The 266,651-nt window shown below is 43.9% G+C and overlaps 1 protein-coding gene across 4 annotated transcripts; it reads left to right on the forward strand.

Moving 5' to 3' along the window:
• The first annotated feature begins 124,020 nt into the window (after positions 1 to 124,020).
• RASGEF1A (RasGEF domain family member 1A) lies at positions 124,021 to 243,242 on the forward strand. 4 transcript variants are annotated; one of them, XM_049894707.1, is made up of 13 exons: positions 124,021 to 124,091; positions 233,079 to 233,279; positions 235,008 to 235,130; positions 236,966 to 237,103; positions 237,856 to 238,077; positions 238,685 to 238,759; positions 239,092 to 239,184; positions 239,649 to 239,751; positions 239,842 to 239,921; positions 240,783 to 240,974; positions 242,016 to 242,139; positions 242,597 to 242,669; positions 243,052 to 243,242. In XM_049894707.1, exons 2-13 carry the CDS (start codon positions 233,085 to 233,087, stop codon positions 243,074 to 243,076), a joined length of 1,443 nt encoding a protein of 480 aa, XP_049750664.1. In that variant the 5' UTR covers positions 124,021 to 124,091; positions 233,079 to 233,084; the 3' UTR covers positions 243,077 to 243,242. The 4 variants fall into 4 exon arrangements, with proteins under 4 accessions (XP_049750664.1, XP_049750662.1, XP_049750663.1 ...); XM_049894705.1 differs by lacking the exon at positions 124,021 to 124,091 and adding an exon at positions 180,655 to 180,755; XM_049894706.1 differs by lacking the exon at positions 124,021 to 124,091 and adding an exon at positions 185,574 to 185,692.
• Positions 243,243 to 266,651: the final 23,409 nt, after the last annotated feature.

Genomic DNA, 266,651 nt, shown 5'->3' on the forward strand with positions numbered 1-266,651 from the left:
GCCGAAAGAACTGAAGAAAAAATCCAAGCTCGAGTTGCAATATAGAAGAATTCTATGGGGAAATATTAAACAACTATATTAAAGAAGATGGAAGGAATACACAAAGTCACTATACCAAAAAGAATTGGTCGACATTCAACCATTTCAAGAAGTACCATTTGAGCAGGAATCAATGGTACTGAAGGAAGAAGTCCAAGCTGCAGTGAAGGTATTGCTGAAAAAACAAGACTCTAGGAATTGACAGAATACCATTTGAAATCTTTCAACAACGGGATGCAGAGCTGGATGTACTCACTCATCTATGCGAAGAGATTTGGAAGACAGCTACCTGGCCAACCAACTGAAAGAGATCCATATTTATGCCTATTACCTACTATCTAGTTACTATTTTTCCCTTCCCACTCCTTTTCTCCCTTGTAACCATCAAAGATTTTCTCTTCCTGTTCTGCTCCTTGGAAACTGTATGGGGCAGTTCTACTCTGTCCTATAGGGTCGCTACAAGTCAGAATCGACTCGACGGCACTGGGTCTGGGCGTGGAAACATTTTCATGTGTTTTTATAATATGGTCTAATAGTATTTGTCCTTTTGTGATTGCCTTATCTCAGCCAGCATAATGCACTCCAGATTCATCCATGTTGCTAGATGTTTCGCAGATTCATCATTGTTCTTTATCGGTGCATAGTAGTCCATTGTGTGTATGTACCATAGTTTATCCATTCATCTTTTGATGGGCACTTAGGTTGTTTCCATCTTTTTGCTATTGTGAATAAGGCTGCAATGAACATGGGTGTACATATGTCTATTTGTGTGATGGCTCTTATTTCTCTAGGATATATTCCTAGGATTGGGATTGCTGGATCATATGGTATTTCTATTTCTAGCTTTTTAAAGAAACCCCGTATTGTTTTCCAAAATGGTACCATTTTGCATTCCCACCAGCAGTACATAAAATTCCAGCCAGTCTCCTCACAGCCTCTCCAACATTTGGTATTTTCTGTTTTTTTGATTTCTGCCAGTAATGTCGGGGTGAGATGATATCTCATTGTAGTTTTGATTTGCATTTCTCTAATGGCTAGTGATCATGAGCATTTCTTCATGTGTCTGTTAGCTGCCTGAATGTCTTCTTTGGTGAAGTGTCTGTTCATACCCTTTACCCATTTTTTAATTGGATTATTTGTCTTTTTATTGTAGAGGTGTTAGGTTTTATTATAGATTTTAGAGATTAGACCTTTGTCAGGTACGTCATAGCTAAAATTTTTTCTCAGTCTGTAGGTTCTCTTTTTACTCTTTTGGCGAAGCCTTTTGATGAACGTAAGTTTTTAATTTTTAGGAGATCCCATTTATCTAGCTTATGTTATGGTGTTTGTGCACTGTTAATTATGATTTGAATGCTGTTTGTGTTGTGTTATTAGGGCCTCTACCATAGACCCTATTTTTTCTTCCATGATCTTTTTAGTATTTGGTTTTATATTTAGATCTTTGATTCATTTTAATTAGTTTTGTGTATGGTGTGAGGTATGGGTCCTGTTTCAGTTTTTTACAGATGGACATCCAGTTTTAAGAGCACTATTTGTTAGAACCCCCACGTGTCTGTCAGTTTGTTCTACCGTGGGGGCTTGTGTGTTGCCGTGATGCTGGAAGCTATGCCGCCAGTATTCAAATACCAGCAGGGTCACCCATTGAGGACAGGTTTCAGCTGAGCTTCCAGACTAAGACAGACTAGGAAAAAGGACCCGGCAGTCTACTTCTGAAAAGCATTAGCCAGTGAAAACCTTATGAATAGCAGCGGAACACTGTCTGATATAGTGCTGGAAGATGAGCCCCCCAGGTTGGAAAGCACTCAAAAGTTGACTGGGGAAGAGCTGCCTCCTCAAAGTAGAGTCGACCTTAATGACGTGGATGCAGTAAAGCTTTCAGGACCTTCATTTGCTGATGTGGCATGACTCAAAATGAGAAGAAACAGCTGCAAACATCCATTAATAATTGGAACCTGGGATGTATGAAGTATGCATCTAGGGAAATTGGAAATCATCAAAAATGAAATGGAACACATAAACATCGATATCCTAGGCATTAGTGAGCTGAAATGGACTGGTATTGGCCATTTGTAATTGGACAATCATGCAGTCTACTATGCTGGGAATGACAACTCGAAGAGGAATGGTGTTGCATTCATCGTCAAAAGGAGCGTTTCAGGATCTATCCTGAAGTACAACACTGTCAGTGATAGGATAATATCCATACACCTACAAGGAAGACCAGTTAATACGACTATTATTCAAATATACGCACCAACCTCTAGCCAGAGATGAATAGAAGATTTTTATCAGCTGCTACAGTCTGAAATTGATTGAACATGCAATCAAGATGCATTGATAATTACTGGCGATTGGAATGAGAAAGTTGGAAACAAAGAAGAAGGATTGGTAGTTGGAAAATATGGCCTTGGTGATAGAAACAATGCCAGAGATCGAATGAGAGAATTTTGCAAGACCAACGATTTTTTCATTGCAAATACCTTCTTTGACCAACATAAACGGTGACTATACACATGGGCCTCACCAGATGGAACACACAGAAATCAAATTGACTACATCTGTGGAAAGAGATGATGAAAAAGCTCAATATCATTAGTCAGAACAAGGCCAGAGGCCGACTGTGGAACAGACCATCAATTGCTCATATGCAAGTTCAAGCTGAAACTGAAGAAAATCAGAGCAAGTCCACGAGAGCAAAATATGACCTTGAGTATATCCCACCTGAATTTAGAGACCATCTCAAGAATAGATTTCACACATTGAACACTAGTGACCAAAGACCAGATGAGTTGTGGAATAACATCAAGGACATCATCCAAGAAGAAAGCAAGAGGTCACTGAAAAGACAGAAAAGAAAGAAAAGACCAAGATGGATGTCAGAGGAGACTCTGAAACTTTCTCTTGAGAGTCGAGCAGCTAAAGCAAAAGGAAGAATTGATGAAGTAGAAGAACTGAACAGAAGATTTCAAAGGGCCTCCCGAGAAGACAAAATAAAGTATCATAATGACATATGCAAAGAGCTGGAGATGGAAAACCAAAAGGGAAGAACACTCTCGGTGTTTCTCAAGCTGAAAGAACTAAAGAAAAAATTCAAGCCTCAAGTTGCAATAGTGAAGGATTCAATGGGGAAAATGTTGAACGATGCAGGAAGCATCAAAAGAAGATGGAAGGAATACACAGAGTCATTATACCAAAAAGAATTAGTCGATATTCAATCGATGGTACTGAAGGAAGAAGTCCAAGCTGCTCTGAAGGCATTGGCAAAAAACAAGGCTCCAGGAATTGATGGAACATCAATTAAGATGTTTCAACAAACAGACGCAGCTCGTCTATGCCAAGAAACATGGAAGACAGCTTCTTGGCCAACTGACTGGAAGAGATCCATATTTATGCCTATTCCTAAGAAAGGTGATCCAACTGCATGTGGAAATTATAGAACAATATCATGAATATCACATGCAAGTGAAATTTTGCTGAAGATCATTCAAAAACAGCTGCAGCAGTATACCAACAGGGAAGTGACAGAAATTCAGGCCGGTTTCAGAAGAGGACGTGGAACCAAGGATATCATTGCAGATGTCAGATGGATCCTGGCTGAAAACAGAGAATAACAGAAGGATGTTTACCTGTGTTTTATTGACTATGCGAAGGCATTTGACTGTGTGGATCATAACAAACTATGGATAACACTGCAAAAATGGGAATTCCAGAACACTTAATTGTGCTCATGAGGAACCTTTACGTAGATCAAGAGGCAGCTGTTCAGACAGAAAAAGGGGATACTGAGTGGTTTAAACTCAGGAAAGGTGTGTGTCAGGGTTGTATTCTTTCACCATACCTATTTAATCTGTATGCTGAACAAATAATCCAAGAAGCTGGACTATGTGAAGAAGAACAGGACATCAGGTTGGAGGAAGACTCATTAACAACCTGCGTTATGCAGATGACACAACCTTGCTTGCTGAAAGTGAAGAGGACTTGAAGCACTTACTAATGAAGATCAAAGACCACAGCCTTCAGTATGGATTACAGCTCAACATAAAGAAAACAAAAATTCTCAAAACTGGACCAATGAGCAACATCATGATAAATGGAGAAAAGATTGAAGTTGTGAAGGATTTTATCTTACTGGGATCCACAATCAACAGCCGTGGAAGCAGCAGTCAAGAAATCAAGAGACATTGCATTGGGTAAATCTGCTTCAAAGGACCTCTTTAAAGTTTTGAAAAGGAAAGGTGTCACCTTGAGGAGTAAGGTGCACCTGACCCAAGCCATGGTATTTTCAATCACATCATATGCATGTGAAAGCTGGACAATGAATAAGGAAGACCAACGAAGAGTTGACGCCTTTGAATTGTGGTGTTGGCGAAGAATATCGAATATACCATGGACTGCCAAAAGAACGAACAAATCTGTCTTGGAAGAAGTGCGGCCAGAATGCCCCTTAGAGGCAAGGACGGCGAGACCGCGTCTTACATTGGACATGTTGTCAGGAGGGATCAGTCCCTGGAGAAGGACACCATGCTTGGCAGAATACAGGGTCGGCGGAAAAGAGGAAGATGCTCAATGAGGTGGATTGACACAGTGGCTGCAACAATGAGCTCAAGCATAACAACGATTGTAAGGATGGCTCAGGACCCGGCAGTGTTTCATTCTGTTGTGCATAGGGTCACTATGAGTCGGAACTGACTCGACGGCACCTAACAACAACATTTGTTAGAAACACTCTTTTCTCCATTTAATGGACTTTGGGCCTTTGTCAAAGATCAGATGGCCATAGTAGGTGGATTTATATCTGGGTTTTCAGTTCTGTTCCATTGGTCAATGTGTCTATCATTGTAACAATACCAGGCTGTTTTGACTACCTTGGCTGTGTAGTAGGTTCTGAGGTTAGGTAGTGCGAGACTTCCTACTTTTTCTCTTTCTTCAAAAATGTTTTACATATCCAGGTCCCCCTTCCTTTCAATATAAAGTTAATGATTTTCTAACCAAAGAACTCCCTTAAGTATTTCCTGTAGTTTTCGTTTGGTTTTTACGAATTTCCTCAACTTGTGTTTATCTGGAAATGTCTTAATTTCACCTTCATATTTAAGAGATAGTTTTGATGGATATATGATTCTTGGCAGGCAATTTTTTTCCTTCCATTTATTAAATATGTCATCCCATTGCCTTCTTGCCTGCATGGTTTCTGCCACGTAGTCCGAGCTTATTCTTTTTGGCTCTCCTTTGTAGGTGACTTTTTGTTTATTCCTCACTGCTCTTATAATTCTCTCTTTATCTTTGGTTTTGGCAAGCTTGATTATAATATCTCTTGGTAACTTTCTTTTAAGATCTACATTATGTGGAGCTCGATGATCATCTTGGATAGATATCTTCTCATCTTTCACAATATCAGGGAAGTTTTCTGCCAAAAAATCTTCAACAATTTTCTCTGTATTTTCTGTTATCCCTCCCTGTTCTGGTACTCCAGTCACTCGTAGGTTATTTCTCTTTATAGAGTCCCACATGATTCTTAAGGTTTCTTCATTTTTAAAATTCTTTTATCTGATTTTTCTTCAAATATATTAGTGCGAATTGATTTATCTTCAAATTCAGAAATTCTAGCTTTGACTTCCTCAGTTCTGCTCCTCTGACTTTCTATTATCTAATTCTGTAATTTTATTGTTAATCTTCTGAATTTCTGATTGCTGTCTGTCTATGGATTTTTCCAGCTTATTAAACTTTTCATTATGTTCCTGAATAATCTTTCTGAGTACTTCAGTTGCTTTATCTGTGTGTTCCTTGGCTTGTTCTGTGTATTGCCTCATTTCTTTCCTGATGTCTTGAAGGGTTCTGTATATTAAACTTTTGTATTCTGCATCTGGTAATTCCAGGAGTACACTTTCATCTAGCAGGTCCCTGGATTCTTTGTTTTGACAGCCTGTTGCAGTGATCATGGTCTGTTTCTTTATGTGACTTGATATTGACTGTTGTCTCCAAGCCATCTATAAGTCATTGTATTAGTTTATGCTTGCTTACTGTGTCATAGCTGCTTGCTTTGTTTTGTTTTGGTATACCCCTATGGGTTGCTTGAGTGAGCTAGCTTGATTATTTTCATCTTTGGAGCTCTGGTGTCCTGTCCCCAGCTGGCTAGAGGTGTTATCAGGTATATTAGTCTAGGAGTCCATTCAGTTTTCTTGTATGAATTCAGCTCAGGTTTCCGGGTAGCTGATATCAAGTATGTGGTACAGGCTCTGTCCTATAGTCTTAGAGGGGCAGGGGTGATTGGTGTATATACCCGTATCTGATTGCATCAGGGGGTCAAGCTCTGAACAAGGCAGGGGGCTGAGAACTGACCCCCAAGTGTCTCTGAGGAAAACACATCTCTGTTCCCTAGTGCGTGCTGCTGGGTGGGTTCTGCAGAGGGACCATGGGCCCCCAAAGGTTTTGGTTGCAAGGACTGGGAGGTATCTGTTATCTTTGGACCCCTGTCGTGGGTGGCTGGGTGACCTTAGTGGAGCTACACATCCCTAGGTCCCTGATGTGGGTAGGTGAGGACTTTGTTTAATAGGTAAAGCAATGTCAAACATCAAACACCCACCTCTCCACTGCACAGCTGAAATGGTTGGAGTTTGCCAACAAGGGCCTATTCTCCCAAAATAGGCCCACACAGGTCCATGCAGAAGGGAAAGGTGCTCAAGGTCCATGGACGGTTTATGCCTGGACAAAGCCGCTTCTGTCCTGAGCTCCCTGTTTAATGGAGCTATGAAATTATCTTTTCCCCCCAGTTGCAAATTTTTTCCTTCCCCAAGGCCGTGAGAATGGCTCTAGGTGCTCACCAGGGTCTATCTCAGGCCCAGGGTTTCAGCCACAGGAGCCGGCTTGAGGGGGGGGGGGTGTGGTAAAATATACGCAAGTACTTAGCTTTTGCCGAGAACGCCGTTCTTCTCAGTTTCCAGAGGTGTGAGTAGGCTGTGTGGCTGGCTTCTTCTCCCTGAGGAAACTGCGGCCGAACACTAGTACCAGCCTGCCACCACCACCACCACTACCACTCTGGGAATGGTGCCTGAGGGCCCCCCTCGATTCAGGTCTGGTAACTCCTCTCCACTTCTGAACGGCTTCTTCCTCTCCCTGCCCCTCAATTCATTGTCTAAGCTTGCCTTTGACGCTCAGGGCTCCCAGCTTGAGCATCAACTCATTTCACTTGTTTTTTGGGGTCTTTATTGTAAAGAGGGCTTGCCGGAAGCGTCTGTCTATTCCACCATCTTGGCTCCACCTGACCTCTTTAATGTTTTGAAGAGCAAAATGTCATCTTGAAGACTAACGTGTACCTGACCGAAGCCATGGTATTTTCCATCGCATCACATGCATGTGAAAGCTGGACAATGAGTAAGGAAGACCGAAGAAGAACTGATGCCTTTGAACTGTGGTGTTGGCGAAAAATATTGAATATACCATGGACTGCCAAAAGAATGAACAAATCTGTCTTGGAAGAAGTACAACCAGAATGCTCCTTAGAAGCAAGGATGGCGAGACGGCATCTTACATACTTTGGACGTGTTGTCAGGAGGGATCAGTCCCTGGAGAAGGACATTATGCTTGGCAAAGTACTGCGTCAGTGGAAAAGAAGAAGAGGTGGATTGACACAGTGGTTGCAACAATAAGCTCAAGCACAACAACGATTGTAAGAATGGCGCAGGACCGGGCAGTGTTTCTTTCTGTTGTGCATAGGGTCACTATGAGTTGGAACTGACTTGACGGTACCTGACAACAGCAACATCTTCCATTGTTTCAGAGCTGCTCCTCAGACCTTCCGTGACACTGTCCATTTCTGAAATCTTCTTGTTTATCTTTTGGATTTCTAATTGCTGTTTTTGTGTGATTTCTAGTTGTGAATTATTTTGACATTTTTTCCTGTGTTATTTTCCTGAATTCATCCATTGTTTTGTCTGCCTTTTCCATGATTTTGTCAATTTTTTCCTTATTTTTTTCTGCTTTTTCCTTCAACTCTTAGATAGTTCTGTGTATTAAAGATTTGAATTCCTGACTTCCAGCCAACATGGTGTCATAGATAGAAGCACCATGCCGCCCCTCCACAGCAAAGACCCGAAAAACTAAGTAAAACAGAGACAAATATCATTCCTGCAACCCAAAGTGGCAAACAAAGAGATAAAGAACTCAGCAAAACACCGAATGGAATAAGAAACTGCCAGAAGACTGAGAGCGAAGAGAGATACTTGCCGAATTTCCTTATCAGGTAACGGAGCACGGATTTGCCTTCTTGGACTCCTGTTGGAGGTCGTCTGACAGGGAGCAGGGGAAAGCAGGTTCACAGAGCTCCCAGCAGGAGACAAAGCACCAGGTAACCAGTGATACACACTTTCCCATCCCCCATCCTCTTCCTGCTGCTCCACCTCTGAGCTTCATGGCTGGCTGCGGTGGCTTGGCTGGCCAGGAAGTGCAGGAACCATGCTGCTTGGATTCACCCCATCCACATCAAAGATCAGCAGACAGGGAGTACGGAAAAGCAGCTTCACGAAGTTCCCATCAGGAGATAGAGCACCTGGTAACCAGGGATATATGCTTTCCTAACCCTCACCCTCCTTCTTCTCCCCCTTCAGCCTCCTCTGCTATCCGCCAGCCACAGCCTCTTGGCCAGGAGGCAACTGCTTTTGCCCTGGGCCGCTTGGATTCATCCTGTCCACACTGGCCAGGTCGCTGAGCCGGTGTAGCTTCTTTCTGTCTCTTTTGGTTTCTTCCGTGCCTCCCACCACCTCCCCCTACTTTCTCTCGAACACTTGGCTCCATATGCCATCTTTGCTTCTTCTTGAAAGGCTGTGAAGCCCTGCATGACTGGGGATCCACTCCCCCAGCCCTCGACACCACTCTGGTGGGATCCCTGAAGCTTTTTTTTTTTTTTTTTTTGGCTTGTTTTTCTTTGTTCTGTTTTTTATTTGTTTTCTTTCTCTTTTCATACTTGGGAGCCCCTTCTATCTGGGCTGCACTGCATGGCCTAGAAGCCACTCCCCCAATCTGCACCGCCACGTAGGCAGGATCCCTGGGGGAATTTTTTTCTTTTTCCTTCTCTCTTTTTCCGTTTCTTCATTTCTGAGTTCTCGTCTGTCTATACTTACCTTCTTTTCCAGTCTCCTGAATACATGGTGCTGTGTGACATCTATACGCCCTCTAGCCAGGTTACACTGCGCAACCTGGGAGAATTCCCTGGTCTTCATGGCCACACTGGTGGGAGCCCTAGGGGCTTTTCTTTTCTACTTTTTATCCAAATTTTTATCTAGTTATTTTTTCTTTTTTGATTATTCTTTCTTTCTTTTTTTCCTTTTTGCTTCTCTCCATTTCTAAGGTTCTCATCTCTCCCTTCCAATGGCAAGCTCCCTTTGCACTCCTTTTTTCTTTTTGGAGGGGGGTGTGTGTGTTGCTTTTTTTCTTTTTGGCTCCTGTTTCTCTCTCTTTCCCATACCCGTATTAGCTCCATACATCACAACCTCCCCCATCTTTTCTGCCTACCTGCACCATGCGCTGAACATCACACCTCCAAGCAGCACAGGCAATGACTAGTGGAAACTTCCCAACATTGATTCCTGGTCTGCCTTGTCGGCCCTAGTAAGTGCCACAAATGACCCATTCCAGGCCCTCACCTTCAGGCGGACCTGCCCTACTGCACCATGGCTGAGTGACTTACCCTGCACATTGGACAAGGAGGTAAAAAGTATCGTGACAACAGAGGTGCAAACAACAAGGAACGCACAACCCACATGCTCAGACATAACCAAATAAAACAAACAAACAAACAAAAAAAAAAACAGGACAAAACAAGCAAATCTACAACGAAGAAAATAACTACTGAATATCCAAAGACAGCTTACAATATCAAAACGTATTAAAAAACAGGAGAGGATGGTTCCAGTAGGCATCCAAAATTAAACACCAGATGACTTCCCAGTAGAAGAAAAGGCACTAGAAGTACCTGACGAGGAATTCAAATCTCTAATATTCTGAGCTATCCAAGAGTCGAAGCAAAAAGCAGACAAAAATGAGGGAAAAAAATAGACAGATTTATGGAAAAGGTAGACAAATTCATGGAAAATACAGAAAAAATGAAAGAATTCAGGAAAATAATACAGGAACAAAATGCCAAAATAAATTCACAACTAGAAATCATACAAGAACAACAATTAGAAAATCAAAAGATAAACAACAAGATTTCAGAAATGGATAATGTCATAGAAGGACTGAGGAGCAGGTTTAAAATGATGGAAGACAGGATCAGTGAAATTGAAGACAAACACTTGCATACAACTCTGAGGAAAAATCAGAATAAAAAACGAAGAAACCCTGAGAATTATGTGGGGTACAATCAAGAGCAAACATTTTCAAGTGATTGGAGTTCCAGAACAGGGAGAGAAAACACAGAGAGGATCATCGAAGAACTGCTTACAAAAAACTTCCCTAATATCATGAATGATGAAAAGTTCACCATCCAAGAAGCTCAACAAACCCCATATAGGATAGACCCCCACTAGAAAATCACCAAGGAATATCATAATCACACTTGCTAAAACCAAAGACAAAGAAAAAAATCATACGAGCAGTTCAAGAAAAGCAAAAAGTCACATACAGAGGAGAAACAATACTACTAAGCTCTGATTATTTGGCAGAAACTATGCAGGCAGGAAGGCAATGGGATGATATATATAAAACCATGAAAGAACAGCACCGCCAACCATGAATAATATATCCCGCAAAACTTTAGTTCAAATATGATGGGGAAATTAGGACGTTTCAAGATAAACAGAAATTAAGGGAATATGTAAAAACCAAACCTACAAGAGTTATTAAAGGGAGTCCTTCAGTCTGAAAACAAACATCAGACCACAGCCTGAATCTACGATGCAAGATTGTACCAGCCAGATACCAAGGTAGGAAATGAACTCTCAAGGACTACCCAAAACAAAACAGTTGCAACAGGGAACCAGAGAAGTTAATCTGTAAATGACAACAATGTCAGAACAATAAAAGAGGGGATAAACGGTGTGAGCATAGAACTTTCTAATGGAGAGGAATGCAAGGCAATACCAAGTAATAATAGACTGGCTCAAACCTAGGAAGATAAGGGTAAATTTCAAGGTAACCACAAAAAAAGTTAATAAACCTACTCATTAAAATAAAGAAGAAAAACATAAAGTCTCAGTAAACACAAGATCAACAAAAACAAAAGAAATGAAAAAGAAATCCACAAACAAAAGGAACTCGGCACAGGAAAGTAAGAGAAACAAAGAAATCATTAGCACCACAAAAAAGCAGTACAAAATGACAGCAATAAACACACCTATCAATAATTACACTGAATGTAAATGGCCTAAATGCACCCATAAAGAGACACAGAGTGACAGAATGGATAAAAACACAGAATCCATCAATATGCTGTCTACAAGAGACACACCTTAGAAACAAAGATGCAAATTTATTAAAAATCAAAGGATGCAAAAAAATATATCAACCAAATAACTACCAAAAAAGAGCAGGAGTAGCAATACTAATCTCAGATAAAATAGACTTTAAAACAAAATCCACCATAAAAGACAAAGAAGGGCAAAATATAACAATTAAAGGGACGATCCATCATGAAGACTTAACCATAAGAAACATCTATGCACCCAATGACAGGGCTCCAAAATACATAAAAAAAAAAAAAAAAAAACACTCCAACAGCATTGAAAAGAGAAACTGACAGTTCCACAGTAGTGGTAGGAGATTTCAACACACCACTCTCAATGAAGGACAGAACATTTAAAAGAAACTCAACAAAAACACAGAAGAGCTCATCAGCCAACTTGACCTCATAGACATATATAGAACACTCCACCCAACAGCCACAAAGTACACATTCTTTTCCAATGCACATGGAATGTTCTCCAGAATAGATCACATCTTAGGCACAGAGCAACCCCCAAGAAAATCGAAAACATTGAGATAATACAAAGTATCTTCTCTGACCACAATGCCATCAAAGTAGAAATTAACAATAGAAAGAGTAAGGAAAAAAATCAGTTACTTGGAAACTGAATAACCCCCTGCTTAAAAACAACTGGGTAATAGAAGAAATCAGAGATGGAATTAAAAATTCCTAGAATCAAATGAGAATGAAAACACATCATACCAAAACCTTTGGGACACCACAAAGGCAGTACTCAGAGGTCAATTTATAGATACACACGTCAAAAAAGAAAAAAAGGGACAAAATCAAAACATTAGCTATACAACTTGAAGAAACAGAAAGAGAACAGCAAAACAAGCCCACAGCCACCAGAAAAAAACGAAATTACAAAGATCAGAGCAGAAATAAATGTAACAGAGAATAGAAAAACAATAGAAAAAAATCAACAAAACCAAAAGTTGGTTCTTTGTAAGGATCAACAAAGTCGACAAGCCACTGGCAAACTGACAAAAGAAAATCAGGAAAGGACACAAATAATCCAAATAAGAAATGAAACGGGGGGACACTACAACAGATTCAACTGAAATAAAAAAGATCATAACAGAGTATTATGAAAAACTATACTCCAACAAATCTGAAAACCTACAGGAAATGAACAAATTTCTAGAAACACACTACCTACCCAAACTAACACAAAATGATGTTGAAAATCTGAACAGACCCATAACAAGAGAAGAGATTGAAAAGGTAAAAACAAAAACAAAAAACCTCCCAACAAAAAAGCCCTGGCCCAGATGGCTTTACTGGAGCATTCTACCAAGCATTCAGAGAAGAACTTACACCAGTACTACTAAAACTATTTTAAAAACTATTTTAGAACATAGAAAAGGAAGTGATACAAATTCATTCTATGAAGCCACCATAACTCTGATACCAAAACCAGGCAAAGATACCACAAAAAAAGAAATCTACAGACCAATAGCTCTCATGAATATAGATGCAAAAATTCTAAACAAAATTCTAGTCAATAGAATTCAGCAGCATATCAAAAAAATAACACACAACGACCAAGTAGCATTCATACCAGGTATACAAGGATGGTTCAACATTAGAAAATCAACCAAGGTAATTCACCATATAAATAAAAAGAAAGAAAAGAATCACATGATCATCTCAATCAACGTAGAAAAGGCCTTTGACAAAGTTCAACACCAATTCCTGATAAAAACTCCCAATAAAATAGGTATAGAAGGAAAATTTCTAATAAAATTTCTAATTTCTAATAATAAAGGGCATATATGCAAAACCAACGGCCAACATCATTCTTAATGGAGAGAGGCTGAAAACATTCCCCTTGAGAACAGAAAAAAAGACGAGGATGCCCTTTGTCACCACTCCTATTTAACATTATTTTGGGAGTCCTAGCTAGAGCAATAAGGCAAGAAACAGAAAAAAGGACATCCAAATTGATAAGAGAAGTTAAACTCTCCCTATTTGCAAAAGATAGGTATGATACTATACATAGAAAACCCAAAAGACTCCACGAGAAAGCTGCTGGAACTAATACAAAGATTCAGCAGAGTATCAGGATATAAGATAGGTGAGGCCAAGATGGCAGAATAGACACTTCTGGCAAGACCTCTTACAACAAAGACCCAAATAAACAAGTGAAACATGTATATTTATAACAAGCTAGGAGCCCTGAACATCAAAGGCAAGGTTAGAAAATGAACTGAGAGGTATGGGGGAGGAAGACATGGTTCAGAAGCAGAGAGGAGTTACCAGACCTGAATCTCTGGGAGCCCTCAGGCACCATTCCTGGAGCAGCTGCGGCCGCAGTTTCCTTAGGGAGAAGCAGCCAGCCACACAGCCTACTCACACCTCCAGAACCAGAGAAGAACAGTGCTCTCGACAAAAGCTAAGTACTTGGTATATTTTACTGCACCCCCGACCCCTAAGCCGGCTTCAGCAGCTGTTCATTTCCCTGGGCCTGAGATAGGCCCTGTTGAGCACCTAGAGCCATCCTCCACGCCCTGGAGAAGGAATAAATTTGCAATTGGGGGAAAAGATAATTTGCCAGCTCCATTAAACAGGGGAATTCAGGACAGAAGCGGCTCCTGTCCAGGCATAAATGGTCCATGGACTTTGAGTACCTTTCTTCCCTGCATGGACCCGTGTGGGCCTATTTCCGGAGAATAGGCCCTTGTTGGCAGACTACAACTGTTTCAGCTGTGCAGTGGAGAGGTGGGTGTTTGATGTTTGACACTGCTTTGCCTATTAAACAGTGTCCTCACCTGCCCACATCAGGGGCCTAAGGACTGGTGGCTTCACTCAGGTCACCCAGCCACCCACGACAAGGATCCAAGGATAACTGCTAACTCCCAGTCCTTACAGCCAAAAACATTGGGTGTGCATCATCTGTCTGCAGAACACACCCACCTGTATGCTGTAGGGAAGAGGGATGTGCTTTCCTCAGAGACAGTTGGGGGATGATTCTCAGCCCCTTGCCTTGTTCAAAGTGTGAATCCCTGCTGCAATCAGACCAGTTCCTACACCAATCACCCCTGCTCCTCTAAGACTGTAGGACAGAGCCTGTACCACACACTTGATGATCAGCTACTTGGACACCTGAGCTGAATTTATACAAGAAAAGCAAATGGACTCCTAGAACGATACATCTAACAACAGCTCTAGCCATCTGGGGTCAGGACATCAGTGCTCCAAAGGCAAAAATAATCAAGCTAGCACACTCAAGCAACCCATTGGGGCATATCAAAACAAAACAAAGCACGAAGCTATGATACAGTAAGCAAACATAAAATAAACTAATACAATAACTTATAGATGGCTCAGAGACAGCAGTCAATATCAAATCACATAAAGAAACAGACCATGATCATTTTGACAAGCTCTCAAAACAAAGAATCAAGGGATTATCTAGATGAAAGTGCCTTCCTGGAATTAACGGAGGAATACGAAAGATTAATATACAGAACTCTTCAATACATCAGGAAGAAAATCAGGCAATATGCCGAACAAGCCAAGGAACACACAGATAAAGCAGTTGAAGAAATTAAAAAGGTTATCCAGGAACAAAATGAAAAATTTAATAAGCTGGGAATATCCATAGAGAGCCAGCAATCAGAAATTCAGAAGATTAACAATAAAATTACAGAATTAGACAACTCAGTGGAAAGTCAGAGGAGTAGAATTGAGCAAGTGGAAGGAAGAATTGGTGAACTTGAAGATAAATCACTTGTTACCAATATATTTGAAGAAAAATCAGATAAAAAATTTAAAAAAAATGAAGAAACCTTAAGAATCATGTAGGACTCTATCAAGAAAAATAACCTACGAGTGATTGCAGTTCCAAAACAGGGAAGGATCACAGAAAATACAAAGAGAATTGCTGAAGATTTGTTGGCAGAAAACTTCCCTCTAATCATGAAAGATGAGAAGATATCTATCCAAGATGCTCATCGAACTCCACATAAGGTAGATGTTAAAAGAAATTCACTAAGACATATTATAATCAAACTTGCAAAACCAAAGATACAGAGAGACTTTTAAGGGCGACTAGGGATAAACAAAAAATCACCTACAAAGGAGAGTCAATAAGAATAAGCCTGGACTACTTGGCAGAAACCATGCAGGCAAGAAGGCAATGGGGTGGCTTGTATAAAAAATTGAAGAAAAATTTTCCAGCCAAGAATCATATCCAGCAAAACTGTCTCTCAAATATGAAGGTGAGCTTAGGACATTCCCAGATAAACAGAAACTTAGAGAATTCATAAAAACGAAACAAAAACTACAAGAAATACTAAAGGGAGTTCTTTGGTTAGAAAATCAATAATACCAGGTATCAACCCAAGACAAGAACACTGGGCAGAGAAATCAGATGTCAACCCAGACAGGGAAAACATAAAAATAAATCAAGATTTAAAAAAGCTCAAAACAGGAAAACAGGAATGTTATTATGTAAAAGAAGACAACATTAAAACAATCAAGAGGGACTAAGAAATGTAGTCATGGATCTTTCATATGCAGAGGAAGACAAGGCGATACAAAGAAATAAAAGTTAGGTTTAAATTTAGAAAAACAGAGGTAAATAATAAGGTAACACAAAGGAGACAAACTATCCTACACATCAAAATAAAATACAAGAAAAAAATTGAGACTCAGCAGAAACAAAATCAACAACGAATATGAGGAAAACCCAATGCATAAAGGTAATCTACTCAGCAGAAAAAATAAAGTGGGAAAAAGAACCTGTCAACAACACACAAAAAGAGACACCAAAATGACAGCACTAAATTCACACCTATCCATAATTACGCTGAATGTAAATGCAACAATAAAGAGACAGAGAGTGGCAGAATGGATTAAAAAACATGATCCATCTATATGCTGCCTACAAGAGACACAACTTAGACTTAGAAACACAAACTAAAACTCAAAGGATCGAAAAAATATATCAAGCAAACAACAATCAAAAAAGAGCAGGAGTAGCAATATTAATTTCTGACAAAATGGACTTTAAATTTAAATCCATCAGAAAGGATAAGGAAAGACACTATATAATGATTAAAGGGACAATATACCAGGAAGATATAACCATATTAAATATTTATGCACCCAATGACAGGGCTGCAAGATGCATAAAACTAACTCTCACAGCATTGAAAAGTGAGATAGACAGCTCCACAATTATAGTAGGAGACTTCAACACACCTCTTTCCGTGAAGGACAGGACATCCAGAAAGAAGCGCAATAAAGACATGGAAGATTTAAAAGCCACAATCAACAAACCTGACCTCATAGATATATACAGAACATTCCACCCAACAGCAGCCAAGTATACTTCTTTTCTAGTGCACATGGAACATTCCCTAGAGTAGACCACATATTAGGTCATAAAGCAAGCTTTAGCAGAATCCAAAATATTGCAATATCACAAAGCATCTTCTCTGACCATAAGGCCCTAACAGTAGAAATCAGTAACAGAAAAAGCAGGGAAAAGATATCAAACACTTGGAAACTGAACAATACCCTGCTCAAAAAAGACTGGATTATAGAAGACATTAAGGATGGAATAAAGAAATTCATAGAATCCAATGAGAATAAAACACTGCCTATCAGAACCTTTGGGACACAGTGAAAGCAGTGCTCAGAGGTCAATTTGTACCAATAAATTCACACATCCAAAAAGAGGAAAGGGACAAAATCAAAGAATTATCCCTACAACTTGAACAAATAGAGAGCAACAAAAGAAACCCTCAGGCACCAGAAGGAAACAAATAATAAAAATTAGAGCAAAACTAAATGAAATAGAAAACAGAAAAACAATTGAAAGAATTAAAAAGACCAAAAGCTGGTTCTTTGAAGAAATCAACAAAACTGATAAACCACTGGCCAAACTGACAAAAGAAAAACAGGAGAGGAAGCAAACAACCTGAATAAGAAATGAGATAGGTGATATTACAATTAGGATACAAGATAAACATACACCAAAGAGAGAACAATGAAAAGGAATCAGGAAAACGATACCATTTATAATATCCCCTAAAAAAATAAAATACTTGGGAATAAATCTAACCAGGGATGTAACACACCTATACAAAAAAACTACAAAACACCACTGCAGGAAACCAAAAGAGATCTACATAAATGGAAAAACATACCATGCTTATGGATAGGTAGATTCAACATTGTGAAAATGACAATTCTACCCAAAGCAATTTACAAATACAATGCAATCCCGATCCAAATACCAACAACATTCTTTAGAGAGATGGAAAAACTTATAATTAATGTTATATGGAAAGCAAAGAAGTCCCAGATAAGTAAAGCACTATTGAAGAAGAAGAACAAAATAGGAGGACCCCGCACTACCTGACCTCAAAAGCTACTATACAGCTACAGTAGTCAAAACAGCTGGTACTGGTACAACAACAGATACATTGACCAATGGAACAGAATTGAGAACCCAGATGTAAATCCATCCACCTGTGGTCACCTGATCTTCAACAAGGGCCAAAAGTCCATCAAATGGGGAAAAGACAGTCTTTTTAACAAATGGTGCTGGCGAAACTGGATGTCCATCTGCAGAAAAATGAAACAGGACTCATACCCTATACTATACACAAAAACTAACTCAAAAGGGATCAAAGACCTAAATATAAAGCCAAAAACCATGAAGTTCATAGAAGAAAAAATAGGATCAACACTACAGACCCTAATACGCGGCATTAACAGGATACAAACTACAACCGACAACACTCAAGCTCCAGAAGATAAGCTAGATAACTGGGATCTTCTAAAAATTAAACACTTATGCTCATCAAAAGACTTCACCAAAAGAGTAAAAAGAGAACCTACAGACAGGGGGAAAAAAATGGCTATTAAAAATCAGAAAAATGTCAAATCTCTAAAGTCTACAAGAAAATCCAACACCTCTACAACAAAAAGACAGATAAGCCAATTAAAAAATGGGCAAAGGAAATGAACAGACACTTCACCAAAGAAGACATTCAAGCGGACAACAGACACATGAGGAAATGCTCTTGATCTCCAGTCATTAGAGAAATGCAAATCAAAACCACAATGAGATACCATCTCACCCCAGATTAGTGGCACAAATCAAAAAAAACAGGAAATAACAGATGCTGGAGAGGCTGCAGGGAGATCAGAACTCTTATGCTCTGCTGATGGGAATGCAAAACGATACAACCATTTTGGAAAATGATACAGCTCTTCCTTAGAAAGCCAGAAATAGAAATACCATATGATCCAGGATATATTTCTCTAGGAATATATTCTAGAGAAATAAGAGTCATCACACAAATAGACATATACACACCCATGCTCATTGCAGCATTGTTCACAATAGCAAAAAGATGGAAATAACCTAGATGCCCATCAACAAATGAATGGATAAACTGTGGTACATATACACACAATGGAGTATTACACAACGATAAAGGACAACAAAGAATCTGTGAAGCATCTCATAACATGGATGAATCTGGAGGACATTATGTTGAGTGAAATAAGTCAATCACAAAAGGACAAATATTGTACGAGACCACTACTGTAAAAACTCATGAAAAGGTTTACATACAAAAAGAAACAATCTTTGATGATTATGAGGGAGGGGAGATGTGGGAATGGAAAAACACTTAATAGACAATAGATAAGTGGTAACTTTGGTGAAGGATAAGATAGCACACAGCACTGGGGAAGCCAGCACAACCTGTACAAGGCAAGGTCATGGTAGCTCCACAGACACATCCAAACTCCTTGAGGGACTGAATTGCTGGGCTGAGGGCTGTGGGACCATGATCTCAGGGAATATCTAGCTCAATTGGCATAACATAGTTTATAAAGAAAATGTTCTACATTCTACTTTGGTGATTAGCGTTTTCTGGGGTCTTAAAAGCCTGTAAGCAGCCATCTAGGATACTCCACTGGTCTCACCCCTTCGGGAGCAAGGAAGAATAAGAAAACTAAACATCTATCATGGCCTACACCAGACTGAGTCCAGCACAATGAACTGCTCTAACAGGGATCACAATAGAGGGTCCCGGACAGAGCTGGAGAAAAATATAGAACAAAGTTCTAACTCAAAAAGAAAGACCAGACTTGCTGGCCTGACAGAAACTGGAGAAACCCTGAGAGTATGGCCCCTGGACACCCCTTCAGCTCAGTAATCAAGTCACTCCTGAGGCTCACCCTTCAGCCAAAGATTGAACAGGCCTATGGAACAGAACAAGACTAAAGGGGTGCACCAGCCCTGGGGCAGGGACTAGAAGGCAGGAAGGAACAAGAAAGCTGGTCATAGAGAATCCAGGGTTGAGAAGGGAGAATGCTGACATGTTGTGGGGTTGTGAACCAGTGTCACAGAACAACATGTGTACGCTTTGATGAGAAACTAGTTTGTTCTGTAAACCTTCATCTAAAGTACAAAAAGATTTGAATTCCCTATCAGGCTTTGCCGGTGCCTTTTCTTCTACCCAAAGGTCATCTGGTTTTTCATTTTGGTTGCCTACTGGAACCATCCTTTCCTTTTATTCTTATGTTTTGATATTGCCTGTGGCCTTTGGGATATTCAGTAGTTTTTTTTTTTTTTTGATTGATTGATTGTAGATTTGTTTGTTTTGTCCTCATTTTTGTTTTATTTGGTTATGTGTGAGCAGGTGGGCTGGGTGTTCTTTTTTGTCTACTCATCTGTGGGCATGATACTTCTCACCACCTTTTCCAATGGGTAGGGCCAGTCACTCAGCCATGGTGACATCAGGGCAAGTCCATCAGTAGGGGAGGGGCTGGGATGGGTTGTTTTTGGCATGTACTGGGGCTGACAGGGTAGGGCTGGGGGGTCAGTTCGGGGCAGATTCTCATAGACTATGCCTGTGCTGCTTGGGAGTATGATATTCAGTGCATGGTGCAGACAGGTAGGAGGGAGGATGGAGGTTGTGATGTGTGGAGCTAAGTGGGTATGGGAAAGAAGACAAAGACGAAAGAGAAATATTAGCTGAGGGAGCCTACCGTTGGAGTGGCGCAGACCTGGGGAAGCCATGTGCCAGTGGCTTTCTAGCCAGGTTAGTGAGGCACAGCCCATCAAGAAGAGATAGATACAGCAAACGCAGCTAGAAGGGTGGGAGAAATGAAATGAAGGAACATAGAGAGAGACAAGAAACTACTTTTTATAAAAAGGAGAGATAAAGGTACATGTAGCTATGTGGTTTGGAGAAAGGAATGTAGAGAGAGACATGTGCCCATCAAGAAGGAGCAGAGATCACACATGGCTCCAGGTGTTCAGGAGAAGGGTAAGGAAGGAAGGTAGAGGGAGATAAGAAACCAAGAAAAGAAGTGCCCAAGGGAGCCCCCTGGAAGTGGTTCCCCAGCCAAGTGGCACCGCACAGTCCATCAAGAAGAAGCAGGGATGGCACACGTGACCAGGTGTTCAGGGGAAGAGGAAGGAAGGAAGGTAGAGGGAAACAAGAAATCAAGAAAAGAAAAGAAGAGAGAGAGAAAAAAAAAAAGATGTCCTGAGGGAACCCACTGGTGTGGTGGCATGGATCCAGAAAGTGGCTCCCCAGATGTGCATCATTGCACAGTCTGTCTAGAAGAATCAGAGATGGCAGACGGTGCCAGGTGTTCAGGAAAAATGAAGGGAAAGATGGTATAGAGACAAAAATTCGAGAAAAGAAAAAGTCACAAAGGGAGCTCACTGGCTTGGCAGCACAGACCAGAGTAGTGGCTCTCAAGCTGCTAGCCACTGCTCAGCCTGTCTAGAAGGGGCAGAGATGGCACACAGTGCCAGGTGTTCAGGAAACAGGAAAAGAAGGAAAGTTGAGAGATGAGAAACCGAGAATGAAGAAAAACAAAAAGGAAAAATAAATAAAAATGAAAATGAAGTGCCCCCAGGGATCCCACCGGTGTGGTGGAGTGGGCTGGGCAAGTGGCTCCCCAGCTGCTTTGCACTGCAAAGCCTATCTAGAAGGAGCAGAGATGGCACATGTTGCCAGGTGTTCAGGAGAAAAGAACAAGAAGAAAGTAGAGAGAGACAACAAATCAAGAAAAGAAGAAAAATCCCCAAGGGAGCCTACTGGCTTGGTGGCACTGACTGGGGAAATGGCTCCCAAGCCGCTAGGCACTGCACAGTCCATCTAGATGGGGTGTAGATGGCACACTGTGCCAGGTATTGAGGAGATAGGAAAAGAAAGAGAGAGTTGAGAAATGAAGAAACAAACAAACAAATAAGGGGGCGGGGAAATGCCCCCAGGGATCCCACCTATGTGCTGGAATGGACCAGGGAAGTGCCTTCCAAACCGAGAGGCATAGCCCATCCACAGAGTGTGGAGACAGTACACAGCACCAGGTGTTCAGGAGATAAGAAAAGAAGTAAGGTAGAGAGAGATGGGAAATTAAGAAATGGAGAAAAACAGAAACGAATAAAGAAAAAGAAAAAATATATACCCCCAAGGATCCCACTGCTGTGGCAGTGTGAACCGGGGAAGTCATTTCCCAGCTGAGTGGTGGTTCACAGCCTGTTAAGAAGTGGAGATAGCACACAGAGCCAGACCTTCGAGAGAAAGGAAGAGAAAAGGGCGAGAGAGAGAGAAGAAACCAAAAGAAGCCAAAAAAAGAACAGCATCCAAAAAATGGCACTGAAGGACCCAGCCGGTGGCGACCAGGCAAAGCCAAGCAGTGTGGAGTCCATGCCTCCCCTGCCAAGTGACCACTGCCCGCTGGGAAGCTGTGGAGGCTGAGCAGGGGGAAGAAGAGTGGGCGGTGGGAAAACATGTATCACTGGTTACCAGGTGCTGTCTCCTGCTGGGAGCTCCATGAAGGGGCCTTCCCCTACTCCCCGTCCGCTGTTCTCGGTGGCTGAGTCAAAGATGGTGAATTTACACATTAGCTGATAGGGAACCTCCACTTCGTATCTCTCCTGTCAGTTTCTTATTCCATTTGGTGCTTGGTTGAGTTCTTTACCTTTTCATTTAATGCTTAGGGTTCCAGGATTGACATTTGTGTCTGTTTTACTTAGTTCTTTGGGTCTTTGCTGAGGAAGGACAGCATGGTGCTTCTATCTGTAGTGCCATGTTCACTGAGTTCCTTTTGTTTGTGGAATTTTTAAAAAATTTCTTTCATTATTGTAGATTTTGTGTTTACTGAGGCTTTATGTTTTTCATCTTAATTTGATAAGTAGGTTTGTTAACCGTCTTTGTGGTTACCTTGAAATTTACTCTTCTTTTTCCAAGATTGAACCAGTCTTTTATTGCTTGATATCGCCTTGACTTTCTCTTCATTTGAAAGTTCTGCACCTGTACCGTGTATTTCCCCTTTTATGTTTGTGAAACTGTTGTCATTTACAGATTGCCGTCTCTAGTTCCCTGTTTTGAATCATTTAGTTTTGTTTTATCCTTGAGAGTTCATTACCTAGGTCGATATTTGGCTGATACTGACCTCTGTCCTAGATTCAGGTTGTTGTCTGATGTTGTTGGTTCTCTAACTGAAGGACTCCCTTAAATAATTCTTGTAGGTTTTGTTTGACTTTTACAAAGTCCTTTAACTTCTGTTTTTCTGGAAATGTCCTAATTTCACCATCATATTTGAGAGAGTTTTGCAGGATATATTATTCTTTGCTGGCTATTTTTTTCTTTGAAGGTTTTATATATATCTGCCTATTACCTTCTAGCGTGCGTGGTTTCTGCCATGTAATCAGAGCTTGGTCTCATTGCTTCTCCTTTGTATGGGACTTTTCATTTTTCTTGAGCCGCTCTCAGGATTCTTTCCTTGTCCTTGGTTTTGGCGAGTGTGGATTATGATATATCTTGGTGACTTTCTTTTCTGATCTATCCTATATGGGGTATGTTCAGCTTCTTGGATGGTCAGCTTCTCAACTTTCATGATATTAAGGAAGTTTTCTAACAGCAAATCTTTAATGATCCTGTTTTCCATTTTCTCCCCTTGTTCTGAAATTCGGATCATGTGCAAATTTTTGCTCTTGGTTGTATTCCACATAGTTCTTAGTTCTTCTTCATTCTTTTTTCTGATTTTTCCTGAAACAAAGTGGCAACCATGGATTGGTTTTCAATTTTGCTGATTCTGTCTTCTGTTGTTTCATATTTACTCCTAAAACCTCCTATTGTGTTGTTCATTTCTAAAAGTTTGTTGTTTACCCTCTGGATCTCTAATTGTGTATTTATATGTTTCTAATTGTATATTTATCTTGACATTTTGACCTTGTGTTATTTTCTTGAATTCTTCTAATGCTTTATTTTTTGCTTGATTTTGGCTACATTTTTGTTGGTTTTGTCAGTTTCCCATGATTTCCTTGATCTACTTCCTAATCTCTTTGAAAGCTCTGAATATTAGACTTTTGAATTCCCTGTCAGATAGTTTCAGTGTCTTTTCTTCTGCTGAAAGGTCACTGGTGCTTTACTGGAGCCATCTTTTTTTTTTTTTTTTAATATGTTTTGATATTGTCTGCTCTCGCTTTGAAACATTCTGGAATTGTTTTGTTTACTTAATGATTGTAAGTTTGTTTTGTCCCACTTTTTTATTGTTTATGTCTGTGCAGGTGGGCTGGGTGTACTGTGTTGCTTGCTTGTCCGTGGGCACAATAGTTTTTGCCTTGTGTCCTGGTGTGCAGGGTTGGTCACTCAGCTATGGTGCAGCACGGTAGGTCCAGCAGGAGGGGAAAGGGCTCAGATAGGTCATTCATCTGCAGCATGAACCAGGTCAGGGTTTGGAGCACAGCCTGTGGTCTGCTGGGGGACGGGGGTCTGAAGCTTGCAGGAAAAGGCCTGGGGTCCAGGCTGGTACCCGTGCCACAGTGGGTGGCATGAGGGTTTCAGAGGTGATGAGAAGGGTCCTGGAGTACAGGCTAGGACCCTGGGTTCTGCAGCAGGCAGCAGGAGGAGTCCAGAGTCAGTGCGAAAGGGCCTCGGGCAGGGGCCAGGTCCCCTGGGTGCTGCAGTGGGTGGCAGGAGAGATTTGGAGCCAGTGGGAAGGGGCCTGGGTTCTAGGCTGGGTCACTACAGGGCTGTAGGTTGCAATGTGAGGGGTCCAGAGCTGGCAAGAAGGGGCCTGGACTCCTGGCCAGGTCCCATGGGTGCCACAGCAGCCAGTGGGAGGAGTCCTTAGCCATCGGGAAAGGGCCTGGGGTCCAGACTGAGTCCCCTGGGTGCCACGGTGGGTGGTGGGAGGGGTCTGGAGCCAGCGGGAAGGGGCCCAGGGTCCAGGCCAGGTCCCTTGGTTGCCACGGTGGGCAGCGTGAGCAGTCTGGAGCCAACAGGAAGGGGCCTGCGATCCAGGCCACTTTCCCTGGTTGCTGCAGCAGGCAGTGGGAGAGGTCCAGAGCCTACAGGAAGGGGTCTGGGGTCCGTGCCAGGTTCCCTGGGTGCTTTAGCAGTTGGCCAAAGGGGTACAGAGTCATCAGAAAGGGGCCTGAGGTCCAGGTTGAGTCCCTTGGGTGCTGTGGTGGGTGGTGGCAGAGGTCTGGAGCTGGCAAGAAGGATCCTGGGGTCTGGTTCAGGTCCCTCCAGGGACGCAGGTTGCAGTGTGAGGGGTCAGGAGCCAGTGGGAAGGAGTCTGGGGTCTGAGCTGAGTCCCCTCAGCTGCAGTGGGTAGGGCATAGGTGAGAAGTAGGAGGGATTGCAAAGGCAGGGACAGAGGCGGCTAGATAGAGGAAGGCAATAGGGTGGGTTGATACCCTGGTTCCTGGCAGTGGGGGTTGCTGGGATGGGGTAGTTATAGCCGCTGTGCACCACAGGGGTGGGAGTTGTAGGAGTGTGCTCCTGTGGTTACCTGGTGAGACAGTCTGGGCTTCTTTTTGAGTTGCAGCCAGCAAACGTGGTCTTACCTAGCCCTGGGTGTGTCTGCACCCAACCTCTATCTCCACTTGGGAATTCTGTGGAGATCTCTTTCTGCATGCAGGGTTGTTGGCTATATTCCAAGATGGCAACACTGGGTCGTGCCGTTTGGTCAGGAACCTCCACTCCATATCTCTATTCTTTCCCTATTTTCTATCAGTTTCTTCTTCTCTTTACTGACTTCCAATCTAATAATTTATCCCTTCATTTAAGGATCAGGGTTCTAGGATTGACGTCTGTATCTCTTTTACTTGGTTTCTTCAGGTCCTTGTTGTAGCTGGATGGCTTTAGTGCATTTGACTAGTCCGCCATCTTGGCTCTGCCTCTCTAGTTGCTTTTGTTGGTGTTAGTGTGAGGAGGATCAGGATCCTAGTCCTGCTCACATCATCATCTTCCCAACATTCCTCTACATTATTTACCGATTGAGTTTTGAGGGTACTTTATATAATCTAGGTACTAATCCTCTGCCTGATATCAGGTTTGAAAACATTTTTTCCCAGACTGAGGTTTATTATTTCATCTTCTTTACATGGGTTTATATAGAGAAAAAGTTTTTAAATTTGATGAGGTCCAATTAATTAACTTTTGCTGTTATAAATTACACTTTTGGGTGTCAAGTCTACAAACTCTTTGCCTATCTCTAGATCCTGAAGATTTTTTCCTGTTGCTTTTCTAAAAATTTTATAGTTCTACCTTTTATGTTTAAGTCCATTACCTATTTTGAGTTAATGGTTAAGATTTAGATTAAGGTACTTTTTTTGCCTTTTTTTTGTTGTTAGGTGCTATTGAGTCAATTCTGACTTATACCAACCCTATGTACAACAAAATGAAGCACTGCCTGGTCTTGCACCATCCCCACAATCGTTGCTATGTTTGAACCCATTTTTACAGCCACTGTGTCAATACATCTCATTGAAGGTCTTCCTCTTTTTTGCTGACCCTCTACTTTACCAAGCATGATGTCCTTCTCCAGGGCCTGGTCCCTCCTGATAACATGTCCAAAGTATGTGAGACAAAGTCTCGCCATCCTTGCTTCTAAGGAGCATTCTGGCTGTACTTCTTTCAAGACAGATTTTTTGCCTAAAGATGTCCAATTGTTCTAGCACCGTTTGTTTCCTATTGAATTGCATTTATACCATTGTAAAAATTCAGATGAGCATATTTGAGTCCTCTAGTCTGTTTCTAGGAGCACTGGTGGCAAAGTGGTTAAAGTGTTCAGCCGCTAACTGGAAGGTTGGTGCTTCAAACCCATCAGCTGCTTCATGGGAGAAAGATGTGGCAGTCCACTTTCATAGAGATTTACAGCCTTGGAAACCCTATGAGGCAGTTCTAATGTGTCCTGTAGGGTCACTATGAGTCAGAATTGACTCAACTACAATGGATTTGGAATCTGATTCTTTAGTCTGTGTGTCCATTATTTCACCAAATCACATCATCTTGATAAGCCCTAATATTTGGTAAAATTATTCCTTCTATTTTTTCCTCCTTTTTCAAGACAGTTTTAGCTTTCTGTTCTTGTTGTTAAGTCCTGCTGAGTTGGTTCCAACTCATAGCAACCCTAGGCAAAACAGAACAAAACACTGCACCATCCTCACAATCATTGCTATGTTTGAACCCGTTGTTGCAGCCACTGTGTCAATACATCTCATTGAGGATCTTCCTCTTTTTCACTGATCCTCTGATTTACCAACCATGATGTCTTTCTCCAGGGGCTGGTCCTACCTGATAACATGTCCAAAGTACGTGAGACGAAGTCTCACCATCCTCCATTCTAAGGAGCATCTGGCTGTACTTCTTTCAAGACAGATTTGTTCATTCTTCTGGCTGTACATGGTATATTCAATATTCTTTGCCCACACCATATTCAAAGGCATCAATTCTTCTTCAGTCTTCCTTATTCATTGTCCAGCTTTCACATGCAAATGAAATGATTAATAATACTGTGGCTTGGAATCAGGCACACCTTAGTCCTCAAAGTGGCATCTTTGCTTTTTAACACTTTAAAGAGGCCTTTGCAGCAGTTTGCCCAATGCAATATGTCCTTTGATTTCTTGACTGCTGCTTCCATGGGTGTTGATTGTGAATCCACATAAAATGAAATACTGGAAAACTTCATATTTTCTCCATTTTTCAAAATGTTGCTTATTGGTCCAGTAGTGAGGATTTTTGTTTTCTTTATGTTGAGGTGTCTTTGTAGTGTTCCAAGTCCTCTTCTCTTTCAGCAAGCAATCTGCTGCAAAAGACTTCTTTAAAGTGTATAAAGAAAGTATGTCACGTTGAGGACTAAGGTGTGCTGACCCAAGCATTGTATTTTCAATTGCCTCATATGTGTGGAACAGATGGACAATGAATAAGGAAGATCAAATAAGAATTGATGCATTTCAGTCATTGTGTTGGCTAGAATATCGAACATGCCATGGAAAGCCAGAAGAAAAAAAATCTGTCTCAGAAGAAGTACAGCCAGAATGCTCCTTAGAAGTAAGGATGGTGAGACTTCATCTCATGTATTTTGGACATGTTATCAAGAAGGACCAGTCCATGGAGCAGGACGTTATGCTCAGTAAAGTGAAAAAGGAGACTCTCAATGAGACGTATTGACACGGTGGCTGCGACAAAGAGTTCAAACATAGCAAAGATTGTGAGGATGGCACAGGACTGGGCAGTGTTTTGTTTTGTTGTGCAGAGGGTCACTATGAGTCGAAACCAAGTTCACGGTATCTTACACTAACAACCACATTCCCAAAGAGTAGAGACTTCAATTTCTATACAGTAGTTATTTTTTCTTCCACCTGTGTCAGTTTGTCATACTGTGATGGCTTGCATGTTACTATGATTCTGGAGGCTATGTCTCAAGTATTTCAAATACCAGCACGTTCAACCATGGTGAATAGTTTTGAGTTGGGCTTCCAGACCAAGACAGACTAACAAGAAACGCCTGGCAATCTACTTCCAAAAATTAGTCAACAAAAACCTTATGGATCACAACAGAACATTTTTCGACTCACTTACTTTGGACATGTCATCAGGAGGGATCAATTGCTAGAAGAGGACATCTTATTTGGTGAAATAGAGGGCCAATGAGGGTGTGGGAGACCCTCTGTGAGATGCATTGGCACAACAGCCACAGGAATGGACTCAAAAATACTGGCAACTGTCAGGATAATGCAGGACTGGGCAACGTGTTGTTCTGTTGTACATAAGGCCACCATGAATCAGAGTTAACTCGACTGCAGCTGACAACAAGTTATAATTTAATACTGCTTTGTATTTCTCAGATTTATGATTACATAGAATTTGCTGTATCAAATTAACTTTTCATGTGTGAAATAAAATAGTAAGTTTTACTTTATGAAAAATGAGAGTTCTCTTACCCACAATAAAGGTCATCTTATTAAATGCTATAAACCTATGTGCTGTATATAATTATGAATATGTATATAATTTTTAATGCCTATAGCCTTGAACCCACTAACTTTTACTAACAACTAATTTTAACCAACCTTTAGAAGTAGCTTGTCTAGTTTCACATAGTTGCATTTAGGTGATCAGGCTCACTGAAACACTTGAAACTTATTCTTTAAGAAAACAATTGAAGATTAATGAGCACATCCTGTATCCAAGACTCCAGAGGTCTTGTAGTCATGGCTCACTGATCTTGTAATTGTATTAGCAAGGTTTCTATTTTTCTATTCTTTATATTATTTGAGCACATACTGCTCTCTCATAAGATTTATGTATTCTAACATAATCACCAATCAAAAAAAATTGTTCAAAGACCCTGATAACTTCATATACAAGCACTTTAAGAGTCCTAACTAACTGGAGCACTCATTTGCTGGATAAATGACATTTTGCCCAACTGGAAGTTGTTTATTCAAACTGCATAGCAATCTGTTAATGGTGTTCTACGTTCTTTATCTTTGACAGTTATTTGGTGTCAGAAGCAGGACCCAGAGAAGAAAACCCTCAGCAGTGGTTGGTGAGTGACCGTGTGCCAGCACCCTCAGTACCCCTGGTGTCCACTGATCCCTTGCCAACTCTGGAGTCTGAGGGGTAAGTCTCTTAGTTCTCAGGCCTGAACTCCACTCCCTTTGTGTTTTGAGCACTTGGGTTTATTAAAGCAACTCAGGGTAGGCATGATTTGGGCTTGGAGCCCAAAAGTAATTTTTTGTTCTTTTGTTCCATTTCATGTTCTATCAGACAGCCATTTGACAGGGACTTCAGTTTATGTAAGTTGTCTGAGGGGTTCTTTGTGTGTGTGTGTATGTGTGTGTGCTTTAAGAGAAAGTTTACAATTCAAGTCAGTTTCTCATACAAAAACTTAAACACACATTGTTATGTGACCCTAGTTGCTCTCCCTACAATGTGACAGCACATTCCTCCTCTCCACCCTGTATTTACCGTGTCCATTCAACCAGCTCCTGTACCCCTCTGCCTTCTCATCTCACCTCCAGACTAAGAAACACACTCCTCACCAGTATCATTTTATGTCTTATAGTCCAGTCTAATCTTTGTCTGAAGAGTTGGCTTCAGGAATGGTTTTAGTTTTGGGCTAACAGAGAGTCCGGGGGCCGTGTCTTCTGGGGTCCCTCCAGTCTCAGTCAGACCATTAAGTCTGGTCTTTTTACTAGAATTTGAGTTCTGCTCAGGTAGATTTTCGAATGGATTCAGCTGAATCCAAAGTGTCTGGGACCCCTCTATCTGAGACTTTGGCAAGTTAATAAAATTACAGACCTAAAACTTGTTTTCCTTTCTGTAGAAATGGGTTGACTTTACCAAAATCAACTTGGAATTGTACTAGCTACTTTAGGGAACTGGGTTCCTATTTGCTTTGTTTTGTGTTGTACTGTTTACAAGTGTGCTGCTGTCTAAAATTGTTTGTTATGACTTCTGGCCAACATGGTGCCATAGACAGAAGCACTACACTGTCCCTCCACAGCAAAGACCTGAAAAACTAAGGAAAACAGAGACAAATGTCATTCCTGGGATCTGAAATGTCAAGTGTCAAATGAATAGATAAAGAACTCAGCCAAGCACCGAATGGAATAAGAAACTGACAGAGGACAGAAAGCAAGATTTGTGCAGAGGGTCCTATCTCCTAATGCAGCATGGATCCGCCATCTTGGACTCCTGCCAGGGATCAGCAGACAGGGAGCACAGGAAAGCAGCTTCATGGAGCTCCCAGTAGGAGACAGAGCACCCGGTAACGAGCGATATACGCTTTCTTGACCCCCCTTTCCCCCACTCCCTAGCCTCCTCTGCTTCCCACCAGCCACAGTCTCTTGGCTGGGAGGCAACTGCTTTGGCCTCAGGCTGCTTGGATTCGCCCTGCCCACACTGGCTGGGCCCCTGATTACTGTGTCTTTTGGTTTCTTCTGTGCCTCCTACCACCTCCCACTCCTTTCTCTGGAACACCTGGCTCTGTTTGCCATCTTTGCTTCTTCTTGTAAGGCTGTGAAGCCACATTCCACTGGGGAACCACTCCCCCAGCCTGCAACACCATGCTGGTGGGATCCCTGGGGCTTTTTTTGTTTCCCTTGTTTAGCTTTGCTTTGTTTGTTTTCTTTTCGCAGCTTGGGAGCCCCTTCTAGCCAGGCTGCACTGCATGGCTTGGGAGCCACTCCGCCAACCTGTGCAGCCACATAGGTGGGATCCCTGTGGGCATTTCTTTTTTTTTTTTTTCCTTTCTTTCATTCTTTTCTCCCTTTTTTCCTTTCTGTCTTTCTTCATTTCTCAGTTCTCATCTCTCTACACTTATCTTCTTTTCCTGTCTCCTGAATACCTGGTTCTGTGTGACATCTATACCCCCTCTAGCTAGGCTATACTGTGCAGCCTGGGAGACACTTTCCTGGTCTTAGCAGCCCCACCAGTGGGACTCTGGGACTCCTGGGGGCTTTTCTCTTCTTTTCCAAATTTTTATCTTGTTATTTTTTTTCTTTCTTTTTACCTTTTTTCTTTTCTCCATTTCTCAGATTATCATCTCTCCACTCCAATGGCAAGCTCCCTTGGCACTCTTTTTTTTTCTTTATTTGTTTTCAGCTCCTGTTTCTCTCTCCTCTATCTCCTCTTTCCCATACCCCTATTAGCACCACACATCACAACCTCCCCCCATTTTTCCTGCCTACCTGCACTGTGCACTGAACATCACACCCCCTAGCAGCACAGGCACGGCCTACTGGAACATGCCGAGCACTGATTCCTGGCCTGCCCTGTTGGCCCTAGTACATGTCACAAACAACCCATTCCAGCTTGTACCCTTCAGCTGGACCTTTCCTGTTGCACCATAAATGAATGACTGCCCTGCCCATTGGACAAGGAGGTGAAAAGTATTGTGACTACAGATGAGCAAACAACAAAGAAGGCACAGCCTGCCTGCTCAGACATAACCAAATAAAACAAAAAAGCAGGGCAAAACAAACAAATCTACAATCAAGAAACAAAGAAAATAACTACTGAACGTCCTGAAGACAGCAGACAATATCAAAACATATAAAAAAACAGGATAGGATGGTTACAGTAGGCATCCAAAACAAAACACCAGATGACTTTCCAGTAGAAAAGGTACTAGAACTACCTGACAAGGAATTCAAACCTCTAATATCCAGAGCAATCCAAGAGTTGAAGCAAAAAGCAGACAAAAATGAGGAAAAAATAGACAAATTTATGGAAAAGACAAACAAAAAAATGGAACAATTCAGGAAAGTAATACAGGAACAAAATGCCAAAATAAATTCACAACTAGAAATCATACAAAAATAACAATTAGAAATTCAAAAGATAAACAACAAGATTTCAGAAATGGACAGTGTCATAGAAGGGCTGAGAAGCAGGTTTGAAATGATGAAAGACAGAATCACCTAAACTAAAGACAAAAATACTTGGATACAGTTCTGTCTGAGGAAAAATCAGAACAAAAGAATGAATAAAAATGAAGAAACCCTGAGAATTATGTGAGATACAACCAAAAGCAAAATTTGCAAGTCATCAGAGTTCCAGAACCAGAGAGAGAAAATAGAAAACACAGAGAGGATCACTGAAGAACTGCTGATAGAAAACTTAAAAGAAAAACGCCAAGGCATATCATAGTCACACTCGCTAAAACCAAGGACAAAGAAAAAATCCTGCAAGCAGATCAACAAAAAACAAAATGTCACATATAGAGGAGAAACAATAAGACTAAGCACTGATTATTTGGCAGGCAGGAAGGCCATGGGACGACATATATAAAACCTTGAAAGGAAAAAATTGCTAACCAATAATAATACATCCTGCAAAACTTCCATTCAAATATGATGGTGAAATTAGGACATTTGCAGATACACAGAAACTAAGGGAATACGTAAAAACCAAACCTACAAGAATTATTAAAAGGGTCCTTCGGTCTGAGAACAAACAACATCAGACCACAGCCTGAAGCTGGGACCCAATATTGTACCATCAGATACCAATCTAGGAAATGAACTCTCAAGGACTATCCAAAACCAAAACAATAGCAACAGGGAACCAGAGAGGTTAATCTGTAAATGACGACAACGTCGGAACAATAAAAGAGGGAATAAACGGTACAGGTATAGAACTTCCTAATGGAGAGGAAGGAAAGGCAATACCAAATAATAATAGACTGGTTCAAACCTAGGAATATAAGGGTAAATTTCAAGGTAACCACAAAGAAAGTTAACAAACCTACTCATGAAAGTAAAGAAGAAAAAGACAAAGTGTCAATAAAAACAAAATCTACAGAAAAAAAAAAAAAAAGAAAGAAATGAAAAATAAATCCACAAACAAAAGGAACTCAGCACAGGAGAGTAAGCACAATAGCAAAAAGATGAAAATAACCCAGATGCCCATCAAACATTTTTTGTATGTTAACATACAGAAAGAAACAATATTTGATGGTTACGAGGGAGGGTAGGGGTGGGGATGGAAAAACACTTAATAGACAATAGATAAGTGGTAACTTTGGTGAAGGATAAGACACTACATAATACTGGGGAAGCCAGCACAGCTTGTCCAAGGCAAGGCCATGGTAGCTCCATAGACACATCCAGACTCCCTAAGGGACCGAATTGCTGGGCTGAGGGTTGTGGGGACCATGGGCTCAGGAAACATCTATCTCAATTGGCATAACAGAGTTTATAAAGAAAATGTTCTACATTCTACTTTGGTAAGTAGCGTCTGGGGTCTTAAAAGCCTGTGAGCGGCCATCTGGGATACTCCACTGGTCTCACCCCTTCAGGAGCAAGGAAGAATGAAGAAAACTAAAGACTAATGGACCACATCTACCACAGCCTCTACCAGACTGAGTCCAGCAAAACAAGACGGTGACTGGCTACCACTGACTGCTCTGACAGGAATCACAATAGAGGGTCCTGGACAGAGCTGAATAAAAATGTAGAACAAAATTCTAACTTAAAAAGACAAAGACCAGACTTGCTGGCTTGACAGAGACTGGAGAAACCCTGAGACTATGGCTCCTGGATACCTTTCAGTTCAGTAATGAGGTCACTCCTGAGGTTCACCATTCAGCCAAAGATTGAACAGGCCCATGGAAGAAAACCAGACAAAAGGGGCACACCAGCTGGAGAAGGGACTGGGAGGTAGGAGGGAACAGGAAAGCTGGTAATAGGGAGCCCAGAGTTGAGAAGGGAGAGTGTTGACATGTTGTGGGGTTGTTAACCAATGACATACAACAATGTGTGTACTGTGTGATGAGAAACTAGTTTGTTGTATAAACCTTCATCTAAAGTTTGACTTAAAAAAAAAGAAAAAAATTTTGATTATCTCCTTGTGTCTCATTTTTGTTCTGAAAGTTTGGCTTTGATCCAGAGAGAGCTATGTCTGAATTTCTTGCCTGCTATCAAGTTTGGGTTTTTATGGGATCAAGTTTGGGGCCTGACTGGCAGCTGTCAAGTGGCTTTTTTAAATCTCCACCCTCTTCTCTTTCAGAAAAATCTGCTTCCTATGTGTTCTGATTCTTCTGCTGATCTTTTTAAATGGTATTATTTCAATAAAAATAATTCAGGCTTTCAGTGGCCACTTAGAAAAAAACTTAATATAAATTGGTTAATTTAAAAAGTGCACTAAAAAAGGATGAATTTTTTATTTTAACTGGCATAATGAGGCCTCAAAAAGACAAAAATTATGCTAAATTTGCTTCTCTAAGAGTCTTTAAACTGCACAAAAGGTTATGAAAATGTAATATTTTCCTACCTTTGGATGGCATTACCAAGTTAAATTATGATATCCCTTCAAGGAGCTTTATTATTATTGGTTAAGAGATAAACAAGCATTTATATGAATTAAATATTCCTAGAAGTTCCTAAAATTAAAAAAACTAAACATCAAATACTTTCAATGTTAAAAAGAGGTATTATGGAAACTAAACCAGAAACTTTTTACAGTATTTAAATTCACATAATTTAGATAAATCTTTGGCAAACTACACTAGTTTAATAAAAACCATATTTTCTCTAAGTTTCCATGGTTACATGTAATGTAAATACACATTTTCATTCTACTTGGGTATATTTTTCCTAAATTATACAAGTGTACTAATAAAACAAGCTACAATTGCTTCTACTAAATATTTAAAATTAAAAATGTAAGTTTATGCTTAATTAAATCATGCTATAATTCTTAAACTTTATTTCAACAGTAGTAATGTTTTGTGGTAAGTAGACTTAAAATAATTTTTAAGATCTTTAGATATCTTAAAACTTTGGCCTGATACTAACCTGAATTTATTAGTAGATATTCTTTATAATTTAAATTTATGTGCTTTTGCTTTATATTTTTATATGCCTCTCTGTGGCATATAAATGCTGAGAATCATGGCCCAGCCACGTTGATACACAATCTTAACTATCACATTATGTGCACACACACACACACACACACACGTACATATATATACACACACAGATGTATATATAGTACATGGATCTTCTAATGAGTGTTTTCATTTTTGCCAGCATAAAAAGTTGTACTATAAAAAATGTTATTTCTTATAGTTAAAACTAAGATTTGATAGGTTTATTTATAAGATTTTTAAAGAGTTTTAATATCAAATAATATACAAAACAAAGCTTTGGTTTCCTCTCTAGTAAAATGGCATGATTTTCTTTTATTATTCAGTTGCTGTTAATAAAATACTATGAAGGTAAGCTTTATCTCCTATGTAATCTTCCTAGAAGGCAAAGATATTGTGTCTCATTAGAAGTTCCTGAGCATGTCCATGATTGTTCAATATATAGATGATTTGCTTTTATGCTCTGATAGTCTCAAAAACAGTTAAGCTGACTCATTATGCCTTTTGCAACAATTACCTGAGAAGGGCTACAGGGTCTCCAAGGATAAATTATAGTTTTATATGTCCCAAGTTTGATACCTAGGGCATGAACCAAGTGGACAAAGACAGACGTTTTTACTTATATGTTCACAAATGAGAGGGTCAACCCCTTGGGATGTTCACTGAGGAACATGAAAATAAACAGAGACCTGTAGCTTATTACAGTTGCAGGTGAATCCTGTAGCCAAGGCCTTGCCTGGGTGCTCAAAAGCTGTGGCTGCAGCAGGAAAATTAATAAAAGCATTCTCAGACATAGTGTTGCAAAATCCTCTCACTCTGTATGTGCCTCATGCCATAGAAACCCTTCTCAATCAATCAATACTCAGAATTTTTCAGCCAGCAGGTTCATAGCCTGTAAACTCACACTTTTATTCCCATTTCACATCTCTATTTGGAACTGTAATAATCTGAATCCAGCCACTTTCCCAACCTGATGATGGAGAGCCCCATGACTGTCAATTTGTTGTAACAATAAATTAAAGCTTCCCTTATAGGAAAGCAGATGCTATCGCTATAGCTAAGATACTTTTGGAACATGTTTTTCCCACATGATAACTCCTTTTCCAAATGCCTAGTGATCAAGGAACCCATTTCACAGGCCAAATAATTAAACAATTGGTTAAAGGGTTCCCTATCTGGTGACACCACCATTGTCCCTATCATCTCCAATCTTCAGGAAAAGCAGAAAGATTAAATGGTATTTTGAAATTAAAACTATCAAAATTAATAAAAGAGACTAGTCTCCCTTGGCCAAACGTCCTTGCATTGATTTTAATGACAATTAGACCTACCCCTTTTGGAAAACATAAGTTTTCCCCTTATGAGATTATAAGTGGTCAGCCAATGCCCCTTTTATATCATGATCATGATTCCTAGGATCCTACTATTAGTCACTTAAAAAAAAAAAAATAAGATATGGTCAAATACTTTAAATCATCACTTATACTAAAAGATATTTACCTCTAGTATTAAAAATGTTAGTATTATGGCTAATATTAAAATTTTGCAAAAATGTGTCACCTCATCCTTGAACTACACCAAACAGAGTGGCTGCCTTAAATGAAAAAAAATTGCAGCCATGAGGAATGTGGTATCATAAAACTGGATAACTTTGGACATGGCTGCAGCTCAAAGAGGTACCTGTGCTTTACTAAAAGTTAAAAGTTTTGTATATATTTCTGATAATAAATCTTTAGTGAATCACTCTCTCATACATTTACAGACACAATTAAATAAAACTGAATATCTTGGAGATGATCCTTGGTAGGCTGATATCAAGGAGCGTTTCTCTGAATGGAGAGCCTGGTAAAATAAATTACTATTTGATTATTATGTATAATAATTGGAGGGATATTTTGTTGCACTTTGTATTAATAATTTTTTGTGTGTTTTTGATGAAGGTTTACGTAGCATTTTAGGTTTCCATCCAGCAATTTCTATACAAGTTGTTCAGTGACATTGGTTACATTCTTCACAAAGAGTGAAAATTCTCATTATTTCCATTCCGATTGTTCTGCTTCCGTTTATCTAGTTTCCCTGCCCCCTTACATTCTCATCTTTGTTTTAAAGTAATTTTTGACCACTTGGTCTTATACATGTAATTTTTTAAAGGAGCATAGTACTTACAGGTGATATTTATTATTTTTGAGCCAATTTGTTCTTTAGCTATAAGGTGACTTCAGGGGTTACTTTTGATTCAAAGTTTGAAGAGTACCTCAGGGCAACGTTCTTGGGGAATCCTCGAGTCTCAACCAGGCCAGTAGGTCTGTTACTGTGTTTTACATTTTTTTAGGAAATTGAGGCTTTGATCCACATTTTTATCCCATTCTATCAGGGTCCATCTATTGTGGCCCTGGTTAGCACAGCTGGCAGTGGTACCCAGGCATCATCTAGTTCTTTTGGTCTCAGGGTAAATGAGGTCGTGGTTCAAGCAGACTATCTGTAGACTAGTTTCTTCTTTGAATCTTTGGTTGCCTTTTTTCTCTTTTGCTTCAAGCGAGTAGAGGACAATTGTTCTAACCTGGATGGCCGCTCACAAGATTTTAAAATCCTAGACACTACTCACCAAACTAGAATGTAGAACATAATTTTATGAACTATATTATGGCAATAGACCAAAATGGTCCTGATCCTTCAAACTCAGAAATCTAATCCCACGAGGTGTTTGGTTACGTCTAAGAAGTATCTGTAACTGTGCCCCCTATGTGCTTTATTATATACGCGAATATATATGCATACAGGCACTTAGATACATATACACATACATACACCTAAATATAAAAAATATACATACATATATATATACCCACACACATATTTTTTTTTAGTTGTTTTTGCTGTTGTTTCAAAATTATGTATGCCATAGCAATTATCACCAGGTCCTTTTTTCTTGTGTACTTTTTAGTGGCATCTATGTCCCGCCATCTCTCTTGCTTGCTTGTTTGCTTGCTCAATCTGCTCTTTTTATATCTCAAAAGAGATTAAGACACATCCTACACTAATACCCCTCATTAACATAAAAAGAAAACCTATTCCCAAATGGAATTATAACCCACTTAGGAATGGGGTTAGGATTTACAATACATATTTTTGGAGGACACAATTCAATCCATAACATTCCTCTTTACCTTCCACTTCTGGTGGAAAATACTTTTTAAATGGACCCATTGTATATGAACCCATCACTGATACAAGGAACAGTTATGTGCTTTTTGGGGGGTATTTACTTCTCTTTAACCTTGCCAGGACCTTGAGGAACCTTCCCTCATGTGGCTTTAAAGGATGTTATTTTTTGTGTGGTCATGGCACCTACAAAGTGCTGCCACCCAATTGGATTAGAATTTACTATTTGGCTTATGGGGTGCCTCAAGTTTCCTTCCACTCTAAACTACCTTTTGGAGAAATCAGAAATGCAAGACTCACAATCCCTGTAAAGGACTGAGAAAAAAAATAATCAAATATCCGACTGAACAGCTATCGAAGGAAGGACTACTTACTAAAATAACTTTAACTGGTTGTCCCATGGCAGCCATAATCCCTGGAATCACTGGAATAGGTCTTGCTTGTTGTGTTGGACAAAAAATTATTAGATTACAATCAATGTTAGACAAGGTTGCATTAGAACTTGAGAGTTCTATTGATAGTCTAAATAATGCCCATTGAAGTAACTCAAACAAGAGCATTGACTTTACAAAACAGGTTAGATCTTGATTATTGGCTTGCTTCCCAGGGAGAAGTGTGCCTTAGTAAGATAAAAGTGTTGTGTGTATGTTAATGACATCCAAACTTAAGTGTATCAAGACAGAGTAATGGCTGAAACATATGCTAGAGAAATAGCTAAAATTGCTAAGGTCCCCTTACACTTCTTGGGATTTGTTTTCTTGGCTAGTAACCTTAGGACAGTGGGTTAGACAAGTCTTTCAAACTATTGGTTTACACATTCTCCTCATTTTGATCCTTTATATTATTATTAAGCTACTAAGTTATATGGTGACTGCGGTCTTAAAACCTCAAGAGCAACCATCTAAGGTGCAGGAAATGGTCTCTTCCTGACTGAAACAACAACAAAAGGAAAAGCCAAAGTACCAATGAAGATAGTGTGTGTATCCCAAGTAGCTTGTCCAGTTTAACATAATTGTATTTAGAAGATCAAGCTCACTGAAACACTTGAAACTTGTTCTTTCAGATGACAATCAAAGATTAATTAACATGTCCTGTTTCCAAGACTCCAGAGGTCTTGTAATCACGGTTCATTGATCTTGTAATTGTCTTAGCAAGGTTTCTGTTTTTCTATTCTTTATAATGTTTGAGCACACATTGTTTATCAGATTTATGTATTCTGGCATAATTGTCAACCAGTCAAAATTTTTTTGTTCAAAGTTCCTGATAACTTTATATATAAGCACTTTAAGAGTCCCAACTAATAGAAACACTCATTTACTGGGTAAGTGATGTGTTGCCCTGCTGCAAATTGTCTGTTAAACCTGCACAACAATATATTAATGGTGTTCTGAGTTGTTTATTTTTGACACATGGAATCCATTAACAGTCATTCCCTAATCTCCTCACCTCCCCCAACACCAAAAAAAAAAAAAAACCTGTTAACATCAACTCAATTCCGACTCATAGCAACCCTATAGGACAGTGTAGAACTGTCCCGTAGAGTTTCCAAGGAGCACCTGATAAATTTGAACTGCTGAACTTTTGGCTAGCAGCTGTAGCACTTAAACACTACGCCACCGGGGTTTCTCCCCCAACATTAATCTAGTTGCTTATTCTAGACATTTCATATAAATGGAATCATCCACTATGTGTCTTTTGGAATGGCTTGTTATGCTTAGCATGATGTTTTTGGGGTTCATCTATGTTGTAGCATGTATCCTTATTTCATTCCTTTTTATTGCCAAATAACATTCCATTGTATGGACACACCGCGTTTGTTTGGTTGTTTACACCTTCTGCCTATTATGGCTAACATTCTATGAACATATATGTACAAGTTTTTGTGTGGATATATATTTTCACTTCTCTTGGGTATATTCCTTGGAGCAGAATTGCTGATTCATATGGTAGCTCTAAATTTAACATTTTGAGGAACTGCCAAACTGTTTTCCAAGGTAGCTGCAACTTTTTATGTTCCCACCAGTAATGCATGAGGGTTAGAGTTTTTCCATATCTTTATCGCCACTTGTTATTACATATTTTTTTATTCTAGCCATCCTAGAGAGTGTGAAGTGGTATCTCAGTGTGGTTTTTAGTTAGTTTCTTTTTTAAAAATGTATTTTATTTTTATTGTCGTTTTTGAAAATACACACTGCAGAAATATGCCAATTCAACAATTTCCGCATGTACAATTGATAACATTCAAGTTGTACAACCATTCTTACCCTCCATTTACAAATTGTTCCTCCCACGTTAACATAAACTCACTGCCCTCTAAGTTTCCTGTCGAAACTTACAAGTTGCTGTTGTCAATTTGATCCCACATAGATAGTTCTTTAAAGAGCACAATGCTCAAAGGAGACATTCATTACTAATTAAGCTAAACTATTGTTTGGTTTAAAGAAGATTTCAGGGGATATTTTTGGTTTAAGTTTTAAAGATTATCTCAGGGCTTTTACAACCCAGGCACTATGCATGGAGCTAGGAGGTAGAACAGAGGCAGTAAACATGTTATTTGGCCAATTAACTCGGACGGCCCATGAAACCACGACCCTAAAACTCCAAACCAAGAAACCAAATTCCCTGAGGTTTTTCGTTGTATATAAGCAGCCTCAGCAGCTACTCTTTCTTTTTTTTGTTGTTGTAAGTATATCTATCACACAACTTTTGACAATTCCACTTTTTACAGATGTACAACTTGTTGACAGCAATTACAATAATTGGCTATGCAACCTTACCCTTAATCAATGTGATATTTCCATCACTGTTAACACCTCTGTCCTCCCCCTCCCTCCTGCCCCTGGTAACCACTAATAAACTTTGTTCTCTATACATTTGTCTTTCTTGTCTTTTTACATAAGTGAGGTCATATGGTATTTGTTTTAGTTGTTGTTTTGTGATTGACCTACTTCAGTTGGCATAATGTCTTCTAGCTCCATCCATACGGCAGCATGTATCAAGACTTCATTTCTCCTACCGGCTGAGTAGTATTCCATTGTATGTATGTATCACATTTTGTTTATCCATTCATCTGTTGATGGACATTTAGGTTATTTCCACCCTTTTTGGCTATTGTGAATAGCGCTGCAATGAACATCGGTGTACATATGTCTGTTTGAGTCTCTGCTTTCAAGTCCCTTGGCAGTGTGGCAGTGTCTCAAAAAAGTAAAAATAAAAGTACCCAGCAATTCCACCCTAGCAGTGGAATTGCTGGGTACTTTTATTTTTACTTTTTTGAGAAACTATCTCCATCCATACTGCATCCGCCGCTGCTAGGGTGGAATTGCTGGGTAGTTTTTAGTTTTTTTGAGAAACTGCCACATTGTTTTCAACAAAATCGGCACCATTTTGCATTCCCACAAGCAATGGGTAAGGGTTCCATTTTTCCCACACCCTCGCCAACATTATTTTCCTTTTTTTAATCTTAGCCATCTTAGTGAAAGTGAAATGGTATCTCACTGTAGTTTTGATTTGCATCTCTCCAATGGCTAAAGACTTTGAGCACCTTTTCATGTGTTTGTTGGCCATTTGAGTATAATCCTTGGTGAAATGTTTATTCAAGTCCTTTGCCCATTTTTTGATTAGGTTGTCTATCTTTCTGTTTTTTAGTTATAGCATATATATTTTCATTATTAGATTCTTATATATAGTTTCCAAAGATATTCTCCTAAGTGGTAGAATATCTTTTCACATTTCTGGCAGTCTTTTGATGAAAAGCATTTAATTTTTATGAGGTCCCATTTATATATTTTGTCTTTTCCTCTTTGTACTTTTGTTATTATATCAGGTAATCCATTTTTAAAAGCTAAGATTGAAGGCCTTTCACCTGTATTTTCTTCTAAGAATTTTATAGTTTCAGTTTTCACATTTAGGTCCTTAATCCACTTGGATTTGTTTTGTGTATCATGTGAGGCATGGATGGTGTTTCAGTTTTCTGCAGGTGGAAATCCAATTTCCCCAACATCATTTATTAAAGAGACTCTTCTTTCCCCACTGTATGGACTTAGCACTCTCATCAAAAATCATTTGACCATAGATGTGTGGGTGTATTTCTGGATTCTAAATTCTATTTCATTGGTCTGTGTCTATTATTATGCCAGTGCCAGTTTGTTTTGATTACTGTAGCTGTATAGTATGTTTTGAAATCAGGAAATGTGCGTCTTCCTACTTCGTTCTTCTCTTTAAATATTTCTCTTGCTATTTGGGGCCTACTGCCATTCCAGATAAAGTTGAGGATTAGTTTTTCCACTTCTGTAAAGAATGCTGTTGAAATTTTGATTAGGATTACAGTGAATCTATAGATTGCTTTGGGTGGTATTAACATCTTTACAATATTCCCTTTCAATCTATGAACACAGAACATCTTTCCATTTATTTAAGCTTTCAGTATCTTATGCAGTGTTCTATAATTTTCATTGTATATGTCTTTTACATTTCTGGTTAAATTTATTCCCAGGTATTTTATTCTCTTAGACACTATTGTAAATGGAATAGTTTTCCTATCTTCCCTTTCAGATTTCTTATTGCTGATGTATTGAAACCAAACTAATTTTGTTTACCTTGTACACTGCAACTTTGTTAAATTTCTCTATTAGCTCTAGAAGCTTTATTGTGGATTCTTTGCATTTTCTCTATATGGGATCATGTCATCTACAAATAGAGATATTTTTACTTTTTCTTTTATGATCTGGAAATATTTCGTTTCTTTTTCTTGTGTTATTGATCTGGCTAGGACTTCTAATACAAGTCTTCATTTCAGTCAGTTCTTCTGTCTTCCTTATTCATTGTTCTGCTTTTGTATGCATATGAGGCAATTGAAAATACCATGATTTGGGTCAGGTGCACCTTAATCCTCAAAGTGACATCTTTGCTTTAAAGCCGTGGTTACTGGGGGAAGAGCCAAGATGGCAGGCTAGTCAGATGCACCATGCTGTCCGTCTGCAGCAAAGACCCAAAAAATCAAGTAAAACAGACATAGATATCAACCCTGGAACCCTGAGTACCAAATGAAGGGATAAGAACTAGATCAAACACTGAATGAAAGAAAAAACTGACTGAAAACAACAAACAAGAAGGGATTGAGCCGAGGTGCCTAGCCACTGGCCCGGACAATGTGGCCATCTTGAGACAAGACAGTGGTGATCCCAAGTGAGAAACACAGGAAGCAACTTCATGAATTCCCATCAGGACATAGAGAAATTGAGAAGACACACCCAGAGTGAAACAAGGTGAACAGTGCCACAACCCCCCCATCCCTGTAGCCCAGACTGCCAGGGACCACAGTATGAGCGCCTTTCTTTCCTCCCCCACCCAGCCACCCACCCCCATCTTTCCCTCCCTACCAAATGTGCCAAGGGCTGGCAGGCCACTATGGCACAGACTTACCTGCCCACCCCATCCTTCTAGCCTGCCTGGCTGTGCTGTATGCTGGCAGGCCGCACCGGTGTGGCTTCAGCCCCCAGCCCTGCCTTTCCCATTGTCTTATCATGCTGAGCACCAGTAGGCTGCTGCAGCACAAACCTGACTTTCTGCCCTGCCTTTCTCACCCACCTGTCCTGCTAAGTGTTGGCAGGCTGTTCTAGTGTGGCTTTGGCCACCCACCTGCCTTTCCCACCTGCTAAATCATGTGGATGTGCACTCATGAGCTAGCCTGCCCATCTCCCCCCAATCCCAATCAAGCAAGGGAAGGCACTTGTATGTTCCTATGCCCAGCCACCCTCACCAGGACCCACAGTCCAGCAACACCTCCTACTCTTTCCAGCCACCCATGCGGGGGGACTGAGGACTGGTGGCACACCCTCCTCTGCAGCGTGCTCTAGCAAATGGGCATACCCTCCAACAAGGCACCCTAGGACTGATGGCATCTACCTGTCTTGCCCCCCATATCACCCCCCGTAACCATAGTCCTGTGCTTGCTGCAAATACCCCCACCCAACCTGACCTGTCTGGGGCCATCATTGACAGTTTCCATGCCACCTACCTGGTGACTGATAACCCAAGCACTCTTGCCCAGAAAACTTGGCAATCAACAGTGCGCACACACAACACCCAGCCCAGCAACCACCAAGACTGCTTCCTGCACCCACACTCAGCTGACTGGCCAGACAGGCACACATCTTACAAGAAATGGCAGCTACATCCTCAACTACCCACAAGACCCGAGAAAAGAGAACTGTGTTCATATACCCAGTAGCTGCCCAACCACCTAGGACAGGAGGTGAGAGTTCCAGTGCAGACAGGCTAGCAGAGTAGCACACATGCCCCACCTACATAGATATATCAAAACAAAACAAAAAATCAGGCTGAGCAAACATACAATAAATCAATAAACACAATAACACCTTGATGCCTCAGAGAAAACAGACAATATCAAATCACATAAAGAAACAGGTCAACATAGTTCCAGCAAGTGACCAAAATAAAGAACCAGAAAACCTTCCAGAGGAAGAAATGGTAATGGAACTACCTGATAAGAAATTCGAAAACTAATGCACAGAATTCTCTGAGAGATCAAGAAAGAGATCGAGGAAAACACAGACAAGACCAAGTAAAACACAGACAAAATTAAGCAAAAAGCAGACAAAACAATACAGTAACAATATGACAAAATAAATAGGTAATTAGAAACCATACAATAACAGAAACTAGAAATCCAAGTTTAACAACAAAATTTCAGAAATAGACAACTTATTAGAAGGGTATAGGTGCAGAATTGAATTATTAGAAGATAGACTTAGCAAAACTGAAGCCAATTCCTTGACATCAATTTGAATGATGAAAAATCAGAAAAAAGAAATAAAACCTAAGAATTATGTGGACCACTATCAAGAAGAAAAATTTGCGTGTGATCAGAGTTGTGGAACAGGGAGAGGCCATGGAAAACACTGAGTACTGTCAAAGATTTTCTAACAGAAAACTTCATTTATATCATGAAAGATGAGACGATATTTATTGAAGAAGCTCAGCAAACCCTGTTCAGGATAGACCCCAAAAGAAAGCCACAAAGACATATCATAATCAAATTTATCTAAACCAAAGACAAAGAAAGAATCCTGAGAGCAGTTCAGGAAGAATGAAAAGTCACCTACAAAAGGGAACCAATAAAACTAAGCTCTGACTACTCAGCAAAAACCATGAAAACAAGAAGGCGATGGGATGACATATAAAACCTTCAAAGGAAAAAAAATGCCAACCAAGAATTATATGTCTAGCAAAATAATCTCTCAAATATGATGGTGAAATTAGGACATTTCCAGATAAACAGAAATTAAGGGAATTTGTTAAAACCAGACCAACCTTACAAGAAGTATTAAAGGGAGTCCTTCGGAAAGAGAACCAACAACATCAGACATCAACCTGAGATTAGGACTCAAGACAGCATCAGCCAGATACCAACCAAGATAAAGAATCCCAAAATTAAAACAAAGCTAAGACTTAAAACAGGGAACCAGAGAGGTCAATCTGTAAATGATGACAACGTCAAAACAAAAAGCGGAAATAAATGGTGCAATTACAGAACTTTCAAATGAAGAGGGTGTCAAGGTGATATCAAAAAATAAAAGACTGCTTTAAATTAGGAAGATAAATGTAAATTTCAAGGTAACCACAAAGAAAGTTAACAAACCTACTTATCAAAATAAAAAAGAAAACAAATTCTCAGTAATCACAAAATCAACAATAGTGAAATGAACGAAAAAAATCCACAAACAAAAGGAAATCATCACAGAAAATTTAGCAGAAGAAATTTACACAAACATACATACACACAAACACAACAAAATGGCAGCAGTAAACATATACCTATTGATAATCACTCTGAATGTAAATGGCTTAAACGCACCAGTAAAGAGATAGAGAGGGCAGAATGGATTGAAAAAAAAAAAAAGACCCATCAATATACTATCTACAAGAGACACACATTAGACACAAAGACATAAACTAAAACTCAAATAATGGAAAAATACATCTAGCAAACAATAACCAAAAGAGACCAGGAGTGGCAATATTAATTTCTGAAAAAAATAGACTTCAAGGCAAAATCTACCATAAAGGATGAGGCAGGATATTATATAATGATTAAAGGGTCAATCCACCAAGAAGACATAACCATAATAAATATATACACACCCAATGACTAAAACCCAATGACAGGGGATCAAAATACATAAAAAAAACCTCTAACAGCATTGAAAAGAGAAATGGACAGCTCCACAACGTGATGGTTAAGATTGTGTGTCAACTTGGCTGGACCATGATTCTTAGTGTTTTGGCAGTCATATAATGTTGTGATCACTTCCCTGTTGAAATTTGATATGTGATCACACCCCTGATGGAATCTGCTGAGTGACACTGGTGGGGGCGGGGCCTGTGGCAGCTCAAAGCCCCCTCGGCCTTCATCTCTCCACTCTCTGCTGCCTACTTCCTTCCTGTTTACCTTGCCAAGGCTTTTGGCTGGTTCTGGATCCTGCAGCTGACTCTTGTCATCTGACTCCGGTTCTTACAACTTAAGGTAGCAGCTTACCTGACAATCTTGAGATTCATTGACCTTTATAGCCCGTGAGTGGGAGCCCTGCTCTCCGACCTGCTGATCTTGGGTTCGCCAGCTCCTGCAGCTAAGTGAATGAGGAGAAGCTTTGCAGTCTTGCCTGCCAATCTTGGGATTTGTCAAATTTCACAGCCTGTGAGCAGAAGCCCTGCTCTCCGACCTGCCAATCTTCGGTTCACTAGCCTCTGTGGCTGTGTGAATTGGGAGAAGCCTCTATCCTGATCCATGGACTTGGAAAATTCCAGCCTCTACAATTGCATGAACTGTTTCCTTGATAGAAACCTCTCTCTGTATATACATATATATTTATATGCTTTACTGGTTTTGCTTCTCTAGAGAACTAGCCCAAGACACACAATAATAGTAGGAGACTTTAAAACACCACTTTTGGTGAAGGACAGAACAACTAAAAAGAAACTCAACAAAGATACAGAAGATCCAAAGGCCGCAATCAACCAACTTGACCTAATAGACATATACAGAACACTTCACCCAGTAGCAGCAAAGTATACATTCTTTTCTAACACACATAGATCTTTCTCCAGAATAGACCACATTTTAGGCCACAAAGCAAGCTTCAATAAAATCCAAAACATCAAAATAATACAAAGCATTTTCTCTGATCACCCTGTAAAAGCTGAAATCACTAACAGGAAGAGCAAGGGAAAAAATCAAATATATGGAAACTGGATAACACCTTACTTAAAAACCACTGGGTAAGAGAAAATATCAAAGATGAAATTTAAAAAAAACTTAAAATCAAATGAGAATGAAAACACGTCTTGCCAAAACCATTGGAACACAGCAAAGGCAGTGCTCAGAGGACAATTTATACTAATAAATACACACATCAAAAAAAAAGAAAGAGCTAAAATCAAAACATTAATACTACAATTGAACAAACAGAAAGAGAGCAGCAGAAGAAGCCCACAGTCACCAGAAGAAGCCCACAGTCACCAGAAGAAAGGAAATAATAAAGATTAGAGCAGAAGTTAATGAAAGAGAGAACAGAAAAACAATGGAAAGAATCAACAAGACCAGAAGTTGGTTCTTTGAAAGAATCAGTAATATGACAATATACAAACAAATCATTGGACAAATTGACCAAAGAAAAGCCAAAGAAGAAGCAAATAACCCATGTAAGAAATGAGATGGATGACATTACAACAGAACCAACTGAAATAAAAAGGATCATAACAGAATACTATGAAAAACTGTACTCCAACAAATTTGAAAACCTGCAGGAAATGGAAAAACTTCTAGAAACACACTACCTACCTAAACTAGCATAAACTGACGTAGAAAAACTGAACAGGCCCATAACAAGAGAAGAAATTGAACAAGTAATTGAAACAAAAAAACTCCCAACAACAACAAAAAAGCCCTGGTCCAGATGGCTTCACTGGAAAATTCTAAGAAACATTTAGAAAAGAGCTCACACCAATACTACTCAAACTATTTCAGAGCATAGAAGAGAAAGGAATACTCACAAATTCATTCTATGAAGCCAGCACAACCCTGATACCAAAGCCAGCCAAACACACCACAACAAAAGATTACAGACCAATATCCCTCATGAATACAGACGCAAAAATTCTCAACAGAATTCTACCCAATAGAATTCCACAGCATATCAAAAAAATAATACACCATGACCAAGTGGGATTCACAAGAGGTACGCAAGGATGGCTGAACATTAGAAAATTAATCAATGAAATACACCACATAAATAGATTAAAAGAAAAGAATCACATGATCATCTTAATTGAAGAAATGCTCTCAATCATTAGCGATTAAAAAAAATGCAAATCAAAACTATAATGAGTTACCATCTCACCCCAACATTACTGGCACTAATTAAAAGAAACTTTTTTAAAAACAGAAAATAACAAATGTTGGTGAGGTTGTGGGGGAGACTGGAACTCTAATACAGTACTGGGTGGGAATGTAAAATGATACAACGACTATGGAAGATGGTATGGTACTTCCTCAAAAAGCTAGAAATGAAATACCATATGATCCAACAATCCCACTCCTAAGTACATACACCAAAGAAATAAGAGCTATGACACAAATAGACATATGCACACCCGTGTTCACTGCAACATTATTTACAATAGCAAAAAGATGGAAACAACCTAAGTGCCCATCAACAGATGAAGAATTAACAAACTGTGGTACATACACACAATGAAACACTACACAATGATAAAGAATAATAATGAAATCTGTGAAATATCTCACAACAACATGGATGAATTTGGAGGACATTATGCTGAATGAAATAAGTCAATCACAAAAGGACAAATATTGCATAAGACTACTATTACAAAGTAACAATAAAAGGTTTACACACAGAAAAGAAAGAAAGGGAGAGAGGGAAAAAAAGAAAGTAGGACAGAAAATATTCTTTGCTGGGTTTCAGGTATCAGAGGGGGAGGGAGGGAAAATTATCAAATAGATAGACAACAAGTGTTAAATTGGTGAAGGAAAAGTCAATACACAAAATGAGAGATGTCAGCAAAACATGACCAAGGCAAGAGAGGACACCGAGGAGTAGAAGAATAAAAGGCAACAAGTACTATAGCATATCAAATTCTGCAACAATAGTATCAACAAACAATAATTTACAAATGGATGCATAGGTAGATAGCTATGCCAAGAGGTGTGAGAGAGCATAAGGGAGCACACCCACTGCAGATACAGGTTTGGTGGTGGATATTTCTACATACATGACTGTAGGTGCTCGTCATATATTAATATGGGCAATAGAGCACACAAAGGGCACAGTAAGGGAATCCTCTTAGACATAACCAGACACCTCTCAGGATGAAGTTCCTAGGCTCGAAGGCAAAGGACCACAGGCTCAGGGTACATCTACATCAATTTGCATAATATAGTTCATAAAGACAATGTTCTGCATCCTACTTTGGTGAGTAGTGTCTGAGGTCTTAAAAGCCTGTGAGCAGCCATCTAAGATACAACTATTGGTCTCTTCCCATCAGGAGCAAAGGAAAGTGAAGAAAACCAAAGACTCAAGGGAGTAATTGTCCAAAGGACTAATGGACCGTAAGAACCAGAGCCTAAATGACCCCAAGACCCACAGCCTAAACGACCCCAAGACCAGACGAACTGGATGGTGCCCAGCTACCACTACCAACTACTCTGCCTTGGATTACAACAGAGGGTCCTGGACAGAGCCAGAGAAAAATGTATAACAAAAATCAAATTTACAAAAAAGACCAGACTTACTGGTCTAACAGCTGGAGGAACCCCAAAGAGTATGGCCTTTCTGACCTGGAACTGAAACCATTTCCGGAGATCACCTTGCAGCCAAATAATAGACAAGCTCATAAAATAAACAGTAACACATGAGAGGAATGTGCTCCTTCGGACAATCAATTATACGAGATCAGAAGGGCAATATTTGCCTAAAAGCAAAGATCAGAAGGAAGGAAGGGGTAGAAAATCTGGATGAAAGGAACCCAGGGCAGAAATGGGGAGAGTGCTGACACAGGCTGTTGCGAAAGTTAGACAATTCCCCTTCCTAGTGATGTATGGGAAGCTCACGCTGCTTCGTTTTCCTTAGCAGGCCGGACTGACAGGCATCTCAGGATACTGCCCAAGCAACTAGCCCTAAGCTCTGGGCAAGCAGACAAGTTATTCTGGGTAGGAGGTTCCCACCTCCACGTGGCTACTAACTCTATTGGCATCTGCAAAAGGTGGCATGTCTGGGCAGTGGTGTGCTCCTCCTCTTTGGCTATAACATCATTTAAATAATAATTTTAAAAATTACACTAGATTTTCATATAAGTAGGACCATACAATATTTGTCCTTTCGTGCCTGACATTTCACTCAGCATGATGTTTTCAAGGTTCATCCATGTTATACCATGTATCAGGACTTCATTTTTCTTTATGGATGAGTAACATACCACATTTTGTTTACCCAGTCATCTATCTTTGTTTCTGTCTTTTGGCTATTGTAAATAGTGCTGCAGCAAGCATTGGTGTATGTACAAGTTTTTATTTGCATTGCTGCTTTAGATTCTTTTGGTTATATACCTTAGGATTGCGATTCTTGGATAACTTTTTCGAGGAACTGCCAAAATGTTTCCAAAGAAGCTGTACCCTTTTGCATTCCCACCAGCAAGGGGTGAGGGTTCCAATCTCTGTACATCCTCTCCAACACCTCTTATTTTCTTTCTTCTTTCGTGCATGTGTGTGTAAACTTTTTCATGGGTTTTTGCAAGTAGTCTCATACAATATTTGTTCTTTTGTGATTGACTTATTTCACTCAGCATAATGCCCTCCAGATTCATCCAAGTTGTGAGATTCTTTGAAGATGCATCGTTGTTCTTTATCATTGCATAGTGTTCCATTGTGTGTATGTACCATAGTTTTTTTATCCGTCTGTTGATGGGCATCTAGGTTGTTTCCATTTTTTTGCTATTGTGAACAATGCTGCAATGAACGTGGATGTGCATGTCTATTTGTGTGAGGGCTCTTGTTAGGATATATTCCTGGAGTGGGATTGCTGAATCATATGATATTTCTAGCTTTCTAAGAAAGCATCATATCATTTTCCAAAATGGTTGTATCATTTTGCATTCCCATGGTATCTCATTGTGGTTTTGATTTGCATTTCTGTAATGGCTAGTGATTGCTAGCATTTCCTCATGTGTCTGTTGGCCACTTGAATGTCTTCTTTGGGGAAGTAAGTGTCTGTTCATTTCGTTTGCCCATTTTTTAATTGGATTATTGTCTTTTTGTTGTAGAGGTGTTGGATTTTCCCATAGATTTTAGAGATTAGACCTTTGTTTGAGCCATAATAGCCAAAAATTTTTTTGTCCATAAGTTCTCTTTTTAGTTTTTTGGTGAAATCTTTTGATGAGCATAAGTGTTTAATTTTTAGAAGATCCCAGTTATCTAGCTTATCTTCTGGAGTTTGTGTTGTTAGTTGTGGTTTCTGTCCTGTTAATTCCATGTATTAGGGCCTCTAGCATTGATCCTATTTTTTCTTCTATGAACTTTATAGTTTTTGGCTTTATATTTAGGCCTTTGATCCATTTTTTGAATTAGTTTTTGTGTATGGTGTGAGATATGAGTCCTGTTTCATTTTTTTTGCAGCTGGACATCCAGTTTTGCCAGCACCATTTGTTAAAAAGACTGTCTTTTCCCCATTTGGTGGGCTTTGGGCCCTTGTCGAAGATCAGGTGACTATAGGTGGATGGATTTACATCTGGATTCGCAATTCTGTTCCATTGGTCAATGTATCTGTCTTTATACCAATACCAGGCTGTTCTGACTACCGTAGCTGTATAGTAGGTTCTGAGGTCAGGTAGTGCAAGTCCTCCTACTTTATTCTTCCTCATTAGAGCTTTACTTATCCGGGGCTTCTTCCCCTTCCATACAAAGTTAATGATTACTTTTTCTATCTTTTTAAAGAATGTTGTTGGTATTTGGATTGGGATTGCATTGTCTTTGTAAATTGCTTTGGGTAGAATTATCATTTTCACAATGTTGAGCCTATCTATCCATGAGCATGGTATGTTTTTCCATTTATGTAGATCTCTTTTGGTTTCTTGCAGTAGTGCTTTGTAGTTTTCTTTGTATAAGTCTTTTATATCCCTGGTTAGATTTATTCCTAAGTATTTTATTTTTTAGAGGCTATTATAAATTTTTTTTTTTATTATAAATGGTGTAGTTTCCTGATTTCCCTTTCATCATTTTCTTTATTGGTGTATAGGAATCCAACTAATTTTTGTATATTTATCTTGTATCCTTATACTCTGCTGAATCTTTGTATTAGTTTCAGTAGTTTTCTCATGGAGTCTTTTGGGTTTTCTATGTATAGGATCGTATCATCAGCAAATAGGAATAGTTTTACTTCTTAATTACCAGTTTGGATGCCCTTTATTTCTTTTTCTTGCCTTATTTAGCTAGACCTTCCAGCATAATGTTACATAGGAGTGGTGATAAAGGGCATCATTGTTTTGTTCTTGTTCTCAAGGGGAATGTTTTCAGCCTCTCTCTCTTAAGAATGATGTTGGCTGTTGGTTTTGTATAAATATCCTTCATTAGGTGGAGAAATTTCCCTTCTCTACCTATTTTATTGAGAGTTTTTTTATCAGGAATGGGTGTTGGACTTTGCCAAATGTCTTTTCTGAATCCAGATGATCATGTGATTCCTTTCTTTCCTTTTATTTATGTGGCGGATTGCATTGATTCATTTTTTAATGTTGAACCATCCTTGCATACCTAGTGTGAATCCTACTTGGTCATGGTGTAGTTTTTTTTTTTTTTTTTTTTTAGTGTGACGATGAATTCTATTAACTAGAATTTTGTTGAGAATTTTTGTATCTATATTCACGAGAGATATTGGTCTGTAATTTTCTTTTCTTTTTTTTGTGGTGTCTTTGCCTGGTTTTTGGTATCAGACTTATGCTGTCTTCATGGAATGAATTCGGAAGTATTGCTTCCTTTTCTATGTTCTGACATAGTTTGAGTAGTACTGGTGTAAGTTCTTCTCTGAATGTTTGGTAGAATTCTCCAGTGAAGCCATCTGGCCCAGGGTTTTTTTTTGGGGGGGGGGGGGTTGTTACCTTTTCAATCTCTTTTTACAAGTCTGTTCAGATTTTCAGCATCATTTTGTGTTAGTTTGGGTAGGTAGTATGTTTCTAGAAAGTTGTCCATTTCCTCTAGGTTTTCAAATTTGTTGGAGTAGAGTTTTTCATAATACTCTGTTATGATCCTTTTTTTTTTTTTAGTTGGGTCTGTTGCCATGTCCACCGTTTCATTTCTTATTTGGGTTGTGTCCTCTCCTGATTTTCTTTTGTCACTTTGGCCAGTGGTTTGTTGATTTTGTTGATTCTTTCTACTGTTTTTATATTCTCTATTTCATTGATTTCTGCTCTGATGTTTATTATTTCCTTTCATCTGGTGGCTGTGGGCTCTTTTGCTGTTCTCTTTCTATTCGTTGATGTGGTGTAGCTAATGTTTTGATTTTATCCTTTTCTTCTTTTTTGATGTGTGCATCTATTGCTATAAATTGACATCTGAGGACTGCCTTTGCTATGTCCCAGAGGTTTTGGTGTGATGTGTTTTCATTCTCATTTGATTGTAGGAATTTTTTGACTCCATCACTGATCTTCTATTGCCCAGTGGTTTTTAAGCAGGGTGTTATTCAGTGTCCATGTAAGTGATTTTTTTCCCTTGCTCTTCCTGTCATTAATTTCTACCTTGATGGCTTTGTGGTCAAAGAAGATACTTTATATTATCTCAATGTTTTTGATTTTGTTGAGTGTTGTTATGTGGCTTAATATGTGGTCTATTCTGGAGAAAGTTCCATGTGCATTGGAAAAGAATGTGTACTTTGCAGCTGTTGGGCAGAGTGTTCTAAACATGTCTATAAGGTCAAGTTGTCTGATTGTGCCCTTTAGCTCTTCTGTATCTTAGTTGAGCTTCTTTCTAGATGTTCTGTTCTTTACCGAGAGTGGTGTGTTGAAGTCTCCTGCTATTATTAGGGAACAGTTTCTCTTTTCAGCACTGTTTGTTTGTTTTACGTGTTTTGGAGCCCTGTCATTGGATGTGTAGATGTTTATTATGGTTATGTCTTCATGATGGATCATTCCTTTAATCATTATATAATGTCCTTTGTCTTTTACGGTGGATTTTGTTTTAAAGTCTCTTTTATCTGAGATTAGTAATGCCACTCCTGCTCTTTTTTGATAGCTATTTGCTTGGTATATTTTTTCCATCCTTCAATTTTTAATAAATTTATGTCTTTGTTCCTAAGTTGTGTCTTTTGTAGACAGTGTATTGATAGATCCTATTTTTTAATCCATTCTGTCACTCTGTGTCTCTTTATGGGTGCATTTAGGCCGTTTACATTCAGTGTAATTATTGATAGGTGTGAATTTATTGCTGTGATTTTGTAGTACTTTTTCGTGTGTGGTGCTGACTTTTCTTTGTTCTTCTTACTCTCCTGTGCTGAATTACTTCTGTTTGTGCAATTTTTTTCATTTCTTTTGTTTTTGTAGATATTGTTTTCACTTAGACTTTATATTTTTCTTCTTTATTTTGATGAGTAGGTTTGTTAACTTTCTTTGTGGTTACCTTGAATTTTACCCATATCTTCCTAGATCTGAACCAATCTGTTATTACTTGGTATCACCTTTTTTTTTTATCACCTTACCTTCCTCTCCATTAGAAAGTTCTATACCGTTTATTCCCTATTTTATTATTCTGATGTTGTCGTCATTTACAGATTAACCTCTCTGGTTCCCTGTTACAGTTCTTTTGGTTTTGGGTAGTCCTTGAGAGTTCATTTCCTAGATTGGTATCTAGCTGGCACAACCTTGCATCCTAGATTCAGGCTGTGGTATTATGCTGTTTGCTCTCAATCCAAAGGACTCTCTTTAATAATTCTTGTAAATTTGGTTTCATTTTTACATATTCCCTTAATTTCTGTTTATCTGGAAATGTCCTAATTTCACCATCATGTTTGAATGAGAGTTTTGCAAGATATATTATTATTGGTTGGCAATTTTTTTCTTTCAAGGCTTTATATATGTCATTCCACTGCCTTCTTGCATGCATGGTTTCTGCCAAATAATCAGACGTAAATATTATTGTTTCTCTGTATGTGACTTTTCATTTTTCTTGAGCTGCTCTCAGGATTCTGTCTTTGTCTTTGGTTTTAGCCAGTGTGATTATGATATGCCTTGGTGATTTTCTTTTGGTGTCTATCCTATATCGGGTTCATTGAGCTTCTTGGATGGGCAGCTTTTCTTCTTTCATGGTATCAGGGAAGTTTTCTGTCAGCAGTTCTTCAATGATCCTCTCTGTGTTTTCCATTTTCTCCCCCAATCTGGAACTCCAATCACTCAAATTTGTGCTTTTGATATGTGATCCCACATAATTCTCAGGGTTTCTTCATTTTTCAGATTTTTCTTCAAAGTTGTACCAAGTGTTTGTCATCAATTTTGCTGATCCTGTCTTCCCTTGTTTCAAATCTGCTTCTCAGCCTTTCTATGACTCTGTCTGTTTCCAAAATCTTATTGTTTATCTTTTAGATTTCTAATTGCTCTTTTTATATGATTTCTAGTTGTGAATTTATTTTCGCATTTCGTTCCTGTATTATTTTCCTGAATTATTCCTATTTTTGGTCTGTATTTCCCATGGATTTGTCTGCCTTTTCCATGAATTTGTCTATTTTTTCTTCATTTTTGTCTTCTTTTTGCTTCAACTCTTGGATAACTCTGAATATTAGAGACAGTCCTAGTGACTTTTCTTCTACTGGAAAGTCATCTGGTGTTTTATTTTGGGTGCTTACTGGAACCATCCTGTCCTGTTTTTTAATATGGCTTGATATTGTCTTTGGGACATTGCGTAGTTATTTTCTTCATTTATTGATTGTAGATTTTTTTGTTTCAACCTGCTTTTTTGTTTTATTTGTTTATATCTGAGCAGGCAGTCTGTGCATTCTTTGTTGTTTACTCATCTGTGGGCATGATACTTTTTACCTCCTTGGCCAATGGGAAGGGCCATTCACTCAGCTGTGGTGCTGAAGGGCAGGTCCAGCTGAAGGAGAGGGGCTGGGATGGGTTGTTTGTGGCAGGTACTAGGGCCAACAGTATGGGCCAGGAACCAGTGCAGGGCAGGTTTTGGTAGGCTGCACCTATGCAGGATGTGATGTTCAGCACATGGTGCAGGTAGGCAGGAAGGAGGGGGGAGATTGTGACGTGTGAAGCTAAGATGGGTATGGGATGGAAAAGAAGAGAGAGGAGAGAAAAACAGGAGCCCCCCCCCAAAAAAAACAGAATAAAGTGCCGAGTGAGCTTGCTGTTGGAGCGGAGAGATGAGAAACTGAGAGATGGAGAAAAAAAAGAAAGAAAGAAAGAAAAATTAAAATAAACAAAAATTAGGAAAAAAAGCCTCCAGGGATCCCACCGTGTGGCTGTGAAGACTGGGGAAGTGTTCCCAGGCTGCACATTGCAGCCTGGCTAGAGGGCCTTGGAAAAGAAAAAGAAAACAAACAAACAAACAAACAAAAACAAAACAGAAAAGGCCCTGCGTATCCCACCAGAGTGGCAGCGCAGTCTGGGGAAGCAGTTCCCCAGCCAAGCAGTGCTTCACAGCCTTTCAAGAAGAAGCAAAGCTGGCACTCGGAGCAAGGTGTTTGAAAGAAAGGAGGGGGAGGTGGTGAGAGGCAGGAAGGAAACAAAAAGAAGCCAAAAAAGGAACAAAAAAATGGCACTGATGGATCTGGCCAGTGTGGGTGGGACAAATCCAAGCAGCACAGACTCTGTTCTTCCCAGCTAGCTGAATGACTGCAGTCAGCTAGGAAATGATGGAGGCCAAGCAGCAGGGGAGAGAAGGATGGGGCGGGGGAAAGCATATGTCACTGGTTACTGGGTGCTCTGTCTCTTGCTAGGAGTTCTGTGAAGCTGCTTTCCTGTACTCCCTGTCCACCGATCTCTGACAGGAGTCCAAGATGTGAACCCTTGTTGAGTTAGCTGATAGGGGACCTCCATGCGTATCTGTCCTCAGTCTGTTCTTTATCAGTTTCTTATTCCATTTGGTGCTTGGCCAAGTTCTTTATCTCTTCATTTGATGCTTAGGTTTCCAGGACTGACATTTATCTCTGTTTTACTTAGTTTTTCAGGTCTTTGCTATGGAGAGATGGTGTGGTGCTTCTTTCTATAGTGTCACGTTGGCTCTGCCTCCCTCTTTTTTTCTTTTTTAAATCATAGCCATCATAATGGGGTGAAGTTGTATTTCATCACGGTTTTGATTTGGATCTCCTTTAACAACTAATGAAGGAGCTCAGGTAATGCAGTGGATAAGTCCTTGGCTACTAACCCATCAGCAGCTCTTCAGGAGAAAGATGTGGCAGTCTGCTTCTGTAAAGATTACAACCTTATGGGACAGTTCTACTCTCTGTCCTATAGAGTCACTATGAGTCAAAATCGACTAGTCGGCAATGGGGTAATGGGTAAATGACTAATGACGTTGATCATCTTTTCATATGCTTTTTGGCCATTTGTATACCTTACTGGTGAACTATCTATCCAAGTCCTTTGCCCGCTTTTTGATTGGGTGTTTGTATTGTTAAGTTGTAGGAGTTCTTTATATATTCTGGATATTAAAACCTTACTAGATACATAGTTAGCAAAGTTTTTTCTCTCAATTTGTAGACTGTCTCTTCCCTTTGTTAATAAAGTTGTTTGATGCACAAAAGTTTTTAACTTTGATGAAGTCCAATTTATTCTTTTCTTTCGTTGCTTGTGCTTTTGGTGTCATATCTAAGAATCCATTGTGAAAAACTAGGTCCTGAAGAATAATTTCTATTTTTTTCTTCTAAGAGTATAGGTCCATGATCTCTTTTGAGTTAATTTCTATATACGGTGTTTGGTTTGGGTTTAGGTTCATTCTTTTCCATGTGTAAGTCCAATTGTTCCAGTACCATTTGACTATTCTTTCTGCATTAGATGAACTTAGCACCCTTGTCAAAAATAAATGAGCATAGATGTATGGAATTATTTCTGGATCTCACATCTATTACATTGGTCTATATGTCTATCATCATACTAGAAGCAGGCCGTTTTGATTACAGTAGCTTTACAGTACATTTTGAAATTTGGAAGTGTGCATCCACCTACTTTGTTCTTTTTAAGATTGCTTTGGCTACTTGTGGCTCCTTGCCATTCCATATAAATTTGAGGATTGGCTTTTTTCATTTCTGCAAAAAAGTGTTGGAATTTTAATAGGGATAGTGTTGAATCTATAGATTGCTTCAGTAATATTGACATCTTAACTGTTAAGTCTTTCAATTCATAAACATAGAATGTCTGTCCTTCCATTTATTTAAATCTTTATTTCAATAATGTTGCCACAAATTGTGGATTCGTGCCACCTGCCACAAAGCCAATACTGAGACAGGAGGAGGTAAGCAGCAAGAGGGCTTTATTGAATACCGGTATTCAAGAGACAGAGAGGGTTAAATCATTCTCAAATTCTGTCTAAACCCAGAGGACTAATTGGAGAGTTTTTATAGGGGGTAGGTCAGGGTTTAGAGGTTTTCAGGAATGTTGGGTTTTTTTTTTTGAGGTAGACATGATGATAAAGTGATCTATTACTGAAGTCCTGCAAGTCTCTTCATGCCATCCTGGAGTCCTGCAAGTGTCTTCATGCCATCCTGGTTTCTGTCACAGGATGGATCTAAGCTTTGTCCAGCTATCTCAGTTTTGTGTATTTTTTTCCTCCGAAGAGGAACATAGTTTAATCAGCAACTAAAAATTGATTATCTTATTTTTCTTTAAAGGAACAATCATGGGACAGATTCCAGAGCAAGTAATTAGGTTTCAAAGACTAGCTTATACAATTATATGAAAACGTTAAAAATATATTCTCTCTGTTTCAGTACTAAAACACTAAAGAAAATATGTTTCCTCTACTTCAATAATGTTTTTTTATTTTTCAGTGTACAAGTCTTTAACCTCCCTAATTAAATTTATTCTTAGCAGCCTGGGTATTTTATTCTTTTAGATGCTATTGTAAATGAAATAGTTTCCTTAATATCCTTTTCAAAATGTTCATTGCTGATGTATAGAAACCCAGCTGATTTTTGTGTATTAACCTTGTATCCTGCCACTTTGCTGAATTTATTTATTAGCTTTGGTAGCTTTCTTATTAAATCTTTGGGATTTTCTACATATATGATCATGTCATATGCAAAAAGAGATATTTTTACTTTCTCTTTCCCAATTTGGATACCTTTTATTTATTTTTCTTTCCTAATTGCTGTGGCTAGAATCTCCAGTAAAAGACACCACATATTGAATAGCAGTGGTGACACCTGGCATCCTTGTCTTGTTCCTGATCTTAAGGGGAAAGCTCCCATACCTTCACCATTCAGTATCAGGTTAGCTATAGGTTTTTCATAAAGGCTTACGGAAAGTGAAGAGGACTTGAAGCACTTACTGATGAAGATCAAAGACTACAGCCTTCAATATGGATTAAACCTTACCATAAACAAAACAGAAATCCTTACAACTGGACCAATAAGCAATATCATGATAAATGGAAAATAGATTGATGTTGTCAAGGATTTCATTGTACTTGGATCCATAATCAATACTCATGGAAGTAGCAGTCAAGAAATCAAAAGACACTTTGCATAGGGCAAATCTGCTGCAAAAAACCTCTTTAAAGTGTTAAAAAGCAAAGACATCACCTTGAAGACTAAAGTGCTCCTGACCCAAGCCATTGTGTTTTCTATCGCCTCATATGTATGCCAAAGCAAGACAATGAATAAAGAAGACCAAGAAGAACTGACACCTTTGAATTATGGTGTTGGTGAAGAATATTGAACATACCACAGACTGCCAAAAGAACGAACAAATCTGTCTTGGAAGAAGTTCAGCCAGAATGCTCCTTTTGAAGCATTGGAAGTAAGGATGGCGAGACTGTGTCTCACATACTTTGGACATGTTATTGGGGGGACCACTTCATGGAGAAGGACATCATGCTTGGTAAAGTAGAAGGTCAGTGAAAAAAAAGAAGACCCGAGGCGGGGCCAAGATGGCGGACTAGGTGGACGCTACCGCGGATCCCTCTTGCAATAAAGACTCGGAAAAACAAGTGAATCGATCACATACATAACAATCTACGAACTCTGAACAACAAACACAGATTTAGAGATGGAGAACGAACAAATACAGGGAGACAGCGATTGTCTTCAGAGCCAGGAGCCAGCGTACCAGGCAGGTGACCTTCGGAGCCCGATCTGGGGCAGAGCCCAGGGGGGCAGACGGCACAGACAAGGGGCCCAGCCCTAGCCCCCGAACTTATCCCGGGAGGGAGCCCAGCCGGTTGGCGCGGGCAGCGTGGCAGCGCAGCCGGTGGGAGAAGTCCCCAGGAGGCAGTGACTGGTCTTGGAGCGGGGAGAGCAGCATCCCAGCCAGGGAGCCGTCCCGCCGGGATTTTGGCAGGGAGCGGGCGTGGCGCGAGCGCGGGGACCAGCTACATTCCCCTGAATTAACCCCGGGGGGGGCCCAGCCGTTCGTGAGGGTGGCGCCCACCCAGTTCGCGCAAGCGGTGCGGCGCGCCGGAGGGAGAAGTCCCTGGGAGGCAGTGACTGGTCTTGGAGCGGGGAGAGCAGCGTCCCAGCCGGGGAGCCATCCCGCCGGGATTTTGGAGGGCACGGGTGGGGCGTGAGCGTGGGGATCAGCTACATTCACCTGAATTGACCCCGGGGTGGTCCCAACCGGTTCACGCGGGCCCAGCCGGTTCGCGCGGGCGGCGTGGCGGAGCAGCAGGTGGAGGAAGTCCCCGGGAGGCAGTGGCTGGTCTTGGAGCAGGGACAGCGGCGTCCCAGCCGGGACGTGCAGTCGCAGCTCAGGCGCGGGGAGCTGCTCCACTCTCCTGAGCAGACCCCGGGGGGGGAGCCCACCCGGTTCGCGGGAGCGACGCGTGACGCGGCGGGCGGGACGGGGAGTCCCCCAGAGGCAGCGACTGATTTTGGAGTCGGGAGTGCACCGTCCCAGTAGGGGAGCCTTAACCTTTGGGGTGGGGCTGACAGCGGAGGATCTGACCGTGACGCCAGCGGGCCAGACCCCCCAGGGGGCAATCTCCACACAGCCAGTACATATAGGCAACGCGCCCCACGAAAATCTCAGATATAAGAGTCATTCCAAGTAAGACAAACAACTCTGGCTATATTCTGAGGTGCTACACTCCTAGCTCTCTGATCCCTCCCCCACCCTCCCCAGGCAGCTCCATTAACATCCGAATAGCCTGAGCCAGAGGGAGAACTCTGATAGGGATCTGACTGCATTTTTTTAGCGGATTTTCTGGAAAAACTAGTTCCCAGTGATGGCTCGTAGACAGCAGTCCATATCAAACCACATAAAGAAGCAGACCATGACAGCTTCTCCAACCCCCCAAACAAAAGAATCAAAATCTTTCCCAAATGAAGATACAATCCTGGAATTATCAGATACAGAATATAAAAAACTAATTTACAGAATGCTTCAAGACATCACAAATGAAATTAGGCTAACTGCAGAAAAAGCCAAGGAACACACTGATAAAACTGTTGAAGAACTCAAAAAGATTATTCAAGAACATAGTGGAAAAATTAATAAGTTGCAAGAATCCATAGAGAGACAGCATGTAGAAATCCAAAAGATTAACAATAAAATTACAGAATTAGACAACGCAATAGGAAGTCAGAGGAGCAGACTCGAGCAATTAGAATGTAGACTGGGACATCTGGAGGACCAGGGAATCAACACCAACATAGCTGAAAAAAAAATCAGATAAAAGAATTAAAAAAAATGAAGAAACCCTAAGAATCATGTGGGACTCTATCAAGAAGGATAACTTGCGAGTGATCGGAATCCCAGAACAGGGAGGGGGGACAGAAAACACAGAGAAAATAGTTGAAGAACTCCTGACACAAAACTTCCCTGACATCATGAAAGACGAAAGGATATCTATCCAAGATGCTCATCGAACCCCATTTAAGATTGATCCAAAAAGAAAAACACCAAGACATATTATCATCAAACTCGCCAAAACCAAAGATAAACAGAAAATTTTAAAAGCAGCCAGGGAGAAAAGAAAGGTTTCCTTCAAGGGAGAATCAATAAGAATAAGTTCAGACTACTCAGCAGAAACCATGCAGGCAAGAAGGGAATGGGACGACATATACAGAGCACTGAAGGAGAAAAACTGCCAGCCAAGGATCATATATCCAGCAAAACTCTCTCTGAAATATGAAGGAGAAATTAAGATATTTACAGATAAACACAAATTTAGAGAATTTGCAAAAACCAAGGCTACAAGAAATGCTAAAGGAGATTGTTTGGTCAGATGACCAATAATATCAGGTACCAGCACAATACAAGGTCACAAAACAGAACGTCCTCATATCAACTCAAATAGGGAAAGCACAAAAACAAACAAATTAAGATTAATTCTAAAAAATAAATAAATAAACAAAATAATACACATAACAGGGAACCATGGAAATCAATAGGTAAAAGATCACAATAATCAAAAAGAGGGACTAAATATAGGAGGCATTGAACTGGCAGATGGAGAGTGATACAAGGCGATATAGAATGATACAAGTTAGGTTTTTACTTAGAAAAATAGGGGTAAATAATAAGGTAGCCACAAAAAGGAATATCAACTCCATAACTCAAGAAAAAAGCCAAGAAAAACGTAACGACTCAACTAACATAAAGTTAAACATTATGAAAATGAGGATCTCACAATCTACTAAGAAAAACGTCTCAGCCCAAAAAAGTATGTGGAAAAATGAAATGGCCAACAACACATATGAAAAGGCATCAAAATGACAGCACTAAAAACTTATTTATCTATAATTATGCTGAATGTAAATGGACTAAATGCACCAATAAAGAGACAGAGAGTCACGGACTGGATAAAGAAACACGATCCATCTATATGCTGCCTACAAGAGACACACCTTAGACTTAGAGACACAAACAAACTAAAACTCAAAGGATGGAAAAAAATATATCAAGCAAACAATAAGCAAAAAAGAAGAGGAGTAGCAATATTAATTTCTGACAAAATAGACTTTAGACTTAAATCCGCCAAAAAGGACAAAGAAGGACACTATATAATGATAAAAGGGACAATTGATCAGGAAGACATAACCATATTAAATATTTATGCACCCAATGACAGGGCTGCAAGATACATAAATCAAATTTTAACAGAATTGAAAAGTGAGATAGACACCTCCACATTTATAGTAGGAGACTTCAACACACCACTTTCGGAGAAGGACAGGACATCCAGTAAGAAGCTCAATAGAGACACGGAAGACCTACTTACAACAATGAACCAACTTGACCTCATTGACTTATACAGAACTCCCCACCCAACTGCTGCAAAATATACTTTTTTTTCTAGTGCACATGGAACATTCTCTAGAATAGACCACATATTAGGTCATAAAACAAATCTTTGCAGAGTCCAAAACATCGAAATATTACAAAGCATCTTCTCAGACCACAAGGCAATGAAACTAGAAATCAATAACAGAAAAACTAGGGAAAAGAAATCAAATACTTGGAAAATGAACAATACCCTCCTGAAAAAAGACTGGGTTATAGAAGACATCAAGGAGGGAATAAGGAAATTCTTAGAAAGCAATGAGAATGAAAATACTTCCTATCAAAACCTCTGGGACACAGCAAAAGCAGTGCTCAGAGGCCAATTCATATCAATAAATGCACACAAACAAAAGAAGAAAGAGCCAAAATCAGAGAACTGTCCCGACAACTTGAACAAATAGAAAGTGAGCAACAAAAGAACCCATCAGGCACCCGAAGAAAACAAATAATAAAAATTAGAGCTGAACTAAATGAATTAGAGAACAGAAAAACAATTGAAAGAATTAACAAAGCCAAAAGCTGGTTCTTTGAAAAATTAACAAAATTGATAAACCATTGGCTAGACTGACTAAAGAAAAACAGGAAAGGAAACAAATAACCCGAATAAGAAACGAGAAGAACCACAGCACAACAGAGCCAAATGAAATTAAAAGAATCATTTCAGATTACTACAAAAAATTGTACTCCAACATATTTGAAAACCTAGAAGAAATGGATAAATTCTTGGAAAAACACTACCTATCTAAACTAACACATTCAGAAGTAGAACAACTAAATAGACCCATAACAAAAAAAGAGATTGAAACGGTAATCAAAAAACTTCCAACAAAAAAAAGTCCTGGCCCGGACGGCTTCTCTGCAGAGTTCTACCAAACCTTCAGAGAAGACTTAACACCACTACTACTGAAAGTATTTCAAAGCATAGAAAAAGACGGAATACTACCCAACTCATTCTATGAAGCTACCATCTCCCTGATACCAAAACCAGGTAAAGACATTACAAAAAAAGAAAATTATAGACCTATATCCCTCATGAACATAGATGCAAAAATCCTTCAACAAAATTCTAGCCAATAGAATCCAACAACACATCAAAAAAATAATTCACCATGATCAAGTGGGATTTATACCAGGTATGCAAGGCTGGTTTAATATCAGAAAAACCATTAATGTAATCCATCACATAAACAAAACAAAAGATAAAAACCACATGATCTTATCAATAGATGCAGAAAAGGCATTTGACAAAGTTCAACACCCATTTATGATAAAAACTCTTACCAAAATAGGAATTGAAGGAAAATTCCTCAACATAATAAAGGGCATCTATGCAAAGCCAACAGCCAATATCACTCTAAATGGAGAGAACCTGAAAGCATTTCCCTTGAGAACGGGAACCAGACAAGGATGCCCTTTATCACCGCTCTTAGTCAACATCGTACTTGAAGTCCTAGCCAGGGCAATTAGGCTAGACAAAGAAATAAAGGGTATCCGGATTGGCAAGGAGGAAGTAAAGCTATCACTATTTGCAGATGACATGATCGTACACACAGAAAACCCTAGGGAATCCTCCAGAAAACTACTGAAACTAATAGAAGAGTTTGGCAGAGTCTCAGGTTATAAAATAAACATACAAAAATCACTTGGATTCCTCTACATCAACAAAAAGAACACCGAAGAGGAAATAACCAAATCAATACCGTTCACAGTAGCCCCCAAGAAGATAAAATACTTAGGAATAAATCTTACCAAGGTTGTAAAAGACCTATACAAAGAAAACTACAAAGCTCTACTACAAGAAATTCAAAAAGACATACTTAAGTGGAAAAACATACCCTGCTCATGGATAGGAAGACTTAACATAGTAAAAATGTCTATTCTACCAAAAGCCATCTATACATATAACGCACTTCCGATCCAAATTCCAATGTCATATTTTAAGGGGATAGAGAAACAAATCACCAATTTCATATGGAAGGGAAAGAACCCCCGGATAAGCAAAGCATTACTGAAAAAGAAGAAGAAAGTGGGAGGCCTCACTCTACCTGTTTTCAGAACCTATTATACAGCCACAGTAGTCAAAACAGCCTGGTACTGGTACAACAACAGGCACATAGACCAATGGAACAGAATTGAGAACCCAGATATAAATCCATCCATGTATGAGCAGCTGATATTTGACAAAGGACCAGTGTCAGTCAATTGGGGAAAAGATAGTCTTTTTAACAAATGGTGCTGGCATAACTGGATATCCATTTGCAAAAGAATGAAACAGGACCCATACCTCACACCATGCACAAAAACTAACTCCAAGTGGATCAAAGACCTAAACATAAAGACTAAGACGATAAAGATCATGGAAGAAAAAATTGGGACAACCCTAGGAGCCCTAATACAGGGCATAAACAGAATAGAAAACATTACCAAAAATGATGAAGAGAAACCAGATAACTGGGAGCTCCTAAAAATTAAACACCTATGCTCATCTAAAGACTTCACCAAAAGAGTAAAAAGACCACCTACAGACTGGGAAAGAATTTTCAGCTATGACATCTCCGACCACCGCCTGATCTCTAAAATCTACATGATTCTGTCAAAACTCAACCACAAAAAGACAAACAACCCAATCAAGAAGTGGGCAAAGGATATGAACACACACTTCACTAAAGAAGATATTCAGGCAGCCAACAGATACATGAGAAAATGCTCCCGATCATTAGCCATTAGAGAAATGCAAATTAAAACTACGATGAGATTCCATCTCACACCAACTAGACTGGCATTAATCCAAAAAACACAAAAGAATAAATGTTGGAGAGGCTGCGGAGAGATTGGAACTCTCATACACTGCTGGTGGGAATGTAAAATGTTACAACCACTTTGGAAATCCATCTGGCGTTATCTTAAACAGTTAGAAATAGAACTACCATACAACCCAGAAATCCCACTCCTCGGAATATACCCTAGAGATACAAGAGCCTTCACACAAACAGATATATGCACACCCATCTTTATTGCAGCTCTGTTTACAATAGCAAAAAGCTGGAAGCAACCAAGGTGTCCGTCAGCAGATGAATGGGTAAATAAATTGTGGTATATTCACACAATGGAACACTACGCATCAATAAAGAACAGTGACGAATCTCTGAAACATTTCATAACATGGAGGAATCTGGAAGGCATTATGCTGAGCGAAATGAGTCAGAGGCAAAAGGACAAATATTGTATAAGACCACTATTATAAGATCTTGAGAAATAGAAAAAACTGAGAAGAACACATACTTTTGTGGTTACGAAGGTGGGAGGGAGGGAGGGAGGGAGAGGGTTTTTTATTGATCAATCAGTGGATAAGAACTGCTTTGGGTGAAGGGAAAGACAACACTCAATACAAGGAAGGTCAGCCCAATTGGACTGGACTAAAAGCAAAGACATTTCCGGGATAAAATGAATGCTTCAAAGGTCAGCAGAGCAGGGGCGGGGGTCTGGGGAACATGGTTTGAGGGGACTTCTAAGTCAATTGGCAAAATAATTCTACTATGAAAACATTCCGCATCCCACTTTGAAATGTGGCATCTGGGGTCCTAAATGCTAACAAGCGGCCATCTAAGATACATCAATTGGTCTCAACCCACCTGGAGCAAAGGAAAATGAAGAACACCAAGGTCACAGGACAACTAAGAACCCAAGAGACAGAAAGGGCCACATGAACCAGAGACCTACACCATCCTGAGACCAGAAGAACTAGTTGGTGCCCGGCCACAATCGATGACTGCCCTGACAGGGAGCACAATAGAGAACCCCTGAGGGAGCAGGAGATCAGTGGGATACAGACCCCAAATTCTCATAAAAAGACCATACTTAATGATCTGACTGTGACTAGAGGAATCCCGGCAGCAATGCTCCCCAGACCTTCTGTTGGCACAGGACAGGAACCATCCCCGAAGACAACTCATCAGGCATGAAAGGGACTGGGCAGCGGGGGGGGGGGGGGGGGGAAGACGCTGATGAAGAGTGAGCTAATTAAATCAGGTGGACACTGGAGAGTGTGTTGGCAACTCCTGACTGGAGGGGGGATGGGAAGATAGAGAGAGAGGGAAGACGGCAAAATTCTCACGAAACGAGAGACTGAAAGGGCTGACTCAATAAGGGGAGAGCAAGTGGGAGATGGGAGTAAGATGTATGTAAACTTACATGTGACAGACTGATTGGATTTGTAAATGTTCACTTGAAGCTTAATAAAAGTTAATTAAAAAAAAAAAAGAAGACCCTCAACTAGCTAGATTGACACAGTGCCTGCAACAATGGGCTCAAGTATAACAACTCTTGTGAAGATGGTGCAGAACCGGTCAGTGATTCATTCTGTTGTACATGGGGTCGCTATGGGTCAGAACTGATTTCACACCACCTGAAAACAACAGCCCTTATACTTGCCCATGCAATTCCCTTTATTAGGGATTTTTCTTTTTATATATGGCAAAAAGGTCACTATAAGTCAGAATTGACTCGATTGCAACAGGTTTGATTTTTGGCTTATGAATTATTCTCTAGTGTCTTTTCCCTTCTATCTTCGGAACACTCATTAGTGTTTTGTATAATGCTGGTGTGGTGGTTATGAACTCACTCAGCTTCTGTTTGTCTGGAAATGTTTTAATTTCACCCTCATTCTTGACAGTTTCACTGGGTATAGTACTGTAGGTTGGCTTTTTTTTTTTTCTTTTGGCACTTTATCATTTCATTGCCTTCTGGGCACCAATGTTTCTGAGGAGAAATTGGCACTTAATCATATATATAAAAAAAAATCATATAGGGGATCCTTTATATGTAACTTTGCTTCTCTCACTGTTTTCAAGATTCTCCCTTTTATGCTTACCTTTTGAGAGCCTTACTATGATGTGTCTTAGTGTAGATCTCTTTATGTTTGTTCTGCTTGGAGTTCTTTGAGATTCTTAGATTTGTAGATTCATGTCCTTTGTCAGATTGGGGAAATTTTTGGTCATTATTTCTTCAAATATCCTATCTGTCACTTTCTCTTTCTTATGTCCTTCTGTAATTCCCACGATGCATATATTAGGTCTCTTGCTGTTGTCCCATAAGTCCATTAAGCTATGCTCAACCTTCTTAAGCCTCCATTCTTGTTCCTCTTCAACTTCTGTAATTTTGAGTACCTTATCCCCAATTCACTGATTCTTTCATCTGCCTGATTAAATCTGTTGTCAAATCCTTCCGTTGTGTTTCTCATGTTAGTTATTCGTCTTTTCAGTTGCAACATTTTTGTCTGGTTTATTCTTATCTCCTTATTTAGTACGTATCCTCATTTTGTTCTTCCTTTGTTTTCCTTATTTCTATTACAACTTTGTCTATGATTTCCCTTAACACTTGAATATGTTTAACATTGTTGTATTATTTTCTTCCTTTCTTTTCATTATTTAATCTTCCATAGATAGATTTTCAATCCCTTTGTCATGTTCATTTTGATGGACCGTCATTTCTCATTTTCCCTGTGACTTTATTTAGAGCTTGAAGACATTGTGCTGAATAAAATCAGTCAATCACAAGTATAAATATTGTATGACCTCACTTGTATAAAAAGACAAAGAGAGGGCAAAGGTATAGAGATCAAAGCTTATTAGTGGTTACTGGGGCAGGAAAGAGGGGGAATGTGGAGTTATTGCTTATGGAGTACTGAATTTTGATTTACACTGATGGAAGAATTACATTCATTGAGGGTAGGTTTGCTCTCAGTAAGTTGTACACTTGTAAAAATTTGAGCTGGAAAATGTTATGTGATGAACTTATTTACAAAAATGTGAGAGAAAAAAGGGAGTAGCTGTTGATGCTGCTTTTGTACAACCAAATACCTCATGTGATTTGGTCCCTTAGTTTGGAGGCTTAGGGTCATGGTTTCGTGGGACATCTCAATAATTAGATTAATAAAGTGTTTAGTGCTTCTATTCTACCTCCAAGTTCATTGCATAGTGCCTATGGTCTTAAAAGCTTGCAAACAGACATTCAAGGTACAAGAATTGGTCACTTTTCCTGCACCAACAGAGGAAGAAGGAAAGCCAGCAATAGGAGGAGGAAATGAATGTGTGGCTAATTGCCTCCATGAAAACCTGTCTCCCCTGCCATGAGATCAGAAGAACTGGATGGTGCCTGGCTACCATTACTGAACATTTTGATCAACAATTATATAGAGGAATCCTGATCAAAAGGGGGGAAATGTAGTACCGAATGTTCAATTCTCATGGAATTCAGTGTTTCTGGGGCCATGGAAGCTGGATGAACTCCTGAAACTCTTGCCCTGAGATAATCTTTAAATCTTAAACCTTAAATCAGAAGTATCCCTTGAAGTCTTTTTAAAACCCAATACCGATAATCAGGGCAGAGCCAGGATGGCAGAATAGACAGATGCTTCCGTCACGCCCTCTTTACAACAAAGACGCAAAAAAAAAAAAAAAAGTGAAACGAACATATTTGTGACAAGCTGGGAGTCCTGAGCATCAAAGGCAAGCTTAGAAAATGAACTGAGGGGCAGGGGGAGGAAGAGGTCATTCAGAAGTGGAGAGGAGTTACCGGACCTGAATCCCGGGGAGCCCTCAGGCACCATTCCTGGAGTGGCGGTGGCGGCGGGGGGGCTGGTCCTAGCATTTGGCCGCAGTTTCCTCAGGGAGAAGCAGCCAGCTACACAGCCTACTCACACCTCCGGAACCTGAGGAGAACGGCACTCTTGGCAAAAGCTAAGCACTTGCATATATTTTACCACACCCCCTCCAACCCCAAGCCAGCCAGTGGCTGAATCCCTGGGCCTGAGATAGACCCTGGTGAGCACCTAGAGCCATCCTACTGACATTGGGGAAGGAAAAAATTTGCAACTGGGAGGAAAAGATAATTTGCTAGCTCCATTAACCAGGCGAGCTCAGGACAGAAGCGGCTCCTGTCCAAGCATAAGCTGTCCATGGACCTTGAGCACCTTTCCCTTCTGCATGGACCTGTGTGGGCCTATTTTGGGAGAATAGGCCCTTGTTGGCAAACTCCAATCATTTCAGCTGTGCAGTGCAGAGGTGGGTGTTTGATGTTTGACATTGCTTTGCCTATTAAACGAGGTCCTCACCTACTCACATTAGGGATGCTTAGCTCCACTAAGGTCACCCAGCCACCCACGACAGGGGTACCTCCCAGTCCTTACAACCAAAACCTTTGGGTGCCCATGGTCCCTCTGCAGAACCCACCCACCGCGTGCTCTAGGGAACAGAGACGTGTTTTCCTCAGAGACACTTGGGGATCAGTTCTCAGCCTCCTATCTTGTTCAGAGCATGACCCCCTGATGCAATCAGATACCGGTATATACGCCAATCACCCATGCCCCTCTAAGACTGTAGGACAGAGCCTGTACCACACGCTGGATATCAGCTACCCAGAAACCTGAGCTGAATTCATACAAGAAAACTGAATGGACTCCTAGACTAATATACCTGATAACAGCTCTAGCCAGCTGGGGACAGGACACCAGAGCTCCAAAGATGAAAATAATCAAGCTAGCTCACTCAAGCAACCCATAGGGGTATACCAAAACAAAACAAAGCAAGCAGCTAAGACACAGTAAGCAAGCATAAACCAATACAATGACTTATAGATGGCTCGGAGACAACAGTCAATATCAAGTCACATAAAGAAACAGACCATGATCACTGCAACAGGCTGTCAAAACAAAGAATCCAGGGACTTGCTAGATGAAAGTGTATTCCTGGAATTACCAGATGCAGAATACAAAAGTTTAATATACAGAACCCTTCAAGATATCAGGAAGGACATGAGGCAATATGCAGAACAAGCCAAGGAACACACAGATAAAGCAACTGAAGTACTCAGAAAGATTATTCAGGAACATAATGAAAAGTTTAATAAGCTGGAAAAATCCATAGACAGACAGCAATCAGAAATTCAGAAGATTAACAATAAAATTACAGAATTAGATAACTCAATAGAAAGTCAGAGGAGCAGAACTGAGGAAGTCAAAGCTAGAATTTCTGAATTTGAAGATAAATCACTTGGCACTAATATATTTGAAGAAAAATGAGATAAAAGAATTTTAAAAATGAAGAAACTTTAAGAATCATGTGGGACTCTGTCAAGAGAAATAACCTACGAGTGACTGGAATACCAGAACAGGGAGGGATAACAGAAAATACAGAGAAAATTGTTGAAGATTTTTTGGCAGAAAACTTCCCTGATATTATGAAAGATGAGAAGATATCTCATCGAGATGCTCATCGAGCTCCACATAATGTAGATCTTAAACGAAAGTCACCAAGACATATTATAATTAAGCTTGCCAAAACCAAAGATAAAGAGAGAATTATAACAGCAGCGAGGGATAAACGAAAAGTCACCTACAAAGGAGAGCCAAAAAGAATAAGCTCGGACTACTTGGCAGTAACCATGCAGGCAAGAAGGCAATGGGATGACATATTTAAAAAATTGAAGGAAAAAAATTGCCTGCCAAGAATTATATATCCATGAAAACTGTCTCTTATATGCGAAGGTGAAATTAAGACATTTCCAGATAAACACAAGTTGAGGAAATTCGTAAAAACCAAACCAAAACTACAAGAAATACTAAAGGGTATTCTTTGGCTAGAAAATCAATAATGTCAGGTATCAACCCAAGACTAGAACACTGGACAGAGCAACCAGAAGTCAACCCAGACAAGAAAATCCAGAAAAAAACAAAGCAAGACTAAAAAAAAATAAAAAAGCCCAACACAGGGTAATGGTGATGTTATTATATAAAAGAAGACAACATTAAAATAATAAAGAGGGACTAAGAAATGTAATCATACACCTTCCATATGGAGAGGAAGATACAGCGATACAAAGAAATAAAGGTTAGTTATAAATTTAGAAAAATAGGGGTAAATAATAAGGTAACCACAAAGGAGATAAACTATCCTACTCATCAAAATAAAATACAAGGGAAAAATACAGACTCAGCAGAAACAAAATCAACAGCAACAAATATGAAGAAAGGACAATATGTACTACTCAGCACATCAAATCAAGTGGGAAAAAGAAATTGTCAACACACAAAAAAAGACATCAAAAGGATAGCACTAAATTCATACCTATCCATAATTACCCTGAATGTAAATGGACTAAATGCACCAATAAAGAGGCAGAGAGTGGTAGAATGGATTAAAAAACAAGATCCGTCTATATGCTGCCTATAAGAGACACACCTTAGACTTAGAGACACAAACTAAAACTCAAAGGATCAAAAAAATATATCAAGCAAACAGCAATAAAAAAAGAACAGGAATGGCAATATTAATTTCTGACAAAATAGACTTTAAAGTTCAATCCATCATAAAGGATAAGGAAGGACACTATATAGTGATTAAAGGGACAATATACCAAGAAGATATAACCATATTAAATATTTATGCACCCAATGACAGGGCTGCAAGATACATAAAAGATACTCTATCCGCACTGAAAAGTGGGATACACAGCTCCACAATAATAGTAGGAGACTTCAATGCACCACTTTAGTGAAGGACAGGACATCCAGAAAGAAGCTCAATAAAGACATGGAAGATCCAAATGCCACAATCAACCAACTTGAACTCGTAGACATATACAGAACATTTCACCCAAAAGCAACCAACTGTACTTTCTTTTCTAGTGCACATGGAACATTCTCTAGACTAGACCACATATTAGGTTATAAAGCAAGCCATAGCAGAATCCAAAACATTGAAATATTACAAAGCATCTTCTCTGACCATAAGGCCATAAAAGTGGAAATCAATAACAGGAAAAGCAGGGAAAAGAAATCAAACACTTGGAAACTGAACAATACCCTGTTCAAAAAAGACTGGATTATAGAAGACATTAAGGATGGAATAAAGAAAATTCAGAGAATCCAATGAGAATGAAAACACTTCCCATCAGAACCTTTGGAACACAGCAAAATTGGTGCTCAGAGGCCAATTTATATCAATAAATGCAGACATCCAAAATGAAGAAAGGGCCAAAATCAAAGAATTATCCCTACAACTTGAACAAATAGAAAGAGAGCAACAAAAGAAACCCACAGGCACCAGAAGAAAACAAATAATAAAAATTAGAGCTGAACTAAATGAAATAGAAAACAGAAAAACAATTGAAAGAATTAACAAGAACAAAATCGGTAAACCACTGGCCAAAGTGACAAAAGAAAAACAGGAGAGGAAGCAAATAACCCGAATAAGACATGACATGGGTGATATTACAACAGACCCAACTGAAATTAAAAGAATCATATCAGATTCCTATGAAAAACTATACTCAAAAAAATTTGAAAACCTAGAAGAAATGGATGAATTCCTAGAAACACACTACCTACCTAAACTAACACAAACAGAGGTAGAACAACTAAATAGACCCATAACAAAAGAAGACATTGAAAAGGTAATCAAAAAACTCCAAACAAAAAAAAAGCCTTGGCCCAGAAGGCTTCACTGCAGAGGTCTACCACACTTTCACAGAATAGTTAACACCACTACTACTAAAGGTATTTCAGAGCATAGAAAAGCATGGAATACTCCCAAACTCATTCTATGAAGCCAGCTATGCATGATACCAAAACCAGGTGAAGATACCATGAAAAAAAAAAAAAGAGAGAGAAAGAAAGAAAATTATAGGCCTATATGCCTCATGAGCTTAGATGCAAAAATTCTCAACAAAATTTTACAACATATCAAAAAAATAACTTACCATGACCAAGTGGGATTCATACCAGGTATGCAGGGATGGTTCAACATTAGAAAAACAATGTAATCCACCACATAAATAAAACAAAGACAAGAATCACGAGATTTTATCAATTGATGCAGAAAAGGCATTTGACAAAGTTCAACACTCATTCATGATAAAAACTCTCAGCAAAATAGGAAGAGAAGGAATATTCCTCAACATAATAAAGGGAATTTATACAAAACCAAGAGCCAACATCACCCTAAATGGAGAGAGCCTGAAAACATTCCCACTGAAATCGGGAACCAGACAAGGATGCCCTTTATCACCACTCTTATTCAACATTGTGCTGGAAGTCCTAGCCAGAGCAATTTGGCTAGATAAAGAAATAAAGGGCGTCCAGATTGGCAAGGAAGAAGTAAAAGTATCCCTATTTGCAGATGACATCATCTTATACATAGAAAACCCTAAGGAATCCTCCAGAAAACTAGTGAAACTAATAGAAGAGCTCAGCAGAGTATCAGGATACAAGATAAACATACAAAAATCAGTGGGATTCCTCTACACCAACAAAAAAAAAACATTGAAGAGGAAATCACCAAATCAATGCCATTTACAGTAGCCCCCAAGAAGATAAAATACTTAGGAATAAATCTTACCAGAGATGTAAGACTTATACAAAGAGAACTACAGTACACTTCTGAGAGAAACCAAAAGAGACTTACATAAGTGGAAGAACATACCTCGTTCGTGGATAGGAAGACTTAACATTACAGAATTGTCTATTCCACCAAAAGCAATCTATATATTTAATGCAATTCTGATCTAAATCCCAACGACATTCTTTAATGAGATGGAGAAACAAATCACCAATCTCATATGGAAGGGAAAGAGGCTCCGGATAAATAAGGCATTACTGAAAAAGAAGAACAAAGTGGGAGGCCTTACTTTACCTGATTTTAGAACCTATTACACTGCCACAGTAGTCAAAACAGCCTGGTATTGGTACCACAACAGATACATGGACAAATGGAAGAGAATTGAGAATCCAGACATAAATCCTTCCACATATGAGCAGTTGATATTTGACAAAGGCCCCAAAACAGTTAAATGGGGGAAAAGACAGTCTTTTTAACAAATGGTGCTGGCATAACTGGATATCCATCTGCAAAAAAAATGAAACAAGACCCATACCTCACTCCATGCACAAAAACTAACTCAAAATGGATCAAAGACCTAAATGTGAAATCTAAAACGATCAAGATCATGGAAGAAAAAATAGGGACAATGTTAGGAGCCCTAATACATGGCATAAACAGTATACAAAACATTATAAAGAATGTAGAAGAAAAACTAGATAACTGGGAGCTCCTAAAAATCAAACACCTATGCTCATCCAAAGACTTCACCAAAAGAGTAAAAAGACTACCTACAGACTGAGGAAAAGTTTTTAGCTATGACATTTCTAATCAGCACCTGATCTCTAAAATCTACATGATACTGCAAAAACTCAACTGCAAAAAGACAAATAACCCAATTAAAAACTGGGCAAAAGATATGAATAGACACTTCACTAAAGAAGACATTCAGGTAGCTAACAGATATATGAGGAAATGTTCATGATCATTAGCCATTAGAGAAATGCAGATCAAAACTACAACGAGATTTCATCTCACTCCAAAAAGGCTGGCATTAATTAAAAAAACACAAAATAATAAATGTTGTAGAGCCTGTGGAGAGATTGGAACACTTCTACAATGCTCGTGGGAAAGTAAAATGGTACAACCACTTTGGAAATCGATTCGGCACTTCCATAAAAAGCTAGAAATAGAACTACCATGTGATCCAGCAATCCCACTCCTCGGAATATATCGTAGAGAAATAAGAGCCTTTACACAAACAGATATATGCACACCCATGTTTATTGCAGCACTGTTTACAATAGCAAAAAGATGGAAGCAACCAAGGTGCCCATCGATGGATGAATGGGTAAATAAATTATGGTAGATTCACACGATGGAATACTATGCATCGATAAAGAACAGTGAGGAATCTGTGAAACATTTCATAACATGGAGGATCCTAGAAGGCATTATGCTGAGTGAAATTAGTCAGTTGCAAAAGGACAAATATTGTATAAGACCACTATTATAAGAACTTGAGAAATAGTTTAAACTGAGAAGAAAACATTCTTTTGTGGTTATGAGAGGGGAAGGGAAGGAGAGTGGGAGAGGAATAAATTAAAAAAAAAGAAAACAAATAACAGGAGAGGCCAAGATGACAGTATAGTCAGACACACCATAACATCCCTCTACAACCAAGTCTTACATAAACAACCAAGAACAGTCACAAACAGCAACTTTAGACCTCTAAAAAGCAAACGAAGAACTATAGAAGCAAACAAGATGCCAACTGGAAGGAGAGAGACAACAAGGACAGTGCAAAAGTGGGGACTCAAAGATCATCCGCAAACTGCCTGCTACCCTGGAGCAATGCGGCCATCTTGGTTGACTGCAAGCAGTATTTCTGAGTGAGAAACCCAGCAAAAGAATATCAAGAAAAATACAATCCGAGAGAGAGATGCTGGGCAAACAGCTCTGGGAAGGAACAATGAGGTGGGCAATCAACACACTAGGTTTGAGCACACCAGACAGAGTGTCACATGGGAACGACATCATATTGAAACCAGAGAACCACAGGGAAGAGCTGCAGGAGTAAAGGGATGAGGGTTGGATTCGACCTTGGAGACAGATTAATCAGGGAGTACGCATTTGCAGAAGGGCAAAGGAAGGTAAAAGAGGAAGTTAGACCCAAGGGCTAAGTGAGGACAGAGAAGGAGGAAGCTAGACTGTCCACACATGCTCATATGGAGGACTCTTCCCCTGCCATGAAACTCAGATGCTAGTAGGGACCTCCACATGTGCTCAGCAGAAGTCTCCTCCCCCTACCGAAATAGGCCATTAGCAGCGAAGCCCATGCTTACCCCCTTTCACTCTATCTGCGTGAAGGGCCCCTTTTCCCCACCAGAAACAGACCATCTGCTCAGGCATAGAGTTACCATGTGTCTTAGACATCTAGTGCTTCCATAACAGAAAAACTACAAGTGGATGGCTTTAACAAAGAAATTTATTCTCTCATAGTCTAAAAGTCCAAATTCAGGGCATCAGCTCCAGGTCAAAGCTTTCTCTGTTGGCTCTGGGGGAAGGTCTGGGTCATCAATCTTCCCCTGGATAAGGATCTTCTCAGGCACAGGGACACCAGGTCCAAAGGACACATTCTACTCCTGGTGCTGCTTTCTTCGTAGTATGAGATCCCCAACTCTCTGCTTGTTTCCCTTTCCTTTTATATCTTGTAAGGTAAAAGGGAAACTCCCTTTATATTGGGTCAGGAATGTGACCTTAGTAAGGTTGTTTCTCCTAATCCAATTTAACAAAAAATCACAATCACAAAGTGGAGGACAAATACACAATGCTGGGAATCATGGCCCAGCCAAATCAATACACGCATTTTTGGGGGGACATAATTCAATCCATGACACCATGCTAACCTCACCCACCCTCTAATACTGCCCCGTCTACTCACCCAAGCCTTTCTGGAACCCTTCTGGGTTGCCCACCTGAGAGTAGAAGCCCTTAGCTCCCAGGAACTCCCTCTCCCTTCCCCGCCTGTGTCAAAGAACTTCAGACTATCTGTCTTAGTGCAAAAGCCCTGCCTTCTCCCTCCTCCCAGGGACTGCCCTTCCCTTACTTCCCTGTGTGGCCACCCTCCAGGCACCTCAGTGAGCAAAGAAGTTCTACCCTGCCCCCTTTCTTCTACTTCTCAAGGCTCCCCGTACCCTTCTGAGTCAGGCACCCTCCCAGCTGCCCAACTGAGCAAGGAAGCCCTGCCCCACCCCTTCCTCCTTCTACAGACTCTCCTGCTCTTACTCTCCTGTGTGGCCACACGCCAGGTGGTCTCACAGAGAAAGTAAACCTCTCTTCCCCGCCTCCACCACAGTCTTCTCTCCCCCAGGGACTCTTCCACCCTTCCGGGCCTACATGATTGCCCTCTGGGCAGTCTGACTGAGTGAAGAAGCCCCTCCCAGCCTCCTCTGTCATCCTAGTGACTTCCCTGCAGCTGTGTACAAGGGGATTCTCCCATCCAGAACCTAGAGAAATCATCTGCCTCTCCCTCCTCCACCACATATACAAGACTGAGTGAAAAGCTTACTCTGACCACCAAGGCTGTCTGCCCAACTGAGTGTGAGTGGGCAACCCAACCAGCAAACAAGCCGACCACGGAGCATGGCACCTATTTGTGTCAACATGAAGAGTCCTCTGTTCAAGTGATACAGAGGGACCCCAACTACCTGATACCTTGCACCTTACCATGAAGAAGAACTTACTAAATTCCAAGCAAGCAACCAAATAAAAATTTTAAGTGCTTAATGCAACAGACCCCATGTATGTATTTGACTCACCATACCCTCCAGTGATGGAAAACCACAACTAACAAATGGGCAGCCCTAAAGACAGACATACTTCAAAACTACAAAACAGCAATAATTAAAATAATACAAATGAAGGGATACAGCTCAAGGAAATAGGAAATAAATTAAAATCCTATTATATAAAAACAAAATCAATCAAACAAACAATAAAAATCATTAAAGTCTCAAAGACAATAGGCAATTACAAAGCATATGAAGAGACAGGAAAAGATGGCCCAATCTAATGAACAAGACAAAAGGACAAATACAATCTCAGAGGATGAACAAATAATGGAACTATCCAAGAAAGACTTCAAAAAGTAGTACTAAGTTTACTCAAAGAGACAAAAGAAATGACAGGAAAAAACTAGAACTCACAAAAACTTGACAATGACAAATTCAGCAAAGAGCTAGAATCCCTAAAAATTCAACAACTAGAAATCATAAAGCTCAGTTATAAAATAACATAAATAAACAATCTCATGGAAGGACACAAAAGTAAAATTGAATTAGTGGAAGAAAGAATCAATAATAAAAGACAAAACCATCAAGATTACTCAGTATGAGGGATGAACAGGAAAAAAATGAAAAATTAACAAAACCAAAGCCTTCAAACAGAACAATATTTGCATAATGGGAATTCCTGAAGAAGAGAAAAAGTACAGAAAGAATATTTGAAGCAATAATGACAGAGACCTTCCCAAATATCACAAAAGACAAGATTTTCATCAAAGAAGCTCAATGAACTTCTTACAAAATAGATAGACCCTAAGATACATACAAGATAGACCCTAAGAGAAATTCACTGAGACATATCATAATCAAGCTTTCAGAATCAACAACAAAGAATCTTGAGAGCTGTCTTAGTTATCTAGTGCTGCCATAATAGAAATACCACAAGTGGGTGACTTTAACAAAGTGAAATTTATTTTCTCACAGTCTAGTAGGTTACAAGTTTGAATTCAGGGCACCAGCTGTAGGGGAAGGCTTTCTCTTTCTGTCAGCTCTGGAGGAAGGTCCTTGTCCTCAATCTTCTGAGATGCAGGGACCCCAGGTCCAAAGGGTGTGCTCTGCTCCCAGCACTGCTTTCTTGGTGGTATGAGGTCCCCAACCCTCTGCTTGCTTCTCTTTCCTTTTATCTCTTGAGTGGTAGAAGGTGGTACAGGCCATACCCCAGGAAAACTTCCTTTACCTTAGATCAGAGAGGTGACCTGAGTAAGGGTGATGTTACAATCCCACCCTAATCCTCTCAACATAAAATTACAATCACAAAATGGAGGACAATCACACAATACAGGGAATCATGGCCTAACCAAATTGACACATAATTTTGGGGGGACACAATTCAATCCATGACAAGAGCATGTCAGGAAAAAAGAAATATCACCTGTGAAGGGGCCACAGTAAGATTAAGCACAGATTTTTCATCAGAAACTATCCAACCGAGAAGACAATGGGATGCCATATACAAACCCCTGAAACAAAAGAAATGTTAATCAAGAACTATATACCTACCAAAATTGTCATTCATAAATGAGGAAGAAATAAAGACATTCTCAGATAAGCAGATATTAAGGGAATTTGTAATCACCAGACCAGCCCTGCAAGAAATATTAAAAGGATTCCATCAGACAGAAAGCTAATGACATCAGACAACAACCTGAGGGAAAAGCACATGACAGAACCACCCTGATACCAAGTCAGATGAAGACTTCACAACAGTAAAACAAAGTTAAAAAATGATGACAAGGCATCTGGGACACAAAACTGTAATTGACGACATCATCTATACAAAAGGGGGAATGATTGATGTAGTTATAGAACTACCATATAGTGAGAAACTTAAAGCAATTTAAAGATAAAATGCACTGTTTAAAATGTAGGATGTCAAATATAAACTTCATGGTAACCACACACACACAAATTAATAAATCTACTCACCAAAATAAAGAATAAGAAAAACAAAAAGAGAAAATAAAAATGAAACAAATTATAGGGAAACAAAACCCATAAGTAAAAAGAACTGAGCAAAGAAAGTAAAGAGCAAAGAAAACACCACACACATACACATACATGCACACACACATCATAACAAAAGGGCTACAGAAAATTCTTCCCTATTTATAATCACACTGAAAATCAATGGATTAAATTCACCAGTCAAGAGCAAAGAGTGGCAGAATGGATTAAAAACAAGACCCCATCAATATGTTGCCTATAAGAGACACACCTTAGGCACAAAGACATAAAAAGGCTAAAAATTAAAGGACAGAAAAAAAAAAATACCAGGCAAACAGGAACTAAAAGAGAGTGGGAGAGGTAATATCAATATCTTACAAAATAGACTTTAAGTCAAAATCAATGAAACAATACAAAGAAGGACATTATATAATGATAAAAGGGACAACACACCAAGAAGACATAATAATTATAAATATCTATGCATCCAATGCCAGATCCCCAAAGTTTATAAAACAAACTAACAGAATTAAGGAGAGAGACAGTTATACAAGAATAGTAGAAAATATTGAAGTTATCAAAGTCTCATATTATGTGGATCCACGATCAATGCCCATGTAAGCAACAGTCAAGAAATCAAACAACGTATTGTATTGGAAAATCTGCTGCAAAAAGCCTTTTTAAAGTGTCAGAAAACAAAGACGTCATTTTGAGGACTAAGGTGTGCCTGACCCAAGCCATGGTATTTTCAATTGCTTCATATGCATGCAAAAGCTGGATAATCAATAAGGCGAATTGATGCATTTCAATTATTGTGTTAGCAAAGAATGTTGAATATACTATGGACGGCCAGAAGAACAAACAAATCTGTCTTGGAAAAGTACAACCAGAATGATTCTTAGATGTGAGGATGGCAAGATTTTCTCTCACATACTTTGGACATGTTATGAGGAGTGACAAGTCGCTGGAGAAGGACATCATGCTTGATAAAGTAGAGCATCAATGGAAAAGATGAAGACTCTCCATGAGATGGGTTGACACAGTGGCTACAACAATGGGCTCAAATATAGATCGCAGGGATGGCACAGGACCTGGCTGTGTTTTGTTCTGTTGTATACAGGATCACTATGACTTGGAACCAACCTGATGGCATCTAACAATAGCAATGCACGATAATAGTAGGAGATTTCAATACACCATTTTCAGTGATAGAACAACTAGAAAGAAAATAAATAAAGACATAGAAGACCCAAATAACACTATCAACCAACTGGGCCTAATGGACATGTACAGACCACACCACCCAACAGCAGCACAATACACATTCTTCTCCAACGCACATGAAACAATCTTTATAATAGATCATATTCTAGACCACAAAACAAACCTCAATAAATTTAAAAATACTAAAATCACACAAAGCATCTTCTCTGACCATAACGGTATGAAGCTAGAAACCGATAATAGGAAGAATAAGGGGGAAAAAAAAAACATAGAAACTAAATAACACACTGCTAAAAAAAAAAAAAAAACTATTGGGTCATAGGAGAAATCAAAAGTGAAATATAAAAAAATACTTGGAATTAAATGAAAATGAAAACATGGCATACCAAAACATCTGGGATATAGCAAAAGCAGTGCTCAGAGGGAAAATCATAGCAATAAATACCTACGTTAAAAAATAAGAATGATCCAAAATCAACAATTTAACCCAACAACTTGAAAAATAGAAACAAGTGTAAAAGAAGACCAACCGCTGGAAGAAAGGAAATATATAAAGATCAGAGCAACAGATAAATGAAATAGAAAACAGAAAAACGATTGAAAATATCAGCAAGGCCAGACATTGGTTCTTTGAAGGGATCAATAAAATAGACAAATCATCGGCTAGACTGACAAAAGAAAAAAAGAAAAGACTCAAGTAACCAAAATAAGAATTTAAATTGAAGATATTACAACAGATACAAATGAGATTAAGGAGATCACAACAGAATACAATGAAAAACTGTACAACAAACTTGAAAACCTAGACAAAATGGACAAATTCCTAGAAACACACTACCTAGGTAAACATCACAATTAGAGACAGAAAATCTAAACAGACCCATAACGAAAAAAGAGATTGAAGATATCATCCGAAAAACTCCCAACAAATAAAAGCCCAAAACTAGGCAGCTTCACTGAAGAACAGCAATTCTACTCAAACTCTTTCGAAATATAGAACAGGAATGAGTACTCCCTAACTCATTCTATGAAGCCAGAATCACTGTAATATGAAAGCCAGGCCAAGACACCACACACACACACACACACACACACACACAAAAGAAGGAAAGAAAACTACAGACCAATGAGCACTAAGGTGCACCTGATCCAAGACGTGGTATTTTCAATTGCCTTATATGCGTATAAAAGCTGGGCAATGAATAAGGAAGACCAAATAAGAATTGACACTTTGCAAATATATATTCAAATATATATATTGAATATACCCATGGACTGCCTGAAGAATGAACAAACCTGCCTTAGAAGAAGTATAGCCAAAATGCTCTTTAAAAGGAAGGACAGTAAGACTTCATCTCACATACTTTTGACATTTTATCAGGTGGGACCAGTCCCTGGAGGAGGACATCATTCTTGGTAAAGTAGAAGGTCAGCAAAAAAGAGGAAGACCCTCAACGACATGGATTGACACGGTGGCTGCAACAATGGGCTCAAACAGAGCAATGATTATTAAGATGGAACAGATCTGGGCAGTGTTTTGTTCTGTTGTTCATGAGGTCTTTACGAGTCAGAACCAACTCTGCAGCGCTTAACAACAACAACATAGCCTAACATCCCTTATGAAAATAGACACAAAATTTCTCAAAAAATTCTGGTGAACAGAATTTGATAACATCTTAGGAAAATCATGCACTATGATAGTCTTCATTATCTGGTGCTGCTTTAATAGAAATACCACAAGTGGATGGTTTAACAAACAGAAATTTATTCTCTCACAATTTAGGAGGCTAGAAGTCCTAACTCAGGGCATCAACTCCAGGGGAAGGCATTCTCTCTGTGTCAGCTTTGGGGGAAGGTCCTTGTCATCAATCTTCCCCTGGTCTAGGAAATTCTCAGTGTGGGGATCCTGGGTCCAGAGGAGGTGTCCCACTCCTGGCTCTTTTTGCTTGGTGGTGATGAGGTTCCCTATCTCTTTGCTTGCTTCTTTCTCCTTTTATCTCTTGTAAGATAAAAGCTGATGCAGACCACACCACAGAAAATCTCCACTTAGATTAGGGCTCTGACCTGAATAAGGGTGTTGCATCCCAACCTAATCCTCTTTAACACAACCTAATCTTGCCTCATTAACCATGGGTAGAGATCAGGATTTACAACACATAGGAAAATTACATCATATCACAAAATGAAGGACAACCACATAATACTAGGAATCATGGCCTAACCAAATTGACACATGTTTTGGGGGACACTATTCAATCCATGACAATGATCAAGTGGGATTCATACCAGGAATGCAAGGGTGGCTTAACATTAGAAAATCAATCAATGTAATTCAGCACATAAATAAAACAAAGGAAAAGAACCATGTGATATGATATCTCAATTGATGCAGAAAAATGATTTGATAAAATCTAACACCATTTCCCCGACTCTCAACAACATAGGAATAGAAGGAAAATTCCTCAACATAATAAAGGGTATGTATACCAAACCAATGGCCAACATTACCCTCAATGAAAAAAGGCTGAGGGCCTTCCCCTAGAAAACAGAAATGAGACAAGGATGCCCGCCATCACTCCTCTCACTCGATATTGTACTGGAAGTTCTAACAAGAGCAATAAAGCAAGGAAGAGAAATCAAGAGTATACTAATTGGAAAGGAAGAAATAAAACTATTGCTATTTGCAGATGACATGATCCTATGCATAAAAAAGCCAAAAAAAAAAAAAAAAACTGTTTCCGTCAAGTCGATTCTGACTCATAGAGAACTTGTAGGACAGAGTAGAACTGCTCCATACAGTTTCCAAGGAACTCCTGGTGGATTTGAGTTGCCAACCTTTTGGTTAGCAGCCGTAGCACTTAATCACTATGCCACCAGGGTTTCTTTCCATCCTATACAAAGAAAACTCCAAATAGTCCAAAAGAAAGCTTCTGGATATAATAATTAGGCAACGTTGCACACAAAAATCAATTGGATTCCTATACACTAACAGAGAGAAATCTGAAAAGGAAATCAAGAAAGGAAAACCATTTACAACAGTCACCCTCCCCCACCCCAATTATAAAATACCTAGGAATAAACTTAACCAGGGATGCAAAAGACTTATACAACAAAATCTATAAAACACTAATACAAGAGACTAAAAGAGACCTACATACATGGAAGGACATTCCCTCCTCACGGATTGGAAGACTTATTATTGTGAAAATGTCAATGATACCAAAAGTGGTCTACAGATACAATGCAATCTCAATCCAAATTCCAACAATATTCTTTAATGTAATATAAAAACTAATCACCAACTTTATATTTTATATGAAGAGGAAAGAGGCTCCAAATAGCCAAAGAAACATTGGAGAAAAAGGACAAAGTAGGAGACCTCACACTTCTTAACCTCAAAACATACTGTGAGCTTGGTACTGGTTCAATGATAAACACATAAACCAGTGGAATAGAATTGAGAACCCAGAAATAAATAGATCCATATATGGACAACTGAATTTTGACAAAGGATCAAAGTCTATTTAAGGAGGAAGGAACAGTCTCTTCAACAAATGGTGCTGGCAGAATTGGATAACTGCATGCAAAAAAATGAAACAGGACCCATACCTCACACCATACACAAAAAAACTCAAAATGGATCAAGGACCTAAATGTTAAAGCCCAAATCATAAAGTTCTCAGAAGAAAACATGAGAAAAAAATCTATAGGGCTCAAGGAGGTGAGGCCAAGATGGCAGAGTAGGCAGATGCTTCCAGTGATCCCTCTTACAAGAAAGACCCCCCCAAAAAAGTGGAACAATTGTTTTTATAACAAGCTAGGAGCCCTAAACATCAAAGGCAAAGTTAGAAAATGGACTGAGCAGCAGGGGAAGGGAGAGACAGTTCAGAAGCAGAGAGGAGTTACCAGACCCGAATAGCCAGGAACCCTCAGGCACCATTCCTGGAAGCGACTGCGGCAGGCTAACAGTAGCATTTGGCTGCATTTTCCTCAGGGAGAAACAGCCAGCCGCACAGCCTACTCACACCTCCAGAGCCAGAGAAGAACAGCACTCTCAGCAAAAGCTAATTACTTGCATATATTTTACTGCATCCCCGGCTCCCAAGATGGCTTCAGTGGCTATCGACTTCCCTGGGCTAAGATAAGGCCCCTGAGCATCCAGAGCCGTTCTCCTGGCTGTGGAAAAGGAATAAATTCACAACTGAGGGGAAAGATAATCTGCCACTTCACTAATCTAGGGAGCTCGGGACAGAAGTGGCTTCTGCCCAGCCATAAACAGTCCAGGAACTTTGAATACCTTTCCCCCTGCATGAACTTGTGTGGGCCTATTTCAGGAGAATAGACTTCTGTTGGCAGACCACAGCTGTTTCAGCTGTACGGTGGAGAGATGCGCGTTTGGTGTTTGACACCGCTTTGCCTAACCTACCCACATCAGGGGCCTAAGGACTGGTGGCTCCACTCACATCACCAAGCCATCTGTGACAGGGTTCCAAGGATAACTGGTAACTCCCAGTTCTTACAACCAAAAGCATTGGGTGGCCATAGTCTGTCTTCAGAACCGACCCACCTGTGTGCTTTAGGGAACAGGGATGCACTTTCCTCACAGACACGCAGGGGATGGTTGTCAGCCCCCTGCCTTGTTGAGAGCGTGACGCCCTGCTGCAACCAGATACGTGTGCCCACACCAATCACCCCTGCAACTCTAAGACTGTAGGACAGAGGCTGTACCACACACTTGATGACCAACTACCTGGACACCTGAGTGGAATCCATGCAAGAAAAGTGAATGGAATCCTAGGCTCATATACATAATAACAGCTTTAACCATCTGGTGACAGGGCATTAGCACTTTAAAGATGAAAATAATCAAGTCAGCTCACTCAAGCAACCTATTTGGGCATATCAAAACAAAACAAAGCAAGAAGCTAGGATACAGTAAGCAAACATAAAGTAAACTCGTACGATAACTTATAGATGGCTCGGAGACAACAGTCAATATCAAATCACATAAAGACACAGACCCATGATTGCTTCAACAAGCTCCCAAAACAGAGACTCAAGGGATCTTCTGGATGAAGATGTATTCCTGGAATACAGATGCAGAATACAAAAGACTAATATACACTCTTCAAGACATAAGGAAAGAGATTAGGAAGGAGATCAGGCAATATGCACAACAAGCCAACAAACACAGAGATAAAGCAGTTGAAGAACTTAAAAACGTTATTCAAGGACAAAATGAAAAATTTAATAAGCTGCAAGAATCCATAGAGGGACAACAATCAGAAATTCGGAAAGTTAACAATACAATTACAGAATTAGACAACTCAATAGAAAGAGGAGCAGAATTATAGAAGTGGGAGGCAGAATTAATGAGTTTGAAAATAAACATTTCACATCAAGATATTTGAAGAAAAATCAGATAAAAGAATTTTAAAAAATGATGAAGGTCTAAGAATGACGTGGGACTCTATCAAGAGAAATAACCTACGCATGATTGGAGTACCAGAACAGGGAGGGATAACAGAAAATCCAGAGAGAGTTGTTGGAGATTTGTTGGCAGAAAACATCCCTGACATCTTGAAAGATGAGATAATATCTATTCAAGATGCTCATTGAACTCCTCGTAAGGTAGATCTCAAAAGAAAGTCACCAAGACATGTTATAATCAAACTTGTCAAAACCAAAGATAAAAAGAATTTTAAGAGCAGCTAGAGATAAACGAAAATCACCTACAAAAAACAGTCAATAAGAATAAGCTCGTACTACCAGCAGAAATCATGCAGGCAAGAAGGCAATGGGATGACTTATATAAAGCATTGAAGGAAAAAAATTGCCAGCCAAGAATCACGTACCCAGCAAAACTGTCTCTCAAACATGAAGGGAAAATTAGGACATTTCCAGATAAACGGAAGTTTCCGGAATTTGTAAAAAACAAACCAAAACTAGAAAATAAATAATAATAGATATCAACCCAAGACTAGAACACAAGACAGAGCAACCAGATGTCAACCCCAAAAGGGAAATCACAAAAATAAATACCCAGCAAACCAAGATAAAAAAAATCAAAACAGGGAAACAGGGATGTCATTATGTAAAAGAAGACAACATTAAAATAATAAACAGGGACTAAGAAATGTTTAGTCCTGGATCTTTCAAATGGAGAGGAAGACAAGAAGATACAAAGAAACAAAAGATAAGTTTAAAGCTAGAAAAATAAGGGTAAATATTAAGGTAACCACAATGCGGATTAACAATGCTACTCATCAAAATAAAATACAACAAAAAAATAGACACTTAGCAGAAAAAAAATTGACAAAAAGGAATAAGAGGAAAAGACAATGTATAAAGATAAACTACTCAGCACAAAAAATTAAGTCTGAAAAAGAAATTGTCAACACCACACAAAAAAGACATCAAAATGACAGCATAAATTCATACCTATCCATAATTACCCTGAATATAAATAGACTAAATGCACCAATAAAGAGACAGATAGTGGAAGAATGAATAAAAAACACGATCCGTCTATATGCGGCCTGCGAGAGACACACCTTAGGCTTAGAGACAAAAACAAACTAAAACTAAAAAGGATGGAAAAAAATATATGAAGCAAAAAACTGCAGGAGTGGTCATATTAATTTCTGAAAAAATAGACTTTAAAGTTAAATCCATCATAAATGATAAGGAAAGACACTATATAATGATTAAAGGGACAATATACCAAGAAGATATAACCATATTAAATAATTATGCACCCAATGACAGGGCTGCAAGATACGTAAAACAAACTTTATCAGCACTGAAAACTGAGATAGACATCTCCACAATAATAGTAGGAGACTTCAACACACCACTTTAGGTGAAGGACAGGACATGCAGAAAGAAGCTCAATAAAGACACAGAAGATCTAAATGCCAAAATCAACCAACTTGATCTCATAGACATATGCAGAACACTCCACCCAACAGCAGCCAAGTATACTTTCTTTTCTAGTGCACATGGAACATTCACTAGAATAGACCACATATTAGGTCATAAAGCAAGCCTTAGCAGAATCCAAAACATTGAAATATTGCAAAGCATCTTCTCTGACCATAAGGCCATAAAAGTGGAAAACAATAACAGAAAAATCAGGGAAAAGAAATCAAACGCTTGGAAACTGAATAATACCCTGCTCAAAAAAGACTGGATTATAGAAGACATTAAGAATGAAATAAAGAAATTCATAGAATCCAATGGGAATGAGAACACATTCTATCAGAACCTTTGGGACACAGCTAAAGCAGTGCAGAGGTTAACTTATATCAATAAATGCACACATCCAAAAAGAAGAAAGGACCAAAATCGAAGAATTTTCCCTACAACTTGAACAAATAGAAAGAGAGCAATGAAACAAACCCTCAGGCACCAGAATAAAGCAAATCATAAATATTAGAGCTGAACTAAATGAAAAATAAAACAGAAAAAATTGAAAGAATTAACAAGGCCAAAAGCTGGTTCTTTGAAAAAATCAACAAAATTGACAAACCACTGGCCAAACTGACAAAAGAAAAACAGGAGATAACCCAAATAAGAAATAAGATGGGTGATATTACAACAGACCCATCTGAAATTAAAAGAATCATATAGAATTCTATGAATAATTGTAGTCTAACAAATTTGAAAACCTAGAAGAAATGGATGAATTCCTAGACACACTACCTACCTAAACTAACACAAACAGAAGTAGAACAACTAAATAGACCCAAACAAGAGATTGAAAACGTAATCAAAAAACACCCAACAAAAACAAAAAAAGCCCTGGCCCAAACAGCTTCACTGCAGAGTTCTACCAAAGTTTGAGAGAAGAGTTAACACCACTACTTCTAAAGGTATTTCAGAGCATAGAAAAGCATGGAATACTCCCAAACTCATTCTATGAAGCCAGCATATCCCTGATGCCAAAACCAGGTAAAGACACCACAAAAAAAGAAAATTACAGACCTATAACCCTCAAAAACTTAGATGCAAAAATCCTCAACAAAATTCTAGCCAACAAAATTTAACAACTTGTCAAAAAAATAATTCACCATGACCAAGTGGGATTCATAGCAGGTATGCAGGGATGGTTCAACAATAGAAAAACAATTAATATAATTCATCATCTAAATAAAACAAAAGACAAAAATCACATTATTTTATCAATTGATGCCGAAAAGGCATTTGACAAAGTTCAACACCCATTCATGATAAAAACTCTCAGCAAAATCGGAATAGAAGGAAAATTCCTCAACATAATAAAGGGCATTTATACAAAGGCAATATCCAACATCATCCTAAATGGAGAGAGTGAGAACATTCCCCTTGAGGTCGGGAACCAGGCAAGGATCCCGTTTATCACTACTCTTATTCAACATTGTGCTGGAGGTCCTAGGCAAAACAATTAGGCTAGATAAAGAAATAAAGTTCTTCCAGTTTGGTAAGGAAGAAGAAAAAGTATCACTATTTGCAGATGACATGATCTTATACACAGAAAACCCTAAAGAATCCTCAAGAAAACTACCGAAACTAATAGAAGAGTTCACCAGTTTATCAGGATACAAAATAAACATACAAAAATCAGTTGGATTCCTCTACACCAACAAGAAGAACATCGAAGAGGAAATCACCGAATCAATATCATTTACAGTAGCTCCCAAGAAGATAAGGTACTTAGGAAAAAATCTTACCGGAGATGTAAAAGAACTATGCAAAGAAAAATACGAGACACTACTGCAAGAAACCAAAAGAGACCTACATAAGTGGAAAAACATACCTTGCCCATGGATAGGAAGACTTAACATTGTAAAAATGTCTATTCCACCAAAAACTATGTATAGATACAATGCAATTCCAATCCAAATTCCAACGACATTTTTTAATGAGATGGAGAAACAAACCACCAACTTCATATGGAAGGGAAACAGGCCCCGAATAAGTAAAGCATTACTGAGAAAGAAGAACAAAGTTGGAGGCCTCACTCTAACTCATTTTGGAACCTAATATACTGCTACATTAGTCAAAACAGCCTGGTACTGGTACAACAACAGATACATAGAACAATGGAACAGAATTGAGAATCCAGACATAAATCCATCCACATATGAGAAGCTGTTATGTGACCAAGGCCCAAAGTCAGTTAAATGGGGAAAAGACAGTCTCTTTAACAAATGGTCCTGGCATAACTGGATATTCATCTGCAGAAAATGAAACAAGACCCATACCTCACACCATGCACAAAAATGAGCTAAAATGGATCAAAGACTGAAATATAAAATCTGAAACGATAAAGGTCATGGAGGAAAAATAAGGACAACGCTAGAAGCCATAATGCATAGCTTAAGAGTATACAAAACATTACTAGAATGCACAAACACCAGAAGAGAAACTAGATAACTGGGAGCCCCTAAAAATCAAACACCTATACTCATCCAAAGTCTTCACCAAAAGCATGAAAAGATTACTACAGCCTGGGAGAATGTTTTTAACTTTGACATTTCCGATCAGCATCTGATCTCTAAAATCTACATGATACTGAAAAAACTCAACAACAAAAAGACAACCCAATTAAAAAATGGGCAAAGGATATGAACAGGACTTCACTAAAGAAGACATTCAGGCAGTTAACAGATACATGAGAAAATGCTCACGATCATTAGCCATTAGAGAAATGCAAATCAAAACTACAATGAGATTCCATCTCACTCCAGCAAGACTGGCATTAATCCAAAAAACACAAAATAATAAATGTTGAGAGTTTGTGGAGAGACTAGAACACTTATACCCTGCTGGTGAGAATGTAGAATGGTATAACCACTTTGGAAATCAATTTGGCGCTTCCTTAAAAAGCTAGAAATAGAACTACCATAAGATCCAGCAATCCCACTCCTTGGAATGTATCCTAGAGGAATAAGAGCTTTTACAAGGACAGATATATGCACACCCATGTTCATTGCGGCACTGTTTACAATAGCAACAAGATGGAGGAAGCAACCAAGGTGCCCATCAAAGGATGAATGGATAAAGTATGGTATATTCACACTGTTGAATACTACACCTTGATAAAGAACAATGATGAATCCTTGAAACATTTCATAGCATGGAAGAATCTGGAAGGCGTTATGAGAGCGAAATCAGTGAATTGCAAAAGGCCAAATATTGTATGAGACCACTATTACAGGAACTCAAGAAATAGTTTAAACAGAGAATAAAATATTCTTTGATGGTTATGAGAGTGGGAAGGGAGGGAGAGAGGGAGTATTATTAATTAAATAGTAGACAAGAACTATTTTAGGTGAAGGGAAAGACAACACAAAATACAGGAGAGGTCAGCACAACCAGACTAAACCAAAAGCAAAGAAGTTTCCTGAATAAACTGAACTCTTCGAAGGCTAGCATAGCTGGGGCGAGGGTTTGGGGACCATGGTTTCAGGGGACACCCAGGTTAATTGGAATAATAAAATCTATTAAGAAAACATTCTGCATACCACTTTGGAGAGTGGCATCTGGGGTCTTAAACCCTAGCAAGTGGCCATCTAAGATGCATCAATTGGTGTCAATCCACCTGGATCAAAGGAATATGAAAATTGTGAGCCGAAGAGATGGAAAAGGCCACATAAAACAGAGACTCCATCAGCCTGAGAGCAGAACTAGATAGTGCCCATCTACAACCCGTGACTGCTGTGACAGGGAATACAACAGAGAACCCCTGAGGAAGCAGGAGAGCAGTGGGATGCAGGTCTCAAATTCTCTTAAAAAGACCAGACTTAATGGTCTGACTGAGACTAGAAGGACCCCGGCGGTCATGGTCCCCAGACCTTCTCTTAGCCCAAGACAGGAGGCATTCTCAAAGCCAGATAAACGGAAGTTTCCGGAATTTGTAAAAAACAAACCCAAACTAGAAAATACAGACACGTGTTGGACTGGACTATGGAATAGAAATAATACTGGTGAGGAGTGAGCTTCCTGGATCAAGTAGACACATGAAACTCTGTGTGCAGCTCCTGTTGGATGGGTTCCTGTCTGGAGGGGAGATGAGAGGGCAGAGCAGGTCAGATGCTGGCCAAATGGACACAAAAACAGAGAGTGGCGAGAAGGAGTGTGCTGTCTCTAGGGGGAGAGCAACTAGGAGTATATAGCAAGGTGTATATAAATTTTTGTATGAGAGACTGACTTTCACTTAAAAAAAATTTTTTTTTAGCACAATAAAAATTAAAAAAACAATTATAGGGCCTAGTTTTTTTGTTTTTAATGACAGATTGTCAAATACAACTGCAAATAAAAGAACAGCAGAAGACAAAAATGTAGCTGGGACCTCATAAATATTAAACACTTATGCTCATCAAAAGACTTTATCAAAAGAATAAACAAACAACCTACAGTCTGAGAAAAAATCTTCAGGAACACCATACTTGGTGATGTGTCTAATCTCTAAAATATATAGAAAACTCCAACAACAAAAAGACAAAGAACCCAATTAAAAATGGGCAAAAGATGTAAATACACACTTCACCAAATAGGCATTGAAGCAGTCAACAAACACATGAAAAGATGTTCATGATCTTTAATCATTAGAGAGATGCAAACGAAAAGAATGAGATATGATTTCACTCCTGCTAAAATGGCACTGATCAAAAAAACAAAACAACAAATGCTGATGAGGATGTGAAGAGATTGGAACCCTTATCCACTACTGGTGGGACTGTATAATGGAACAACCACTATGGAAAACGGTATAGCACTTCCTCAAAAAACTAGAAATAGAACTACGTTACGATCTGGCAATCCCACTCTCTCAGGTATATATCCTGGAGACCTAATAGAGGTGACACAAACAGACATATGCACACCTTTGTTCATTGCAGCGCTATTCACAGCAGCAAAAAGATGTAAACAACCTAAGCGCCCATTAACGGATGAATGGATAATCACAGTGAGGTACATACATTCGATGGATACTATTGTCTTCGTTATCTAATGCTGCTATAACAGAAATACCACAAGTGCACGGCTTTGACAAACAGAAGTTTATTCTCTCACAGTCTAGGAGGCTAGAAGTCTGAATTCAGTGTGCCAGCTCCAGGGGAAGGCTTTCTCTCTCCATCAGCTCTGGAAGAAGGTCCTTGTCATCTATCTTGCCCTAGGTCTAGGAGTTTCTCAGCACAGGGGTTCCGGGTCCAGAGGACACACTCCACTCCTGGCTCTTCTAACTTGGTGGTAATGAGGTCCCTCTTCTCTCACCTCAATTTTCTCTTATATCTCAAAAGAGATTGACTCAAGATACAACCTAATCCTGTAGATTGAGTTTTGCCTCATTAACATAATTGCCTCTAATCCTGCCTCATTAACATCATAGAGGTTAGGATTACAGTACATAGGATAATCACATTAGATCACAAAAAGATGGACAACCACACAATACTGGGAATCATGGCCTATCCAAGTTTATACACATTTTGGGGGGCACGATTCAATTCATAACAACTATGCAACAATAAAGAATAATGAAGAGTCCTCAAAAAATCTTATAACGTGGACTAATATGAATGACATTTTGCTGAGTGAAATAAATCAATCACAAAAGGACAAATATTGTATGATCCTACTTTTATAAAAATACATATACATGCAGAAACCAACATTCATTGATGGTTACCAGGGATGGGTGGGTGCAGAAGGGTGAATCACTCTTTAGATAGTAGACATTTGTTATTTTTGGTGAAAGGAACATAAACACTGAACGTGGGTGAAGTGTGCACAGTTTGACCAAGGTAAATGATGTCACTAAGAAGTACACACACACAAAAAAGGACACTTTTGGTAAATGCTAAACAATATATAATTTTGCAGCAACAACCAAAAAATGTATGTGTGGCTACATGTGTATGTATGTATGAATATATGTGTATAGGTATGTGTATATGTGTATATTCGTGTGCATAGACATGTAGCTATATGTATATGCATATATGTGTGTGTGTGCATGCTCGTATGTTCATATATTTAATAAAACACATAGGGGTCACAGTTATGGATTCTTCTTAGACATAACCAAACACCTTGCAGGATTAAATTCTGGTTTTGAAGCCTTAGGACCATGGTCTCATGGAACAACTAGGTCAATTGGCATAATATAGTTTATAAAGTTTATGTTCTGCATCCTGGTTTGCTGAGTATCATCTGGGGTCTTAAAAGCTTTCAAGTGGCCATCTAAGATACAACTATTGGTCTCATCTTGTCCAGAGCAAAAGAGAAAGAAGGAAAATCAAAGACCCAGCAAAGGAACTAGTATGCAGAACTAACAGTCTACAATAAAGATATCCTCATCTACCCTGAGGCAAGAAGAACTGGGTGGTGTCTGGCTACCACTAACGAGCATTCTGATTACGGCCAATACAGATGGATCCTAAGAGAAGGGGGAAAACATATGGAACAGAACTCAAATTCTTAAAATGTCCAGACTTATTGGACCAGTTGAGACTAGAGGACTCTCCAAGACTACCACCCTGGGATATTCCATAAACCTTGAACTGTGACTATTCTGAGGGTACCTTTTAGCTATATAACAGATTGGCTCATGTGAGCATTAACATTGTGTGTCAGCTTGGCTGGGCCATGACTCTCAGTGGTTTGGCAGTTAGTCTGGCAGCCATATAATGATGTGATCGCCTCCATGATGAGATTTGATATAATGTGATCACCTCCATGATGGGATCTGCTGTGAGTAGCCAATCAGTTGAAAGTGAGTATCCATGGGGGTATGGCCTGCATTCAATATAGGTGGACTTTCTGGCAAGGCTCGGGGGCTTTTGCTCATTCTAAATCCTGCAGCTGGCTCCTGTTAGTCTGACATCTGGTTCTCGGGACTTGAGCTAGCAGCTTACCTGCCGTCTTGCCTGCTGACCTTGGATTTCATTGGACTTCACAGCCTGTGAGCCAGAGCCCTGCTGTCTGACTTGCCAATCTTAGGTTCAACAGTCCTTACAGCTACATAAATCAGGAGAAGCCTCCAGCCTCACCCACAGTCTTGGGACATTCCAGACTCTACAACTACGTGGGCCATTTCCTTAATATAAATCTCTCTCTATATATATTTATATGCTTTACTGGTTTTGCTTCCCTAGAGAACCCAGCCCAAGATGGCTCATAAAATAAAGAATATTACCAGTGAGCACTGCATGTCTTTAAAAAATCACCTACATGAGACCAAATGATCAACAATTACTCTAAAGCAAATACGAAAGAGTAAGAGGACAGGGAAAATAGATTACTGGAAGTGAAACATCCAGAATGGAATTAATGAGAATGTTAACACATTGTGAAAAGTGTAACCAGTGTCTCTGAATAATGTGTGTAAAAAAAAAAAAGTGTGTAGTAATTGTTAAATGAGGACCTAATTTGCTGTGTAAACTTTCACCAAAAACACAATAAAATATTCTTTAAAAACACAACACCAAAAATACCCCTAAACAAAAGTTTAACTTAGCTAGTAAATAATGTTTGCCTTGAACATTGTGTTATTTTCAGATCGATCTATATAGGATCAAAACTATCTGTATAAGATCAGAAGATGAAATAGGAAACTCAGGGGACAGTGAGTTTATGCTATGGGGAGGGACAGCACGAAGAAGCAAGGTGAGAATGATTGCATGACTTGATGAATGTTGCCAACATCACTGAATTGTACATGTAGAGATTGTTGAATTGGTTTATGTTCTGTTGTGGGTATTCTCCACGATAAGAATAAAATAAATTATTTTTTTTTAAAAGAAGAAATTAACCTAAATGAAGAATAACAAAGGTTGGTGAGGATGTGGAGAAATTGGAACACTTATCAATCGCTGGTGGTAATGCAAAATGGAGCAGCTACTGTGGAAAACAGTTTGGAGATTCTAAAAAAGTTAAACCTAGAGCTCTATATTTAAAGCGGAATGTTTAATATGTTTAAATATGACCCAGCAATTCCACTACTGAAGAAGAACGGGGCATCAGGATTGGAGGAAGACTCATTAACGACCTGCATTATGCACATGACACAACCTTGCTTGCTGAAAGTGAAGAGGACTTGAAGCACTTACTAATGAAGATCAAAGACCGCAGTCTTCAGTATGGGTTGCACCACAACATAAAGAAAACAAAAGTCCTCACAACTGGACCAATGAGAAACATCATGATAAACGGAGAAAAGATTGAAGTTGTCAAGAATTTCTTTTTACTTGGATCCACAATCAACAGCCATGGAAGCAGCAGTCAAGAAATCAAAAGACGCATTGCACTGGGTAAATCTGCTGCAAAGGACGTCTTCAACTTGTTGAAGAGCAAAGATGTCACCCTGAAGACTAAGGTGCACCTGATCCAAGCCATGGTATTTGCAACCACATCATATGCATGTGAAAGCTGGACGATGAATAAGGAAGACCGAAGAAGAGTTGACGCCTTTGAATTGTGGTGCTGGCGAAGAATATTGAATATACCATGGACTGACAAAAGAATGAACAAATCTGTCTTAGAAGAGGTACAGCCAGAATAGTCCTTAGAGGCAAGGATGGCGAGACTGCATCTTACATGCTTTGGACATGTTGCCAGGAGCAATCAGTCCCTGGAGAAGGACATTGTGCTTGGCAGAGTACAGGGTCAGCAGAAAAGAGGGAGACCCTCAACAAGGTGGATTGACACAGTGGCTGCAACGATGAGCTCAAGCATAACAACAATTGTAAGGATGGCTCAGTACCGGGCAGCATTTCGTTCTGTTGTGCATAGGGTCACTATGAGTCGGAACTGACTCAACGGCACCTGACAACAACAACAGCAGCAATTCCACTACTAGGTATATACCCAAGAGACTTGAAAACAGTGATGCAAACACACACGTACACCAACATTCATTTCAGCACTATTCACAATAGCCCAAAGGTGGAAAAAACCTAAATATCCATCAACAGATGGATAAACAAAATGTAGTACATACATACAATGGAATATTACTCAGCCAAGAAGAGAAATGAAATCCTGATACATTTATGGCATGGATAAACCTTGAAAACATTATGCTGAATGAAATAAGTCAATCACAAAAGGACAAATGTTGTATGATTTCACTTATATGAAATAACAAGAATAGGCGAATGTATAGTATTAGTGATTACTGGAGGGTGGGAGTGGGGAGAAAGGGAGAGTCATTGTTTAAGAAGCAGTGAGTTACTCTTCATGGTGAGGGTAAGCTTGGCAACGATTATGGGTGATGGGTGCACAGCATGATTAATGTAATTGATATCACTAAAGTGTACACCTGAAAAATGTTGAACTGGCAAATATCATGTTATATAATATTTTACAACAATAAAAAATTTTTTTCAAAAAAGAAAAACGTAACAGACTGAACACTGTTTTCCTTCCTTAAGGCTACTGTAACCAAGTACAGAAAAACTGGGTGGCTTAAAAGAACAGAAATCTATTCTCTCACAGTTCTGGAAGCTACAAGTTTAAATTAATCATGTTAGCATAGCCATACTCTCTCTGAAGACTTTAGGGGATCAGTCCTTGTCTCTTCCAAATTTTTGTAGCCTCAGATATTCCTTAGCTTGTGGCAGCATGACTGCAATCTCTGCTTCAGTCATCACATGATTATCTTTCCTCTATTCTGACTTTTGGTGTCTCTTCTTCTCTTCTTATAATGACACCAGTCATATTATATTAGAGTCTGCCCTACCTGCGACCTCAAGTTAACTTAAATAATTATATCTGCAAAGACCCTATTATTTAATTCCAAGCAAGGTCACATTTACAAATACCAGGAATAAGACTTCAACATGTCTATTTGCAGGGTAAAATTCAACCCATAAGATTTTCTGGAGAACCCTGAGAGATGCAAACATCCATATAGAACATCGGCAAGGAAAGAGAGGGTTTGAACAACACTATAAACCAACTAGACCTAAGAAACCTATATAAAACACTCTTACCAACATCAGAATACGCATTCTTCTTAAGTGCCCACGGAACATTCTCTAGGATAGACCATATGCTAGGCCAGAAAACAAGCCTTGATAAATTTTAAAAGATCAAAAACATACGAAGTATCTTCTGGGACCACAATGAAATGAGCCACAAATCAATAACAGAAGGACATCCGGAAAATTAAAAAATATGTAAAAGTTAAACAACATACGCTTAAATAACTAATGTGTCAAAGAAGAAATCGCAAGAGAAATTAGAAAATACTTAGAGAAAAATGAAAATGAAAGCACAACATACCAAAAACTTATGGGATGCAGAGAAGGCAGTCCTCAGAGGAAAATTTATAGTTCTAAATACCTATATTAAAAAAGAAGAAAGATTTCAAATTACACCTTGAGGAACTAGAAAAAGAAAACTAAACCAAAAGCTAGCAGACGGAAGGAATCCACAGCTAACACAAATCTTGAAAAAGAAAAATAAAGTAGAACTCACATTTCTTGATTCCAAACTGTAATATATAGTACTCAGAATAGTTTGATACTGGTATAAGGATAACATATAGACCAATGGAACAGAATTGAGAGTCCAGAAATGAACCCACGTATCCATGGCCGATTGATTTTTGAAAAGGTTGTCAAGTCCCTTCAGTGGGGAAAGAACAGATGCTTCAACAAATGGTGCTGAGACAACTGTATTTCCACATGTAAAATAATGACATGCTACCTCACACCATATACAAAAATTAATTCAAAAAAATCAATGACCTAAATATAAGAGCTTTGTCTTGGTTATCTAGTGCTGCTATAACAGAAATGCCACAAGTGTACAGCTTTAACAAAGAAAAATTTATTCTCTCACAGCCTAGTAGGCTACAAGTCCAAATTCAGGGTGTCAGCTCCAGGGGAAGGCTTTCTCTCTCTGTCAGTTCTGGGGAAAAGTCCTTGTCTTCAATCTTTCCCTTGTCTAGGAGCTTCTCTGAGCAGGAATCCCAGGTCTAAAGGACATGCTGTGTTTCCAGAGCTGCTTTCTTGGCAGTATAAGGTCCCAGGTCTCTCTGCTTGCTTCTCTCTTTTATATCTCAAAAGAGATTGGCCTCTGACACAATCTAATCTTGTAGATTGAGTCCTACCTCATTACATAACTGCCACTAATCCTATCTCATTAACAGCATAGAGATAAGATTTACAATGCATAAAAGAATCACATCGGATTATAAAATGGCTGACAATCACACAATACTGGGAATCATGGCCTAGCCAAATTGATACACATATTTTTGGGGGACACAATTCAATACACGACTAGCTAAAACCATAAAACTCTTAGAAGAGGGGGCCAAGATGGCTGACTAGGTAGACGCTACCTCGGATCCCTCTTTCAACAAAGACTCGGAAAAACAAGTGAATCGATCACATACATGACAATCTATGAACCCTGACCAACAAACACAGATTTAAAGAGTTGACCTGAGTGTCGGAGACCGTGAACGAACAACTATGGGGAAGCAGCGACTGTTTTCGGAGCTTGGAGCCAGTGTCCCAGTCAGGTAACCTTGGCGCTGGGCTTTGGACTGGGTGCAGGGAGGCTGAGCACAACATCCTGTGGCGGCACAAACACGGCGCGCAGCCCTACCCCCCTGAACTGACCCCAGGAGGGGGCCCACCCGGTCCGCGCGGGCGCCATGGCAAAGGGGCTGGTGGGAGGAGAAGTCTCCAGGAGGCAGCGACTGGTTTTGGAGCTGGGAGTGCAACGTCCCAGCCTGGGAACCTTGGCGGGGGCTTTGGACTGGGCACAGGGGAGCTGAGCACCACATCCTGTGAGGGCACAAACATGGGGCGCAGCCCCAGCCCCCTGAACTGACCTGGGGGGGCCAGCTGGTCCACTCAGGCGGCACGGCGACACGGCTGGTGGGAGGAGAAGTCACCGGGAGGCAGAGACTGTTTTTGGAGCCCGGAGTACAGCCTCCCAGCTGGGGAACCTTGACGCTGGACTTTGGATTGGCAGCGGAGAAACTGACCCCGGCTTCTGAGACAGCCCAAGCACGGGACGTGGGCCTGACCCTCGGGGGCAATCTCTACCGAGGCAGCGCACACAGGCAACGTGCCCCTCGGGAATCTCAGATAAAATAGTCATCCCAAGCAAGATAAGTAACTTTGTCTATATTCCGGAGTGCTACTCTCTCCTGTTTTTCTGAACCCTCCCCTCCCTTTCCCAGGCGGTTTCATTAACGTTGGAATTTCCTGAGCTATTATAAGGCAAAGGCAGTTCTGATAGGGATCTGACTGCATTTTTTTTTTAGGGGATTTACTGGAAAGACAAGTTTCCCAGGTCTGATATCTCTGCATATTCAACAGAGCCCTCACTGACCCACAATGGGGAACTGAAGGCTGAAGCTCCCCCCAGACCACCTAGCCTCCTGCCTTAGGGGTCTAAGGAGGGTGACATCTATCAATCTGTAGAGGTACTTGCATTGGGGGCCTAAGGTACAGCTGCAGAGCCCAGCCACCAAGGTGCTTTAGGAATAGAGACACACCTACCTCACTGACACTTGGGGGAAGCCTGTCAGCATCCTGTCCCCCCTGGAGTGTGAACCCCAGCTGCTACTAGAATCTGGTGCACACAACTAACACCAGTACTTCTCAAGGTGGATAGGTGACAGGGTGCATCACACACTTGATGACCCAAAATCAGATTCTACTCAAGAATAGTGAATGGACTCAGGCATATATATCTGGTAACAGCCCAAACCAGCTGGTAATAGGTCATAAGTAAGTCAAGGGCTACAACAATCAAGACAGCACAATCTAGTAGCCCATCCACATATACTGAAAGAAAACAAAACAAGATAAGACTCAGTGAGCAAATATAGAATAAATCACTACAATATCTTAGTGATGGCTCAGAGACAGCAGTCAATATCAAACCACATAAAGAAGCAGACCATGACTGCTTCTACAACCCCCCAAACTAAAGAATCAAAATCTTTCCCAAATGAAGATACAATCCTGTAATTATCAGATACAGAATATAAAAAACTAATTTACAGAATGCTTCAAGACATCAGGGATGACCTCAGAAATGAAATAAGGCAACCTGCAGAAAAAGCCAAGGAACACACTGATAAAACAGTTGAATAACTCAAAAAGATTATTTAAGAACATAGTGGAAAAATCAATAAGTTGCAAGAATCCATAGAGAGACAGCATTCAGATATCCAAAAGATGAACAATAAAATTACAGAATTAGACAATGCAATAGGAAGTCAGAGGAGCAGACTCGAGCAATTAGAATGCAGAGTGGAAATCTGGAGGACAAGGGAATTAACACCAACATAGCTGAAAAAAATCAGATAAAAGAATTAAAAAAAATGAAGAAACCCTAAGAATCATGTGGGACTCTATAAAGAAGGATAACTTGTGTGTGATTGGAGTCCCAGAACAGGGAGGGAGGACAGAAAACACAGAGAGAATAGTTGAAGATCTGCTGACAGAAAACTTCCCTGACATCATGAAAGACGAAAGAATAGCTATCCAAGATGCTCATCGAACCCCATTTAAGATTGATCCAAAAAGAAAAACACCAAGACATATTATCATCAAACTTGCCAAAACCAAAGATAAAGAGAAAATTTTAAAAGCAGCCAGGGATAAAAGAAAAGTCTCCTACAAAGAAGAATCAATAACAATAAGTTCAGACCACTCAGCAGAAACCATGCAGGCAAGAAGGCAATGGGATGACATATACAGAGCACTGAAGGAGAAAAACTGCCAGCCAAGGGTCACATATCCGGCAAAACTCTTTCTGAAATATGAAGGAGAAATTAAGATATTTACAGATAAACACAAGTTTAGAGAATTTGCAAAAACCAAACCAAAGCTACAAGAAATACTAAAGGAAATTGGTCAGAAAACCAATAATATAAGATTCAGCACAACACAAGGTCACAGAACAGAACATCCTGATATCAACTCAAATAGGGAAATCACAAAAACAAATTAAGATTAATTAAAAAAAATGCTCAAAAGAGGGAATCATTGAAGTCAATATGTAAAAGATCACAATAATCAAAAAGAGGGACTAAATACAGGTGGCATAGAACTGCCATATGGAGAGGGATACAAGGCAATATAGAACAATACAAGTTAGATTTTTACTTAGAAAAATAGGGGTAAATATTAAGATAACCACAAAGAGTTATAACAACTCCACAACTCAAAATAAAAGCCAAGAAAAACATAATGACTCAGCAAACATAAAGTCAAATACTATGAAAATGAGGAACACACACTCTACAAAGAAAAACGTCTCAGCACAAAAAAGTAAGTGGAAAAATGAAATTGTCAACAATACACATAAAAAGGCATTAAAATGACAGAACTAAACACATACTTATGTATAATTACGCTGAATGTAAATGGATTAAATGCACCAATAAAGAGACAGAGAGTCTCAGACTGGATAAAGAAACACGATCCGTCTACATGCTGCCTACAAGAGACACACCTTAGACTTAGAGACACAAACAAACGAAAACTCAAAGGATGGAAAAAAAAAATATCAAGCAAACAATAAGCAAAAAAGAAGAGGAGTAGCAATATTAATTTCTGACAAAATAGACTTTAAACTTAAATCCACCACAAAGGATAAAGAAGGACACTATATAATGATAAAAGGGACAATTGACCAGGAAGTTATAACCATATTAAATATTTATGCACCCAATGACAAGGCGGCAAGATACATAAAACAAACTTTAACAAAACTGAAAAGTGAGATAGACACCTCCACAATTATAGTAGGAGACTTCAACACATCACTTTCGGAGGACACGACATCCAGTAAGAAGCTCAAGAGAGACACGGAAGACCTAATTACTACAATCAACCAACTTGACCTCATTGACTTATACAGAACTCTCCACCCAACTGCTGCAAAGTATACTTTTTTTTCTAGCGCACATGGAACATTCTCTAGAATAGACCACATATTAGGTCATAAAACAAATGTTTGCAGAATCCAAAACATCGAAATATTACAAAGCATCTTCTCAGACCACAAGGCCATAAAAGTGGAAATCAATAACAGAAAAATTAGGGAAAAGAAATCAAATACTTGGAAACTGAACAAAACCCTCCTGAAAAAAGACTGGGTTATAGAAGACATTAAAGAGGGAATGCAGAAATTCATAGAATGCAACGAGAATGAAAATACTTCCTATCAAAACCTCTGGGACACAGCAAAAGCAGTGTTCAGACGCCAATTTATATCAATAAATGCACACATACAAAAAGAAGGAAGAGCCCAAATCAAAGAACTGTCCCTACAACTTGAAGAAATAGAAAGTGAGCAACAAAAGAATCCATCAGGCACCAGAAGAAAACAAATAATAAAAATTAGAGCTGAACTAAATGAATTAGAGAACAGAAAAACAATCGAAAGAATTAACAAAGCCAAAAGCTGGTTCTTTGAAAAAATTAACAAAATTGATAAACCATTGGCCAGACTGACTAAAGAAATACAGGAAAGGAAACAAATAACCTGAATAAGACATGAGATGGGCCACATCACAACAACCCAACTGAAATTAAAAGAATTATATCAGATTATTATGAAAAATTGTACTCTAACAAATTTGCAAACCTTGAAGAAATGAATTCCTGGAAAAACACTACCTACCTAAACTAACACAATCAGAAGTAGAACAACTAAATAGACCCATAACAAAAAAAGAGATTGAAACGGTAATCAAAAAACTCCCAACAAAAAAAAGCCCTGGCCTGGACTGCTCTACTGCAGAGTTCTACCAAACTTTCAGAGAAGAGTTAACACCACTACTACTAAAGGTATTTCAAAGCATAGAAAATGACGGAATACTACCTAACTCATTCTATGAAGCCGATGACTGCCCTGACAGGGAGCACAACAGAGAACCCCTGAGGGAGCAGGAGATCCGTGGGATGCAGACCCCAAATTCTCACAAAAAGACCACACTTTGAGAGTAGAGGAATCCCGGCATTCATGGTCCCCAAACCTTATGTTGGCCCAGGACAGGAACCATTCCCGAAGACAACTCATCAGACATGGAAGGGACTGGACAGTGGGTAGGAGAGAGATGTTGATGAAGAGTGAGCTATTTGTATCAGGTGGACACTTGAGACTGTGTTGGCATCTCCTGTCTGGAGGGGAGATGGGAGGGTAGAGAGGGTTAGAAACTGGCAAAATTGTTACGAAAGGAGAGACCGGAAGGGCTGACTCATTAGGGGGAGAGCAAGTGGGAGTATGGAGTAAGGTGTATATAAACTTATATGTGACAGTTTGACTTGATTTGTAAACGTTCACTTGAAGCTCAATAAAAGTTAATAAAAAAAAAACTCTTAGAAGAAAACATAGCTGTCAGTCTTTTGTTGAGCAACAGATTCTTAGATATGACATCAAAGCACAAGCAACAAAAGAAAAAATCGGTAAATTTTCCTTCATCAAAATGAAAAGCTCTTGTGCATAAAAGGACATTTATCAAGAAAGTGAAGAGACAACCTACAGAATGGGAGAAAATATTTGCAAATCATATATCCAAAAAGAGTTTAATTTCATATTCTATATGAATTCCTACAGCTCAACAACAAAAAAGACAAGCAACCCAATTACAAAAACAAGTGAACGGCTTAGATGCTTTTCCAAAGAGCATATATAAAAGGCCAATAAGCACATGGAAAATGTTCAATGTCATTAGTAACTAACCCAAACCCACTGCTGACTAGTTGATTCTGACTTATAGCGACCCTATAGGACAGAGTAGAACTGCCCCATAGGGTTTCCAAGGCTGTATATCTTTATAGAAGCAGATTGCCATGTCTTTCTCCCATGGGGCAGCCGGTGGGTTTGAACCACTTACCTTTAAGTTAGCAGCTGAGGTCCTTTAATTACTGTGCCACCAGGGCTCCTCAGTAATTAGAGGAATGCAAATAAAAATCTCAGATACCACTTCACACACACCAGGGTGGCTATAATCGGAAAAATGGAAAATGACAAATGTTGGTGAAGATGTAGAGAAATTGAAAATCTTGTGCACTGGTGGTGAGAATTTAAAATGGTGCAAGTGCTATGGAAAACAATTTGATGCTTCCTCAAAAAGTTAAACGCAGAGGCGGGGCAAAGATGGTAGACTAGGTATAACTACCACGGATCCCTCTTGCAACAAAGACTCAGAAAAACAAGTGAATCGATCACATACATGACAATCTACGAACCCTGACCATCAAACACAGAACTAAGGAGATGACCTGAATGACGAGAGGAAAACCCATGCCCTGAGGCAGCGACTGCGCCTGGAACCGGCATCCTGCGCCACAGCCTTGAGCCCTCATGGTTCCCTGGTGCCAGAGTGGTGGGGCTGATCGTGGCTTACTGAGACGGGGCAAGCACAGGATGCAGCCCTAGCCCCCTGAAGTAGCCTCGGTGGAAACCCAGCCAGCTTACGCAGCCTGCACAAAGACGCAGATGACAGGAGGCAAAATCACGGAGAAGCAGCGACTGGTTTCGTAGCCGGAGTACAGCATCCCAGCCAGAAAACCTTGGCACTGGGCTTTGGACTAGGACAGGAGGAGCTGATCACGGCTTCCTGAGACGGCGCAAGCACGGGACGCAGGCCTGATCCTCAGGGGCAATCTCGACCCAGCCAGTGCACTCAGGCTACATGCCCCTCTGGAATCTCAGTTAAAAAAGTCATCACCAAGCAAGATAAGTAACTTTGTCTATATTGCAGCGCGACTCTCTCCTATCTATCTGACCCCTCCCCTTCCTGCCCCAGACAGCTTCATTAACATTGGAATTTCCTGGGCCAGGGAGTGAAGTACTCTGTGTGGGGGGGGTTCCTAACCCATTCTCCTGGCCTGAGAGATGAGAGAAGCAGCAATTAACAACCCAGGGGGGAAAAATCCTTCCCTGACTTCCCTAACCTGTAATAAAAATACAGAATCAGCTCCAGCCAAGCATAAGAGATCCACAGTCTTTGGCTTTCATCCCTACAGGGAACAAGGTGGCTATTATAATGCAAAGGCAATTCGGATAGAGACCGGAGTGTAATTGTTTTAGCAGAGCAGTAGAAAGACAAGTTTTCGAGGTCTGATACCTCTCTACCTATTAACCAGAGCCCTCACTAATCTACAGCAGGGAACGTAGGGCTGAAGCTCCACCCAAACTACCTAGCTACCTGCTAGAGAGGTCTGAGGATAGTGATACCTTCCAGTCTTTAGAGGTACAATCATTGGGTGCCTAAGGTACAGCTGCAGAGCCCACCCACCAAAGTGCTGTAGGAATAGAGACACACCTACCCCACTGGCACGTGGGGGAAGGCTGTCAGCATCCTGCCCTCCTCGGAGTATGACCCTCTGCTGCTACTAGAATCTGGTGCATACAACTATCACCACTACTCCTCTAAGTTAATAGGTGACAGCCTACACCACACATGTGGTGACCCAAAATCAGGACACCTAAGCTGATTCTATTCAAGGATAGGGAATGGACTCTTAGGCTTATACACCTGGTAACAGCTCAAACCAGCTGGTAATAGGACATAAGTGATTCAAAGGCTACAATGATCAAAACAGTGCAATCTAGTAGCCCATGTGGGTATATCGAAACAAAACAAAAGAAGATAAGACTCAGTGAGCAAATATAAAATAAATCATTACGATATCTTATAGATGGCTCAGACACAGCAGTCGATATCAAATCACATAAAGAAGCAGACCATGATTGCTTCTACAGACCCCCAGATTAAAGAATCAAAATCTTTCCCAAATGAAGATACCATCCTGGAATTGCCAGATGCAGAATATAAAAAACTATTTTACAGAATGCTTCAAGACATCAGGGATGACATCAGAAATGAAAAAAGGCAATCTACAGAAAAAGCCAAGGAAGACACTGATAAAGCAGTTGAAGAAATTAAAAAGATTATTCAAGAACATAGTAGAAAAGTTAATAAGCTGCAAGAATCCATAGAGAGACAGCATTCAGAAACCCAAAAGATTAATAAAATTACAAAATTACACTCTAGGAAGTCAGAGGAGCAGAATCGAGCAATTGGAATGCAGAGTGGGGGAGTTGGAGGATAAGGCAATTGACACCAATGTAGTTGAAGAAAAATCAGATAAAAGAGTTAAAAGAAATGAAGAAACCCTAAGAATCATGTGGGACTCTATCAAGAAGAATGACTTGCATGTGATTGGAGTTCCGGAACAGGGAGGGAGGACAGAAAACACATAGAGAATAGTTGAAGATCTGTTGGCAGAAACCTTCACTGGCATCGTGAAAGATGAAAGGATATCTAGCCAAGATGCTCATCGAACCCCATACAAGATTGATCCAAAAAGAAAATCACCAAGGCATATTATCATCAAACTTGCCAAAACCAAAGATAAAGAGAAAATTTTAAAAGCAGCCAGGGATAAAAGAAAAGTCTCCTACAAAGGAGAATCAATAAGTTCAGACTACTCAGCAGAAACCATGCAGGCAAGAAGGCAATGGGATGACATATACAGAGCACTGAAGGAGAAAAACTGCCAGCCAAGGATCATATATCCGGCAAAACTCTCTCTGAAATATGAAGGTGAAATTAAATCATTTACAGATAAACTCAAGCTTAGAGAATTTGCAAAAACCAAACCAAAGCTACAAGAATTACTAAAGGAAATTCTTTGGACAGAAAACCAATAATATCAGAAACCAACACAACACCAGGTCACAGAACAGAACATCCTGATATCAACTCAAATAACAAAATCACAAAAACAAATTAAGATTAATTTAAAAAAGAAAAAAATGCTCAAAACAGGGAATCATTGATATTATGTAAAAGATCGCAATAATCAAAAAGAGGGACTAAATACAGGAGGCGTAGATCTTCCATATGGAGAGGAAAACAAGGTGATATAGGACGATACAAGTTGGGTTTTTACTTAGAAAAATAGGGGTAAATATTAAGGTAACCACAAAGTGGTCTAACAATTCCATAATTCACAATAAAAACCAAGAAACACACAACGACTAAGCAAAAATAAATTCAACTACTATGAAAATGAGGAACACACAATTTACAAAGAAAGACTTCTTAGCACAAAAAAGTGGAAAAATGAAATTGTCAACAACACACACAAAAGGCATCAAAATGACAGCACTAAACTCATACTTACCTATAATTACGCTGAACGTAAATGGATTAAATGCACCAATAAAGAGACAGAGTCTCAGACTGGATTAAAAAACATGATCCGTCTATATGCTGCCTACAAGACACACACCTTAGACTTTGAGACACAAACAAACTAAAACTCAAAGGATGAAAAAACATATATCAAGCAAACAACAATCAAAAAAGAGAAGGAGTGGCAATATTAATTTCTGAAAAAAAAGTCTTTAAAGTTAAATCCACCACAAGGATAAAGAAGGACACTACATAATGATTAAAGGGACAATTTACCAGGAAGATATAACCATATTAAATATTTATGCACCCAATGACAGGGCTGCAAGATACATAAAACAAAGCCTATCAGCATTGAAAAGTGAGATAGACAGCTCCACAATAATAGTAGGAGACTTCACCACACCACTTTCGGAGAAGGATAGGACTTCCAGTAAGAAGCTCAGTAGAGACAGAGAAGATCTAATTGCTATAATCAACCAACTTGACCTCATAGACTTATACAGAACACTCCACCCAACAGCTGCAAAGTATACTTTTTTTCTAGGGCACATGGAACATTCTCTAGAATAGATCACATACTAAGTCATAAAACAAATCTTTGTAGAATCCAAAACATCAAAATATTGCAAAGCATCTTCTCAGACCATAAGGCCATAAAAGTAGAAATCAATAACAGAAAAATCAGGGAAAAGAAATAAAATACTTGGAAACCGAACAATACCCTGCTCAAAAAACACTGGGTTATAGAAGACATTAAGGAGGGAATAAAGAAATTCATAGAATGCAACAAGACTGAAAACACTTCCTATCAAAACCTCTGGGACAGCGGAGCCAAGAAGGCGGAAGAGACAGACACTTCCGTCGAGCCCTCTTTACAACAAAGACCTGAAAAAACAAGTGAAACAAGTATATTTGTGACAAGCTTGGAGCCCTAAGCATCAAAGGCAAGCTTAGACAATGAACTGAGGGGCAGAGGAAGGAAGAAACAGTTCAGAAGTGGAGAGGAGTTGCCAGACCTGAATCGGGGGAAGCTTTAGGCACCATCCCCGGAGTGGCTGCGGCGGTGGCAGCGGCGGTGGCAGGCTGGTCCTAGCGTTGGGCCGCAGGTTCCTCGGGGAGAAGCACCCAGCCATGCAGCCCACTCACACCTCCCGAACCTGAGCAGAAGGGTGCTCTCAGCAAAAGCTAAGTACTTGCGTATATTTTACCACGCCCCCCTACCCCCAACCCAGCTTCAGCGGGTGAATCCCTAGACATGAGATAGACCCTGGTAAGCACATGGAGCTGTCCTCCCAGCCTTGGGGAAGGAAAAAATTTCCAACTGGGGGGAAAAGATAATTTGCTAGCTCCATTAAAGAAGCAGCTCCTGTTCAGGCATAAACCGTCTGTGGACCTTGAGCACTTTCCCTTCTGCATGGACCTGTGTGGGCCTATTTCGGGAGAATAGACCCTTGTTGGCAAACTCCGACCATTTCAGCTGTGCGGTGGAGAGGTGGGCGTTTGACGTCTGACATTGCTTTGCCTATTAAACAAGGTCCTCACCTGCTCACAACAGGGACCTAAGGACTGGTTGCTCCACTTGGGTTGCCTAGCCACCCGTGACAGGGGCCCAGGGATAACTGGTACATCCCAGTCCTTACAACAAAATCTTTGGGTGCCCATGGTCCCTCTGGAGAGCCCACCCACCAGCATGCTCAAGGGAACAGAGCCATGTTTTCCTCAGAGACACTTGGGGGTCGGTTCTCAGCCCACTGCCTTGTTCAGAGCGTGACCCCCTGCTGCAATCACACACGGGTATATATGCCAATCACCCCTGCCCCTCTAAGACTGTAGGACAGAGCCTGTACCACACGCTTGATATCAGCTACCCAGAAACCTGAGCTGAATTCATACAAGAAAACTGAATGGACTCCTAGACTGATATACCTGATAACAGCTCTAGCCAGCTGGGGACAGGACACCAGAGCTCCAAAGGCGAAAATAATCAAGTTAGCTCACTCAAGCAACCCATAGGGGTATACCAAAACAAAACAAAGCAAGCAGCTAAGACACAGTAAGCAAGCATAAACTAATACAATGACTTATAGATGGCTCAGAGACAACAGTCAATATCAAGTCACATAAAGAAACAGACCATGATCACTGCAACAGGCTGTCAAAACAAAGAATTCAGGGACTTGCTAGATGAAAGTGTATTCCTGGAATTACCAGATGCAGAATACAAAAGTTTAATATACAGAACCCTTCAAGATATCAGGAAGGACATGAGGCAATATGCAGAACAAGCCAAGGAACACACAGATAAAGCAACTGAAGTACTTAGAAAGATTATTCAGGAACATAATGAAAAGTTTATTAAGCTGGAAAAATCCATAGACACACAGCAATCAGAAATTCAGAAGATTAACAATAAAATGACAGAATGAGATAACTCAATAGAAAGTCAGAGGAGCAGAACTGAGCAAGTAGAAGTTGGAATTTCTGAACTCGAAGATAAATCACTTGGCACTAATATATTTGAAGAAAAATCAGATAAAAGAATTTTTAAAAATGAAGAAACCTTAAGAATCATGTGGGACTCTAACAAGAGGAATAACCTACGAGTGATTGGAGTACCAGAACAGGGAGGGATAACAGAAAATACAGAGAAAATTGTTGAGGATTTCTTCACAGAAAACTTCCCTGATATTGTGAAAGATGAGAAGATATCTATCCAAGATGATCATCGAGCTCCACATAATGTAGATCTTAAAAGAAAGTCACCAAGACATATTATAATCAAGCTTGCCAAAACCAAAGATAAGGAGACAATTATAAGAGCAGAGAGGGGTAAAAGTCCCCTACAAGGAAGAGCCAATAAGAATGAGCTCGGACTACCCGGGAGAAACAATGCAGGCAAGAAGGCAATGGAATGACATATCTTAAAAATTGAAGGAAAAAAATGGCCTGCCAAGAATCATATATCCATCAAAACTGTCTCTTAAATATGAAGGTGAAATTAAGACATTTCCAAATAAACACAACTTGAGGTAGTTTGTAAAAACCAAACCAAAACTACAAGAATTACTAAAGGAATTCTTTGGTTTGAAAATCAATAATATCAGGGATCGACCCAAGACTAGAACACTGGGCAGGGCAACCAGAAGTCAACCCAGAGAGGGAAATCCAAAAAAAAAAAAAAAAAAGCAAGATTTAAAAAAGAAGACCCAACACAGGGTAATGGCGATGTTATTATATAAAAGAAGACAACATTAAAATAATAAAGGGGGACTAAGAAATGTAATCATACACCTTCCATATGGAGAGGAAGATACGGCGATACAAAGAAATAAAAGTCATAAGTTTAGAAAATTCAGGGTAATAATAAGGTAACCATAAAGGAGACAAACTATCCTACTCATCAAAATAAAATACAAAAGTACAGACTCAGCAGAAACAAAATCAACAACAACAAATATGAGGAAAGGACAATATATAAAGAAAATCTACTCAGCACATAAAATCAAGTGGGAAAAAGAAGCTGTCAACACACAAAAAAAAGACATAAAAATACCTATCCATAATTACCCTGAATGTAAATGGACTAAATGCACAAATAAAGAGACAGGGAGTGGCAGAATGGATTAATAAACAAGATTCGTCTATATGCTGCCTACAAGAGACACACCTTAGACTTAGAGACACAAACAAACTAAAACTCAAAGGATGGAAAAAAAATATCAAGCAAACAACAATCAAAAAAGAGAAGGAGTGGCAATATTAATTTCTGACAAAATAGACTTTAAAGTTAAAATCCATCAGAAAGGATAAGGAAAGACACTATATAATGATTAAAGAGACAATACACCAAGGAGATATAACCATATTAAATATTTATGCACTCAATGACAGGGCTGCAAGATACATAAAACAAAGTCTATCAGCGTTGAAAAGTGAGATAGACAGCTCCACAATAATAGTAGGAGACTTCAACACACCACTTTCGGTGAAGGGCAGGATGTCCAGAAAGAAGCTCAATAAAGACACGGAAGATCCAAGTGCCACAATCAACCAACTTGACCTCATAGACATATACAGCACACTCCATGGAATAGCAACCAACTATGCTTTCTTTTCTAGTGCACATGGAACATTCTCTAGAATAGACCACATCTTAGGTCACAAAGCAAGCCTTAGCAGAATCCAAAACATTAAAATATTACAAAGCATCTTCTCTGACCATAAGGCCATTAAAGTGGAAATCAATAACAGGAAAAGCAGGGGAAAGAAATCAAACACTTGGAAACTGAACAAAAAATCCTGGATTATAGAAGACATTAAGGATGGAATAAAGAAATTCAGAGAATCCAGTGAGAATGAAAACGCTTCCTATCAGAACCTTTGGGACACAGCAAAAGCGGTGCTCAGAGGCCAATTTATATCAATAAATACACACATCCCCAAAAAAAGAAAGGGCCAAAATCAAAGAACTATCCCTACAACTTGAACAAGAAGAAAGAGAGCAACAAAAGAAACACAAAGACACCAGAAGAAAACAAATAATAAGCATTAAAGCTAAACTAAATCAAATAAAAAACAGAAAAACAATTGAAAGAATTAACAAGACCAAAAGCTGTTTTTTTGAAAAACTCAACAAAATTGATAACCCATTGGCCAAAGAGACGAAAGAAAAACAGGAGAGAAGCAAATAATCCAAATAAGAAATGAGATGGGCGATATTACAACAGGCCCAACTGAAATTAAAAGAATCACATCAGATTACTATGAAAAACTATACTCAAAACAAGTTTGAAAACCTAGAAGAAATGGATGAATTCCTAGAAACACACTACCTACCGAAACTAACACAAACAAAGGTAGAACAACTAAATAGACCCAAAACAAAAGAAGAGATTGAAAAGGTAATCAAAAAACTCCCAACAAAAAAAGCCCTGGTCCGGACGGCTTCACTGCAGGGTTCTACCAAACTTTCAGAGAAGACTTAACACCACTACTACTAAATGTATTTTAGAGCATAGAAAAGGATGGAATACTACCAAATTCATTCTATGAAGTCACCATATCCCTGTTACCAAACCAGGTAAAGACACCACAAGAAAAGAAAATTATAGATCTACATCCCTCATGAATGTAGATACAAAAATCCTCAACAAAATTCTAGCCAATAGAATTAAACAACATATCAAAAAAATAATTCACCATGACCAGGTGGGATTCATACCAGGTATGCAGAGATGGTTCAACATTAGAAAAACAATTAATGTAACCCACCACATAAATAAAACAAAAGACAAGAATCACATGATTTTATCAATTGATGTAGAAAAGGCATTTGACAAAGTCCAACACCCATTCATGACAAAAATCTCAGCAAAATAGGAAGAGAAGGAAAATTTCTCAACATAATAAAGGGCATTTATTCAAAGCCAACAGCCAACATCACCCTAAATGGAGAGAGCCTGAAAACATTCCCATTGAGATCGGGCACTAGACAAGGATGCCTTTATCACCGCTCATATTCAACATTGTGCTGGAAGTCTTAGCCAGAGCAGTTAGGCTAGATAAAGAAATAAAGGGGGTCCAGATTGGCAAGGAAGAAGTAAAAGTATCTCTATTTGCAGATGACATGATCTTATACACAGAAAACCCTAAGAAATCCTCGAGAAAATGACTGAAACTAATAGAAGAGCTCAGCAGAGTATCGGGATACAAGATAAACATACAAAAATCAGTGAGATTCCTCTACATCAACAAAAAGAACATCGAAGAGGAAATCACCAAATCATTACCCTTCACAGAAGCCCCCAAGAAGATAAAATACTTAGGAATAAATCTTACCAGAGATGTAAAAGACTTATACAAAGAAAACTACAGTATACTTCTGTGAGAAACCAAAAGAGACTTACGTAAGTGGAAGAACATACCTTGCTCATGAATAGGAAGACTTCACATTATGAAAATGTCTATTCTACCAAAAGCAATTTATACATTTAATGCAATTCCGATCCAAATCCCAACGACATTCTTTAATGAGATGGAGAAACAAATCACCAATCTCATATGGAAGGGAAAGAGGCCCCAGATAAATAAGGCATTACTGAAAAAGAAGAACAAAGTAGAGGGCCTTACTTTACCAGATTTTAGAACCTATTATACCTCCACAGTAGTCAAAAGAGGCTGGTACTGGTACAATAATAGACACATGGACCAATGGGACAGAATTGAGAATCCAGACATAAATCCATCTACATATGAGCAGCTGATCTTTGACAAAGGCCCCAAAACAGTTAAATGGGGGAAAAGACAGTCTTTTTAACAAATGGTGCTGGCATACCTGGATATCCATCTGTAAAAAAATGAAACAAGACCCATGCCTCACTCCATGCACAAAAACTAAACCAAAATGTGTCAAAGATCTAAATATAAAATCTAAAATGATAAAGATCATGGAAGAAAAAATAGGGACAATGTTAGGAGCCCTAATACATGGCATAAACAGTATACAAAACATTATGAAGAATGTAGAAGAAAAACTAGATAACTGGGAGCTCCTAAAAATCAAACACCTATGCTCATCCAAAGACTTCACCAAAAGAGTAAAAAGACTACCTACATACTGGGAAAAAGTTTTTAGCTCTGATACTTCTGATCAGCGCCGGATCTCTAAAATCTACATAATACTGCAAAAACTCAACTGCAAAAAGACAAATAACCCAATTAAAAACTGGGCAAAAGATATGAATAGACACTTCACTAAAGAAGACATTCAGGTAGCTAACAGATATATGAGGAAATGTTCATGATCATTAGCCATTTGAGAAATGCAGATCAAAACTACAATGAAATTTCATCTCACTCCAAAAAGGCTGGCATTGATCCAAAAAACACAAAAGAATAAATGTTGGAGAGGTTGTGGAGAGAATGGAAAACCTCTACACTGCTGGAGGGAATGTCAAATGGAACAACCACTTTAGAAATTGCTTTGTCGCTTCCTTAGAAAGCTAGAAATAGAACTACCATAAGATCCAGCGATCCCACTCCGTGGAATATATCCTAGAGAAATAAGAGCCTTTACACGAACAGATATGTGCACACCCATGTTTATTGCAGCACTGTTTACAATAGCAAAAACATGGAAGCAACCAAGGTGTCCATCAACAGATGAATGGATAAATAAATTATGGTACATTCACACAATGGAATACTACGCGTCAATAAAGAACAGTGAGGAATCTGTGAAACATTTCATAACATGGAGGAACCTGGAAGGCATTATGCTGAGTGAAATTTGTCAGTTGCAAAAGGACAAATATTGTATAAGACCACTATTATAAGAACTTGAGAAATAGTTTAAACTGAGAAGAAAACATTCTTTTGTGGTTAGGAGAGGGGGGAGGGAGGGAGGGTGGGAGAGGGGTATTCACTAATTAGATAGCAGATAAGAACTACTTTAGGTGAAGGGAAAGACAGCACACAGTACAGGGGAGGGCAGCATAATTGGACTAAAACAAAAGCAAAGAAGTTTCTTGAATAAACTGAATGCTTCGAAGGCCAGTGTAGCAGGGGCAGGGGTCTGGGGACCATGGTTTCAGGGGACATCTAAGTCAATTGGCATAATAAAATCTATTAACAAAACATTCTGCATCCCACTTTGAAGAGTGCAGTTGGGGGTCTTAAACGATAGCAAGCAGCCATCTAAGATGCATCAATTGGTCTCAATGCTCCTGGATCAATGGAGAATGAAGAACACCAAGGACATAAGGTGATTACAAGCCCAAGAGACAGAAAGGGCTAAATGAACCAGCGACTACATCATCTGGACCAGAAGAACTAGATGGTGCCCGGCTACTACCGATGACTGCCCTGACAGGGAACACAACAGAGAACCCCTGAGGGAACAGGAGAGCAGTGGGATGCAGACTCCAAATTCTCATAAGACCAGACTTAGTGGCCTGACTGAGGCTAGAAGGACCCCGGTGGTCATGGCCCCCAGACCTTCTACTGGCCCAGGACAGGAACCATTCCTGAAGCCAGCTCTTTAGACATGGATTGGACTGGACAATGGGTTGGAGAGGGATGCTGGTGAGAAGTGAGCTTCCTGGATCAGGTGGACACTTGAGACTATGTTGGCATCTCCTGCCTGGAGGGGAGATGAGAGGGTGGAGGGGGTTAGAAGCTGGCAAAAAGGACACAAAAAGAGAGAGTGGAGGGAGAGAGCAGGCTGTCTCACTAGGGGAGAGTAATTGGGAGAGTGTAGCAAGGTGTATATGGGTTTTTGTGTGAGAGACTGACATGAGTAGTAAACTTTCACTTAAAGCACAATAAAAATTATTAAAAAAGAAAAAAGCTCTGGGACACAGCAAAAGTAGTTCTCAGAGGTCAATTTATATCAATAAATGCATACATACATAAAGAAGAAAGGGCCAAAATCAGAGAACTGTCCCTACAACTTGAACAAATAGAAAGAGAACAACAAAAGAGTCTGTCAGGCACCAGATGAAAACAAATAATAAAAATTAGAGAAAAATTAAAGCAATTAGAGAACCGAAAAACAAAGGAAAGAATTAACAAAGCAAAAAGCTGGTTCTTCGAAAAAATTAACAAAATTGATAAACCATTGGCCAGACTGACTAAAGAAATACAGGAAATGAATAATCCGAATAAGAAATGAGACGGGGCATATCACAACGGACCCAACTAAAATTAGAAGAATCATATTAGATTACTACAAAAAATTGTACTCTAACAAATTTGAAAACCTAGGAGAAATGGATGAATCCCTAGAAACACACTACCTACCTAAACTAACACAATCAGAAGTAGAACAACTAAATAGACCCATAACAAAAAAAGAGATTGAGAAGGTAGTCAAAAAACTCCCAACAGAAAAAAGTCCTGGCCCGGACGGCTTCACTGCACAGTTCTACCAAACTTTCAGAGAAGAGTTAACACCACTACTACTAAAGGTATTTCAGAGCATAGAAAAGGATGGAGTACTACCTAACTCATTCTATGAAGCTAGCATATCCCTGATACCAAAACCAGGTGAAGACACACCCAAAAAAGAAAATTACAGACCTATATCCCTCATGAACATAGATGCAAAAATCCTCAACAAAATTCTAGCCAATAGAATTCAACAACATATCAAAAAAATAATCCACCACGACCAAGTGGTATTTATACCAGGTATGCAAGGTTGATTCAATATTAGAAAAACAATTAATGTAATCCACCATATAAATAAAACAAAAGACAAAACCACATGATCCTATCAATTGATGCAGAAAAGGCATTTGACAAAGTCCAACACCCATTCATGATAAAAAAAAAAAAAACTCTCAGCAAAATCGGAATAGAAGGAAAATTCCTCAACATAAAAAAGGGCATTTATACAAAGCCAACAGCCAACATTATCCTAAATAGAGAGAGCCTGAAAGCATTTCCCTTGAGAACGGGAACCAGACAAGGATGCCCTTTATCACCACTCTTATTCAACATTGTGTTGGAGGTCCTAGCCAGGGCAATTAGGCTAGACAAAGAAATAAAGGGCATCAGGACTGGTAAGGAAGAATTAAAATTATCTCTATTTGCAGACGACATGATCTTATACACAGAAAACCCTATGGAATCCTCCAGAAAACTACTGAAACGAATAGAAGAGTTTGGCAGAGTTTCAGGTTACAAGATATGCATACAAAAATCAGTTGGATTCCTCCACATCAACAAAAAGAACATCAAAGAGGAAATCACCAAATCAATACCATTCACAGTAGTCCCCAAGAAGATAAAATACTTAGGAATAAATCTTACCAAACATGTAAAAGACCTATACAAAGAAAATTACAAAGTACTACTACAAGAAACTAAAAGGTACCTACATCAGTGGAAAAACATACCTTGCTCATGGATAGGAAGACTTAACATAGTAAAAATGTCTATTCTACCAAAAGCCATCTACACATACAATGCACTTCCGATCCAAATTCCAATGTCATTTTTTAATGTGATGGAGAAACAAATCACCAACTTCATATGGAAGGGAAAGAAGCCCTGGATAAGTAAAGCATTACTGAAAAAGAAGAACGAAGCGGGAGGCCTCACTCTACCTGATTTTAGAACCTATTATACTGCCAAAGTAGTCAAAACAGCCTGGTACTGGTACAACAACAGACACATAGACCAATGGAACAGAACTGAGAACCCAGATGTAAATCCATCCACATATGAGCAGCTGATATTCGACAAAGGCCCAGTGTCAGTAAATTGGGGAAAAGACAGTCTTTTTAACAAATGGTGCTGCCATAACTGGATATCCATTTGCAAAAAAATGAAACAGGACCCATACCTCGCACCATCCACAAAAACTAACTCCAAATGGATCAAAGACCTAAATATAAAGTCTAAAATGATAAAGATCATGGAAGAAAAAATAGGGACATCGTTAGAAGCCCTAATACAAGGCATAAACAGAATACAAAACATTACTAAAAATGCCGAAGAGAAACCATATAACTGGGAGCTCCTAAAAATCAAACACCTAGGCTCATCTAAAAAAAAAAAAAAAAAAATTTTTTTTTTTTTAAGACTTCGCCAAAAGAGTAAAAAAACCACTTACAGATTGGGAAAAAAATTTCAGCTATGACATCTCTGACCAGCGCCTGATCTCTAAAATCTGTATGATTCTGCTAAAACTCAACCACAAAAAGACAGATGGTCCAATTAAAAATTGGGCAAAGGATATGAACATGCACTTCACTAAAGAAGATATTCAGGTAGCTAACGGATACAGGATGAAATGCTCTCCATCATTAGCCATTAGAGAAATGCAGATTAAAACTACGATAAGATTCCATCTCACTCCAACAAGGCTGGCATTAATCAAAAAAACACAAAATAATAAATGTTGGAGATGCCGTGGCGAGATTGGAACACTTATACACTGCTGATGGGAATGTAAAATGGTACAACCACTTTGGAAACCGATCTGGTGTTTCCTTAAAAAGCTAGAAATAGAACTACCATACAGCCCAGAAATCCCACTCCTCGGAATATATGGTAGAGAAGTAAGAGCCTTTACACCAACAGATATACGCACACCTGTGTTTATTGCAGCACTGTTTACAATAGCAAAAAGCTGGAAGCAACCAAGGTGGAAGCAACCACCAACAGACGAATGGATAAATAAATTATGGTATATTCACACAGTGGAATACTACGCATCGATAAGGAGCAGTGAGGAATCTGTGAAACATTTCATAACATGGAGGAACCTGGAAGGCAGTATGCTGAGTGAAATTAGTCAGTTGCAAAAGGAGAAATATTTTATAAGACCACTATTATAAGATCTCGAGAAATAGTTTAAACTGAGAAGAATGCATTCTTTTGTGGTTAGGAGAGGAGGGAGGGAAGGATGGTGGGAGAGGGATATTTACTGATTAGATAGTAGATAAGAACTACTTTAGGTGAAGGGAAGGACAACACTCAATACAGGGTAAGTCAGCAGAACTGGCCTGGACCAAAATCAAAAATGTTTCCTGAATAAACTGAATGCTTCGAAGGTCAGTGGAGCAGGGGCAGGGGTTTGGGGACTATGGCTTCAGGGGACTTCTAAGTCAATTGGCAAAATAAATTCTATAAAGAAAACATTCTGCTTCCCACTTTGAAGTGTGGCGTCTGGGGTCTTAAACGCTAACAAGCAGCCATCTAAGATGCATCAATGAGTCTCAACCCACCTGGATCAAAGGAGAATGAAGAATACCATGGTCACAAGGTAATTATGAGCCCAAGAGACAGAAAGGCTACATGAACTAGAGACTTACATCATCTTGAGACCAGAAGAAGTAGATGGTGCCTGGCCACAACCGATGACTGCCCCGATGAGGAAGCAGGAGAACAGTGAGATGCAGACCCCAAGTTCTCATAAAAAGACCAGATTTAATAGTCTGACTAAGATTAGACGAATCCCAGCAGTCACGGTCCTCAAACCTTCTGTTGGGCCAGGACGGGAACCATTCCCAAAGTCAACTCATCAGACATGGATTGGACTGGATAATGTGTTGGAGAGAGATGCTGATGAGGAGTGAGCTACTTGCATCAGGTGGACACTTGAGACTATGTGGGCATCTCCTGTCTGGAGGGGAGATGGGAGGGTAGAGGGGTTAGAAACTGGCAAAATGGTCACGAAAGGAGAGACTGGAAGGAGGGAGCGGGTTGACTCATTAGGGGGAGAGTAAGTGGGAGTATGTAGTAAGGTGTATATAAGTTTATATGTGAGAGACTGACTTGATTTGTAAACTTTCACTTAAAGCACAATAAAATTATTTAAAAGAAAAATTTAAACGTAGACTTACCATATGACCTGGCAATTTCACTCATAGGTATATATCTAAATGAATCAAAGGCAAGGACTCAAACAGATACTTATACACCAATGTTCATTGTAGCATAATTCACAATAGTCAAAAGGTGGAAAGAACACGTGTCCATCAACAGATGAATGGATAAACAAAATGCGGTATATACATACAATGGAATATCTTTCAGTCATAAGGAAAAATAAAGTTCTGATACAACCGTATGTGTTTTAGCCAGGGTTCATACCAGTTTTGCCCAGTTCATTCATGGCTGAGGAGGTGACATCTGAACAGACCTGAATTTTTTAAATTTGGGTGAACTGGAACAATAACCAGAGTGGGAAAAATTATGGGTCAAAGCCCGGCTGGAAAACTTAATCTCCCTGTTAGAAAACAAGGGCAGCATATGCATTGCATAGCAACCAGGTCTCTTGCCTATGGGATTTTGAGCAGAGTTGGAAACAGTGGTGCCCCGCTCAAGGACATTGGCTGACCACGCAGCTTTGAATGTGTGTCGCTCTCCACAGTCCTGCCAATAATCCAATTCCATGCGTCAGGCTCCTGAAAGGGCTTGCTACACCTCTTCTGAGTCTCCCATTCCAGGGTTTTGACCCTTAATTTTTCTTGTTCTGTTTATTATTTTGGATCATCCAAATTGTAAAAATTCAAGTCTCTTCCAGTTCCACTTCATCAGCCATGACAGAACCAGTTAGAACTGGTTCGAAGCCCTGGTTCTAGTGTCTGAACTTGCCTAAATTCTCGAGGAGGAATGAGAATCAGGGTCAGCACAAAGTTGGTTCCTATGAGGTGAGAGTCAGACATACTCTCCAACCTTTTCACCATTTCTGACACCAGGCACCTCCCTCATCCCATGGCACTCTTTATTTCTCTGCTGGGTTTAATAATTCCTTGCAATGGCCACTCTGGGCTCACAGACCTTACTCATAGTTGTGTAGTTTATTAGGGAAGTAACAGGCTACAACTAGGGATCAGAATCAACTTGGAAGTAACAGGATACAAGTCATGAGGCCGGACCAACTTTGTCAATCAGGAAGGTTTCCAACCAGAACCTCTGGGCCTAGGAGGGTCTCAGTGCAGGGAGGCTTCATTCAAAGACACACTCTGCTCCAGACCCTTCTTTGATGGTAGTAAGGTGCCCCCCTAAACCTCAATGGGATTGGCCCTTATATAAGCCCAGCGAGATAGCAAAACCAACCAATCCTGTGGCCGGACCACAAGTCAGTCAATCCTATTGGGTGGTTTTACACGCCACTATTTGCATAACAAATCAACCAATCCCTGCAAGATGTGTAAAATAGACCAATTACAGGGGAGATTTCAATCCAACCAATCATTTTTGGCAGAATTATAAACCCAAGACCAGAAAGGCCATATATAAAGAGAAACCCATTGCACTGCACACTATGACATGGATGAACCTTGAAAATTTTGTGTTATGTGAAATATACAAAAAGACAAATATTGTATGGTCCCACTTATATGAAATATCTAGAATAGACAAATGAATGGAGACAAAAGTTTATTTGTGGTTATCAAGGGCTGAGGAGATGGGAAAATGACAAGTTATTGCTTGATTGTTTCCACTCTTGTTATCTCCTATGGAGTAGGCTCTCAACCCATGAGACCCCATGCATGACAGAGGGAATCCCCATGATTGGTGGGGAATCCCACTGTTGTGAGCCATGGGGTTTTCACTGGCCAATCTTTGGGAGCAGATGGTCAGGCCTCTCTCCCTAGCGCATCTCAGTATGCAAGCTACACTGAAACCTGTTCAGCGCCATAGCAACACCCAAGCCTCCGCTGAAGGATGCGTGGTGGCTGCACACCAGGTGATTGGCTAGAATGCCCACTCGCCTCGCACAGAAGGCAAGTATTCTTCCACTGACGCACCTCATGTGAATGCTGCTGAATTACACATTTAAAAGTAATTAAAACGGCAAATTTTGTTATACGTATCTAACCACATTTCTTTTAAGATAGAAAAAAACTGGCAGCTCTCTCTTCATGAGCTGACTACATAACTTTTGGGGTTATTTAAATGAAAGCCGCGCTCTCGCCCCGCGCCACTGCCGCGCTCCCGCGCCCGCCCGCTCCGTGCTCGTTCGTTCGCTCGCGCTCCCCGTGCGGGCTGCGGAGGGAGCTGCTCTGCCCGCAGCTGGCGCAGCGCGGAGGTGGCGGCGGGTGGGCGAGTTCCGCGGCCGGCGTGGAGCATGAGCCGCAACCGGCGCCGGCCGCGGGCTGCTCAGAGCCCGACTGCGGCGCGAGGGCGGCGCGGGAGCGACGCTGGCGCGGACGGAGGTAGGCAGCGGCCGCCGAGCCCCCTCCGTCTCTCCCTCCCTGCGTCCCTCTTGCTGGCCGGCCGCTCGGGGGCGGCGTGGGCAGGGTGGGGCGTGTGCGGGTCGGGGTCCGCGAGCGAGCTGGGGAGCTGGCGAGCCCAGCGGGCGGAGTTGTGAGAACTCCGCCTCCAGCCTTCTGGCCGGGGCGTGGCGGGAGCGCCCTGGGCCGGCGGGTAGGACCCGGCTGACAGGTCTGCGGTCCAGGCCTGGAGTGGGGGAGGGACTGAGGAGTCTGAGAAGCTCAGGCTGTGCAGTTGGAAGTTTCCATTGCTGTTTCGCATTCTGGGCCCCGCGGTGGCATCTTATGCCCTTGTTTTTTGGCCAGCAGTTGGGACATTAGCTCTGCATTTGAGAGGACATGCCAGAAACATGGTCACATGTTCACACCATGGGCTGGGAGGGTCATTTGAAGGGCCGCTGCTCCCTTTGCCTCTGAGCCTTCCCAGGAGCAAGGACTGGGACAGGTGCAGTTGGTTGTGGTCTGTAGTATGGGGGAGCATGGGGCAAGAGGGAGGAATTCAGGGAAACCTCGTGGAGGTTCCTGCTCTGTTGTCTGAGGAGGGACACGCTGCAAGGCCCTTGCCCTCTGAATTTCTGTCGAGGCTTTGGAGCCCGGGGTAGCTGGTGGATGTTGACAAGGAGGCGGCCTGTCCCTTGGGTGCCGCCCCCCCCCCATTCACCCTTTCTCAGCTCCTTCCTTTTCCCATCCTTGAGGCACAGGGAAAGGACAGGAGGCATGCAGGGGAACTCTACAGAGGCCAAGCTCTGGATCCACCCCCTCAGGGGTCTCAGGCCTTTTTCTGGCCGCAATCTTGCCCAGCCCAGCCCTGTCTCCTGCGACCAGGCCCTTTTCTGCCACATCTATAGATGGCAGCAGTGTAGGGACTCAGGAGGACGATGGACAGACTGCAGTCCTCTCTGAGACTCGCTTTCCCCGTCTACAGAATGAGACAATTGGCTTCACTGATTTTTGAGGGCATTGACATCCGGTGACACTGTGCCTGGGACAGGAGGAGGAGACCCAGAGTGGGAGGATGAGGAGGACTGGGGTAGGGCAGCCTTGGGGCACAGGCATGAGCCTTCTACCCCACCAGCCTCTCTTTGTCCTTAGGACCGTAGGTCCTAGTAACCCGGCAGCCCTCTGGGTGATCATAAGCCTGGCAGGAAAAGCATGCAGCAGGACCCACAGACGCTGTGGAGGAGGGGGTGAATAATGTGGACCCCCACACTGACACCCACCCCGCCCTCCGCCCTCAACATCTCTCCCTCAGTGAGGCACAGAAGCTGTGTGCTCCTTGATGTGGCCCTGGGTTTGGGAGCACATGCAGGCGTTCTCCAGGAGTGCCTCCCAAAAAACCAGTTGCCTTTGAGTTGATTCATAGAGACCCTATAGGACAGGGTAGAACTGCCCCATAGGGTTTCCAAGGAGTGCCTGCTGGATTTGAACTGCCAACCTTTTGGATAGCAGCCAAGCTCTTAACCACTGCGCCGCCAGGGCTTCAGGTGTGCCAGGGGGCCCAAAAGCCAGCATCACTTGTTTTTTTGGGAGGCGTCCTGGAGCTGTCAGCCTGTTGGCTCCCTTCCACCTGGCAAATTGTGGAAATGGAACGAGTTCACACAGAGTGTGCGTGTGTGCGCGCGTGTGTGCGTGCGTGTGTGTGTGCGTGTGCGTGTGTGTGTAACTTAGCAACCAAAGACAGAGAAGGAGGAGGAGGGGAAAAATGCCGGATGCCATCCAGCATTTGTGCTGGGCAGGGCCGAGTGGGAGCTGGCTGAGTGGGGTACCCTGCCCCCCAGCTATGGGGGAGCTACTGAGGAGCAGACTTACCAGTCTATCCCCTGGGTCCTCAGGAGGAGAGAGCTGCAGTACTTAGTTGTGGGCTGAGAGACCTTGAACAGCCCCAGTTTTCCCACCTGTAAAATGGCTGGGCTGGACGGGCAGGATTGGAATCGGGTTTTTTGACCTTTGGTTTTTTTACCCTCAGAACTCCTTTATCAAGCCACGTGTTTAACAGAAGCTGAATTTGACAAACAGGTCAAGTGAAGTTGCTGTAGGGGCAGGGCTGGGGTGTGGGGACTCTGAGTCCTACCTGCTGCCCTCCTGAGAACCCTGGTGTAGGGATGTGGGTCTCTGCACAGGCCCTTCCCCAAAGGAAAGGGTCCCTGGCTCTCCCCATGGGGGCTGCTGGAGGATGGGTGCCAGGGGCATGGTGGGGGAGGGGAGGAAGACACAGCTCACAGCCTGTCCAGGTGGTCACCTGTCCAGGATGGCTCTGAGGACCAGGACCCAGTGCCCCTGCCTATACCTCCCTGCTACCCCAGATGGGGCTCCTGCCTCCCTCTCCTTTCCCTCTGAGGCCACTGTGTCAGCCCTATCCACTCTGGCTGCAGCAGTCCCAGAGCTTCCAAGCACCCAGCAGACATTTGCCTCTGGTAACTCCCACCTACTCCAGGCTGCTTCTCAGTTTCTTTGCTCCTCCTCCCACCTCCCTCCCTGGATGAGTGTTTACTTAGCAAAGTCTTCCAGGCAGAATCTGAGGGCAGAGGAAGAGCAGGGGCCTGTCATTGCGCTGCCGCTGAAGTGGCCGGAACACTTCACTTGTCACTCGTCACTTGCAGAGACCTGGGGAAGACGTACTGTCCTCTGTGCTGGGTGTTTGCCTGATAGTGTGGGTGGAGGGCTGAGAGGAAGGGGGCCTGGGCTGGCCCACAGCCGTCTGGCTGCTCCAAATTCATACAGAATTTTACTCCTTCCTTCGCTGGGTTTGGGAAAGTCAGCAGGCGTTAGCCTGGTGGGGTATGGAGGACAGGATGGAGAGACCCAAGGAGAGCCCCAAGGCCCTAGGTGGCCTGTGTAGATGCTGGATAGGGGGACAGGAGGGGTGGGCACTCACCTGGGCTGGGCTGGCTTGTATATAAGGGTCTGGCCAGGAGCAGGTAAGTGTTGAGATGCGTGGTGATGTCTGCCAGGTGCCAAGCTCTGGAGTGAGTGCCCTAATACCCCTGTCTCCATGTGAACCATGAAGAAGGTCGGGGAAGCTAAGCTGGAGTAACACTTCAGATTGCCTCAAGGCTCTGGACGTTTTCTCAGGCTTACCCCTCCTGCTTCTGCCCAGCTCCTGTCAACGCACTGACCCCAAGTGTGGACTCTGGCCAGATCTAGAGGGAGTCCTCAAACCAAGCATCTGATTCCAGCCTCACCCCTGAAAATCCCTCCATTGGCCCTTGGGACTTCAAGCGGTGGTGAGAACCTTGTAGCCAAACCCAAAACGTGATCCAGGGAGGGTGGAGAATCTGCCTCTGATGGCTTTGCCTCTCATCACCCTCCCAGCCCGAAAAGCACACCCCAGATTTGGGGGGGGGGGGGGCAGACAGGGTGTGGCCCACGCTGCCCAGAGGGGCAGGCAGGAAGCCTCCCATGTCTCCATTTGGGCAGCTTCTCTTCTCAGGTGGGACACAGCTGCCCCATTTGACAGGTGCAGCAGCCTCAAGAGCCCTGGTGGTGCAGTGGTTAAAAGCTCGGCTGCTAACCAAAAGGTTGTCAGTTAAATCTACCAGGTGCTCCTTGGAAACCCTGTGGGGCAGTTCTACTCTGTACTACAGGGTCCCTGTGAGGTGGAATCAACTCAACAGCAACGGGTTTGGTTTTTATGTTTCTGGTTTTGGCAGCCTCAAGAGGTGCATCTATTTGCATCATGCTTCTTCCATCTTAAAAACAGCAGCAAAAATTCCTCAGCTGGTCTTCTCCTCCAGTTTTTTCCCCTTCTGTCCTTCTCTTTACAGGCTGACTTCTAAGTAGGTTTCTCTGCTCGCTCACTCCGCTTCCTCACTTCCCACTCCTACGACCCACTCCAGTCTGGCTCTCACCCCTTCCCTCTAGGGCAGGCTGTTCAGAGGCCTGGCTGCTGTCAGGGGATGTCTGGTCCTGCAGGGCACACAGTCCCTCCACTGCTCCTTCCTCCCAGGTGCCCCATGCCATCCACCAGCTCTCTGTTCAGGCCTCAGCCCTTCCTGCAGGCTCCTCCTCCTCTCCCAGGCTTGTTCCTCAGGACCTGGCCCCCTATCCACCCCAGCCCACAGCTTCTGCCCACCCCATGATGCTGATCTGATCCCAGAGTCAATGGCCAGCCTACCTGCCCTCTGGGCTCTGCAAACATTGGTGCTCCAGGGCCACCTGTCTTCTTGGAAGTGCCTCTGACCCACTGTCCCTAGGGCTTCCACCTGGGCAGGGAGTCAGCCTTCAAGGTAACTCATCAGCCTTTCTGGCCTGCTGTGCCCCATCTGCCCTGTAATTCACCCTGCCCACTGATCTTTCAAGGGTCCAGCCACTGTCACCCTCCTGAACGCTGGCAGCAGCCCCCCTCCTACAACCTGTTCCCCTCAAGAGAACCAGGTGGCGTTTTCACTTTCTTGTTATCACAGTGTTCAGGGACCATCTACTCCCACACAGTGCTCTGGGGCGGCACTGCCTCACCTGGACACCTTCTCTGCCTTGTGTGTTCCCATGTTCCTGAGGTGGGTCAGCCTCTTACACATGGGTATGCTTTTCCTCTGCAGCATGTTGTCCCATGTGCAGTGGTGTGATCTTTGGAGTCAAGTCTGCCTCTGCCCCAGACCTGAACCTAGCCTTTGAACCCGGCTGGAAATAGTGGCTGCACTGGGGGCTTGGTCAGTGTTTGTGTCAAGTGAGTATGCACGCAGCAGGACAGCAGGGGACAGAGCAACATCTGGGGGCACATGGAGTGGCCCCTGCTCCACACGCCCACTGGCAGGGTTAGGGGTGAAGAGCAAATTCAGGCGCTCTGGGAGAAGCGGTGCCATGGGGCTCAGACCTGTTCAGGAAGGAGTGGGGACGGGACTGGGGGGCGGGCCTGCTGCCCATTGTTGCCACTTTCCTGTCTACAAGTGTCACCCTCAGACTGTACCTGGAAGGGAGAGTTCTCCCTGGATCCAGTTGCCGTGGCAACAGTATTAACAAAGAGCAGCTTCCTTCCCTTCTGTGGAGTAGGCTTGCTCACCAGAAGCTGAGGGGAAAGCGTGTGTGTTCCGAAGGACAGCGTGTGTTGGCTGAGCCTGCCCACCTCCTGCAGATGTGAATGTTGCCCAGCCTTGGCGCCATCTTGGTGTGACCTCTCAGGGTGTTGGAGAGGCAGGAAGGGGTGTGGAGGATGTGCCCAGCCCCGGTACCAAGCACTCACCCAGGGTGAAGAGCCTTCTTTTAACTCTGTAGAAACCCAGGCTTGGAGGTGTGGACTCCTTTGCCTGGGACTTCGCCACCTACTGGTTCTGTGCCCAAGCCCTTCCGGTCGTGAGTGCTGATCCCGGCCTCCCTCCCTGGGCTGGGTGTCTCCTCTGTGAAGTGGAGAGAAGAGTTATCATGGCTGTTGTCTCAATGGAGTAGGATAATGGTGGGCGGCCCTGTGCCAGCCTTGTAAATGCCCAGAGCTTGTCACCCTTGGAGGTGGGGGTGTGTGCAGTGGGAGAGGACAGGAGGGTGGGGTGTGGGCAGGGGGGCCACCTTAGTGGCCAGGGAGGGACAGGCTATAGACTCACACAAGGAGCTCATGGAGTGCCTAGGGACCCTCACTGCTTTCTTGAGTTAATTACTCAGAGCAGAAAGGAGGCTTTACCAATTATTAATGTTATTATTATTGTTGTTGTTACTAGTGGGTGGCCCTGCTGGGCTGGATGGGAGGGCAGAGTACTGAGCAGGTCCTCTGTGCTCTGCTCTGCTGAGTCCTCTGTGTGTACTCACTCACCCAGGCCTCCTGTCAAAGCCTGAGAGTGGGCTTCTCATACAAAGGCTTTATTGAGGTACTGAGGGCATGCTCCCGGAGACATGAGCAAGCTAGAGAGAAAAGGCTAGGGGAATGAACTAAGATGCAATTTTAGGCAGTAACCCCTGACCCTGTTGGGACTCGAGTGTAAACTGTACCAGCATCTATCTCATTTCAAGGCGGGTAGGCTGGATTTTGTATCCCTTGTGCTGGTTGTCCTGGTTGCAGCCCCCTCCTAGGGTGGAGGATGTCCAAGCCATCCTCTGGAAGAGGAGCGGTGTGAACTGGCACAGGAGTGCCATCAACAGCTGGGGATGAGGGCACCAGGCTGCCCACAGGTGCCCAATCTGGGTGGGCACCAGCAACCCTGATGGAGTTGGGCACTGTTTTCCCCCCAAGTCCACAGGTGAGGAAACGACAGAGGTGGTCTGCTTTTCCCATGGCCCTCACTCTCCTGAGTGAGCTGTGTGCACCATGTTCTCTTCTCCATGCTGCCTGTTGTTGGTCCCAGCCCCAAGCATGGTGCCAACATGTGGGGGACTTGGCAGTTTGGGAAGCACTTGCTGGCAGCCAGTGTCTTCAGCCCTAGACTCAGGGGACAGAAGGGGGACAGGACAAACATGGGCGAGCCTGAGGCCTGAGGGTCACCCAGAGCCCAGCAGGTAGGAGTCCAGGAGGCAGGAGCCCAGGAGGCAGGAGCAGGGGTCCCAGCCTTAGGTGGGAGAACATCTAGCCTGAGAGTCTGGGACCCGGGTGCCTCCGGCTGTCCTCTTACTGTGTGACTTCAGCCCCCCACCCCCACCCCACACACACACATAACTCTCTGCCCCATAGCTGTCCTACCTGATCATGAGAGCTCCCAGTCCAGGCAGCCCTGGATGGACCTGCCCTGCCAGACCCTCCCTGGCTCCCCGCCCTCTACAGGATGTTTTTGTGCCTCTCCTCTAACTGCTTCCCCTTATCTTCCCCATCACACACTTTGAACTTTTCTTCTTCTGTGCTCTAGATGGCCCTCCTCCAGGACACGTCAGTGGCCCCCTCCTAGTGCTTCCTGTCTTGCAGGGGAGGAAGCTGGGAGCTGCTGGTGTCCTGGGGTCCCTGCTCGACAGGACCTTGAGTCACAGAGGGCTCTCTGGGGGCTGGGCAGGCCAGTGTCCGCCAACACCAGTGAGGTGCAACTTCATGACTTTATGCATTTCAGTGGGTATTGGTTGTCTCTAACTGGATTTAGCTCTCAGGTACAAGGTTAAAGATCAGCCCGTTAGTATAGCCCCACTGCACATAGGCAAGTCTGCAGGACAGCAGTACAGCAGCATCTAAGTACTAGCACCACTGAGGTGCCATCCAGTGCCTCAGGGATCAGGGCTTCCAGGGCAGCCTGGGCAGAAGGCCGTGGCTGGTGCACACCTGGTCTCCTGCAGCAGCTTCCCACTTGGCACCTGTGGCCCCAGGGCCAGTCTGAGTACAGCCTGAGGGTGTGTGGGCATTGGTGTAGGTGACTGATACTGGGAAGGGCCCTCCGGTTTTCACCACATCTGGAGCCTCAGAGCAGCATTTTCCATTGGCAACACCAGCTCTGTAATGCCACCCTGGCTGTGCAAGAAGCGTGACTCTTGCCTGTAGACAGGAAGTGTGGGAGGTGGAGAACCCAGCCCTCTCTGAGGGGCAAGAGCGTAGGGCGCAGGACAGGAAAGGGACTTGTGGGCCACTGGGGATTCATTCTCTCTGCACAGCTGGCCTTACAAGGAGCCCCAAGATAGGCAGTCTCTGAATCACATAGCGTTTCTGTAACTTTGACAAGAACTATTTCCTTTATTACAAATTTGCAATGAGAGTGTCTCTAATTCACATTTTATAGATAAGGAAAGTGATACTCAGAGTTACATGGCTGAGAAGTCACAGAGTAAGATTTGGAGCCCAGCCCTTTCCCTCCCATATATCCACCTAATGAGATTAAGACCAGATGGGGGCCTGGTGTGCAGGACGGCAGAGCAGGCTGCAGGGACCCACCACCCCTCCCCACCTCTGACCTGCTTTTCCAGCCTGAACTCAGCCCTGGGCCTCCCTCTGTGGCCTGATCTTCATGCAGCTCCCTCCTCTAGGAAATGCGCTGTGCAAACTCTGATGTCAAACACCTGACCTGAAGGGGGTTAGACCCAGTTGTCATCGTCCCTTTCACTCAGGAGGCTTGGGAGGTTCAGCAGGGAACCAGACAAACAAAACCCTGGCTCCTGTGGGGAGGACTGAAAATGAACATAAGAGGTAATTAGAAGATGGTTCTACAAAAGAGATGGGGAGTGCCAGAGGGGCTCCGTTTGTTAAAGAGAGACTAGGGCATCTTTGCTGAGAAGATGATGGTTTGAGCAAAGACTCCTCGAAGGAAGAGAGGAAGAAGAAAGCCATGAGGCCACCTGGAGGCAGAAGGTGCCTTGTAGAGGAAAGAGCTTGTGCCAAGGTCCGAGAGGATGTGGGCCAGGAAATTCAGGAATGGCAAGAAACCCCAGAGACCACATCAGAAGAGACCAAGCAGTGGAGATTTCACTTATGCTTCCAGAATCAACAAAAAGTGGCACTCTCAACAAAAGATAAGTACTTGTGTCTAATCTACTCAGTGGACCAAAAAACACCCCTTTGGAAAAAAACTCTCTCCCATTTAACTGACCCCTCTCTACTCTGCACCAAGTCCTGAGCCAGCTTCAGTGATAGCTGCTTTCCCTGGGCTGGAAGTAGAACCTGTTGTGCATCCTGAGCCATCCCCCTGGCCTTGGAGAAGGAACAAATTAACAAATGGGAAAAAAATAATCTGCCGGCTCCCCTAAACTGGGAACTCAGGGCAGAAACAGCTCCTTTGCCTAGGCACAGGCATAAGCGGTCCACAGACTTTGAATGCTTTTCACCCCTGCATAGGCCTGTGTGGGCTTATTTCAACAGCATAGGTGCTCATTCACACAGTACAACAGAATATATACCTGAAGTCTGACTTCAGCTGTTTCAGCTATGTGGTGAAGAGGCAGGTTCATGACATTTGACACCACTCTGCCTATTAGGCAGGGTCCTCACCTACTCACATCAGGGGCCTGAAGACTGGTGGTTTCACCCATGCCACCTAGCTGCCCTTGTCAGGGGTCCAAGGATAAACGGTGCCTCCCAGTCCTTACAGCCAACAGCATTGGGTGCTCAAGTCCAGCTGCAGAAGCCACCCACCTACATGCTCTAGGGAACAGGAACACACTTTCCTCACAGACACTCAGGGGTGGTTGTCAAGCCCTGCCTTGCTCAGCACGTGAGCCCGTACTGCACCCAGATACCTGTGCCTATACCAATCACCCCTCTCACTGTAGGTGAGAGCCTGCCCCACACACTTGGTGACTGACTACCTGGACACCTGAGTTAAATCCATACAAGAAAAGTAAACGGACTCCTGGGCTCATATACCAAGTAACAACTCTAACCACCTGGTGACAGGATGTTAGAGCTTCAAAGGTGACAATAATCAAAATAGCTCACTTGAGCAGCCTCGTTGGGCATATCAAAACAAAACAAGAAGCTAGGACACAGTAAGCACACATTAAATAAATAAATACAATAACATTGATGACAGAGAGACAACCGTCAATATCAAATCACGTAAAAAAGGCAGAACATGATGGCTTCAACAAGCTCCCAAAACAAAGAATCAAGAAATATTCTGGATGAAGATACTTTCTGGAAACACCAGAGGTGGGATGCAAAAGATTAATATACAGAACTCTTCAAAAGATTAGGAAGGAGATTAGGCAAAACACAGAACAAGCCAAGGAACACACAGATATAGCATTAGAGGAACTTAAGATTAGAGAAGAGCACAATGACAAATTTAATAGGCTGCAAGAATCCAGAGAGAGACAGCAAACAGAAATCCAGAAGATTAACAATAAAATTTCAGAACTAGACAACTCAGTAGAAAGTAATAGGAGCAGAATTGAGGAACTGAAAGTCAGAATTAGTGAGATTGAAGATAAAGCACTTGACACCAACATATTTGAGGAAAAATCAGATTAAAGAATTTTAAAAAATGAAGGAAACCTAAGAATTATGTGGGACTCTATCAAGAGGAATAACCTAAGCATGATTGGAGTATCAGAACAGGGTAGGGGGAGGGGATAACAGAAATGACAGAGAGAATTGTTGAAGATTTGTTGGCAGAAAACTTCCCTGATACTGTGAAAGATGAGACAATATCTATCCAAGATGCTTATTGAACCTCACACAAGGTAGATCCCAAAAGAAGGTCATCAAGACATAATCAAACTTGCCAAAGCCAAAGATAAAGAGAGAATTTTAAGAGCGGCTAGGGATAAACGAAAAGTCAACCTACAGAGGAGAATCAGTAAGACTAAGCTCGGACTACTTAGCAGAAACGATGCAGGCAAGAAGGCAAGGGGAGGACATACATAAAGCCTCGAAGGAAAAAAATTGGCACTTTCGGTTCTTGTTATTTGACCACTCTGCAATGTCTGACTGTGGTGGCCTGTTTCCACTTTCTGGCCCCTTTTGGGTCTCCTTCGGCCCCTCTCGCCAGTGCCACCACCTTTGTCCAGCTGGGAGAGTAAGGGGCTGGAGCCTGCTCTGGATCCAGGCAGTGTTCCCTCTGGTGTCCTCTCTCCAGGCCTACAGGTCAGTGATCTTGGCTGCTCTATGCTTCTTCACAGGACTCCTGGCCTCTGGTGCCTTTAACTTCACCTTGGTTTTGGCTTCCAGTTGTCATGGCACTGCCCCTCCACTTGACCTCCGGAGGTGGGGCAGGGGGCAGGGAGAAGAACGCTTACCCATGTATTGGGGTCCCTAGCAACCCTCTCTGGCCTAACCTCTCCTGTGTAGTGACAGCAGTGGGACCCTGTGCTTCAAGCGCTATGTGGGGCATTTGGCACGCCCCCAGTAGGGGGCATGGCGCAGCCATGAAAGGGGCAGGCTAAGGGTCAGCAAGGCTGCATGTTTTGTAGATGAGTGGCCTCGGGCAAGTTCTCTTAACTCTCTGAGCTTCAGTTTGCTCATCTGCAAAATAGCTACGCTCCCAGGTTTGAAGATTGAGACAATTTATATACAGCACTTGGCACAGTTTTTGGCACAATAAAGGTTCATAAATGGGAGCTGGTGGTGGCAGTGATAGAAGTGTTAGTGGTGGTGGTGGTGGTGGATGTGGTGATGGAGGTGGTAGTGGTGGTGAATGTGGTCATGGTTGATGGAGGTCATGGTGGTGGTGAATGTGGTGATGGAGGTGGTGGTGGTGAATGTGGTGATGGGTGATGGAGGTTGTGGTGGTGGTGGATGTGGTGATGGAGGTGGTAGTGGTGGTGGTAGTGGATATAGTGCTGGGTGATGGAGGTGATGGTGGTGGTGAATGTGGTGATGGTTGGGAGGTGGTGGTGGTGAATGTGGTGATGGGTGATGGAGGTTGTGGTGGTGGTGAATGTGGTAATGGGTGATGGAGGTGGTAGTGGTGGTAGTGGTGGTGGTGGTGGTGAATGTGGTGATGGAGGTGGTGGTGGTAGTGGTGGTGGTGGTGAATGTGGTGATGGAGGTGGTAGTGGTGGTGGTGGTGAATGTGGTGATGGAGGTGGTAGTGGTGGTGGTGGTGAATGTGGTGATGGAGGTGGTAGTGGTGGTGGTGGTGAATGTGGTGATGGAGGTGGTAGTGGTGGTGGTGGTGAATGTGGTGATGGAGGTGGTAGTGGTGGTGGTGGTGAATGTGGTGATGGAGGTGGTAGTGGTGGTGGTGGTGAATGTGGTGATGGAGGTGGTAGTGGTGGTGGTGGTGAATGTGGTGATGGAGGTGGTAGTGGTGGTGGTGGTGAATGTGGTGATGGAGGTGGTAGTGGTGGTGGTGGTGAATGTGGTGATGGAGGTGGTAGTGGTGAATGTGGTGATGGAGGTGGTAGTGGTGGTGGTGGTGAATGTGGTGATGGAGGTGGTAGTGGTGGTGGTGGTGAATGTGGTGATGGAGGTGGTAGTGGTGGTAGTGGTGGTGGTGAATGTGGTGATGGAGGTGGTAGTGGTGGTGGTGGTGAATGTGGTGATGGAGGTGGTAGTGGTGGTGGTGGTGAATGTGGTGATGGAGGTGGTGGTGGTGGTGGATGTGGTGATGGGTGATGGAGGTGGTGGTGGTCGTGGATGTGGTGATGGGTGATGGAGGTGGTGGTGGTGGATGTGGTGATGGGTGAAGGAGGTGGTGGTGGTGGTGGATGTGGTGATGGGTGATGGAGGTGGTGGTGGTGGATGTGGTGATGGGTGATGGAGGTGGTGGTGGTGGTGGATGTGGTGATGGGTGATGGAGGTGGTGGTGGTGGATGTGGTGATGGGTGATGGAGGTGGTGGTGGTGGATGTGGTGATGGGTGAAGGAGGTGGTGGTGGTGGATGTGGTGATGGGTGATGGAGGTGGTGGTGGTGGATGTGGTGATGGGTGATGGAGGTGGTGGTGGTGGTGGATGTGGTGATGGGTGATGGAGGTGGTGGTGGTGGATGTGGTGATGGGTGATGGAGGTGGTGATCGTGGATGTGGTGATGGGTGATGGAGGTGGTGGTGGTCGTGGATGTGGTGATGGGTGATGGAGGTGGTGGTGGTGGATGTGGTGATGGGTGATGGAGGTGGTGGTGGTGGATGTGGTGATGGGTGAAGGAGGTGGTGGTGGTGGTGGATGTGGTGATGGGTGATGGAGGTGGTGGTGGTGGATGTGGTGATGGGTGATGGAGGTGGTGGTGGTGGTGGATGTGGTGATGGGTGATGGAGGTGGTGGTGGTGGATGTGGTGATGGGTGATGGAGGTGGTGGTGGTGAATGTGGTGATGGGTGATGGAGGTGGTGGTGGTCGTGGATGTGGTGATGGGTGATGGAGGTGGTGGTGGTGGATGTGGTGATGGGTGATGGAGGTGGTGGTGGTGGTGGATGTGGTGATGGGTGATGGAGGTGGTGGTGGTGGATGTGGTGATGGGTGATGGAGGTGGTGGTGGTGGATGTGGTGATGGGTGATGGAGGTGGTGGTGGTGGTGGATGTGGTGATGGGTGATGGAGGTGGTGGTGGTGGATGTGGTGATGGGTGATGGAGGTGGTGGTGGGGGATGTGGTGATGGGTGATGGAGGTGGTGGTGGTGTTGAATGTGGTAATGGGTGATGGAGGTGGTGGTGGTGGTGGATGTGGTGATGGAGGTGGCAGTGGTGGTGGATGTGGTGATGGAGGTGGCAGTGGTGGTAGTGGTGGTGGTAGTGATGATGGGTGATGGAGGTGGTGGTGGTGGTGGTGGCGGATGTGGTGATGACGTGTGATGGAGATGGTGGTGGTGGTGGTGATGGCTGATAGAAAAGGTGGCAGTGATGTAGGCAATGGTAGTGGTAGTAGTGGTGATGGCTGATGGAGGTAGGTGGTGGAGGTGGTGGTGATGGGAGTGACAGTCTTGGTGGTAGTGGTGATACTAGTAGTGGATGATAGTGGTGGTTGGCCATGATGGTGGGTGATGAAGGTGGTGGTGGAGGTGGTTATGGTGATGGTTGACATAAAAACAGAAATTTATTGTCTCACAGTTCTGAAGGCTGGGAGTCAAAGATCAGGGTGATGGCTATGTTAATTCCTTCTGTGACTTTGAGGGAGAATCTGTTCCATGCCTCTCTCCTAGCTTCTGATATTTCCAAGCATTCCTTGGCTTGAAGCTGCAGCATCACATGGTATCTTTCTTTTCTGTCTCCCCGTCTCTGTGTATCTTCTCTTTTATAAGGACACTGGTCATATAGGATTCAGACCTATCCTATTCTAGTATAACCTCATGTTATCCTAACTGATAATATCTTCAAAGACCCTATTTCCAAACAGGGTTATGTTCATAGATATGAAGGGTGGGACGTCAACATATCTTTTTGGTGGACAAATTCAGTCCATAACAGTGGGTGATGGTGGCAGTAAATTGTGGTGACGGGTGGTGGAGGTGGCGATGGGGGTGGTGAGGAAACATTTTATTTGGATTTCTGAATTATTTTAGCCATAATTCTGGAGTGTAATTTTCTCTCTGAGGAATGCTCTGCTAGAGAATGACCAGGCGTGTGTGCCTGCGTGTGTGTGTGTGTACATACAGGTAGCTCCATCTCTCCATGATCTCTCTTCTACCCTCACTGCCCTTCAACATTTCCTGTTTGGTGCTTCCTGCCCCCACTGGTCCCCATCTTCCTGCTGGAGCTGCCTGTCTGTGGCATCTGGGTCATGTGTCCCCGCCCCCCACAGCACTCACACCCTGAGGTTGTGGAGCAGAGCAGCTTCAGGCGAGGTGTTCTGGGCCTTGTCACTGGGAGGCCTGGGCTCTCAGAAATGTGGGATGGGCAGCAAGGGGCAGGCCTGTGCCCTGTGTTTTCACAGCAAGCGGGGTGGGGAGCGTAGGCAGGGCTTGGAGTCCCTAGTAACTGGGGTTCCAGCTCCAATCCTATCACTAAAATCTTGTAAGACCTTGGGCAAATTACCTTCTTGAGCCTCAGTATCCACATTTATAAGATGGGATAAACCCTTGCTTTGTAGGACTGTTGGGAGGATGAAGTCAGGTCAGGAGTGAAAGCACTCAGCTCAGAGCCTGGTAAATGCTCAGTAAATGGGAAAAGGGAGGGAGGGTCCTATCAGTGAGTGCCAAAAGGCTATGTCCACTCTTGGCTTCTAGAAGCAGTGCTGCAGTGAGCATCCTTGCACTCATCAGTTTTTACTTGCGTGAGCATATTTGTATGATAAATTGCCAGGGATAGAATAGCAGGGTGCATTTGAGATTTTGGTAGATTTTTGCTAAGCTTTCTTCCACAGACATACACAAACTTGTAAGTCTCTTGGCAATATATGTGAGCGCCTGTTTCCCCACAGCCTCACCACCAAGATGTGCCAGTCTGATATGCAAGAAATGGTGTCTCCCAATTTCAATTTAGCATTTCTCTGATTGTGAATGAGATTGCGTAAATTTTTGTAGGTGTAAGATCCACTTCTATTTTCCTTGGGAGCTACTGTTTGTTAACACAGTACTTCTGCTGGGTTCTTGGTATGTTTCTTATTGATTCATAGAACTATGTATTAAGGGAATTGACATTTTGGAGTATGAGTTACAAATATTTTCTGAATTCATTGTTTTTTTCATTTTGTTTGTTGTGATTTTTGCCATGCATATTTGTAAAAAAATTTTGCATAGCCAGATCATGAGTCTTTTATGGTTTAGGGGTTTTATAACATACATATTAGGTTTAAACCATGGGAAATTATTGCTTTAATAGATCAAAAGTGGTTGCATATCAGTAATTTCATGGGGTTCGAACTAACAGAAAGGCCTCTCTATCCTGAAACTATAAAGAAATTATCTCTTGTATTCTTCTCATATTGCTTATGATTTTGTTTTTCAAATGTGAATGTTTGATCCATCTGGTAGGACTCCAACTTAATTTTTTTCCAGATGGCTACCTGGTTGTCCCACACCATTTATTTAATAATTATCTTTTCTTCAGTGATTGGAAATATCACCTTTATCGTATGCTAAACTGCCGTTACGTGGGGTTATTTCTAGACTTTGTTGTCTGCTTCATTGCGGTGACTCTGTAGTCATGTGCCGATACCATGTTTTAAATTTAACTTTTCTTATGAAAATTTTCAAAAACACTGAAAGGTAAAGAGGATAGAATGAGGAACCCTCAAATACTTATTGTTACTGTTGTTGTTGTTAGATGCCATTCAGCCGGTTCCAACTTACAGCAATTCCATGTACAACAGAAGGGAACATTGCCCGGTCCTGCACCGTCCTCATAATCGTTGTTATACTTGAGCCCATCGTTACAGCCACTGTGTCAATCCATCTTGTTGAGAGTTTCCTCTTTTTCACTGACTTTGGCTACTTTACCAAGCATGATGTCTGCCGTGGGTGACTCTGCTGGTATTTGAACACTGGTGGCATAGCCTCTAGCATCATAGCAACACACAAGCCCCTGTGGTACGACAAACTGACAGATACGTTCACGTGCTCATTTCCCAGATTCAACAGCTAAGATTTTACCACTTTGCTTCACTTTCTCAATTTTCTATTTCCCTCCCTCCTTCCTTCCCTTTCTTCCTCTTTTCTTTTTCTTATTCTTTTGGCTGAAGTATTTAAATCAACTGCCTGACTTCACTCTTTAGCCCGTGTATGCTTCACTGTGGATCTCTAAGACAAACAAACAAGGCCATGTTCATACAAAACCATGGATCATTAACACCCTTAACAAAATTAGGAGTAGTTCCTTGGCGTCTTCTAACACCCAGAACATACTCAGTTTTCCTTAACTGTCTTGAAAATGCCATTTTACCCCTCGGTTTGTAAAATCCACACATGGTGTTTGGATGTTTTCTTTCCTTAAGCCTCTAGAATCATCACTTCTGTTTTATGCCATCATCTTGTCCTACAGAAGGTCCTACATTCAAGACTCATCATTATCTGGTTCCTCTATCCCCAGCATTTCCTCTAAACCAGACTTTATCTCAAAAAAAAACCCATAAGTTTTACACAGGTTCACCTTGTTTTTGCAAGAATACCTCTCAGGTGTGGCCCTGTTCTTCATGTTGCAGCATGGCAGGAGGCACGTCATAATCAGCTCCCATCTGTAGTGGTACGGGGGTCTGCGTGGGTATGGGGGCCTGGGCACAGGCAGGGGGTCTGCGTGTGTGTGGGGCCCCGGGCACAGGCAGGGGTGTCTGCGTGGGTGTGGGGCCCCGGGCACAGGCAGGGGTGTCTGCGTGGGTATGGTGGCCCTGGGCACAGGCAGGGGGTCTACGTGGGTATGGGGGCCCCGGGCACAGGCAGGGGGTCTGCGTGGGTATGGGGCCTGGGGCACAGACAAGGGGTGTGTGTGGGTATGGGACCCTGGGCACAGGCAGAGGGGTGCGTGGGTATGGGGCCCTGGGCACAGGCAGGGGTGTCTGCGTGGATATGGGGCCCAGGCACAGGCAAGGTGCAGCTCGAGTAAAGGAATACACAGGACCCTGGGCACAGGGAGGGAGGTTGGTGCAGGAAAGGGATTTGGAGCCCTGGGCACAGGCAGGGGTGTCTTAGTGAGTAGGATCCTGGGCACAGGCAGAAGTGAGGTAGGCGAGGCTACAGTAGATCTCGGTGGAGCTAAGCAGTATCCTTTGAGTTGCCCTTGGTCAGTTAACCCTGGGGAGTTTCAATCTCTGCATCTGTGAAATGGGAATAAAAGTTCCACCATTCCCTGTTGTTTGTGTCAGTGGAAGGAGCCTTTTGGCAGGGGCTGGGGTAAGCAGTGACACCAGGAGGGTTTCTGCCCACTGATGGGTTTCCCCAAATGTCATTTCTACCCCAGCCAAGTCCAATATCTGACCCCAGGGGCTCAGCCCAGTGGTGACCAAGCAGTGGCCGTGGGGCTTCCTAGGCAGCCTGGAATCCTGCTTCTGCTCAGTTTCCTCTCCAGAGCTGGCAGTGCATTGGCCCCTGCCCAGAGGAAAGTCCTCAGCTTCCCTGCCATGGCTTGATGCTGGAGCAGAGGGGCCTCCAGTGTGCTGTGGGGGTTGTCCTGGGGGATCAGGAGCAGGGTTGGGGGGTGCTCCCAGCTGCACCAGAGGTGAGCCACGTGGCTTAGATCCGGGCAGGAGGAGGCAAAGCACACTTGCTTCACTGCTTCTGGGCCATGAGGGCTGCCTCTTTTGGTCCCTCCCTTGAGCCATAGATTTCAGGGACCCAAGAAGAACCCCTGTTCGAAGCTCACACTGTAGCGATCTGTTTTACCTCTTTGAGCTACAGCAGAGGTTTCCACGCGTTTTGTTAGCAACAGATACTTTGTTCAAGCACAGTCTTGTGGAGATGCACCTGCGCAGTGCCTCTGTCAGTGGGAGCTGGCCCGCTGACCCTCAGCCCCGCCTACCCTCAGACACCATGCTGTCTGATGGGATCTCACCTGCTTCCCAGGCTCAGCAGTGATTCTAAGAGAGTAATTCTCCATGTGTTTCCCCAACCAGCAGCATCAGCATTACCTGATACTTGGCAGAAAGGCAGACTCTCAGGCCTCACCCATACCCACTGAGCCAGAAACAGGGAGGGGCGCACAGCGGCTTTAACAAGCTCTCAAGGGGCTTGTGATGCCCACTGAAGTCTGAGAACCACTTCTCAAGAGCAAAAGAAAGACCCTCCCTCTTGGCTCTGGAACCTTCCTTGACCACAGTCTGCAGTTCTGAGACCACTGAGCCCTCCTAGATGCTAGCCCATCAGGTAAGCCCAGACTTGGAGACAGTAGGGAACTGGGCACTCAGCATGTGGGCTGGGTAAAGATCCATGGTGCCAATGTTGGGAGGGGACCACCACACAGAGGCCAGGGGAACCCATTTGGAGAGGTTCTCATGCAGCACAGGAGAGCTTCAAGTCCAACACAAAAAGAGAGCTTTTTTTATTCATTGTAGTGCTTTTGTTTCATGAGAGCTGCCCCGTGGTGTTTGGCCCCTCTCAGTGCCCAGCCACATAGACTGGTGAAGCCCAATTCACTGCCCAGATACCCCTCCAGAGCAAGTCAGCTGCACGCCCCAGAGAGTCACAGTCGGGGACCACCGCCTTTATTTTCAAGCCCTGTCAAGTGCTGCTGTAACAGAAATACCACAAGGGGGTGGCTTTAAAGAACAGAAATGTATTCTCCCAGTTCAGGAGGCTAGAAGCCTAGGTTCAGAGTGTGGCTCTAGGGAGAGGTCCTGCTTTATCTTTCTCAGCTTCCAGTGGCCGGCAATCCTTGGAGTTCCTGGGCTTGTAGGTGCATCTGCCTCCATCGTCATTAGAGAGGGTGTTGTCCATCTGTGTCGGCCTGTTTCCCTGTCTGATCTAGTCTTTTTGTAACTCAGAAGTGATTAGGTTTAGGACATATGCTACACTGGTTCAGCCTTGTTAACATAACAAATAAAACCCTATTCCCAAATGGGAGTATATCCACAGGTATAGGGCTTAGGATTCCAACACATACTTTGGAAAGACAAAATTAAATCCATAACATTGTCTGTGATGGGTAAATGGCAGGTCCATGTGCTCTGTAGCTCTCTTCCCGACCCATCCACGCCACCCATCCCCCCCCACATACACACCCTTCCCGCAGGCTCACAAGAGTTAACTGGGCTCAATACTTGGAGCACAGTGAGTCAGACATTCTGTAGCTGGCATTCAGGGATTCAGGAAGCTTAGAAGGATTTCCGGGATTCAGGGATTAAATCTCCCCTTGACACTTTTTTTGACACTAGTGTTCCTGCCTAGGGAAAGAGCATCCATGCCAAGATATGCTTCATCGGAGGGGAATGGTACCTTTTGATTGCTTAGCAGAGGATTCCTGGCTGGGAGGGGCTAGAAGAGAGAACTGGGGAGATGGAAGAGAAGGAAACCTGTACTTTGGGGTACTCGAAAGCCAGATGTTTTCTCATGTGATCCCATTTTATCCTCGCAAACCCGAGAGAGGGGAATTTTCCCCACACTTACAGAAGTAGAAAGTAGGCTCAGAGAGGCTGAGAAACGTGACAAAAGTCACACAGCCAGAAATCAGACCTAGTCTGTCCCCCAGAGGCCCTAGGCCTCACCCTGCCCTTTACCTCTAAATGCTGCACCAGGCAGAAGACAAGAGGCTAAGAACCTGGGGCACACAGCTCCGGGAGTAAGTGCACCAACCGGGGTTCTTGCCCAGCTCCTCTCTCCCCAACCCCGGAATTTGGGGAGGAGTTTTGAGCTAAATAGCAAGTTGAATGGATGTCCTTACTGTGAAATTTACCGGGACCAGTCTGAGAGGGGAGTAGAGTGCACAGAATTACCGAAGCCTCCTGGGAAAGATGACTAGTGTCCCTGATCCCAGGGTGAGGCAGGACGGACAGCCAACAGCATCTCCTACACAGGTCAAAGGCTGACAGAGTAGAGAAGGTAGGCTGTGGGCAGAAGGCCCCAGAAAGGCTGGGACTTTGCCCCATGGTACTGTCCTCCCAGGTCTGTGCACTGACCCAGGCTTCTGCCTGGCCAGGCAGTGCGGGGTTCCGTGGTTGTGGCCACTGAGACACCACCTGGCTGCCCTCCTTCTACCTGGCAAAGATCAAGGCTTCGCCAGACCCAGCAGGAGGGGGAAGAATAGACAGTGCCCACCAAGATCCAGAGAGGTCACTGGGTGGGGAGGCCATGTGCCTGGACAGCAGATGGAGGGCTGAAGACTGTCCATTCACAGGCCCCTGTCCATAGCTCCTGCCCTCCCTCATGAAGGGTACCTCCCTCCACAAGGCAACCCATAGGCAACAGACAATGGGGCAGAAGAAATGTCCCAGGACAGGTGGTCACCTCGGAGAGCGAGGGAATGGGTCCCACCTTGCCCTGTCCTGCCACCAGGCTGAGCTGCCAGGCCCCATCCTCCCAAGCACTGAATGGGCCTGGGTAATGTGAGTAGGGGCAAGGGAGACAGGGCATCCAGATGTGGAGGGCACATCTGAGCTATTTGCCCATGGAGCCGCCTTCTCAGGGGCCCCCTGCTGCCCACCCAGCCTTTCCCCTGCTGCCCTCGTTAACCGCATGTGGGATGAAGCTCTGGGCCTCCACACAGGTTGTCTCCTTGCTTATGCACTGGTTCACAATGGGCCCTAGTGCCCCCTCGCCCTGCCCTGAGGTGGCAGCCTCTCCCTGCACTCCTGCCTCTTGGCCCACCCCACACCCTACAGAAGCCCCACCCACCCCACCCTGGACAGCACCCCCCACCCACCCCACCCTGGACAGCACCGCTCCTGCCCTGCCTTTCTCCCTGCAGCTGAGCTGCACCCCCCCCCCCCCCACCACCAACCACCTCATCCTCTTATCCCTTCCTGTGGAGAGTCAGGAGAAGTTCAGGCCCCTACCCACAGTGACCTTTGGGGCCTTTTCTGTGAGGCAACAGAAGAAGGAAATAAAACATCCACCAGCCAGGACCTGACCCTCCTCTGAGCCCCACCTCCTTCCCTTGGTAGGGCCTGGGTACCCCAGAGGTGAGCCAGACAGACCCTGCCCTCGCTTGCAGAAGGCAGGGACACTGGCTATGGCATGCAGAAAGGAGCACTATGGGAGGGAGGGTTTCTCTGGGAGGACCCTCTGATATCCAGGGCAGGCGACTAGATGGCACAGCAAAGGACATTTTAACAGTGATGCCAGCACTTACATAGGCTTACTCCCTGCCATGGCCCTGGAGAGAGGTGTTGTTCCTGTCCCCATTTTACAAATGAGGATGCTGAAAGGGAAGTGGCTGGCCAGGAAATGCCAGCTGTCTCCTTGCTGTGTGGTTGCTGTCATGTTGAACACTGCAGAGCATGAGAGGGACCTCTGGCTGTGGGGTCTGGCATGGGAACCTTGCTCCAGGAGCAGAGGAGTCCCACTTGGAGGTTTCTGTGGGAAGGTTACTAAGGCTGGCAAAGGCTGGTATTGGCAGATGTTTCTGTCCTCAGCTCTCTTTGGGTTCCCAGATGTGCCAAGCGTGGCCCAGGTGCTGTGGGAGGGAAGGAACCACCTAATAAGATTCCGAGGGAGGAGCCAACAGGTTTTCTGTGACCTGGTAGGTGCTCATGAAAATGCCCAGGTCTAGTTGCAGGGCCACTGGGTCCCACCAGCCAGTCCCTCCTGTGGCTCAGAGCCCCGAGCCAGCTGCTCAGCAGGAGGGGGTCAGAGCCCTGCTGATGCCCTACTGTGTGGCTCAGAAGCTCATGATCAGCCCCCTGGATGCCTGACTTCCTCACATCACAGCCAGGGCTTTTCTTTGGCTGCTTTGTGGGGCACACTGAGGTAGCCAGAGACTCAGTCCCTCTTCCTGTCCCCACCATACAGTAGGAAGTACATCCTGGGCCACATATCCCCCAAGCTCTTGTGGGATGAGCTTGGTGGTTTCTCACCAGCCCTGGGGTGGGGGTGGTGGCTCCTGTCCTTCTCTGGGTGTGCGGCTGACATTGTGTCACATAGGCATCAGCAGTGGCAGCCCCCAGCCAGCACTAGATTTGTCTGAGTCTCCCCTCCCCCGTTCTCCATCTAAGGACCTGGTCACTGAAGGCTGTATTTTCAGGCTTTGTGTGCAACCTTCCATGCCTTAGATTGGGTGTAATAGTCTTCCTTCTTTTGTAGACAAGACAACCAAGGCTCAGAAAAGTTTGGCTCCAGGAATAAAGTTTACAGGATTGCAGTCCAGGTTCCCTCTGGCTGCTGTGCTCAACATTCCACTGGCTGACCTGGGACTAGGACTGGGCTGTGGCAAGAGGACCTCAGAGAGAGCCTGGGCTGTGCTATTAATCTGACCGTCCTCCCTCCCTTGCCCCCCACATCCACCAAGGTACGCCCAAAGAAGCTAAAGCTCAGGTCGGGGATGGAACATGCTCTCAGAATCAGCGGTTAGTGTCCTGGGGGAAGCCCAGAGCCTCCCAGCCTAGATGGGTGGTTGGGGCAGGGGAGCTCAGCAAGTGTGGTGAAGGCCTCTGCTGTCCATCCTTGGCAAAGGCCACAGCATGACACCCCACAGCCTCACTTTCCCCATTTGTGAAGTGGACAGTCAGGCTCAGAGGTTCCCCAGCTTTTCCTGTGTTGTTGTTAGGTGCTATTCAGTCAGTTCCAACTCATAGTGACCCTATGTATGACAGAACAAAAGACTGCCTGGTCCTGCACCATCCTCACAATCATTGCTATGCTTGAGCCCACCATTGCAGCCACTGTGTCAGTCCATCTTGTTGAGGGTCTTACTCTTTTTCTCTGACCCTTCTCCAGGGACTGGTCCTTCCTGATAATGTGTCCAAAGTACATGAGACACAACTTGTCCAAGGCAAGGTCATGGAAGCTCCATAGACACATCCAAACTCCCTGAGGGACCAGATTCCTAGGCTGAGGGCTGAGGGGGCCATGATCTCAAGGAACATCTAGTTCAATTGGCATAAGATAGTTTATAAAGAAAATGTTCTACTTTGGTGAATAGCATCTGGGGTCTTAAAAGCCTGTGAACAGCCGTCTTAGATACTCCACTGGTCTCACCCCATCTGAAGCAAGGGAGAATGAAGAAAACCAAAGACAGAAGGGAAAGATTAGTCCAAAGGACTAATGGATCACAACTACCACAGCTTCCACCAGACTGAGTCCAGTACAACTAGATGATGCCTCGCTACCACCACCGACTGCTCTGACAGCGATCACAATAGAAGATCCCAGACAGAGCTGGAGAAAGATGTAGAACAAAATTCTAACTTACAAAAAAAAAAAAAATACCAGACTTACTGGTCTGACAGAGAATGGAGAAACACTGAGAATATGGACCCCGGGTACTCTTATAGCTCAATAATGAAGTCACTTCTAAGGTTCACCCTTCAGCAAAAGATTAGATGGACCCATAAAGAAAAACGAGACTAAATGGGAACATCAGCCCAGGGGCCAGGACAAGAAGGCAGAAGGGGACAGGAAAGCTGGTAATGGGGAACCCAAGGTCAAGAAGGGGACAGCATTGACATGTCGTGGGGTTGGCAATCAGTGTCACAAAACAATATGTGTATTGTTTAGTGAGAAACTAATTTGCTCTGTATACCTTCATTCGAAGTGATATAAATTAAATAATGAATGTGAACATGAATGAGAGACTACATCATCCTGAGACCAGAAGAACTAGATGGTGCCTGGCTACAACCGATGACTGCCCTCGCAGGGAACACAACAGAGAACCCCTGAGGGAGCAGAGAGCAGTGGGATGCAGACCCCAAATTCTCATAAAAAGACCAGGCTTAATGGTCTGACTGAGACTAGAAGGACCCTGGTGGTCATGGGCCCCAGACCTTTTGTTGCCCCAGGACAGGAACCATTCCCGAAGCCAACTCTTCAGACACAGAGTGGACTGGACAATGGGTTGGAGAGGTTATGCTGGTGAGGAGTAAGCTTCTTGGATCAGGTGGACACTTGAGACTATGTTGGGATCTCCTCCCTGGAGGGGAGATGAGAGGGTAGAGGGGGTAAGAAGCTGGCGAAATGGACACGAAAAGAGAGAGTAGAGGGAAAGAGCAGGCTGTTTCATTAGGAGGAGAGTAACTGGGAGTACGTAGCAAGGTGTATATAAGTTTTTGTGTGAGAGACTGACTGGGTTTGTAAACTTTCACTTAGAACTTTCACTTAAAGCACAATAAAAATTATAAAAAAAGAATGTGAGATAAAGCCTCACCATCCTTGGTTCTACAGAGAATTCTGGCTGTACTTCTTCCAAGGCAGACTTCCTCATTCTTCCAGCAGTCCATGGCATATGCAGTATATTTTGCCAACACCATAAGTCAAAAGCATCAATTCCTTTTCTGTCTTCCTTATACATTGTCCAGCTTTCACATACATATGGGGCGATTGAAAATACCATGTTTTGGGTCAGGTGTACCTTAGTCCTCAAAGTGACATTTTTGCTTTTTAACACTTTAAAGTGGTCTTTTGCAGCAGATTTGTCCAATGCAATACCTCATTTGATTTCTTGACAACTGTTACCATGGGCATTGATTGTGGATCCAAGTAAAATGAAATCCTTGACAATTTCAGTCTTTTCCCCATTTATCATGATGTTGCTTATTGCTCCAGTTGTTAGGATTTTTGTTTTCTTTATGTTGAGGTGTAATCCACACTGAAGGCTGTGGTTTTGATCTTCATCAGCAAGTGCTTCAAGTCCTGTTCACTTTCAGCAAGCAAGGTTGTGTCATCTGCATAACGCATGCTCTTAACAAGCCTTGCACTGATCCTGATGCCCCATTCTTCTTCATATATCCAGCTTCTCAGATTAATTGCTCACCATACAGATAGAATAAGTATGGCCAAAGATGCACAGCTCTCCTGACTTTAAACTACTTAGTATCCCCTTGTTCTGTTGGAAACGACTGCCTCTTGGTTTATGTACAGGTTCCACATGAGCACTGTTAAGTGTTCTGGAATTCCCATTCTTCACAGTTTATCAATAATTTGTTATGATCCGCACAGTCGAATGCCTTCACATAGTCAATAAAACACAGGTAAACATCTTTCTGGTATTGTCTATTTTCAGCCAAGATCCATCTGACATCAGCAAGGATATCCTTCATTCCACATCCTCTTCTGAATCTGGCTTGAACTTCTGGCAATTCCCTGTCGAAGTACTGCTTCAACAGCTTTTGAATGATCCTCAGTAAAATTTTACTTGTGTGTCATATTAATGATATTGTTTGATAATTTCCACATTCTGTTGAATCACCATTTTTTTGGAATGGGCATAAATATGGATCTATTCCAGTCAGTTGGCCAGCAAGCTGTCTTCCAGATTTCTTGACATAGACAAGAGAGCACCTCCAGCACTGCATCCATTTGTTGAAACGTCTCAACTGGTATCCCGTCACTTCCCGGAGCCTTGTTTTTCACCATTCCCTTCAGTACAGCTTCTTCCTTCAGTACCATTGGTTTTTGATCATATGCTGCCTCCTGAAATTGTTGAATGTCGACCAGTTCTTTTTGGTACAGTGACTGTGTATTCCCTTCCATCTTCTTTTGATGCTTCCTGTGTCATTCAGCATTTTCCCCATAGAATCTTTTGAAACTGCAACTCAAGGCTTGAATTTTTTCTTCAGTTCTTTCAGCTTGAGAAATGCCAAGCATGTTCTTCCCTTTTGGTTTTCTAACTCCAGGTCTTTGCATTAAGATACTTTAGTCTTCTTGAGCTGCTCTTTGAAATCTTCCATTCAGCTCTTTTACTTCATCATTTCTTCCTCCCCGTTTAGCTGCACTGTGTTCAAGAGCAAGTTTCAGAGTCTGTTCTGACATCCATTTTGGTCTTTTCTTTCTTTTCTGTCTTTTTAATGACCTTTTGCATTCTTCATGTTTGATGTGCTTGATGTCATTCCACGACTCGTCTGGTCTTTGGTCATTAGCGTTCAGTGCGTCAAATCTATTCTTGAGATGGTTCTTAAATTCAGGTGGAATATGCTCAAGGTGGAGCCCTGGTGGTTCAATGAGTGGTTAAGAGGTTGAAAAGATTGAAACCCTTTGGGGCAGTTCTGCTTAGTCCTATAATGTTGCTCCAAGTTGGAATCTACCGGACAGCAATGGGTTTAGTTTTTGGTTTTATACTCAAGGTCGTATTTTGGCTTTCATGGCTTTGCTCTAATTTTCTTCAGCTTCAGTTTGAATTTGCGTATAAGCAAGTGATGGTCTGTTCCACAGTCAGCTCCAGGCCTTGTTCTGACTGAGGATATTGTGCTTCTCCATCATCTCTTTCCACAGATGTAATTGATTTGATTCTTGTGCATTCCATTCAGTGAGGTCCATGTGTATAATCACCATTTATGTTGTTGAAAAAAGGTATTTGCAATAAGGAAGCTGTTAATCTTTCAAAATTCTATCTCGTCGTCTCTGGCATTGTTTCTGTCATTAAGGCTGTATTTTCCAACTACTGAGCCTTCTTCCAAATTCAAACCCATTGCTGTTGATTCGATTCTGACTCACAGCAACCCTAAAGGACAGAGTAGAACTGCCTCATAGGGTTTCCAATGAGTGGCTGGTGGGTTCTAACTGTCAACCTTTTGGTTAGCAGTACCACCAGGGCCCTGGTGGCATAGTGGTTAAGTGTTCTGCTGCTAACCAAAAGGTCAGCAGTTCAGACCAACCAGGCACACCTTGGAAACCCTATAGGGCAGTTCTCTGTCCTACAGGGTCTCTATGAGTTGAAATTGACTCGATGGCAACGGGTTTGGTGTTTTTGGTGGGGGGGATTGATCCTTCTTTGTTTCCAACTTTCACATTCCAATGCCAGTAATTATCAATTCATCTTGATTGCATGTTTGATCAATTTCAGACTGCATAAGTCGCTAAAAATCTTCAATTTCCTCATCTTTGGCATTAGTGGTTGGTGCTAAATTTGAATAATAGTCGAGCTAACTGGTCTGTCTTGTAGGTGTATGGATATTATCCTATCACTGACAGTGTTGTACTTCAGGATAGATCTTTTTTTGACGATGAATGCAATGCCATATCTCTTTAATTTGTCATTCCTGGCATAGTAGAACACATGATTTTCAGATTTAAAATGCCAGTACCAGTCCATTTCAGCTCACTGATGCCTAAGATATTGATCTTTATGCAGTCTGTTTCATTTTTGACGACTTCTAGTTTTCCTTGATTCATACTTCAGACATTCCATAATTGGATTATTAATGGATGTTTGTAGATTTTTTTGTTGTTGTTGTTTTTTCTTATTTTGAATCATGCCACATCAGCAAATGAAGGTCCCAAAAGCTTCACTCCGTCCATATCATTAAGGTCCAGTCTACTTTGAGGAGGCAGCTCTTCCCCAGTTATATTTTGAGTGCCTTCCAACCTGAGGGGTTTACGTTCCAGCGCTATACAATGTTCCGCTGCCATTCATATAGTTTTCACTGGCCAATTTTTTCAGAAGTCACCTGCCAGGTCCTTCTTCCTACTCTGTCTTAGTCTGGAGGCTCCGTTGAAAGCCAGCTCTCCCTACGGGACGCGAAGACTCCATGCACAATGCCCACCTGGAAGGCAGGGTCCCCATTCATCAGGTCCCAGACTTCTCGGAAACCTTTTATGAGCCCTCCCCAGGTGCTCTCCCCATGTGACTGATGAGGGCCAGGTGGCAGCCAGCCAATAGACCTCCTTTGCCATACTTCCTGTGCAAGGTCTGCTGGCTTTGCCCCTTGCAAGTCTGAGTTCTCAGTGCCTTGCTCTGCTAACAAGGGACCTTGGGGTATTTGGTGACCTGTTGGGCCTGCCTCAGAATCAGGGATGGTGGTAGGTACCAGGGGCATCAGGCAGAGGTCCTTGTCAGAGATGCCCAAAGTATCATGCCTGGGGGACTGTTTCCCTTTATTTCTCTTCTGCCCCCCTCATCCCACACCCCTACTCTCCCAGCACTTCCCACCAACCCAGGCCAGGCCCTCCTTCCTGCTCTGAGCCAAGCAGACCCCTCTGTTTGATGCTGGTGGCCCTCCCTCTCTCCCTGTTACCCATCTTCAATGCCTGAGGCTCAGGGGTTGAGGAGACCCCTTCCTGTATGATCCCTCTAGTGGGGAACACACAGACCACGAGGGCACAGCCCCTCCACGCCTGTGGGCCACAGCCCTCAGCTGGAGCCCAACTTCCATTCCTGGCATCAGTGTTGCACCTGTCTGCATCGCAGATGCCCACCTGGAAAGGGGGGCTGGTACACCTCTCTTCTTGGGCAAAGTGAAACTGCCATTCACCCAGAGTTACTCTTTCTCTGGTGTGCCTGCTTCCCTTCTCTCCCATGTGGCTCCAGGCCCCAGCACCCCTAGTCCACATAGTCTCCACACAGCTTAGTGTCTCAGGGGGCAGCTGAGTGAACCCTGGACCCATTTGGTCTGGGCAAGCACAGCATACCAGGTGTGGCCCCACATGCCTGGGAGCAGCCAGGACAGCCCTCGCCTAGGGCTCCCTGCAGTCAGGACTATTGTGCAGGGGCTCCTCTTGCAAAGAACTCTCCCTAGGCAGGAGCTGTGGTGGCAGAGGACAGCCTGTTCTGTAAACAGTCAGGCAGAGGTGGCAGCAGAAGAAGGGGGTGAGAGGGAGAGACGAGGACGCCTCTGGAGAGGAGGGGAAAAGGAAAGGAGGCAGGGAAGGGCCTCCCTAATTTGCATGCACGCAGCAACTTTTAGTGTTACTTGGCAACCAGAGGAAGAGGTGTCAGAGAGAAGACCAGACTGAGCTCCCCGCACCACCCCTACCCCACACGCCAGGCTGGCTTCTTCTCTAGGGGAGTGGGGTAGTAGTGGGGTAGACAGAGCTGGAAACCAGACCCAGAGGTTCCAAGCTCCCCCTCCGGAGCTCCCTGGCAGAGAAACAAGGGTGACTGGGCTCCTGGAGAGGCATAGACCCACCATCTGGTGGTCCCACACCAGAGGTAAGACCTCCTCTCAGCACCAAGCTCAGCATGCACCTGGTGTTGTTGCCCGGACTTTAGTTTCAACTCTGGTCCTGAAAATGTCCTGTGTCCTTGGACAGACCACTTCACACCTCTAACCTCAGTGTTTTTCTGTAAAATGGGCCACTGCATTCCTCATATGAGCCACTACAGGAATTAAATGACAAGGTGGTGATTTTCATCATGGCCAAGGACAGACATGGGAGCTGGTGCCAACCATGTTCCGCCTTGGGAGTGTCCCGGAGCATACAGTGAGCCCCTGATGTCCTGGCTGGGCTGCAGAAAGCAGACAGCTGTGTTTCCAAGCTCACAGTCTGGGAGAAGGGGTGGGACTGCCAGGGGACCCAGGCCCAGGTGGCAGAGGGCCAACAGGGAGCTGGGTCAGACAGGGCGGGGAGGAGCACATAGGCCAAAGGAGTGGGAAGGTCATCTGAGCCAGCCCAAGCACTGAGTGTGAGGTGTGAGGTGTGAGGTGACCAGGGATGTTAGCTTCTGGGAGTGGCTGGCATACGCAGTGATACCGGGAGGGGTCCCGCCCACTGATGGCTTCCCTGCTGTCATTTCTACTCCATATCCACATCCAGTACCACCTGACCTTAGCCATGCCCCCACTATGTGGGAGAGGGACAGGGACCCCAGCTCAGCCCTGGGCTCCAGGGGCTAGAGCAGGACTCAGAGGGCTTGACAAGCCCCCGAGCACTGGACTAATGCTTACCCTGGGGTTGGGCTCCCACTCCACACACCTGGCTCTGGGGTGCACAGTGGCTGTATTAGTTTCCTATTGCTGCTCTAACAAATTATCACAAATTTAGTGGCTTCAACAACACAAGTTGAATCCACAATCAAATGCCCAGTGGAAGCAGCAGTCAAGAAATCAGACGATGTATTGCATTGGGCAAATCTGCTGCAAAAGACACCTTTAAAATGTTGAAAACAAGGATGTCACTTTGACGACTAAGGTGTGCCTGACTCAAGCCATGGTATTTTCAATCACCTTATTGCGTATATGAGCATGAAAACTGGGGAAAGAATAAGGAAGACCGAAGAACTGATGCCTTTGAATTGTGGTGTTGGCAAAGAATGTTGAGTATACAATGAACGAACAAATCTGTCTTGGATGCTCCTTAGAAGTAAGGATGGCAAGACTTTGTCTCACATCCTTTGGACATGTTATTGGAGGGACCAGAGTTCGTGAAGAACATTGAATATACCATGGACTGTCCGAAAAACAAACAAAACTCTCTTGAATGCTCCTTAGAAGCGAGGATGGAGATAGTTTGTCTCACTTACTTTGGACATGTTTTCAGTCCCTGAAGAAGGACATCGTGCTTGGTAAAGTAGAGGGTCAGCGAAAAAGAGGAAGACCCTCAACAAGATAGATTGACACAGTGGCTGCAATGGTGGGCTCAAGCATAGCAACAATTGTGAGGATGGGGCAGGACCAGGCAGTGTTTTGTTCGGTCACTATGAGTCAGAACTGACTCAACGGCACCTGACAATAACAATGACAGTTTTATACATCCGAGGTTTGGTGTGGGTCTCACTGGGCTAAGGTTGAGAGATCTGCAGGGATGTATTCCTTTCTGGAGGCCCCAGGGAAGATCATTTCCTGCTAGCTCAGGCATGGGTAGAATTTAGTTTCATTTGATTGAAGTCCCCAGTTCACTGCCAGCTGTCTAGGGTCACCCTTAGATCTCAGAGACCTCTCTCTGCTCTTTGCACACAGCCCCTCCATCACAGAACCAGCAACAGGGCATAGGATCCTTCTCACACTGCCATCTCTCTCTGTTGCATCTCCCCTCCTGCTCCCCTCTGTAAGGAAGGACAATCCAGCCCAGTGTCCCACCAAGCGGCACTCTGGCTGCAGCTTGCGTACCCTCCAGAGGCAGCTTTGCCTGCTGGAAGGAGCTGCTGGATTTGGAGCCGCAGCCTGTCCTGCTGCCCCTGGCCCCCATGCCACCCCATGTGCCCTGCCAAAGCCCTGTGCTCACCATGTCTGGGCCCCCTGTTTCACCAGCACTGGCCTCCAGACAGTTGAGTCTGCTGGTCTATCTGCCCCATCTTGGGGTACCTGTTCAGTGCTGACACCCTGAAGCTTGGAATGTGCTACCCGACTGAGCTGAGACTGTGGAGTAGACTGACCTCCCCTGTGGAGTGGGGGGAATAGCTGGTGCACCCAAGTGGGAGGGGAAATTGGGTCAGCCACCAAGCAGGGGCTCCAACCCCTTGTCTGTGCCAGGGGCTGGACCCTCCTAGGCCTCTCCTGCCAGCATCTGTGAGGACAGGTGTCTCTCATCCAGATCTCTGACAAAATGCCCCATGGGCCAGCATTGGCCAGGAGCTCAATGCCACGTCCTGGGTGTCCCAGACAGGACCTCCCTGGCCAGGACCTCTCTATATGCATGTACTGCATAGGGAGATAAGTGTCCTGACAACTCACCTTGGTCTGTGGTTTCTGCTCTTCCCAGTGTCCTCACCACACAACCTTCCAAACCTGCCAATCCTTTTTGGGAAAGAGGCAGGACAGGTGGAGCATCTATTTAACAAGAAGGAATTGGTCTGTCATGAGGATTAGGGGCCTAGCCAGGGTCACCTGGAGGCCAGAGGCAGAGTGCCCTGTCTGCCTTCACTGTGATGTTGTGTGTCAACTTGGCTGGGCATTCTAGGTGGTTTGGCAGTTATGGTATAGTTTGGCAGTTACATAAGGATGTAATCCCTTCCATAATGAGATCTGATATAATGTAATTACCTCCATTATGAGCTCTGTTATGAGCAGCCAATCAGTTGAAAGGAAGTTTCCTTGGGGGTGTGGCCTGCATACAATATACGCAGACTTTCTGGCAAGGCTCTTGGGCGTTGGCTCACTGTGGATTCTGCATCTGGCCTCCAGTTCTTGGGACTTAAGCTAGCAATTTACTTGCCGATTTTGGGATTCATCAGCCTCTGCAGCCTGTAAGCCAGCAGCCTGCTGTTTTACCTGCTGATCTTGGGATTTGTTGGCCTCCACAGGCTGTGAGCTAAATATGTGCCGTCTTACCTGCCATCTTGGGTTCAACAGACACTACAGCTATGTGAGTCAGGAGAAGCCTCCAGCCTAATCCATGAACTTGGGACTTTCCAGCCTCTACAACCTTGTGAGCCATTTCCTTGACATAAATCTCTCTCTCTCTCTCTCTCTATATATATGCCTCACTGGTTTTGCTTCTCTAGAGAACCCACTTTAAGACACCATTCCAGGGATTGGGGCTGTGGACTGGGGTTGCAGTTGCACACGCTGCATTGGTCACTAAGCCGAGAGAGTGAGGAAATTACTCAGATTTCTGACAGTTCTGATGGAAATCACTCTCTGCAGTTCCTGCCTTGCACACATTTCACAGTCTACTCATGGCTTGTACGAGTAATAGGACCATTTAGTGTTTCCCCAGCCACACATAGTTCTGAGTTGACATCTCCATTTTTCACAGTTGCCTAGGCCCATCACAGATTTGCTCAGCTGCAAATGAAGAGCACTGACTCAATCTATGTGTGTGTTCTTTCCTTCTGAACACCTGTGTGAATGTGTTCTGGAACTAAGCTGTTCCTCCCCAGCATCTGTGCCTCCTGTCGGCTTCCAGATGCTTGGGGCAGTGCTGGGAGGTGTATGGCAGGCAGCACTTGTGCCCTCTACCCCAGGCAGGTGTGACTCACAGCTCAGGAACCTGTCTGCCCAGCCCACAGAGACCTGTCTCGTGTGCGCCAGTGGCTGCTCCCCAGTGGATCAAGTTGCATGCTGAGACTGTGGTAGAAGGGGAAACTGAGTCTCAGAAATGTGGTCACAAACAGGTGAAGCCAGGCCCTGACTACTGTAGTGCATACCTTCTTGTGGGATGCCTGGGTTTCAGCACTTTCCCAGTCTTCCCCCTTGACCTGGCATCCACTGGGGAGGGAGAGTCGACCACTGCTTCTGGGTCTTAGGGTTGCTGGGGTGTACCCAGACCCAAGTGTTGGCAGCACAACTTGTGCTTACCTGAAGGACATGAAGGACTTTGTGCTTCTAGGAATAGGGCTCTCCACACTCATGTCCCATTCATAGTCTTAGCAGCTGCTCCAGCCCCTGCCTGGTCCTGGGACGGCTATATTCCTGTTGTTGTTATTGTTAGGTGCAGTTGAGTTGGTTCCGACTCCATAGCGACCCCATGCACAACAGAACAGAACACTGCCTGGTCCTGTGCCATCCTCAAAATTGTTGCTATGCTTGACCCCATTGTTGTAGCTACTGTGTCATTCCATCTCATTGAAAGTCTTCCTCTTTTACACTGACCCTCCACTTTACCAAGCGTGATGTCTATATTCCTAGAAAGTCTATTTTCCGGACCTAGGGCCAACTCGACAGCCTCTTGGGTCTGTGTGCCTTGTACTTGGATGGCTGCCCCACCACAGCTTCCGCTGCCTTGTTTACCTCCCCTATGGGAAGTCGCCTTTGGCCATGTGGCAGGTGGAAGTTAGCTGAGAGATAACTTGGGAAGAGGTGATGATCAGTGTACTTACCCGGGGGGGAGGTGGTGCTCAGTGTGCTCACCCAGGGGAGAGGTGATAGTCATTGTGATTACCTGGGGAGAGGTGGTCATCTTGGTCTCCTGGGGAGAAGTGATGGCCAACAGGTTATCTGTGAGAGAGATGGTGGTCAATGCAGTTACTGGGGGAGAGGTAATGGCCATCAGGTTATCTGGCAGAGAGGCGGTGGTCATTGTGGTTACCTGGGGAGAAGTGGTAGTCATTGTGCTTACTTGGGGAGAGGTGGTGGTCATCGCGGTTACCTGGGGAGAGGCAATGGTTAGCATCGTTACCTGGGAGAATGATGGCAACACAGTTACATTGGAGAGAGGTGATGCCTGCTTGGATTAGGTGATGCTCATGGAGATGGACAGACAGAAATGGTCATACATAAGGAATATTTAGCACGCAAAACTGATAGGGTCTGATGATGGACTGGATGTGGGGCAAGGGCAAGGGCAAGGGAGGGGCATGGACAGTCCCTGTGTCTCTGCAGCTCTTTCTTTTTTTTGTTTGGTGAAAATATACAAAAAACTGCACTACTTTCAACAATTTCTACATATCCAATTCAGTGACATTGGTTACATTCTTCAAGTTGTGCCAGCTTTCTCAGTAACTCTTCTTAACTATTTCACCATCATTAACACAAACTCACTGCCCTCCTGAGAACTGCTGTTGTCAGTTTGATCACATATAGATAATTCTTTCAAATATAATAATGTTTAATGCAGACATTCTTTTCCAATTATCCTAAGCTATCATTTGGTTCAAAAATGACTTCAGGGAATAGTTTCAGTTCAAATAAAAGATTTTCTCATGGTAATAGTTCTGGGGTGCCATTTGGCCTCGATGGTACCAGGAACTCTAAATTTCACTGGAATTAGAAATTCTGTTCCTCATCTTTCCCTCTTTTGATTTAGATTCTTCTATAGAATCCTTGATCTAAATGTTCAGTAATGTTAGCCAGGTACCATCCAGTTCTTCTGGTCCCATGGCAAAGGAGACAGTTGTTCATGAAGGTGTTTGGACATGTATTCAATTTCTTCCACCAAGTCCTGACCCTCCTTTTTTCCTCTGATGCTCCCAGCAAATAGGGACCAATTGTTGTACCTTGGGGAAACCCTGGTCGACAATTTGAATCTACCAGACACTCCTTGGAAACCCTATGGAGCAGGTCTACTCTGTCCTATAGGTTGGCTGTGAGTCAGAATTGACTCAATGGCAACGGGTTTGGTTTGGTTTTACGGGTTGTACCTTGGACTGCTGCTCCCAAGCTTTGAAGACCACAGGCACTTACACAATGAACTGGGAGGTAGAACAAAAGCACCAAAATTAATATTAGACCAATTGACTGGAATGTCCTGGGAAACCATGACCCTAACCCTCCGAACTGAGAAAACAAATTTCACGAGGTGCTTGGTTGCATATAGGCAAATAACAGCAGCTGCCTTTTATTTATTTTTGTAGAAATATATACAGGTAGTCCCTGACTTATGATGAGGTTCTATTCTGACAACTACATCATAAGTTGGTTCTGACATAAGTCAGATGCCTCTTTTTTTTTTTTAGTTTTTATTATTATTGCCTTTTATTAGGAGTATCTTTTTAAATCCAATCTTAGAACATCGGCGAGTGAACATCTGAGAATAACATCAGCAGATTATGTGCTGCAACATTGTATGTAGTACACGCTACTAACGATAACCGAACCCACTGCCGTCAAGTCGATTCCGACTCATAGCGACCCTATAGGACAGGGTGGAACTGCACGGTAGAGTTTCTGAGGAGCGCCAGGTGGATTCGAACTGTCGACCTCTTGGTTAGCAGCTGTAGCACTTAACCACTACGCCACCAGGGTTTCCTACTAATGATAAGATATACAAAAAAAGCAAAAAGCAATTCAATGTAAATTGAGTATGTCATAAGTCAGGGACTACCTGTGTATCATAATTTGGCCAGTTAAACTTTCTTTAGGTGTATAGAAACCAAAAAAACCAAACCCGTTGCCGTTGAGTCAATTCTGACTCATAGCGACCCTACAGGACAGAGTAGAACTGCCCCATAGAGTTTCCAAGGAGCACCTGGTGGATTCGAACTGCCAGCCTTTTGGTTAGTAGCTGTAGCGCTTAACCACTATGCCACCAGGGTTTCCAAAAAGTTTACGAGGAGCAGCTGGTGGATTCAAACTGCTGACTTTTGGTTAGCAGCCATAGCTCTTAACCACCCTGCCACCAGGGTTTCTAGTGTGTAATCATCACCTCTACCATATGGTGATTTCCCTTCAACATAAACAGAGATTTATGTTTATTTATGTTTATGGTGGCTCCCCCAATGGCTTCCCCTCTGCCTCTTCCACCCCTGGTGGTCACTAATAGATTTTGGTTTCTATACGTTGCCTGTCCTTGTCTTTTCATATGAATGAGATCATACAGTATTTATCCTTTTGTGATTGACTGTATTCAGCATAATGTCGCCAAGGTTCATCCATGTTGTAGTATTCAGAACTTAATTTCTCTTTATGGCTGAGTAGTATTTCACTGTATGTATGTATCACATTTTGTTTAACTGTTCATTTGTGGATGGATGTTTGGGTTGTGTCCACCTTTTGGCTACTGTAGATAGTGCTTCAGTGAACATTGGTTCATGTTGCTGACCTAGTTCTATTTTTAATTTTTTAGGAACCACCACAGTGTTTTCCACAATGGCTGTTCCATTTTGCATTCCCACCAGCAATGGCTCAGGATTCCAGTTTGCCCACATCCTTGCCAACATTTGTTATTTTCCTTTTTTCAATCTTACCCATCCTAGTGGAAGTGAAGTAGTATCTCATGGCTTTGGTTGCATCCCTTTGATTGCTAAAGACATTGAGCATCTTTTCATGTGTTTGTTGAATATTTGGATAGCCTCCTTGGTGAAATGTCTACACAAGTCCTTTACTCTCTCCCAGGAGTCACATGGCCCCGGGTTTGTGGCGTGCCAAGATGGCCCATTCTCAGACTACTATGCCTGCTGTGCCGTCACCTGGGCCCGACTGTTTGCAGGGTCTCACTGCATGCCAGACTCCACTCCCTCTTGGGACTCACACAACCCCAGATTTTCCGTGTGCCTAGGCATCTTTTCTAGGTCTGGGTTGTCAAAAACCTAAATGCACAGGGAAACACCAAAATTAGTATAACAGAATATATTTTGTGAGAAGATAATGATTCGAATCAGGCAGCATCAAAATTGAAAGTACAGTCATGCGTTGCTTAATTCTAAGATACGTTCTGTCAAATAGGACGTTGTGTGACCACTACATTATCAATAAAGGTCTTTTCAGGCATTTGCTTCCAGAATAAGGAGGTTTCTTCCATATTAAAAATTTGCTGGGGCAAACAACCTCCCTCTTGTTTTTTACAATTAATTATTTAAGGTTTCAGCAAATTCTGCTGCTGCCTTCACATCAGCACTCACAGACTCATCACTCACTTTCACATATGCAGTGAAAAATGTTTTTTGAAGCACTCGAACCACCCAGAGCTAGCATTAAACTCAGTATCATAGTCTGGTCCTGCTTTTTCTTTAAGCACCTCAAACAAACTTCGTGTCTCAGCAGTGATTCACTTTTGTGTTTGGTCCTCAACCCACGTCATTAGCAATTTCTCTATATTTGATATGGTGGAAACCCTGGTGACATCTGATATAGGTCCCTCTCCATTTTCGTTAGCCTTGTAGCTTTCAGTGGAGCTGGGCCTTTAACATCTTGGAGAATTTTTCTTTATTTTTGAGGATTGTCATGATTGTCAAGTGCAACATGCCTAAATCCACTACTTCCCATTCTTTGATCAGGATTCCTGAACTCTATTATAACCTTATGGGCCACGGATATATATGCGGTCGGATATTGCCCAAGCAGAGGTTATATACAGTACATGACAGTATTCGGAAAGGTGCACTGAAGTGGGGGCAGTGACAGTGGGTTATATAGGTTATTGTTATGTTGATTTCTCAGAAGATAACATCAAAACACTTGCAAGGTTCCAGGCAGTTGGAGAAACAGAAGTCACAAAGGACATGCCATACGTTTTCCAGTCAGACCCTGGGGTTCCTGCTCTAGGAACTGGCTGCACATAGATAGTTCTTTAAAACGGCCCAATTCTGTGGGGACCATGGTCTTGGGGAACATCTAGCTCAATTTGCATATCATAGTTTATAAAGAAAATGTTCTACATTCTACTTGGTGAGTAGCATCTGGGGTCTTAAAAGTCTGTGAGCGGCCATCTGGGATACTCCACTGGTCTCACCCCTTTGGGAACAAGGAAAAATGAAGAAAACTAAAGATACAAGGTAAAAATTAGTCCAAAGGACTAGTGGACCACATCCACCATGACCTCCACCAGAATGAGTCCAGTACAACCAGATGGTGCCTGGCTACCATGACCGACTGCTCTGACAGAAATCACAATAGAGGGCCCCAGACAGAGTTGGATAAAAATGTAGAACAAAATTCTAACTCAGAAAGAAAGACCAGACTTGCTGGCCTGACAGAGACTGGAGAAACCCTGAGAGTATGGCTCCCGGACACCCTTTCAGCTCAGTAATCCAGTCGCTCCTGAGGTCCACCCTTCAGCCAAAGATTGAACAGGCCCATAAAACAAAATGAGACTAAAGGGACACACAAGCCCTGGGGCAAGGACTAAAAGGCAGGAGGGGACAGGAAATCTGGTAATAAGGAACCCACGGTTGAGAAGGGAGAATGTTGACGTGTCGTGGGGTTGTTAACCAATGTTATAAAACAATGTGTACTGTTTAATGAGAAACTAGTTTGTTCTGTAAAATTTCATCTAAAGTACAGTAAATAAATAAATAAAATTATAATCTTTATAATGAATAAAGAGGGAAATTTTTAAATAACTAAAAATGAGGAACGGTCAATGATTAATCTGTGTGATGCAATATTATTCAACAATACGAAAGTCATATTTTCAGTTAACTTTCAGTTGCTCAAGAAAAGTTTCTGATATTATGTTTTAAAGAAAATGCGACATAAGAAACTACGCACTGTGCGCTCCCACTTTTTTGAGAAAGAACAGAGACCAATAGAACTAAACGTATTAACAGTGATGGGTGGTAGAATGAAGGGTAGATTTAATGGTGTTTATGTGTGTGTTTGAAGTTTTTTTGCAGTAAACATGTCTTACTTTTATAATCAGAATAAAAGTGATGCACAGAAATGTTCTTAATTTCACCTCTGTTTTAAAACCACGGTTTTATTTTACTACTCTGTCCTGCAATAAATGTCTCCTTCAATAAAAAAAAAAGAGCCCAATGCCAAAGGCAAAATGTTCTCCACTAAGCTGCTTGCTAGGCTATTGTTTGACTTGATGGAGATTTTAGGAAAACTGTTTCTTAAAGGCTTAAGCTCAAAAGGGCACCTAAGGGCAGATGGCCTGGGTGGGTCACCCCGATTCCATGAACCCAGAAATTTGGATTCTAGGAGAATCAAAACTGTTTGTCAGGGTGCAGAGGCATTTCTACCCCTGGTGCTTTCACTGGCACCTGGCTATTTGCAAGGTCTTGTCTCTCTGTATGCCATATACCACTCCCTCCTGGGACCTCTGCCTTATCAATCTAGCAGTGTGGCAAGACATCCTGTCTTAGTTCTGCTTTCTTAGGCTTCCCTGCCCCTGGTACCTTCACTGGCAACTCCAGGCCTCACTGTTGTCTATACTGGCTGCCACCATCCCCAGATGGCTATGCTGTGCTTGGGAAGAGAGAGAGGTGAGGATGCCCTGCAAACCTCTGCTCTCCCAAGGTCAGTATCTTACCTTTTAATTGATTAAGTGTTCTCTTTGGTCCTCCATTCCTTTATTGGATGTCTGGAGTTCTGAAGCTCTCTATTTTTTCAGTGTTTGTTTTTTCTTTTAGTAATAGTTGTGTGGGCTCAGGGTGTATAACTGTTTATGCTGCCATCTTGCTCCACCTCCTTGCAGCTTTTTTTGTGTGTGTGTGTGGCTGATCCTCTGCTGTAGCATGCTGCTTTGTTTTATGGTTACAGCTTTTCAAGTCTCTCTTGCTTTCTTTTACCATTGTTTCTTCTTTTAAGATTTCTTTTATTGTCTAAAATATCTGTTTCCTCTGGGGTCAGTTTTTCCCTTTGTTATTTGTTCTGGTTCTTCCTTGCTGTTCATTCTTCTGTCATGCTTTCTAAAAAAAAAACCTGTTGCCATCGAGTCTATTCTTACTCATGTCGACTCTATATAGGGTTTCCAAGGCTGTAAATCTTTACGGAAGCAGACTGCCACATCTTTCTACCGTGGGGCAGCTAGGGGGTTCAAACCACCAGCCTTTTGGTTAGCAACCAAACGCTTAACCACTGCACCACCAGGGCTCCTTCATGCCTGCTTATGCCTCCTTAAATTCATATTAAGGAGGGAAATCTGGGGGGCGTGGAGTGCTCTCTCTGCTCTCATTGGGTCAGGTCCATTTCCTACAGGGCCTTTCCCCTACGTGGAATTTCCAGTCAGATCGACGAGGTGAGACAGGACATGTCACCACTTTTCTACAAGGGACCACTGTCTCACCACAGTCTGTTCCATGACTCTGTCCTCTGTGCTTTTTTATTCAGTGGTGGTTGGGAAGAATGAATAGCAAATCATGTGCACAGTTTACCATCTTGAACTAAAAGTCAGAACTTCTTTGGATATAAAGTGCTCCTACAAATCGGTAGATTTGGTTTCCTTTTCCAGGCTGTCTTAGTTATCTAGTGCTGCTATAACAAATACCACAAGTGGATGGCTTTAACGAACAGAAATTTATTGTCCCACAGTTTAGGAGGCTAAAAGTCCAAATTCAGGGTGCCAGCTCCAGGGGAAGACTTTCTCCCTCTGTCGGCGCTAGGGTAAGGTTCTTGTCATCAATCTTCCCCTGGTCTAGGAGCTTCCCAGTGCAGGGACCCCGAGTCCAAAGGATGCGCTCCGCTCCTGGCTCTTCTTGCTTGGTGGCAATGAGGTCCCTCTCCTCTCTGCTGTCTTCTCTCTTTTATATCTCAAAAGAGATGGACTCAAGATGCAACCTAATCCTGTAGATTGTGTCCTGCCTCATTAATATAACTACCTCTATTCCTGCTTTGTTAACATCATAGAGGTTAGGATTTATAACACATAGAATCATTATATCGGATCACAAAATGGAAGACAGCCACACAGTACTGGAAATCATGGCCTAGCCAGGCTGGCACATATTTTGGGGAGACACAGTTAAATATATGACACAGGCCTAAAGCTGTGTCATTGTCCTTGATTTCCTTTGTTTATCCATTCATCAGTTGATGGACATTCGAGTTGTTTTCTACTCTGTGACTAACATGAATAATGCTGCTACAAACATACATGTACAAGTTTTTGCATGGACATATGCTGTTAAATATCTTCAGTATATATCTAAGGAAGCCCTGGTGGTGTAGTGGTTAAGAGCTACATCTGCTAACCAAAAGGTCACCAGTTTGAATTCACCAAGTGCTCCTTGGAAACTCTATGGGGCAGTTCTACTCTGTCCTGCAGGGTTGCTATGAGTTGGAATTGACGCGACGGCAATGGGTATGCTTAACTTTCTGAGGAAGTGCCAGATTGTTTTCTATAGCAGCTGCGCAGTTTTATATTCCCATCAGCAATGTATAGGATTCCGATTTCTCAGCATCCTCACTAACATTTTTTATTGTCCATCTTTTCATTATAGCCATCCTGGTAAGTATGAAGTGATATCCCTTGGTTGTTTTGATTTGCATTTCCCTAATAAGTAGTCCTTGGGTAATGCAAACAGTTAAGCGCTCGACTACTAGCTGGAAGGTTGGTGGTTTGAACATACCCAGAAGTGCCTTGGAAGACAGACCTAGTGATCTGTTTTTGAAAAGTCACAGTCTTGAAAACCCTATGAACAGTTTAACTCTGCACACATGGGGTCGCCATGAGTCAGAATCGACTTGACAGCAACTAATGATGTTGATCAACTTTTCATGTGCTTACTGTAGATCTTCTTTAGAGAAATATCTGTTCAGATTGTTTTCCCATTTTTTAAAGTTGGGTTGTCTTTTTATTATTGACTTGTAAGAGTTATTTACATATTATGGATACTAGATCCTTATCACATATATGATATGCAAATATTTTCTCCATTCCAGGGATTATCTTTTCAATTTATTGATAGTGCCCTTTGAAGTCCAATCTATTTTTTTCTTTTGTTGCTTATGCTTTTGGTTTTGTGTCTAAGAAACCATTGCCTAATCCAAGCACACAAAGATGTACACCTATGTCTTCTTCTAAAGATTTTAATTTTAGCTCTTAAAATATGTGTCATAAACCTAATCCCTATACCTGTAGCTATAATTCCATTTGGGAATGAGTTTTCTTTGTTATGTTAATGAGGCAGTGTTAGTGCAGTGTGTGTTTTAAGACAATCTCTTTTGAGATACAAACAGAGCAGATTGAGCAAGCAAGCATAGATGGGAACCAAGAAATAGGAGCTGAAAAGAGACAAAGACCTTCCTAGAGCCAACAGAGAGAAAGAGCCTTGCTCTAGAGCTGGTCCCCTGAATTTGGACTTCTATAGTCCTAAACTGTGAGAAAATAAATTTCAGTTTGTTAAAGCCACCCATTTGTGGTATTTCAGCTGTAGCATCAGCAGATGACTGAGATACCAAACCCATTGCCATGGAGTTGATTCCAACTCATAGCGACCCTATTGAACAGGGTAGAACTGCCCCATAGGGCTTCGAAGAAATGCCTGGTGGATTTAAACTGCTGACCTTTTTGGTTAGCAGCCGTAGCTCTTAACCATTATGCCAGTGTAATCCTTTTAATATGCTTTTGGATTCAGCTTTCTAGTGTTTTGCTGAGGATAAGGGATATTGGTCTGTAACTTTTTTTTTTTTCTTGTGATGTCTTTGGTTTTGGTATCAGGGTAATATTGGCCCCATAGAATGATGCGGTTACTGTTCCCTGGTCATCATCTTCTACTTTCTCTTAAGAATTTGCAAGAGATTATTGTTAATTCTTCTTTGTTTGGTAGAATTCACCAGTGAAGCCATGTGGTCCTTGGCTTTTCTTTGTGAAAGGTTTATTATTATTATTACAAACTTAATATTTGTTATAGCTCTGTTCAGATTTTCTATTTCTTCCTGAGTTAGTTTTGGTAGTTCATGTCTTTCTATGAATTTGTACATTTCATCAAGGTTATTTAATTTGTTGTTTCTGTAAGGTCAATAGTAATGTCCCATCTTTCATTCCTGACTTTACTAATTTAAATCTTCTTTCTTTCTTTTTCAGTATGGCTAGAGGTTTATCAATTTTGTTGATTTTTCACAGAACCAACTTTTGTTTTTGTTCATTTTCTTAATTGAATAGTCTCTATTTCATTTATGTCCACACTAATCTATCTTATTTCCTTCTTTTTGTTTGCTTTGGATTTAGTTTTCTCCTCTTTTTCTAGTTTCTTCTGGTGGAAGGCTAGGTATTGAATCTTCTTTTTTTAATATAGACATTTACAACTATAAATTTCCCTCTAAGCACTGCTTTAGCTGTATCCCTTAAGTTTTGGTTAAGATGAGTCTGCATTTTCTTCATCACAAATATTTTCTAATTTTCATTTTGATTTCTTTGTTAACCCATTGATTATGTAGGAATGTGTTTAATTTCCAATTTTTGTGGGTTTCCCAAATTTCTTTCTTTTATTAATTTCTGTGATTTCAATCCTTTTGAATTTATCAAGGTTTGTTTTATGATCTAACATATTCTATAACCTGAAGAATGTCTCATGTGCACTTGAGAAGAGTGTATATTCTCCTGTTATTGGGTAGATGGTTCTGTAGATATCTGTTAGGCTTAGTAGGTCTGTACTGTTATTCAAGCCTTCTACTTCATCATTGATCTCTTGCCTAGTTTTTGTCCGTGTTGAAAATGGGTTATTGAAGTCTCCAACTATTGTTGAATTGCTTATTTCTCCCCTGAATTCTGTCAGTTTTTGCTTCATGTTTTGGGGGAATTTTATTGTCAGATGCATAATATTTATAATTGTTATATCTTCTTGATGGATTGACTTTTTATCATTATGTTTTTGTCTGTGTTAACAATTTTTTTTTTGTCTTAACGTCTAGTTTGTCTGATTTTAGTATAGCTACACAGCTCTTTTGGTTACCGTTTGCATGTTACATCATTTTCCATCTTTCAGTAAAGTGTGTCTTTTACACAGCATATAGTTGAATCATGTTTTTTAATCCATTCTGCCAATCCCTGCCTTTTAATTGGATCCTTTACTTCATTTACATTTAATGTAATCCCTATAAATTAAGATTTATGCCTGCCATGTTGCTATTTGTTGTTAATGTCCTATGTCATTTTTGTTCCTTTATTCCTCCATTATTGATTTCTTTTGCATTAAATAGATGTTTTCTAGTATACCATTTTATCTCCCTTGTAATTTCTTTTACTAAGTATTTTTTGTGTTATTTTCTTAGAGGATTAATTCTCTGGAGATTGCAATTAATATCTTAATTTATATCAATCTGGTTTGGGTTAATACCAACTTAATTTCAGTAGTATACAAAAACCTTGTTTCTGTATAGCCCCATTTCCTCCTCCCTCCTTTATGTTGTTATTACCATAATATTTACATCTTTATACATTATGTGCTCATCAACACATATTTATAATTATTGATTTGTGCAGTTGTCTTTTAAATCATTTAAGGGGAAAAAGAATTACAAACATAAAATATATACTTAATGTCTTTTGTATTTACCTATGTAGTTACCTTTACTGGTGTTCCCCTTTACTTTTTTCATATGAATTCAAGTTACCTGTCTAGTGTCCTTTTAGCTTGAAGTACTTCCATTAGTATTTCTTGTAGAAGAGGTCTCATAGTAACAAATTCTTTTTTACCTGGATTATTTCTCCTTTATTTTAGAAAGATAGTTTTACTGCATAAAGAATTCTTGTTTGACAGTTTCTTTTTTTCCCCCCAACCCTTTAACTACGTCATCCCACTGTCTTCTAGCCTCCATGATTTCTGGTGAAAAATTGGCTGTTAATATTATTGAGTATTCTTTGTACGTGAGGAGTCACATCTTTCATGCTGTGTGATGATTAGGGTTGTGTGTCAACTTGGCTGGGCCATGATTCTCAGTGGTTTGGCAGTTATGGTGTAGTTTGGCAGCTATGTAATGATGTAAGCAGCCAATCAGTTGAAAGGGATTTTTCTTGGGGATGTGGCCTGCATCCAGTATATGTGGACTTCCTGGCAGAGCTTATTGGCTTTTGCTTACTCTGGATTCTGCATCTGACCTCCAGTTCTTGGGACTTGACCTAGCAGCTTACCTGCTAATCTTAGAATTTTTCAGCCTCCGCAGCCTGTGAGCCAGAGGCCTGTTGTCTGACCTGCTGATGTTGGGTTCATCAGCCCTGCAGCTATGAGTCAGGAGAAGCCTACAACCTGACCCACGGACTTGGGACTTCCCAGCCCCTACAACCACATGAGACATTTCCTTGATATAAATCTGTCTCTGTCTCTCTCTCTCTCTACATATATACATATAGATGCTTCATTGGTTTTGCTTCTCTACAGAACCCAGCCTAAGACATGCTGCTTTTTAAGATTCTTTCTTTGTGTGGGAAATAGGCTTTTGCTCTGGTTCAGCTTTGAGTCAGGTCAAATAAAGACATCTTTGCAATTTTGGGGTAATGAGGTTTTGAAAGGGCTCTAGCCCTGTTCTCCTCCTTCCAGTGACCGCCAGGCAACTGGTTTTTACTGCAAAACAAAGTCTTATTTTTCAAGGCTATTGGGGAGCTAGAGAATGAGAGATAGGACTAGGGCAAGTTAAAATGCCGCAAAGCTCACAGTTCTTACTGAGAATCAACTGTTATTGTTTTTTTTGGTTTTGTGTGTGTGTGTGTGTGTGAGAGAGAGAGAGAGAGAATATACTCTCAAGATTGCTACAAGCCTTTGGTTAATTTCCAGAGTTCTAAAAATGTTGATCGTGACAATTTTTCTAGTTTTCTTGTTGCTTTTTTGGAGGAGAGAATTTTTGGAGATCCTTCACCATTTTCAGTGATGTCCAGCCAGCCTCCGCTGAGCACTCTGTGAGGTCTCTCTAAATTTAAAATGCATATAAACTGTGACTCAGCATATCCACTTTTAAGAATTTATCCTTCACATATGGCCCCATGCTTGAGTAGAGACACTTGCTCAAAGATGCTCATTTCAGAAATGTTTGTAGTTAGCAGAGGCTGGAAAACACCTCAGTGTCCTGCACTAGGAGACAAGCTGCACATGTAACATCCTAGCCGTCCAGTGACACGTCTTGCAGCTGTTACAGAGCATGAAGGAGTTGCACAGAGAAAAGAGCAGGTTGCAAATATCATGTGAAGTGTGAGCCTTTTTGTTTAGAAAATAGTCTTGCACATCCATGTAAATGATTTCACAAGCACAGAACAATTCTGGAAGGTTGCATGTAAGAAACTGTTAATAGTGGATGTCTTTGAGGAGGGGCTTGGGCCTGGGTTGGGAAGGAACTTACTTTTCCTTGTCAGGGTCTGTCCTTTTGAGTATATTAACATGAGCATGTATTACATTTTCAATTTTGAAGCAGGTCAAATCAGCAACTAGGCAGCTAAGTGTGAGAATGCATGGGTAGGCCTGGCGCCAGGTCTGGGCTGTCATCTCCCAGGTCCACTCCAAGGGGCCCAGCACACCTGTTCCTCCTGGTTCTGGCTGGAGAAAGAGGAGCACACTCTCTGCCAGCCATCCTCACCATGCAGCTTCCTGTTCTGTGGCCTCAGAACTCATCTACATCCATGAGGAATAAGAATCAAGATCAGTACAAAGCTGGTTCCTAAGAGGTGGAGGTCAGACATACCTCTACTCTCCAACTTTTTCACCATTCCTGATGCTAGCCACCTCCCTACCCCCCACCCTGTGGCACTCTCTAATTCTCTGCTGGGTTCAAAAATTCAATGCGGTGGCCACACAGAACTCACAGACCATACTCACAGTTATGTGATTTATTAGGAAAGTAACAGACTACAATTTGGGATTAGGATCAACTTCAGGACAGCTTCCAACCAGGACAGTTGTAAGCTCCTTCTTGGCCATGTGAGCCAACGGTACCTTCAGTCGTGCCTGCAGAAAGGCCCTTCTCTTGGCTGTGCATGCCCCTTCTTGGCTGTGCACACACCCTTCTCTGCCTTCGGCCTCCCTGTCCTTGGCCTCCGGACTGCTAATTGGCCCAACTTATGACGAGTGTAGCAGCCCGCTTTGTTGGGCCCTCCTAGCAGCAGCTTTTGCCATCACCGCTGGCTCTGCCACTGGTTCCCTTCTCAGGCCATTCTGCTGCAGGGGCCCTCTTAACCTCTGCCACTGGGTCCTTCTTGGCTTCTGCCCTGCTTGGGGTCCTCTAGGCCTCTACCCTGCTCAGGCAAATGTTGCAGCCCTTTTAGCTGCACTGACAAATGCCCGAAGATACTTGGCTCTGCCAGCAATCCTCCTGCCTGAAGGTGCTCAGCTCTCTCTCTCCATGGGCCAGCAAGCCCACCACAGCCATCTGCCACTCCTGTGATTTCCATTACTCATACTGCTGCTGCTGTTTCTCTGTCACTCTGCTCTGCTGTGCTTGCCGCCGCTTTGTGCTGTCTTTGGTGTTACAGCACTCTCTCCTGGCTCTAGGAGGTTCTCAATGCAGGGCCCGTGGGTCCAAAGGAAATGCTCTGCTCCAGACTCTTCCTAATGGTAATGCAGTCGGCCTGAACCTATGTGAGATTGGCCCTTATATAAGCAGGATGGCAAACCCAACCAATCCCCAAGTTGGACCACAAGTCAGTCATTCTTATTGAGTGGATTATCAAGCCACTATTTACAAAGTAATAGACCAAATCCCTTGTAAGATTGTGGCCCAGCCAATCATCTTTGCCAGAATTATAAACCCAAGGCCAGAAAGGCCATACTTCAGAGAACTCCATTGCACTACAGGCCCCCAGGGTAGGAGCAGGACCCTGGAGGGGAACACGCCTGAGCTCTGGTCTCAGCTCTGTTGACTTCACCAGGCATCCTCAGGACAGCCCCGGCCCTGGATCACCATACCAGCATGCAGGGCACCAGCCCTAGGTTCACAGTGTCTGGGGCAATGGAGCAGGTGTGGTGATAGCATATGAAGCACTGTCACTACTCCTGGACATGCTACATCCCATGCCTTCAGGAGTTGTGATTCTGGGGATGACTGAGAGGGAACCTTCCAAAGAGTGCTTGTGCCTGCTCAAGGAAGCACATGTAGACACACATGCACACCTGTCGTCTCCTCTTGTGTCGTGGGATCCCTTTCCACCAACCCACAACACTGTTCTCTCCATGTAGAGACAGATCCTCCCCAGGGAGGAGGACAGCATTAAGCCCTAGAGGCCACTGCCTGCTCATACATACCCCATCATCCTGAGCAGCCTCCCTGTGCAGGCTCCTTCATGGAACCCCAGCACCCCAACATGCACCAGTATCCCATAGACCCCCAGTGCCTCCTCTAGCACCCTTTATCACTCCCCACCTCCCCCTGTACCACCCCCAGCTCCCTCAGCACCTCTTCGGTACTCTCTAGTACCTCCCCAGCTCCCTCAGCACCTCTTCAGTACTCCTTAGTACCTCCCCAGCTCCCTCAGCACCTCTTCAGCACTCTCTAGTACCTCCTCAGCTCCCTCAGCACCTCTTCAGTACTCTCTAGTACCTCCCCAGCTCCCTCAGCACCTCTTCAGTACTCTCTAGTACCTCCCCCAGAACCCCCAGTACCCCAGTACTCTCCTAGTAACCCCCAATACCTCCTCTTGCTCAGATTCCTGAGTGGCTTTCAGGACACTTTGACCACCACGCCATGAGCCCTGTGCTCTGAGGCTACATAGACACATAGAAGAGCGAGGGCTGGGGTTGCAGTACATTTGATGTAGATGTTGGGCTGGGCGATGAACTAGAAGTGGGGGAAGGAACCCAGACTCTTGCCAAAATTTTGAATAAAAATAAGTTAACCGTCAAAAATCTAACTTATCCAAAATATTTGAAGTCACTGAAGTAAATTGAAAAGCTGAAATTGAAGAAGCCATTGGTTGTGGTCCAATTAAAACCTTTCCATAAAGGATCATGAGAAGGCCCCTCCACCTACTGGACCACATGGCCCTGCAGCTTCAGGGCTGTGCGCAGTATATATGGCAGCGGGGGTTGGGGGGAGGGTGTTTCGTGTGTATCTGCTCTCAGAGACGGTCACAGGATGAGCCCTGCTTTCTGCAGCCTGAGGACATGAATGCACAGAGAAATGCCCATGGATGAGGGGAGAGGTCCCAGGAACTCCTGAAGGGCTGCATGGAGGTGGCAACTCTTGGAACAGCAAAGGCCATGGGGGTTGCTCAAGAGGGGGATAGCAGGGCCAGTCTGGTGTCCTGACTGAAGGTGCCCATGGGGCCTGATACTGGGGTGGCTGGGACTGAGCTGTGAGCACAGACGTCTAGTTGAAATTGAGGGTCTGGGTTAGTGCAGAGTAGGCTGGGAGTGGTCCCCCACGGACCGTGAGGGAAGAGCAGGAAGAGAGTTCTAGAGGGAGGGTCCCATGCAGGAGCTGGGGCTCCTGGGGGTGGGGGCTCTGGGTGTGGAGGAGAGCGAGCCACCAACCAGGTCGAGGGCTGGGGGTACATGGGTCTTGAAGAAATGGGCGTGGCAGGTGCAGGCTGCTGCTCTTTCTAGAAAGAAAGCAGAGATCGAAAGGCAGCTAAGGAGGGGAATGAGACCAGGAGGTGTGTGTGCTTGTGGGTCTGGGGAAACTTGGCGAGGAAATGGGGGCCAGCAGAGGCAAGAGAGGAGAGAGGGAGGGAGGAATGCGGAGTACTCACTTGACAGCTAGGGGATACATCTTCCTCCAAGCTGGTGGTGCAAGGGTGAGGATAAGGGGTGGGGACCCAAATCTGAGGATGACGTTGGATGTCAGACAAGGAGCCGCTGGGACTGGGAGCCTGTTTGAGCTTGAGGAGCACGAGGGGTTTGGGGGAGGAATTTGGGAGCTGCCCGAGGGCATAAGAGACCCATGAGAGAGAAGACTGACTCCTCATTTGCTGGCGGCTCCAAGTCCCATCTGTCCTGACCACCCCCCCAGGCCAGGCTGGTCCAGAACCCCCATCCATACACTCACCAGGCAGAGCCTCCTCTGGGAATTGTGGGCAGCAGCCAGGGGACACTGGGGAGAGGAGAGGATGGCATGGACCCTGACTTGGCCCTACCATCCACCTTCTCAAGGCATCCCTAGGAGGCTGCATGCCCCTAGAGTCTTCCCAGCCCCTGGAACACCCAAAGGACAGTACAGGGCATGACCCTCAGCTGTTGTCCAGACGCTTTTAGGTTGCCACAGTTCCCCTGGGCCCTTCCTGCCAATGTGCCTGAGCATGGTGTGGGCGGGGAGGTGCCCAGGGCAGGCGAGCCTCAGCCCCACCTGGCAGGAAACTGAGGACAGGAATGACACAGGAGGTGACCACAGTGCTCTCTTCCCTAGAGCCCTGGTGGTCCCACAGTGGCCCGGGTCTAAGGCAGGTGTCCTTTGACCCCCACCCTCCCCTTCCAGGGGCCCAGGGCCATCCAGCTGTCCTGACATGGGGGCAGCAGTGGCAGACACCAGGGCAGGGCCACCCTAGGTCCCAGCCGGCAGGGAAGGGGGGTTCTGCCTGTACCTCCACCACTACTGCTGTCTCCTGGGGCAGGAAAACACTTCCTGTTGGAGAGGTGGAAAGCAGAGACTCTGGGAGGCCAGGCCCATGGCCACAACGTGGGTCTTGGGTGCGCTGTGCGCAGGCCTGGGCCACACCACCCTGAGTTACAGAGAGTGTAACAACTGAGGACCAGGTGCTGGGGTGGGCAGGGCAGCGGCAACAACAGCACAGCAGTGTCTGCACCAAGGTCGAGGTCGAGCACTAGTACTTGAGGGAGTGTGCACTGTCATCTGGGAGCAACGGGAGATGCTGGCCCCCAGGCATCTCATGCCACCCATCCAGGCCCAGACTCCCAGCCGCCTGCCCAACTCCTCTGAGCAGCCTCAGGACTCCACGGGCTTAGATCTGGCCAGCTGCAGGGCCCTTTGAGGTTACCAGCCTGGAGGAGAAAGCTGAGGCCCAGAGTGTTATCTGACTTCCCCAGGCCCATCACTGCACAGGGAGCGGGTCCACAGTCATGGGGTGGCCCTTGGTCCCTTCATCTTGTGCCAGGAGGAATAATTTATGAATTCCACTTTCTGTTTATTCTTCTTGCAAAAGCATTTTTGAAATATTTAGATACCAAAGTCCCTAAAAGACATATTTGCATTTCCAAAATCATACTGCAGGCATTTGTGCTTTGCTCAGAGAAGAAAATGTGGGCTGTGCAGAGGCTGGCCCCCATGGGTGCAGGGGGTGTCTGGGGAACAGCAGGCCCAAGCTCAGAATGCAGAGGAGAGGAGCTGCGGTGTGGTCGTAGACATCTTTTTGGGGGTGGGGACTGACACAGACATGGGAGGACAGTGGTTCCCCTGGTTCCCAGAGAAAGAGGGGGATGGTAGATTCCCAAGTGCCCACAGCAGCTGTGAATTTGAGAGGTAGGGAAGGAACAGGGGTGCCCAGTACTACTTCCCCCAATCCCATTCACAACCCATGCTTTTCCCCTTTTAAAAATGGAACCAAAGCCCAGTTTTGCAGCATCTGCCTCCCACTGCAGGGAATTCCCTGGTCCCTGGTGAAGGGCACACTGGGCCTGGCCTCAGCTGGAGAGAGAGACACTCTCTGGGAGGCCAGCCTGATGGACAGCCCTGTGTACACCATGGCCAGCCCTGGTCCAAAATAGTGAAGTGCGGTCATCCCAGAGGGCAGATACCTACTGCCTGGTGTGCCCACCCCACGCCTACCCACGGGTCAGCCCCAAGGGCTTAGAACTGGCACCACAGCTGCACTCCTGTGGCTCAGGCCCCTGCCCCACCAGTGGGTAAGCTGTGGAGGGTGCAGGAGCCTGGCCTGCAGGAAAAGGTGTGACAGCCTCCCAAGTAGTATGCTCCCCCACTTGGCCACTCTTCCAGACTTCTGGAGAGAATTCCTGAGACAGCATCCCTCACTGCAGTCACCACCCTGGTCTCCTTTCCACCCTTGAACACACCGCGCTTCCCACAGCCCTGGGCCTTTGCATGTGCTATGCCCTGCCTGGCGTGCCCTCCTCCTCTGTTCACATGACAGGCTCCCACCAGTCTCTTCAGTCCGTGAGCCCTCAGGCTCTGTATTCTCACCCTTCTCATCTCTAGCTGCCATTACTTTATTCATTTATTTGTCTACTTGTTTATGTTTATCACTTTCCTCTCTCATGGTCTAGCCCCTGAGAATGTAATCTCAGAGAGCAGGGACTGTCTCTGAGAACTTGGCACATAGTAAACACCTGTTATTTTTTTAAGTGAATAAGTGAACAGTCTAGCTAGAAATGCAGAATCCCAGCCAGTTGTTAAGAGCACACCCCTGAGGGGCTGGAGGAGATATGCAGGCTCACAGCATTTGTGCCTCCTCCCTCAGCATACCTAAGGCAGACATCATTAATTTCACACCGCATATTTCATTTTCTGGAGACACAAGCGCAGACCCTCACAGCACGGCCCTCCGGGGAGAAACAACCCATCTTGAGAGCTGGGTGGGAGGAAGTGTAAAGTGAATATTGTGAGTGGGCTGCCAGTTCAAGGGAGGCCCTGAGGATGCTCCAGGATCAGGAAGGCTTCCTGGAGGAGATGGCAGGTGGCCCTGAAAGGCACTGGGGATGGGGAGGGGCACACTTTGGAGTGTTGGTAGTAGTGTTAAGTCCCAGAGGTAAGAATAGCGCAGACTCCTTGGGAGGAGGGTGTGTTTCAGGTTGGCTCGGTGACCCACTGGCCTTTCCCAAAGCAGCTCCCGCAGGCTCCCTGCCTGGCACCACATGGAACCATCTGACCTCACAACTGGAGGGGGAGAAGCTGGCAGGAATGAAGAGAGGGGAGACGTGAAGTATGAGCAGCTCAGAACACCCTCAAAGCATGCTCCCAGTGGGTAAAATGGGTAGGTGATGTGTGAGCCTCTTTATAATAAAGAACTGAGAGGCACCCTCAACAACCCCAGGGTTGGAGGGGTGCTGCCCCATGCTGCAGGGCACCAGCTAGCCTGACACCCGCTCGCAGGTCCTCAGGCTTCTTGGACTCTGCACCCAAATGGCGGGAGCAGGTGTCCCTGCTCCAGGAGCCTGTAAGGAAGCCACTGCTAGCCTGGTCCTGGTCCACAGGACCAGCTTGTCCACGGGAGACGAGAGCAATGGAGAGTGGACACCCTGATTAGCCTTTCAGTGTGTATGTGCTCATCTGTTTCATAGGCACACACATGAACACATGCACAGGCACATGTACACACATGCACACACAAAGCACATGTGCACAGATGGGTACATGCGCACAAAGGCGGACATGCACAGATGGGTGTGCACGTGCCAGTAGGCACAAACAGGTGGGCACACGTGTGCACACATGCATATACACATGTGTACACACATACATGCACACAGATGTGCACGCACACATGTACACACAGCTCTTTGTTGTGGTCTAAACGATGGCTGCTGCTGAGGAGTGGCTTCCTCCTCTGAGGAACCTTATGGAAATGTCACTCAGTCATCCCTCTTCTCCTTTCCCACCAGTGGCCTGGCTTTTCCCCCACATTCTCACTAATACTCTGTGCTACCTTTGACATGATGTTTGCAGACCTCACAGGTGAAAGTGGACGGCTTGGTCTTTAACCCATGATCTTCTGTGGCCATGCTGCCCACAGGCCTTTGCTGTTTTTCCCACACCTGTGCATCCTGCTGATGGGGCAATGTGCAGCATGTCCCGGACACCCTCGCACATCTCCCCTGTCCCTGCAGTCTCCCCCAATTTGAGAAGCTCTTTGCTGTTGCTTCTGAGGGGGGTGGGGCATGCTGAGGGCTGTAGGGAAGGGACTCCACCTTGCTCTTTGTGTCCCCTGCCTTTGCTACCAAGTGTCACCAGGCTTGCTGTGCTCAGAGGTGTTTTGATTGTCTCTTTACAGGTTTGTTGTTTACATCACAGTCCACCTCATGTCATCTCAGGGAGCCATCTGCCTGTCCCACACCAAAGGACATGCCCAAGCGTGGCCCTGCTTCTCCAGAGGTCCTGCCTTGACCTCACTCGGCTATCTCCTCATGGGCTCTCATTACCCTGGGGACTCGACTCCACCCCAAGGAAACTCCATGTGCCTGTGTCCCTGAGCATATGCCTCTATCTGTCCGTTTGCACAGTCCCCCTTGGCCCAGATGCTCCCCGCCCCCGCTTCTGGGCTATGCCCTGCTCTTGCCAGCCCAAGCTCTGATGCGTCTTCTGAGATCACTGGGAGAGCGGGTGTAAAATGCATACTTCTGGGTCCCCACATGCCCATGGAGACAGAATTTCTGAGGATGGGCCTGGGTGTCACCTTTTCAACAAGTTTCAGGTGATTCTGTCAGGTCTGAGAGCCCCCGTCTGAAAGAAGCTTTCGCAGATGGCCCTTCCCTAGCCACCTCCCTCGGGTTGCCTCCCCGGGAACCGTTTCCCTGGGGGCATCACTGCCTCTTCTGGGGAGGCCCAGCCCTGCATTCCCAACTCTTGTCACACTTCTCTGAATATATGGGCATGGGCTGCCCATGGTCATGTACACCTGGTCAGAGTTGGCCTGAGCAGAAGCCCAGGATGTGACTCTGGAAGGAGTCAGGAGACCTTCAGGTCCTCTTGGCTTCCTGGTGACAGGAACCGGATGGACTAACTCACGGGAGGCCTGATTTGAAAAGAGCATACAAACCCTTTGGTGGCACCTTTAAGGAGTTTCCCGAGGAGTGCATGAATACAGGTAGTCTCTGGCTCTTAGGTGTTATAGGAGAGGGACACGTTCGCAGTTGTAACTCGTGTGCTCATCACTGGGCAGCACAACCGCGTCATGACCCTGGTTTCCAACTGGGCCAGGGCCTCCAAGGATGCTGGCCCAGAAGGCTGCACCTGCTCAAGGCAAACATGCAGTCAGGGCCAGTACCACATGGCCACAACTGGAGCAGGTGGGCAGAGGGGCTGAGTGGCCACTGCAGAATCTCCTTGGAGCTCTTGGGAGACCAGCTTTGGGTCCAGTGCACTTGAGAAACCTTCTCTGATAGCCCTCTTGGAACAGGGCCACTGCATAGAACCCTGCCCTCCTGCAGCCCTGGGACCACGTCTGTTGCAGGTCCCGCTGGTGTTCCCTCCACCATGCCTGGTGGGCCTGCCCACTCGCTCGGCTTCATCTCATCATAAGCCTGCAGAGCCTGTGCCTACACTGATTTGCAGCTCCATGTGGAGCATCTGCTGAGGGGCAGGGGTAAGGGAGAAGGAAGGACAGGGGCAGGGCACTGCAGGTAGGTGGAGCAGGAGTGTCCACCACCCTCTGGAGGAAGCCAGGTTACAGCCCTTTGCAGAAGAACAGTGGTCTCAACTGTCCTGCCAAATGCTGTCAGGTCCAGTGCCAGCTCCTGGATGGCTGCGTGCCTTTGAGCAAAGCTCATCCCATCTCTGGGCCTCAGTATCCCTCCCTATAGATGGAAAAGGGGATATGTGAGACTAGGCAGTCTCTCTCCCTCCTTTCTTCTCCTCCACCTCTGTTGTTCCTGAACATGCAATGGCAGGAAGCCCAGCCTCTCTCCTGCCAAGCCCTGGCCCCCATCTGCAAGTCCTGAGTGCCTCTCTGCTGAGACACCCTCTAGAATCTCTCTGCCTTCAAAGCTGCAAGAGAACCAGCATCCATGCACATCATATTAGGTTTTAGAAGCCGCCTTGTGAGAAAGAATGTATGAGTCCCATTTTGTTGTGGGGGACTGAGGCATACAGAGGCTGTGACCTGGCCATGGGCTGCCTGCTAATAAAACCAAGACTGCAGGGGCTGCAGACTGTAGACCCCATTTACTTCCTACATCATTCTGTGACCTAGAGACAAAGCCACTTTCCTGGGGAGAGTGGCTACAATAACCCCCAAGGCCAGAGGGTTGCCCAGCCCAAGGCCATGCCTTCTGGAAGGAGCAGCAGCAATATCTCTATACTGGCATTGCCTGGCCCCAAATCCCAGGAATACTGCAGGACCCAGAGTTCTTACCTCAGACTAACCTCTGTGCATTCTCTCCAGGGTCAGATTTCTTATAGCAGGGCCTCCAGACCTGGAGATGGTATTCCCCTTGAGAGAGATGTTCTCTGTCAGTGAGCAGCACTATTAGAGAAGTAGGTTCCTTGTTCAGGCAGCCTTCCAACCAGGCCAAGAGTCCCTATCAGAGGAACAGGAAAACTTCTGGGGTGCAGCCAGTAAGGGGAGCCTCTGCCCCAGCCTGCTGAGCAGTGCACTGGCTTCTGCAGCTCTGGTCTAGGTCCCGGCAGGGACACAAGTTTAGGCTTCCTTCAGAGGGTTCCGCATCCTGCCTTTCTCCAGGAGAATTCTCTCCCCTGTGCTCTCAGAATATAGGTGCTGGTACTGGTCATACAGGAAGAAGAGAGAACAACCTCACTCCAGGTGCCAGGCCCAGGAGAGACTGGCCGCTGAAGAGAAGCCCTTGTTCATGAGAAATTAATTCACTTCTCCAGAAGCAGGAGCCTGAATGTGGCTTCTCAAATGGCCTTTGGGAGGTGGCCGGGGGTATGGCAGCAGCTGTGGGGCCATGAGAGGGGCCTGGGCTCCAGCAGGGGGCACCTTCTGGAGGCTCCAGGGCAAAGACTGGCCTTACTTGTAAGGAGGGTTGTAGCATGTGGTCTGCCTACTACCTCTGCCGGCCAGGACTGGCTTAGGATGAAATGTGAGAAGCAGGACCCAAGGGAGAAGATGCCCTAGAAGCACCTGCTGCCCCAGGAAGGGGATCTGGTTGGAACTGCTGGAGTGGTGGACACAAGCTCTCTCTGCTTGCATCCTCCACTGTTCCTGAGGATAAGCTCATGCCTGAGGCTTCCCTCCCTCTCTCTGCAGGCCTGTGATCCACTGGGACTCTCCCATCCCAACCGCACTGCAAATCAAGGCTGAGGGATGTCACTGAGATGGGGAGGACTCTCCTCCCACCTGTGTCTCCTCCCTCTCCAGAAGAGCAAGGACGGATTTCTCTTCTTCCACAATCCAGATTCCCTCTCAAAGGGCTTTTTCTCTGTAATAATCCAACAGGCACCTCCTGGTACTCTGTGTGGTAGCAGGGTGCCCCTCCTGAGCTCCGGGGACTGTCCATCCTCATAACCTGGTCCACCGAAGACACTCCTGGTCCTGCCCCAGGCACCAAGGTCCTCCTCTGATGACCCCTTATCAAACAGATGGAGAGGAGACCTGAGCCAGAATGGGCATGGCAGCCAGGGAGGGTGAGCAGAGCCCGACGGAGCAGACATGGGAGCTCCTGGTGCGTCTTCTGGCCTCCCCATGGAGTCAGTCTTCCAGCCTGTGGAGAGCATTGCTTTGGCCAAGGGCCTTCTCCCCGGTTCTCCCAGGGTGGTCACTGCAGAGGCCTTCCGAGCAAATGCCCTGTTTTCCCAAGGTGGTACTGAGGTGGAGAGGAGAGGCAGGCGGCACCAGCCTAGACCCAGGTCAGGATCCCAGCACCACGCAGCAGTGTCTCAGACTGGGAAGTGGGTGGCCCTGTCTTTGGCCCAGTGGTTACCAGCTGCTCCAGCCTGACGCCAGGTACACAAGGGCCATGGGAAGATGCCCATACAGGCCACCCCACACCTGCTCTGTGGCTGGTTGTTACTTAGTTGTCTTTGTGCTATAATGGGGCATCAGAATTGTCGGGTCTCCCTCCCAAGCTCCCCCATAGCTTTTGCTCCAGTGGTGCCTGAACCCCACTGTTAGTGATTCCTTTGTTTAGAATATTAATCTGCAAAAACCAAAACCCAAACCAAACCCATTGCTGTCGAGTTGATTCTGACTCACAGCAACCCTATGGGACAGAGTAGAGCTGCCCCCATTGGGTTTCCAAGACTATAATCTTTATGGGAGAAGATTGCCAGGTCTTTTCTTCCACGGATCTGCTGGTGGGTTCGAACCTCCGACCTTTCAGTTAGCAGCCTAATGCTTAAGCGTCATTAATCTTGTATACAAGGGAAACAATAACTCAGAGAGGCGTCCACCTAGCCCACAGCACGCAGCTGTGGAATGGCCAAGGCAGGGCTCTGGGGGTTCTGGAGTTTGTGAGCAGCACAATGAGAATGCTTAGGTGGGGCAGTGTAGGGGTGGAGTCCGTGGAAGGAGTGACGGCTGGACCAGGATGCGCAGATTGTCCTCTAACTCCCACAGTCCCAGAAAGGCCCCTTGCCCTTCCTCCTTGGTGCCTGGTGATCGGTTTCTCCAGAGCCTACATTGCCTGGCTCCTGTGTGGAAGGGGGCACCTGCCCCACCAGTGGTGCCCATTTGCAGTCCGAGCCTCCCCACTGCCCTTGAGCCTCGTGTCTGTCTCCACATTTCCACCGTGCAGGGTCTTTGGAGTGCTGGTTTTTGTCAACACCCCCTTGGGAGCACTTGCCCCTCCCCCACTTCTGCAAGGTCTTCTTTGAGACTGCTCCTCCTTAGGCAGCTTCCATCTTCCGAATGTGGGTGGATGTTTCCTGCCTGTTGCTGCCCCCCACCAGCTGTCTTTGACCTTGCAGTATTATTCCAATTTTTAGAAGAAGGAGGGAGGAGAGCCCTGCACACATTGAATGGGCCAAGTTTAAGCAGAGATGGCCTTTGTTCTTGGCGTGGCGTGGCAAGGCCCCCATGTACCTAGACTGCCCTTTGCCAGTTTTCTGTTCTGAGATGTGGCCAGCAGCAGACTCGGGAGGGCTCTGCCTGCCCTGCCCAGGGCTTTATCTCTTGTTTTGTCTCCTTAAATTGTTGTTCTGGCAGTTGTTTTGAAGTGTCATATACAAACGGAAAAGTGGATGAGTTCTGTGTGTGCAGCAGGGTGAGTTTCCAGGGACTCAGTCCATCCATGTAACCAGCTCCCAGGCCAGGGGAGGTCACTGCACTTCCAGAGTAATAGCCTTCATTCCTTTGCCTGTTTCTGAGCTTTACCTGCATGGAACCCAAGTCAGCCTTCCCACTGTGCTGAGCCTCTTCTGCTCCATGCCAGGCCTGTGAGACCCATCCCTGTTGTGCATGGCCATCATTCCTTCACTGTTTCTCCTTCATCCTGTTCCTGGAGTGAACACCCCACAGCTTATCTAGCCAGTCTTCCATGAGACAGCGGGTTGGGTCCAGTTTGGAGCTAGTCCATATCCTGTGTGTGTATTAGGGCAAGTACATCAGCATTTCTGTCAGGTTTGTCCCCAGGGTGGGGTGTCTGGCCTTCCTGTACTGAGCTCCAGGGAACAAGATCAAATGGTTCTTCCCGCGGCCAGACCAGCTCACACTCCCACCACCAGTGGCTGAGCATTTCAGTTGTTCACATCCTTGCCAACGTTCGGCATTTCCTGCCTCTTTCATTTTACCCATCCTGGTGGGTGCACTCACAGTGTGATTCTAATTTGCCTTTCTCTGATGACTAAACACAGTGAGTGACTTTTCTTCTGTTTGCCAACCTTTTGAGTATTCTTTTCTGTGTGTATGTGTGCATGGTGTGCACGTGTGTGTGTGAAGTACCCCTACAGATCTTTCGCCCATTTTTTAAAAAAACTGTGTCTCTTGACTTTTTTATTTGTATGAGTTCTTTATGTATTCTGGATATAAGTCTGTGCTGGACACACACACACATACATGCATACATGTATGTATATATCATATATCCATCTCTCATTCTGTGGCTAGCCTTTTCATTTTCTTAATGATGTCTTCTGATGGATAGTTCTTAATTTTAATGTAGGCCCATTCATCAGTATCTCCTTTCTGGATAGCTCTTTTTATATTTTGTTTAAGAAATCTTTGCCTCCCCTAAGGTCATGAAGATAGTCTCCTAGTTTATCCCAAGCACTTCATTGTTTTACTTTTCTTACTTGGCTGTGTGATCTATCTGGATTTCAGTATAGTGTGGGTGTGAGGTTGGGGTCAAGATTCATTTCTTTCTCTGTGGATATGGAAGCACTATTGACTGGAAATTCTGCCTTGACTTTAAATTCAGCTGTTTCATCTCTCCTAGGGCGTTCATCCAAGTCCACTTTCCCACATCCCATGTCCTTTATCCTTTATCTATTTATTCAGCAAGTATGCATGGAGTGCCCACTGTGTGCGGACATGTTGTAGCCTTAGGGAGGTGTTAATTGCCCTCATGGAGCAAGTTTCTGTACTAGTGCAGACAAGCAAACAAAGAAGTGGAATAGGGAGAACTCAGCTTGCAATCACTACAAGGAGACAGCTTAGTCAGTGGTGGGAGAGAAGGGCTGGGGTGGAGGGTGGTATGCTAGATGTGGTGGCCAAGCAGAGCTCACAGAGCAGGGGCACATAAGTGAAGATCCGAAGGAGAGAGACAGGCAGACACCTGGGTGCCATGGGAAGGGTGGCTGAGACCCTGCTCTGGGAGGGGCCTGGCCTCATTCAGAGTGGCTACAGCAGAATGAGTAAGTGACTAGCAAAGATGGGGAGATCTCAGGTGAGGAGCAGGTCTTAGGGCCTTGAGGGCCATTAGGACTCGGGCTTTAATTCTGATGGAGGTGGCAACCATGAGGGCTTTGAGCAGAGGAGGGACCTGGCCTGTCTACTGTTGTAACGGCCCCTCTGCTGCTGTGTGGTTATAGACTGAGAGGAGGAAGGAATAGGAGGGAGCAGGGACACAAATTAGGAGCCTTTCACAGTCTAGCCTCCTGGGGCATCTGTACTAATTGGGGGCTCAAGGGTTGGTTAACTTGCTGCTCACTTCTGTCATCCCGGCTCTTTGCTGTGCTTCCCTCAGAGGCCTGACGAATGGATGCCTCTTATGTGGCTGTCTTAGGCAATGGAGACACCTTTCTGGAAGCCCCCAGCAGACATTCACTGGCTCACACTCCCTTTTCTAAAGCAGACTTTGATAAGAGAGAGGGGACCACTGGACCTGCGCCTTGATTCCAGTTTCAAGCAGAGTCATGCGTACATGGTTCTACCTCCAGCATGCCAGCCTCCTGTCTCACTGGACACCAGAAAGGATACAGATCAGCTACTCAGATGAATGCTGAGGTCACACAAGAGAGAGGGCCATCAGTTTCTGCGGGGACACTCCCATTCCAGAGAAAGCAGGTCAAAGCAACCACCTTCCTCTCTGGGTAGGAGGCATTCTGCATATGGTCTACAGCCTGCTGCACCTGCACTGGACAAACCCTAATGCCCCACGTCCCACCCAGGAACCCTGCAGCTGGGGGCAGGGAGGAGTGAGGGGAGGGCAGAGTTCCTGGAGAAGGGCCCTGCAGGCTAAGCTTGTTGCTGGTAAGAGAGCAAAGGACAGAGAGGCCCGGGGGCTTGCTCTGAGCTCTGTGGTTGTCTCAGGCACTCTCTGTGCCCTGTTTACAATTCTGGTGGCCGCCCACACCAGTCAGATGACTCCCCCAACTCAGCCTCTTGATTCTCCACTCCCAAGTCCCCCAAGAAGGCACCTTGAGGTTCAGGCCACCATTTCCATGCACACTCTGAGAACGGGTCACAACAGACCTACCTAGGCCCCAGGACTTCTGGCTGTGCCCTGTGCCAGGCCACCTCTACTGTGTCTCCAGTTAGCCTTCCCACAAAGGCAGCTGCATGTCCCCTACCTCACTCAAGGCCGGCGGTTGGTGAGACACTGAAAGCCAAAGCCATGTGGAGTGGCTCACCATCAGTGGAGGCACGCAAGCCACAGGCTGGGCGGGCACCTGCCTTAACTCGGCAGCGGGCTTCTGAGAGGAGGTGAGGCTGAGGAAGGGGCCGAGAGGTCCTGGGAGGCGACGGGGACTGAGGGGCCTCTCTGAGCAGGACTTCACCAACGCTGCGCCCCACCCCGAGCTGAGCCACACCCCAGCCCGGCTTCCCCCGCACACCACAGCCTGCCCTGTGCCGGTGCACTGACACCCTGACATGGCGACCCCCAATGACTACACGCCCACCCCCAGCCCCTGCAATCACAACGCTCACAAACCCAGGGCCAGACCGGTGCGTACTCCCACGCGACGTCCGCGCCGCGGCCCCCATCCCTGACGCGCCTGCCCTACCCTCCGGTCCCCACCTTCCCCAGAGACTCTGTTCCGCCGCACCCTCGCCTGTCCCCCGCGGCCTCGGCCCCGCCCCAGGAGGAGGCAAACGGGCGGGGGACGGCGTTTCCTCCGCGCCGGGGAGAGGTGGCCGTGGGCGGCGCGTGGAGCAGGGAGCCAGGATGTTTCTGGAGCCCCAGGTAGGCCCGCGACGCCGTGGCAGGTACGGGGCGGAGGGTCTGGGAGGCGACGACTTGGGCGCGCTCGCTGGGAGACTCTGGTTGTGGCGAGTCCGCGGGAAAGGGGCTCCTGCGCCGCCAAGCCTGGAAGGGGCACCGACTTCACTGCCAGGGGTGCGACCGTCCCGACCATCTCTGGCCCGGGCCGCGGAGGGAGCCTGCTCTTGGAAACCTCCGCGACCCCCTCTGCACTTCCGTACTGGGCACCTGTGGCCAGATGGGTCGTGCCCAGGGCTCAGGAACAGGTGGGCGGCTCAGGCTGTCACTGCCTCACCTGGCGTGGCCTGCTGGAGTCAGCGTTCGCCCTATGTCTGAGAGGCACCCCTGCAAACCTAGGAGGGCCCCTCTGAGGTTGAAAGAGCCAGGCAAAGCTGGAGAGGGTGGCTGCCGTGGGACTTACACAGTCAAGCCTGTAAAATCAGGCTGGATCCTGGGTCCTCCCCCAGACTACATGACAGAGAACCACCTGTCTGCTTCAAGAGGCGGTGCCTGCAGGAGGGGGCAGTCTGGGGTGAAGAAGACATGTGGGACTGGTGTGATGTGTGCACAGGTGTGAGAGTGAAGGTAGGTGAAAAGTGGGCATGTTTATATATGGTGTGTGTGTGCCTGTGTGTGACAAAGAGAGACAGGAGTATAGGGGTATGGCATGTGTTTGTGCATGTGTGTGACAGAGAGAGAGAGATAGGAGTATGGGGGTATGGCGTGTGTTTGTGCATGTCTGTGACAGAGAGAGAGATAAGAGTATGGGGATACGGCATGTGTTTGTGCATGTGTGTGACAGAGAGAGAGAGACCGGAGTATAGGGTATGCTGTGTGTGTGACAGAGACAGGATTATAGGGGTATGGTGTGTGTGCGTGCGTGTGACAGAGACAGGAGTATAGGGTATGCTGTGTGTGTGTGACAGACAGGAGTATAGGGGTATGGTGTGTGTGTGTGCATGTGTATGACAGAGAGAGAGAGACAGGAATATAAGGTATTCTGTGTGTGTGACAGAGACAGGAGTATAGGGTATGGTGTGTGTGCATGTGTGTGACAGAGAGAGAGACAGGAGTATAGGGTATGATGTGTGTGTGTGACAGAGAGAGACAGGAGTATAGGGGTATGGTGTGTGTGTGTGTGTGACAGACAGGAGTATAGGGGTATGGTGTGTGTGTGTGCATGTGTGACAGAGAGAGACAGGAGTATAGGGGTATGGTGTGTGTGCATGTGTGTGTGAAAGCTGGCCCAGCCCAGTCCTAGGGCCCCGGGCCCAGTGCAAATGGGGGGGCCAAAAGGGGCTGAGCTGGGCTGGCCAGCCCTGGCTGTGCCTGTGACGATGGGCTCGTTTGTACATCCCTGTCCTTGCCTGCATTCCTTTAACATGCGCTTATCGCACACATGTCATTCACAAGGTGCTGGGGATTCATCAGGGAACTGAACACACAATAGTTACTGGCCTCCGGGAGCTCATAAAGGAGACAAATAAACAGGATGAATTAGTAAAATACATGGTATGTTACATGGTGACAAGTGCTAAAGTGAAAAAATAAAGTAGAGGAAAAGATTAGAACATATCGAGGGCTCATCAGTCAGGATAGTGCAGGTTATTCTGCAGCAACAAAAGAACCCCCAAAATTCAGTGGCTTAGAGCAGCACAGTGCATTTCTCACTCATGCGTGTGTCCGCTGTGTGTTGGCTGGACCCTGCTCCAAGCCTCCCTCACTTAGGAACCCGAGCTGGCAGAGGGTCACCATGGCCAAGGGAGAAAGAGGGTGTGGCACTCACATTTAAATGCCCCACCCCAGAAATGACACGTGTCACTTCTGTCCTTTCTTCAGGAGCCAGGTAAGTCACATGGCCCCACCCAGTCTTACTAGGGCCAGTAGCAACAATCCTCCCATGTGCCTGGGAGGCAGAGGTCTGGCATATTTGGTGACCAGCATACTGACCACCAGTGTCGGGGTGGTGTCTGTACCTTAAGTAGGATGGTCAGTGATGACCTGTGCATAAGGGACCTAAGGAGGTGAGGAAGGGAGCTACATGATGGGGGTGGGGGAAGGACACACCAGGAAAAGGCCGGGTAGAGCTTTGAAGAGGAAGTGCCTAATGTGTTCAAGACTAGTTTGGAGGCTGGGATGCAGGAGCAGGGCAGGTGAGGCTGAGAATGACAGGCCAGGAGCCAGTGAAGCACAAGGTCGTGGCTCTTCCTAGAAGCATGGTGGGCAAAGGAGGGATGTGAGCTGACTTAAGTTGTATAGCACCTCCAGCTGCTGTGTGGAGGGGCAGGAGTGGGGCAGGTATAAAGCCATTGCAGTGGCCCAGGTACAGTGCCCAGGTAGCAGTGGAGGAGGTAGGAAAGGTGAGCCCGAATGTATTCTGAAGGTACAGCCAAGAGGCTTTGCTGATGGAGGGAGATGGAGAGAAGCAGACTGACTCTAGGAGGAATGGAGTTGCCTTCAGCAGAAGTGGGAAAGGCCCCAGGCGGACCAGGTAGAGGAGAGGCAGGAAGTGGGGATATCAGTGTGACATCCTACAGAATTGTCGTCTGGCAGTGGGATAGGTCATGTAGAGTTCAGGGCGTGGTCTGGACTGGATATGCTAACTTGGGACCTGGCTTCCTCTGTCCTGCAGGCCCCTTGCTGCCTCCTGGCCACACTATCCCTGCCCCTGCCCAAACGGTGCTCTTTGCCTGCCTGGCTCCAGACAGCCCTGAGTCCCAGCCTGCCTCAGGCAATACTCCCCCCATTTTGCCGGGCCTGACTGCTCAGACTCCTCTTTTGCCAGCTGAAGGGCAGCATGCTCTGACCACCCAGTAGGAAAGGCTACTGGCCAGGAAAGGATTCCAGCCCCTGGAGAGTTGTGGCCCCTGGGGAGGCTCAGGCTGAGAGGGAGAGGAAAGTCAGGGCATCTCTGGCAACCTGTCCCCTGTGTGCACTGGGGGGCAGGCCTGGCCAGGGTGCAGGGAGCACTGCAGAAAGCACCAGCTCACGGAACCACATACCCACTGACCACATGGCCCCAAGGTGTGCAGAGTCCACAGGAGGCTGCAGCAGTCGGGAGGGCTTCCGGGATGAGCCTAAGTCAGAGCTGGCGTGTCCATGGAAGCTGCTTGCACCCCCCAACACCTCTGGGGCTCTTTGGGCACTGCTGGTGAGGCTGGAACCCTGAGAATGCTGGCCAGGTGAGTGACCAGAGGAGACCTGAGCGTGTCAGGACTGTGGTGTCCATCAGTAGACGTGTTATGTCTCCCTGTCTTTGTGTGTGCTCATGTTTGCTTAGAACGCCCTTCCTCCTCCTTACCACTGGATCATTCAAAGCCCAGTTCCCAGGAAGCCCTCCTGATTCTCCCTCCCTGCCCCCTGGCTTCCACAGCACACTGCACAAACCCATAGTCCTGAGGAGATAACACTGCACAGTGATGTTACGGCGGCCTCCCCTGACAGAACCGAAGCCCAGTATAGGCCAGTTGGTCCTCAGTGAGTATTCGTTGACTGAGTAAGTGAGGAAACATAGGAGGGAAGAAACATGAGAGCTGGTAATGGCCCAAAGAGCCTGCCTAGTCCCGCCTCCTTGTTTTACGCATGAGGAAACTAAGGCCCAGGGAACAGCAGCTTGCCTGAGGTCAGCCAGGATTCCCAGGGTCGGAGCTGGCTCCCAGACCAGGACACCTCTGCTGTGCTTGGGGTGTCCAGACCAGGCCAGATTCTGGGCTGCCAGGGTTCCTTCAGGTTCTAGGGCAAGGGGAGTCCAGAGGCGGACTGATTAGAGGTACTGGGGGGCTTCTGATTGAACCTGAGGGGGAACGGTCAGGTGGGAGCCTATGGGCAGACTCCTAGGGTCTCAACTCTGGTCCTTCCTCCTCTCCCTTTGCCCTGGCCTCACATGCTGTGGCCAGCCAGTAGGGTCTCTCCAGTAAGCCCACTGCCCCGTGGTCTCTGCCCCCAGTGTCCAGAGCCTCTGGCATTTACCACATGTCAGTGTGGCTGCTGCACGCTGAGTCCACCTGGCCGGCCAGCAGCCAGTGGGTGAGTCAGAATGACAGCCCACTAGCAGCACTACTAAGTCATGCTTCCTCATGGATCTCCTTCAACTCTCAGGGCACTGCTGTTACAGGGACAGATGAGGCCATCAAGGCTGCTAAGCTCTAAGGCTGCAGAAGCAACAGGGACAGGAGGCGCCTTCCAGGAGTACTGGCCACATAGGACAGGGACAGTATGCTCCAGAGGAGGCTGGGACCTGTAGTGCCCAGTGCTGAGTGTGGAACAGTGCAGTGTCACACCTATGGCTGGGACATGGGCTGCAGGCCCACTAGGCACAGCATGTCTCGGGGCTGAGTGGGGAGATCCAGGGGTGTGCATGTACACACGCATACACAAACACACACACTGGAGTGAACCTCTCTACTGTCCCTGTGTGGACGTGTATTGGAATTTTTTGGGCACCCATACCCAGCAGAGATATATAGGTAAGCCGCTTTTTTTTTTTTTTAAGTGTATGCTAGGTAATTAGCAATCGAGCTCTCTTATTAGTTTGAATAGATTTTTAGTTTGGCTTCCTGGACAACCCAAGAAATTAATTATATTATCTGCACGTAAGAAACCTTCTGTCTCTTCTTTCTAACGTAGCTTTTATTTTCATTAGAATTTATTTTATTTTAGTTACTGTTGTTGAGAATATACACAAAACAGAAACCAATTAGACAGTTTCTACATGTGTAATCCAGTGACGTGGATTACATTATTTGCGTTGTGCAACCATTCTCACCCCCTTTTCTGAGTTGTTCCTCCCGCATTAACATAAACTCACTGCCCCCTAAGGTTCCTTTCTAGTCATTCAAGTTGCTGTGGTCAGTTTAATTCCATATAGGTAGATCTTTTTTTTTTTTCTTTTTAATTGTACTTTAGATGAAGGTTTATAGAACAAACTAGTTTCTCATTAAACAGTTAGTACATATATTGTTTTATGACATTGGTTAACAACCCCACAACAAGTCAACACTCTCCCTTCTCAACTTTTGGTTCTCTATTAGCAGCTTTCCTGTCCCTTCCTGTCTTCTAGTCCTTGCCCAGGGCTGGTGTGCCCCTTTAATCTTGTTTTGTTTTATGGGCCTGTCCACTCTTTGGCCAAAGGGTGAACCTCAGGAGTGACTTCATTACTGAGCTGAAAGAGTGTCCGGGGGCCATACTATCAGGGTTTCTCCGAACTCTGTTAGGCCAGCAAGTCTAGTCTTTCTTCTTGAGTTAGAATTTTGTTCTACATTTTTCTCCAGCTCTGTCTGGAACCCTTTACTGTGATCCCTATTAGAGCAGTCAGTGGTCATAGCCAGGCACCATCTAGTTGTACTGGGCTCAGTCTGGTAGAGACCATGGTAGATTTGGTCCATTAGTCCTTTGGACTAATCTTTCCCTTGTATCTTTAGTTTACTTCATTCTTCCTTGCTCCCAAAGGGGTGAGAGCAGTGGAGCATCCTAGATGGCTGCTCACAGGCTTTTAGGACCCCAGACGCTACTCATCAAAGTAGAATGTAGAACATTTTCTTTATAAACTATATTATGCCAATTGAGCTTGGTGTTCCCTGAGACCATGGTCTCTGCAGCCCTCAGCCCAGCAGTTTAGTTCCTCAAGGAGGTTAGATGTGGCTATGGAGCTACCACGACCCTGCCTTGTACAAGTTGTGCTGGCTTCCTCCTTATTGTGCACTGTCTTACCCTTCACCAAAGTTACCACTTATCTATCGTCCACTTAGAGTTTTTCCATCCCCCCGCCCCCCCAACCATCAAAGATTGTTTCTTTTTGTGTATAAACCTTTTCATGAATTTTTACAGTAGTGGTCTCATACAGTATTTGTCCTTTTGTGATTGGCTTATTTCACACAGCATAATGCCTTACAGATTCATCCATGTTGTGAGATGCTTCACAGATTTGTCATTGTTCTTTATTGTTGCATAATACTCCATTGTGTTTATGTACCTGAGTTTGTTTATCCATTCATCTGTTGATGGACATCTAGGTTGTTTCCATCTTTTTGTGAACAATGCTGCATTCAACGTGGGTGTGCATATGTCTATTCGTGCGATGACTCTTATTTCTCTAGGATATATTCCTAGGAGTGGGATTGCTAGATCATATGGTATTTCTATTTCTAGCTTCCTCAGGAAGCGCCATATCATTTTCCAAAAGGGTTGTATCATTTTGCATTCCCACCAGCAGTGCATAAGAATTCTGATCTCCCTGCAGGCTCTCCAACATGTTATTTCCTCTTTATTTATTTATTTTTGATCCATGCCAGTAATGCTGGGATGAGGTGGTATCTCATTGTTTCTTTGATTTGCATTTTTCTAATGGCTAGTTATAGGGAGCATTTGCTCATGTGTCTTGTGGCCACTTGAATGTCTTCTTTGGTGAAGTGTCTGTTCATTTCCTTTGCCCATTTTTTAACTGGATTGTCTTTTTGTTGTAGAGGTGTTGGATTTTCTTGTAGATTTTAGAGATTAGACCTTTGTCTGAAATGTAACAGCCAAAATTTTTTTCCCAGTCTGTAGGTTCTCTTTTTGCTGTTTTGATGAAGTCTTTTAATGAGCATAAGTGTTTAATTTTTAGAAGATCCTAGTTATCTAGCTTATCTTCTGGAGTTTGTGTGTTGTTGGTTGTGGTTTATATCCTGTTAATGCCATGTATTAGAGTCTCTAGCGTTGATCCTATTTTTTCTTCTTTGAACTTCAAAGTTTTTGGCTTTATATTTAGGTCTCATATAGATAGATCTTAAAAGGACATAATGCTCAAGGCAGACATTCTTTACTAGTTAAGAAAATCTATTGTTTGGGAACTTCAGGAGATATTTTTGGTTTAAGGTTTAAAGATTATCTCAGGGCAGTAGTTCTTCCAGACTCCATGGCTCCAGAAAGTCTAGATTCCATGAGAATTTGAAATTCTGTACTGTAATTTCCCTCTTTTAATCAGGATTCTTCTATGGAATCACTGATCAAAATGTTCAGTAATGGTAGCCAGACACTGTCTAGTTCTCCTGGTCTCATGGCAGAGGATACAGTTGTTCATGGAGGCAGTTAGCCACATATCCATTTACACAGTGGTTAAAAGCTTGGCCGCTAACCAAAAGGTCGGCAGTTAAATCTACTAGCCACTCTTTGGAAACCCTATGGGGGCAGTTCTATGCTGTCCTATAGGGTCGCTGAGTCGGAATCGACTCCACGCAACGGGTTTATTCCTAACTCTGGAGCTCTGGTGGCACAGTTGTTAAGCGCTTGGCCGCTAGCCTAAAGGTTGGCAGTTAGAACCCACCAGCCACTCCATGGGAGAAAGATGGAGCAGTCTGCTTCCATAAAGATTATAGCCTTGGAAACCCAGTGAGGCAGTTCCACTCTGTCCTGTAGGGTCCCTATGAGTTAGCATTAACTTGATGGCAGTGGGTTTGGTTTTGATTTATCCCTGATTCTCCTTCTTCCTCTGTTGCTCCAGGCAAATAGAGACCAGTTGTTGTGCCTTAGATGGCCCCTTGCAAGCTTTTAAGACCCCAGGCATTACACAACAAACTAGGACGTAGGGCAGAAGCACTAAACACGTTATGAGGCCAGTTAACTGGGATGTCCCCATGAAACCAGAACCCTAAATCTCCAAACCAAGAAACCAAATCCTGTAAGATTTTTGGTTGTACATAAGCAGCCTCTGCAGCTACTCTTTTGTTGTTGTTAATATATCTGTCACACAACTTTTGCCATATCAACATTTTACAGGTGTACAACTTATTGACAGTAATTACAGTAATTGACTGTGCAATCCTACCCTTACTAAATGTGATTTTTCTATCACCGTAAACCCAAACTCACTACTCCATAAACAGTAATCCCTCATTTCTTTCTCCTTCCCACTGCTGGTAACCACTAATAAACTTCGGTCTTTTTACATTTGCCTTTTGTTATCGTTTTTATGTAAGTGAGGTCATAGGGTATTTGTCCTTTCGTCAATGACATACTTCACTCAGCATAATGTCTTCAAGTTCCGTCCATATGGTAGCATGTATCAAGACTTCATTTCTCTTACTGGCTAAGTAGTATTTCATTGTATGTATGTACCACACTTCCTTTATCCATCTGTCAATGGGCATTTAAGTTGTTTCCACCTTTTGGGTATTGTGAATAGTACTGCAGTGAACACTGGTGTACAAGTCTCTGTTTGAGAATCTGCTTTCAAGTCTTTTGGGTATATACCTAGGAATGGAATTGCTGGGTTGTGTGGTAGTTCTATTTTTAGTTTTTTGAGTAATTACCACAATGTTTTCCACGATAGCTATACCATTTGGCATTCCCACCAGGCAATGGATAAGGGTTCCAGTTTCCCTCCTTCCTTGCCAATGCTTGTTAACATTTTTTTGTTTTTTATCTTAGCCATCCTAGTGGAAGCAAAATGGTATTGTGTTTTTTTTTTAATTAACTTTTATTAAGCTTCAAGTGAACATTTCCAATTCCAATCAGTCTGTCACATGTAAGTTTACATACATCTTACTCCCATCTCCCACTTGCTCTCCCCTTATTGAGTCAGCCCTTTCAGTCTCTCGTTTCGTGCCAATTTTGCCATCTTCCCTCTCTCTCTATCTTCCCATCCCCCCTCCAGTCAGGAGTTGCCAACACACTCTCCAGTGTCCACCTGATTTAATTAGCTCACTCTTCATCAGCATCTCCCCCCCCCCCCCCACTGCCCAGTCCCTTTCATGTCTGATGAGTTGTCTTCGGGGATGGTTCCTGTCCTGTGCCAACAGAAGGTATGGAGAGCATTGCTGCCGGGATTCCTCTAGTCGCAGTCAGACCATTAAGTTTGGTCTTTTTATGAGAATTTGGGGTCTGTATCCCACTGATCTCTTGATCCCTCAGGGGTTCTCTATTGTGCTCCCTGTCAGGGCAGTCATCGATTGTGGCCGGGCACCAACTAGTTCTTCTGGTCTCAGGATGGTGTAGGTCTCTGGTTCATGTGGCCCTTTCTGTCTCTTGGGTTCTTAGTTGTCGTGTGACCTTGGTGTTCTTCATTTTCCTTTGCTCCAGGTGGGTTGAGACCAATTGATGTATCTTAGATGGCCGCTTGTTAGCATTTAGGACTCCAGACGCCACATTTCAAAGTGGGATACAGAATGTTTTCATAATAGAATTGTTTTGCCAATTGACTTAGAAGTCCCCTCAAGCCATGTTCCCTAGACCCCAGCCCCTGCTCCGCTGACCTTTGAAGCATTCATTTTATCCCGGAAACCTCTTTGCTTTTAGTCCAGACCAATTGGGCTGACCTTCCTTGTATTGAGTGTTGTCTTTCCCTTCACCCAAAGCAGTTCTTATCTACTGATTGATCAATAAAAAACCCTCTCCCTCCATCCCTCCCTCCCCCCTTCGTAACCACAAAAGTATGTGTTCTTCTCAGTTTTTTCTATTTCTCAAGATCTTATAATAGTGGTCTTATACAATATTTGTCCTTTTGCCTCTGACTCATTTCGCTCAGCATAATGCCTTCCAGATTCCTCCATGTTATGAAATGTTTCAGAGATTCGTCACTGTTCTTATTGATGCGTAGTGTTCCATTGTGTGAATATACCACAATTTATTTACCCATTCATCCGTTGACAGACACCTTGGTTGCTTCCAGCTTTTTGCTATTGTAAACAGAGCTGCAATAAAGATGGGTGTGCATATATCTGTTTGTGTGAAGGCTCTTGTATCTCTAGGGTATATTCCGAGGAGTGGGATTTCTGGGTTGTATGGTAGTTCTATTTCTAACTGTTTAAGATAACGCCAGATGGATTTCCAAAGTGGTTGTACCATTTTACATTCCCACCAGCAGTGTATGAGAGTTCCAATCTATCCGCAGCCTCTCCAACATTTATTCTTTTGTGTTTTTTGGATTAATGCCAGTCTAGTTGGTGTGAGATGCAATCTCATCGTAGTTTTAATTTGCATTTCTCTAATGGCTAATGATCGGGAGCATTTTCTCATGTATCTGTTGGCTGCCTGAATATCTTCTTTAGTGAAATGTGTGTTCATATCCTTTGCCCACTTCTTGATTGGGTTGTTTGTCTTTTTGTGGTTGAGTTTTGACAGAATCATGTAGATTTTAGAGATCAGGCGCTGGTCGGAGATGTCATAGCTGAATATTCTTTCCCAGTCTGTAGGTGGTCTTTTTACTCTTTTGGTGAAGTCTTAAATGAGCATAGGTGTTTGATTTTTAGGAGTTCCCAGTTATCTGGTTTCTCTTCATCATTTTTGGTAATGTTTTGTATTCTGTTTATGCCCTGTATTAGGGCTCCTAGGGCTGTCCCTATTTTTTCTTCCATGATCTTTATCGTTTTAGTCTTTATGTTTAGGTCTTTGATTCACTTGGAGTTAGTTTTTGTGCATGGTGTGAGGTATGGGTCCTGTTTCATTCTTTTGCAAATGGATATCCAGTTATGCCAGCACCATTTGTTAAAAAGACTGTCTTTTCCCCAATTAACTGACACTGGTCCTTTGTCAAATATCAGCTGCTCATACGTGGATGGATTTATATCTGGGTTCTCAATTCTGTTCCATTGGTCTATGTGCCTGTTGTTGTACCAGTACCAGGCTGTTTTGACTACTGTAGCTGTATAACAGGTTCTGAAATCAGATAGAGTGAGGCCTCCCACTTTCTTCTTCTTTTTCAGTAATGCTTTGCTTATCCGGGGGTTCTTTCCCTTCCATATGAAATTGGTGATTTGTTTCTCTATCCCCTTAAAATATGACATTGGAATTTGGATCGGAAGTGCGTTGTATGTATAGGTGACTTTTGGTAGAATAGACATTTTTACTATGTTAAGTCTTCCTATCCATGAGCAGGGTATGTTTTTCCACTTAAGTAAGTCCTTTTGAATTTCTTGTAGTAGAGCTTTGTAGTTTTCTTTGTATAGGTCTTTTACATCCTTGGTAAGATTTATTCCTAAGTATTTTATCTTCTTGGGGGCTAATGTGAATGGTATTGATTTGGTGATTTCCTCTTCGGTGCTCTTTTTGTTGATGTAGAGGAATCCAAGTGATTTTTGTATGTTTATTTTATAACCTGAGACTCTGCCAAACTCTTCTATTAGTTTCAGTAGTTTTCTGGAGGATTCCTTAGGGTTTTCCATGTATACGATCATGTCATCTGCAAATAGTGATAGCTTTACTTCCTCCTTGCCAATCCGGATACCCTTTATTTGTTTGTCTAGCCTAATTGCCCCGGCTAGGACTTCCAGCACGATGTTGACTAAGAGCGGTGATAAAGGGCATCCTTGTCTGGTTCCCGTTCTCAAGGGAAATGCTTTCAGGTTCTCTCCATTTAGAGTGATATTGGCTGTTGGCTTTGCATAGATGCCCTTTATTATGTTGAGGAATTTTCCTTCAATTCCTATTTTGGGGAGAGTTTTTATCATAAATGGGTGTTGAACTTTGTCAAATGCCTTTTCTGCATCCATTGATAAGATCATGTGGTTTTTATGTTTTGTTTTATTTATGTGATGGATTACATTAATGGTTTTTCTGATATTAAACCAGCCTTGCATACCTGGTATAAATCCCACTTGATCATGGTGAATTATTTTTTTGATGTGTTGTTGGATTCTATTGGCTAGAATTTTGTTGAGGATTTTTGCATCTATGTTCATGAGGGATATAGGTCTATAATTTTCTTTTTTTCTAATGTCTTTACCTGGTTTTGGTATCAGGGAGATGGTAGCTTCATAGAATGAGTTGGGTAGTATTCCGTCTTTTTCTATGCTTTGAAATACTTTCAGTAGTAGTGGTGTTAAGTCTTCTCTGAAGGTTTGGTAGAACTCTGCAGTGAAGCCGTCCGGGCCAGGACTTTTTTTTGTTGGAAGTTTTTTAATTACCGTTTCAATCTCTTTTTTTGTTATGGGTCTATTTAGTTGTTCTACTTCTGAATGTGTTAGTTTAGGTAGGTAGTGTTTTTTCCAAGAATTTATCCATTTCTTCTAGGTTTTCAAATTTGTTAGAGTACAATTTTTCATAATAATCTGATATGATTCTTTTAATTTCATTTGGCTCTGTTGTGATGTGGTCCTTCTCGTTTCTTAATTGGGTTATTTGTTTCCTTTCCTGTTTTTCTTTAGTCAGTCTAGCCAGTGGTTTATCAATTTTGTTAATTTTTTCAAAGAACCAGCTTTTGGCTTTGTTAATTCTTTCAATTGTTTCTCTGTTCTCTAATTCATTTAGTTCAGCTCTAATTTTTATTATTTGTTTTCTTCTGGTGCCTGAAGGGGTTCTTTTGTTGCTCACTTTCTATTTGTTCAAGTTGTCAGGACAGTTCTCTGATTTTGGCTCTTTCTTCTTTTTGTATGTGTGCATTTATCGATATAAATTGGCCTCTGAGCACTGCTTTTGCTGTGTCCCAGAGGTTTTGATAGGAAGTATTTTCATTCTCGTTGCTTTCTAAGAATTTCCTTATTCCCTCCTTGATGTCTTCTATAACCCAGTCTTTTTTCAGGAGGGTATTGTTCATTTTCCACGTATTTGATTTCTTTTCCCTAGTTTTTCTGTTATTGATTTCTAGTTTCATTGCCTTGTGGTCTGAGAAGAAGCTTTGTAATATTTCGATGTTTTGGACTCTGCACAGATTTGTTTTATGACCTAATATGTGGTCTATTCTAGAGAATGTTCCATGTGCACTAGAAAAAAAAGTATATTTTGCAGCAGTTGGGTGGAGAGTTCTGTAGAAGTCAATGAGGTCAAGTTGGTTGATTGTTGTAAGTAGGTCTTCCGTGTCTCTATTGAGCTTCTTTCTTGATGTCCTGTCCTTCTCCGAAAGTGGTGTGTTGAAGTCTCCTACTGTAAATGTGGAGGTGTCTATCTCACTTTTCAATTCTGTTAAAATTTGGTTTATGTATCTTGCAGCCCTGTCATTGGGTGCATAAATATTTAATATGGTTATGTCTTCCTGATCAATTGTCCCTTTTATCATTATATAGTGTCCTTCTTTATCCTTTGTGGTGGATTTAAGTCTAAAGTCTATTTTGTCGGAAATTAATATTGCTACTCCTCTTCTTTTTTGCTTGATATATTTTTTTTCCATCCTTTGAGTTTTAGTTTGTTTGTGTCTCTAAGTCTAAGGTGTGTCTCTTGTAGGCAGAATATAGATGGATCGTGTTTCTTTATCCAGTCCGAGACTCTCTGTCTCTTTATTGGTGCATTTAGTCCATTTACGTTCAGCGTAATTATAGATAAATAAGTTTTTAGTGCTGTCATTTTGATGCCTTTTCATGTGTGTTGTTGGCCATTTCATTTTTCCACATACTTTTTTGTGCTGAGACGTTTTTCTTAGTAGATTGTGAGATCTTCATTTTCATAATGTTTAACTTTATGTTAGTTGAGTCGTTACGTTTTTCTTGGCTTTTTTCTTGAGTTATGGAGTTGATATTCCTTTTTGTGGTTACCTTATTATTTACCCCTATTTTTCTAAGTAAAAACCTAACTTGTATCGTTCTATATCGCCTTGTATCACTCTCCATCTGCCAGTTCAATGCGTCCTATATTTAGTCCCTCTTTTTGATTATTGTGATCGTTTATCTATTGATTTCCATGATTCCCTGTTGTGTGTATTATTTTGTTTATTTATTTATTTTTTAGAATTAATCTTAATTTGTTTGTTTTTGTGATTTCCCTATTTGAGTTGATATCAGGACGTTCTGTTTTGTGACCTTGTATTGTGCTGGTACCTGATATTATTGGTCATCTGACCAAACAATCTCCTTTAGCATTTCTTGTAGCCTTGGTTTTTGCAAATTCTCTAAACTTGTGTTTATCTGTAAATATCTTAATTTCTCCTTCATATTTCAGAGAGAGTTTTGCTGGATATATGATCCTTGGTTGGCAGTTTTTCTCTTTCAGTGCTCTGTATACGTCGTCCCATTCCCTTCTTGCCTGCATGGTTTCTGCTGAGTAGTCTGAACTTATTCTTATTGATTCTCCCTTGAAGGAAGCCTTTCTTTTCTCCCTGGCTGCTTTTAAAATTTTCTGTTTATCTTTGGTTTTGGCAAGTTTGATGATAATATGTCTTGATGTTTTTCTTTTTGGATCAGTCTTAAATGGGGTTCGATGAGCATCTTGGATAGATATCCTTTCGTCTTTCATGATGTCAGGGAAGTTTTGTGTCAGGAGTTCTTCAACTATTTTCTCTGTGTTTTCTGTCCCCCCTCCCTGTTCTGGGACTCCAATCACTCGCAAGTTATCCTTCTTGATAGAGTCCCACATAATTCTTAGGGTTTCTTCATTTTTTTAAATCCTTTTATCTGATTTTTTTTCAGCTATGTTGGTATTGATTCCCTGGTCCTCCAGATGTCCCAGTCTACATTCTAGTTGCTCGAGTCTGCTCCTCTGACTTCCTATTGTGTTGTCTAATTCTGTAATTTTATTGTTAATCTTTTGAATTTCTACATGCTGTCTCTCTATGGATTCTTGCAACTTATTAATTTTTCCACTATGTTCTTGAATAATCTTTTTGAGTTCTTCAACAGTTTTATCAGTGTGTTCCTTGGCTTTTTCTGCAGTTAGCCTAATTTCATTTGTGATGTCTTTAAGCATTCTGTAAATTCGTTTTTTATATTCTGTATCTGATAATTCCAGGATTATATCTTCATTTGGGAAAGATTTTGATTCTTTTGTTTGGGGGGTTGGAGAAGCTGTCATGGTCTGCTTCTTTATGTGGTTTGATATGGACTGCTGTCTCCGAGCCATCACTGGGAAACTAGTTTTTCCAGAAAATCCGCTGGTACGCTGGCTCCTGGCTCTGAAGACAATGGCTGTCTCCCCGTATTTGTTTGTTCTCCATCTCTAAATCTGTGTTTGTTGTTCAGAGTTCGTGGATTGTTATGTATGTGATCGATTCACTTGTTTTTCTGAGTCTTTGTTGCAAGAGGGATCCGCGGTAGCGTCCACCTAGTCCGCCATCTTGGCCCCGCCTCCAGTATTGTGGTTTTGATTTGCATCTCTGTGTTTGGTAATGACATCGAGCATCTTTTCATGTGTTGGTGGATCATTTTAATGTCCTCTTTGGTGAAATGTCTATTCAAGTCCTTTGCCCATTTTATGATTGGGTTGTCTTTTTGTTAAGCTGTCGAAGTTTTATATATATTTTGGTTATTAGCTTCTTACTGGGTATATACTTTCTGAAGACATTCTCCCAGTCTATAGCATGTCTTCTCAGCTTTTTGGTAAAGTCTTTTGATGAACAAAAGTTTTTAATTTTTATAAAGTCCCATTTATTTATTTTGTCTTTTGTTATTACATTAGATAATTTATTTTTAAAAGCTAGGCCCAACAACATTGCCCCTGCATTTTCTTCTAAGAATTTTATGGTTTTAGCTTGCACGTTTAGGTCCTTAATGCATTTTGAATTTGTTTTTGTGTATAGTGTGAGGCATGGATCCTGTTTCATTTTTCTGCATGTAGAAATCTAGTTTTCCCAAATACCATTTATTAAAGAGATTCTTCTTTCCCTATTGAATGAACTTGGCATGTTTGTAAAAAATCAATTGGCCATAAATGTGTGAGTTTATTTCTGGACTCTCAGTTCTGTTCCATTGGCATATGTGTCTCTTGTTAGACCAGTACCAGACTGTTTTGATTATTGTAGCTGTATAATGTTTTACAAGCAGGAAGTGTGAGTCCTCCTACTTTGTTCTTCTCTTTCAACATTACTTTAGCTATTCAGGGTCTCTTGCTATTCCATGTGAAGATGAGGACTGGTTTTCCATTTTTGTAAAGAGGCTGTTGGAAGTTTAATTGGAATTGCATTGAATCTGTAAATCTCTTTGGGCAGTATTGACATCTTAATAGTACTAAGTCTTCCAATCCATGAACATGGAAGATTTTTCCATTTATTTAAGTCTTTTTTTAATCTCTTTCAACAGCATTTTATAATTTTCATTGTATAAGTTCTTCGCATTCCAGGTTAAATTTATTCATAAGTATTTTATTCTCTTAGACGCTATTGTAAATGAAATTGTTTCCCTAATTTCCCTTTTAGATTTCTCATTGCTGGTGTATAGAAACCCAGCTGATTTTTGTTTGTTGACCTTGTTCCTTGCAAGTTTTCTAAATTCTTCTATTAGCTCTAAAGTTTCTTGCTGGCTCTTTGGGCTAATGTATCTTTAATTATTTTCTTGCTTTATCATGTTTTCTAAAAAGTGCAAAACAACATTAAATAGTAGGACTTGCCCTTGGCTTGAACTTCATAACAAACCTATGTACAATACAATGAAACACTGTTCAGTCCTGAGCCATTCTCACAATTGTTGCTGTGTTTGAACCATTGTTGCAGCCTCTCATTCAAGGTCTTCCTCTTTTTCGCTGACCCTCTGCTTTACCAAGCATGATGTCCTTCTTCGGGGACTGCTCTCTCCTGATAATGTGTCCAAAGTACGTGAGACAAAGTCTCACCATCTTCGCTTCTAGGGAGCGTTCTGGCTATGCCTCTTCCAAGACAGATTTGTTCACTCTTTTGGTAGTCCATGGCATATTCAATATTCTTTGCCAGCACCATAATTCCAAAGGCATCAGTTCTTCTTCAGTCTTCCTTATTCATTGTCCAACTTTCATATGCATATGCAGCAATTGAAAATACCATGGCTTGGGTCAGACCCACCTTAGTCCTCAAAGTAACACCATTGCTTTTTTAACACTTTAAAGAAGTCTTCTGCAGCAGATTTGCCCAGTGCAATATATTCTTTGGTTTCTTGACTGCTGCTTCCATGGGTGTTGATTGTGGATCCAAGTAAAATGAAATCACTGACAACTTCAGTATTTTCTCTGTTTATCACATGATGTTGCTCATTGGTCCAGTTGTGAGGATTTCTGTTTTCGTTATGTTGAGATGTAATCCATACTGAAGGCTGTAGTCTTTGATCTATATCAGTAATGCTTCAAGTCTTCTTCCTTTCAGCAAGCAAGGTTGTGTCATCTGCATATTACAGGTTGTTACTGAGTCTTCCTACAATCCTGATGCCCCGTTCTTCTTCATATAGTCCAGCTTCTGGAATTATTTGCTCAGCATGCAGATTGAATAAGTATGGTGAAAGGATACAACCCTGGCACACACCTTTTGTGATTTTAAACCACGAAGTATCCCCTTGTTCTGTTTGAACGACTGCCTCTTAGTTTATGTATAGGCTCCTCATGAACACAAGTGTTCTGGAACTCTCAGTCTTCACAATGTTATCCATGATCTGTTATGATCCACACAGTCTAATGCCTTTGTGTAGTCAATAAATCACAGGCAGACATCATTCTGGTAGTCTCTGCTTTCATCCAAGATCCATCTGACATCAGCAATGATATCCCTCATTCCACATCCTCTTCTGAATCCAGCTTGAGTTTCTGGCAGTTCCCTGTTGATGTACTGCTGCAACTGTTTTTGAATGATCTTCAGCAAAATTTTACTTGTGTGGTATTAATGATATTGTTTGATAATTTCCACATTCTTTCTTTGGGATGGGCACAAATATGGATCTCTTCCAGTTGATTATCTAGATCCATAGGTAACAATTTATATGTACTTTTAGGTTGTGTATATTTGTCACATTTATAAATCATGATTATGTTAGCTTCATGAAATGAGTAGGGACCTTTTCAGTAAGAATTGTGTAGTTGAAATAGTTTAAATATCATGTAAAATTACCTCGTTCTCAAAGGCTTGAAGTAATTAATTTTGGAAACTGTCTCAGCCAGGACTTACTTTTGTTTTTCCCTGAGGTTAGTTGCTTGTCAACTTACTTAATTTGTACTATGGTCATTGGTCTTTCGGGATTCTAAACATTTTTATTTCATTTTATTTATTTATATTTTTCAGACAACATCCCCATTCAAAGAGCTTTTCAAACCTATTGGCATAGATTTGCTTATTCTATGGTATAGGGTTGTTATGAGTCAGACTTGATGGCAATGGGTTATGGGTTATTCTTTTAAAGTTTTTTTCCATATCCACGGTTAGATTACCTTTTTTGTTCCTACTGATTGTATTTGTGTATTCTCTCCATCCCTGCCTATCTCCCTCCCTCCTTTCTTTCCTGCTGTTGATTAGAATTGTCAGAGGCTTATCTTTTTAATTTGTGTTTTCAAATAATCAACTCTTGAATTTAATAAGCCCTACTCTGTTTTTCTTTTTTTTTATTTTATTGTGCTTTAGGTGAAAGTCTACAGTGCAAATTAGTTTCTCATTCAAAAATTTATACACAGATTGTTTTGTGACATTGGTTGCAATCCCTGAAATGTGTCAGCACTCTTTCCCTTTACCTTTCCACCATGGGTTCCCTGTTTACATTCCTGTCCCTTCCTGCCTTCTTGTCTTTGCTTTTGGGCAGGTTCTACCCATTTGTTCTCGTATACTTGATTGAACTAAGAAACACATTCCTCCTGTGTGTTATTGTTTGTTTTATAGGCCTGTCTAACCTTCGTCTGAAAGGTGGACTTCAGTAGTGGCTTTAGCTCTGAATTAGCAGCATGTTCAGGAGCCATAGTCTCAGGGGTTCCTCCAGTCTCTGTCAGACCAGTAAGTCTGGTCTTTTTTTGTGAATTTGAATTTTGCTCTATGTTTTTCTCCTGCTGTATCTGGGACCCTCTTTTGTGATCCGTCAGCATTTGTTCCTTTTATTAAATTCACTAGTTTACCTTTAGTAGTGCTGTTCTCCTGTTTGCTGTAGGTCTGTTTTGTGTAGAAATTCTTTTTAGCTTTTTTAATCAACTGATTAGTTTATTTGGTTTAATTTTTCTTGTTTACTTATAATACATTGAAGTCTATGAATTTTCCTCTGAATACAGCTTTGGCCGTGTCAAATTTGATAACAAGTTTTCTTACAAGCATTATTTTTCTGAAGTGTCTGTAATTGGAATTATTGCTTCTTTAACACAAACATGACTTGGGGAAGTTTTTTTTTTTTTTTTTTTTAACCAAGTGAGTGAATTTTTGGGTTCACCTTTTGTTTATTAATATGCAGCTGGAGTACGTTGTAGCCACATCATTATGTCACTTGTACATTTCTGCTTGAGGACTTTATTGGGGTTTTATTGGTGGTATCACATGTGAACACTGTTGACATTTATGGGCACACTAATTCATGGGTTTGTCTCCTGTGTTCCTATTCCCCCATTCTGAGAGAATGTCCTATGGTATGCTCATCCCTTTCCACTGCTTGCTTCTTTGGGTATCCACACCTTGTCAGGAGTATGTTATTCTGCCCACCCTGAAGCAATGAGTTCTCTCTCCCCCATCCAGGGGGAAGGACCTCACTTCATCAAAAGCTTGCTGGGCACCAGGCAGATTCCCTGGGCAAAGCTACAGGCATGTTCTCCAGGGCTCATGTTTCTCTGCAGTCTGTCCATGAGGGCAGAAGGCACCAGGCTCCCCTTAGGAGAACTAGGCTGGGTCCTGGCTCTGCCTTTCCACACCTCTCCTCCATCTGGAAAGCATCAAGCCTTGGAGGTGGTGCAGGAATGGTGGAATGCTCTCTGTGAATGTCCCACAGGAACGATTTCACTTGGGGTGGAATGGGATCTGCACACTGCCCCCTCCTATGGCACGTTGAGGGGACTCCCAGAAATGAGCAGCTCAGTATGCAAACCCCTGGGCAGGCCTGCATTCAGCTCAGCCTCCTGCAGCCCATGTACAGGGGCACCTAGGTGCACTTGTGCACTGGTGGGCCAGAGGGGAGGAGAAAGAAGAGGAGAGGAAACAAAGCGAGCACTCAGAGCCCAGGGGCCCAGGGTGCCCTTCCACAGCTGGCCATTGAGTCTCATGCCCTGACTCATCCTGAGTGGGAGGCAAGTGCTGTGGCCGCCCAGCAGGGAAAGGGCAATGATTCTTTGAAATCCTACCTGCTCCATTGTGAGCTTCTCAAGGCTCAATAATGGATGGTTTTTGGTGGACAATGGCATTTTGTGCCCTGATCAGCCACCAGAGGAAGCTGACTTGACAGAAAGGAAAAAAAGGAGGAGAAAAAAAGAGAAAAACCCAGAGTTGGCAGAATTTTTATTTAGGAGTGTGACGAGGAGATCGTAAGATTCCCTTAGTCAGTTCAAACAGTATTTGGAAATAGAAGGAATTCAGAAGGAGGAAAATGAATCGTGTAACAAAGCTTTGATTATTGACTTTGCTCAATGGGGGTTGGCCTTTTTGAGAAAGTGCCAAAGGCCCTGTAGGCACTCTGGTTCCCATGGCAGCAGCCTCCTCACTGGAGTCATGCCAGCAGCACGCCCTGAGGCCCTGGGATGGCCTTGGCCAGTCCAAAAGATGCACCAAGGTAGATGCCACCTTTCCTTGGGGCATTTGTATGATTTCTTGGAGTTTGGTTTATGCGAAAAACATCACCCCCTCCCAGCCCCTGGCCTTTCTGGTGTCTACCGGGCTGAGAGGACAGAGACTGGGGAGCTGCAGAGCACTCCCTTGTCCCTTCCTACAGAGATGGGCCAGGTAGGTCCTCCCAAGGACTGCTGGGGAGTCCACAGAAAGTCTAGGGACAGGGAGTGAGGATCTAAGGAAGCCTTATCCACAAAGGCCTGAAACCCCCTACCCCTCACCCAGGCAAGGCGGAGCAGCTGCCACCTAGACCGAGCCAGCCTGGGACAGGGCTGGTGCTACCAGGCCAATGGGTTCACCTTCCTGGAAGCAGGAAGCAGCTTTCCTCTACCTACTCCCATCTGCAGGATGGGCCCATTGGTTGTTCTGGGTATGGGGAGGTGAGAGAGGAGCCCAAGCTGGGGCCAATGTGAGGGGCAGCACTAGGGAACAGTTCTGAAAGGACAGCTATACAGTGCCATGAAGAAACAGCCTCACACTGAGTACCTTGAGCACCAGACCTCTCTCCAGTCTCACCACTCCCTGAGAAGTGCCTTGTGAGGGCAGATGCTGGTCTTGAGATCAGGCTGGTTTGCATGGGGGGATGGGCCTGACCCAGCCCACATTCCCATGCAGACCCCATTTAAGCCAGACACACTTGTTTTGCGCAACCGCAGAGGACAGGACAGGGCTCTCAGGAGCTTAAGGGAGACATTTCAGCTCAAAGTTAGGAAGATCTTCTGGGAGTCAGGCTCTGGGGAGGGAAAGGAAGGAGAAGGAGCTTTCTGCCACAGGAGTGTCTAAGCCAGGGTTCCTTTGGCCTGCTTGATCTTTCCAGAAGGCCCTCCTGGCCTGCCTGGGGTTCCGGACTCATACTGGGGGGAGCTGGGAGGTGGAGTCCTGTTTCTAGAAACTACTCTGTGTGTCCAGCACACAGGGCTGTACCTGAGGCTGAGGGCAGGCCTGAGGACACCTGTGGAAAGGAATCTGGCCTCCAGGCTCAGGGTTCCTAGTCTGTGGCATCCACCAGGAATCTAGAAATACCGGAGAGCCAAGTGCATACACTCTCTCCAGCAGGTACTCACCTGCCCCTTGTGCAGATGACACCAAGTGGCCAGGACACCCAGCTGGGCACAGAGACCAGCCCAGAGGGGTCACATGGTGGGCAGCTGCTAGCCCAGCCTGCTGGTCCAAGAAATCACAGGGTCCTGGGAGAAAAGAGAAAGGGACGTGGGGGGGAGCAAGGAAGGGAGGGACTCTGGTAAAGTTGTGATGAGGGGGCATTAGTCAAGAGAAGCGGAGGAGGGCTCAGTGGACGTAGCAAGTCAGAAGACTGGACGCCTCCACAATTCTGACTTGCCCCTTGCAGACCCTGGCTGTGGGACTGCTAGAGTCCCAGCAATGGTCAACACCCTCACTAATGCAGAGGACGCATTAAAGGGTTACCAGAAGGCTTTGCATTTTGCATGAGGAATCCTCTAAATGTAGTGTCCCCCCATGCATTTAAGGCAGCATTTCCTTTACAAATGTGATTTGACTCACAAAATCCTTCTTAGAGTTCCATCAGGTGGACCATACACCAGCTGTGTGAAATTAGGGCCACCAGCCTGGTGGCACAGCCAGCTCCTCTACCTGAGACTGTCCCCAGGTAGTCAGATGTCCCCTGCAGGATCCAGGTTGGGGGGAGCTGTGTACCCACAGCCACCTGGGGAAGGAGCTTCATTGGAGCAGAGGTAGGGTGGGTCAGGGTGATGGATGCAACAATTGGCTCTGGAGGAGGGCAGCTCTCAGACTGCTGGGGTCCGGACCCACTGGCCTGTGCAGACCACATTGAGGTAGCAGCACACATGGATAATTGCCTTTGGCTGTGTGAGCAGTGGTGGAAGTGCTGGGGGGAAGAGTGTTTCCTGGGAGCAAATGGGATGGAAGCCCCTAGGCCTTGAGGCGTGGAGGCCAAATGTCTTCTCCAACTTTTTGCTCAGACCTCCTCAGTGAGGCCACCTGACGCTCCTGCCCCTTTACTCCTGTGCTTTTCTAACCCGTGGTACCATGTGCTTAAGAGCTGCCTTTCCTGCTGGAACGGTTGCTCTGCAGGGACAGAGAGCTCAGTCCTGCCCTTCACTGATGTATCTCCAGTGCCCAGAATAGTGCCATGCATATATTTGTGAGTGAATGAATGAATGGGCAAGGATTCGGGGCTCTGTGGAAAACCCCACCTCCCACCCCACCCCTATATACAACATTTCAAAGAACCAGAGAATTAGCACTGTTCTTGGTGCCATCGTGTCAGTTCCAACTCATAGCGACCCCACATACAACAGAAGGAAACACTGCCCAGTCCTATGCCATCCTCACAATAGTTGCTCTGTTTGAGCCCATTGTTGCAGCCACTGTGTCAATCCATTTCATTGAGGGTCTTCCTTTTTTTTCGCTGACCCTCTACTTTACCAAGCATGGTGTCCTTCTCCAGGGACTGATCCCTCCTGATAACATGTCCAAAGTATGTGCGACAAAGTCTTGCCATCCTTGCTTCTAAGGAGCATTCTGGCTGTACTTCATCCATGACAGACTTGTTCATTCTTCTGGGAGTCCATAGTATATTCAGTATTCTTTGCCAACATGATTCAAAGGTGTCAGTTCTTCTTCGGTCTTCCTTATTCAGTGTCCAGCTTTCACATGCATATGAGGCAACTGGAAATACCACAGCTTGGATCAGATGCACCTTAATCCTCAAAGTGACATCTTTGCTTTTCAACAATTTAAAGAGGGGTCTTTTGCAGTAAATTTGCCCAATGCAATACGTCATTTGATTTCTTGACTGCTACTTCCACGGACTTTGATTGTGGATTCAAGTAAAATGAAATCTTTGACAACTTCAATCTTGGAAAATGGCACTAGAAAGGGCCATTTCACAGACAAGGCAGAGGCCCAGTTTCGCTGCCCCAAGGCTGCTGGCAGAGCTGGGCTCCAGTGCTACTGGCCCCGTCCAAGCAGCCAGCAGTTTCTTTCTCCCCACTCTGAGTGCCCACTGGAGTTTTCCGGCACACGATGACTTCCGGGCAGCCGTTTCTCCAGTGCACCCATTCTGAAATCTCCCTCAAAGATGGTGAAGTGGCCCACAGGGTGGGGGCACAGGGCTGTCACCGAACACCCTGAAGGAGCACTTTCTCCCCCTCCCCCAGCCAGCAGAAGAGAGACTGGCAAGATGTGTAATTTTCAGTTGCTAATTGTGATGTCCTGCAGCTTGCCAGGCTAAAAATAGTCTCCATATTTGTTGAGTAGGTTGAAAAATAGAAGCCACGTGCTGCTTTTACAAAGACTGACAGAGGCAGGGCAGGGCCTGCCCCCCACCTCCTCTGGCGCATCCCTCGGGACTCATGCAAGGTGAACCCTGAGGGCCATTTTTGTCCTGGTTTTTCAGGAAGCCGGGATGCTTAACTGGGGTCCATGGATGAGCTTCTAGAGGTCCAGAAACCCCTGAAAAATAAACAGAATTGTCATGGGACTGTGCTTCGGTCCACATGTCTGGGGTGAAGGCCTCACCTTCCTTGGAGGCTCAGGGGGCCAGTGCCCCTGCCAGGAAGGCTAGGGCCAATGTTGAGGAGAAATGGTAATACGGAGAAAGAGTGGGGCCTGCTCACAGATGCATCCAGTGCAACCCTACCCCACCACTGCGTGGAGGGAGCCCCAGTGCCGTCATCTGAGAGGTGGCATCCTCGCCTCTGTCTGGGTCACGGGTGAATCACCTTAGGTGAGGTGCTGTGTCTGCAACACCACAGTGCTGGGCCCTGACTCCCGAGGGTGAACGTTGTAATTACAATAAGATCAGCCAAAAGAAAGCTCACTCCTACTTCAGTGTTTCTCAGAAATGTCCAGAAGGTATAAGGGGCCCTACACTTCTGGTCTGGCTTCTTGATCAGTGGATTAGCCTCGGGAGCCTGCCCTGGGCAGTGCCTCTCTCTCCAAGTTGAAGAGTCTCTCTCCCACTGACATTGTGTCCTGTCCCCACTCCTGCTGGGGCAGCATTTGCTGTGTTGGAGGCTGGCCGGTTATCCCTGCATGCCTCAGGACCATCTTCTAAAGTTTCTCCCTTAGCTCTGGGACTGGAGAGACATGATTCATGCAGACAGTCCAGAGAGAGCGAGAGTGCTGTTCAGCCCCTGCCTCTCCTTTCTCTAGGACTTGGCCTGGGAACAGAGTTGGTGTTGGGGCAGCTGGACGTGAGAGGCTGGGAGGCCAGAGGGAGAGGCTGCAGACAGGGTGGGCATGGCATCTCTTTATGTAGCTCCTGAAGGATGAGCCTTCACTGCTCCACCTATTGGCACAGCTCACCAATCCCCACCTGAGCCTGGCGAAGCTCCAAGCTCCCCAAGGGAGCTAGTGGGCAAGGCTCAGCCCCTGAAAGAAGCAGCAAAAGGAGGCCTCCCCAAGGAAAGCCCGCCCCAGTAGGCTGTCCTTGCCCAAGTATCAGGAACCTTTCCTTGCATCCTCTCTGGCTTGGTGAGGCCACCAGTGGCAACTGGGAGGGGGGGCGGGATCTGGGCCAGTCCCTTTGCGCAGAGGAGGAGCTGCAGCACTCCTGAGCTGCTGACGGTGGAATAGGCCGACTTCCAGGCTTCTTTCCTGCACCTCCCCTCTCAGCCTTTGCTCCAAGGCCTCTGAGCCCTCTCCCCACTGCCCGGATTACTGGAGTGGGAGCTCTGGAGCCATGTGGGGTGAAGCATTCAGCTGGTGGGGCTCATAGGCCCTGTTCCGGGGCAGCCCCCCGTGTGGCTGGTCAGTGAGCATGGGGTGCAGGGCAACCTTGAGCTCCAGCCCCTTCCTGGTAGACAGGGCTGGAAACCACCTCCTGAGAGGTCCAAAGGTTGCCCAGCAACTGCAGCGCACCCTGGAGGCCCTAACATAGGATGACACTGCACATGGATCATGCAGTAATGGGATGTTTCTCCAGAGTCAGCATAATTTATGTTCATTACTCAGGTACATTTAAGTAAATCCTTTGCAGCAACTTTAGCTGCTGGTGTCTTTTACGAGATCATTAAGCAACATTGGGCTTCCCCTGCTGCCTTGTTTGGCTCTTGTCATCTAGTCCCTCAGCAGAGGAGGTGGGAAAGGACAGAGCGCTATCCAGGGACTGAACAACATGGCGTGGGTGTGTGTAAATACAGCTCCAGCGCATTCTGGCCACACACAACAGGCCCATTGGGGTTCCATCACAGCTCCCAGGGTCCAGGAGACCCTCAGGGTGGTGGAGGTGGGCACGGGGTCTCTGAAGTCCATGCTGGGCACAGCCAGATTTTGTGAATGGAAGGACTACCTCAGTCACAGCAGGTACACTTACGTTGGGGCATGCACCAGGCTTGGCCATGAGCTGCCACATCTGCGGTGTGGGGCCTGATCAAATGCCATCATCTTTGTGGGTGTGAGACCCACATGGGGCAGGGGCACACTAGAAAGCAACCGTAGTAGTGAGTGGTGCTACAGATCCCTGATTATGCAGAGGCAGAATCTCCTAAGACCTCTATTCCCATTGCTCCCAGGATCCCTCACAGCACTGTAGGTGCTAAAATCTCGTATCTTACTCTTAAAAGACCAGGAACTTTCAAAACCTGCTCTTCCTACCCCTTCCTCACCCCTCAATTTTGTGATCTCCCCACCTTCCAGTGTGTCAGCCAACTGTGTTCCTCACGAGGTGTGGCTCTGCATGTTGGGGCAGGCTGTGTCCCCTAAAAGGTGCCTAGTTGTTCTGAAATGATTTTATTGACACAGAGCTCCAGAATGTGTCTGCTGGAAGGGTCCTAGAGATCAAGGACCATGCTAAAGCAATCCACTGGCCAACCGAGCAGAACCCAGAGGACAGCATTGACTTTCTGTGCCTCTCTCTGTAAATGAGCACTTGCTCTGGGCCAGAAGCCACCCTCTATAGGTAATCACCTCCAGCATGCCTTCTAGCCACGCCATCAAGTACAGAGCAACAATCCGCATTCTAAAAAATGAGGCCAAGAGGTGGGGCCAAGATGGCGGAATAGCCAGACGCTTCCTGCCAACCCTCTTATAACCAAGGCCTGAAAAAACAAGTGAAATGGTCATATTTATGGCAAGCTAGGAGCCCTGAACATCAAAGGCAAAGTTAGAAAATGGACTGAGCAGCAAGGGGAGAGAGAGACGATTCAGAAACGGAGAGGAGTTGCTGGACCTGAATTGCCAGATCCCTCAGGTACCATTCCCTGGAGTGGCTACAGCAGGCTGGTAGTAGCATTTGGCCGCAGTTTCCTAAGGGAGAAGCAGCCAGCCACACAGCCTACTCACGTCCGGAACCAGAGAAGAACAGCGCTCTCAGCATACATTTTACCATGCCCCCTGCCCCTAAGCCAGCTTCATTGACTGTTGATTTGCCCTCCGCCTGAAATAGGCCCTGTTTAGCACCTGGAGCCATCCTCCCAGCCTTGGAGAAGGAATAAATTTGAAACCTGGGGAGCTCAAGACAGAAGTGGCTCCTGTCCAGGCATAAGTGCTCCATTGACTTTGAATACCTTTCTCCCCTGCATGGACCTGTGTGGGCCTATTTCAGGAGAATAGGCTTTTGTTGAAAGACTGCAACTGTTTCAGCTGTGCAGTGGAGAGGTGGGTGTTTGGTGTTTGACATCACTTTGCCTATTAAACAGGGTCCTCACCTGCCTACATCAGGGGCCTAAGGACTGGTGGCTGCACTCAGGTCACCCAGCCACCCATGACAGGGGTCCAAGGATAACTGGTACCTCCCAGTCCTTACAGCCAAAAACACTGGGTGCCCATGGTCTGTCTGCAGAATCCACCTCCTTGTATGCTCTAGGGAACAGGGACATGCTTTCCTCAGAGACACTTCGGGGACAATTCTCAGCCCCTTGCCTTGTTCAGAGCGTGATCCCCCTGCTGCAACCAGATACCAGTACCTACACCAATCACCCATGCTCCTCTAAGACTGTAGTACAGAACCTGTACCACACACTTGATGATCTGCTACCTGGACACCTGAACTGAATTCATACAAGAAAAGTGAATGGACTTCTAGACTGATATACCTGGTAACAGCTCTAGCTGTCTGGGGACAGGCCATCAGAGCTTCAAAGGTGAAAATAATCAAGCTGGCTCACTCAAGCAACCCATTTGGGCATAGCAAAACAAAAGAAAGCAAGAAGCTAGGATACAGTAAGCAAACATAAAATAAACCAGTACAATAACTTATAGATGGCTCAGAGACAATAGTCAATATCAAGTCACATAAACAAACAGACCATGATTGCCTCAACAAGCTCTCAAAAAAAAGAATCAACGGATCTTCTAGATGAAGTTCCTTCCTGTAAGTACCAGATGCAGAATTCAAAAGGTTAAGATACAGAACTCTTCAAGACATCAGCAATGAAATTAGGAAAGAGACCAGGCAATATGCAGAACAAGCCAAGGAACACACAGTTGAAGAAATTAAAAAGGTTATTCAAGAGCATAATGAAAAATTTAATAAGCTTCGAGAATCCTTAGAGACAGCAATTGGAAATTCAGAAGATTAACAATAAAATTACAGAAGTAGACAACTCAATAAAAAGAGAAGCAGAATTGAACAACTGGAAGGCAGAATTGGTGAACTTGAAGATAAAGCACTTGGCACCAATATATTTGAAGGCAAATCAGATTATGAAAATTTTAGAAAATGAAGAAACCTTAAGAATCATGTGGAACTCTCCCAAGAGAAATAACCTAGGAGTGATTGGAGTACCAGAACAGGGAGGGATAACAGAAAATACAGAGAGAATTCTTGAAGATTTGTTGGCAGAAAACATCCCTGATATCGTGAAAGATGAGAAGATATCTATCCACGATGCTCATCGAACTCCACATAAGGTAGATTTTACAAGAAAGTCACCAAGACATAATCAAACTTGCCTAAAGCAAAGATAGAGAATTTTAAGAGCAGCTAGGGATAAACAAAAAGTACCTACAAAGGAGAGCCAATAAGAATAAGCTCGGACTACTCAACAGAAACCATGCAGGCAAGAAGGCAATGTGATGACATATAAAACACTTAAGGAAAAAAGTTGCCAGCCAAGAATCATATATCCAGCAAAACTGTCCCTCAAATATGAAGGTGAAATTAGGACATTTCTAGATAAACAGAAGTTTAGGGAATTTGTAAAAAACCAAACCAGAACTACGAGAAATACTAAAGGGACTTCTTTGGTTAGAAAATCAACAATATCAGCTATCAACCCAAGACTAGAACACTGGACAGAGCAATGAGATGTCAACCTAGATGGAGAAATCACAAAAATAAATCAAGATAAAAAAAACTCTCAAAACAGGGAAACAGCGATGTTATTATGTAAAATAAGACAATATTAAAATAATAAAGAGGGACTAAGAACTGTAGTCATAGATCCTCCATATGGAGAGGAAGACAAGGCAATATAAAGAAATAAAAGTTAGGTTTAAATGTAGAAAAATAGGGGTAGATGTTAAGGTAACCGCAAAGGAGACAAACTAGCCTACTCATCAAAATAAAATGCAAGAAAAAAATAGAGACTCAGCAGAAACAAAATCAACAACGAATAAGAGGAAAATACAATATATAAAGATAAACTACTCAGCACAAAAATTAAATGGGAGAAAGAAACTGTCAACAACACACAAAAAAAGACATCTAAATGACAGCACTAAATTCATAACTATCCATAATTAAGTTGAATGTAAATGGACTAACTGTACCAATAAAGAGACAGAGAGTGGTAGAATGGATTGAAAAACATGATCTGTCTGAACACTGCCAATTAGAAACACACCTTAGACTTAGAGACAGAAACTAAAAGGGCAGACACTATATAATGATTAAGGGGACAATATACCAGGAGGATATAACCATATGAAATATTTATGCATCCAATGACAGGGCAGCAAGATACATAAAACAAACTCTAACAGCATTGAAAAGTGAGATAGACAGCTCCACAATAATAGTAGGAGACTTCAACACACCACTTTTGGTGAAGGACAGGACATCCAGAAAGAAGCTCAATAAAGACATGAAAGAGCTAAATGCCACAATCAACCAACTTGACGTTATAGACATAAACAGAACACTCCACCCAACGGCAGCCAAGTGTACTTTCTTTTCTAGTGCACATGGAACATTCTCTAGAATAGACCACATATTAGGACATAAAGCAACCATTAGCAGAATCGAAATATTGCAAACCATCTTCTCTGAGCATAAAGCCATAAAAGTAGGAATCAATAACAGAAAAAGCGGGGAATAGAAATCAAACACTTGGAAACTGAACAATACCTTGCTCAAAAAATACTAGGGTATAGAAGACATTCAGGATGGAATAAAAGAAATTCGTAGAATCTAATGAGAATGAAAACACTTCCTATCAAAACCTTTGGGACACAGCAAAAGCAGTGCTCAGAGGTCAATTTATTTCAATAAATGCACACATACAAAAAGAAGAAAGGGCCAAAATCAAAGAATTATCCCTACAACTTGAACAAATGATATCAACAAAAGAAACCCTCAGGCACCAGAAGAAAGCAAGTAATAAAAATTTGAGCAGAATTAAATGAAATAGAAAACAGAAAAACAATTGAAAGAATTAACAAGACCAAAAGCTGGTTCTTTGAAAAAATTAAGAAAATTGATAAACCATTGGCCAAACTGACTAAAGAAAAACCGGACAGGAAGCAAATAACCTGAATAAGAAATGAGATGGGCAATATTAAAACAGACCCAACTGAAATTAAAAGAATCATATCAGATTACTATGAAAAATTGTACTCTAACGAATTTGAAAACCTAGAAGAAATGGATGAATTCCTAGAAACACACTACCTACCTAAACTAACACATACAGAGGTAGAACAACTAAATAGACCCATAACAAAAGAAGAGATTGAAAAGGCAATCAAAAAACTCCCAACAAAAAAAAAGCCCTGGCCCAGAAGGTTTCATTGCAGAGTTTTACCACATTTGAGAGAAGAGTTAACACCACTACTAAATAAAGGTATTTCAGAGCATAGAAGAGGACGGAATACTCCCAAACTCATTCTATGAAGCCAGCTATCCATGATACCAAAACCAGGTGAAGATACCACACACACACACAAAAAAAATTACAGGCCTATATGCCTCATGAATGTAGATGCAAAAATCCTCAACAAAATTCTAGCCAATAGAATTCAACAACATATCAAAAAAATAATTCACTGTGACCAAGTGGAATTTACACCAGGTGTGCAGGGATGGTTCAACATTAGAAAAACAATGTAAACCATCATATAAATAAAACAAAAGACAGTAATCACATGATTTTATCAATTGATGCAGAAAGGGCATTTGACAAAGTTCAACACCCATTCATGATAAAAACTCTCAGCAAAATAGGAATAGAAGGAAAATTCCTCAGCATAATAAAGGGCATTTATACAAAGCCAACAGCCAGCATCATCCTAAATGGAGAGAGTCTGAAAGCATTCCCCTTGAGAATGGGAACCAGACAAGGATGACCTTTATTACCACTCTTATTCAACATTGTGCTGGAGGTCCTAGCCAGAGCAATTAGGCTAGATAAAGAAATAAAGGGCATCCAGATTGCCAAGGAAGAAGTCAAAGTATCTCTATTTACAGATGACATGATCTTAATACACAGAAAACCCTAAGGAGCCCTCAAGAAACCTACTGAAACTAATAGACGAGTTCAGCAGAGTATCAGGATACACGAAAAACACACAAAAATCAGTTGAATTCCTCTACACCAACAAAAAGTATATTGAGGAGGAAATCACCAAATCAATACAATTTACAGTAGCCCCCAAGAAGATAAAATAATTAGGAATAAATCTTACCAGAGATGTAAAAGACTTATACAAAGAAAGCTACAAAACACTACTGCAAGAAACCAAAAGAGACCTACATAAGTGGAAAAACCTACCTTGCTCATGGATAGGAAGACTTAACATTGTAAAAATATCTCTTCTACCAAAAGCGATCTGTAGATACAATGCAATTCCGATCCAAATTCCAACGACATTTTTTAATGAGATGGAGAAAGAAATCATCAACTTCATATGGAAGGGAAAGAGGCCCCGGATAAGTAAAGCATTACTGAAAAAGAAGAACAAAGTGGGAGGCCTCACTCTTCCTGATTTTAGAACCTATTACACTGCCACAGTAGTCAAAACAGCCTGGTACTGGTACAACAACAGACATGTACAGCAGTGGAACAGAATTGAGAATCTAGACACAAATCCATGCACATATGAGCAGTTGATACTTGACAAAGGCCTAAAGTCAGGTAAATGGGGAAAAGACAGTCTTTTTAACAAATGGTGCTGGCATAACTGGATATCCATCTGCAAAAAAATGAAACAAGACCCATAGCTCACACAATACACAATAACCCACTGAAAATGGATCAAAGACCTAAATATAAGATCTAAAACGATAAAGATCATGGAAGAAAAAAAAGAGACAACATTAGGAGCCCTAATACATGGCATAAACAGTATACAAAACATTACTAACAATGCAGAAGAGAAACTAGATAACTGGGAGCTCCTAAAAATCGAATGCCTGTGCTCATCCAAAGACTTCACCAAAAGAGTAAAAAGACTACCTACAGACTGGGAATAAGTTTTTAGCTATTACATTTCCGATCAGCGCCTGATCTCTAAACTGTACATGATACTGCAAAAACTCAACTACAAAAAGACAAATAACCCAATTAAAAAATGGGCAAAAGATATGAACAGACAATTCACTAAAGAAGACATTCAGGTAGCTAACAGATATATGAGGAAATGCTCATGATCATTAGCCATTAGAGAAATGCAAATGAAAACTACAATGAGATTCCATCTCACTCCAACAAGGTTGGCATTAATCAAAAAAACACAAAATAATAAATGTTGGAGAGGTTGTGGAGAGACTGGAACACGTATACGCTCCTGGTGGGAATGTAAAATGCTGCAATCACTTTGGAAACCTTAAAAACTAGAAATAGAACTACCATACAATCCAGCAATCCCACTACTTGGAATATATCCTAGAGAAATAAGAGCCTTTACACGATCAGATTTATGCACACCCATGTTCATTGCAGCATTGTTTACAATAGCAAAAAGATGGAAGCAACCTAGGTGCCCATCCATGGATGAATGAATAAATTATGGTATATTCACACAATGGAATACTATACATCGATAAAGAACAGTGATGAATCTGTGAAACATTTCTTAACATTGAAGAATCTGGAAGGCGTTTTGCTGAGTGAAATTAGTCAGTTGCAAAAGGACAAGTATTGTATAAGACCACTATTATAAGAACTCGAGAAATAGTTTAAAGAGAGAAGAAAATATTCTTTGATGGTTATGAGAGGGGGGAGGGAGGGCAGCAGGGACAGGGGTATTCACTAATTGGATATAGATAACTATTTTAGGTGAAGGGAAAGACAACACACAATAAAGGAGAGGTCAGCACAACTGGATTAAACCAAAAGCAAAGACATTTCCTGAATAAACTGAATGCTTCTAAGGCCAACATAGCAGGGGCGGGGGATTGGGGACCATGGTTTCCGGGGACACCTAAGTCAATTGGCATAATGAAATCTATTAAGAAAACATTCTGCATCCCACTTTGGAGAGTGGCATCTGGGGTCTTAAACGCTGGGAAGCAGCCAACTAAGATGCATCAATTGGTCTCAACCCACCTGGATCAAAGGAGAATGAAGAACACCAAAGACACAAGGTAATTATGAGCTCAAGAGACAGAAAGGGCCACATAAACATTAGCCTGAGACCAGAAGAACTAGATGGTGCCTGGCTACAACCAATGACTGCCCTGACAGGGAACACAACAGAGACCCCCTGAGGGAGCAGGAGAGCAGTGGGATGCAGACCCCAAAATCTCGTAAGAAGACCAGACTTAATGGTCTGACTGAGGCTAGAAGGACCCTGGTGGTCATGGTCCCCAGACCTTCTGCTAGCCTAAGACAGGAACCATTCCCAAGGCCAACTCTTCAGACAGGAATTGGACTGGACAATGGGATAGATAATGATACTGGTGAAGAGCGAGCTTCTTGGATCAAGTAGACACACAAGACTATGTTGGTATCTCCTGTCTGGAGGGGAGATGAAAGGGCAGAGGGGGTCAGAAGCTGGCCGAGTGGTCTGTCTCATTAGGAGACAAGGAAAATATAGCAAGGTATATATAAATTTTTGTATCAGAGACTGACTTGATTTTTAAACTTTCATTTAAAGCACAATAAAAATTGAAAAAAAAAAAAAAAAAAACGAGGCCACTGAGGCTTATGAAGATTAAGTAACTTGACAAAATGTGTAACTGAGGGGGGACTGAAACCATGTATGGGTGTCAGACTCCTGGCTTTTCCTCTTTGGGAACTTAGGAGCCGTTGGCCAATGGGCATTCTAGACTTGGGGAGGGGTAGAAACAAGTCCAGGGGCTTGGGTTTCTCTTAACTCAGCTTCCCTATGTGCAAGCTCATAATTGGAGAGCTTGTCCAAGGAAGGCAAGAGGGAAGGAAGAGGCCGGGGATGAGAGCAAGCTCACGTAGGGAATATGCTCCAACCGGCCCCCACTGTGGCCAGCTGCTTTGTCTTACTGGGAGGCTCCGGAAGCTTCTTTGTCTAGAAATGGTTCATCATGGGTGAAGAAGGAGAAGACTTTTGCTCCCATGTCCCATGATTAAAGTCTGCCCCACAGGGAGTTAATAGGCTACAAGGTTTAACTGCCTGCTCCCCACTTCTAGGCTGTCTTAAGGACGGCCCCAGAGTCTGTCTCCACAGTGAGAGTCACCATCTATGACAGGCAGGGGGAGGCCTGGGGCTGGTGCACTGGCCACAGTGCAGGGCCACTCAGCCAACACCGAGATGAGTGCACAGGTGTGGGAACGTCCAGCCACCGTCTATATGGGTACGTGGATTTGGGGGAACATGAGCCCATCAGGCACTGCTCCAGGGACACACTGCCAGGGCAGCCAGCACCCGCACACACAGCACTTCCAAATCCTGTTTTCTCATTTAACCTTCACCACACCCAGTGAGGCAGGTGGGAAGAAGTTCTGCACACATTTTGTAGCTGAGGAAACTGAAGCTTAGAAAACTCAGGGGCTCTCCCACATTGTCAAGACAGAATGCGTGTCATTCTGGACTCTCACCATAGCTGGGGCTCGCCCAGGACAAGCATGCTGTGCAACTACAGAAAAGGCCTGAAGTGTGTAAGAATGCTGAGGGTCACGGGTAGGGGTGCAGGCGCTCAGTGTTGAAGGGATTGGGGAGAGGCGGCAGTGTTGGGGGAGCAGGTATGAGCCCTGAAGTCACGTCAGTCTCTGGGGACCAACAGCAGATATGCCCAAAGCTGGAGAGATGGGACAGTACCAGGTCAGGGCCGAGCAGCCCTGGGTGAGCCCAGGAAGGGGTGATGAGACAGAGCAGGAGCCACCATGTGACTGCAAGAAGCTCATCCTCTAGTTGCCTTGCATACCTGGGCCCACCTCACCTGCTGGTGGCAGCCTCTCCAGGCCAGTGGAGCCTTGGTAGGTGAGCCCCCCACCCACAGCCCCCCCAAGCTTGCTCCAGCTGTGCTCTCCAGCCCTCTCCATGGTGTGTGTGCTGTGACCCAAGGTAACAGGTGCAGCCTCACCTGGCTCCCTGCCATGCATCAAGCAAGGCCCTTTTGTCTCAGTGTAGGTCTCCCAGACAGCCTTATAGGGAGCCCCCACCTCGATGGTGCCCCCAGACAGCCCTCCAAGCAGCCCCTCCTCAGCAGTGCCCTAGACAGCAAGTAAACCCAGGTATGGACACGGGCAGATGTTGCCACATGTCTGTCACCTCCAGAGAGTGTGAGCTGACTCTGGGCACAGAGCACCCCTCCCTCTGGACCTACAGTTTGGGCACCTGGGGCGGCAAGGGAGGAAGACGCTAGGCAGGCCTGACTTCAAGGACAGGAATGAGTCATGCCTGCCCACCTGTCTGGTAGCATGTACTGTTTTCTGAGTATTTGAGATCTGTAGTTAGAAGGTCCCTGGTGGCATAGCGGTTAAGTGCTATGGCTGCTAACCAAAAGGTCAGCAGTTCGAATCCGCCAGGCACTCCTTGGTAACTCTATGGGGCAGTTCTACTCTGTCCTATAGGGTCGCTATGAGTTGGAATCTACTCAACGGCACTGGGTTTTTTTTTGGTAATTAGAAGGTGCTTGCCTTCCTGCTGGAGCAGGAGGAGCTGTGAGGAGTCACAGGCTCAGGTGCAGGGCCCACCACCCCCACTTCAGGGCTGCTGCTTTGTCCAGACCAGTTCCAGCTGGACTTGGGCAGAAGTGTTGCCTCTGGGCTCCCTTCTTGGCCCTGTGGAAGCTGGTCCGGAAAGCTGCCCACACTGGCCCCATCCTCCTCATCCCTCTAGTCTGGCTGCAGGGGCCTTCCTGAGCTCTTGGCTGCCCGTTTGTAGCCTTGAATTTGGTTTCAGCCAGAATGGCCAAGGCAAGGAGCTCCTTGTGCTTCCTGCTCCAGTTTTTGTCCAGAAAACTGAACAGTCCCAGTGCCCAGACTGTGCCCCAGGACAGTTACATCAGAACTACTGGGCATGCAAGCTGAAGCAGGTGAGTCCAGTGCAAAGCCACAGCTGAGGCACTACCCTCACTTAAGATGCCACTCCTCACCTGGGGCATAAGCTCTCAAAGGCACCAGCCTCAGTCCAGGTCGGGCCTCCATCCATTTATTTGCACATGAACTACCTGTGTTTCTTGCTCAAATGCAGATTTGGGCTTAGTAGGCCTGGGCTGGAACCCAAGATGCTGCATTTTAACAGTCGAGCAGCAAAGCTTGAAGGAAAGGTGATTGCCCTGTCCACTCCCAGAGTTTCTGGTTTAGCAGGATTTGAATTTCCAGCAATCCCCAGGTGACGGGGATGCTGTCTGGTTCAGACCACACTTTGCTCAGAGCATCAGCATAGGGCATTGTCTTAAGCTGGGTTCTCTAGAGAAGCAAAACCAGTAAAGCATATAAATACATATATAGAGAGAGAGATTTATATCAAGGAAATGGCTCATGAGGTTGTAGAGGCTGGAACATCCCAAGTCCATGGGTCAGGATAGAGGCTTTTCCTGATTCATGTAGCCGCAGGGGCTGGTGAACTCAAGATCAGCAGGTCAGACAGCAGGGCTCTTGTTCACAGGCTGCGATCAACAAATCCCAAGATCTGCAGGCAAGATAGCCGGTAAGCTGCTAGCTTAAGTCCCAAGAACCAGAGGTCAGACAAACAGGAGTCAGCTGCAGGATCCACGAGTCTTGCCAGAAGGCTGGCTAATATTCAATGTAGGCCACACCCCCAAGGAAACTCCCTTTCAACTGATTGGCTACTCACAGCAGATCCCGTCACGGAGGTGATCGTATTTAAAATCTCATCATGGAACTGATCATAACATCATACAACTGTCAAACCACTGAGAATCATGGCCCTCCCAAGTTGACTCACACCCTTAACAATCACAGGCCTAAGTGCCTGCATGTGTAGAATAAGCTAGCATTTCTTTGTCCTCCCAGGCACCCAGCATGGCCCTGTAACCACAGCAGGGGGCAAGGAGGGGGAGGGTGTCTGTGGGACTAAGCTTTTTAAAGCTTCCTTTCACTCTCAGGAGCCTGTTCTGCATATGAATACATTAAGGCTCGAAGGGTTAGGTAGGTATCCTGAAAGAGCCCACAACAAGGGCAGAGCCAAGCTCCGACTGGCTGAGTTGGATGCGGGCACTGCTCTGACCTACCTTTGGGGCCTTAGGTACTTCCTGAGCCTCCCTGTGCCCTGTCTTCACCTGCAGCGTGGGGAGAATGATGGCTTCTCTTGTCTGGTGCGGCCATGAGAATTAAATGGAATTGTTGACCTCTAGCACTTAGCGTCATGGCACACACTGTGTCCTTGCTAGTCCTAACTGTTGTTTGTTGTTATTATTATTGTGCTTGTGTGTTCCCTCCCAACACTGGAGCCCAGATTTTCTGGGTGCTGAGCTCCAAATGGCCCCTTCCTTGTGACAGCTCACCCACAGGGTAGATGGACACAGATGTGTCACCACAAGTTGCAGTCTCTGCTCTTGGTGGTGCGTCATGGCACACACTGTGTCCTTGCTAGTCCTAACTGTTGTTTGTTGTTATTATTATTGTGCTTGTGTGTTCCCTCCCAACACTGGAGCCCAGATTTTCTGGGTGCTGTGCTCCAAATGGCCCCTTCCTTGTGACAGCTCACCCACAGGGTAGATGGACACAGATGTGTCACCACAAGTTGCAGTCTCTGCTCTTGGTGGAAAGAGGAGGACCCTAATTATAAGAGCAGAAGGATGGAAGGGACAGGGCAGGGGTGGTTGGCAGAGAACCCAGGCAGAGGGCCCAGCAGGGGTAGGTGCTGTCATCAACCCATTTGGCAGCTGGAAAAATCAGTGGCTGCTTAGACTCATCCAGGAGCAAGGAGCTGGCAGAGCTGGGATTCTAGGCCACTGCCCTCTTCCACTCAGTGCTGAGCCCTGTACTGGCACCAGGGCTGATGGGGGCAAGGGAGGGGCTCCGAGCATCCTCAGGCCCTGCCAGGACTTGGTGCACAGGGTGGGGAGATGAGGGACATGTGGGCGCAACACTTGGTCTGGGGAGAGCAACCAAGGTAGCCCATCCCCCGTGGCCTCTGTGGACTCTGCTGGCCTGGCATGTTGACGGGGATCTGTAGTTCAGCCCAGCAGCCTCTTGGGGCCCTCCAGCCACACCTCCTCAGCCAGCCCAACCATTTCATCTGGGAAATTGGCCCTTATTACTGTTCCTTTAAGGAGCCCTGGTGGTGCAGTGGTTAAAGGACTCAGGTGCTAAACAAAAGGTCAGTGGTTTAAACCCAGGAGCTGCTCCATGGTAGAAAGATGTGACAACCTGCCTTTGTAAAGATTTACAACCTTGGAAACCCTATCGGGCAGTTCTGCTTTGTCCTATAGTGTCACTATGAGTTGGAATCCAGTTGAAATCAACAGGTTTGGGTTTTGGGTTTAATGTTCCTTTATCAGAAATGCTGGTTTCAAAAGTTAGCCTTGGGGGCGGGGCCAAGATGGTGGAGTAGTCAGACACTTCCAGTGATCCCTCTTACAACAAAGACCCCAAAAAACAAGTGAATCAATTATATATATGACAAACTAGAAGCCCTGAACATCAAAGGCAAAGTTAGGAAATCGGACTGAGCAGCAGGGGAAGGGAGAGACAGTTCAGAAGTGGCAAGGAGTTGCCGGACCTGACTCAGTGGAAACTGGTGCCCCTCTGGCACGATTCCCTGGCACGACCATGGTGGGGCTAGTGGTAGCATTCGGGATGCAGTTTCCTCAGGGAGAGAGAGTGAGCCACAGAGTCTACTCATGCCTCCAGAATTAGTTAAGAAGAGCACTCTTGGCAAGAGATAAGTGCTTGCATCTAATTTACCACACAGATCAAATAGCATCCCTTGTGAAAGAACTCTCTCCCATTTATCTGATCCCACCTCCCTGTTTCCTAGCCCCCTAGCCAGCTTCAGTGGCTGTCGATTTCCCTGGGCCTGAGAAGCCTTGCTATGTGCCCTGAGCCATTTTCCCAGCCTTGGAGAAGGAACAGATTAACAAATGGGGAAAAAATAATCTGCCAGCTCCCCTAAGCTGAGAACTCAGGGCAGAAGTGGCTCCTGTCCAGGCACAAAAGGTCCATGGCCTTTGACTGCCTTTAACCCCTGCATGGACCTGTGTGAGCCCATTTTAGCAGCTTAGGCCCTTGTTGGCAGACTGCAATGGTGTATGACCCTGAGACCTGACTTCAGCTGTTTCACCTGTGCAGTGGAGAGGAGGGTGACATTTGACACCACGCTATTAAGCAGGATTCTCACCTACCCACATCAAGGGCCTGAGGACTGGTGGCTCCACCAATGCCACCTAGCCACCAGCGACAGGGGCCCAAGAATAAGTGGTGGTGATTCCCAGTCCTTACAGCCAAAAGCATTGGGTGCCATGGTCTGGCTGAAGAACCCACCCACATGTGTGCTGTAGGGAATAGGAACACATTTTCCTCACAGACACTTGGAGGATGGTGGTCAGCCCCTTGCCTTGCTCAGAGTGTGACCCCCTGCTGCAACCAGATACCTGTGCCTACACCAATCAGCCCTGCTCCTCTAAGGCTGTAGGAGAGAGCCTAAAGCCACACACTTGATGGCTGACTACCTGGACACCTGAGCTGAGTCCATATAAGAAAAGCGAATGGACTCCTAGGCTCATATACCTGGTAACAACTCTAACCATCTGGTGACAGGATGCTTCAAAAGCACAAATAATCAAGCTAGCTCACCAAGTAGCTTATCTGAGCATCTTGAAACAAAATAAAGCAAGAAGCTAGAATACAGTAAGCAAACAAAATAAATTAATACAATAACTTATAGATGGCTCAGAGACAACAGTCAATATCAAATCACATAAAGAAGCAGACCATGATGTCTTCAACAAGCTCCAAAAACAAAGAACCAAGGAATCTTCTGGACGAAGAGATATTCCTGGAATTACCAGAGGTAGATTACAAAAGATTAATACACAGAACTCTTAAGGAGATCAGGCAAAATGCAGAACAAGCCAAGGAACACAAAGATAAAGCAGTCGAGGAAATTAAGAAGGTTATTCGAGACCATCATGACAAATTTAATAGGCTGCAAGAATCCATAGAGAGACAGCAATCAAAAATTCAGAAGATTAACAATAAAATTTCAGAACTAGACAACTCAATAGAAAGAGGAGGAGAATTGAGGAAATGGAAGTCAGAATTAGTGAGATTGAAGATAAAACACTTGGCATCAATATAATTGAAGAAAAATCAGATAAAAGAATTTTGAAAAAATGAAGAAACCCTAAAAATCATATTATGGGACTTTATCAAGAGAAATAACCTATAAGTGATTCGAGTACCAGAACAGGGAGGGAGAACAGAAAATAAAGAGAAAATTGTTGAAGATTTGTTGGCAGGAAACTTTCCTGAAAGTATCGTGAAAGATAAGACTGTCTATCCAAGGTGCTCATCAAACCCCTCATAAGGTAGATCCCAAAAGAAAGTCACCAAGACATAATCAAACTTGCCAAAACCAAAGACAAAGAGAGAATTTTAAGAGCGGCTAGGGATAAACAAAAAGTCACGTACAAAGGAGAGTCAATAAGAATAAGCTTGGACTAGTCGGCAGAAACCATGCAGGCAAGAAGGCAATGGGATGACATATATAAAGCCTTAAAGGAAAAAAAATTGCCAGCCAATAATCATATATCCAGCAAAACTGTCTTTCAAATATTAAGGTGATATTAGGACATTTTGAGATAAACAGAAGTTTAGGGAATTTGCAAAAACCAAACCAAAACTACAAGAACTACTAAAGGAGTTCTCTGGTTAGAAAATCAATAACATCAGATAACAACCCGAGACTAGAACACAGGACAGAGCAACCAGAAATCAACCCAGATAGGGAAAATCACAAAAATTAATCAAGATAAAAAAAAACCTCTCAAAACAGGGAAACAGAGATGTCATTATGTAAAAGATGACAACATTAAATTAATAAAGAGGGACTAAAAATGTCATAGATCTTTCATATGGAGAGGAAGTCAAGGCAATATAAAGAGATAAAAGTTTGGCTTAAACTTAGAAAAATAGGGGTAAATATTAAGGTAACCACAAAGGAGATTAACAATCCTACACATCAAAATAAAATACAAGGAAAATGTAAAGACTCAGCAAAAATAAAATCAACAACAAGAAAGAGGAAAAGACAATTTATAACAAAAAAAACTACTCAGCACAAAAAAAAATTAAATGGAAAAAAGAAACTGTCAACAACACACACATGCAAAAATAAAAACATCAAAATGATTGCATTAAACTCATACATATACATAATTACACTGAATGTATATGCACCAATAAAGAGACAGTAAGTGGCAGAATGGGGGAAAAAAAAAACATGATCTGTTTATGTGCTGCCTACAAGAGACTCACCTTAGACTTAAGGACACAAACAAACTGAAACTCAAAGGAAGGAAAAAAATACATCAAGCAAACAACAGTCAAAAAAGAGCAGGAGTGGCGATATTAATTTCTGACAAAATAGATTTTAAAGTAAAATCCACACAAAGGATAAGGAAGGACATTACATACCAGGAAGAGACAGTATACCAGGAGAATGTAACCATATTAAATATTTATGCACCCAGCGACAGGGCTGCAAGATACATAAAAAAAACTCTAACAGCATTGAAAAGCAAGATAGATGGCTCCACAATAAGAGTAGGAGATTTCAACACACCACTTTCGGTGAAGGATAGAACATCTAGAAAGAAGCTCAGTAAAGACATGGAAGATCTAAATGCCACAGTCAACCAACTTGACCTCATAGACACTCCACCCAACAGCAGACAAGTATACTTTCTTGAACAATGCTCTAGAATAGACCATATATTAGGTCACAAGGCAAGCCTTAGGAAAATCCAAAGGATTGAAATATTACAAAGCATCTTCTGTGACCATAAAGCCATTAAAGTAGAAATATATAATAGAAAAAACAGAGAAAAGAAATCAAACACATAGAAACTGAACAACATCTTGCTCAAAAACGAGTGGGTTATAGAAGACATTAAGGACCAAATGAAGAAATTCATAGGATCCAATGAGAATGAAAACACTTCCTATAAGAATCTTTGGGACACAGCTAAAGCAGTGACTAGAGATCAATTTATATCAATAAATGCACACATCCAAAAAGAAGAAATGGCCAAAATCAAAGAATTATCCCTACAACTTGAACAAATAGAGAGTAACAAAAGAAACCCTCAGGCACCAGAAGAAAGCAAATAATAAAAATTAGAGCAGAATTAAATGAAATAGAGAACAGAAAAACAATTGAAAGGGTTAACAAGACCAAAAGCTGGTATTTTGAAAAAATAAACAAAAACGATAAACCATTGGTCAACCTGACAAAAGAAAAACGAGAGAAGTAAATAACCCAAATAAGAAATGAGATGGGTGCTATCACAACAGACCCAACTGAAATTAAAAGAATCATATCAATAAATGCAGAAAAGGCATTTGACAAAGTCCAAAACCCATTCATTGTAAAAACTCTTACCAAAATAGGAATAGAAGGAAAATTCCTCAGCATAATAAAAGGCATTGCCAACATCATCCTAAATGGAGAGAGCCTGAAAGCTTTCCCCTTGATAACAGGAAGCATACAAGGATGCCGTTTATCACCAGTCTTATTCAGCATTGTGCTGGAGGTCCTAGCCAGAGCAGTTAGGCTAGAAAAAGAAATAAAGGGCATCCACATTGGTAAGGAAGAAGTAAAAGCACCCCTATTCACAGATGACATGATTTTATACACAGAAAACCCTAAAGAATTCTCAAGAAAATACTGAAACTAATAGAAGAGTTCAGCAGTTTATCAGGATACAAGATAAACATACAAAAATCAGTTGGATTCCTCTACACCAACAAAGAGAATTTCAAAGAGGAAATCACCAAATCAATACCATTTACAGTGTCCCCCAAGAAGAAAAAATACTTAGGAATGAATCTAACCAAAGATGTAAAAGACCTATACAAAGAAAACTACAAGACACTACTGCAAGAGACCTACATAAGTGGAAAAACACCTTGTTCGTGGGTAAGAAGACTCAAGGTTGTAAAAATGTCTGTTCTACCCAAAGCAATCTATAGATACAATGCAATCCCAATCCAAATTCCAGTGGCATTTTTTAATGAGATGGAGAAACAAATCACCAAGTTCATATGGAAGGGAAAGAGACCCCAGTACTCAAAACAGCCTGATACTGGTACAACAGCAGACACATAGACCAAGGGAACGGAATCGAAAATCCAGACATAAACCCATCCCCATATGAGCAGCTGATATTTGACAAAGGCCCAAAGTCAGTTAAATGGGGAAAAGACAGTCTCTTTAACAAATGGAGCTGGCCTAACTGGATATCCACCTGCAAAAAAGTGAAACAAGACCCATACCTCACACCGTGCACGAAAACTAACTCAAAATGTATCAAAGACCTAAATATAAAATCTAAAACGATAAAGATCATGGAAGACAAAATAGGAACAACATTAGGAGCCCCAATACATGGCTTAAACAGTATATGAAACATTACTAACAACGCACAAACACCAGAAGAGAAACTAGATAACTGGAGCTCCTAAAAATCAAACACCTATGCTCATCCAAAGACCTCACCAAAAGAGTCAAAAGATTGCCTACAGACTGGGAGAAAGTTTTTGGCTACAACAAATCTGATCAGCATCTGATCTCTAAAATCTATACGATACTGCAAAAACTCAACTACAAAAAGACAAATAACCCAATTAAAATATGGGCGAAGGATATAAACAGGCACTTCACCAAAGAAAACATTCCGGTAGCTAACAGATACGTGAGGAAAAGCTCACAAACATTAGCCATTAGTCAGATGCAAATCAAAACTGCAAATCAAAACTACAATGAGATTCCATCTCACTCCGACAAGGCTGACGTTAATCCAAAAAACACAAAATAATAAATGTTGGAGAGGCTGTGGAGAGACTGGAACACTTAGACACTGCTGGTATGAATGTAAAATGGTATAATCACTTTGTAAATTTATTTGGTGCTTCCTTAAAAAGCTAGAAATAGAACTACCATACGATCCAGCAATCCCACTCCTCGGAATATATCCTAGAGAAATAAGAGCCTTTACACGAACACATACGTGCACACCCATGTTCATTGCAGCGCTGTTTACAATAGCAAAGAGATGGAAGCAACCAAGGTGCCCATCAACAGATGAATGGATAAATTATGGCATGTTCACATAATGCAACACTAAGCAACGATTAAGAACAATGATGAATCCATGAAACATTTCATAACGTGGAGGAATCTGGAAGGCATTATGCTGAGTGAAATTAGTCAGTTGCAAAAGGACAAATACTGTATGAGACCACTATTATAAGAACTCAAGAAATCGTTTAAACAGAGAAGAAGGTATTCTTTGATGCTTACAAGTATGGGGAGGGAGGGAGAAAGGTATTCATTAATTAGGTATTAGACAAGAACTATTTTAGATGAAGGGAAAGACAACACACAGTACAGGAAAGGTCAGCACAACTGAACTAAACCAAAAGCAAAGATCTTTCCTGAATAGAACCGAAAGCTTTGAAGGTCAAAGTAGCAGTGACAAGGGTCTGGGGACCATGGTTTCAGGGGACATCTAGGTCAATTGGCATAGCAAAATGTATTAAGAGAACGTTCTGCATCTCACTTTGGAGAGTGGCATCTGGGGTCTTAAACACTAGCAAGTGGTTTATCTAAGATGCATCCATTGGTCTCAACCCACCTGGAGCAAAGGAGAATGAAGAACACCAAAGACACAAGGAAAATATGAGCCAAAGAGACAGAAAGGGCCACATAATCCAGAGACAACATCAGCCTGAGACTGGAAGAACTAGATAGTGCTGGGCTACAATCACTGACTACCCTGACAGGGAACACAACATAGGATCCCGGATTAAGCAGAACAGTGGGATGCAGACCTAAATTCTTGTAAAAAGACCAGACTTAATGGTCTGACTGAGACTAGAGGGACCCCGGAGGCCATGGTTCCCAGACCCCAAGACTGGACCCGTTACCGAAGCCAACTCCTCAGACAGGGATTGGACTGGACTAGAGTGTGAGCAGTGAGCTTCTTGGCTCAAGTAGACACATGAGACTATGTGGGCAGCTCCTGTCTGGAAGTGAGATGAGAAGGCAGAGGGGGACAGGAGCTGGCTGAATGGACATGGGGAATACACGGTGGAGAGGGGGAGTGTCCTATTTCATTTGGGGGGGAGAGCAGCTGTGAGTACATAGCAAGGTGTGTACAAGTTTTTGTATGAGAGACTGACTTGATTTGTAAACTTTCACTTAAAGCACAATAAAAAAAAGTTAGCCTCTTGCACTAAAAAAAAATTGTCATTTAAAAATGACAAAATAGACATGCTATTTGGAAAGCTTATCAAATGGTTTACAAATGTGTGAAACAGAAAATGAAAGTCCCCCCCTCCCCAACTTGTTTGTGGTAAACTCTGCACTTAGTCTGGCTGTGTGTGGCCACGTGTGTTATGTGCATTATGTATGTGCTTTGTACCTACATGTTGGTGGCATTTAAAACATTACCAATAGGGACCCCACACCCACTCTGTGCAGCTAGGGTGTCTAGGTGTGTGGTCCTTAGCCCAGCTGCAGGAGCATCTGCTGCCAAGGGAGGGGAACCAGTCCCAAGCTGTGGATGCAGCTTCTCTTGGCTGCTCCTGTAGGGGCAGGCGTGGGTGGGATGCATTCCCTGGAGGACCATAGCCCCTGCGTGGCAGGAGTGTTGGGGATGAACAGTGTGACAAGTGACAAGTCCTTGCCTGGCCGATATCACTGGGCATTGGGGTGGCTGGTTGGGCTCAAGGTGGCCTGGGGCCCACTGTCTCCAGACAGGTAACTTCACCCTGAGCTGCTTCTCTCACCTGTAAAGTTGTGGGTCTGTGTCCAGCACCGGCTGCCACACCCCCCCTTAGCACCTCCTGACCAGAGCACCTCACTGCCTCCACAGCAGGAGAGGCCAGCAGATCAAAGAACGCCTTCTGTGATGACCCCAGAAGCCAGGGGTCTGCAGGCCCAACTGACAAAGTTACTGCCCAAAGGTCACCTTTGAGCCTGGAACTGTGCTATCTAGGGGGAGTTGTCCCACAGTGCCTGGGGCTCAGGTGAGGTGCCAGGGCCTGGGTCCTCACAGGAGGTGGCATGTCCCTAGGCAGTGGTGGCCCATAGAGCAGCTATAGGTTCTGAGGGACCCGCAGTGTCCCCAGGAAGACCATGTTCATTATTTCACCCCATGCATGGTCACTGAGATCTGCCAGTGGCTGGATGGGGGCATGCAAAGTGAATGGTGTAGGCAGCTCTGGCCCATGGATCAACAGTCTAGGCGTTAAGACAGGGAAGCTTCCTGGAGGTGACAACATAATGAGGATTTCCTGTTCAGTTGAGTCCCTTTCCCTTGGCCTCAGTTTCCCCACGTGATAATGGAAGAGTTTGCTCGTCGGGGCATGAGAACCCCCTGGAGGGTCTGTTACAGCATGCGCACAGAGACCTCCCTGTCCCTGAGTTGCTGATGCAGGGTCCTGGGGTGGGGCCTGAGAATGTGCATTCTAACGGGTTTCCAGGTGCAGCTGCTGGCCCACTTTGAGTGCAGTGTTCTGTGCATCTGAATTCCCTTCAACCAGAAGTGAGGTTTAAACCTGGAGAGAGGTCACTCTCCAGGGGTCTTCCTGGAGGTCTTGCCCACCTTGCAAAGATTCTGAGCACCTGTTGGGGCTGTGCAGAGTGGGGACACAGGTCTGAAGGAGGCCTTGGGTGCACTTTCTGAATAATGGCCAGCTTCTTTCTCACTCAGGAAGATATACGCCTCACCCCGGTCTGAACAGCCTGGCTGCTTTTGTGCCTCAGACCTTGTCTACAGACCCTTGACCACTCTCCCTGTTATCCACGCCACACACAGCTGCCTCAGGACCTTTGCACCTGCTGCCTCATATGCCTAGAATGCACCTTTCTTATCCCAGAGAGTCCTCGGTCTTGTCCAAACACCACCTTTACCCCCAGGCTGCCTTGGTCATACACCCGTGCTCCTGCCCCCTGCCAGCTTTTTCTCCACCAACTTTCTTCAACCATTGGAAGTAACCCATGAGGACAGACTGTAGATCAGGCCCTGCATTGAGGTGATGTGCACAGACCAGGTGCTGAACCAGCTGGGAGCCAGGCCCCTGCCTGAGCTGATATTAATGCCCCCCCTGGAGGTGTTTGGTGCCCTTGCCCACCCTCTGTAGCCCTGCTGGGGACTTCCCCTGTGTGCCCCATATGCCCTGGGAGGAGGGCCTCACAGGGGCACCTTTGATGCCTCACAGCCTCCTCCTTCTCTCCCAGGAAGCTATGCCCCAGACGTTTGTCTTCTCCAGCATGCTTGCACCCAGCTGTAGCAGACAGGGGCAGCCCAGCATGGGGGAGTGCAGCGGGGGTGGCCGTAGTGGCTCTGGAGACCTCGTCTTCCAAGACGGACGCCTCATCTCCGGGTCTCTCGAGGCCTTGATGGAGCACCTCGTCCCCACGGTGGACTATTACCCCGATGTGAGTGCTGGATGGGGGTGGGTGTGACGGGCCGGGGGGGGGCCACCTCCAGGGCAAGTGTTGGACAGGCAGGTGGGAGATGGTCCAGCCGTGCAGGGAGGCAAAGGCACAGATAGGAGCTATTCAGGCCACCCCTCCCGCCCTGCCGGAGCTGGCACCTGAGTTCTGGGCAGGGCCTGGGAGAGGAAGAAGAGTCCCAATGGCAAGGCCAGCACCTCAGGGCCCTGTGAGGCCCCAGCATACTCCCTCTAGCCCCTTGCTAGCTAGGCAGTTGTCTGTGCATAAACTACCTGCTGGGGTCCAGGTCAATGGGTGAGTGCAGGCCCCAGGTAGACAGGAGTGCCCATGTGTACATATATACCTACGTGGATGAGGGCGTGCTGTGCTTTCAGGGCACATGCCTACTGTGGGCAGGACTGGCCACCAACAGAGCTAACTGGGGCCCCTGCCTCCCTGCCTCTTCCCTCACAATGGCAGGGGCACATCGTTGGAACAGAGGAGTTCCTTGTCATCTGTGCTTCTCTTTGCCTCTGATGGGCGATGTCTCCTAGCAACTGTGGGCAGTGTGGGCTGCCTGCTCCCTTCACTGAGAGTTGCTGGAGGACCCACCTGGCCAGGCTCCGCCCACCCCTCTTGTGTGCATGGGGTGGGTGGGGTGCACCCCTCACTCCTGGGGGCAGACCCAGGCTTGTTGGCCTCCATTAATAGACACAGCTTGCAAGGGAGAGGGGGAGGGAGGAATCGCTGCCCTCCAGCCTCCATCTGTGGGCAGCTGAGTTAGCTCGGCTTCCAGGGGCTGCAGCCCACCCTCATATGTCCAGTTCTCCCTCCTTCCTAGTGCTTCTGAGGACTTCCCTTGGCATTGTCCACCCATCCATCCACCTATCCATCCATCCATCTACCTGTTCATCCATCCATCCACCATCCTTCAAATCATCCATCTGTCCATCTGCCTGTGCAACCCACAAATGCTCTCAGGGCCCAGCCAGGGCAGGTAGGGGTAGACACAGGCTGCTGAGGGCCCAGGTGTCAGAGCTGAAAGGGGAGGGCCACAGGCCCTGAAGATGCCCAGGGCAGGGAAGGACCTCCCCTCTTACAGCACTGTCCCAGAGGAGTATCCTCAGCGGATAGTCACCTGGTGTCATGCCCCCACAGGGGATGCTACTTCCCAGGAAAAGGAAAATGGCTGGCACAAAGGAGGGACCCCCTGCCGTGTGTAGGCAGGGCCAAGGCCCGAAGATGGTCCATGACGGAGCAGGGGTATGGATCAGGCCCAAAGCTGGGCCATGGGGCTGATAAGGACATGCTGACCTTGGACGCCCCCATTAGGATTCAGAGGTGGAACAGGCTTGCGGCCTAGACCAGGGAGCACCAGGGTAGACACCAGGTCCTCAGACACGGAGCAGTACACGACAGTCCCAGGGTGGGTTAGCTCACCTCGAGGAGTAGGAGAACCCTCACATAGAAAGTCTTCTCCAGGCAGCACTTGTCAGGAAGGCTTTGTAGTAGGCTGGGGGTAGGGCTTGAGCTGTGCCTCTAAAGTGGGCAGGGTTATAAGGAGAGGGGATTCAAGGTGAAAGACAAGGTGTAGGTGTGGCTGCCAAGGACCAGCAAGGCCATGCTCTGGGCCTGGGGCCGGCCGGCCTAACACAATGGCAAGAGCCCATGAGGGTGACCGTTGTGCCATGCCTGACCATGGTTTGCATTCTCCGTGTCTCTTTTCTCCAGAGGACGTACATCTTCACATTTCTGCTGAGCTCCCGGGTCTTCATCCACCCTCATGACCTGTTGGCCCGGGTAGGGCAGATCTGCCTACAGCAGAGGCAGCAGCTGGAGGCAGACCCTGACCAGGTAGGGACTGAGGGGGCTGTCCATCTGTCCCTCCACCTACCCTTTGGTTCCCCCAGGAGTGGAGCCTGTTCTGAGTAGCTGGCAGGTCAGGCCTCAATTGGGCCAGGTAGGCCTGCTGGGGCCCCTGGCATGCCTGACCATGGCCCCCTAGGGTACAGAGGGTGCACCCTGAGCTGGGCACTCCTCCCAGCTGAGAGTAACTACTGTTGGTAGACACCCCACCTCTCCCAGGAAAGACCCTAGCAGACCCCCAATACCTGAGGTCTCAGCAAAAGTCATGGAAAAGTAGCCAGTAGGGCCTGTGCCTCCGCCACCTCAGGCCAGGGGTCAGGTGGAGCACACCCAGCTGGCACATGCTCATGGTGGTGACCTGCCGTTTGCGTGGTGGTCCCTGTGTGTGTGAGCCAGGCTTTGGGCAATCAGGAGCGTCAGAACACCACAACGGCCACTGGTCCCTGGTCCTAGTATAGAAGACAGGGCACCCCTGTGGGATGGATCAACCAGGCACCATTCCAGGGATGTGCTGCCACATACCTGGAGGGCTGCACCTGGGCACTCAGGGGTGGCCTGGCTGTAGCAGAGTGTGGCCTGTCCCTGTTTGGTGATGAAATTCTGCACCCTTCTTGACCATGAAGTTTTGTAGAAGAGGGCTGTGGATGTGCCATTTCCCTCAGGCCACCCAAAGAGTCTGCTTGCAGTAGCTGGCGCTGGGTGGAGCTGACCCAGCAGACTCAGCCTGGTGCCTAGCTGGGCATCCATGTGGTCACCCAGCTGCACACTGCTCTGCACCAAGGCCACTGAGTGTGCAGGAGCATGTGGCCAGCACAAGTGCTACTGAAGGAGTCTGGGTGGAAGGCAAGGATAGCTGTCAGTAACTCGGGGCCAAGGGGACATAGGGGCATGGTGGAGCATGGGTGCAGGTGAAGTGGCCACCGGGTGAAGGAGTGGGCAGAGGCCGCACTGGAACCAGGCCCAAAACTGGAGGGAGAAGGGCTATGTTGTCCACCCTAGGGGCTGGGGCTGCTGAGGGGGTGGCAATGTGGAAGATGAGGGTGGCTTGGTCCAGGTCCAGGTCTACCTCCCTGAAGAAAGCAGAAGGGGGCACTCGAGATGTGAGGGACCTGTGGATGGACAGTGGGTGCATGGCATGGAGGGCGAGGGGAGGGCACGGTGGCCCAGAGGGCGGGGCTGCATGTCGGGGGGCACTCAGCGAGAGGTGAAGTCTGTCCCAGTACCTGCAGCCCCTCTGAGGCTGGGAAGGGCCCAGTGTGCCTCTCTCCCCCAGCCCACCCTATCCCGGGTGGCCAAGGCACAGAGGCTACTCCTTGTGCTGCTGGCCCCAGGCTGTCCACAGTGCCCACCCCAAATGAGGGCGATTGGGGTGCACGGACTGCCGTTCACGAGGAGTCTACAGTGTTTCTCCCCCAGCTTCCAGCGCTGGCCAAGAAGCCTGGGAGGAGGATGGCGGCAAGTGTCTTGCCCCTTCTGTAGCATGTGCCAACCTCGTTCTGACCAAGAGGGGGGGCAGGAGCCTGATGGCACTGACACTGCTCAGCTTTCACTGTGTGCTTCACTTGGGTGACTTCCAGTTATAGCAAATGACACTCATTTTCTGTGTCATGGTAGGAGTGATGAGTAGGTTTTCTGAAAATGAATTTAAGTGAAAAAGAAAATCGATTTAAGGGAAATGAGACACAAGGAGTAGTTGTGTAAGTGGTTCAGGTATGGCAAAACTAGAGGTGGGTGGCTGGGTGCCAGTCCTGTGGGTGGAGGGGGGAGTGTACATCCAGCCATCTTGTCATTGCTGGGGCTCACTCTCTACCCCGCCACCTCAGGCCAAGCTGAGTTCTTTGTCAGCCAAGATCGTGCAGCTCCTGAAGGAGTGGACTGAGGCCTTCCCCTACGACTTCCAGGAAGAGAAGGCCATGGCAGAGCTGAAGGCCATCATTCACTGCGTCACCCAGTGTGAGGAGGTAAGACCCTCCCTCTGCTCGCCTGGTGGGCTTCCACAGGACAGCTCCATATGAGTGCTGGGTCTGAGAAGATGCTGGGCTGGCCAGTACCTGGGGCTGGACTCACTTCTGCAAGCTGGGGCCATGGGGCCCACATGGCGGTGGGAGCCTCCCCAGGATGTGGAGAGAACACCAGCCCAGAGGTTGGAAGAGCCCTGTCACCTTTCTTGCCTCCCAGCTCGCTCTTAGGCCTCTGGTGGAGACAGGCCAGGGCCTGGTGGAGACAGGCCAGGGCCTGCTGCAGGGGTGCTCTCCACCGGCTGCCCACCCACCAGCAGTGAGGGTGCTGGCTGTGCTCTGAAGCCCCCACTGCTCTAGTGCTAGAAAGCCCAAGGGGGCTGTGTGCAGTTCAGGGGGCAAGGGGGCCTTCCAAATGCCCTGGAGCATCCTTTGAGTCCCTCCTGCTGCAGTGGAGGGGACAGTGAGGAGCGGCCCCTGAGCCAGCCTACACCTTTCAGACCCAGAACTCTGCCCTCAGCTCCTTCCACTGAGCGGGTATCTTCCCCCTCCCCCAGCAGCCCCTGGGTGCAGAGGGACCCATGTGCCACAGGCACCTGCCCCACTCTGTCATCTCCCGGCAGGAGGTGGCTGCACTTCTTGCCCAGGGTCTGGATAGGCGAATGTGGGCTCAGATAGCACATGTGCTCGCCAGCCCTCTAGACTGGCTGCCGGCTCATGCCAATGCCCTCATTCCCAACTACCCTACCCCCCAGGAGAGCAGCACGGTGAAGAAGGCTATTACCCAAATGACGCAGAACCTGCTATTGTCCTTGGCTGCCCGGAGCCAGCTCCAGGAGTTCTGGGAGAAGCTCCGCTCACCGCCCATGGACAAAGGACCAGTCCTCAAGGCCAAGCCGCCGGCCACCCAGAAGGACATCCTGAGCGTGTGCTGTGATCCACTGGTGCTGGCCCAGCAGCTGACCCACATCGAGCTGGTCAGTGTAGTCCTGTTTCCTGCCCTAGGGGTAGAGGGGCACTGCCCAACCAGGGCCTGCTGAACCTCAGTGTTGTCCTCAACTTGGTCCTTAGGCCTGGCCATCAAGGTGCTGCCCACTGGCCAGGCCCGGCCCTGTATGCCTGGTCAGCAGGGGTGTGACATCCCTAGGCCAGCACTGTCCTGTGGTGGGTATCAAAGTGGCCCCAGGAGGGAGGAGGGACATGGGAGAAGGCAAAGGGATTTACAAAAGAGAGCCAGACTTTCACCTACCCAGTCCCCTCACCTTGCCCCTGCCCTGGCCTGGAACGTGCCCCTGCACGGCACAGCCCCCAATGCCTACACTCCCATCACAGCTCTGTCCCTTCCCCTCCCAGAGAAAGGTCTCTTCAGACACCTAGGGTTTATGTAGGGGAACCCAGCAGGAGCTGAGGAGGGCCATGTCTCTGGCCTGTGGAGGCATGGTCCCTGTAAGAAGTGGCTGAGTCTCATACTCGATGGTCTCACTGCTGCACTGAACCACCCCCCATGGCCCCAGAAGTGGCCCTACTTGGTGTGTCTGACCTGCCCAAGGATGGTGGGCTTCTCACCCCTCCCCCCACCCCCAGGAGCGGGTCCACAGCATCCACCCGGAGGACCTGATGCAGATCCTCAGCCACAGGGACTCTCTGGACAACTGCAGGGTGAGTAGGGCTCTGTGGCCCCCACTGCCTCCATGCAGGGTGGACACGGGTCTCAGCCAGCACACACCAGGGGTTGGCAGAGGACCATGTGGGTGATACGTGCTGGCGGGGGGCGCCAGGCTCAACTTGGGGTCCAGGGGGCTAGCCTGGCCTCCCAGCTGACCCCTTGGCAGACGAGCACTCTCTGGGCTCCCCTGTGAATGGGCGGAGCTGGGCCGGCCTTGGGTACCTGTCTAACTCAGCCCACCCAACCCCCTCTGGCCTGGGCATGCAGTTCCTGCTCCTTGGGGCTGGCAGGTGGGGCTCCCTATGACCTAGCATGTCTCCTGCAGTGCCGAGGGGACCAGACCAAGACCTACAGCCTGGAGGCTTATGACAACTGGTTCAACTGCCTCAGCATGCTGGTGGCCACCGAGGTATGCCGGGTAAGTCTGCACACACTGCACAGCCAGGGAGTGCCACCTTCATGCCTGATCAGGCCACCGAGGCTCTGACTTCTGTCCAGCTCGAGTGATACAATGAAACTGAAAAAGTGAATAAGCGCAGCCCCACTGCCAGGGCCTGGCGGTGCAAGCCTCCCACATGTCATCAGTGGAAAATGGGAATGACAACAGTGCCATCAACCAGCTCAGGCTCGCTTGGTGCCCAGCACAGCTTCTCATCCCGTCCCATGCTTTCTGTCTGTGGCTTCACAGCCTCCCGCAGGAGCGGGCAGTACCTCCCCCATAGGTAGTCCCCCCATCTCCTGCCTCCCACCTCTCCTGTCCTGCTGAATAGCCTGAAAGCTGCACGCCAAGGTGGCGGCCTCCTGGTCAGTGCAGCCTGGTGGGATAGTGGGTGACCACCTCTGGTGGTCCTCCTCAGCTGTGCTTACTCCTGGCTCCCTCAGATAGTGAAAAAGAAGCAGCGGACCCGAGTGGTGGAGTTCTTCATTGACGTGGCTAGGGAGTGCTTCAACATTGGGAACTTCAACTCAATGATGGCCATCATCTGTGAGTGTCCCAGTCTCATTGGCCTTCCCCCCAACCCCCGCGCTAGGGCCTACCCCTCTTGGCCCTGACCCCAACCTGCTGTCCCTGCAGCTGGCATGAATCTCAGTCCTGTGGCGCGGCTGAAGAAAACATGGTCCAAAGTCAAGACGGCCAAGTTCGACGTCCTGGAAGTAGGCACCACCGCAGCCCCACGCACTCCCACCCCGCCCTGCACTGGCTGGAGAAGGGCTCCCTTTGATGGCAGGGGAGGGCGTTCCCCCCCACCCCCGTGCCTGCCTCGGCTCCCTCAGCACCTGATGTGCATGTATTTAGCATGTATGTGCATGACTGTCGATGTATTTACCTGGCCAGTGCCTTCGCCTGTAGAAGGCGAAATCATTTAAGCCCTTTGCGGCATTTGCTGCTTCACTGGGAACCAGCATCACCCAAAGTGAGTTCCATAGGGACGAAAATGCAGGGTTCTGACTCAGAGTGGAGCCACAGTCCCTGAATCTGCAGAGTGACTAAGCCAAGTCCACTGGACGCTCATAGTCCTTGAGCATCTGGGTCGCCCAGAGGCTGACAGAGTTCATTTGCAGCACTGCCCAGATATATGTGACCACCAGACCAATTTTTTGTAAACATTGTGTCTTGTGGAACTGGTCAGGTTTGGGAGGTGTCGGTATGGACAGATGAGCAAAGGAAGGAGGAAGGGAGAGGTGCGGTCTGCAGCGGGACAGGGGAGAGGTGTGGTCTTCTCTACCTGTAAAGCTTTGCTGGGGACTCTTAGGCCCATCCTGAAAGCCTCTGGACCCTGGTGCTCAGCCCCTGGGCTTCCCCTCCTGTACTCCCTAGTGGGGTGGGTGGTGGGGGGGAAGGAGGCCTCTCCTGGTGACAGGGTAGGGCCGCCCACAGGGGCAGTGACTCCCACCAGTTGTGTCCAGCTTTGCAAAGGGGCAGCCCTGAGCAAATCTGACAGGGGATGTGGGAGGCTGAACCCCCCCGGGCAGGCAGCCCAACCTCATGTAGCGTCCTATGCACCCTATCCACAGCACCACATGGACCCATCCAGCAACTTCTGTAACTACCGCACGGCCCTGCAGGGGGCCACACAGAGGTCCCAGATGGCCCACAGCAGCCGAGAGAAGATCGTCATCCCTGTGTTTAACCTCTTTGTGAAGGACATCTACTTTCTGCACAAAATTCACACTAACCGCCTGCCCAATGGGCAGGTGAACTTCAAGGTTAGCTCAGCCCCCCGGGGTCCAAGGGCAGGGGCTGGCTGTCCCAGCACAGGTAGGGTGGAGACCCAGGTGGTACAATAGTTGCAGTCAGTAGCTGGTCATGCCCAGGCCTGAGGGTTTTCTGAGCACTGCCTGTGGATCTCAGAAGGGCCCTTGGGACCCAAACTCCAGGATGGGTCATGGGTTTCCTAAGCCACAGAGGCTTTTTGACAGGGAGGAACACGGGCTGGATGATCTAATTACTGAGTCTGGAGCCACAGGAAGCCTGTATTTCACCAGGACCCTGGTTGTAGTGCTGGCCCAACCAGGGAGCCAGAGAAGGGGCCACGTCCGGTGGCCTGGGGGCCAGGACGGCTTTAGGCAAGAAGGGACTTGAGCAGAGAGGAGAAGGCAAAGGAATCTAGATGGAGGTGAGGAGCCTGCTTGGGTCCTAATGGCTCCTGGCTGAGGGGTGGTGGGCAGGGGCACAGAGGTGATTGGGATGTGCGTGCCAGGCTCTCTGAAGCTCATACACGCAGGTAAGGAGTTGGGGTGGGGGGGGGGACTGTGGATTCTCACATAGGCCCCAAGAGTGTGACAGATGACATTTTTTGGCTGGTGTGCCATGCTAGGCACGGTTGGGATGCCTGCTTCAGCCCTAGGCTTCCCAGGGGAGGGGCGGATGCTGGGTAAGTCTGCACACACTGCATGGCCAGGGAGTGCCACCTTCATGCCTGATCAGGCCACCCAGGCTCTAACTTCTGTCCAGCTCGAGTGATACAATGAAACTGAAAAAGTGAATAAGCGCAGCCCCTGATGGCCTAGCAGAGGGCAGGACAGGGTGGCCCAGGGACACCTGCTGGCCCTGTGCTTCACAGAGTGCCCACACTGTCTTGCGTAATCTCCCCACACGAGGTCAGTCATGCAGGGCCATAGCCCATTTCAGTGGGGCCCATGAAGCAAGCAGCAGAGCTAGATTAGAACCTGTGTCCCCAGGCCCCAACCAAGGATCTGAAATTTAAAGTGACAAATGAATGTCCAGTTGGTTTTCTGCCCATTTAGAAATTTTGGGAACTCTCCAGACAAATCCATGACTTCATGATGTGGACACAGGTGGAGTGTCCTTTCGAGAAGGACAAGAAGATTCAGAGCTACCTGCTCACGGCGCCCATCTACAGTGAAGAAGGTGAGGACACACCTCCAGGGCTGTGGTGCCCACAGTCCTACCTAGGACTGCATGGTCACCCTGGAGGCAGCCTATTATCCCACTTTGCACAGGGCCGCTCTGCACACAGGGGTGAGTGTGCAGTGGGTCATGAGCAGATGACAGCGGAAGGGTAAGGACAGAAGAGAGGATTGGGCTCCAAGGGCCCCTCGAGAGAACCAGAATGTGGTCAGGGGCAGGTGCTGTGGAAAGAGGGAGGCTTCCCAGAGTCCCCAGAGTAGCCTGGGAGCTTCAGGCCCTACAGGGCAAAGACCTGTATGTGAGCCCAGGCCCAAGGTCACTGTCCCTTGATCCGGGAATTCCCTCCTGGGCCCAGTTGGACCCTTGGAAGGGAGAGCTTGAGCAGGAGGGACAACTGAGTGTGGACAGCAAACTGACCTCATGGGCCTTGGTTCTGAGGGACTTTCCTGTCATTCAGCTCTCTTCATCGCCTCCTTTGAGAGTGAAGGTCCTGAGAATCACATGGAAAAAGACAGCTGGAAGACCCTTAGGTAGGAGAACTCGAGGGCCACTTATGAGCCCCTGGGCCAGCCCAGTGCAAAGTCTATGAGGAAGGGAAGGACAGGGGGTGGAGAGGGCACAGCAAACCCAAGGGGAGGAGGGTATCATGGATCTTGACTGTTGTAAGAGCATGTCACCCAGGTTAGGCAGAGGTAGTAGCCCTTCCACTTGCAGAGCTTCAAAGCATGGAACTCGCAGATGGTGGGAGGTTGAGAACTGGGTTGAATGTCCCTAACTCCTCCCCTAGTGGCTGCTTCTTGGAATTGCAGCCCTTACCCTCAGCACAAGGTCATTAGCTCCCAGCTCCCCAGAGGAAGGAACCGGCAAACCCATTGCTGCCTAACCATGTCCTTTTTCCATACTCACTTCTAGGACCACTCTCCTTAACAGAGCCTGAAGGCTCAGGATGCAGCCTGTGGAAATGAAATGAAGCACACAAATGAGCATGCTTTAATCCTGATAAGGGTTTAGGTGAAGGAGGCCTCACTGGTTGGGGTCCATTTCGTATATATCTTTTATGAAAAAGAAATGGTAATTATTTCATGCATCAGCCTTTGGCTCTTACAGAAAAAGTTTTTGGTTTATTTTAAATAACAGGGCAGGGTCCTGTTTCAGGGAGTCGGGGGGAAGGGGAGAGTATCATGGGAGACGGCATCCATGATAACATCTTATTCTAATGAAATGTAGAATTTTATTTTCTACTTTTGATTATTAACATCTTAAGAAAAAAATATTTTAAAACCCAACCAAAACCAACATAAGCCCTGCCCGCTCGGACACCTTTCCAGCCATTGTCGCTGATGTCGGGGTTAGTGCCTTAGAGGGTACTGAAAGGGTCCGTTCTTCCTGCTCGGCCTTCTAGCCTGAAGTGAGCCAGGACAGCCAGGGCAGACGCCAGAGAGTTCTGTCCTGGGCCCCAAGGCTCCCGGCCCTTGAGCACAGGCCAGCAGAGTTCTAGAGGAAGGGCTAGGGTGGCCAGGAGGTCTCATGTGCATATTTCAGGAAGTGAACCTTTGAGTACAGGGTTTCCAAAGTTTACATTTTTCTTTTCCTTTATCAGGGATTTGTCAGGTGGGGAAGGGCAGGGAGACACCAGGTCTGTACAGAAGCTACAGGGTTGCCCACCTGGCAGCAAATTTTCTGTTGGGATATGTCTCACAAATTATTCTTCAACTGAATTTTAGGAAACAAGAAAATCTAAAATAATGCAAGGGAGGGAGTGGTGAAATGCTGCCAGTTTTTAAGTTGTGACTGAAAGACACACTTGGTTGTAATGAAGAGAATACAAAGTAGATTACAGCAGGGTGACATTTAAAGCCGTTGTGTAAACCCAAGTAAACCCACTTCTGTTGTCAATTCTAACTCACAGCGGCCCCATAGAGTTTCCAAGGCTATAAATCTCTGTGGAAGCAGACTGCCACATCTTTCTCCTGCGCAGCAATGGGTAGTTTCAAACCGCCAACTTTTCAGTTGGCAGTCGATCACTTTAACCACTGTGCCACCAAGGCTCCTGTAAACCCAAGTACAAACTGAAAATAAGCTGTTTTATAAGTCAAGTATCTTGGGGCCTGCGCTTCTGCCCCACTCTGGTTGGGAGACTCCCCTAATCAGAATCCTGAAACAGAAGTTAGCTAGACCATTAATTGCTGGAGTCCATTCAAATAAAACTGCCCAGCACTTGGAGACATACCCTGCGCTCACATTAGAAGTGTCAGTTCCATGCTCCCCATCTGACTGGTGAGGGGACAGTGACAAGATTCTGCTCCCTGAGAAAGCTGGGTGCCATCTGTCCACCTGTCTCCTGCCCCTTGCAGTGGGGTTTTGTTCCTGCGCAAACAGACTTGGAACTAGTTGTGCTTGCCTCTCGGCATGCCTTTCTTCAGCAGAAGCCTCACGTTGGGAAGCCTGGGTGAGCTGGGCCAGCTCCTAATGCCTGGAGTTAAGGTGCCTGCAGGGAGTCTGGCTTAGGAAGGGCAGTGACTGCGCATAATCTGTTGCTCATGTTCCCTCCGCCCTGGGTTGTGTAAGATTGTCTGCACTGTATTGTTACAGTGTTTGTACTTTTTCAGATATTCTAGATAGTACACATTGTATATCGATAGTACACATTGTATATTGGTAGCACACATTGTATATTGTAGTACATATTGTATATTGATAGTACATATTGCTCTGTTTATGTATTTGAGATAAAGAAAGGCCTAAAACTTGAGAATATATATTTGAAATACAATGTTAGAGCATTTTCTGTACATATGTTAAAGAGCTTTCACATAAATGTGCACTTCACTGGGTCATCAATTTTAGTACCTACTTGAAATGGTGTCTATGTTTGCTACTTAATTTTCCCAGTTTGATACACACCCTTCATATGCTGTCTCAGTATTTTGAAATACGCTGTTATAAAGCTGTACTGTGATGCAGGATGACTGGACGTACTTGCATCAATAAAAAGATACATTGCTCCTCCTCAGGCACCTGGTCTCTGTGCACACAGACACCCTGCTGCTAGGGAGGAGGGTGAGACTGTGGGTGCCCACACTGATGGGATGGGGCACGGAGTGTTCAATTTATGGTTACCTTTCCAAATCCAGAACTAGGCACATTCTGATAAAGGGTTTTTCATGTAAATAATCCAAAACTAAAAAAAAGTTGTTTGGGAGCATCGTTGGAGGCCTGTTTTCCTCAAAGGCAGCTCCAAAGAGACAGCGGCTGCTTTTCGTATTGCGTGGTCACGAGTTAAACAGAATTAGAAAGTTTCCTTCATCGCAGGACTTGTCAGAACCTTCCGTGTGGCAATGGGCACTGTGAATCTCACTGTGGGGAGGCGGGGCTAGGGGTGCAGGCTGAAGAGCACCTGTTAACATCTTTCTGCAGAGCTGTCTGTGGAACACAGTTTTAGGTGGGCTCCTTCTGTTGTAATGAGTTGCATTCAAGAGCACTTAATAAAAGGGGCTTATTTGGGATTGAAGAGAACTTGCAGAGTTGAGGGAAAAGAACTGAGACCCAAATGGGAACGGGAACGCCTGCATGCTTCTCTCCATGCCTGCCCAGGCTGGATCAGGTCACTTGTTACAAGTTCTTACTGAACTTTACCCTGCTCCTTCAGAGCTAATTCAGCTAATTTTCAACAATTTGTTCAGTGTTTGTCATTCCCTTAGACCCGCACTGCCCAACAGAGCTTTCTTTAGTGATGGAATGTTCTAGATCTGTGCTGACCACTACAGTAGCCACTCACCATATATAGCTATTGAGCACTGAAATGTGGCTAGTGCAACTGAGGAAATAAAATCTCTAACTTCTTTCACGTTTACACAGCTAATGCCCTGCATTGGACAGAGGCTGGGTCTGTTGGCCTTTGTCATCTGCTGCCCCTCTCACCTCACGAAGCAGATGGTGCACAAGAGGGGCTCAGATGTTTGTGGAGGAGATGAGGATACCTGTGAGGACACCTTAGTGCCTTCTGGATAAACAACAACAATTTGTAGGTCTTTAAATGTAATGGTATCCTTAATTTTCTGGTAAAGTTAATTTTGGAAGTCTCTACCTACCTCAGCTGAACTGATGGGAAAGCATGTGGTTTGTGCCTTGGACACCAGGGCTTCATCTGGGAATGTGAGGTGAGCTTGTATGGACAGTGATGGAACTATCCCTCACTTTTTGGGAAGTTCCTTTAGGGCAGTGGTTCCCAAAGTGTCTCTCCAGATCCAACAAATCGGAAACACAGAGGAGCCCGGCAATCTGAGTCGAACAACCCCCATAGACTGAAGTTCTTCGTGAGATCGTTCCTGCCTGCTTTTACAGGCCACCTCTCATAAGTGGACTCTACATTTCAAGCATACGTGTCACATGTTTGTCAACCTACTGCCGTTAGATCTCTTTTGCATGTGCTCCCTTCTTAGAGCATTTGCACCCCATTCTCAACACCTGTTCAACTCCAGCTCATTCCTCGGGAGTCTACTTAGACAACACTCTCCCTCAGGACATGTCTTCCCAGAGTTGCTCCTCCTCCCTGTGCTCTGCCTGCCAGGCCTTGCCCCCTCATCACGCTTATCAGTGGGCTGTCATCATATGTTTGCAAGTCTGTCTCTTGCACTCAATTCTCCGTATTTTCTGTGTAGGAGCCACTTCTCTGGAAAACCAGGACTGCTATAACACAGAGTTCATAATAGGCCCATGTGATGAATGTTCCTTTCACCTTACACATACTTCAGGAGCAAGGATATTTACTAAGGCTGTAGTGACTTCTATGACAAACCAAAGATGGTTTGTAAAATACACGGATACTACACCTATATGTAAAACATACATCATGTTCCTCAGGGAGGCAAAATGGGGTAACTGTGAGAGCAAAGAATCTATTTGGATTTGAACTCATCTCCAGTTCCTAGCTGGATAGTCTTGGATGAGTAATTCACTTTTTTTAAGCCTCAATTTTCTTCTAATTAAAATGATTATTATAATAATATCTATCTCATGGGGCTGTTGTAAGATTAAATGACACAGAGCGCTGTGCCTGGCATATTGTAAGCAATCATTTTTAGCTATATATCCACTACAGTGATGAAACAGCACATCTCTTAGTGCAGAATCTTTAGAGAAAAATAAAATATTACAAGCACTCATCTCAAAAGAGCACCTGAAGTCTTGGACAGTACAATGGCATGCTGACATTACTGAAGCATCACTAGTTTCATAAATTTAACTGGTATGTAAACATACATGGGAACCCCCCCACCCAGTTTGGTGTTTAAAAATACTATATAAAGGAAAAATCTACTACCCACCCGCAGGCTGGTAACAGATTGTGCCAATACAATCTCTTTTATTCCAAAAACAAAGTCACGGTACTCTAAGGGAGGTGAGGAGCTGCCAAAGAACATCACACATCCACCCCATATGCCCAGGACTCTCAGGTGTGGATGTGCAGCAACAGTGTTGGGTAAACAATGTTGTGATGAGTATAAGGAAGTCAGGGATGCACCTGTCCATTCTGGCAGCATGAAAGACAGTGCTTGCCTGCTGAAACATCCAAAAAAGTTATGTAAAACTTAAAACTCCAGGGGATAATGGCACCTAACATTAGTGCTCCTAAATATATGAAACAGATACTGACTGATATGAAAAGACTAACGGACAACTTCACAATAATATTTGAGGACTTCAATATACCACTTTCTATTTTGGATAAAACCAAACCCATTGCTATTGAACCAATTCTGGCTGATAGAGACCCTATAGGACAGAGTAGAACTGCCCCGCAGAGTTTCCAAGGCTGTAGTCTTTACAGACGTAGACTATTACGTCTTTCTCCATGGAGCGGCTGGTAGGTTCAAACTGCCAGCCTTTCAGTTAACAACCAAGCACTTAACCACTGTGCCACCAGAGCTCCTAATTATGGAGAGAACATCTAAAAAAGGAGATCAGTAATAAGATACAGGACTTAAATTATACCATAAGCCAACTAGACCTAATGGATATATATAGGACACATCACCCATAATCAGAAGAATACACACTTTTCTCCTGTGTACATGGATCATTTTCCAGAATACACTATATGTTAGGCCACAAAAGAAGTCTCAACAAATTTAAAAATGTTGAAATTATTCAAAGTATCTGACCACAAAGGAGTAATATTAGAAATTAACAGCAGAAGCGAAACTAGAAAACGCACAAATTCATGGAATTTAAACAATGCATGGTTAAATAACTATCAAGTCAAGGAAGAAATCAAGAGTGAAATAAATACTATGAGACAAATGAAAATGAAAACACATCATCCCCCTCCTTGTCTCTTATAATGTATTTTGATATAAAATATATTCTATCATACCAATAAAGAGAACAATGAAAAGGAAATCAGGAAAATGATACCATTTATAACAGCCCCTAAAAAAATAAAATACTTAGGAATAAATCTAACCAGGGATGTAACACACCTATACAAAAAAACTACAAAACACTACTGCAGGAAACCAAAAGAGACCTACATAAATGGGAGAACATACCATGCACATGGATAGGTAGACATAACATTGTGAAAATGTCCATTCACCCAAAAAAAAAAAAAAAACCCCAATCTCCAAATGCAATGTAATCCTGATCCAAAATACCAAAAGCATTCTTTAATGAGATGGGAAAACTAATCATTAACTTTATATGGAAAGGGAAGAGGCCCTGATAAGTAAAGCACTATTGAAGAAGAATAAAGCACGAGTACTTGCACTACCTGACCTCAGAACCTATTATGCAGCTACGGTAGTCAAAACAGCCTGGTACTAGTACAACCACAGACAAATTGACCAATGAAACAAAATCGAGAACCTAGATGTTATTCCATCCATCCATCCATCCATCCATCACCTAATCTTCGATAAAGGCCCAAGTCCATCAAATGGGGAAAAGCACTCTTTTTAAGAAATGGTGCTGGCAAAACTGATGTCCATCTGCAAAAAAATGAAACAAGACCCACACTTCACACCACATACAAAAAAAAAATTCAAAATGGATCAAAGACCTAAATATAAAACCAAAACTATAAAGATCATAGAAGGAAAAATAGGGTCAACTCTAGAGGCTGTGATACACACTAACAGGATACAAATCCTAATTAACAATATACAAACACCAGAAGACAGAAGATAAGCTAGATAACTGGGATCGTCTAAACATTAAACACTTATGCTTATCAAAAGACTTCACCAAAAGAATAAAAAGAGAACCCACAGACTGGGAAAAAAATTTTGGCTTTGACAAATCAGACAAAGGTCTAATCTCTGAAATCTATAGGAAAATCCAACACCTCTACTGCAACGAAAAGACAAATAATCCAATTAAAAATGGGCAAAGGAAATGAACAGACACTTCCCCAGAGAAGACATTCAAGTGGCCAACAGACACATGAGGAAATGCTCACAATCACTAGCCATTAAAAAAAAAAAAAAAAAAAGACAAATGCAAATCAAAACCACAATGAGATACCGTCTCACCCCAACATTACTGGCACGAGTCAAAAAAATAGAAAATAACAAATGTTGGAGAGACTGTGAGAAGATTCGAACTCTTGTGCACTGCTAGTGGGAATGCAAAATGGTACAACCATTTCAGAAAATGATATGATGCTTCCTTAAAAAGCTAGAAATAGAAATACCATATGGTCCAGCAATCCCCCTCATAGGACTATACCTAGAGAAATAAAAGCTGTCACACAAATAGACATATGCACGCTCATATTCACTGCAGCCTTGTTCACAACAGTGAAAAGATGGAAACAACATAGATGCCCATCAACAGATGAATGGATAAACAAACTATGGTACATACACACAATGCAATACCACATAATCATAAAGGACAATGATGAATCTGCGAAGCATGTCACAACATGGATGAATCTGGAGGGCATTATGCTGAGTGAAATAAGTCAATCACAAAAGGACAAATATTGTATGAGACCACGACTATAAAAACTCATGAAAAGGGGGCGGGGCCAAGATGGCTGACTAGGTAGAAACTACCACGGATCTCTCTTGCAACAAAGGCTCGGAAAAACAAGTGAATCAATCACATACATGACAATCTAAGAACGCTGACCATCAAACACAGAACTAAAGAGTTGACCTAAGTGACAGGGGAGCAAAAAGCCGCTCCCTGAAGCAGTGACTGCTTCTGGAACTGGTTTCCCGCTCCACAGCCTTGAGCCCTCATGGTTCCCCGGTGCCAAGTGGCAGGGCTGATTGCGGCTTGCTGAGGTGGGGCAGGCACGGGACACAGCCGTAACCTCTAGCCCCCTGGGGTAACCTTGATAGAGACTCAGCCAGTGCAAGCAGCCTGCATACTGACACGGCTAATGAGAGAACAAGCAACCACGGGAAGCCTGGAGCCAGTGTCCCAGTCAGAAAACCTTGGCACTGGGCTTTGGACTGGGCACAGGGAAGCTGAGCACGGCTTCCTGACATGGCACAAGCACAGGACACAGCCCTAGCACCGTGAAGTGACCTCGGGGGAAACCCAGCCAGTGCATACAGGCGGAGCAACGACGCGGCTGACAGGAGGAGAAGTCACAGGGAGGCAGTGACTGGTTTTGAAGCCTGAAGTGCGGTGTCCCAGCCGGGGAACCTTGGCGCTGGGCTTTGGAGTGGGAGCGGAGGAGCTGACCACGGCTTCTGAGACAGCACAAGCACGGGACCAGGGCCTGACCCTCGGGGGCAGTCTCGACCCAGCCAGTGCACACAGGCTACATGCCCCTCAGGAATCTCAGATAAAACAGTCATCACCAAGCAGGATAAGTAACTTTGTCTATATTCCTGGGTGCTACTCTCTCCTATCTATCTGACCCCTCCCCTCCCTGCCCCAGGCAGCTTCATTAACATTGGAATTTCCTGGGCCAGGGAGTGAAGCGCTCCGTGCGTTTTTTTTTTTCCTAACCCATTCTACTGGCCTGAGAGAAGCAGCTACTAACAACCCAGGGACGAAAAATCCTTCCCTGACTTCCCTACACTGGAATAAAAATACAGAACCAGCTCCAACCAAGCATATGAGATCCACAGTCTTGGGCCTTTATTCATACAGAGAACAAGGTGGCAATTATAATGAAAAGGCAATTCTGACAGAGATCTGACTGTAATTGTTTTAGCAGATCACTGGAAAGACAAGTTTTCCAGGTCTGATCTCTCTACCTAATAAACAGAGCCCTCACTGATCCACAGCGGGGAAATGAGTGCTGAAGCTCCACGCAAACTACGTAGCCACCTGCCAAAGGGGTCTGAGGATAGTGACGCCTACCAATCTTAAGAGGTACAAGCATTGGGTGCCTAAGGTACAGCTGCAGAGCCCACCCACCAAAGTGCTTTAGGAATAGAGACACATCTACCTCACTGGCATGTGGGGGAAGGCTGTCAGCATCCTGCCCCCCCCGGAGTGTGACCCCCTGCTGCTACTAGAATCTGGTGCACACAACTATCACCACTACTCCTCTAAGTTAATAGGTGACAGTCTACACCACACACTTGGTGACCCAAAATCAGAACACCTAAGCTGATTCTATTCAAGAAGAGTGAATGGACTCTTAGGCTTAGATATCTGGTAACAGCCCAAACCAGCTGGTAATAGGACATAAGTGATTCAAAGGCTACAACAACCAAGACAGCGCATCTAGTAGCCCATCTGCGTATATTGAAACAAAACAAAAGAAGGTAAGACTCACTGAGCAAATATAAAATAAATCATTACAATATCTTATAGATGGCTCAGAGACAGCAGTCGATATCAAACCACATAAAGAAGCAGACCATGGTTGCTTCTACAACTCTCCAAATTAAAGAATCAAAATCTTTCCCAAATGAAGATATAATCCTGGATTCGCCAAATGCAGAATATCAAAAACTAATATACAGAATGCTTCAAGACATCAGGGATGACCTCAGAAATGAAATAAGGCAATCTACAGAAAAAGCCAAGGAACACACTGATAAAGCTGTTGAAGAAATCAAAAAGATTATTCAGGAGGCGGGGCCAAGATGGCGGACTAGGTAGACGCTACCTCGGATCCCTCTTGCAACAAAGACTCGGAAAAACAAGTGAATCGATCATGTACACAACAATCTACGAACCCTGAACAACAAACACAGATTTAGAGATGGAAAACGAACAAATACAGGGAAGCAGCAATTGTTTTTGGAGCCTGGAGCCAGTGTCCCAGTTAGGTAATTTTTGGCGCCCGACTTAGGGCAGAGCCCAGGGGAGCTGACAGTGCAAACAAGGGGCCCAGCCCTACCCCCCTGAACTCACCCCGGGAGGGGGCCCAGCCGGTTCGCGCGGGCAGCGTGGCGACGCAGCCAGTGGCAGAAGTCCCCGGCAGGCAGTGTCTGGTCTTGGAGCTGGGAGAGCAGCATCCCAGCCGGGGAATCATGCCGCCGGGCATTTGACTGGGCGCTGTCACAGCACAAGCACGGGGAGCTGCTCCACTCCCCTGAACTAACACCAGGAGGGGGCCCAGCCGGTTAGCGAGAGCGGCGCGGCAACGCGGCTGGTGCGACGAGAAGTCCCCGGGAGGCAGCGACTGATTTCGGAGCCGGGAGTAAAGTGTCCCAGCAGGGGAACCTTTACGCTAGGATTTGGACTGGCAGTGGGTGGCTTCAGAGGGCCAGACCCCCAGGGGCAATCTCCACACAGCCAGCACACATAGGCGACATGCCCTGTGGGAATCTCAGATATAATAGTCATTCCAAGCAAGACAAGCAACTCTGGCTATATTCTGAGGTGCTACTCTCCTATCCCTCTGATCCCTCCCTCACCCTCCCCAGGAGGCTTCATTAATATTGGAATTGCCTGAGCCAGAGGGAGAACGGCTCCGGCTCCGAGACGGCTTTGCTTTCCCCCCTCCCCCCCCCCCTTTATTTTTCTTTTGGTCTTTTCCTAATCCACTCTTTCGGCCTGAGAGAAGGAACAAAAAAACAAAAACAAAAACAAAAAAACCCAGGGACCAAAAATCCACCCCTAATTGGACTAAAAACACAGAACCAGCTACAGCCAAGCATATATGATCCAAATCTCAGACTTTCATCCTTACAGGGAACAAGGTGGCGGTTATAATCCAAAGGCAATTCTGATAGGGATCTGACTGCATTTTTTTTTAGTGGATTTTCTGGAAAAACTAGTTTCCCAGTGATGGCTCGGAGACAGCAGTCCATATCAAACCACATAAAGAAGCAGACCATGACAGCTTCTACAACCCCCCAAACAAAAGAATCAAAATCTTTCCCAAATGAAGATACAATCCTAGAATTATCAGATACAGAATATAAAAAACTAATTTACAGAATGCTTCAAGACATCACAAATGAAATAAGGCAAACTGCAGAAAAAGCCAAGGAACACACTGATAAAACAGTTGAAGAACTCAAAAAGATTATTCAAGAACATAGTGGAAAAATTAATAAGTTGCAAGAATCCATAGAGAGACAGCATGTAGAAATCCAAAAGATCAACAATAAAATTACAGAATTAGACGACGCAATAGGAAGTCAGAGGAGCAGACTCGAGCAATTAGAATGCAGACTGGGACATCTGGAGGACCAGGGAATTAACACCAACATACCTGGAAAAAAAATCAGATAAAAGAATTTAAAAAGATGAAGAAACCCTAAGAATCATGTGGGACTCTATCAAGAAGGATAACTTGCGTGTGATTGGAGTCCCAGAACAGGGAGGGAGGACAGAAAACACAGAGAAAATAGTTAAAGAACTCCTGACACAAAACTTCCCTGACATCATGAAAGACGAAAGGATATCTATCCAAGATGCTCATCGAACCCCATTTAAGATTGATCCAAAAAGAAAAACACCAAGACATATTATCATCAAACTTGCCAAAACCAAAGATAAACAGAAAATTTTAAAAGCAGCCAGGGAGAAAAGAAAGGTTTCCTTCAAGGGAGAATCAATAAGAAAAAGTTCAGACTACTCAGCAGAAACCATGCAGGCAAGAAGGGAATGGGACGACATATACAGAGCACTGAAGGAGAAAAACTGCCAGCCACGGATCATATATCCAGCAAAACTCTCTCTGAAATATGAAGGCGAAATTAAGATATTTACAGATAAACACAAGTTTAGAGAATTTGCAAAAACCAAACCAAAGCTACAAGAAATACTAAAGGATATTGTTTGGTCAGAAAACGAATAATATCAGATACCAGCACAACACAAGGTCACAAAACAGAACATCCTGATATCAACTCAAATAGGGAAATCACAAAAACAAATTAAGATCAATTAAAAAAAAAATACTCATAACAGGGAATCACGGAAGTCAATAGGTAAAAGATGACAATAATCAAAAAGAGGGACTAAATACAGGTGGCGTAGAACTGCCATATGGAGAGTGATACAAGGCAATATAGAACAATACAAGTTAGGTTTTTACTTAGAAAAATAGGGGTAAATAATAAGGTAACCACAAAGAGGTATAACAACTCCATAACTCAAGATAAAAGCCAAGAAAAACGTAACGACTCAACAAACATAAAGTCAAACACTACGAAAATGAGGATCTCACAATTTGCTAAGAAAAACGTCTCAGCACAAAAAAAGTATGTGGAAAAATGAAATTGTCAACAACACACATAAAAAGGCATCAAAATGACAACACTAAACACTTATTTATCTATAATTACGCTGAATGTAAATGGACTAAATGCACCAATAAAGAGACAGAGAGTTTCGGACTGGATAAAGAAACACGATCCGTCTATATGCTGCCCTACAAGAGACACACCTTAGACTTAGAGACACAAACAAACTAAAACTCAAAGGATGGAAAAAAATATATCAAGCAAACAATAAGCAAAAAAGAAGAGGAGTAGCAATATTAATTTCTGACAAAATAGACTTTAGCCTTAAGTCCACCACAAAGGATAAAGAAGGACACTACATAATGATAAAAGGGACAATTGATCAGGAAGACATAACCATATTAAATATTTATGCACCCAATGACAGGGCTGCAAGATACATAAATCAAATTTTAACAGAACTGAAAAGTGAGATAGACACCTCCACAATTATACTAGGAGACTTCAACACACCACTTTCGGAGAAGGACAGGACATCCAGTAAGAAGCTCAACAGAGACACGGAAAACCTACTTACAACAATCAACCAACTTGACCTCATTGACTTCTACAGAACTCTCCACCGAACTGCTGCAAAGTATACTTTCTTTTCTAGCACACATGGAACATTCTCTAGAATAGACCACATATTAGGTCATAAAACAAACTTGCAGAATCCAAAACATCAAAATATTACAAAGCATCTTCTCAGACCACAAGGCAATAAAACTAGAAATCAATAACAGAAAAACTAGGGAAAAGAAATCAAATACTTGGAAAATGAACAATACCCTCCTGAAAAAAGACTGGGTTATAGAAGACATCAAGGAGGGAATAAGGAAATTCTTAGAAAGCAACGAGAATGAAAATACTTCCTATCAAAACCTCTGGGACACAGCAAAAGCAGTGCTCAGAGGCCAATTTATATCAATAAATGCACACATACAAAAAGAAGAAAGAGCCAAAAGCAGAGAACTGTCCCTACAACTTGAAGAAATAGAAAGTGAGCAACAAAAGAATCCATCAGGCACCAGAAGAAAACAAATAATAAAAATTAGAGCTGAACTCAATGAATTAGAGAACAGAGAAACAATTGAAAGAATTAACAAAGCCAAAAGCTGGTTCTTTGAAAAAATTAACAAAATTGATAAACCATTGGCTAGACTGACTAAAGAAATACAGGAAAGGAAACAAATAACCCGAATAAGAAACGAGAAGGTCCACATCACAACAGACCCAACTGAAATTAAAAGAATCATATCAGATTATTACGAAAAATTGTACTCTAACAAATTTGCAAACCTTGAAGAAATGGATGAATTCCTGGAAAAACACTACCTACCTAAACTAACACATTCAGAAGTAGAACAACTAAATAGACCCATAACAAAAAAAGAGATTGAAACGGTAATCAAAAAAACTTCCAACAAAAAAAAGCCCTGGCCTGGACGGCTTCACTGCAGAGTTCTACCAAACTTTCAGAGAAGAGTTAACACCACTACTTCTGAAGGTATTCCAAAGCATAGAAAATGACAGAATACTACCCAACTCATTCTATGAAGCCACCATCTCCCTGATACCAAAACCAGGTAAAGACATTACAAAAAAAGAAAATTATAGACCTATATCCCTCATGAACATAGATGCAAAAATCCTCAACAAAATTCTAGCACATAGAATCCAACAACACATCAAAAAAATAATTCCCCATGATCAAGTGGGATTTATACCAGGTATGCAAGGCTGGTTTAATATCAGAAAAACCATTAATGTAATCCATCACATAAATAAAACAAAAGAGAAAAACCACATGATCTTATCAATTGATGCAGAAAAGGCATTTGACAAAGTCCAACACCCATTCATGATAAAAACTCTTACCAAAATACGAATTGAAGGAAAATTCCTCAACATAATAAAGGGCATCTATGCAAAGCTAACAGCCAATATCACTCTAAATGGAGAGAACCTGAAAGCATTTCCCTTGAGAACGGGAATCAGACAAGGATGCCCTTTATCACCGCTCTTATTCAACATCGTGCTGGAAGTCCTAGCCAGGGCAATTAGGCTAGACAAAGAAATAAAAGGTATCCGGATTGGCAAGGAGGAAGTAAAATTATCTCTATTTGCAGATGACATGATCTTATACACAGAAAACCCTAAGGAATCCTCCAGAAAACTACTGAAACTAATAGAAGGGTTTGGCAGAGTCTCAGGTTACAAAATAAACATACAAAAATCACTTGGATTACTCTACATCAACAAAAACAACACCAAAGAGGAAATAACCAAATCAATACCATTCACAGTAGCCCCCAAGAAGATAAGATACTTAGGAATAAATCTTACCAAGGATGTAAAAGACCTATACAAAGAAAACTACAAAGCTCTACTACAAGAAATTCAAAAGGACATACTTAAGCTGAAAAACATACCTTGCTCATGGATAGGAAGACTTAACATAGTAAAAATGTCTATTCTACCAAAAGCCATCTATACATACAATGCACTTCCGATCCAAATTCCAATGTCATTTTTTAATGTGTTGGAGAAACAAATCACCAACTTCATATGGAAGGGAAAGAAGCCTCAGATAAGTAAAGCATTACTGAAAAAGAAGAAGAAAGTGGGAGGTCTCACTCTACCTGATTTCAGAACCTATTATACAGCCACAGTAGTCAAAACAGCCTGGTACTGGTACAATAACAGGCACATAGACCAATGGAACAGAATTGAGAACCCAGATATAGATCCATCCACGTATGAGCAGCTGATATTTGACAAAGGACCAGAGTCAGTGAATTGGGGAAAAGATAGCCTTTTTAACAAATGGTGCTGGCATAACTGGATATCCATTTGCAAAAAAATGAAACAGGACCCATACCTTACACCATGCACAAAAACTAACTCCAAGTGGATCAAAGACCTAAACATAAAGACTAAAACGATAAAGATCATGGAAGAAAAAATAGGGACAACCTTAGGAGCCCTAATACAAGGCATAAACAGAATACAAAACATTAACAAAAATGATGAAGAGAAACCAGATAACTGGGAGCTCGTAAAAATCAAACACCTATGCTCATCTAAAGACTTCACCAAAAGAGTAAAAAGACCACCTACAGACTGGGAAAGAATTTTCAGCTATGACATCTCCGACCAGCTCTTGATCTCTAAAATCTACATGATTCTGTTAAAATTCAACCACAAAAAGACAAACTACCCAATCAAAAAGTGGGCAAAGGATATGAACACACATTTCACTAAAGAAGATATTCAGGCAGCCAACAGATACATGAGAAAATGCTCTCGATCATTAGCCATTAGAGAAATGCAAATTAAAACTACGATGAGATTCCATCTCACTCCAACAAGGCTGGCATTAATCCAAAAAACACAAAATAATAAATGTTGGAGAGGCTGCGGACAGATTGGAACTCTTATACACTGCTGGTGGGAATATAAAATGGTACAAGCACTTTGGAAATCTATCTGGCGTTATCTTAAACAGTTAGAAATAGAACTACCATACAACCCAGAAATCCCACTCCTCGGAATATACCCTAGAGATACAAGAGCCTTCACACAAACAGATATATGCACACCCATGTTTATTGCAGCTCTGTTTACAATAGCAAAATGTTGGAAGCAACCAAGGTCTCCATCAACAGATGAATGGGTAAATAAATTGTGGTATATTCACACAATGGAATATTACGCATCGATAAAGAACAGTGACGAATCTGTGAAACACTTCATAACATGGAGGAACCTGGAAGGCATTATGCTGAGTGAAATTAGTCAGAGGCAAAAGGACAAATATTGTATAAGACCACTATTATAAGATCTTGAGAAATAGTAAACCTGAGAAGAACACACACTTTTGTGGTTACGAGGGGGGGACGGAGGGAGGGTGGGAGAGGGTTTTTCATTGAATAATCAGTAGATAAGAACGGCTTTAGGTGAAGGGAAAGACAACACTCAATACATGGAAGGTCAGCTCAGTTGGACTGGACCAAAAGCAAAGAGGTTTCTGGGATAAAATGAATGCTGCAAAGGTCAGCAGAGCAGGGGCGGGGGTCTGGGGAACATGGTTTGAGGGGACTTCTAAGTTAATTGGCAAAATAATTCTATTATGAAATCATTCTGCATCCCACTTTGAAGTGTGGCGTCTGGGGTCTTAAATGCTAACAAGCGGCCATCTAACATGCATCAATTGGTCTCAACCCACCTGGAGCAAAGGAAAATGAAGGACACCAAGGCCACACGACAACTAAGAGCCCAAGAGACAGAAAGGGCTACATGAACCAGAGACCTACATCACTCTGAGACCAGAAGAACTAGTTGGTGCCCGGCCACAATCGATGACTGCCCTGACAGGGAGCACAGCAGAGGACCCCTGAGGGAGCAGGAGATCAGTGGGATGCAGACCCCAAATTCTCATAAAAAGACCAAACTTAATGGTCTGACTGAGACTAGAGGAATCCCGGCGGCCATGGTCCCCAGACCTTCTGTTGGCACAGAACAGGAATCATCCCCGAAGACAACTCATCAGACATGAAAGGGACTGGTCAGCGGGTGGGAGAGAGACGCTGATGAAGAGTGAGCTAATTATATCAGGTGGACACTTGAGATTGTGTTGGCAACTCTTGTCTGGAGGGGGGATGGGAGGATACAGAGAGAGGGAAGCCAGCAAAATTCTCACGAAAGGAGAGACTGAAAGGGCTGACTCAAGAGGGGGAGAGCAGGTGGGAGTACGGAGTAAGATGTATGTAAACTTATATATGACAGACTGATTGGATTTGTAAACGTTCACTTGAAGCTTAATAAAAGTTAATAAAAAAAAAAAGAGGAAAAAGGCCACCTACAGATTGGGAAAAAATTTTCAGCTATGACATCTCCCACCAGCACCTGATCTCTAAAATCTATATGATTCTGTTAAAACTCAACCACGAAAAGACAAACAACGCAATTAAAAATTGGGCAAAGGACCTAATACAAGGCATAAACAGAATACAAAACATTACCAAAAATGACAAAGAAAAACCAGATAACTGGGAGCTCGTAAAAATCAAACACCTATGCTCATCTAAAGACTTCACCAAAAGAGTAAAAAGACCACCTACAGACTGGGAAAGAATTTTCAGCTATGACATCTCCGACCAGCGCCTGATCTCTAAAATCTGTATGATTCTTTTAAAACTCAACCACAAAAAGACAAACACCCAATCAAAAAGTGGGCAAAGGATATGAACACGCACTTCACTAAAGAAGATATTCAGGCAGCTAACAGATACTTGACAAAATGCTCTCACTCATTAGCCATTAGAGAAATGCAAATTAAAACTATGATGAGATTCCATCTCACTCCAACAAGGCTGACATTAATCCAAAAAACACAAAAGAATAAATGTTGGAGAGGCTGTGGAGAGATTGGAACTCTTATACACTGCTGGTGGGAATGTAAAATGGTACAACCACTTTGGAGATCTATCTGGCGTTTTCTTAAAATGTTAGAAATAGAACTACCATACAACCCAGAAATCCCACTCCTTGGAATATACCCTAGAGAAGTAAGAGCCTTCACACAAGTAGATATATGCACACCCATGTTTATTGCAGCTCTGTTTACAATAGCAAAAAGCTGGAAGCAACCAAGGTGTCCATCAACGGATGAATGATTAAATAAATTGTGGTATATTCACACAATGGAATACTATGCATCGATAAAGAACAGTGAGGAATCTGTGAAACATTTCATAACATGGAGGAACCTGGAAGGCATTATGCTGAGCGAAATTAGTCAGAGGCAAAAGGACAAATATTGTATAAGACCACTATTATAAGATCTTGAGAAATACTATAAACTGGGAAGAACACATACTTTTGTGGTTACAAGGGAGGGAGGGAGGGAGGGTGGGAGAAGTTTATTTACTGATTAGTTAGTAGATAAGAACTACTTTAGGTGAAGGGAAGGACAATACTCAATACATGGAAGGTCAGCTCAACTGGACTGGACCAAAAGCAGTTTCCAGGATAAACTGAATGCGTCAAAGGTCAGCGGAGCAAGGGCGGGGGTTTGGGGACTATGGCTTAAGGGGACTTCTAAGTCAATTGGCAAAATAATTCTATTATGAAAACATTCTGCATCCCACTTTGAAATGTGGCGTCTGTGGTCTTAAATCTTAACAAGTGGCCATCTAAGATGCATCAATTGGTCTCAACCCACCTGGATCAAAGGAAAATGAAGAACACCAATGTCACACGATAACTATGAGCCCAAGAGACAGAAAGGGCCACATGAACCAGAGACTTACATCATCCTGAGACCAGAAGAAGTAGATGGTGCCTGGCCACAACCGATGACTGCCCTGACAGGGAGCATAACAGAGAACCCCCGAGGGAGCAGGAGATCAGTGGGATGCAGACCCCAAATTCTCATAAAAAGACCAGACTTAATGGTCTGACTGAGACTAGAGGAATCCCGGGGGTCATGGTCCCCAAACCTTCTGTTGGCCCAGGACAGGAACCATTCCCGAATACAACTCATCAGACATGGAAGGGACTGGACAATGGGTAGGGGAGAGAAGCTGATGAAGAGTGAGCTACTTGTATCAGGTGGATACTTGAGACTGTGTTGGCATCTCCTGTCTGGAGGGGAGATAGGAGGGTAGAGAGGGTTAGAAACTGGCAAAATTGTCACGAAAGGAGAGACTGGAAGGCCTGACTCATTAGGGGGAGAGTAAGTGGGAGTATGGAGTAAGGTGTATATAAGCTTATATGTGACAGACTGACTTGATTTGTAAACGTTCACTTAAAGCTCAATAAAAATTATTGAAAAAAAAGACTACAAGGTGCAAAAAAGGTTATACAACTAAAGACAAATTCACGTCTGTGTCTTGATATAGAATAATCTGCAAGTTTTAAAAAACAAAGTTCAGCAAGTGTGTAGAATATGTGCTTATCTGTAAAATAAGAAGGATATTATCAGGAGCTCCGACCTTGGCTCCTGATCCCATTCTCCAGTAAAATGAAGCAAGCCTCTTTGGAGAAATGGCTTAATCTAGGGCAGGAAATGTACGAGATGAGCCTAGAGCAGAAAGTTCAAAAAAGGAAAAAATGCTTCCAAAAACAGAACACATTGATGGGTTCACAAGAACCCAAGGGACACAAGAACCAAGTGAGAGTTCCCAATGCACAAAGCTGGAACAATTTAAGCAGCAAACTAAATCAAGGAAAGGAACATAAATCCCCACTCCTTAACTGTGGGCTGCAAATAGTGATTCCTTCCAAAGAGTACAGTATGGAAAGGAGGGAAAAAAAGAGTAACTTTACGGTGGAGAAACCTGACAACACTCCCTCAGCCAGGTGATCGAAGTCAACGTTAGTAGTGATAAGTCATGCTGATACTATGCACCTTGATATGATGTGATGGAAATGGCAATTTACCTCTGTGGTTTTCCTCCCTCAAATCCATAACTCTGGCTTAATCATGAGAAAAACATTAAACAAATTCTAATAGAGGGGGAGCCTACAAAATACCTGATCAATATTCCTCAAAACTGCCAAGGTCATCAAAAACAAGGGAAATCTGAAAAACTGTCACAACCAAAAGGAACCGAAGGAGACATGACAGCTGAATGTAATGAGGTATCTTAGATGGGATCCTGAAACAGAAAAAGACATTAGATAACACTAAGGAAATCTGAATTCAGTATGGGCTTTAATTAATACTAATGTATCAATAAAACGAACACCCCCCCCCCCCGCAAAAAAAAATTGGAAAAAGGATATGAACATGCACTTCACTAAAGAAGATATTCAGGCAGCTAACAGATACATGAGAAAATGCTCTCACTCATTAGCCATTAGAGAAATGCAAATTAAAACTATGATGAGATTCCATCTCACTCCACCAAGGCGGACGTTAATCCAAAAAACACAAAAGAATAAATGTTGGAGAGGCTGTGGAGAGACTGGAACTCTTATACACTGCTGGTGGGAATGTAAAATGTAAAATGGTACAACCACTTTGGAGATCTATCTGGCGTTTTCTTAAAATGTTAGAAATAGAACTACCATACAACCCAGAAATCCCACTCCTCGGAATATATCCTAGAGAAATAAGAGCCTTTACACGAATAGATATATGCACACCCATGTTTATTGCAGCTCTGTTTACACTAGCAAAAAGCTGGAGGCAACCAAGGTGTCCATCAACAGATGAATGGATAAATAAATTATGGTATATTCACACAATGGAATACTAGGCATCGATAAAGAACAGTGAGGAATCTGTGAAACATTTCATAACATGGAGGAACCTGGAAGGCATTATGCTGAGTGAAATTAGTCAGTTGCAAAAGGACAAATATTGTATAAGACCACTATTATAAGAATTTGAGAAATAGTTTGAACTGAGAAGAACACATTCTTTTGTGGTTACAAGAGGGGGAGGGAGGGAGGGTAGGAGAGGGTTATTTACTGATTAGATCGTAGATAAGAACTACATTAGGCGAAGGGAAGGACAACACTCAATACAGGGAAGGTCAGCTCAACTGGACTGAACCAAAAGCAAAGATGTTTCCTGAATAAACTGAATGCTTCGAAAGTCAGCGGAGCATGGGTGGAGGTTTGGGGACTACGGCTTCAGGGGACATCTAAGTCAATTGGCAAAACAAATTCTAATAAGGAAACATTCTGCATCCCACTTTGAAGTGTGGTGTCTGGGGTCTTAAATGCTAACAAGTGGCCATCTAAGATGCATCAATTGGTCTCAACCCACCTGGATCAAAGGAGAATGAAGAACACCAAGGTCACGAGATAATTATGAGCCCAAGAGATAGAAAGGGCCACATGAACTAGAGACTTACATTATCCTGAGACCAGAAGAAGTAGATGGTGCCTGGCCACAACCGATGACTGCCCTGACAGGGAGCACAACAGAGAACCCCTGAGGAAGCAGGAGAACAGTGGGAGGCAGACCCCAAATTCTCATAAAAAGACCAGACTTAATGGTCTGACTGAGACTAGAAGAATCCTGGTGGTCATGGTCCCCAAACCTTCTGTTGGCCCAGGACAGGAACCATTTCTGAAGACAACTCATCGGACATGGATTGGGTTGGCGAGAGATGCTGATGAAGAGTGAGCTACTTGTATCAGGGGGACACTTGAGACTGTGTTGGCATCTCCTGTGTAGAAGGCAGATGGGAGGGTAGAGAGGGTTAGAAACTGGCAAAACGGTCACGAAAGTAGAGACTGGAAGGAGGGAGGGGGCTGACTCATTAGGGGGAGAGTAAATGGGAGTATGTAGTAAGGTGTATATAGGTCTATATGTGAGAAACTGACTTGATTTGTAAACTTGCACTTAAAGCACCATAAAAACTATTAAAAAAAAACTCATGAAAAGGTTTACCCACAAAAAGAAATAATCTTTGATGGTTATGCGGGAGGGGAGGGGTGGGAGGGAAAAACACTAAGTAGACAATAGATAAGTGGTAACTTTGGTGAAGGGTAAGACAGTACACAATACTGGGGAAGCCAGCACAGCTTGTCCAAGGCAAGGTCATGAAAGCTCCACGGACACATCCAAACTCCCTGAGGGACCAAATTACTGGGCTGAGGACTGTGGGGCCATGGTCTCGGGGAACATCTAGCTCAATTGGCATAACACAGTTAATAAAGAAAATATTCTGCATTCTACTTGGTAAGTAGCATCTGGGGTCTTAAAAGTTTGTGAACGGCTTTGGAGAGTGGTGTCTGGGGTCTTAAACGCTAGCAAGTGGCCATCTAAGATGCATCAACTGGTCTCAACCCACCTGGAGCAAAGGAGAACGAAGAACACCAAAGACACAAGGTAATTATGAGCCCAAGAGACAGAAAGGGCCACATAAACCAGAGACTACATCAGCCTGAGACCAGAAAAACTAGATGGTGCCTGGCTACAACCAATGACTGCCCTGACAGGGAACACAACAGAGAACCCCTGAGGGAGCAGAAGAGCAGTGGGATGCAGACCCCATATTTTCATAAAAAGACCAGACTTAATGGTCTGATTGAGATTGGAAGGACCCTGGTAGTCATGGTCCCCAGATCTTCTGTTAGCCCAAGACAGGAACCATTCCCAAAGCTAACTGTTCAGACAGGGATTGGACTGGACAATAGGATAGAAAATGATGCTGGTGAAGAATGAGCTTCTTGGATCAAGCAGACACATGAGACTATGTTGGCATCTCCTATCTGGATGGGAGATGATAGGGCAGAGGGGGTCAGAAGCTGGTGGAGTGGACATGAAAAGAGAGAGTGAAGGGAAGGAGTGTGCTGTCTCATTAAGGGGAGAGCAATTAGGAGTATATAGCAAGGTGTATATAAATTTTTGTATGAGAGACTAACTTGATCTGTAAACTTTCACTTAAAGCACAATAAAAAGTTTGTGAACAGTCATCTAAGATACTCCACTGGTCCCACCCCATCTGGAGCAAGGAAGAATGAAGGAAACCAAAGACGCAAGGGAAAGATTAGTCCAAAGGACTAATGGACCACAACTACCACAGCCTCCATCAGACTGAGCCCAGCACAACCAAATGGTACCTGGCTACCACCACCGATACAGGGTCCCGGACAGAGCTGGAGAAAAATGTAGGACAAAATTCTAACTCAAAAAAACAAAAAACAGACTTACTGGTCTGACAGAGACTGGTGAAACCCTGAAAGTATAGCCCCCGGATATACTTACAGCTCAGTACTGAAGTCAGTCCTCAGGTTCACCCTTCAGCCAAAGGGAAAAAAAAAAAAAAAAAAAGGTTAGACAGGCCTATAAAACAAAATGAGATTAGATGGGCACACTAGCCCAGGGGCAAGGACGAGAGGGCAGGAGAAGACAGAAAAGCTGGTAATGGGGAGCCCAAGGTCGAGAAGAGGAGAGTGTTGACATGTTGGGAGGTTGAGAACCAGTGTCACAAAACAATATGTGTATTAATTTCTTAATAAGAAACTAGTTTGCTAAATTAAAAAAAAAATTATTGTCTGACTCACTTGTTAAAAAAAAAAAATCTGTATATGTAGTATACCACATTAATAGAGCAAAGGAAAAGAGTAACTTGATCATGACAATTGATGCAAAAAAAAGGGGGATGGGCATTTGATAAAATCCAGCACCCTTTCTTCATAAAAACTCTTAACAAGACAGCAATAAAAGCTCCTTAACACAATTAAGCGCATTAATGAAAAACCAACAGCCAAGATTATACTCAACGAAGAAAGTTTGAGAAGTTTCCCTTGAAAACGAGAACTAGACAAGAATGTCTACTCTCACCACTGCTATTCAATATTGTCCTGGAAGACCTAGGCAGAGCAATGAGGTAAAAAAATAAATAAATAAAAGATATCCAAATTGGAAAGGAAGAGGTAAAACTACCTCTATTCAAAGATAACATGATCCTATATATGTAAAAAATCCCAAAAAATCTACTGAAAACCTTCTAGAACTAATCAAGGAGTTTAGCAAAATTGCAGGATACAAGATCAACACACAAAAATCAGTTGGGTTTCTATATACCATCGATGAGAAATCTGAAAAGGAGATTAAGAAAACAACTCATTTACAATAGCATCTAAGCATCTAAGAGAAAAAAAAATCTAGGAATAAATTTACTCAGGGATGTGAAAGACTTAACGTTTATTGGTGGTTACCAGGGATGGATGGGAGAGGGGGATTCACTCTCTATAGATAGTGGACAGTTGTTATAACTGGTGATGGGAAAGTAACACCTAATGAGGATGAAGTGTACACAGCTTGACGAAGGTAAATGATGTCACTAAAAAGTACACAAGAAAAAAGGACCAGTTGGCAGTACT

This window comes from Elephas maximus, chromosome 8, assembly GCF_024166365.1.
Source record: "Elephas maximus indicus isolate mEleMax1 chromosome 8, mEleMax1 primary haplotype, whole genome shotgun sequence".
NCBI lineage: Eukaryota > Metazoa > Chordata > Mammalia > Proboscidea > Elephantidae > Elephas > Elephas maximus.

Excerpts from the sequence above, each read along its gene's own strand:
- RASGEF1A (XM_049894704.1), top strand. The coding sequence starts at position 233,013 with ATGCCCTGGGAGGAGGGCCTCACAGGGGCACCTTTGATGCCTCACAGC. Across the intron at positions 237,104-237,855 it reads GCGTCACCCAGTGTGAGGAG|GAGAGCAGCACGGTGAAGAA; the intron begins GTAAGACCCTCC and ends CCTACCCCCCAG. Across the intron at positions 238,760-239,091 it reads ACTCTCTGGACAACTGCAGG|TGCCGAGGGGACCAGACCAA; the intron begins GTGAGTAGGGCT and ends TGTCTCCTGCAG.